The following is a 288358-nucleotide window of genomic DNA, read 5'->3' on the forward strand; positions in this document are numbered from 1 at the left end:
GGAAAGAAAGACTGTCAGTATGCCCCTGTGTGGGCTCTAATCTCTGATTTTATATTCATGGTCTTCGCAAGATTTACGTAGGAGGGAGCAATATACTGCTTGACTCTTCGCTGAAGGTATGTTCTCGAAACTTTAACAAAAGCCCGTACCGAGCTACTGAGCGTCTCTCCTGCACAGTCTTCCACTAGAGTTCATCTATCATCTCCGTAACGCTTTTGCGATTACTAAATGATCCTGTAACGAAGCGCGCTGCTCTCTGTTGTATCTTCTCTATCTCTTCTATCAACCCTATCTGGTATGGATCCCACACTGGTGAGCAGTATTCGAGCAGTGGGCGAACAACTGTGCTGTAACCTACTTCCATTGTTTTCGGATTGCATTTCCTTAGGATTCTTCCAATGAATCTCAGTCTGCCATCTGCTTTACCGACTATTAATTTTATATGGTCATTCCATTTTAAATCACTCCTAATGCCTACCCCCAGATGTTGTTGTTGTTGTGATCTTCAGTCCTGAGACTGGTTTGATGCAGCTCTCCATGCTACTCTACCCTGTGCAAGCTTCTTCATCTCCCAGTACGTACTGCAGCCTACATCCTTCTGAATATGCTTAGTGTATTCATCTCTTGGTCTCCCTCTATGATTTTTACCCTCCACGCTGCCCTCCAGTACTAAATTGGTGATCTCTTGATGCCTCAGAACATGTCCTACCAACCGGTCCCTTCTTCTAGTCAAGTTGTGCCACAAACTCCTCTTCTCCACAATCCTATTCAATACCTCCTCATTAGTTATGTGATCTACCCATCTAATCTTCAGCATTCTTCTGTAGCACCACATTTCGAAAGCTTCTATTCTCTTCTTGTCCAAACTATTTATCGTCCATGTTTCACTTCCATACATGGCTACACTCCATTCAAATACTTCCAGAAACGACTTCCTGACACTTAAATCTATACTCCATGTTAACAAATTTCTCTTCTTCAGAAACGTTTTCCTTGCCATTTCCAGTCTAAATTTTATATCCTCTCTACTTCGACAATCATCAGTTAATTTGCTCCCCAAATAGCAAAACTCCTTTACTACTTTAAGTGTCTCATTTCCCAATCTAATTCCCTCAGCATCACCCGACTTAATTCGACTACATTCCATTATCCTTGTGTTGCTTTTGTTGATGTTCATCTTATATTCTCCTTTCAAGACACTGTCCATTCCGTTCAACTGCTCTTCCAAGTCCTTTGCTGTCTCTGACAGAATTACAATGTCATCGGTGAACCTCAATGTTTTTATTTCTTCTCCATGGATTTTAATACCTACTCTGAACTTTTCTTTTCTTTCCTTTACTGCTTGCTCAATATACAGATTGAATAACATCGGGGGGGGGGGGGGGGGGGGGGGGGGGGGGAGGCTACAACCCTGTCTCACTCCCTTCCCAACCACTGCTTCCCTTTCATGTGCCCGACTCTTATAACGGCCATCTGCTTTCTGTACAAATTGTAAATAGCCTTTCGCTCCCTGTATTTTACCCTTGCCACCTTTAGAATTTGAAAGAGAGTATTCCAGTCAACATTGTCAAAAGCCTTCTCTAAGTCTACAAATGCTAGAAATGTAGGTTTGCCATTACTTAATTTTTCCTCTATGGTAAGTCATAAGGTCAGTATTGCCTCACGTGTTCCAACATTTCTACGGAATTCAAACTGATCTTCCCCGAGGTCGGCTTTTGCCAGTTTTTCCATTCGTCTGTAAAGAATTTGCGTTAGTATTTTGCAGCTGTGACTTATGAAACTGATAGTTCGGTAATTTTCACATCTGTCTACACCTGCATGCATGTACAGCAGCTTTACTGTAACAAAGAACGATTGAATAAATGGTCTCTAGCATGGAAACCACACATTTCCAGACGTAAGTTCATTAGACCTCCTTTTGTTTCATATGCTCTCATCATTCAGTCCCAAGCGTTTGTACAGGGCGGAAAAAATCACCCTGTATAAGGAAAAAATCACCCTGTGTAAGGAAAAAATCACCCTGTATAAAGCATGTTGTGGGAGGGGGGGCAGTCGTGGAAAACAGTGCGGACATTGTCATAATGTGGAAATGGAGCAATTAACTGACATCCAAATGGGCACAATCATTGGCTTTTGGGGCCACGGGTGGAAACATTTCCAAAATGGTTCAAGCATGTTGTGGGTGGCAAAATGGTGATATTCAAACCCGGTGCTCAAGAAGCTGTGCTGGCCCATGGGCCACAGAAGACAGGGCTGAACAATGGCTGCAGAGATGTCTGTAGGCAAGTAGACATACCGAGGCCCAAATCTGCATGCCAATGCCACATCTGGACTTCCACTGAGCAGTGACAGATGGGCTTTTAATATGAATCACATTTTATGCTCACTCTGCACGAAATGTCTGAAAGCAACAACCCTGCAAGAATCGTCAAAAGTGGCCACGCAGGAAGAAGCGCTACGGTCTGGGGTACGTTTTCACGGTAATCCCTGGGTAATCTCGTCATTCTGTGAGGCACAATGGGTCAGCACAAGTATGCACCTATCCTTGGAGGCTGTGTCCACCCTACATCCAGTTTGTTTTTCCTTGGCACAATGGCATCTACCAGCAGGACAGTGCAATGTGTCACACAGCTAGCACTGTCTGTGTATGGCTCAAAGAGTACCGTACTCCCCTGGCCACCAAAGTTACCAGATTTAAACCCAATTGAGAATCTGCAGGACCACCTTGATAAGGCACACAGATCCCCAACTGAGAAATCTGGCCACAGCACCAGAGTCGGCATGGCTCCACAGCTCTGCTTGGTACTTTTCAGACCCTCACTGAATCTCTTCCTGCACATCCACTCTGCGAACGGTGGTTATTCAGGCTTTTGACAGGTGTCAAGCTTACTGTGACCGGTCAGTGTACATCCTCCTTGCTCCGCCCATCACGTGTACACTACTGGCCATTAAAATTGCTACACCAAGAAGTATTCTTTGGACAGATATATTATACTAGATCTCACATGTGATTACATTTTCACACAATTTGGGTGCATAGATGCTGAGAAATCAATACCCAGAACAACCACCTCTGGCCATAATAATGGCCTTGATACGCATGGGCATTGAGTCAAACAGAGCTCGGATGGTGTGTACAGGTAGAGCTGCCCGTGCAGCCTCAACACGATACCACAGTTCATCAAGACTAGCGACTGGCATATTGCAATGAGCCAGTTGCTCGGCCACCATTGACCAGACGTTGTCAATTGGTGAGAGATCTGGAGAATGTGCAGGCCAGGGCAGCAGTTGAACTTTTTCTGTATCCAGAAAGACACGTACAGGACCTGCAATGTGCGGTCATGCATTATCCTGCTGAAATGTAGGGTGTCGCAGGGATTGAATGAATGGTAGAGCCTCGGGCCATAATACATCTGAAATGTAACGTCCACTGTTCAAAGTGCCGTCAATGCGAACGAGAAGTGACCGAAACGTGTAACCAATGGCACCCCATACCATCACGCCAGGTGATATGCCAGTATGGCAATGACAAATACACGCTTCCAATGTGCGTTCACCGCCAAGTCGCCAAACACGGATGCAACCATCGTGATTCTGCAAACAGAACCTCGATTCATCCGAAAAAATGAGGTTTTGCCATTCGTGCACCCAGGTTCGTCGTTGAGTACACCATCGCAGGCGCTCCTGTCTGTGATGCAGTGTCAAGGGTAAGTGCAGCCACGGTCTCCGAGCTGACAGCCCGTGGTGCTGCAAATGTCATCGAACTGTTCGTGCAGATGGTTGTTGTCTTGCAAATGTCCCCATCTGTTGACTCAGGGATCGAGACGTGGCTGCACAATCCATTACAGCCATGCGGATAAGATGCCTGTCATCTTGACTGCTAGTGATATGAGGCCGTTAGGATCCAGCAAGGCGTTCCGTATTACCCTCCTGAACCCACTGATTCCATATTCTGCTAACAGTCATTGGATCTCGACCAACGCGAGCAGCAATGTCGCGATACGATAAACTGCAATCGCGATAGGCTAAAATCTGACTTTATCAAAGTCGGAAACATGATGGTACGCATTTTTCCTCCTTCCATGAGGCATCACAACAACGTTTCACCAGACAGTGCCGGTCAACTGCTGTTTGTGTGTGAGAAATCGGTTGGAAACGTTCCTCATGTCATCACGTTGTAGGTGTCGCCCCCGGCGCCAACCTTGTGTGAATGCTCTGAAAAGCTAATCATTTGTATATCACAGCATCTTCTTCCTGTCGGTTAAATTTCACGTCTGTAGCACGTCATCTTCGTGGTGTAAGAATTTTAATGGCTGGTAATGCAATTTTGCTTCCAAGGTAGCACAATTGCTGCATGTTAAGTTTATCACTAATCTCATTTCCGCTTTTCTTCATTACTATTGCCTTTCTTCAGTTTGCTCTCAATCCATAGTATGTGAATATTAGGCTGATCATTCCATTCAACAGGTCCTGGAATTATTCTTCACTTTCACAGAGGATATCGATGTTAACAAATCTTGTCCAAATTTCAAACCTACTCCTGAGTTTTTTTTATTTCAGTCAGTACTTCTTTGATGTGCAGAATGAACAGCAGAGATGAAAGACCATGTCCTTGTCTTACACTGTTTCTAATCTGAGCGCTTCGCTCTTGGTCTTCTAGTCTTATTTTTACCTTTTGATTCATATTAACAGTATTTCCCCGTAGATTGCACCTATTCTTCTGACAATTTGGAACACTGTGCACCATTACTGAGTGCTTCTTACAGTTCCACAAATCACATGGAGCTGACGTGAATTGCCCTATGCCTTGCTTCCATTATCAATCGCAATATCAGAACTATCTCTCTGGTGCCCTTACTTTTCCTAAACCCCAACTGGCTGCCATCTTATTCTCAGGCTTTGTTGTTGTTGTTGTGGTCTTCAGTCATGAGACTGGTTTGATGCAGTTCTCCATGCTACTCTATCCTGTGCAAGCTTCTTCATCTCCCAGTACCTACTGCAATCTACATCCTTCTGAATCTGCTTAGTGTATTCATCTCTTGGTCTCCCTCTACGATTTTTACCCTCCACGCTGCCCTCCAATGCTAAATTTGTGATCCCTTGATGCCTCAAAACATGTCCTACCAACCGATCCCTTCTTCTAGTCAAGTTGTGCCACAAACTTCTCTTCTCCCCAATCCTATTCAATACCTCCTCATTAGTTACGTGATCTACCCACCTTATCTTCAGCATTCTTCTGTAGCACCACATTTCGAAAGCTTCTATTCTCTTCTTGTCCAAACTAGTTATCGTCCATGTTTCACTTCCATACTTGGCTACACTCCATACAAATACTTTCAGAAACGACTTCCTGACACTTAAATCTATACTCGATGGTAACAAATTTCTCTTCTTGAGAAACGCTTTCCTTGCCATTGCCAGTCTACATTTTATATCCTCTCTACTTCGACCATCATCAGTTATTTTACTCCCTAAATAGCAAAACTCCTTTACTACTTTAAGTGTCTCATTTCCTAACCTAATTCCCTCAGCATCACCCGACTTAATTTGACTACATTCCATTATCCTCGTTTTGCTTTTGTTGATGTTCATCTTATATCCTCCTTTCAAGACACTGTCCATTCCGTTCTACTGCTCTTCCAAGTCCTTTGCTGTCTCTGACAGAATTACAATGTCATCAGCGAACCTCAAAGTTTTTACTTCTTCTCCATGAATTTTAATACCTACGCCAAATTTTTCTTTTGTTTCCTTTACTGCTTGCTCAATATACAGATTGAATAACATCGGGGAGAGGCTACAACCCTGTCTCACTCCTTTCCCAACCACTGCTTCCCTTTCATGCCCCTCGACTCTTATAACTGCCATCTGGTTTCTGTACAAATTGTAAATAGCATTTCGCTCCCTGTATTTTACCCCTGCCACATTCAGAATTTGAAATAGAGTATTCCAGTTAACATTGTCAAAAGCTTTCTCTAAGTCTACAAATGCTAGAAACGTAGGTTTGCCTTTTCTTAATCTTTCTTCTAAGAGAAGTCATAAGGTTAGTATTACCTCACGTGTTCCAACATTTCTACGGAATCCAAACTGACCTTCCCCGAGGTCCGCTTCTACCAGTTTTTCCATTCGTCTGTAAAGAATTCGTGTTAGTATTTTGCAGCTGTGACTTGTTAAACTGATAGTTCGGTAATTTTCACATCTGTCAACACCTGCTTTCTTTGGGATTGGAATTATTATATTCTTCTTGAAGTCTGAGGGTATTTCGCCTGTCTCATACATCGTGCTCACCAGATGGTAGAGTTTTGTCATGACTGGCTCTCCCGAGGCCATCAGTAGTTCTAATGGAATGTTGTCTACTCCCGGGGCCTTGTTTCGACTCAGGTCTTTCAGTGCTCTGTCAAACTCTTCACGCAGTATCTTATTCCCATTTCGTCTTCATCTACACCCTCTTCCATTTCCATAATATTGTCCTCAAGTACATCGCCCTTGTATAAACCCTCTATATACTCCTTCCACCTTTCTGCTTTCCCTTCTTTGCTTAGAACTGGGTTGCCATCTGAGCTCTTGATATTCATCCCTGCTTAGCCATTTTGCACTTCCTGTCGATATCATTTTTGAGACGTTTGTATTCCTTTTTGCCTACTTCATTTACTGCATTTTTATATTTTCTCCTTTCATCAGTTAAATTCAATATTTCTTCTGTTACCGAAGGATTTCTTTTAACCCTCGTCTTTTTACCTACTTGATCGTCTGCTGCCTTCACTACTTCATCCCTCAGAGCTACCCATTCTTCTTCTACTGTATTTCTTTCCCCCATCCCTGTCAATTGTTCCCTTATGCTCTCCCTGAAACTCTCTACAACCTCTGGTTCTTTCAGTTTATCCAGGTCCCATCTCCTTAAATTCCCACCTTTTTGCAGTTTCTTCATTTTCAATCTGCAGTTCATAACCAATAGATTGTGGTCAGAATCCACATCTGCCCCAGGAAATGTCTTACAATTTAAAACCTGGTTACTAAATCTCTGTCTTACCATTATATAATCTATCTGATACCTTTTAGTATCTCCAGGATTCTTCCATGTATACAACCTTCTTTTATGATTCTTGAACCAAGTGTTAGCTATGATTAAGTTATGCTCTGTGCAAAATTCTACAAGGCAGCTTCCTCTTTCATTCCTTCCCCCCCAAACCCATATTCATCTACTATGTTTCCTTCTCTCCCTTTTCCTACTGACGAATTCCAGTCACCCATGACTATTAAATTTTCGTCTCCCTTCACTACCTGAATAATTTCTTTTATGTCGTCATACATTTCATCTATTTCTTCATCATCTACAGAGCTAGTTGGCATATAAACTTGTACTACTGTAGTAGGCATGGGCTTTGTGTCTATCTTGGCCACAATAATGCGTTCACTATGCTATTTGTTGTAGCTAACCTGCACTCCTATTTTTTTATTCATTATTAAACCTACTCCTGCATTACCCCTATTTGATTTTGTATTTATAACCCTGTAATCACCTGACCAAAAGTCTTGTTCCTCCTGCCACCGAACGTCACTAATTCCCACTATATCGAACTTTAACCTATCCATTTCCCTTTTTAAATTTTCTAACCTACCTGCCCGATTAAGGGATCTGACATTCCACGCTCCGATCCGTAGAACACCAGTTTTCTTTCTCCTGATAACGACATCCTCCTGAGTAGTCCCCGCCCGGAGATCCGAATGGGGGACTATTTTACCTCCAGAATATTTTACCGAAGAGGACGCCATCATCATTTAATCATACGGTAAAGCTGCAAAGCTGCATGTCCTCAGGAAAAATTACGGCTGTAGTTTCCCCTTGCTTTCAGCCGTTCGCAGTACCAGCACAGCAAGGCCGTTTTGGTTAATGTTACAAGGCCAGATCAATCATCCAGACTGTTGCCCCTGCAACTACTGAAAAGGCTGCTGCCCCTCTTCAGGAACCACATGTTTGTCTGGCCTCTCAACAGATACCCCTCCGTTGTGGTTGCACCTACGGTACGGCCATCTGTATCGCTGAGGCACGCAAGCCTCCCCACCAACGGCAAGGTCCATGGTTCATGGGGGGGTCTCAGGCTTTATGACTTAGTAATCTTTTTTCCTCCAATCTTTTTCTAAACTCTTTCAAGAGAAGGGTGTTCCAATTCGAAAAACTAGCAATGTTTTTCTCTCTACTGCCGCTTGATGAGCAGATTTCCTCTAGCTGAACTATAAAAATTCAAAACTGTATGATAAAACACTGTGATTGTTGATACCATGTTTTTATTTTATACTTACAGAGAAATAATGTACAGATATTACATCGCCATTACAAAACGGATACAGACATACTTTGCATATCAACTGGCAAATGGATTCAGCTGATAATTAACAAATATTCAGTTATTCAAATATTTCCTACAGAAAACTTACATGTACCAGACAAGGGTAATGAAATAGCAAATTTCTTTTTCAAAATTTTCCAGTTGTAAGTTGTCCATACCAGCTTACATAAATTCTGTTGCTAGATGATAGATTTGACCTAACTTAGAGAACACAGGAGAAATTAAAAACTTGTACTAAAAATAAATAAATAAACATGTCAGAAACTAACATGTAATAAGTAAGACAGTCATTAAGTCAACTGTCAAATTATCAGATTTCACTGCCCCCTAGGCACACAGAGCACGATTATTTTACTTTTATTTAATGGTCGTCAAATCCAGGCATTGGGTAGCACAAAGCAAATCTGCAAACCTCTTCTTTCAGTTTCTCTATCTTTGAACATATTGTTGCATCATTTGCTAAAACACCCTGGAATTCCTTAATTTTTGGACCTAGAAGAAGAAACAGCCACTTACATACCACACTTGTATGCTGTGCACAGACTTCCACACAGTTTGCACGTAACAACCTACCGGACTTTTTCGATGCCTCGGCAGCAATCTCGACGGCCCTGTTAAAGAACTCGAGAACCTTCATGAAATCCTGCTCTTTGAATTGCCGTGAGGTCAACGCGGGCACACCTGTAATACAGAGAAATGAGGACAGTTAATGTGAACAAAGATACATAATAAACCAACTTGTCATTGTGAAGGGAAGTTACTGGCAAGTTGCGTGCAATTCACTTTCAGACTACAATTTTCTAATAAATACCAAAATTACTTCATAGGCTTTCCTTTTCAGATTATTATTATACATACAGTAATTTATGTTGCTGATTACTATAGTGCAGTTAGTTTTGCTGAGGAATTTCTCTCAAAGGGCACATTAGTATTTAAAACTTCATGGTACTATGTAATCTGAAAAATTTCAACTCTGCTAATAAACATTTGCTGGAAGACTGCTATATGCTGATTTGCTGTCTGTAGCTGATTACGGAAATATGTTTGATTTTGCTTGATATCAAATAATTTGAAAGGTATTTTAATGTAAGGATTTCACTGTTTATGCACAAAACATAATGACAATACTGCTTAAATTCTGATCCAAAAGAGTAGGACATGGATATTCAAGCAGGGCATGTATAAGAAAAAGTATGTTAATCACGCTATGTTGGTAACTAAAATTGTGTTAGTTTGAACTTTGTGAAATACCTATACTTAAATAATTTTCTAAATCTTTGATTAGGAGTCCCATTCATTTTGGCCAGCCCCAAGCAATTTGTTTGTCCAGCAGCAAAACAGGAAATGTATCAAGAAAATGTTGTTAACTACCAGGAGGGTATTAACCAATATGATTGCTTTTTTTGTAACTTTGTTCATAATGGAGGTACGAACAGCAGTAATCTTTTATTCCGCAATCCAGTTTCACTCCTGAAGACATGTTCAAAAATGTTTCACAGTTTACCTTTCATGTAAACATGACATTATTACAAATGGAACACAAATTTAGCTTTGATTCATAGAATCATATTGGTGTAAATCAGACAGAACTGATTTGTATGTTTGAAACTGTAGTAGAAAATAATTTTACTTTCACTGTGTAAAGGAGACGTTACTTTTTGAGCTTCCATCACATACACTCTTTCTCTTTGACTGTGTGAAACAAGTATATGTGACACAAAAGAAAAACACCAATTTCACTGGGGATGGCAGTGTGAATGGACTAGCAAGATTTTTGAGGTGAAGAAATAGCACACCGATTGTGGTAAAAAAACAATTTTTAATGCGACTAGTGTACTATTCCTTCACATTGGTATTCTTAAAAAACAGTTGCTGAAAATAATGAACAAAAATCTAAAAGACAAGGTTCATATTTGCAGTGGGCAGAGATGTGTGTGAGGAAATGCTGATGTAATCGGTGCTCACCGCTGCCAACAGGAACTTAAATGTCTAACTTCCTGATGCAATTTTGACACTACAGCTTCTAGGTCGCTGGCATTTGCAGAAATGAAAAAACAGGGAAGCCAACATGCAGTGTTCCAGGCAACTCTTTTATTTGACGAAACCGTATGACGGACCCAGTGGACACCTTTTTTTTGTGCCACTTGCATGCAGTTATCATTGCTAGCATAGTGGTTATCCCCTAGTGCGAATGTGCATTGATTTTCTTTCAATTCTTGCTCTACGAGGTGTAATCAGACTACTAGCTCGTTGATGTATAGAACATCTAATAATAAATCATTAATTATTAATGATATGAGTATAATAAAGGGAAACATTCCATGTGGGAAAAATATATCTAAAAACAAAGATACTGTGACTTACCAAACGAGAAAGTGCTGGTAGATAGACACAATAAAAAACGCACAAACACACACACAAATTTCAAGCTTTCGCAACCAACGGTTGCTTCATCAGGAAAGAGGGGTGGAGAGGGAAAGACGAAAGGACATTTCTCCATGTGTCTTTGTATGTGCGGATGGATATGTGTGTGTGTGCGAGTGTATACCTGTCCTTTTTTCCCCCTAAGGTAAGTCTTTCCGCTCCCGGGATTGGAATGACTCCTTACCCTCTCCCTTAAAACCCACATCCTTTCGTCTTTCCCTCTCCACCCCTCTTTCCTGATGAAGCAACCGTTGGTTGCGAAAGCTTGAAATTTGTGTGTATGTTTGTGTTTGTTTGTGTGTCTATCGACGTGCCAGCACTTTCTTTTGGTAAGTCACATCATCTTTGTTTTTAGATATAAATCAGTACTTACATATACAGCTCTACAATCAGCGGTATATTTACAACTTGCAGCCAATATTTTTATAGGCAAATACGTTGACATTTTTTCCGTCAATATATCAACAATATTTTTCAATATATCAAGTGCTGATAGTGATATTTTTTTAAATATTGCTACATCGGATTCCCAAAATTTTGAAAAATATCAGCAGTCCTAGTCCTCTGCAGAATTCTGCATACGAACTGTATGGCAGCAGAGTAATATTTTGTAAGAGCTATAACTGTTTCAGGGTGTTATTTTCCGAACAATCAGCCACCAGTGTTCTCATTATTGAATAAATGCCAGTAAAACACAAAAGATCATCAATATCATTTTATTACTTATGGAGCCCTTTATCGTGAACAGTAAATTTTAGATAATACATCACAGATTTGAAAACAAACTTTTGTCACACCAAGCTCAGAAAGAATAGCAACTTGAAAACTGCAGTTTGGAGGATATACAACAAACACAGGAAACAAAGGTTACAGCAATAAACAATATCCAGTATCTTTTGGGAATAGACTATAGACAAAATGTGATATTGTGTTGTATTGGATTTAACTGGGGACCTAGGAACAATGGAGAGGCTTCGTCCCCACCGTAGCCTCAGTGGTACACAACACCACAACAGGCTACAGCAGTCCACTCACCCCTCCGCCTCCGGACACCAAACCCAGAGTTATTGTGTGGTTTGGCCCCCAGTGGACCCCCCCTGGGAATGTCTCGCACCAGACAAGTGTAACCCCAATGTTTGCATGGTAGAGTAATTACGGTGTACCCATACACGGAGAAAGTGTGTGCGCAGCCATCGTCTATATAGTGTAACTGAGGCGGAAGAAGGGGAACCAGCCCGCATTTGCCGAGGCAGGTGGAAAACTACCTTAAAAACCATCCACAGACTGGCCGGCACACCAGAGCTCGACACTAATCTGGTGGGTGGATTCGTGCCGGGGATCAGCATGCCTTCCCGCCTGGAAAGCAGTGCGTTAGACCACAAGGGTAACCGGGTGGGCAAATGTGATATTAATACAAAGCAAGAAAACTGTTGTCAATTTTGAAACTAAAGATGTCGTATCGGCCGCCGCACAGCAGCGTCAACTCGGCGCGGTGTACTACAACACGCACGGCACACAGTGAGTACCGCTGGCGCCGCACATGATGTCAACAACTGGCGCAAGTGAACGCGTCATCGCGGGGTTAGCGGCAGCGTACACACCACTATCGATACCGATTAACCTGGCGGTGCTGCTCTTGCCACCAGTGAGCAACTGTATAAGGGCGCCATCTACCAACACTCTGATTGGCCGGACCTGCGGATTTAAGCGAGCTCCCTGAGCCCGTTTAACCAGTTCAATTTTCACTGATGACTGTGTTACTACCCGGCTGCTGGATTCACGAAGACTGAACCGTACTGTGGCCTCCCTGGCTGGAAACTTGCGACGCGTCGGTATCGACTGGTTGGCAGTGGTTTGCACTTGTTTTTCTCTACTAGTGACTCTGATTTCTCCTTGGCGCTACAGCCAGCGAACTGTTGTGTAGTCGAACTTAAGTTTGTTTTGAGTGACAGAAGGTCAAATAAATTTGGTTATCATGGATAATTTGTTGTGTTATAGTGCAGACATAACAAAAGAGTGAGGTATGCAATTGGTACTGTAATAGGGGGAGGATGTGGACTCTGATCACAATTTATTGCTCATGAACTACAGATTACAGCTGAAGAAGCTGCAGAAAGCGTGGAAATTAACACTATAGCATCTGGAGAAGTTGAAAAGAATAGATGTTTTTGAACATTCAAAAGGGAACATTAACAATGAATGACTGAAATATGGTGGGAGGTGGACAGGGAGGTTGAGGGGGGGAGGGAGTAGTAGAAGGCAAATGGGTAGCTTTGAGAGCTGAATTAGTGAAGATAGTAGATGATGAAATAGGCAGAAAGATAATGCCCAGTAGAAATCCCTGGATAACACACAAGAGACTGAATATAATTTATGAAAGGAGAAAAATAATTACGCAGCAAATGAATCAGGCAAAAGTGAATACAAATGTTTAAAAAATGGGACTAAAATGTAAATGTCGTGTGACTAGGGGCTCCCATGGGGTAGAATGTTTGCTGGGTGCAAGTCTTTCGATTTGACGCCACTTCGGCAAGTTGCGTGTCGATGGGGATGAAATGATGGTGATTAGGCCAACACAACACCCAGTCCCTGAGTGGAGAAACCTCCGACCCAGCTGGGAACTGAACCCGGGCCCTCAGGATTGACATTCTGTCGCACTGACCACGCAGCTACCAGGGGTGGACAAACAATGAGACTGACAGGACGTACAAAACTGCTAAGCAGGAATGGCTAGAGGCAAATGTAAGGATTTAGAAGAATATTGCACTAGAGGAAAGATAAGATACTGCGTACAGGAAAATTGAGAGGCCTTTGGAGAAAAGGGAAGCAGCTGCATTAATATCAAGAACTCATATGGTAAACCAGTTCTAAGCAAAGAAAGGAAAGCTGAAAGGTGGATAGAACATATAGAGTATCTATACAGGGAAGATGTTTGAACTTGAAAGCAATATTATAGAAAGGGAAGTGGATGTAGATGGAGATAAGATGGGAGATATGATACTGTGGGAATTTGACAAGGGAAAGATGAAAGGTGAAAGGCAGAAGGAATATGGAAGAACCATACAAAGAGAAACTATCATGAAGACAATATTACAGAAATGAAAGAGGAAGGACATGAAGGTGTGATGCGAGGTACGGTACTGTGTGAATAATATGATGGAAGATGTAGCTCAGAATTGAGATCCTTGGAACAATATACCAACACTAAAGTATTATACTTGGAATGCAAGATATATGAAACACAGTACCCCCCCCCCCCCCCCACCCCCCCCACCCCACCCCCCTGGGGGGCCCTGACTTCAATAAGACATAACAATTACAATTCCAAAGAAGACAGGTATTGACAGGGGTCAATATTACCAAATTATAAATTTAATAAGTCATGGTAGCAATATGCTCACAGACTTGCCTTAAAGATAGATTAAAGAGAAAAGCAATCCATCGTTTATAGTGTTTGAAGGTTTAGGGAAAGCTTCTGACAGTAATGACTGGATGCACTTTCTATAATTCTGTAGGTGGCTGGGATAAAATACAAAGAGGAAAAGTTCATCTATAATTAATACAGAAGACAGATTGTAGATACAGGAGTCAAAGGATGTGTATGGAAAGCAATAGCTGAGAAGGGAATGTGACAGGATTGTAGCCTATTTCCACTCTTATTCAATCTGTACACTGAGCAAGCTGTAAAGGAAACCAAAGACAAATTTGAAAAGGGAATTAAAGTTCAGGATGAAGAAATAAAATCACTGTACTCTGTCGATGACACTGTGATATTCAGAGATGGCAAGAGACCTGGAAGAGCAGTTGAGTGAAAGTATGTCAAATAGAGACCGTAAGATGAATATTCACAAAAAATAACACAAGAGTATTGAAATGCAGTCAAATTAAATCACGTGATGCTGACAGAATTATAAAGGATGTTTGGAAATTCCCGTTACAAACTTCTAGGACTTGTAGAGGGGAGTTCACACGTAACATTCCGAATAAGAACCCATGCCTGGAAACGCTCAGTTCCTACGACGTTATCCTCGGGGGTGGCGAAGCTCACAGTAACGGAAGAGCCGCTCATTGCCTTTATCAAGATCATTCTGCATAATGTCTGACTCCATTGCATACCCTTGTTGCCACAATTATGTAATGCCTTTGAGAAAGAGTATCTTTACCATCAGCAGGTATGACCATGGTGCTCCAAAGAGATGGTGCACACCAAATTTTAAGAGGCCATACTGAATCATGTTAAAGAGAAACTGTCAATGAGTACACAAGGAGTTTCTTTGGCTATTAAGGAGCGGAACTGTAAGAGTCATGCCTTATCAATTATGGGTTAAAGTGTTCGTGTTAGCAACAAGTTTTCAAATGGTTGTAGCAAGAAAACAGTCCAATTCCAAACATGGGTTCCAATTCAAAATATTATCTACTCACTCCACTCTCCAAGTCCTACAAGTGTGTAACAGGGATTTCTAAAAACCATGTTTCAGGAAATGAGACACTTAATGTGGCAGACAAGTAAAGTTATTTGAGGAGCAAAATAACTAACAATAGTTGAAGTAGAGAGAGAACAAAATGAAGACTGGCAAGAGAAGTCAATGGTCCACGTAATCGTGCAATTCCAGTCTGCTGCGGGTTAAGAGTTTTCGTTCTGCATTGAAGAAAAAACTGGGAAGCATCACACAGATGGCTACGTGACACGAAAACATCGAAGTCTCGTGTCACGCAATTTGACAGACCCCCACTGATCTGTGAGACGACACACACAGTCTCTCGGGTTATCAAATTCGTCTGTTTGATCCGTTTCACATTGTCTAAATTTTCATCCCTACAAAACTGTGATTGTTCAGTGGTTGAAGCCTCAAGGTTATGTGAGAGAGAGATGTTTTGCTGAAGTAATGAAAGATATGTTGGAGGAAGAGCCAGCAATTGTGGTTTTAATGTCAGATGAGGCAGTCTTAATAAACAAAACTGTTGTTGCTGGTCTCCAAACAACCCTCAGCAACTGCACCAGTGCCCACTACATTGTGTCAGGGTTACAGTGTGGGCCAGATTAGGGAAATACGGTGTCAGAGGGGCTTATTTCTTCGAGGAAAATGGGAGAGCTGTCATCGTGAACTCAGTGTTGTGTGTATTTCTCATCCCAGAACTTCACCACTGTGGCATAAATCGTAAAAATGTTTGGCTCTGGCTAGATGGTGTGACAGTTCACACTTACATTGTGTGTACGTCTGAAGTAAGGAAGTTGTTTCTGGGGAAAGTGATACCCAACAGAGGAGATGTCGATTGGCCCGCCTGCTCTCCAGACCTTATTCTGTGTGACTGTCTTGTGGGCCCTCTCAAGAACAATGTTTATGTCAGTAAGCCATGTACTATGCTTCAGGTAAGGGGGGTAGGACATCAAACGAGCCGACTTGGAGCAGGAGAGGCACCACAGGACATTCTAATTTCCACTGTCTATACTTTTACAAGTAAATTCATAAAACTTTGTCAGCATGACCAGGAAGGATTCAGGATTCACACTCGTAGCAGTGGAAGTTCAAAAACATAGCAAAATAATTTTTTTTTTTTACATGTGAAATTTCATCATTTTTTCAATTACTATCGGCTGCATTTGTTGCTATAGGTACACTTTTCTTCATTAGTAAGAGAGACTGTTTGATGAATTTTGCACAGCATACAAACCATACTTACAGGTGTCTGAAACTCTAGAATCTATTTAATTTATGAAAAAATGGGACGTTTTAAACTTCATGTTTAGAAAAAAATCAAATTTTATAGTTAATTATCTCAATTTTTACCACAGTTTTTAATAGATTTGGAAAATTCTAGAGTTTCATACACCTGTTAGTACGGTTTGTATGCTGTGCAAAATTCACCTATAGCAACAAATGCAGCCAACAGTAAGCAAAAAAAGATGAAATTTCACATGTAAAAAAAAAAAAAAAAATCTTGTTATTTGTTTTTGCACTTCCACTGCTATGAGTGTGAATCCTGAATCCTTCCTGGTCATGCTGACAAAGTTTTATGAATTTATTTGTAAAAGGATAGACAGTAGAAAATAAAATATCCTGTGGTGCCTCTCCTGCTCCAAGTCGGCCCGTTTGACGTCCTACCCCCCTTAAAGGATACCACTGAGTGAGAGATTTTTTGCTGTATCCGGAAACGTGTTGGCGAGGGTGGTGACGAACTTCGTGCAGAGGGTGACAAGTGTACCGAAAAAGAGGACCAGTACTTAAAGGATGTTATCTTTCACAAATAATTAATAAGATGTAAACTGTTATACATTGTGTATCTTTTGATATAAAAGAAGCTGCTATATCTTAAAACATCAATGTGTACTATAAAGTCCAAAGCTATCAGAAAACGCTGACTCACCCGGCACTAGCACTACGTTGCAGAGAAGACAGGGCAGTCTGCCGAACGGTCCCTAACGTCACCACAGGGTTTACTCGCACGTGGTGGACAATCCTTCAATGCTTCCTCCTCGTGGCGTGTGTCGGATGTCCAGGTGGTATGTATCTGTGTGTGCCTTCCCGTATCTATCACCACTGACAGGCAACAGTGGTGTACGTATGACTGATGTGGTGCAATATGACATAAGGACCATAACATTAGCACCTGACCGTCTGTGCCCACGATGCAGGCCCTCTCTAATTTGCCAGCTCAGCAACCTGCTGTAGATTGTGTCACCTGCACGTTTGGGTGGCATTCTCATGACTCTGCCAGCTGTCGTACCGACTGGCACGGCCATTAGGGGTCCTCTTATATCGACCGACACGCACTCTGTCTTGGTCCCACCGGCACTTCCCGAGTGTGCGGCCGACTGTGCTGAAGTACTTGGCACAATCAATAGTGTGAAACATACCCACCCAGTTTGCAGTGGACCAGTTGGATCCTTCTGGATGCAGTTTTTTTTGTGACAATGACTGTATTTACTGCAGGCTGATCAGTAACGACATCAGACACAGGAATACAACTTGTCCTCCATATAGCACCCTCAGTTCGATCATATAATGTGGGCTTTCGTGCCCAATATTTGCATCCTTGGCAATGTTTGTTTAATGGGAATTAGGTCCGAGCGTGCCAGATCTCTTTAAATATTTTTCTTTGTATTTTTCTGTTACCAGTCATCTTCATTTATTCTGCATTTAATTTAACATATTACAGTAAAACTTGCTCAAATCGGCACATTTATAATTCAGAAATATGCCAAAACCATACAAGTATTTCAGTCCCGATGTATTCAGTGCTGATTTTTTTTGTATAAAGTGGAACGTGCCATCAAGAAAACAGAAAGCATTTCTTACAACATACTTAATAATTCATTGTATAATGCAGAAAAGAGCCTATACAATACTACTGTATTACAGTTCATTAGTTATTCACAACTCTACAAGGGCGTTACTTTTAACACATCTGTTAAGCGGCACAAAACCAAGAAAAGAGATCCAGTCCAGCACGGTACTGCTGGTGTAGAACTAAAACCGTGCCGCTCTGTGCAACAATGAATAAGTTACGCTTGGTGTCAGTACACTACATCAAAGGAAACTGTTCATTTGTCAGTGCTCTGTTTATCGGCTTTCTCATTTTCCTCATTACTGACGCATGCTGGCACATACAGGAACATTGTTGCGCATCTACCAAAACACTTCTGCAATGCGCACAGTGAAAGAGGTGGGTATTGTTCTGTTAAACAATGGTTTTACCCGGCAAGGTCATTGTTTTCTGCCAGTTTCAGTTGACTAATAGCACTTTTAAGACAGACAGTTACATGACATCAAAGAAATGGTATGTGTTGTTAACACTTATCGAAAAGATTAATGTAATCGAGGTGAATGAGAAAGACAGACTCTCTGTGGGTGAAATTATGTCGCGTTTCAAATGTGATAAAAACACAAATTTATGAGACTTTCAGAAACAAGGATAAGATTTGGGACGAATGCATGAAAGGGAACGGGCAGTTGAAAAGAAATGCGAAGAAGGCTGGAAATGAAAAAATTAACAAAATAGTGTGGGAATGGTTTGTAAGTGTGCGGGCAAAAAACTTACCTTTTTCTGGACCCATGTTGCAGCATGAGGCTCTGAAGGTCACTAAAGAACATGGAATTATGGAGTTTAAAACATCCACAGGATGGCTGGACAGTTTCGGAGGTAGGCACAAACTGTATGGAATGAAGTATGTGGGGAAACTAAGGATGCGCAGGAAAGTATAGCAACAGAATGGAAGACAATACTGTCCAACTTAATTGTGAATTATGACCTGAAAGACGTGTTCAGTGCCGATGAAACGGGACTGTTTTATCACGTGCTGTCTTCAAAATTGCTAGCAATTCGAGGTGAAAAGTGCACCAGTGGAAAGATGTCCCAGGAAAGACTCAGTGTACTGCTGTGAGGAAACATGTTAGGTGAAATAGAGAAGCCACTGGTGATTGGAAAAACAGCAAAGCCATGTTGTTTCAAAAATGTAGACATCAGTAAGTTTCCAGTCACATGCCGAATCAATAAAAAGTTGTGGATAGTGAGGGGTCTTATGGAAGAATGGCTGGGCTCTTTCAATGCCAAAATGAAAAAAGGAAATCACCAAGTTCTCCTTTTCCTAGACAATGCAACCTGCCACCCGAAAGTAATGTTATCAAATGTGAAATTGGCTTGGTTCCCTCCGCATTTAACCAGCCTTACACAATCCGTGGATAAGAGGTTATTTACACACTCAAGTGTCATTATAGGTGATTACTGATGGAATCTCTTATTCTCAGTGTTGAAGAAGTCGAAAGTGCGTTTGCTCTTGCACGGCCAGTTTCTGTCCTCGATGCAGTAAATTGGATTGGCTTGGCAGTAAAGGAAATAAAACCCGATACTGTCACCAAGTGCTTCTACAAAGCGGGTATTGGGGGTCAAGAGCAAGATGCTCCTGTGTCCATCAAAGTTCGAGAAAATGCAGCAGCAATTGCTGAATTAATGAAAATGTGAAACATTTCATGTAGTGCTGATGATTACATTCGAAGTGACGACTTTCTGTCAACTCACTCCACTTTCACTTCAGCCACAGATTTAATAGAAATCCGCAACACAGAGGATGATGAAGAAGAAACAAAGGAAGAAGAAGAGAAGCAAAATGTCCCCAGAAAAATTAGTACGCCTGAAGAAGCCATTGCATGCATAAACGATGTTATGCAATTTGCAGCATGCACAAATTCTCCCAACTTGTTGGAACTATTGTATGGCACAAAAAATTTCCTAGAAAAAACAATGTTGAACAGGAAATTAAAACAAGTTTCCCTGCTCAATATGTAATGAAAAAAGTGAAATGTAAAGCAAATAAATATGGGAATAATGTGTATGTAAATACAATAATAAACGAATTTAAAGTTTGAGTAAAAATATAGAAATGCCGTGTTATTTATTAGTTAGTGTAATAGTTCAGAGTTCTATTGTCCAATATACAGTAGATGGACATCTACTGTGCTGGAGTGAAGGTACATAAATACAGTATATGCATAATTAAAAACTTTTACTGTACTTTTGTGCACGATATCTGACAAATTTTATGCAGCCTAGTGAGTTTTGTGTAATCTGGAAACTTGTTCAATTTGGAAAATTATTTTAGTACCAGGCGATTCCGTTTTTTTAAGCAAGTTTTAATGTATAATGCATTTCAGCATGTTTTGCTTATCATCTGGTGCTTATGCATACAGATATACACAATACCACATACAGATATACACAATGCCAAAAAGGAGTTGTTTGACTTAAAGAAAAGTTGGTAGGTGTGTTTCTTCATCTGATACATGATGTCTATTCAGATACATGACGTCATAGTGCCACTATGAGGATGCAAATCAGGTTTGCTTTAAATACATGCTGTAATGGTAGTGAATATTAGTTACCTTTGAGATTGGATGTGCTGAGTCGATGCTAGTCAAGAATGCCTTCGAGGTGACAAATATACCATTATCAACACCTCACTGAGTTTGAATGAGGTCATGTTTTAGCACTAAGACAGGGCTTAACAACTGGCCGGTTTTGAGCGTGAGTACTCGCGTCTGCTCAGGCACGTGCTCGCGAGCAGCTGCAAGGTCGTGGAGTAGGGAGGGAGGGGAGGGGAGGGAGGGGAAATGCGCGCGCACTTTGAATAGGGCCGCAGCGTGCCTATTGAATTCGTGCCGACTGTGTAATGTTTAAAGTACTACGATCAGCTCTTAACAGTCACTTCGCTGGTTAAGAATCATGTGAAGTCGCCATTGTGTAACCCCAACCGTGCTTCCGCAGTTCAACCCCCATTGGGAGGAATTCTATCTGTTTACTGAAAAAGATGGTGTTGGAAAATGTTTAGTATGTCACAAAACGGTGAATTCTTTTACGAAATTTAATTTGCAGCGACATTATATGTCGTAGCACGCGAAAGACTACGGACGTGGAAAATGTGATTGACCAGATCGTGCACAGGAAGTTATTAAACATAAAAGGAAGCTATCCGAAGAAGATCTGGACGACGAAGAAAAATCAACTGAGGCAGCTCTCAGAGTGGGTTACAAAATTGCTTTGCTTTTAGCAAAATCCCTGCGGCCCTCAACTGATGGCGATTTAATAAAGAATGTTTGGTAGTTGCAGCGGAACATTTGTGTCCATCTCAAGTTGAACAGTTTCGGATTTTGCCATTATCTAACATGACCATTATGCGTCGCATACAGGATTTGGCAGACGACGTCCAGAGCCAGCTTGCAAATATCTGTTAAGATTTTATGTCGTATTCTCCAGCTCTGGACGAAAGTGTTGATATCACTGGAACAGCGCAGCTTGCCATATTTATTAGAGGTGTTAATAGAGATCTTCAGGTGAGGGAGGAGCTCCTCGATGTAGTAGCCATGAAGAACACTACAACCGGAGGTGATATTTTAAGTAGTGTTGAAGAAAGTGTTGAAAATATAGGATTGTCGTGGAATTCTTTAGTTTCAGTGTCTACAGATGGTAGAGGTATACACTAAGCTAATAAAATTATGTGGCACGTGTACATTCTCCTTTATTTGTTTCATTTGTCGCAGTAATAATTCGTGAGTGATATCCCTGCAGCTGGCCGCGGATTTACATCGACTGGCGGCAGCTGTTGTGTACCCCACGTGACTCTCCCCACTCTCCGCTCTGGTCTGGTAGTGGGGGTAGCGTGCTCGCGCTGCTCCGTGCTCGCGCCTTGCTGCTCACAGCTTACTCCGCGAGCACGTATGTTGTCAAGCCCTGCACTAAGAGAAGCTGGATGACCCTTCTGTGATACTTCAGAAAGACTGGACAGGAATATAGCCACTGTACACGATTGCTGGCAGCGGTGGACATGAGAATAAACACTCCCGACAAGACTGCACTCTGAATGGTCACGTGGCACTACCGATAGGGAAGACGACTGTGTTCAGCATATGGCTCTATCACATCGTACTGCATTTGTATCATCAATCTGAGCAGCAGCTGGGTACCACAGTGACACAACGAACTGGTTACAAGTTGGTTTTTTCAAGGAAAGCTCTGAACCAGACGACCTGTATCGTGTATTCCACTCACCCCAAAGCACCACCATTTGCGACTTCAGGGGTGACAGGCAAGAGCACATTGGAGGGAAGCAGGATACTGATATTTCTGATATTATCATTTGTTTCACACTGGAAAATCTTAAATCCATTGCATTAGAACTGGCTCAAGGATTCTGAAAACTAAGGTTTTTTTTTTTTTTTTTTTTTTTTTTTAAATTCAGTTATCTCATTACTTTCCATTTTTTTATATAGTGAGTGAATATTTCCCTTCCTTCCATAATATCCATTCTTTAACCTTTTTCTCATTTTATGCAAAATTTCCAGGTTGCCTTCGATATTCACCAGATGGCCTGTCTCTTTAATGTGTGTTGCTACTGCTGATTTGTGTCCAGGAAAGTGGCCATTTAGATACTGCTACCAGTTGATAGTAGGTGTTACATTTGGCAGTCAGCCAGAGAGGCATCGATAGGAGACACTTCGCACTGAGGTGCCAAAACTGTCCGCATCAGTCAAACAGTTGTGTGCATTGTGCCTCGGATGACATCAGAGCTGGGCAGACTTGAATGCGTTTTCGGTAAAAGTAGGAAGTGCACTCACGAGGACTGTACACCGTCCTGGATTGCTCAGATTTCATGGATGTAGTTGTCTGTGTTCCACCCCTTAATGCTGATAAAACCGTGTAGCAAGTGGTGAGATTATTTACTACTTTTAAGGTGAGCAATTAACATTTAGTGATTGGAAGTCAAGGCAAAAGACCCTTTTACTTGAAACTTCCTGAACAGGTCACCTCTGAATTGTTAATAGTGCTGTTTCCGATACAGATATTAGTTACAATCCTAATATTTTGTGCGTGTGACTTTTTATAGAATATGTCAATCGGTTAAAACTGAAAACTTTTATTTACTGTCACAGCTCCTGATCCCACTGAATAAATAGCAAGTAGGAACATTTTCTTTCAGTGAGCACAAGGAGTAATGTGGAGATACAGACTGGAAATTATGGTCAGTATGGCCTCCATCACTTTCTGGCTGATTGCAAAAGTATTTTTCAGGCTCCGGTAGACAGCAAAGTTAAGTGGAAAGCAAGCACATACAATTTAAAGAGTCTTTTCATAATGATGTAATGAAGTGACACAGATTTGATTATTACCCACTGCCTCACAGGTGTGGCATAATTTTTGTGAAGAGTGTGGTGCCGCATCTTCTACAGTTTAATTGATTGATTAATTGATTTTTTACTGGTCCAGTTTTATCGTATAGCACAAATTGTACAATTGATATTGGACAGGTCAAAGATAAGCTACAATAATACATAGTATTAGCAAAATAGTAGGCAAATTAAAATTAGGTACCTATTACAATTGTTACTTTTTCAGAAATTCTAGCTGACAGAATAGAAACAGTGCTTTATTAGAAATGCCTTTAGTTTAGCTTTAAATATTGGATGAGTAGTATTTTTTATTTCCTCTGATATCTTATTGTGTAGCATTACACTAATGTTAATTATGCTCCTCTGATAAGTGGTTGTTCTGTGATATTTTTGATGTATATTTGATTCCCTTCTGGCACTATAGTTGTGTACATTTTTGTTCTGTAGCAGTTTGCCTGTTTTCAGGAGCTAGTCCCTAGTTAACAAGATAAGTTTCATAAATGAATAAACTTGGAACATTTAGAACACCAAGCTCAGTAAAATTGGATTTACAGGACTCTATCTTTTTAAGGCCACAAATTATTCTTAAAGCTCTTTTTTGCATTGTAAAAACCTTTACACTGTGAGTTGAGTATCCCCAGAAAATGATACCATATCGGATTAGTGAGTGGAACTGTGCATAGTATGCCTGCAGTACTGCTGTTTTGCTTGTTGTAGCCTTTAAAATTCTTATGCCATAGCACACAGATGATAGTTTCCTACACAAGTTATTTATATGTGTGTCCCACTTTAAGTCTTGCTGAACCCAAAGACCCAAGAATTTTGTGACACTTACATTTTCTAGGGGTTCATTTTTTAATTGGGCTTGAATAGACATTTGATTAGTTGGAGGAATTAAATGAAGATCGACACACACAGTTTTTTCAGTATTTATAATGAGTTTGTTTTTTTGTGAACCACTCAGAAAATCTTTTCATAGAACTTTCTGCTGTGGACCGCAAAGTTTCTGGACTGGATCCAGTGAGCAATATGCTGGTGTCATCGGCAAACAGGATAGTTTTTGTGGGACTCGTATATTCAACTAAGTTGTCCACATAAATCGAGGAGAGTAGTGGACCTAAGATTGAGCCCTGTGGTACACCATATTTTATTGGTAATTCCCTCGAAAGAAAGGAGTGAGTTCTTGTTTTATTCATTTTGTTGAATTCATACTGAAGTGATACTTTCTGCCTGCGGTTTTTTAGGTATGTACACAACCAGCTATGTGCTACACCTCTTACTCCTCATCTTTCTAATTTTTCGAGCAGAATGTTACGGTCCAGGACGTCGAAGGCTTTCGATAGATCTAGAAAAATACCTGCAGCAAATTTATGTTGATCAAGAGATTTTAAAGTGCAGTCTAAGAATTCTAAAATCGCTGTCTGTGTAGATTTAGACTTTCTAAAACCATGTTGTTGTACTGTAAGATGTGCATATTTATTTATGAAATTAAAAGCCTGTCATAGAAGAGTTTTTCTAGAATTTTTGAGAAGGAACTTAGCTGTGACATGGGTCGGTAGTTTGATATTTTTTCAGAAGAACCTTTTTTCAGCAGTGGTGAAACTTTTGGTATTTTAAAAATATCTGGAAATACACCAGTTTTTAAAGAGGGGTTGAAAATTTTTGCCAAGGGGTTTGCTATGCAGTGAGCACAGTGTTGCAGTATTGCACTGTGCCACAGACCTCACACACAATGCATAACCTCAAATCTGGTGATCGCGTTGACCGAGGCAACGTGTCGACACTCTGTAGAGCATGTCGGGTTATGACAGTGGCACGAGGGCCAACATTATCCTGACGGGCAAAATCCCCTCGAATACCGTTCGTGAATGGCAGCACAACAGGTGAAATCACCAGACTGGTGTACAAATTTTGCGATCAGGGTGTGTGAGGTAAGCACAAGATGGCTCCTGCTGTCATACGAAATCTCACCCCAGACCATAACTCCAGGTGTAGATCCAGCTATGTCCAGCATGCGGACAGATTGGTTGCATGCTTTCCTCCTAACCAACACATGGCTATCAATGGCACTGAGGCACAACTGGCTTTCATCAGAAAACACGACAAATCTCCATGCTGCCCTCCAATCAGCCCTCAATTGACACCAATGAAGTCACAAATGGTGGTGGTTTGGATCAGTGGAATACCGTATTTACTCGAATCTAAGCCGCACTCGAATCTAAGCCACACCTGAAAAATGAGACTCGAAATAAAGGAAAAAAAAAATTTCCCGAATCTAAGCCGCACCTGAAATTTGAGACTCGAAATTCAAGGGGAGAGAAAAGTTTTAGGCCGCACCTCCAAATCGAAACAAAGTTGGTCCATTGTAATATGAGACATGATTTAGGTCGAATGAAAGACGATACAGCTACAGTAGTTTGGTTCGAGTCGTAAGCTTAGCAGTTAAGCTTTACCAGGTAGCCATTGCTATGCGTCAGGCGCTCCGTCCGTATTTATACGGGTACCCTTCCTTTTTCACGTGCTTCGTCTGGTTTGAATCGATTGCTTATTTTGCTTTGATCTGATAAGTGCCGTTTTCTTTGTTATAGGTGTTTACATCACTCTAAGCTGAAAACGCATTACTGTACTGTGTCACGCATTGTTTGTTGCATTCTGATTGTGCGTGTTTACCACCTGTCGCCGCTCGCGGCATGGCCTGCTTTTGTGCGCGCTACCGCCGCTTACAAATAAAAAATAGAGAGGAATCTTCTCATTAGTGAAACATTTGTTGTTACTTACACTACTGCTTTCTTTGATAATGATCAACAAGAACCAAATAATAGACTGCGTATGATAGATGATGTTCTGAATGAAATTTTAGCGAAAATTTTTCTCCGTTTGAAAATCTTTGCAGGCGGCTTTTTAGTTCATTACATTCTCCACAGAAATTAAGTCATCTTAGATTTAAAAATCTAGTCAATTGCCGTGCTTCATTTCTGACTGTATCACTGTTAGGCATAAGAATAATACGAATATAAACATTACATGATATGTATATTCTTCCGCGTTTGCTGTTGTCTCACTCTAGTTTCGTAGTTTATTAGGCAGACAGGATTTACATGAGATAGTAGCAAACACGAAACAATACATGGCAAAATGTTTACAGTCGTATTATTCTTATGGTGAAGAGAATACTGCATGTGATTCACAATTCATAAAAGTTCCTATTAGCAACCATCTCTTCTCACAGGTAGGAAAAAATTCAGAACGCAGAGTTGGCCATATTGACAAACATCCCAAACAGTCTTGCCAGTCGCATTTTTGTAGTACATTGAAATGCAGCTACATTCAAAGATGAACAATACGGAATTTGTATTTACTTCGTTGGATAATGTACCAAAATGCAGTGGTCGAAACTCGGGGCGGAGGAAAATTTATTTACTGACACAGAGGTTTTGGTGCCAGTATTTATCTTTGTGCCTACAAATCATGCCTTTGTAGAGCTACATATATTCGACGGCAGAAGTCAGTTGTGGCGGCACCCACCAACATTTTTCAGAACCCCCGCTTGCTTTGCACTCGATTCTAAGCCGCAGGCGGTTTTTTGGATTACAAAAACCGGAAAAAAAGTGCGGCTTAGATTCGAGTAAATACGGTACATGCCATAAGGTGTCTAGTTCAGAGTCTCCTTGAAGTAACTGATTTGTAACAGTTTATTGTGTCACTGTGGAGGCAACTGCTGCTCTAATTGCTGCAGCAGATGCTGCATGATGCACCAGAGCCATAAGCCAGAACACAACGGTTTTCCCTGTCAGTAGCCCCACATGCGCATCTGGAGCCCGATCTTCTTGCGACTGTACAGGGTGTCTGAAAAGTCTTTCCCTGATTACATAAATTGATAACTCAGGCTAGAAGTAAGATACAAATATGAAACTGGTGTCTAATCGTTTACAAATTATCAAAGTTTTTTTCACACATCAGTAAACTTCCACCTGACACCCTTCATAGCATGTAGCACATCTGTGCGATATTCAATTTCGCTCCACACATTACCCAAAATCACTGGAGGGATCGATTCAACGACTGTGGTTATCTCTGCCGCAGGGTTTCAAGATCTGGTACACGGGTTCGGTAGACCTCGTCCTTGACATAACCCCATAAAAATAAGTCTAATGGGGTTTATGTCAGGAGAGTGTGGAGGCCAAACCGTTGGCCCATCACGACCAATCCGTCGCCCAGGAAAGGTCGTATCGAGATAGGCACGGACGTCCAAACCCCAATGAGGCGGTGCACCGTCTTGCTGAAACAAGACATCGGGGTCATACTGAAGCAGCTGAGGAACAGCATACAGTTGCAACATGTCCAGATACACTGGAGATGTGATGGTAGCCTCAGCGAAGAAGACTGGCCCGATAATTCGATCGTGCAATAGCGCGCACCAAACATTCACCTGTGTTACGTGCTACCAAGGGTACTCATGTGGACGTTACTGATCTGTGAAAAAAACTTTGATAGTTTGTATACAATTAGACACCAGTTTCATATTTGTATCTTACTTCTAGCCTGAGTTATCAATTTATGTAATCAGGGAAAGACTTTTCGGACACCCTGTACATTCTTGTCACCACCACTGCTAGCAATTGTGTACAGCTGCCACGTCCATCTGCAATATCAGAGAAGGGACGTGCAGTTTCTTGTAGCCCTATTGCTCGGTCTCATTCAGACTCAGTGAGGTGTTGATAATGGTGCCTTTGTCACCTTAAAGGCATTCTAGACTAGCACCAAGTCACAACAACCAATCTCAAAGGTAACTAATGCTCACAACCGTTAAAGAGTGTATTTAAAGGAAATGTGATTTGCATGCTCATAGCAGCATTACCAGCACCACTCTTATGAGACTGGCATAAAATTATAAGAGACATCATCTTCCAGATGTAGGAACACCATTACCAACTTTCGTTTATGTCGCACAACTCTGTCTTGGTGTTGCAATTATTTTTTCTGTCACTGCAGTTCACTACCAACTCAGCTCTCCACCAGTACTTAAGGTGTTGCCCGGCTCATATCTGGAAGTTGCAGCCAGTGAGCCAATGTGGAATCACCATGTTCAGAGCGACTTGGAAGCACCCACAATCTTCATCGTGGCTAGGCAGAGTCTTGGCCACTCGATGCTCAGGCCCGTTAGACTTCAGTGTTTTGACTTGTTACTGTGATTGTGTTCAGAGACTGTCATCTCACTGTGTGGCCCTTATTAATAAACCCTTCAAGTGTGAGGTCGCATAAAGCCAATGAGTTTTATGGCATTCAATGCACCATACATTGTTTATCATGCAACCACAATACAGGGTTACATAAAGTCTGGAAACACTTTCAATTATTTATTGTACAAGAACCAAATATTGTACAGATATCACACATATGTCATTTTGAAGAGAAACCCTGAGAGCTTCTTCTTCTTCTTCTTCTTCTTCTTCTTCTTCTTCTTCTTTTTTTTTTTAAGTCAGCGCTAATCTCAAACATGGCGAGTTCAGGTGCGGAGCAAACTTTCTGTGTGTCAGAGTTTGACAAAAACGAGTGTGCTACAGCTGTTCAACAGATGTTTACAACCAATTACAGTAAGAAGCCACCAACAAGGAAGGCCATTTACCACTGGCACAACAAGTTTGTTATGACGGGTTGCTTGTGCCCGGCAAAGAGAAACGGACGTCCCAGTGTGAGTGAAGTGAATGTGGAGCACATACGAGAGATGTTACTAAGGAGTCCAAAGAAATTGGTGTGTCATGCATCCTGTGAACTCTAAATGACTCCATTGAGTGTGTGGAAAGTCCTGCGACAGAAGCTGTCTATGAAACCGTTCAAATTGGAGCTACTGCAGAAGCTCAATGACGACGACATAGACAAGTGTTTTGAGTGTCTTTGCAGTTGCAACAATTGAATGAGGATGGGGATGGCAATGTTGATTGCTTAATTTTTAGTGACGAAGTCACTTTTCACACTAATGGGAAAGTGAACAGGCATAATTGTCGAATTTGGGGTACAAAGCATCCACACGAATGCACTGAATTTGAGCGTGATTCCCCAATGGTAAATGTCTTTTTGTGCCTTGTTACGTCAAAAACTGTACGGGCCATTCTTCTTTGCCGAGAGCACTGTCACTGGACATTCCTACTTGGAGATGTTGCAACAATGGCTGATGCCTCAAATGCAATCAGACTCTCCGTTCATCTGTCAGCAGGATGGGGCTCCACCCCATTTTCATCGTGAAGTTTGTGGGTACCCGAACACGTAGCTGCCACATCGATGGATTGGTCGTGCTACAGAAGGGGACAACTGTTTCAGGAAATGGCCTCCCTGATCACCAAATCTCACTCCGTGTGACTTTTTCCTGTGGGTTCACATTAAAGGTCTGGTGTGTGTACCGCCTCTACCACATGATATCACATGTTTGTATATATATATATATATATATATATATATATATATATATATATATATATATATATACTCCTGGAAATTGAAATAAGAACACCGTGAATTCATTGTCCCAGGAAGGGGAAACTTTATTGACACATTCCTGGGGTCAGATACATCACATGATCACACTGACAGAACCACAGGCACATAGACACAGGCAACAGAGCATGCACAATGTCGGCACTAGTACAGTGTATATCCACCTTTCGCAGCAATGCAGGCTGCTATTCTCCCATGGAGACGATCGTAGAGATGCTGGATGTAGTCCTGTGGAACGGCTTGCCATGCCATTTCCACCTGGCGCCTCAGTTGGGCCAGCGTTCGTGCTGGACGTGCAGACCGCGTGAGACGACGCTTCATCCAGTCCCAAACATGCTCAATGGGGGACAGATCCGGAGATCTTGCTGGCCAGGGTAGTTGACTTACACCTTCTAGAGCACGTTGGGTGGCACGGGATACATGCGGACGTGCATTATCCTGTTGGAACAGCAAGTTCCCTTGCCGGTCTAGGAATGGTAGAACGATGGGTTCGATGACGGTTTGGATGTACCGTGCACTATTCAGTGTCCCCTCGACGATCACCAGTGGTGTACGGCCAGTGTAGGAGATCGCTCCCCACACCGTGATGCCGGGTGTTGCCCCTGTGTGCCTCGGCCGTATGCAGTCCTGATTGTGGCGCTCACCTGCACGGCGCCAAACACGCATACGACCATCATTGGCACCGAGGCAGAAGCGACTCTCATCGCTGAAGACGACACGTCTCCATTCGTCCCTCCATTCACGCCTGTCGCGACACCACTGGAGGCGGGCTGCACGATGTTGGGGCGTGAGCGGAAGACGGCCTAACGGTGTGCGGGACCGTAGCCCAGCTTCATGGAGACGGTTGCGAATGGTCCTCGCCGACACCCCAGGAGCAACAGTGTCCCTAATTTTTCTGGGAAGTGGCGGTGCGGTCCCCTACGGCACTGCGTAGGATCCTACGGTCTTGGCGTGCATCTGTGCGTCGCTGCGGTCCGGTCCCAGGTCGACGGGCACGTGCACCTTCCGCCGACCACTGGCGACAACATCGATGTACTGTGGAGACCTCACGCCCCACGTGTTGAGCAATTCGGCGGTACGTCCACCCGGCCTCCCGCATGCCCACTATACGCCCTCGCTCAAAGTCCGTCAACTGCACATACGGTTCACGTCCACGCTGTCGCGGCATGGTACCAGTGTTAAAGACTGCGATGGAGCTCCGTATGCCACGGCAAACTGGCTGACACTGACGGCGGCAGTGCACAAATGCTGCGCAGCTAGCGCCATTCGACGGCCAACACCGCGGTTCCTGGTGTGTCCGCTGTGCCGTGCGTGTGATCATTGCTTGTACAGCCCTCTCGCAGTGTCCGGAGCAAGTATGGTGGGTCTGACACACCGGTGTCAATGTGTTCTTTTTTCCATTTCCAGGAGTGTATATATATAAAAAAAACTTTCAGAGTTTCTCTTCAAAATGCAATATGTATGACATCTGTACAATGTTTGGTTCTTGTGCAATAAATAATAGAAAGTGTTCCCAGATTTTATGAACACCCTGTATTGGCTGGCAATGGCAACAGGGGTGGGACTGGTGGTATCCAATGGTGAGCACAGCATTAGGCTACAGAGTGTAGTTGAACGCTTAGTCGATGAGTAACTCGCTACATTGCTACAGTGCTAGTGGCAGTGATACGAAGCAGAGCAATGGCAATGACAAATAAAGCAAACATTGTATCATATATTTCTGCGAGACGAGTCAGTGAAATCTGTGGGGTCGAATACACTCAACTGTGTGGACAATGTACATGAGGAGTACAATGATGCCAATAGGTGCTTAACAAGTGAAAGTAATACTGAAACAGGTATCAAACCATGCAGTTCATCATCCTTGACGGACAGGGAGTCACAAATCCCACCTCCACTGAGATGTAGTACAGAACAATCCTTGTCCAAGGAGCAGGCACTAAACACAATTATGGAGGATCGTCTACATTGTATTACAAAAAGAAATTATGAACAGATTTTGAAATCATCTGCAGCCATAGGACCATGTAATGCATAGGACCATGTAATGCTATGGGTATTCAATGGAGGACAAGGTGCCCTTGTTACAAATACAGTAAACTCCCGTTTATCCAAATTGTGTTTATCAGAAATCTGGTTTATCGGAACAAATTTTTCCAATTTTCGCGGCTCACATTGGCACTGTAATGCATTGCACAGCTATGCTTTTGGCTAGCTCTTTAAAAAATCAATGTTTTGAGTGTCATTCATTGGATTGCTGAAGCTTATAATCTAAATCCTCCAATTTCTCGCGTTAGGTCTCGGAGAAAAACTCTTAGATCAGAAGACGACTCATCAGTGGTGGGGAGAAGGAGGCAACACTGAAACTCAAGCTGACATGCCAGAAACAGATGAAAATGACGTAATTTTGGTGAATTTGCTGGATAACCTACCAGGTTGTGAAGACACGAACTTCAAAGACGTCGAAGAGTGGATGCAAAACGACTATTTTGATTTCAGTGAGGAAGAAATTGTCCAAATTGCTACCAATCAGGAAGTGTCAGAAGAATATGTCTTTGACAATGAAGCAAAGAAAAAGATTCCTCACACAGTGGGTTATGATGCGATCCAAACTGCCGTGGAGGAGGAGATGACCTATCCTTAAATCATTTGTTTCCAATGTTGGCGATGTATTGCCACAACAATAGTTCCTCAAGCCAAAAAAAAAAAAAAAAAAAAAAAAAAAAAATTTACAGACTTTTTTACCAAAAAATAAATTCTAATGAAGCATCCTAGAACTTCAACATCCATAAGTTTTGTTCTCTTTACTTTAAAGTTCCTCTAGAGAAACTTTTTGTTCCTTTGAGTAATCTCTAGATTTGTTTCATAATTTTGTACACTAGTTTACTTTTTATTCAAAAGAGCAGGTAATAAAATTAAAACTTCTGTTTTTTCCTGCTGCCAAATAAGGCGGATCTTTTCTGTAAGACTGCAAAATAAATGAGCTTTGTTATTCAGGATTTAAAAACTTTGAGTTGTCAATCAACTTTGATGCCTTTTTAACACATCAACACAATTTTTTGAGTCAAAAACTTGTAGGATTCTTCAAAACCATATCAATAACATTTACCCTATGCACGTTTTATGACCATATGTTGCAGTACTGACGCAATTTGGGGTGTTTCATGTGTGAAAACAGGGGGACTTCAGTTTATCTGAAATTTTCGTTATTCAGACTGGCTGCCGTCCCAATCATTTAGGATAAACGGGAGTTTACTGTACTGACGTTTGTGCATTTCAAGGATGCTCGATGCAATTTACAGAATGTACAAGATAATGACCTCCATTATGCGTATCAAATTGGGTGTCACCATCTGTTTCACATTTGGTTGCATGCCATCACATACCATCAGTTCTCTCACCCTGTTATGCTAATATGAGTCTATATGCATTCTTTAAGAGTGGATATGTAGCTGAACATCCTGCAGTGCCTGTAACTCGCAAGGGCTTCGCCTCAGTCTTAATGGTGCAAACCTTTGTGATCTGTGTGGCATGTCATCTTTCATTTGGTGTTCATGATGCAAGTTAATGGCTTGTTTTGAACACTGCTTGAATATCAACAATGTCCGTTTTGTGAAGTGCAATCTGTAAATCCCATAGAAGGTGGATCTCTGCATCTCCCAGTCACTCATTTTCTGTCAGACCTCTGACGAACATGGTGAGTCACTAAAAGCTAATTTTTTTCTTGTCACAATGTTAACATGACACTTTCAAATGAGCCTTACGAAAGATTGAACTTGCAACCGCGTACTTGAGGGGTTCTTTGTAAGACATTAACTCAGTCATACAGTTAGTTTCCAAGCCATTACAGGCAAACAGCTGAACTTCGACTTATCCTGTTGGTAGTGCAAACCAAGGGCCCCTTCACACAAAGCCAGCGACAAGCCCTCCGCTGGAGCACAGCGAGCCCTCACAGGGCTCTGTGTGGTATTATCAGAAAAAGAAGTGGTTCCTCTGTCGTTACACTGTGCCACTGTGATCTGCCACTGCACAGTGCCGCCGTGTTTTGGTTCCGTCATGGAGAAAAATTCGGGGTAGGTATTAAAATCCATGGAGAAGAAATAAAAACTTTGAGGTTCGCCGACAACATTGAAATTCTGTCAGAGACAGCAAAGGACTTGAAAGAGCAGTTGAATGGAATGGACAGTGGCTTGAAAGAAGGATATAAGATGAACATCAACAAAAGTAAAACGAGGATAATGGAATGTAGTCAAATTAAGACAGGTGATGCTGAGGGAATTAGATTAGGAAATGAGACACTTAAAGTAGTAAATGAGTTTTGCTATTTGGGGAGCAAAATAACTGATGATGGTTGAAGTAGAGAGGACATAAAATGTAGACTGGAATGGCCAGAAAAGAGTATCTGAAGACGAGAAGTTTGTTAACACTAAATATAGATTTAAGTGTCAGGAAGTACTTTCTGAAAGTATTTGTATGGAGCGTAGCCATGTATGGAAGTGAAATGTGGACGATAACTAGTTTGGACAAGAAGAGAATAGAAGTTTTCGAAATGTGTTGCTACAGAAGAATGTTGAAGATTAGATGGGTAGATCACATAACTAATGAGGAGGTATTGAATAGAATTGGGGAGAAGAGAATTTGTGGCACAACTTGACTAGTAGAAGGGATCAGTTGGTAGGACATGTTCTGAGGCATCAAGGGATCACCAATTTAGTATTGGAGGGCAGCATGGAGGGTAAAAATTGTAGAGGGAGACCAAGAGATGAATACACTAAGCAGATTCAGAAGGATGTAGGTTGCAGTAGGTACTGGGAGATGAATAAGCTTGCACAGGATAGAGTAGCATGGAGAGCTGCATCAAACCAGTCTCAGGACTGAAGACCACAACAACAACAACAACAACAACAACAACACGGAGTCTTATGAGCAGGATACCTCCCTCTTACTTCACTTAATGAATAAAAAAATAAAAAATAGGTAATTTCAAAGTAAAATCTTGCATTGTGCTCCACAGTGCAAAGACCGTTTCAATGCAGCTTGTAGTGCCTCGAGAATTTCAGTGTAAATTCTAGAGACACTCGGCATTCCACCATCTCGAATACCCGATATTTTAAGTACAAGGGTGAGAGAGTGGAGATGTGTCTATCTCACTGCCTGTTTCTGTGTTTACAGGATGGACATGTATTGGGAGAATACGGCAATAGTGACGGTCGATTGGTGACAAGTGTTTGCAGCACACGCCTAAGAAGCTGTATGTCCAGTACAAGGAGCAAGCACACACTAATCCTGGATGGTGTAATGACTTATTGTTGTGAACAAATGAATTGTGTATTGAACTAAAGACACTTACATTTGACTTTCTGGTGTTGGACTTGTGAGAAGCAATAACTGGTTTTATAGTGGTTATTAAACCAAACACATTATAATTGTATCTATTAGTTTCTAATGATCCAAGACAGGGTTGAGTGAGCGAGGTGGCGCAGTGGTTAGACACTGGACTCGCATTCGGGAGGACGACGGTTCAATCCCGCGTCCGGCCATCCTGATTTAGGTTTTCCGTGATTTCCCTAAATCACTCCAGGCAAATGCCGGGATGGTTCCTCTGAAAGGGCACGGCCGACTTCCTTCCCCATCCTTCCCTAATCCGATGAGACCGATGACCACGCTGTCTGGTCTCCTTTCCCAAAACCAACCAACCAGGGTTGAGTCATGAGAGTTGAACGCTTGTGTGAATCTTGTGGAGTTTTTTTATTGTGGAGATGAAAATATAACAGAGTTGAATGAAAGTATCTTGGGAGCACAGAATCATTTCAAGAGTAGAAAAGAAGTCTATTTTGAAATTCCTTTAGCTAGCTAGAGTCTTCAGAGAAGAAGAATTTGTGAAGATCTATGCAGCCGTCTGACTTGAGAAGAAGACTGGCTGCACACAACACGTGAGTCAATTGCGATACACGTGTGAGTCTTGCACCCCAGTACCACAGTGTCTCTCTTGTCGTCCGAAGACCGTTAGAAGCTCTCCATGCAACTTCATGCTGTGCAAGCCTCTTCATCTCTGAATAACTCTGTAACCAACGTCCTTCTGAATCTGCTTCCTGTATTCATCTTTTGGTCTCTCTCTACGATGTTCACCCCCCAGACTTCCTTCCAATAGTAGACTGGTGATCCCTTGATGTCTCAGAATGTATCGTACCAACTAGTCCTTTCTTCTAGTCAGGCTGTGCCACAAATTTCTCATCTATGCAATCCTATTCGGTACATCCTCAGTAGTTACCTGATCCACCCACGGAATCTTCAGCAGTCTTCTGTAGCGCCATGTTTCAAAAGCTTCTATTCTCTTCTTGTCTGAACTGCTTATCATCCACGTTTCACTTCAATAAGTGGCTACACTTCGTCTTAAAGGAAGACATTCTAACATGTAAATCTATCTAACATGTAAATCTATCAGTATCAGTTTATAAGTCACAGCTGCAAAATACTAAAGCGAATTCTTTACAGACGAATGGAAAAACTGGTAGAAGCCGACCTCGGGGAAGATCAGTTTGGATTCCGTAGAAATGTTGGAACACGTGAGGCAATACTGACCTTACGACGTATCTTAGAAGAAAGATTAAGGAAAGACAAACTTATGTTTCTAGCATTTGTAGAGAAAGCTTTTGACAATGTTGACTGGAATACTCTCTTTAAAATTCTAAAGGTGGCAGGGGTAAAATACAGGGAGTGAAAGGCTATTTACAATTCGTACAGAATCCAGATGGCAGTTATAAGAGTCGAGGGGCATGAAAGGGAAGCAGTGGTTGGGAAGGGAGTGAGACAGGGTTGTAGCCTCTCCCTGATGTTATTCAATCTGTATATTGATCAAGCAATAAAGGAAAAAAAAAATTTGGAGTAGGTATTAAAATCCAGGGAGAAGAAATAAAAACTTTGAGGTTTGCTAATGACATTATAATTCTGTCAGAGACAGCAAAGGACTTGGAAGAGCAGTTGAACGGAATGGACAGTGTCTTGAAAGGAGAATATAAGATGAACATCAACAAAAGCAAAACGAGGATAATGGAATGTATTCGAATTAGGTCGGGTGATGCTGAGGGAATTAGATTGGGAAATGAGACACTTAAAGTAGTAATTGAGTTTTGCTATTTGGGGAGCAAAATAACTGATGATGGTCGAAGTAGAAAGGATATAAAAAGTAGACTGGCAATGGCAAGGAAAGCATTTCTGAAGAAGAGAAATTTGTTAACATCGAGTATAGATTTAAGTGTCAGGAAGTCGTTTCTGAAAGTACGGAGTGTAGCCATGTATGGAAGTGAAACACAGACAATAAATAGTTTGGACAAGAAGAGAATAGAAGCTTTCGAAATGTGGTGCTACAGAAGAATGCTGAAGATTAGATGGGTAGATCACATAACTAATGAGGAGGTATTGAATAGGATTGGGGAGAAGAGAAGTTTGTGGCACAACTTGACTATAAGAAGGGATCAGTTGACAGGACATGTCCTTAGGCATCAATGGATCACAAATTTAGTATTGGAGGGCAGCATGGAGGGTAAAAATCGTAGAGGGAGACCAAGAGATGAATACACTAAGCAGATTCAGAAGGATGTTGGTTGCAGTAGGTACTGGGAGATGAAGGAGCTTGCACAGGATAGAGTAGCATGTTGAGCTGCATCAAACAAGTCTCAGGACTGAAGACCGCAACAACAACAACAAATCTATATTTGATTTTAACAAATTTCTCTTCTTCAGAAATCCTTTTTTTGCCTTGATGGATTACATTTTATATCATCTTTACCTTGGCCATCATCAGTTACCTTGCTGCCCAGATGCTAAAACTCATTTACTATTTTAAGTGTTTCGTTTCCCAATCTAATTCCCTCAGCATCACCTGATTTAATATGACAGCATTCCATTATCCTTGTTTTTCTTTTTCCAATGTTCATCCTACATCCTCCTTTCAAGATACTGTCCATTCCATTCAACTGCCCTTCCAAGTTCTTTGCTGTCTTTGACAGAATTTCAATGTCACTGGCAAACCTCACGCTTTTTCTTTCTTCTCTCCCAACTTTATATCCTTCACCACATTTTTCTTTAGTATCCTTTGCTGCTTGCTCAATGTCTACTCTATTGCTCGATCCTTTATCCCGCAGTTGTGCAGGGTTGGCACTGTTACAATCAGATTTGGCATGGTTAATGCAAAGTGGTGGCCAAGTGCCCTTCCTGTCACCATACCGTACCCCCCGGGACAGAATCTGTGTACCCCAGCTGTCTGTGTCTAGTGTAAATCACGAAACAGTGCGATGTCTGTGAGTCGTGTAACTGAGGCAGACGTGGGAACCAGCCCAGTATTCATCTAGCGGTATGTGGAAAACAGCCTAAAAACTACATCCAGGCTGGCCGGCACACCGACCCTCGTCATTAATCCGCCGGGTGGATTCGATCTGGGGCTGGCGCGCCTACCCGAGTCCAGGAAGCAGTGCATTAGCACTCTCAGCTAACCTGGCAGGTCATTACTGCTTGCTCAGTGTACAGATTTAATAACATCAGCAGTAGGCTAGAACCCATATTCTAAGATAATTCTTACGGTCAGTATTTCCTCGTGTGTTCCTACATTTCTCCAGAATCCTTACTAATCTTCCCCAAGGTCAGTTTATACCAGTTTTTTCATTCTTCTATGAGGATTTCGTATTAGCAGTTTGTAGCTGTGGCTTATTAAACCGATAGTTTGGTAATATTTGCACCTATCAGCAACTAATTTCTTTGGAATTGTAATTATTACATTCTAATTGAAGTCTGAAGGTATTTCGCCTATCTCAAAAATCTTGCACACCAGATGGAAGATTTTTTTCATGGCTAGCTCTTCCAAGGCTATCAATAGTTCTGACGGAATATTATCTACACCAAGGGCATTGTCTAATTTGCCGAAGGAAGAACAGTTAAAGGTTTACTAAAAAGGCAGCCCATTCACCCAACTGGGTGCAGGATAGTTTCCAACTATTTTCTTATATCTTTTTTCTTTACCAATCTGTGCATTAAAATCTCCATGAAGAATGATGATGTTTTTATCTGGAATTTTCTGAATAATGTCATCTAGATGATTCCAAAAGGCCTTCACTTTTTCTTTGTTTTTCCTGTTATCCTTGTTTATAGGGGCATGTGCATTGATAATTGTGTAGATTTTGTTTGTGCTTGTGAATGTAAGACTTGAGATTCTTTCTGATTGGGAATCAAAGCCAACTATTGCTTTAATTCAACAACAAAAACTTTTTCTCAATATTGTTGCTGGTCACACATAAATCCCACCACAGACTTACGTTTATTGATGTTGGAGCAAATACAATATCACCACATTGATCTGTGTCCGAGAATTCATTGCTTCTTAAGAAGTTAATTGACAATGGAATTAAATTTTCTAAAAACAGGCAGTTTTATGGAGGCTGCAATTACTTTCCTGTCATAATCACTGGTAATTAAGGTGTTGGTATGTCACCTTTCTTACTGCTTATTTCTTCTGAAAGGGTTTTCACACACAGCCTCTATAGGGCTAGAAGGTTTGTTGAATGTACTTTTGGCATTTTTGCTAGAGAGTGCTGAATTTTTGACTGATCTTTGAACATGTTCCCATAATTTGTTGAAGATATTATAAAACGTGTTGCACCTTGCAGTTTTGTTTGTAATCAAGACACATACAAAGCTGAAGACTCTTTGAGTACTTGTGGGTTACGTGACATGTCAACAGACCTAACAGAAGTATGAAGAAATGTGAGTGACACTCACCAATCATTTTCTTCTCTGAAGAATGTTGGCCTCCAAGGTCCAGTGAAAACTTTAATTTCCTGCACTTTATCTGAATATTCCACACACTTCATGTCACATATCAATGGCTGTTTTTCAGCTTCACAGGTGAAATCTTCAGTAATGATTTACACCTCTAGCCACCAGTATGACCTACATGATCGTACTACCAAATAACAGTGAGCAGCAGTCTCAGTACATCTACATCTACATCTACATCTACATCTATATACATACTCCGCAATCCACCATAAGGCGCGTGGCGGAGGGTACGTCGTACCACAGCTAGCATCTACTCTCCCTGTTCCACTCCCAAACAGAACGAGGGAGGCTGACTGCAGTACAATTTTACTGCCGTCAACTTACATTTCGCGGAAAGACCACAAAGATAAGATAAGAGAGATTAGGGCTCTTACAGAGGCATATATGCCTCTGTATGAGCCCTAATCTCTCTTATCTTATCTTTGTGCTCTTTCCGCGAAATGTAAGTTGGCGGCAGTAAAATTGTACTGCAGTCAGCCTGAAATGCTGGTTCTCTAAATTTCCTCAGTATTGATTCACGACAATAACTCCTTGCCTCTAGAGACTCCCACCCGAGTTCCTGATGCATTTCTGTAACACTCGCATGATGATCAAACCTACCAGTAACAAATCTAGCAGCCCGCCTCTGAATTGCTTCTATGTCCTCCCTCAATCTGACCTGATAGGGATCCCAAATGCTCGATCAGTACTCGAGAATTGGTCGTATTAGTGTTTTTTACGCAGTCTCCTTTACAGATGAACCACATCTTCCCAAAATTCTACCAATGAACCGAAGACGACTATCCACCTTCCCCACAACTGCCATTACATGCTTGTCCCACTTCATATCACTCTGCAATGTTACGCCCAAATATTTAATTGACGTGACTGTGTCAAGCGCTACACTACTAATGGAGTATTCAAACATTGTGGGATTCTTTTTCCTATTCATCTCCATTAATTTACATTTATCTATATTTAGAGTTAGCTGCCATTCTTTACACCAATCACAAATCCTGTCCAAGTCATCTCGTATCCTCCTACAGTCACTCAATGACGACACCTTCCCGAACACCACAGCATCATCAGCAAACAGCCGCACATTGCTATCCACCCTATCCAAAAGATCATTTATGTAGATAGAAAACAACAGCAGACCTACCACACTTCCCTGGGGCACTCAAGATGATACCTTCACCTCCGATGAACACTCTCCGTCGAGGACAATGTACTGGGTTCTATTACTGAAGAAGTCTTCGAGCCACTCACATACTTGGGAACCAATCCCATATGCTCGTACCTTAGGAGTCTGCAGTGGGGCACCGAGTCAAACGCTTTCCGGAAGTCAAGGAATATGGCATCAGTCTGATACCCTTCATCTATGGTTTGCAAAATATCGTGTGAAAAAAGGGCGAGTTGCATTTCCCAGGAGCAATGCTTTCTAAAGCCGTGCCGATGCATGGACAGAAACTTCTCTGTCTCAAGGAAATTCATTATATTCGAACTGAGAATATGTTCGAGAATACTGCAACAAACCGTTGTTAAGGATATTGGTCTGTAATTTTGAGGATCCGTCCTTCTACGCTTCTTATATACAGGCATCACCTACGCTTTTTTCCAGTCGCTCGGGACTTTACATTGGGCAAGAGATTCGCGATAAATGCAAGCTAAGTAAGGAGCCAATGCAGTAGAGTACTCTCTGTAAAACAGAATTGGAACCCCATCAGGCCTGGTGATTTATTTATTTTCAACCCATTCAGCTGCTACATCACAATTCAACGGTAACATGTGGCATTTCATGCTGTTCGGCCAGTTAGTAGTGTTACGGAGAGGCACTGTGTGAGGGTAGAAGAAATGTTCTGTCAGCAATGGCCCAGTGGTGCTTCTGCACTTCCACTGAATGATGCTGCACGTCTGAAGGGTCCCACTTAAACCAATGCTTTGCCAGCGGAAGCGCCACTGAGAAGCACTTGTCAGTGGCTCTGTGTGAAGGCTGCCTAAGATACGAGGGGCATTTGAGAAGTCCGTGCAAAAATAAAAACTACTTACGTGTTCGGGGTAAACCTTTTTTATTTTTTGACATAGTCTCCTTTTAGACTTATACACGTTGTCCAGTGCTGTTCTAATTTGTTGATCCCTTCTGAATAATAGGAATTGTCCAAGTCTGCAAAATAGCTTTTAGTTGCTCCGGCCATTTCTTCAAATTTGGGAACAAATAGTAGTCCGAGGGAGCCGAGTCTGGAGAATAGGGGGGATGTGAAACGAGTTGGAATCCTGTTTCCATTAATTTTGTGACCACAACTGCTGAGATGTGTGCTGGTGCATTGTTGTGATGGAAAAGTACTTTTTTGCGGTGCAATTGCTGGCATTTTTCTTGCAGCTCCGTTTCCAAACGACCCAAAAACGATGAATAATATGCACCTGTAATAGTTTTACTCTTTTCCAGACAGTCAATGAGGATTATCACTTGTGAATTCCGAAAGACAGTCGCCATAACCTTTCCGGCCGAAGGAATGGTCTTCGCCTTTTTTGGTGCAGATTCTCCCTGGGCAACCCATTGTTTAGATTGTTGTTTAGTCTCAGGAGTATAGTAATGTATCCACGTTTCATCCACAGTGACGAAACGATGCTTAAAGTCCTGCGGATTCTTCCTAAACAGCTGCAAATGATCCTTGCAACACTTCACACGATTCCGTTTTTGATCAAGCTTAAGGAATCGTGGAACTCATCTTGCGGATAGCTTTCTCTTGTCCAAATGTTTATGCAAAATATTGTGTACCCATTCATTCGAGATGCCCACAGCACTAGCAATCTCATGCACCTCAACTCTTCTATTATCCATCCCCATATAATGGATTTTATCAATGATTTCTGGAGTTGTAACCTCCACAAGGCGTCCAGGACGTTCAGCATCACTTGTGCCCATATGGTCACTCCAAAAATTTTGAAACCACTTATAAACTGTTCTGATCAAAGGTAATGTTATTGAAGTTTCTCTTTAATCTCCTGAGGCGTTTTGCCTTTCATAAAGTAATGCTTAATCACCACAGGAAATTCTTTTTCGTCCATTTTTTGACAATCACTTGACTTCCTTGATTCACACAAATGCCAAACACAAAGAAATTGACCAATATGGCTGAAACTTGGTGTGCGTTCTTTACAAAGATGCTACTAAGTAAACATGACCTCGATACGTGTAGCTGGTGCCATCTCTCGGACTTTGCATGGACTTTTCAAACGCCCCTCATACTTCAACTGATAAACTTTTTTGTGTCCTTGCAAATTTAGAAAAATTTATTTATGTCATTAGTGATACACTCCTTGTTTATTGTCTACCTGGATGTTAGTTTTCCTGCACAGAGCAGTGAGGGGCACAGAATTAACCTGCTCTCTTCTCCATAAGCCTCTTCTGTTCTTCTCGGTACTTGCACTGGTTCCAAAACTGGTTCTACTAATGTTGTTGTTGTTGTGGTCTTCAGTCCTGAGACTGGTTTGATGCAGCTCTCCATGATACCCTATGTTGTGCAAGCCTCTTCATCTCCCAGTACCTATTGCAGCCTACATCCTTCTGAATCTGCTTAGTGTATACCTCTCTCGTTCTCCCTCTTCAATTTTTAACTTCCATGTTGCCCTCCAATGCTAAATACATTAAATTTGTGATCCCTTGATGCCTCAGAACATCTCCTACCAACCGGTCCCTTCTTCTAGTCAAGTTGTGCCACAAACTCCTCTTCTCCCCAATCCTATTCAATACCTCCTCATTAGTTATGTGATCTACCCATCTAATCTTCAGCATTCTCCTGTAGCACCACATTTCGAAAGCTTCTATTCTCTTCTTGTCAAAACTAGTTATTGTCCATGTTTCACTTCCATACATGGCTACACTCCATACAAATACTTTCAGAAACGACATCCTGACACTTAAACCTATACTTGAAGGTAACAAATGTCTCTTCTTCAGAAACGCTTTCCTTGCCGTTGCCAGTCTACATTTTATTTCCTCTCTACTTCGACCATCATCAGTTATTTTGCTCCCAAATAGCAAAACTCCTTTACTACTTTAAGTGTCTCATTTCCTAATCTAATTCCCTCAGCATCACCCAATTTAATTCGACTACATTCCATTTTCCTTGTTTCGCTTTTGTTGATGTTCATCTTATACCCTCCTTTCAAGACACTGTCTATTCTGTTCAACTGCTCTTCCAAGTCCTTTTGCTGTCTCTGACAGAATTACAATGTCATCGGCTAACCTCAAAGTTTTTATTTCTTCTCCATAGACTTTAATACCTACTCCGAATTTTTCTTTTGTTTCCTTTACTGCTTGCTCAATATACTGATTGAATAGCATTGGGGAGAGGCTACAACCCTGTCTCACTCCATTCTCAACCACTGCTTCCCTTTCATGCCCCTCACTCTACTAATAGTCTATTGCAATATTGTGACCAACACTAGTGGTAGCTTTAGGACACTTTCTGGTATAAAGTATTCACTGATGTGGCCAGTTTCAGGTCTCACATATAGTTCGAATTAAAGGAAAGCAAATTGTTACCTGTGTATCTGGGATTGTAAAAAAGTTAAGATCCTTAGACGCCAGGAAGGCATCTGGCCCAGATGGTATCCCCTTAAGATTTTATGTTGACTATGCTACAAATATAGTACCATTCTTATCCATCATCTATCAGATATCATTGGAACAGTGGAAAGTTCCACGGGACTGGAAGAAGGTCCAGGTCATAGCAATCTATAAAAAGGGTAGAAAATTGGATGCACATAATTACCGGCCAATTTCACTGACATCAATTTGTTGTAGAATCATGGACCATATTTTGTGTTCAGACATAATGACCTTTCTAGACTCTGAGAAGCTCATCTGCAGAAACCAGAACGGTTTTAGAAAACAGCAGTCATGCGAGACACAGCTGGCTCTCTTTGTGCATGACATACAACAGGCTCTAGATACCGGCTCCCAGGTTGATGCCATATTCAAAAATGGTTCAAATGGCTCTGAGCACTATGGGACTTAACTTCTGAGGTCATCAGTCCCCTAGAACTTAGAACTACTTAAACCTAACTAACCTAAGGACATCACACACATCCATGCCCGAGGCAGGATTCGAACCTGCAACCATAGCGGTCGCGCGGTTCCAGACTGTAGTGGCTAGAACCACTCGGCCACCCCAGCTGGTGATGGCATATTCCTTGACCCAGTTTTGCACTGTCACTTGCTCCAAAACGTGCATGCTTACGATCTATCTGATGACATATGCGGCTGGATAGAAAGTTTTCTAACAGACAGAGAGCAGTATGTCATCCTGAATGGGGAGACTTGATCATAAACAAGTGTAATTTGAGGTGTGCCCCAGGGCAGCGTGATAGGTCCGCTGCTTTTTACGATTTACATAAATGATCTGGTTGATGGTACTGACAGCGGCATTAGACTGTTTGCAGATGATGCTGTAGTCTACAGGAAAGTAGTATCACATGAAAGTTCTAAACAAATCAATGAGGATTTGCAGAAAATAAATGCGTGGTGTAATGACTGGCAGTTATCTCTCAATATTAGTAAGTGTAACCTACTGCATAGAACAAGGCGAAAATCCCCATTAATGTACAAGTACAAAATAAATGCCCAGTCTTTGGAAGCGGTAACATCAAGTATCTGGGTGTGACTATTCGAAATGATCTCAAATTGAACGATCAGAGCCGGCCGCGGTGGCCGAGTAGTTCTAGGTGCTTCAGTCAGAAACCGTGGGATTGCTGCGGTCGCAGGTTCGAATCCTGCCTTGTGCATGGATGTGTGTGATGTCCTTAGGTTAGTTAGGTTTAAGTAGTTCTAAGTTCTAGGGGACTGACAACCTAAGATGTTAAGTCCCATAGTGCTCAGAGCCATTTGGAATGATCAGATTAGACAAGTAACGGGTAAGGCGAACTCTAGACTGCAGTTTACTGGTAGTATCTTGAAGTGATGCAGTCCTTCAACATAGCAAATTTCTTAAAATACATTATTTTGTCCAGTCTTACAGTACTGTTTGTCTGTATGGGACCCTTACCAGTTGGGTCTGACTCAAGAGATTGAGAAGGTCCAAAGAAGAGTGGCAAGATTTGTGACTGGTACATTTAGCCATCGTGAGAGCATTACAAATCTCATAGAAAGTTTGAAGTGGGACACACTTGCAGATAGTGCTCATTAAATTCCGAAATACAATCTTCACTGAGGATGTAGAGGATATATTATTACCACCAACTTTCAAATCACACAGTGATCACTATTCAAAGATAAGGGAAATTAGAGCTCGTACTGAGGCATTCCGACAGTCGTTTTTCCCTCGCGCGATCCGCGAGTGGAACAGAGGGGTGGAAATATGACTTTGGCGCAAACAGTGCCCTCCGCCACACACCGCTTGGTGGCTAGCAGAGTATATATGTAGATGTACACTAGTTCACAGATTGTTGAACTGTCCTAGTGCCATATTCACACAACATAGTCTAGGGGCTCAAAATGATTCATGTTGTTGTTGTTGTGGTCTTCAGTCCTGAGACTGGTTTGATGCAGCTCTCCATGCTACTCTATCCTGTGCAAGCTTCGTCATCTCCCAGTACTTACTGCAGCATACATCCTCCTAAATCTGCTTAGTGTATCCATCTCTTGGTCTCCCTCTACGATTTTTACCCTCCACGCTGTCCTCCAATACTAAATTGGTGATCCCTTCATGCCTCAGAACATGTCCTACCAACCGATCCCTTCTTCTAGTCAAGTTGTGCCACAAACTTCTCTTCTCCCCAAACCCATTCAATACCTCCTCATTAGTTATATGATCAACCCATCTAATCTTCAGCATTCTTCTGTAACACCATATTTCGAAAGCTTCTATTCTCTTCTTGTCCAAACTAGTTATCGTCCATGTTTCACTTCCATACTTGGCTACACTCCATACAAATACTTTCAGAGACTTCGTAACACTTAAATCTATACTCGATGTTAACAAATTTTTCTTCTTCAGAAACGCTTGCCTTGCCATTGCCAGTCTACATTTTATATCCTCTCTACTTCGACCATCACCAGTTATTTTGCTCCCCAAAATAGCAAAACTCCTTTCTACTTTGTCTCATTTCCTAATCTAATTTCCTCAGCATCACCTGACTTAATTTGACTACATTCCATTATCCTCGTTTTGCTTTTGTTGATGTTCATATTATACCCTCCTTTCAAGACACTGTCCATTCCGTTCAACTGCTCTTCAAGGTCCTTTGCTGTCTCTGACAAAATTACAATGTCATCGGCGAACCTCCAAGTTTTTATTTCTTCTCCATGGATTTTAATAGCTACTCCAAACTTTTCTTTTGTTTCCTTTACTGCTTGCTCAATAAACAGATTGAATAACATCTGGGATAGGCTACAACCCTGTCTCACTCCCTTCCAAACCACTGCTTCTCTTTCAGCCCCTCAACTCTTACAACTGCCATCTGGTTTCTGTACAAATTGTAAATAGTCTTTCACTCCCTGTATTTTACCCCTGCCACCTTTAGAATTTGAAAGAGAGTATTCCAGTCAACATTGTCAAAAGCTTTCTCTAAGTCTACAAATGCTAGAAACGTAGGTTTGCCTTTCCTTAATCTATTTTCTAAGATAAGTCGTAGGATCAGTATTGCCTCACGTGTGCCAACATTTCTACGGAATCCAAATTGATCTTCCCCGAGGTCGGCTTATGTCAGTTTTTCCATTTGTCTGTAAATGATTCATATGTGGCAAAAATTGAACAGTTTGCCATATTACTGTCCTCATGCACATGTAAGGAACTTGAAACATTGTGTGTGTGTGTATGTGTGTGTGTGTGTATGTGTGTTTGGAACTTGTGGGCACTCAACGGAAAGGTAATCAGCACACTTAAACTCATTAAAACAAACAAATGTGGCTAAAATCTCTAAAATTGTTGCATACAGTGAGGAAGAAATCTATAAAGGAACACTCATTCACTCACCTCAGCCTCACTCGAACTGAGCCACACAATCGCTACCTCACATGCCTCAGAAGTAATTAATAATTACTGTTACAGAAGCCATGAATTAAACCTGCAAGTGAAGAAAATGAACTATATGCAATATATGCAAATATTTCAGAATGTTAGTTATTGGACTAAGGCACATTGCTCACGACAAGAGACATAGGTCCAGATTGACGTTTTCACTCTGCAGCAGAGTACACACCGATATGAAATTTCCCGGCAGAATTAAAACTGTGTGTCGGACCGAGATTTGAACTTGGGACATTTCCAGAGACACAGATGTTGCTCCCTTTGCTCTCAGCCACAGACTGCCTGACCTCGGATATGATGGATCTATATATAGTTTCCCTATGAACAACATGTTTTACATTACTCATTCTTGACAGCAGCTGTCTTAAGTAAAATATTTTATGACCCTCAAAATATTGAACTTTCTAATTGGGGAGTTATTTAACATATGCTGCATGTCAAATGGAACATAAAAAATATACCACCATACTTATAATGCCAATGTTCATCATCTAAAAAGTGATTATGACGTAATTTGTAACTAAAGTTAGCAGTGGTCTAAACCTTTAGTGTTAATTAATTTGGAAGTCAATTAGTTTTGGACAATTTTAGATACCTTATGGAGAAGTTGGAGATGTTATACTGTGACATTGTTGTGTTGTATTGTAAGGTGCCACATATACCATTTGTAAATGTATACATTTATGATGTCGTCATCTCTTCTTTCCCCCGTCGATATCAGAGCATGAGAAATGTTTATGTTTGTGTTCACCTATTTGTAGTTGACAACACGCAACTGCTCAGCCACGATACCACCTGATTCCAGAATAGCTAGCTTACTATAGTTTAAAGATAGTGGGTTTTGATGCAGCACAATTTAAGTGTGATTTTATTCTTCACTTAATCTTTGAGACTCTACCAACCAGCTACTCTTAATCAGACCCAAAACTCGACTTGTAAAAAGAGCACTTACGATCAGTCTATCACGAAATGTTTATTTCACACCCACAAATTATCCACATCTCAATGTAGAGTGTAAATGTGTGCATTAAAAATAGTACACTGTTTCTGCTGATAACCACGTATGAGGTTTTGGGTTGCTAGGCTACTACAATCAACAGGATTTATATTGGAGTTTGAAAATGATCTTTCTATCCAAACTTACATCCTTCACAATGGCCCATCAACAGTGGGATAACCATCAAATATTCTCCCCCTTCACGATAATTAAAAATTCGTGTAAATTGTATTTTCGTGAGTTTAAAGCGAATCGTTGGCGGCGCGAAAGCAGTCTTGATACCGCGACACACTCGGGACGCTTACTAGCCTGTCACGAAATTGACCTGCATACATCTACAACCAATTTCAGGGTCATAATTCAACCTGCACGAGTGTGTGCAATTGAACTTTGTCCAATCAATTATTTCTCGAATCATAATCACTGATCCCGACACTGAATGTCCATAAATGCACAATCAACACTCTTCTTTTTTTTCTTCTAAGAGTAAAAGAATGACATCACATCATCTACATAGTTATTAAAATATTATTCCAAATGACCTCAAACATTTATCATCATTATACAGGGCGTTACAAAAAGGTACGGCCAAACTTTCAGGAAACATTCCTCACACGCAAAGAAAGAAAATATGTTATGTGGACATGTGTCCGGAAATGCTTACTTTCCATGTTAGAGCTCATTTTGGTTTCGTCAGTACGTACTGCACTTCCTCGATTCACCGCCAGTTGGCCCAATTGAAGGAAAGTAATGTTGACTTCGGTGCTTGTGTTGACATGTGACTCATTGCTCTACAGTACTAGCACCGAGCACATCAGTACGTAGCATCAACAGGTTAGTGTTCATCACGAACATGGTTTTGCAGTCAGTGCAATGTTTACAAATGCGGAGTTGGCAGATGCCCATTTGATGTACGGATTAGCACGGGGCGATAGCCGTGGCGCGGTACGTTTGTACCGAGACAGATTTCGAGAATGAAAGTGTCCCGACAGGAAGACGTTCGAAGCAATTGGTTGGCGTCTTAGGGAGCGCGGAACATTCAAGCCTATGACTCGCGACTGGGGAAGACCTAGAACGACGAGGACACCTGCAATGGACGAGGCAATTCTTCGTGCAGTTGCCGATAACCCTAATGTAAGCGTCAGAGAAGTTGCTGCTGTACAAGGTAACGTTGACCACGTCACTGTATGGAGAGTGCTACGGGAGAACCAGTTGTTTCCGTACCGTGTACGGCGTGTGCAGGCACTATCAGCAGCTGATTGGCCTCCACGGGTACACTTCTGCGAATGGTCCATCCGACAATGTGTCAATCCTCATTTCAGTGCAAATGTTCTCTTTATGGATGAGGCTTCATTCCAACGTGATCAAATTGTGAATTTTCACAATCGACATGTGTGAGCTGACGAGAATCCACACGCAATTGTGCAATCACGTCATCAACACAGATTGTCTGTGAACGTTTGGGCAGGCATTGTTGGTGATGTCTCGATTGGGCCCCATGTTCTTCCACCTACGCTTAAAGGAGCACGTTATCACGATTTCATACGGGATACTCTACCTGTGCTGCTAGAACATGTGACTTTACAAGTATGACACAACATGTGGTTCATGCACGATGGAGCTCCTGCACATTTCAGTCAAAGTGTTTGTACGCTTCTCAACAACAGATTCAGTAACTGACGGATTGGTAGAGGCGGACCAATTCCGTGGCCTCCATGCTCTCCTGACCTCAACCCTCTTGTCTTTCATTTATGGGGGCATTGAAAGCTCTCGTCTACGCAACCCCAGTACCAAACGTAGAGACTCTTCGTGCTTGTATTGTGGACGGCTCTGATACAATACGCCATTCTCCAGGGCTGCATCAGCGCATCAGGAATTCCATCCGACGGAGGGTGGATGCACGTATCCTCGCTAACGGAGGACATTTTGAACATTTCCTGTAACAAAGTGTTTGAAGTCACGCTGGTACGTTCTGTTGCTGTGTGTTTCCATTCCATGATTAATGTGATTTGAAGAGAAGTAATAAAATGAGCTCTAACATGGAAAGTAAGCGTTTCCAGACACATGTCCACATAACGTATTTTCTTTCTTTGTGTGTGAGGAATGTTTCCTGAAAGTTTGGCTGTACCTTTTTGTAACACCCTGTATTTTAACGGTAATCAGAAAAAAAGATGATTTATTATTGGAAAATAAAACATAGCAGGTCGCAAACTGCACGTAACTAAATGACAGGTTTGCATAACTTTGGGACTTAATCACACAAAACTATGTAAAGAAATGTCCAAAATCTCAATTTCTCCCTACTAATTGAGACAAATAAGATATTCAAGACTTCATTGATCAATTCTGACCTGTAATGCTGTATGATAGGCACTAATATGCTGAAATATGTTTCCTACTGATCACTAAATATATAAGGTAGCACTCATCATCATCATCATCATCATCATCATCATCATCATGTAAGACTGATTATGACTTTCAGCGTTCAGTCTGGAGGATAGTCCCCCTTATAAAATTCCTCCATGATCCCCTATTCAGTGCTAACATTGGTGCCTCCTCTGATGTTAAGCCCATTACTTCAAAATCATTCTTAACCGAATCCAGGTATCTTCTCCTTGGTCTGCCCCGACTCCTCCTACCCTCTACTGCTGAACCCATAAGTCTCTTGGGTAACCTTGCTTCTCCCATGTGTGTAACATGACCCCACCATCTAAGCCTGTTCGCCCCGACTGCTACATCTATAGAGTTCATTCCCAGTTTTTCTTTGATTTCCTCATTGTGGACACCCTCCTGCCATTGTTCCCATCTACTAGTACCTGCAATCATCCTAGCTACTTTCATATCCGTAACATCAACCTTATTGATAAGGTAACCTGAATCCACCCAGCTTTCGCTCCCATACAACAAAGTTGGTCGAAAGATTGAATGGTGCACAGATAACTTAGTCTCGGTACTGACTTCCTTCTTGCAGAAGAGAGTAGATCGTAGCTGAGCGCTCACTGCATTAGCTTTGCTACACCTCGCTTCCAGTTCTTTCACTATGTTGCCATCCTGTGAGAATATGCATCCTAAGTACTTGAAACCGTCCACCTGTTCTAACTTTGTTCCTCCTATTTGACACTCAATCCGTTTATATTTCTTTCCCACTGACATTACTTTAGTTTTGGAGATGCTAATCTTCATACCATAGTCCTTACATTTCTGATCTAGCTCTGAAATATTACTTTGCAAACTTTCAATCGAATCTGCCATCACAACTAAGTCATCCGCATATGCGAGACTGCTTATTTTGTGTTCACATATCTTAATCTCACCCAGCCAGTCTATTGTTTTCAACATATGATCCATAAATAATATGAACAACAGTGGAGACAGGTTTCAGCCTTGTCTTACCCCTGAAACTACTCTGAACTATGAACTCAATTTACCGTCAACTCTAACTGCTGCCTGACTATCTATGTAAAGACCTTTAATTGCTTGCAAAAGTTTGCCTCCTATTCCATAATCACATAGAACAGACAATAACCCCCTCCTAGGAACATTACCCATCGCATGCAAAAATAGCACGATGATGTAAAGGTCACAGTTCATCACTTGTGCCAGCTCTCGAGTACAGTGACGAGGTTTTTTGTGGATTAAAATGCTTAAGCAATCTTCATCAAACCCTAAAGGTCTTTCAAACGTGCAGACATGCACAGTGACTAATATCAGAACGATCCTCCTTAAAACGAGAAAAAAATCTTTCTGCCATTCTCTGCCCAGTGGCATTATCCCCATACACGGCGCAAGTATGCGATTGCAGTCCTCGGCGTATTCCTCTGATCAATTCTTCTCGGGTTACCAGCCGAATGGTGGCGTCGTCTTGTCGCAACGTTTCAACGAGTTTCGTACGCATCTTCTCACGAAGATGATAGGTACGTAGCTCATTGAAACGTTGCGACAAGACGACGCCATCACTTGGCTGATAACTCGAGAAGAATTCATCACGGCGCAAGTGTTTGTGGCTGTCTCCTCTGCCGTCACCCTTCCGTTGAATACAAACAGCTTTGCTACACCTCGCTTCCAGTTCTTTCACTATGTTGCCATCCTGTGAGAATATGCATCCTAAGTACTTGAAACCGTCCACCTGTTCTAACTTTGTTCCTCCTATTTGGCACTCAATCCGTTTATATCTCTTTCCCACTGACATTACTTTCGTTTTGGAGATGCTAATCTTCATACCATAGTCCTTACATTTCTGATCTAGCTCTGAAATATTACTTTGCAAACTTTCAATCGAATCTGCCATCACAACTAAGTCATCCGCATATGCGAGACTGCTTATTTTGTGTTCCCATGTCTTAATCTCACCCAGCCAGTCTATTGTTTTCAACATATGATCCATAAATAATATGAACAACAGTGGAGACAGGTTTCAGCCTTGTCTTACCCCTGAAACTACTCTGAACTATGAACTCAATTTACCGTCAACTCTAACTGCTGCCTGACTATCTATGTAAAGACCTTTAATTGCTTGCAAAAGTTTGCCTCCTATTCCGTAATCTCATAGAACAGACAATAACTTCCTCCAAGGAACCCGGTCATATGCCTTTTCTAGATCTATAAAGCATAGATACAATTCCCTGTTCCACTCTTAACACTTCTCCATTATTTACTGTAAGCTAAAGATCTGGTCCTGACAACCTCTAAGAGGCCTAAACCCGCACTGATTTTCATCCAATTTGTCCTCAACGAATACTTGCACTTTCCTTTCAACAATACCTGAGAAGATTTTATTCACAACAATGATTAAAGAGATACCTCTGTAGTTGTTACAATCTTTTCTGTTTCCATGTTTAAAGATTGGTGTGATTACTGCTGTCGTCCAGTCTGATGGAACCTGTCTCGACTCCCAGGCCATTTCAATTATCCTGTGTAGCCATTTAAGACCTGACATTCCACTGCATTTGATGAGTTCCAACTTAATTTCATCCACCCCAGCTGCTTTATTGCACTGCAATCTATTGACCATTTTCTCCACTTCCTCAAACGTGATCCTATTTCCATCATCATTCCTATCCCATTCTACCTCGAAATCTGAAACGTTACTGATCGTATTTTCACTTACACTGAGCAACTCTTCAAAATATTCCCTCCATCTGCCCAAGGCATCAACAGGATTCACCGGCAGTTTTCCTCACCTGTCCAAAATACTTGCCATTTCCTTCTTACCTCCCTTTCAAAGACTGCTAATTACACTCCAGAGTGGTTTTCCAGCAGGTTGACCCAAAGTCTCCAACCTGTTTCCAAAGTCTTCCCAAGATTTCTTCTTGGATGCTGGAATTACCTGTTTGGCTTTGTAGCACTGTATGAACCTTTTCAATTAACAGCATTTCATAGTTAACAAAGTTTCTGAGTTAAGTAATTAGATCACTGCAATTGTATTAGCATGTTATATGTAAGGAGCAATGAAATTCAAAATCCTGGGAGGCTGGAAGACAGCAGATGAGACTCAATACTTAACTCGCTTCATCTTACACACCTCGAATTGTCTTCACGCTGTCACAGTTTTAATGGCTAGCAGTTTAGACATACGTGAATCATTTTGCTATGCTCTGAAAACAGACAACCACACCATTCGTTAGAGGGATAGAACAGTCACTGCACACTGACCGATTCTGATGCCACTGGGGGCCACGGCGCTCTTATCGCCCGGGCAGGTGTTCTTGTTGACGGTGATGCTGGCTCTGTTGCACACGGCCTCCACTCTGGACCCATCCAGGTCCTTGGACGTCATATCCACGAGCACCAAGTGAGTGTCTGTTCCACCCGACACGAGGGAATAGCCACAGTCGAGCAAACCTTTCGCGAAGCATTTTGCATTCTGAAGTACTTGTTTTTGGTACTCACAGAATGCGGGTTTAGCTGCCTGGAATAAAATTAAATTAAATTTAGAAACATTTCTGGGCACAACAGATATATATCTATTGAAGACAAAGTCTGAATGAGTCCACGATGACGTTTGACACTTTATTCATAAATGTACCAGGTGATCAAAGCGTCATTATAAATTTGAAAACTGAATAAATCACGGAATAATGTAGATAGAGAGGTACACATTGACATACATGCTTGGAATGACATGGGGTTTTACTAGAAGAAAAAAATACGAAAGTTCAAAAAATGTCCGACAGATGGCACTTCATCTGATCAGAATAGCAATCATTAGCATAACAAAGTAAGACAAAGCAAAGATGATGTTCTTTACAGGAAATGCTCAATATGTCCACCATCATTCCTCAAGAATAGCTGTAGTCGTGGATTAACGTTGTGAACAGCACTGTGAAGCATGTCCGGAGTTATGGTGAGGCATTGGCGTCGCATGTTGTCTTTCAGCATCCCTAGAGATGTCGGTCGATCACGATACACTTACGACTTCAGGTAACCCAAACGCCAATAATTGCATGGACTGAGGTCTGGGGACCTGGGCAGCCAAGCGTGAGGAAAGTGTCGGCTAAGCATACGATCGTCACCAAACGACGCGCGCAAGAGATCTTTCACGTGTCTAGCAATATGGGGTGGAGCGCCATCCTGCATAAACATCATACGTTCCGGCAGGTGTTTATCAGCCAGGCTGGGGATGATGCGATTCTGTAACATATTGGCGTACATCTCACCCGTCACGATTGTCATGCGCAGTCACTGACGTTTTGCTGTCCAGCACCATCTGTTGGACATTTTGTGAACTTTGTGGTTTTTTTTCTAATAAAACCCCATGTCATTCCAAGCATGTGTGTAAATTTTTACCTCTCTATCTACATTATTCCATGGTTTATTAAGTTTTCAAATTTATACTGACTTTTTGATCACCCGGTATATCTAGAGCACTTACGAAGGTAAGTAAATTATTATTTGCAAATTAGTTATAAAATTTTATTGTAATAAAATGGAAAATTTACAAGAACATCATTTTTCGACAGTCTCCTTGCGTTTCAAAGCACTTAGACCATTGTTGTACAAGCTTTCTGATGCCCTCATAAAAGAAGTTTCTCAGTTGAGCTGCTAGCAAGGAATGCACCGCTTCTTTCACTGCTTCGTCAGAGGCAAATCGACGGCCCCTTAATGCCTGTTTGAGTGAACCAAACAAGTGATAGTCAGAAGGGGCAAGATCGGGACTACTTGGAGGATGATCCAGTACTACAAATTTGAGTTTGTAGAGCGTTTCAGCAGTTTGGGCAGCAGTATGCAGACGGGCATTTTTAAAAACAACACCTTTTGACAGCAATCCTCGGCGTTTGCTTTGAATTGCAGGCTTTAGCCTGGCATTAAGCATCTCACTGTAACGAATACCATTTCCCCATAACGTTCCAGTACTGGACCTTGTGCATCCAAAAAACCGTAAGCATCAGTTTTCCTGTAGATCCCAGCTGGGTCTTGAACTTTTTTTTTGCATGGCAAATTTGGATGTTTCCATTCCATACTCTGCCATTTACTTTCCGTAATGATGGATCCATGATCCGTCACCAGTAATGATCCTGTCTAAGAAGTTGTCCCCTTCATTACCATAGCGATCCAAATGTTTTTTGCACAAGTCCAATTGTGTTTGATTATGCAACTGTGTGAGTTGTTTTGGGACTCATCTTGCACAAACTTTATGAAACCCAAGTCTGTTGTGGATGATTTCGTGGGCAGAACCGTGACTAATTTGCAGACAATATGCCGCTTCATCAATAGTTAATTGTCTGTCTAAGACAATCATTTCATGGGAATGCTCAATGCTTCTTTCATTCATGGTAGTAAACATTCGTCCGACTCCTTCATCGTGTGCAACATTTATGTAACCATTTGAGAATTTTTCAATCCATTCGTAGTCACTCCATTGTGGCAAAACACTGTACCTGTACTGTACCAAAAGTCTTTGATGAATTTCGGCTCCTGATACGCCTTCCAACCACAAAACAATGGATCACTGAATGTTGCTCTTCTTTGGTGCAAATAGACAGCGGAGCAGCCATGATTAACAGCATGGCAATGATAACAAAACTAACCTAGCAGCTTGAAAATTGCAAAGATATAACAACAAATAAACAAAGCATGCGTCATCAATGTAAAACAACAGTATTACCAAAATAAACAAAACAAAAATATAATTAAATTGTGGATAATAATTGATTTACTCTTGTATATTTATTTTATTGTTTTTTATTTATTCATTTAAACCACAGAAACTAGAATACATGTGCAGGTGGGCTGTGACGTGTGACGTCACGGTGAACCCTCCCGCCATACCGCCCTGTAATGAAACTTGTAGATACACGGCACACACATTGTTAGCTCATACACAGTTATGAATGTTATCAACATTTTCCAGGTTTTAGTGTATTACTATTAGTGTTGTTATTATTATTAAGCTTTATATTAGTTAGACTATTTTCTCCTATGGTCAGTGAAATACTAGTGTGAAGTCTCCAAACTATGGCTTATTGGCTTCGAAACACTAAGGCTGAAATTAATAAAAGCTGGTGGTCACCAAATTGCCTGGGTCATCTTTTTAATAGTGACTTCAATAAGAAGAGGATATTGCAATATATCTCTGACAAAAGATAACACTTTAAAGACATGACATGTAAAGTTGCATTCTTTATAATATCTTCAGACAATCTGTTAAAACACCATCTTTTCATGACCACTTGTTATTGACAGTAAAAAAAAAAAAGAGTCCTGAATCACTTTTTGAACATGCTTTAATTTCATGTAACTCAGCCGTAGTTTGAGAGACAATCCTATAAATCTGCATTCTTTTGCCTAAGGTCTCCTATTTCTGTTTCCATAATTTCCAGTTGTTGGCATAAGCATGAATTGCTGCATTTACAGCAGTATCTGTTTTCAAGGTTAAGGGTTTTCCAGTAGTAATTTCTTCATCAGTTAGTAATATGAGGGTCGACTGAAAAGTAATGCTTCCACCTTCGTAACTCTTCAACAGTTGGCAGCATTGGTATGCGGCAGACACTGGCTTGTTCCGTAGCCTCTTCTCTATGGCTCCAGTTGGCAGGAAGCCTTAGCACTGAACGGTTGTGTTGTTACAGTTTAAAGCAGGGACGGCCAAGAATGCGGCACGTTTGCATGAACGCGTGCCGAGCTTTCACACGCGTGTGGATCGCTCCCTTCTGACGTCACACGTCCCCCACTACCACACCAGCGCATGCCCGGAACTACAAACACGCCAGACGTGACAGTGCATTCGTGTAAGCTACACCGCCCTGCTATCGTGTGGCTTAGTTTCATATTACAACATTTGATAATATTAAGCTCTGTACAACAATACTGAATCTTTGTTGGCTGTTCGTACACCTACAGAAAAATAACAATAACGCTGGGTTTGAAACTGCATTACACCAACAATATCGTGCTTCTCACATCGTCACTCATAAAATTCTTACAACATTTAAGCTAGTTTTTTACGCAACAATGCTACAAGCCCATTTTGAGCACCTCGAATTGCTGGCGCTCCATCCGTGGTGACTGAAACTAACATTTTCCAACTCAGGCCAACAGCTTCAACTGCCTCTTCAACTGCTTTTAGCAAGTCGGTAACCCTCGTTGTGTGTTTCATTGGTACTAAATCTAACAGTTGTTCCGTCACATGCAAATTTGTGTCGACTCCACCAACATAAATCGCTAGTTGTGCTGTGTCCGAAATGTCGGTCGACTCGTCCAAAGCAATCGAGAATGCAATAAACTCGCAGGCACTATCAATTAACTGCCTGTAGACATCCACTGCCGTACCAGCTATGTGGCGAGCTATTGTCTCTCTGGAAAGACTAATTTCACTAAACTTCTTTACTTCTAGTGGCGTCAAGAGTTCCGCCACCTCAACAATACACTCCCTGATGAAATCACCATCACTGAAAGGCTTATTCTCTCTTGCAATTTTGAGCGCTATTTTGTAGCTTGCTCTTAAAGACAGGTTGCTACTTTCGGTTGCAGGCTAACTCTAAATTCGAATTCTAACGACAAATATTTACAAATACAAACATCAGAAACACAAAGATTTGTAAGTGGTACTGGCGTTCGGTATGTCTCACTGCATAACACTACGTCTTCTTAATTCCGCCAACTTGTTTGAACTATCAACCCAACTAAATCATGCGGTGCCCGGCGAGTATGCGACTGCACAATAGACATTGAGAATTTCCATCCTTCTCTTCGAAAAAATATTGCAATTCCCATTCAGCTCTGAAGGCTCGTGATGTTATGTCAGCACCCCGCCTCTTTGTGAGCGTGTGTTCCATTGCAACAACCACTGTACAGTACTTATAAACTTCCTACGAATCGCTAACAAACAGCGAGGAATAAACATGGCTGCCACTACGAATCAACTAATGCACCCTAAGCCGGATGAAAAGATGTTGCATCGCACAGCTAGTCTAATGTCGCGCCGTGCCGAGCAGTGCCACGAAAGACCGAGGAAAGCCGAGTAGTGGCGAGGTGGACCGAGCCATGGACGGCACGCGTGCAGCACATCTGTACACACGTGCAGTTTGGCACGCCGTGGCCATCCCTGGTTTAAAGAATGGAACCTTGCACGGACGGTTGGTCAATGCTATTTAAGTGAGGTGCAGTCATTCAATTCGTGACAGAAGAAGGTGTCATCTCAAAGGAAATTCATCAAAGAATGAAAGCAGTTTAAGGTGATTGTGTTGATGTGAGTACTGTGCGTCATTGGGTGAGTAAGTTTAAAGAGGTTGAGGTGGGAACATCTGACCTGCGTGGCAGCAACCACCGAGCTTCACAAGCAAAATGTTGACAGATTGTTTCAGGACGATCGGCGTATCTCTCAGAGAGAAATTGCAAGCACAATCAGCATTTCAGAAGAATGTGTGGCTCATGTTATTGCTTTGCTCGGTTATTGTAAGATCTATACATAGCAGAACTTCAGAGACTGAATCTCACCACCGTACGGCATTCTCCGTACAGTCCAGATTTAGCACCGTCTGACTTACATCTGTTCCCAATAATGAAAGACCATCTGCAGGGACATCATTATGCTTCTGATGAAGACATGGAGAGAACTGTGAGACTGTGGTTGCGAAAACAGATTGTCGACTTCTTCTGTGACGGCTTCAGAAAAGTTATTCGTCGTTGGCAGGAATGTATCTAATTGGCTGGTGATTATGTGGAAAAGTGAATATTGGTAATTAAAGATCACATTCTAAGGATTACTTCTGTGTTTGATTTATTAAAATATTCCCACCAAAACCCAATTAACGAGGGTGGAGGCATTACTTTTCATTCAACCCTCATATGTCTACCTGTAATATACCTTTTACTTTTTTATGGTAGCTCCATCTTTGTGCCCAAATATTTATCACATTTTTAGGCTCATTACTACGCCCTAAATCACACCAGATTACAGTGGATTCTGACATGGAGCAGCACCACCAGTCTTCAACTCGCATTTTGAAGGAGTACTCAACAGTTCAATTTTCAAATCCCTTTTATAATCTAAATGAGAGAAATGTACTGAGCAGACACGAGTATTTTTAACTGAAAATAAATCTGCACATTTACAAGCATTTATCAATTTCCTTTTCGTCTCATGATTTTTGGGAAATAACAGGTGTACCAGTATGAAATGAGCGCTTTTTGTGAAAATGAAACACTAATTTTGAATTGAAAAGTGAAAACAATTTATTCAAAATACTGACCATTGCTTTCTATACATTTTGAACACCTTTCTGGTAATTTGTGGACACCATGCCAATAGAAATGTTCGTCTTTTGAAGCAAACAAATCAGACACCCAATTTTCGACTTCTTTGTAGGAATCAAAGTGTTCCTCGGCCAATGCGTGTCCCATTGATGAAAACAAATGGTGGCCAAGTCTGGTGAATACGGCGGGTGGGGTAGCAGCTCCCAGCCAAGTGTTTTGATTGTATCCTGAACCAGTTTTGCTTTGTATGCAGGTACATTTTCGTGTAAAAAAATTACTTTGCCATGTCTTCTGGCCCATTCTGGTCTTTTTTCGATCAATGTTTAGTTCACATTGATCATCTGTTGTCTGTAGCGATTAGTATTCACAGTTTCACTGGGTTTTAGAAGCTCATGATACACCACACCTTTCTGATCCCACCAAACACAGAGTATTGTCTTCTTGCCGAATCGATCTGGTTTTGCAGTCGATGTTGACGGTTGTCCCGGATTAACCCACGATTTTTCCCGTTTAGGATTCTTAAAATAAATCCATCTTTCATTGCCAGTAACAATTCGATGCAAAATTGATTTTCTTTCGTGTCTTTGAAGCAAAATTTGACAAATGGTTTTTCGGTTTTCCATCTGTCTTTCATTCAATTCATGTGGCACCCATTTTCCACACTTTTGGATCTTTCCCATAGCTTTCAAATGGTCAGAAATTGTTTGATGTGCAACATTTAGCATTGCTGCCATTTGCTTCTGACTCAAAGTATCATCTTCATCCAATATTGCTTGCAATTCAACATCTTCAAACTTTTTTGGTGGTCTTCCACGTACTTCGTTTCTTAGATCAAAATCATTATTTCTGAACCGTTGAAACCATCTTTTCCATGTTGCTTCTGATAGAGGACGATCACCATATGCCTGACATGAATTCGATGCGACTCTGCAGCACTTTTTTTCAAATAAAAACAAAAAATTAATGCTTTCCGCAAATCATGACTATCTGGTACAAAATTCGACATTGTTAACACAATGAAAACACATGGTGTTTGTTCCATGACTTGATGTATACTGAATATCTTTGACAGATGTCATACCAACCAAACAAAAAAAAAATTAAGGCTCATTCACAACAAATATTCCCTATTGACACTTTTGTATCTTAACCCTCATTTCATACCGGTACACCTGGTATACGAAACTTAATTTTTAGCTTACTTAGTTCTCTGCTGTGGTAAGTACAACTGATTATTGCTCAGCAAACCATGATTTTTCACAAATCGCTCAATATACTGATAATAATGGCATAACTCTGAACTCAACAGGCAATCACTAATACCAATTCATATTGCCATAAACGACCGTGTTTAGCCGCACGGGATAGCCGAGCGGTCTGAGGCGCCTCATCACAGTTTGCGTGGCTCCCCCCCCCCCCCCACCCCCCCTCCCACCCCACTATGTTTGATAGTGGGTTCAGAGCAAGGCAGAACCAGAAAGGACTTAATGAGTCTCCTTGGTATATTCCACACTTAATCTGTGTTGGCTGTGATGTGATATTATTTGAATTTGTTTGGATATTAAGTGTGGTTTTCCAATTTTGCATTACTATGTTTAGGAACTGTATCAATTTAGGATCTACTTTGTATATTTCCAATATTTGTAGTAACCATGAGTGGGGTACACTATCAAAAGCTTTTTGGTAATCAATGTATGCGTAGTGTAGTGACCTTTGTTTAGTTTTAGCTTGATATGTCACCTCTGCATCTATTATCAGTTGCTCTTTACATCCTCGTGCACCTTTGCAACAGTCTTTTTGTTCTTCATTTATAATTTTGTTCTGTGTTGTATGTGTCAATAATTTCTGTGTAATGACTGAAGTTAATATTTTGTATATTGTTGGTCGGCATGTTATGGGGCGATATTTAGCTGGGTTTGCTGTGTCTGCTTGATCTTTAGGTTTCAGATAAGTTATTCCATGTGTAAGTGTATCAGGGAATGTATATGGGTCTGCAATGTAACTGCTAAATAATTTATATCTAAAAACAAAGATGATGTGACTTACCGAACAAAAGTGCTGGCAGGTCGATAGACACACAAACAAACACAAACATACACACAAAATTCAAGCTTTCGCAACAAACGGTTGCTTCATGTGCGGATGGATATGTGTGTGTGTGTGTGCGAGTGTATACCTGTCCTTTTTTCCCCCTAAGGTAAGTCTTTCCGCTCCCGGGACTGGAATGACTCCTTACCCTCTCCCTTAAAACCCACATCCTTTCGTCTTTCCCTCTCCTTCCCTCTTTCCTGATGAAGCAACCGTTTGTTGCGAAAGCTTGAATTTTGTGTGTATGTTTTGTTTGTTTGTGTGTCTATCGACCTGCCAGCACTTTCGTTCGGTAAGTCACATCATCTTTGTTTTTAGATATATTTTCCCATATGGAATGTTTCCCTCTAATATATTCATATCATTAATGTTAAATAATTTAGTTAGATGTGAATGTGTTGAGGTGAACTTCTTTAGCCAGAAATTTGCTATTTTATCTTTTCCAGGGGCTTTCCAATTGTGAGTAGAATTAATTGCTTGGGTGACTTCATGTTGCAAAATTATCACTTCAGGCATTTGTGGTATCAACTTGTATGTGTCTGGGATTGTCAATTTTAATGTGTGTGTTATCTATTGTCTGGTAAAATTTCTTTTGGTTTGTGTTGAATGTTTGGTTTTGTTTCCTTCTATTTTCACTTTTTTTTGTATCTTCTAAGTCGTTTGGCCAATGCTTGTAATTTCTGCTTCTTTTCATCTAATTGCTCTATCGCTTCTTGTTGTGAGATTTTACCTAACCTTTTTCGTTTTTTTTCTGACATTTCATTTCTTATAAATTGTGTTAGCTATCCGATGTCTATTGTTATTATTATTATTATTATTTTTCTTTCTTTCCTTTCTCAGACGTTATGTCTGGTTAAAAATGGAAAGTGATGCGGACCTTGATCAAGCGTGACTTCCTTTTAACTGCACTGTATATGTTAAATTGCATTTAGGAACTTTCGGGTAATTGAACATGTATCAATAATTACAGATTTCTGTAGTTGTATATATACGTTTGGATGTAGCTGTATTACGTTGATGTACTGGTGGATATTGCGTGGTATGAACTCCTGTAGTTTATAGTACAATTGGTATAATGTCAACTTTATCCTGATGCCACATGTCCTTGACTTCCTCAGCCAGTTGGATGTATTTTTCAATTTTTTCTCCTGTTTTCTTCTGTATATTTGTTGTATTGGGTATGGATATTTCGATTAGTTGTGCTAATTTCTTCTTTTCATTGGTGAGTATGATGTCAGTTTTGTTATGTGGTGTTGTTTTACCTGTTATAATAGTTCTGTCCCAGTATAATTTGTATTCATCATTCTCCAGTACATTTTGTGGTGCATACTTGTATGTGGGAATGTGTTGTTTTATTAGTTTATGTTGTATGGCAAGTTGTTGATGTATTATTTTTGCTATATTGTCATGTCTTCTGGTGTATTCTGTATTTGCTAGTATTGTACATCTGCTTGTGATGTGATCTACTGTTTGTATTTGTTGTTTGCAAAGTCTGCATTTATCTGTTGTGGTATTGGGATCTTTAATAATATGCTTGCTGTAATATCTGGTGTTTATTGTTTGATCCTGTATTGCAATCATGAATCCTTCCATCTCACTGTATATATTGCCTTTTTTTAGCCACGTGTTGGATGCGTCTTGATCGATGTGTGGCTGTGTTAGATGATACGGGTGCTTGCCATGTAGTGTTTTCTTTTTCCAATTTACTTTCTTCGTATCTGTTGATATTATGTGATCTAAAGGATTGTAGAGGTGGTTATGAAATTGCAATGGTGTAGCCAATGTATTTATATGAGTGATTGCTTTGTGTAATTTTGCTAGTTTCTGTTCGTTCCATAAAGAATTTTCTTAAATTGTATACCTGTCCATAATGTAGGTTTTTTATATCGATAAATCCCCTTCCTCCTTCCTTTCTGCTTAATGTGAATCTTTCTGTTGCTGGATGTATGTGATGTATTCTATATTTGTGGCAGTGTGATTGTGTAAGTGTATTGAGTGCTTCTACGTCTGTGTTACTCCATTTCACTACTCCAAATGAGTTGGTCAATATTGGTATAGCATAAGTATTTATAGCTTTTGTCTTGTTTCTTGCTGTCAATTCTGGTTTCAGTATTTTTGTTAACTTTGTCTATATTTTTCTTTTAGTTCTTCTTTAATATTTGTATTATCTGTTCCTATTTTTTGTCTGTATCCTTGATATTTATAGGCATCTGTTTTTTCCATTGCTTCTATGCAGTCGCTGTGGTTATCCAATATGTAATCTTCTTGTTTAGTGTGTTTTCCCTTGACTATGCTATTTTTCTTACATTTGTCTGTTCCAAAAGCCATATTTATATAATTTCTGAATACTTCTGTTATGTTTAGTAATTGGTTGAGTTGATGATTTGTTGCTGCCAGTAGTTTTAGATTATCCATGTATAGCAAATGTGTGATTTTGTGTTTGTTTGTTCCAGTAATATTATATCCATAATTTGTATTATTTAGTATGTTGGATAGTGGGTTCAGAGCAAGGCAGAACCAGAAAGGACTTAACGAGTCTCCTTGGTATATTCCACACTTAATCTGTATTGGCTGTGATGTGATACTATTTGAATTTGTTTGGATATTAAGTGCGGTTTTCCTATTTTTCATTACTATGTTTAGGAACTGTATCAATTTAGGATCTACTTTGTATATTTCCAATATTTGTATTAACCATGAGTGGTGTACACTATCAAAAGCTTTTTTGTAATCAATGTATGCGTAGTGTAGCAACCTTATTTTTATTATTATTATTACTTTAATAGTAATGACATAATAATAATAATAATGATAGTGGCAGATAGAATAATTTGTAGTTATACAAAATAGATGTTTCCTGATACACCAAGTATTGGGAAAAGGAAATTAAGGAGAATGCACCACCTAAAAATACTGGGAAATGAGGAGGATCAGGTAGGAAGCAGATATGTACAGGGTCAATGAGTGTGTACAATGACAATGGCTATAATTATTGTTGCTTTAGTAAATACGTCATTAACTGTCTTCTGAGACTGGAGATGTAATTTATTTCTCTAATACAATGCAAGAGATTGTTCCAGAAATGGGTTCCTGCTACTGAGGTGGACTTCGAGAAGGTGGTTGAATGATGGAATGGGACAGAAAGGATTTTGCTCTGATGGGAATGAGTATTTCTGCCATGTCGTTTGCACAAGAGCATTAAACTCGAGGAGAGAGATGAGACATAGTGTTTATTGATAAGACAGTAGAGAAGACAGAGGACATGGAAATCTCTGCACTTGTCTGCATGCATTCAGGATAGCAGTATACTATAGTGAACAGTGATTAGAGATGAACTTCACAAGATATAACAAAAACAGATATTCTTCACTAGCACCAGGTGCCATGAGCTTTCTTGAGAAAGGCCCTGTGGGATAACATTACTGTAATAAATAACTCGCCCCCCCCCCCAACCCCGCCCCCCTCCACCACCCCCATGAACCATGGACCTTACCATTGGTGGGGAGGCTTGCGAGCCTCAATGATGCAGATAGCCACAACGGAGGGATATCTGTTGAGAGGTCAGACAAACGTGTGGTTCCTGAAGAGGGGCAGCAGCCTTTTCAGTAGTTGCAGGGCAACAGTCTGGATGATTGACTGATCTGGCCTTGTAACACTAACCAAAACGGCCTTGCTGTGCTGGTACTGCGAACGGCTGAAAGCAAGGGGAAACTACAGCCGTAATTTTTGCCGAGGGCATGCAGCTTTACTGTATGGTTAAATGATGATGGTGTCCTCTTGGGTAAAATATTCCGGAGGTAAAATAGTCCCCCATTCGGATCTCCGGGTGGGGACTACTCAGGAGGATATTGTTATCAGCAGAAAGAAAACTGGCGTTCTATGGATCGGAGCATGGAATGTCAGTTCCTTTAATCGGGCAGGTAGGTTAGAAAATTTAAAAAGGGAAATGGATAGGTTAAAATTAGATATAGTGGGAATTAGTGAAGTTCGGTGGCAGGAGGAACAAGACTTTTTGTCAGGTGAATACAGGGTTATAAATACAAAATCAAATAGGGGTAATGCAGGAGTAGGTTTAATAAAGAATAAAAAAATAGGAGTACGGGTAAGCTACTACAAACAGCATGACAAACGCATTATTGTGGCTAAGATAGACACGAAGCCCACACCTACGACAGTAGTACAAGTTTATATGACAACTAGCTCTGCATATGACGAAGAAATTGATGAAATGTAGATGAGATAAAATAAATTATTCAGGTAGTGAAGGGAGACAAAAATTTAATAGTCATGGGTGACTGGAATTCGGTAGTAGGAAAAGGGAGAGAAGGAAACGTAGTAGCTGAATATGGATTGGGGCTAAGAAATGAAAGAGGAAGCCGCCTGGTAGAATTTTGCACAGAGCATCACTCCATCAAAGCTAACACTTGGTTCAAGAATCATGAAGGAAGGTTGTATACATCAAAGAAGCCTGGAGATAGTAGAAGATATCAGATAGATTATATAATGGTAAGACAGAGATTTAGAACCAGGTTTTAAATTGTAAGACTCTGGCCACAATCTATTGGTTACGAACCGTAGATTAAAACTGAAGAAACTGCAAGAAGGTGGGAATTTAAGGAGATGGGACCTGCATAAACTGAAAGAACTAGAGGTTGTACAGGGTTTCAGGGGGAGCATAAGGGAAACAACTGACAGGAATGGGGGAAAGAAATACAGTAGAAGAAGAATGGGTAGCTTTGAGGGATGAAGTAGTGAAGGCAGCAGAGGATCAAGTAGGTAAAAAGACGAGGGCTAGTAGAATCCTTGGGTAACAGAAGAAATATTGAATTTAATTGATGAAAGGAGAAAATATAAAAATGCAATAAATGAAGCAGGCAAAAAGGAATACAAACGTCTCAAAATTGAGATCGACAGGAAGTGCAAAATGGCTAAGCAGGGATGGCTAGAGGACAAAGGTAAGGATGTAGAGGTTTATCTCACTAGGGGTAAGATAGATACTGCCTACAGGACAATTAAAGAGGCCTTTGGAGAAAGGAGAACCACTTGCATGAATATCAAGAGCTTTGATGGAAACCAAGTTCCAAGCAAAGAAGGGAAAGCAGAAAGGTGGAAGGAGTATATAGAGGGTCTATACAAGGGTGATGTACTTGAAGACAATATTATGGAAAAGGAAGAGGATGTAGATGAAGATGAAAAGGGAGATATGATACTGCGTGAAGAGGTTGACAGAGCACTGAAGGACCTGAGTCAAAACAAGGCCCCCGGAGTAGACAACATTCCGTTAGAACTACTGACAGCCTTGGGAGAGCCAGTCCTGGCAAAACTCTACCATCTGGTGAGCAAGATGTATGAGACAGGCGAAATACCCTCAGACTTCAAGAAAAATATAATAATTCCAATCCCAAAGAAAGCAGGTGTTGACAGATGTGAAAATTACTGAACTATCAGTTTAATAAGTCACAGCTGCAAAATAGTAACGCGAATTCTTTACAGACGAATGGAAAAATTGATAGAAGCCGACCTTGGGGAAGATCAGTGTGGACTCCGTAGAAATGTTGGAACACGTGAGGCAATACTGACCCTACGACTTACCTTAGAAGAAAGATTAAGGAAAGGCAAACCTACGTTTCTAGCATTTGTAGACTTAGAGAAAGCTTTTGACAATGTTGATTGGAAAAATTTCTCTTTCAAATTCTGAAGGTGGCAGCGGTAAAATACAAGGAGCGAAATGCTATTTACAATCTGTACAGAAAGCAGATGGCAGTTATAAGAGTCGAGGGGTATGAAAGGGAAGCAGTGGTTGGGAAGGGAGTGAGACAGGGTTGCAGCCTCTCCCCGATGTTATTCAATTTGTATATTGAGCAAGCAGTAAAGGAAACAAAAAAATTCAGAGTAGGTATTAAAATCCGTGGAGAAGAAATAAAAACTTTGAGGTTCGCCGATGACATTGTAATTCTGTCAGAGACAGCAAAGGACTTGGAAGAGCAGTTGAACGGAATGGATAGTGTCTTGAAAGGAGGATATAAGATGAACATCAACAAAAGCAAAACGAGGATAATGGAATATAGTTAAATTAAGTCAGGTGATGCTGAGGGAATTAGATTAGGAACTGAGATACTTAAAGTAGTAAAGGAGTTTTGCTATTTGGGGAGTAAAATAACTGATGATGGTCAAAGTAGAGAGGATATAAAATGTAGACTGGCAATGGCAAGGAAAGCGTTTCTGAAGAAGAGAAATTTGTTAACATCGAGTATAGATTTAAGTGTCAGGAAGTCGTTTCTGAAAGTATTTGTATGGAGTGTAGCCGTGTATGGAAGTGAAACGTGGACGATAAATAGTTTGGACAAGAAGAGAATAGAAGCTTTCGAAATGTGGTGCTACAGAGGAATGCTGAAGATTAGATGGGTAGATCACATAACTAATGAGGAGGTATTGAATAGAATTGGGGAAGAGTTTGTGGCACAACTTGACAAGAAGAAGGGACCAGTTGGTAGGACATGTTCTGAGGCATCAGGGGATCACAAATTTAGCATTGGAGGGCAGTGTGGAGGGTAAAAATTGTAGACGGAGACCAAGAGATGAATACAGTAAGGAGATTCAGAAGGATGTAGGTTGCAGTAGTTACTGGTAGATGAAGAAGCTTGGACAGGATAGAGTAGGATGGAGAGCTGCATCAAACCAGTCTCAGGACTGAAGACCACAACAACAACAAGCAATATCAGCACAGTAACTACTGTGGCAGCTTGAACTAAAAGAAAAAAAAAGAAAAGAAGATGTGTATTGGTCCAGTCAGTTGTGGGCAGGCAATGTTAAGTAGTGGATGTATGACTGCTGTGTGTAAACATTGTTGTGTCAGAAAGTATAATGGAGCAATGAATTGCTTAAGACATTCTTCAGAATGTTTTGAAGAAAAGGAAAGTTGTGCAAATTTTGTTCCACACACCCTGAGTCCTGAACAAAAACAGTGTGTGCACATCTGCATTTGACTGAAATGCAAAAAAAGAAAATATATCAGGGTTACGAAACTGGATGCTGTCAATACAAACCTACCACCGAATGAAAGTGCTGAAATTCACATGAACAGTCAATACTGATATGTACCAATATATGACCATTAGGATATGTGTGATATGGAGTGTTCACCTCAAATGGCGGGTTGCCACATTTACAGGCTTATATAAATTTTGCAACAATTTTATTTCATTTTTATGGTCTTTTTAGTACTCAATTTATTATACAGATTCAAATTCAGTCATTAATTTTGTCCTGATTTTAGCAAGGATACATATACTTCTGCAGTGTTTCAACTGTTACTATCTGATGATTGAACATAAAACATTTCTCATTTTCTAACTCCAGAATACCTTTCAGAAGAAGGGAAACTAGCTTTTTGTTAGTATATATGGAATGAACACATGCAGATGTTAGAAAGATTTTCCAACTGATGACCTTCATGACATATGCAACTGTGAACATATTTTACTAATTTCAATACTAAAAGTGGTGTTAAAACTTTATGTTGCAATCTGAGAGGAATGATTTAACACACAGTTCCATAATGTCAGCCTGTATACAACAGCATTTTTGTTATTGTAATCCATAAATTTTCTGTTTCTAATAACAGATGACATAACTAGTAATTGTTAAAATTATATATAAAGAGTGGTGAATTAGATATGGGCATCTTAGTTTTCTGACAGTTTTCATGAGCCAGTTTTGTAACTGCATTATGCAATAAACATGTAGACTAATTCTGGAAGACTAACATTGTGCCAACGTGAACTTCTTGAAATTTCCCTTTGCACCACCAAATCATTAGCTACACTGTCAATAACTCAGCAAGTTGCTGCAAATTTTGGTGGAGCAGATACTAACAAATTCTTTTACAGCCACTGCAGCATCAGAGATCACTGAGAAACAAAGATGAGTACATGCTGTTAACTGTTACACCCTGTAACATTTCAGCACTTTGATTACATAACTGACATTCAAGCTAAAGTGATGCTCAAATTGAACAACATCTCAAAGAAGGACGCTCTGGACACCTCACATGGTTCTACCTGCTGTACTCCAGTGAGTGGAGACTACGTAGAACACCTGAAATGTTAAAACCACCATCTTAACTTTTCTCTATTTTTTATTAATCCAGTCTCAATACTTTTCAGACTGATCAAGTATGTCGACAAGAGAACGGCAGAAATGGCGGTGAAAGGTGATAGAGGAAGAGGAATACAAAGAAGAAAAAGATGGATGGACTGTGTACGTGAGGACTTCAGGGAGAAACATCTAAAAGTAAGTATCAAACAATGGAAAATCCGCTTAGGAATATCAAAAATGTAGGAAATTGTAAGATTGGTACTTACCATAAAGAAGACACATTAAGCTGCAGGCAGGCACATTTAAAAGACACGTACCCAAAGGCTTCAGCCACAGCCTTCATCAGCAAAAGAGAAACAGAAAAGAGAAATGCACCATTAACCCACACAAGCAAGTACATCTCACACATAAATGACCACTAACTCCATCAGCTCAGGCCAAAATGCGACTATCACATGGGATGGCAACAGTAATCTGGAGGAGTCAGGGATGGGGAAGCGATAGCAGTGTACAGGTGGGGTGAGAGAGAAGTGCTGTCTGGCAGACTGTGCAGAGACTAGACTGCCAACAGCCATAGACTGAGGAGGTTGTGGCGCAGTGAGGTGGAGAAAACTGAGTGAAAAAAGAGGAGCAGGGAAAGATGGGTGGGCGCACTGGCAGAGGGTGGCAAACAAAGAGTGTAGGAGATGACAATGGTTACCAGCTGATAGGACAGAGAGGGTTGGGTGCAGGATGTGAAGACAGAACAAGTTGTAAGGATAACTCCCATCTGCACAGTTCAGAAAAGCTGACGGTGGTGGGAATGGTACAGATGCTTGGGTAGTGAAGTAGCCACTGAACTCAAGCATGTTATGCTCAGTTGCATGTTGTACCATAGGGTGGTCTACTTTGCTCTCGGCCACAGTATGACAGTGGCTGTTTACCCTTGCAGACAGCTGGTTGGTCGTCATACCAACATAAAAAGCTGTGCAATGGTTGCAGTAGAGCTGGTAAATAACACAGCTGGTTTCACTGGTAACCTGGCCCCTCATCGGGTAGGGTAAACATGAGATACGATTGGAATAGGATGTGGTGGGTGGATGGATTGGGCAGGTCTTGCTCCTGGTTCTTCCACAGTGATATTATCCTTGTGACGAGGGGTTGAGATTGGGCGTGGCATAGGAATTGACTAGGTTGTTGTGGAGGTTGGGTGGGTGACAGAACACCACTTTAGGAGGGCTGGGAAGGATCTTGGGAAGGGAGTCCCTCATTTGAGGGCATCATGATAGGTAATTATGCTGTGACATGAGGGACATCCTATTCAAGATCCTTCCCACCCCTCCTAAACTGGTATTCTGTCACCCTCCCAGCCTTCTCAACATACTAGTCAATACCTATGCCACTCCAATCCCAACCCGTTGCCACGAGGATTTTATCCCCATGAAAGACCCAGGAGTAACAGCTGCCCAATCCATTGACCCAGCACTTCCTATTCCAGTCCTGTCACAGGTTTATCCTACCCCATCAGAGGCCGTGCCACCTGTGAAATAAGTCATGTTATTTACCATCTCTACTGCAACCATTGCATAGGGTTTTATATTTGTATGACTACCGTATTTACTCGAATCTAAGCTGCACTTTTTTTCCGGTTTTTGTAATCCAAAAAACCGTATGCGGCTTAGAATCGAGTGCAAAGCAAGCGAAGTTCTGAAAAATATTGGTAGGTGCCGCCACAACTAACTTCTGCCGTCGAACATATGTAGTGCTACACAGGCATGCTTTGCAGGCACAAAGATAAATACTGGCGCCAAAACCTCTGCGTCAGTAAATTAATTAATTAATTAAAAAAAAAAAAAAGAAAAAAAAAAAGAGAGAGAGATGGAAGACGAGCTTTTTTTCTCCGCCCCGAGTTTCGACCACTGCATTTTCATACATTATCCAAGGAAGTAAATACAAATTCCATATTGTTCATCTTCAAGTGTAGCAGCATTTCAATGTACTACGAAAATCCGACTGGCGAGACTGTTGGGATGTTTGTCAATATGGCCAACTCTACGTTCTGAATTTTTTCCTACCTGTGAGAAGAGATGGTTGCTAATAGGAAACTGATGAAATATGAATCACATGCAGTATTCTCTTCACCATTAGAATAATACGAATATAAACATTTTGCCATGTATTCTTTCGTGTTTGTTGCTGTCTCATTTAAATCCTGTCTGCCTAATAAACTACGAAACTAGAGTGAGACAACAGCAAACGCGGAAGAATATACATATCGTGTCATGTTTATATTTGTATTATTCTTATGCCTAATAGTGATACAGTCATAAATGAAGCACGGCAACTGACTAGACTATTAAATCTAAGACGACTCTAATTTCTGTGCAGAATTTGATGTACTAAAGAAGCGGCCGCAAAGATTTTCAAACGGAGAAAAATTTTCGCCTAACTCTCGTTCAGAACATGTTCTGTCATACGCAGTCTATTATTTGGTTCTTGGTGATCATTATCAAAGAAAGCAGCAGTGTAAGTAACAACAAATAGCAGTCTCTTGCCATTGTTTCGCTAATGAGAAGATTCCTCTTTTTTTTTTTTTTTAATTGTAAGCGGCAGTAGCACACACAAAAGCAAGTCATGCCGCATGCCGCGAGCAGCAACAGGCCATAAACACACAGTATCAGAATGTGACAAACAAGGCATGACACAGTACAGTAATGCATTTTCAGCTTAGAGCGACGTAAACACCTATAACAAAGAAAACGGCACTTATCAGATCAAAGCAAAATAAGCAATCGATTCAAACCAGACGAAGCACGTGAAAAAGGAAGAGTTCCCGTATAAATACGGACGGAGCGCCTGACACATAGCAATGGCTACCTGGTAAAGCTTAACTGCTAAGCTTACGACTCGAACCAAACTACTGTAGCTGTATCGTCATTCATTCGACCTAAATTGTGTGTCATATTAGAATGGACCAACTTTGTTTCGATTTGGAGGTGCGGCCTAAAACTTTTCTCTCCCCTTGAATTTCGAGTCTCAAATTTCACGTGCGGCTTAGATTCGGGAAATTTTTTTTCCTTTATTTCGAGTCTCATTTTTCAGGTGCGGCTTAGATTCGAGTGTGGCTTAGATTCGAGTAAATACGGTAGTAACCAGCTGCCCACCAGGATGAATGGCCACTGCCAAACTGTGGTTGAGAACAAAGTGGACTACACTGTGGCACAAGAAGCAGCTGAACACAACAGTCTTGATTTCAATGGCTGATTCACTACCCAAGCCAACTGGATTCTTTCCTCCTCCAACAGCTTTTCTGAACTGTGCAGGTGGGAGTTATTACCACACATTCTCCGCTCCCATAACTACCCCGACCTAAATGCACGGTAACATACTGTCCGCACACCTTCCACCCGACAGTTTCCACCCCCTCTGTCCTGTCATCTCCTCCCCGTTCTCATCTCCAGTCTCTCTGTTTGCCGACCTCTGGGAACGCACCCGCCCGTCTTTCCCCGCTACTCTCCTTTTTCTCTCCACCTCCCTGCACCACAACCTGCTGATGCTGTACCTGTTGGCATTCTAGTCCCTGTACACTCTGCCAGTGTTCCTCTGTCCCTCAACCCATACACTACCATCCCTTCCCCTTCACCATCCCCTCCAGATTGTTGCTGCCATCCCATTTGATAGTTGTACTCTGGCCCGAGCTGCCAGAGTTGACAGTCATGTATGTGTGAGGGGTGCTTGCTTGTGTGTATATATGGTCTGTAGTTCTATGTTTCTCCTTTGCTGATGAAGGCTGTGGCCAATAGGTTTGGTTAAGTGTCTTTAAATTGTGCCAGTCTGCAAACTAACAGGTTGTCTTTACAGTAAGTAGCAATCTACACTCCTGGAAATGGAAAAAAGAACACATTGACACCGGTGTGTCAGACCCACCATACTTGCTCCGGACACTGCGAGAGGGCTGTACAAGCAATGATCACACGCACGGCACAGCGGACACACCAGGAACCGCGGTGTTGGCCGTCGAATGGCGCTAGCTGCGCAGCATTTGTGCACCGCCGCCGTCAGTGTCAGCCAGTTTGCCGTGGCATACGGAGCTCCATCGCAGTCTTTAACACTGGTAGCATGCCGCGACAGCGTGGACGTGAACCGTATGTGCAGTTGAAGGACTTTGAGCGAGGGCGTATAGTGGGCATGCGGGAGGCCGGGTGGACGTACCGCCGAATTGCTCAACACGTGGGGCGTGAGGTCTCCACAGTACATCGATGTTGTCGCCAGTGGTCGGCGGAAGGTGCACGTGCCCGTCGACCTGGGACCGGACCGCAGCGACACACGGATGCACGCCAAGACCGTAGGATCCTACGCAGTGCCGTAGGGGACCGCACCGCCACTTCCCAGCAAATTAGGGACACTGTTGCTCCTGGGGTATCGGCGAGGACCATTCGCAACCGTCTCCATGAAGCTGGGCTACGGTCCCGCACACCGTTAGGCCGTCTTCCGCTCACGCCCCAACATCGTGCAGCCCGCCTCCAGTGGTGTCGCGACAGGCGTGAATGGAGGGACGAATGGAGACGTGTCGTCTTCAGCGATGAGAGTCGCTTCTGCCTTGGTGCCAATGATGGTCGTATGCGTGTTTGCCGCCGTGCAGGTGAGCGCCACAATCAGGACTGCATACGACCGAGGCACACAGGGCCAACACCCGGCATCATGGTGTGGGGAGCGATCTCCTACACTGGCCGTACACCACTGGTGATCGTCGAGGGGACACTGAATAGTGCACGGTACATCCAAACCGTCATCGAACCCATCGTTCTACCATTCCTAGACCGGCAAGGGAACTTCCAACAGGACAATGCACGTCCGCATGTATCCCGTGCCACCCAACGTGCTCTAGAAGGTGTAAGTCAACTACCCTGGCCAGCAAGATCTCCGGATCTGTCCCCCATTGAGCATGTTTGGGACTGGATGAAGCGTCGTCTCACGCGGTCTGCACGTCCAGCACGAACGCTGGTCCAGCTGAGGCGCCAGGTGGAAATGGCATGGCAAGCCGTTCCACAGGACTACATCCAGCATCTCTACGATCGTCTCCATGGGAGGATAGCAGCCTGCATAGCTGCGAAAGGTGGATATACACTGTACTAGTGCCGACATTGTGCATGCTCTGTTGCCTGTGTCTATGTGCCTGTGGTTCTGTCAGTGTGATCATGTGATGTATCTGACCCCAGGAATGTGTCAATAAAGTTTCCCCTTCCTGGGACAATGAATTCACGGTGTTCTTATTTCAATTTCCAGGAGTGTATCTTCTCCTAGAAAGGAAAATAATATGACAGAAAAATGGAGAAAACTTGCCAAGAACATAAATCTCACACTTGTTGGAATAAATAATGGAAAATAAGAAATATATACAAATGGGCATTGAAAGAAGAAGAGTTGCAAGGCAAACATCTGAAACATCAGTATACTTAACAAATGCTGTAGAAATTATACAACAAATATACTGAAAATAATTACAATTACACGAGTATGCAGTCACCTGTTGCAATGCGACGCCCACAGCAGCCATGGTGTGGTTATGCGGCCCCCCTTGAAGCGACGGGAACACTGCCGCATTGATGCGAGGTTCAAAATCGTACATTATCGGTTTCCCACATTTATCTTTTCCCTTTTCGCCACGTCGGAAGAAAATTAGGCCGTGTCTGATGGCAAAGTGAAACAAAACATTCAGTATTCAGCACTTTCTCACATACACATAAGTGGTCAGTATCTACAACATCTACATACAAACTGGCAAGACACCGTGTGGTGCACGGTGGAGAGTACCTCGTATCGCTAGTAATCACCATCTTTTCTGGTCCACTCGTGAATGGTGTGAGTAAAAATGACTGTCTTTGTGCCTCCGTATGAACCCTAATTTCTCTTATCTCGTCTTCACTGCCTTTACACAAAATGTACGAGGGCCATTCAGAAAGTAACATCCGGTTGATTTAAAAAAATACACCAAGTTGAATAAAAATATTTTAATATATACATCTTACAACTACATCTTTGCACTATTTTTCTATATAGTCTCCATAGCGATTGAGGCACTTATCGTATCTCTTCACAAGCTTTGAAATTCCTTCTGCATAAAAATCACCCGCTTGTGGCTGGAGCCAGCCTGTGACCGCATCTTTGAGCTCTTCGTCGTCATCAAACCGCTGTGACCCGAGCCATTTCTTCAAATGCATGAAGAGGTGATAATCACTTGGCGCCAGGTCTGGGCTGTAAGGTGGACGGTTGATAACGTCACACTTGAAGGACTCGAGAAGGGCCGTTGTTCTGCGAGCAGAGTGAGGACGGGCGTTATCGTGCAAAAAAACGATACCGGAAGTCAGCATACCACGGCGTTTGTTCTGTATAGCCCGTCGTAACTTTTTTATTGTTTCACAGTACACGTCTTGATTAATGGTCGTACCACGTTCCATGAATTCAACCGACAACACCCCTTTGGCATCCCAAAACACCGTTGCCATCAGTTTTCTGGCAGAAAAATCTTGCGAGGCTTTTCTCGGTTTGGTAGGCGAATTTGAATGTGCCCACATCTTTGATTGTTCTTTTGTCTCAGGGTTCACGTACTTAATCCAGGTTTCGTCACCGGTCACGATTCTGTTTAACAATGGTTCTCCTTCGTCCTCATAACGTGACAGAAAGTCTAATGCAGAGGCCATTCTTTGAGTTTTGTGGTGGTCGGTAAGAATTTTGGGCACCCATTGTGCACAGAACTTACGGTAACCCAATCTTGCTGTCACTATCTCGTACAAGAGAGTCTTAGAAATCTGTGGAAAACCAGTAGACAACTCCGACATTGAGAAACGTCGATTTTCACGAACTTTTGCATCAACTGTCTGAACGAGTTCGTCAGTCACCAACGATGGTCTACCACTCCTCTCTTCATCACGAACGTTTTCTCGTCCACTTTTAAATAAACGTACCCATTCACGGACAACTCCTTCACTCCTAACTCTCGGTCCGTACACGGCACAAAGCTCACGATGAATAGCTGCTGCAGAATATCCTTTGGCTGTAAAAAACCTTATGACAGCACGCACTTCACATTTGGCGGGGTTTTCTATTGCAGCAGACATTTCAAACTGCCACAAAAACTAAACTAGCGCAGGTACGACGTTCACTCGACCACGGCTTGATGCCGACTGACCTGTTGAGTGCGTGAACGCACAGATGGCGTCGCTACTCCCCCCACAACCTGCACTGTGACCAATCGGAGGTTACTTTCTGAACCGCCCTCGTACATTGCCGACAGTAGAATAACCCTGCAGTCAGTCGCAAATGCCAGTTTTTAAAATTTTCTCAGTAGGATTTCATGAAATGAAGGTTGTCTTCCCTCCACTTATTCCCATACAAGTTCATGAAGCATCTCCATAATGCTCACGTGTCATGGAACCTATTGGTAACAAACCTAGTAGCATGCCCCCTGAACTGCTTTGATGTCTTCTTTAATGTGACCAGGTGGGGATCCCACACTCTAGCATACTCGAGATTGAGTCACACTAGTGTTATACACTTTGTCTTACAATAAGCTGAAGTCAACTATTCACCTTCCCTACTACTGTACTTACACGGTGACATTTATTGAACTACGTGAAATAAAATCGTCATAACTTCTGAACGGTTTGCATTAGAACATTCAAACTGCACAGTCAGCTGCAGGGCATGATGGGTATTAGTATGAGCATGTACAGTTTGGTTTAGCAACGAAGCCCGCTTTCATTTGGATGGATTCATCAATAAGCAAAATTGGCGCATTTGGGGGACTCAGAATCCACATTTTGTGATTTAGAAGCCTCTTCACCTTCAGTGGGTGACAGGATGGTGTGCAGCACCCAATCACAGAATGTTGTTGTTGTTGTTGTGGTCTTCAGTCCTGAGACTGGTTTGATGCAGCTCTCCATGCTACTCTATCCTGTGCAAGCTTCTTCATCTCCCAGTACCTACTGCAACCTACATCCTTCTGAATCTGCTTAGTGTATTCATCTCTTGGTCTCCCTCTACAATTTTTACCCTCCACGCTGCCCTCCAATGCTAAATTGGTGATCCCTTGATGCCTCAGAGCATGTCCTACCAAGCGGTCCCTTCTTCTGGTCAAGTTGTGCCACAAACTCCTCTTCTCCCCAATTCTATTCAGTACTTCCTCATTAGTTATGTGATCTACCCATCTAATCTTCAGCATTCTTCTGTAGCACCACATTTCGAAAGCTTCTATTCTCTTCGTGTCCAAACTATTTATTGTCCATGTTTCACTTCCATACGTGGCTACACTCCATACAAATACTTTCAGAAATGACTTCCTGACACTTCAATCTAAACTCGATGTTAACAAATTTCTCTTCTTCAGAAACGCTTTCCTTGCCATTGCCAGTCTACATTTTATATCCTCTCTACTTCGACCATCATCAGTTATTTTGCTCCCCAAAACTCGAATTCCAGTCACCCATGACTATTAAATTTTCGTCTCCCTTCACTATCTGAATAATTTCTTTTATTTCATCATACATTTCTTCAATTTCTTCGTCATCTGCAGAGCTAGTTGGCATATAAACTTGTACTACTGTAGTAGGTGTGGGCTGCATATCTATCTTGGCCACAATAATGCGTTCACTATGCTGTTTGTAGTAGCTTACCCGCATTCCTATTTTCCTATTCATTATTAAACCTACTCCTGCATTACCCCTATTTGATTTTGTGTTTATAACCCTGTAGTCACCTGACCAGAAGACTTGTTCCTCCTGCCACCGAACTTCACTAATTCCCACTATATCTAACTTTAACCTATCCATTTCCCTTTTTAAATTTTCTAACCTACCTGCCCGATTAAGGGATCTAACATTCCACTCTCCGACCCGTAGAACGCCAGTTTTGTTTCTGCTGATAACGACATCCTCTTGAGTAGTCCCCGCCCAGAGATCCGGAATATTTTACCCAAGAGGATGCCATCATCATTTAATCATACAGTAAAGCTGCATGCCCTCGGGAAAAATTATGGCCGTAGTTTCCCCTTGCTTTCAGCCGTTCACAGTACCAGCACAGCAAGGCTGTTTTGGTTATTGTTACAAGGCCAGATCAGTCAATCATCCAGACTGTTGCCCTTGCAACTACTGAAAAGGCTGCTGCCCCTCTTCAGGAACCACATGTTTGTCTGGCCTCTCAACAGCTACCCTCCGTTGTGGTTGTACCTACGGTACGGCTATCTGTATCGCTGAGGCACGCAAGCCTCCCCACCAACAGCAAGGTCCATGGTTCATGGGGGCGGGGGGGCAATCACAGAATATTCAGTGCAAAAACATCAAGGTTTTCGAAGATGATTTCATCTCCATTATCCAAAGTGACTCTGGTTTTGATACGATGTGGTTCATGCCAGACAGCTCAACTCCATCGAAGCAGGAGAGTGTTTGATGTTCTGGAGGAGCACTTTGGGAACTGCATTCTGGCTCTGGGGTACCCAGAGGCCACTGGTACGGGCCTCAATTGGCCACCACATTCTCCAGATCTGAACACATACGATTCCTTATTGCGGGGCTACAATATAGGCAAGGTGTACGGCAATAGCCCTAAAACCACTGCCGAGCTGAAACAACCATCCAGGAGGTCACCGACTGCATCAATGTTCCAACGTTTCAGCAGGTCGTGCAGAATTTCACTATTCATCTGCGCCACATCATCGCCAATGACGGCAGGTTTATGGAACGTGTCATAACGTTAAATCTGAATATCTGTAGTGACATCTAAATGTTGAATAAAGTGTGTGCACACTGTGGTTTGTAACTGATTTATGTTTTTTTCATATAGTTCAGTAATTGTCACTTCCAGCACATCTGCAGTGAGACACATGTTTCTACATTAGGCATGGGCATGAGATGTTGGAATTAAAGTGATTTTCTGGTTTATATGTCCATGTTAGCACGTGTCATTAAACCAAATATCACACGAGACAGAACAGAGACCATTCTATCAAATGGGCACATAAAATTCTACTTTAAATAACATATGATTTGTAGTCAGATACAAAGTAACAGTTAGTGCTGACACTGGGTGTTGCACGAAACACATAATGAGCAGTATTTGTTTAGGCTAACTCTATCTACATACAGTTGTAATTGTGACCTGAAACATTGGACAGCATAAATCATCGTTGGCAACTCTTAGGAGAGACAGCTGACTTATGGAATGAGTCAGAATATGCACTCCTTTTATGTTATGAAAGATATCAAAATGAGGTTTCAGACAAATGGCACTACACAGACAGGCATATAAGTATGTTGGTGTGTTATATATCACTCCAAAAGAGTAATGTGTATCCCTCTGCATGTCGTACTGACAAATGACACAAACAGAAAAAGATGAGATGAAGTATTATCTAGAAGAGCATAACAAATATGCAGATTTATTGTTTATACTCATGTCGAGAATCAGAAGGGGGAGACTGGTGTGTAACAGCCTGCCGAAAATGAGGTCATTAGTGACAGAGCACAAGCTCTGATTAGGAAAGAACTGGGAAAGAAATCAGCCATGCCCTTTCAATGGAACCATCTTGGATTTACCTTAAGCAATTTAGGGAGTCCTTAGAAAATGTAGTCCATCAACAAAGGAGGTGGCTTATAAAACACTCGTTCGACCTATACTTGAGTATTGCTCATCAGTGTGGGATCCGTACCAGATCGGGTTGACAGAGGAGATAGAGAAGATCCAAAGAAGAGCGGCGCGTTTTGTCACAGGGTTATTTGGTAACCGTGATAGCATTACAGAGATGTTTAGCAAACTCAAGTGGCAGACTCTGCAAGAGAGACGCTCTGCATCGCGGTGTAGCTTGCTCGCCAGGTTTCGAGAGGGTGCGTTTCTGGATGAGATATCGAATATATTGCTTCCCCCTACTTATACCTCCCGAGGAGATCACGAATGTAAAATTAGAGAGATTAGAGCACGCACGGAGGCTTTCAGACAGTCGTTCTTCCCGCGAACCATACGCGACTGGAACAGGAAAGGGAGGTAATGACAGTGGCACGTAAAGTGCCCTCCGCCACACACCGTTGGGTGGCTTGCAGCGTATAAATGTAGATGTAGATGTAGAAAACCTAAATCAGGATGGTCGGACACGGTTTTGAACCGTCGTCCTCCCGAATGCGAGTCCAGTGAGCTAACCACTGCACCACCTTGCTCGGTGAGAGAATCAGGTCGAAGGACAATGTGTACCTTTAAGATGGGGCAGTGCTTAGAGAAACTTCATGGGAGGAAGTACCTCTGCGTATGCAACATATGTGCTCCATCAATTGCTGGCCCACTTTTGAAATAGTGTATCATCCCAGGATTAAAAGAAGGATACGAACATTGCATTATTTTTAAAACAAATGGGTTAATCTCTTATTCTGATATGTCCATCTGAATTGCCAATTCTCATACTCTCTCTCTCTCTCTCTCTCTCTCACTCTCACTCTCACTCTGTGTGTGTGTGTGTGTGTGTGTGTGTGTGTGTGTGTGTGTGTCAAGTTTTAATTGACCTTAGTTGTGACATGCAGCAACCTCTGATTTTTTCACATGATGATGCGATATGTGATGAAGACAATGACACTGTGACATAGAACAATTTATATTCTTAGCATAGATGCTACATGTACACATATCAAAAAAAGTTTTGCATCACCTCGGTTCCAAGAGTTCTGGAACCTGTACAGAAAATTGGAATACAGATCAACATAAACATCATTTCTGCCCTTTTTGTTGCTCATGAAAACCACGCAACTGCATGTTGTATCACCATACAGTGAGACCTTCAGAGGTGGTGGTCTAGACTGCTGTACACACCGGTACCTCTAATACCCAGTAGCACGTCCTACTGCATTGATGCATGCCTATATTTGTCATGGCATACTATCCACAAGTTCATCAAGGCACTGTCAGTCCAGATTGTCCCACTTCTCAACTGCAATTTGGCATAGATCCCTCAGAGTGGTTGGTGGGTCACATCATCCATAAACAGCCCTTTTCAATCCCTCCCAGGCATGTTAGATACAGTTCATGTCTGGAGAATATGCTGGACACTCTAGTCAAGCAATGTCCTTATCCTGAAGGAAGTCATTCACAAGATGTGCACGATGGGGGTGTGAATTGTCATCCATGAAGACGAATGCCTCATCAATGTGCTGCCGATATGGTTGCACTATCGGTCGGAGGATGGCATTCACGTATCGTACAGACGTTATGGCGCCTTCCACGACCACCAGTGGCAAACGTCGGCCCCACATAATGCCACCCCAAAACAGCAGGGAACCTCTACCTTTCTGCACTTGGACAGTGTGCCTAAGGCGTTCAGCCTGACCGAGTTGCCTTCAAACATGTCTCTGACGATTGTCTGGTTGAAGGCATATGTGACACTCTCGGTGAAGAGAACATGATGCCAATCCTGAGCAGTCCATTTGGCATGTCGTTGGGCCGATCTGTACTGCACTGCACTGTGTCGTGGTTGCAAAGATGGACCTCGCCATGGACGTCGAAAGACAAGTTGTGCATCATGCAGCCTATTGCGCACAGTTTGAATCATAACACAACATCCTGTGGCTGCACGAAAAGCATTATTCAACATAGTGGGTTCGTCCGAACCATAATCTGTAGGTTGCAGCTATCCACTCCAGTAGCAGCCCATGGGCGGCCTGAGCGAGGCATGTCATCGACAGTTCCTGTCTCTCTGTATCTCCTCCATGTCCCAACATTGCTTTGGTTCACTCTGAGAAGCTTGGACACTTCCCTTGTTGAGAGCCGTTCCTAACACAAAGTAAGAACGCAGATGCAATCGAACTGTGGTGTTGACCATCTCGGCATGGTTGAACTACAGACAACATGAGCCGTGTACCTCTTTCCTGGTGGAAGACTGGAAGTGATGGGCTGTTGAACCCCCTCCATCTAATAGCTACTGCTCATGCATGGTTGTTTACATCTTTGGGCGGGTTTGGTGACATCTCTGAACATTCAAAGGGACTGTCTATGATACAATGTCCACAATCAACATCTATCTTCAGGAGTTTTGGGAAAGTGGGTGATGCAAAACTTTTTTGATGTGTGTATATACTGGGTGTCTATCATAAGAGCTGACATATGAATTTTCTCTGGTGTTTTGGCAGATATTTGCAATTTAATTTTTACCATCTGTAGATGGAGTCACCTCAAACAAATACTGCTCATCACTTAATTCATGTAACACCCAGTGCTCATGGAAATTGTCTGTTTCTTTCCCATTACCAACGAAATGATTTTTACAACTGTACTTTACATGCAAATTTGATAGGGCGGTCCCAGCTTAGTTTAGTGCAATATTTGTTTCATTCATAGGTATTAACAGGGACAGTGAAACATGAAGAAGAAACAGCATGCTTGACAGTAGCTGTCAGTGTGGGTGAGGGCTGTGCTGTGGTTGCTGGAGTACAGTTATTCTCCTTGTTTCAGTGTCCATGTTAATACACATCGATAAAACAAGTACTGAATTAGACTAACTGCGGACCTCTGTTTTGAATCGGCATGTAAAATTCAGTTTTAAAAACAATTTTGTTTGTAATGGGAAACAAACTGACACTTTCCATAGGAACTAATGTCACCTGAAAGAGGTGCCGAACAGTACTTTTTTGGGGTGACTCCATCTATACAATTAAAAAAGAAATTGCAAATATCTGCCAAGACACCAGAGAAAATACACCTGATGAAGCTTAGGAGACATGCCTGTATACTGGACATCATAGAAAAAGAGATATAAAAAATTTCTATTTTTCAATAATTAAAGAAAAATAGAAACTGTTCTATGTCATTGTCTTCTAGCAGATTCTGTGACATTAGGTGCAGGAGTCAGACTGCTGTGTCCACAGACATCTAAGAAATTAAAGACCAACAGAACAACATTTATTACTGAAGTACAAAGGTCACTCCAAAAGAAATGCACACTATTTTTGTAAAAATACAGTTTTCATTCTGCAAGTGTGAAAGTTTTAAAATGTCTAGATATATCCTTCCTGCTTATTTTCAAACTTAGTTCACCCTGGTCCCTTGAGTGGTGCCGTCACATCATGTCTTCAACATGGTTGCTACACTTGACGTTCAGCAGAAGCAACGTGCTGTCATAGAACTCCTGTGCTGTGAAAACCAGACAGTGGGAAACATCCACAAGAGGTTGAAAAAGGTGTACGGTGATGCTGCTGTTGATCGCAGTACAGTTAGTTGGTGGGCAAGGAGGTTACGTGACGAAAGCAGGCACGGCAATATTGAGGATTGTCCTCGCAGCGGCAGGCCTCGTACTGCACGCATTCCAGACAATGTGCAAAGAGTTAACGAATTGGTCACTTTTGACAGATGCATCACAATGAATGAATTGTCACGCTAAGTTGGGATGTTGTTGTTGTTGTTGTGGTCTTCAGTCCTGAGACTGGTTTGATGCAGCTCTCCATGCTACTCTATCCTGTGCAAGCTTCTTCATCTCCCAGTAACTACTGCAACCTACATCCTTCTGAATCTGCTTAGTGTATTGATCTCTTGGTCTCCCTCTACGATTTTTACCCTCCACACTGCCCTACAATACTAAATTGGTGATCCCTTGATGTCTCAGAACTTGTCCTACCAACCATTCCCTTCTTCTAGTCAAGTTGTGCCACAAACTCCTCTTCTCCCCAATACTATCCAATGCCTCCTCATAAGTTATGTGAGCTACCCATCTAATCTTCAGCAGTCTTCTGTAGCACCACATTTCGAAGGCTTCTATTCTCTTCTTGTCCAAACTATTTATCGTCCATGTTTCATTTCCATATGTGGCTACACTCCATACAAATACGTTCAGAAATGACTTCCTGACAATTAAATCTATACTCGATGTTAACAAATTTCTCTTCTTCAGAAATGCTTTCCTTGCCATTGCCAGTCTACATTTTATATCCTCTCTACTTTGACCATCATTAGTTATTTTGCTCCCAAAATAGCAAAACTCCTTTACTACTTTAAGTGTGTCATTTCCTAATCTAATTCCCTCAGCATCACCTGACTTAATTCGACTACATTCCATTATCCTCGTTTTGCTTTTGTTGATGTTCATCTTATACCCTCCTTTGAAGACACTGTCCATTCCATTCAACTGCTCTTCCAAGTCCTTTGCTGTCTCTGACAGAATTACAATATCATCAGCGAACCTCAAAGTTTTTATTTCTTCTCCGTGGATTTTAATACCTACTCTGAACTTTTCTTTTGTTTCCTTTATTGCTTGCTCAATATACAGATTGAATAACATCGGGGAGAGACTACAACCCTGTCCCACTCCCTTTCCAACCACTGCTTCCCTTTCAAACCCCTCAACTCTTATAACTGCCATCTGCTTTCTGTACAAATTGTAAATAGCCTTTCGCTCTCTGTATTTTACCCCTGCCCCCTTCAGAATTTGTAAGAGAGTATTCCAATCAACATTGTCAAAAGCTGTCTCTAAGTCTACAAATGCTAGAAACATAGGTTTGACTTTCCTTAATCTTTCTTCTAAGAAAAGTCATAGGGTCAGTATTGCCGCACGTGTTCCAACATTTCTACAGAATCCAAACTTATCTTCCCCAAGGTCGGCTTCTATCAGTTTTTCCATTCGTCTGTAAAGAATTCACATTAGTATTTTGCAGCTGTGACTTAATAAACTGATAGTTCGGTAATTTTCACATCTGTCAACACCTGCTTTCTTTGGGATTGGGATTATTATATTCTTCTTGAAGTCTGAGGGTATTTCACCTGTCTCATACATCTTGCTCACCAGATGTTAGAGTTTTGTCAGGACTGGCTCTGCCAAGGTTGTCAGTAGTTCTAATGGAATGTTGTCTACTCCGGGGGCCTTGTTTCGACTCAGGTCTTTCAGTGCTCTGTTAAACTCTTCACGCAATATCGTATCTCCCACTTCATCTTCATCTACATCCTCTTCCATTTCCATATTATTGTCCTCAAGTACATCACCCTTGTATAGGCCCTCTATATACTCCTTCCACCTTTCTGCTTTCCCTTCTTTGCTTAGAACTGGGTTTCCATCTGAGCTCTTGATATTCATACAAGTGGTTCTCCTTTCTTCAAAGTCTCTTTAATTTTCCTGTAGGCAGTATCTATCTTACCGCTAGTGGGATAAGCCTCTACATCCTTACATTTGTCCTCTAGCCATCCCTGCTTAGCCATTTTGCACTTCCTGTCGATATCATTTTTGAGACGATTTTCTCCTTTCATCAATTAAATTCAATATTTCTTCTGTTACCCAAGGGTTTCTACTAGCCCTCGTCGTTTTACCTATTTGATCCTCTGCTACCTTCACTATTTGATCCCTCATAGCTACCCATTCTTCTTATACTGTATTTCTTTCCCCCATTCCTGTCAATTGTTCCCTAATGCTCTCCCTGAAACTCTGTACAATCTCTGGTTCTTTCAGTTTATCCAGGTCCCATCTCCTTAAATTCCCACCTTTTTGCAGTATCTTCAGTTTTAATCTACAGTTCATAACCAATAACTTGTGGTCAGAATCCACATCTGCCCCTGGAAATGTCTTACGATTTAAAACCTGGTTCCTAAATCTCTGTCTTACCATTATATAATCTATCTGATACCTTTTAGTATCTTCAGGGTTCTTCCATGTATACAACCTTCTTTCATGATTCTTAAACCTAGTATTAGCTATGATTAAGTTGTGCTCTGCGCAGAATTCTACCAGGCGGCTTCCTCTTTCATTTCTTAGTCCCAGTCCATATTCACCTACTATGTTTCCTTCTCTTTCTTTTTCACTGACGAATTCCAGTCACCCATGACTATTAAATTTTCGTCTCCCTTCACTACTTGAATAATTTCTTTTATCTCATCATACATTTCATCAATTTCTTCGTCATCTGCAGTTTGGATAGGGGAAGGAAATGTCTGCAGAATACTGAAAGTGTTGGCATTAAATACAGATTTGTGCCAGGTTGGTTCCCAGGATGTTGACAGTGGCTCACAAAGAAACAAGAAAAACGGTATGCAGCGAACTTTTGGAACAGTGCGAGAATGGTGGAGATGAATTTCTTGGAAGAATTGTGACAGGTGATGAAACATGGCTCCATCATTTTTCAGCAGAGACGAAGAGGCATCACGCAAATTCACCCAAGAAAAAAAAAATTCAAAGCGACACTTTCTGCTGGAAAAGGTATGGCTACAGTGTTTTCGATTCCGAAGGACTCTTCCTTGTGGACATCATGCCAAGTGGAACCACCATAAATTCTGATGCACTGAAGAAACTTGAAGCTCAACTGAGTCATGTTCGACCACATCGGCAAAAGCAGAGTGCTTTGCTGTTGCACGACAATGCACGGCCACATGTCAGTCAAAAAACCGTGGAAGCGATCACAAAACTCTGATGGACAACACTGAAACACCAACCTTACAGTCCTGACCTGGCTCCATGTGACTATTATCTCTTTGGGAAACTGAAAGACTCTCTTCATGGAACAAGGTGTGAAGATGATGACTCCCTTGTGCACGCTGCCAAACAGTGGCTGCAACAGGTTGGTCCAGAATTTTACCACGCAAGTATACAGGCTCTGGTTCCAAGATGGCGTGAGGCAGTTGAGAGGGATGGAAATTATGTGGAGAAATGAAAATATTGTTCCTAAAGGATGTATCTACACACTGTAAAACTTAAAAAAAAAAAATAGTGCGCATTTCTTTTGAAGTGACCCATGTAAACCTAAATTTTGAAATGCAACAGGAACACTACATTCCTCTTGATTCTTGTATCAACTGAGGTAATGAAGCATGTATTGTATTTTTAAATTATTTTACTTTTTATTGCAATGATACATTCTTTTCATTGGAGTGTTGCTGCTGCTGCATCTGGAGGTTGCTCAACATCGTGTTCCTCAGCAACTGTATACTGACTTTGCGAGGTGAATGGCGCTATAGCGCACAAATTGAGGATAGCCTAAAATACAAGGATAGCCTAAAATACAACATAAAACCGTGTACGCTCCCTTGTTCACTGTGTTACATGAACACACGCGACTCCTCTGAATGGTGCAATGGAGCAAGCGAGTCAAGGCAGATCATTACAAACAATGATATCTGATCTGGACAGCCACTTAGAGACAAGCCTAGAAAAGAAGATTGGCAGATCGTAAAAATAGTAACTGGATGAGCCAGTCATTCTCCCACATATTAAAAGCTTCAACCTAAGAGCTTAGGTAGAAGGGAAGACAAAACACAAAATCGTGAAACACGTGCCACATTCAGCTCATTATCACCCAAAACTGAGGGCAGGTCTGTCGGAAAACCAGCTCGAACCCTCTCACCATTATCTAAAAGACAGTCAGTTAAAATGTGGTGAACCTTAATCAGTACACCACATGCATCACAAACAGTTCGTTCTTCATGTAGGAGAAAGAAGGCACGGGCAGGGGGCTGTGTCTTATTCAAAGTGGCGTTAAACAGATTTCATCAATTCTAACTGGCCAGAAGGAGGGGTCTCACAGTCTCTTTTACTGACGGCAACATAATTTTCCGTCACGTCCAGTCACTCTTCCTCCCAGAGACATGTGACAGACCTTCACAGCAATGAGAGTGCAGCATGCAGAAGGATAGGGCAATGAGTTACACTGGGAAGGGTATATGCCTCTTAGCTCGTGGTATCGGCCAACTCATTCCCAAGGATAGCCACGTGTCCCGGTAGCCAGCAGAATGGAGCCTTCTTTCCTTGTCGTTGCACATGCAGGATGGATCCATCTGGTGGGTACATAGATTAGATCGTCTGCAGTGCACTAAGCGAGTCAGAGCGTACCAGGAATTTGGATCCACGTTCATGTTTCATCTGATTCACGTCTTTCAAAACTGCAAAGAATTCAGTGTCACAGATAGTAAACGCACTAGGCAGAGAGAACATACCCTGAGGTGATTTAAACCTGCAAACCGCCTACCAGAGTGTTGTTTCACCATGTATCAGCATTATACTCAATTTATGAGCATGAGTGTAGAATTCACTTAAGGTGTGCCCCAAGTAAGTGTGTTGGGACCCTTGCTGTTCATATTGTATATTAACGACCTTCCAGACAATATTGATACAATCTATAACAAAGTACTGTCCGAAAGAATTTGCATAAATTTTCAGTCAGATCTTGATAAGATTTAAAAGTGCGATGCACTTCGCAAAATGAAAAAAACATATTATTCTATGATAATAATATCAATTAGTCACTGCCAGATTCAGCCAGCTCATACAAATATCTATGTCTGTACATGAAATGGAGCAATCACATAGGCTCAGTTGTAGATAAGGCAGGTAGTAGACTTCAGTTTATTGGGAGAATACTGGGAAAACAAGATTGCTTACAAATCACTTTATGACTTATTCTAGAATACTGCTCGAATTTGTGAGAAAAGAGCACCAAACAGGACTGACAGGGAATACCGAACATGTACAGAGAACGGCAGCACAAATGGTCACAAGTTTGTTTGATCCATGGGAGAGTTTCACAGAGATGCTGAAGAAACTGAACTGGCAGACACTTGAAGATAGACGTAAACCATCCTGAAGAAATGAACCGTAGAATGGGGCAACACTGAAATAGCAGCCCAATTGCGATTATTTGGCCTGTAGTTTTAAAGTTGAGCTCCCCCACGAAACTGTGACAATAATGGAACCGGTATGCACTGTATTAACAAAAGTAACATTATTTTTTACTTGGCTCAGTGCCAAGAATTCACCCAATTGTCGCCTACAATTGTCCAGTAAATAATTGTGAGAAATAGTCTATTGCGTGTAAAAAATAAATAAATAAATAAAAAATATTAATTAATAATGAAAACTTCAGCTGAAGAGCTTCACAGGCTGTACAGATAGAGTAAGTTAATATTGCTAACTATTCCTCAGTTAGTTGAGTATCATATGAACTTTCGCATAAATTTCTAAGTGATACTATTGTGAAGTTGTATGGCTTTACATGGAAAGTTGTCTTGTTATAGGGTAATAGTGATTACAGTGAGAATATATGACAGGAATCTTGGCAGAAGATGCAAATACATCTCAATTTCCCAGAAAATGAGGTAGAGACCATGTGTCGGGAAACTGAGCATCAGGAGAGTATCAGAAGAATTTACTGTACCATACACAGCCCCAGGGTACAATTTGTGCTTTTACCAGTGGGGGGGGGGGGGGGGGGGGATGTCTTAGTTAGGGGTTGGTAGAATTATATATGTTACTAGCTTGGACTGTGGTGTTACACATGGTTAAACAGCTATTTATAAATAGATGTTAATGCCAAAACTCCCTATTCACGCGTATGCACTATCAGAAAAACCATCCCTTGTTATATCTTTAAAAGTACATTATAGGTAAAGCTTTTTTTTTTTTCTTTATTGATTTTCAATTCCCCCTGAAGGGGCCGGCAGCAGCTTACTACGCTGCTCTACAGCCTACAGCCTTTTTTTAAATAAAGGAAGAAGAAAGAAACAAGGAAAAACAGGCGATAAAATGGCGATTTAAAGTGTAAAATGGCGTAAAATTGCGGAAAGTTAAAACAGAAAGCAAAAGGGGTTGGCAATGTAGATAAAATACACAGGAATCAGACAAGAAACATAGTAGACACACAATTAAAAAACATGGCGACAGGCTGGTTTCTGTTCGCAAGTGATAAAAAGCACACCCAGCGACAGGATGATGGCTGTTCGCTACATTTCCCAAAAGACACAACACGGAGCACGCACTGGAAAAACACACTGTAAAACACTGCACGAAAAAGGCGGCACAGAGATGGCACTCAAGATCCAAGGCAGATAGGGGGGGGGGGGGGGGGAGACCTGGAGTAGGGGGAAAAACAAGGAGGAAGGAGAGGAAAAAACGAAAAGGGGGGGGGGAACCAAGGAGGGAGAGGACTAATAAAGGGGGAGAAGGGCAGATGCAAGAGGGAATGAGAGGAGGCAGAGGAGGGAAATGTAAAAGGACGCGGGGAGAGAAGGGGGCAAAGAGAGGGGAGGTGGGGAAGAAAGAGGATGGAAGGGGTGGAGAGGGAGCCCGGGAAACGGACAGAGGAAAGGAGGGGGAGCGAGGATCAGAGTTGATAGGAGGGATAAATGGAGGTAGAGAGGGCATCATCCGGGAGGGGGAGTTGATGGAAGCCACCTTGGGAAAGGAGATGTAGGGTGTAGAGATGGAGGGTAGGGAGGACACAACGATGAAGACGTGGCAGGGGGCAGGGATGGGAGAGGAGAGGAGCAACCAGGGGGTGAGGGGGTTCAAGACGGCGGGAGGTGTAGAGGATGCGGAGATGTTCGAGGAATAGGAGCAGATGGGGGAAAGGAATGAGATCATAGAGGATCCGCGTGGGGGACGGGAGGCGTATACGGAAGGCTAGGTAAAGCTTATTTACAAAAACATCTACATACAGGTATGCGAGGGGAATTCAAAAAGTAGAGGCACATTTGTGAAAAGCTGTACTTATTCTGATGCTAGAAAACTGAAACATATTAATAGTATTAATAGTAAGACTTATAAAACTAAAACCAGAGGAGGCGATGGTCTGATGCAGAGGGGGGGAAATCCCCCCCCGCAAATTGCACACTGCACAGCCCTTCATGATAAATTACAGAATAAGTATAAACACAAGGTGGGGGCACTAACAGCTTTAAACAGGGAAGAGGAGAAAACACTTGTTGATATGAGCAAAGTGGGAATTCCACTGAGAAACAAGGATGTACGTAACATTGTACAGGATTACCTTAACCACACAGAGAAAATGGAAAAGAGATTCAAAGACAATTGGCCAGGATTAGAATGGGTTCATGCATTTCTGAGAAGACATTCCAGACACAGTGACAAATAGAGAGAACACAAAATGAAATAGAGTAGCTCCTTCAAGGGAGATCGTAATGGAATATTATGATAAGCTTAGGGAAATGTTGGATGGAGTTAGTGACTAACATAATTAACTACAGTGAAACAAAGTTTTCTGACGAACCAAGACAGGTGAAGATGCTTGTCAAAAGAGGTGTCAAGCATCCCGAGAGAATTTTAGGCACATCTAGAACTAGTATCAGTGTTATGATGGTGGCAGCTGCAGATGGAACATTGTCACCCCCTTACTGTTTACAATAGTAAGCACCTGTATGATACCTGGGCTGAGGGAGATGACGAGGGTGTTGGTTATTACAGGAATACGAGTGGATGGTTTGATCTTAACATGTTTGAAACATGGTTCAAGAAAATTTTGTCGTCCTATGCCAAGAAACTGTAAGGATCCAAGGTAATGATAGCGGATAAGTCATCCAGTTCGCTCTCAATAGGTGTCCTCGAGCTTTGTGAGGAATGTGACATTAGATTTGTCCACCTGCCTCCAAATGTGACCCACCTTTGCCAGCCTCTTGACATGGCATTCCCATGCTCCTTAAAGATGGCTTGGCGATGCACGTTAGAAGACTGGAAGAAATCTAACAGAGGAGTGATACAGTAGTCAGTATTACCTAAACTATTGAAAGAAACTGTGATGAGAAGAGGTATGAATTCTGTGACCAACATAATATCAAGGTTTAAAAAATCTGGTATTATGCCTTTCTGTCTTGAAGAAGTGTTGTGTCAGATTCCAAACAATGAGAGTGATATTAGCAGTGATAAAACCTCTTGTACTACATCCTTTGAAGAACATCTACAGCAAGCTTGAGTTGGTGACACAAATAAATCCGTCCGTTGTGCAAAGCGATGACTGTACCTCCTGGGAAAGGCTTTGTGTTAAGGATTTGGTTATTTATGATACAAAGGATAGTGAGGAAATATTGCTAGAATCATATCACTTCTCCCTCAAAGCTACCACTTCGACTTCAGTTAAATGAGCAAAGGAACAGCAGCTATTGAGTGGTGCTACTGTTCCCGTCACATTACCAGGAAAGAAAAAACTATGACATTTCATTGGCGAGATAATAAGAAAGACAAGTTCAGGACTCTATAAAGTTAAGTTCATGCAAAAAAGAAACACTGGAGCCACAAAATCTTTTGCATTCCCAAATGTTGCAGATGCAACGGGCACAGGAACTGAATAAATTGACGCAGAGATGTAGCCAATATCTTGCAAACGAGGGAGGTTTATTTTCTCCACCAATGATGTTAGTGCTGTGGAGAAGGAGTAATTATAATGAAATAAGTGTTTAAGTCTGAGTTGAGTTCTGTGTTAAAATTTTTGATTTTTCTTGTTCATATATTCAAATGTGGAGGCCTATTTTTTGATTTTGTAACAACAGTAGTTTTTGTACTTTTTTAAGAATGTAAAATTTTGGTCATTGTGACCTATGGAAAAGTGTAACAGTGATAACCAAGCAAAATAAACCCCTGATTGGATTACCCTGGAGAATGGCGTATTATATCACAGCCGTCTACAATACGAGCACGAAGAGTCTCTACATTTGGTACCGGGGTTGCGTAGACAAGAGCTTTCAAATGCCCCCAAAAATGAAAGTCAAGAGGGTTGAGGTCAGGAGAGCGTGGAAGCCACGGAATTGGTCCGCCTCTACCAATCCATCAGTCACCGAATCTGTTGTTGAGAAGCGTACGAACACGTCGACTGAAATGTGCAGGAGCTCCATCGAGCATGAACTACATGTTGTGTTGTACTTGTAAAGGCACATGTTCTAGCAGCACAGGTAGAGTATCCCGTATGAAATCATGATAACGTGCTCCATTGAGCGTTGGTGGAAGAACATAGGACCCAACCCAGACATCACCAACAATGCCTGCCCAAATGTTCACAGAAAATCTGTGTTTATGACGTGATTGCACAATTGCGTGCGGATTCTCGTCAGCCCACACATGTTGATTGTGAATCGAGGAAGTACAGTACATACTGATGAAACTAAAATGAGCTCTAACATGGAAATTAAGCATTTCCAGACACATGTCCACATAACATCTTTTCTTTGTTTGTGTGTGAGGAATGTTTCCTTTGAGTTTGGCCATACCTTTTTGCAACACCCTGTGTATAATTATATAAATAATGTTTTAATGGAATGGGAAATATCACTAAAAACAACCAAAAATGATCAGTATTATCCCATTTTACTGTACTTACAAAATTTCAAGAATGAGATTTAAATGATGATTTTAGGAATATACTACAACCCCCAACTTATCGCTAACGTAGGGATCGTGAGAATAAGATTAGAATAATTACTGCACACACAGAGGCATTTAGACAATCAGTCTTCCTGCACTCAATATGTGAATATAATGGGAAGAAACCCTAATAGCTGTTACAATGGGACATAACCTCCACCAAGTGCTTCATCGACTATGCGGAGTACAGATGCAGATGTAGATGTAGACCCATTTCACATCCTTGTAGGTTCTCGTTCATTATGGTATTGACCAAGTTTATTGTGTAAATGAAAGAATTCATTACTTATTGATCATTATGTTAACATAATACATAAAGTGACAAAAGTATGGGATAGTGACATGCACACACAGATATGGAAATGGTATTGCATACACAAGCTAATAGAGACAAAAGTCATAGGATAGTGACATGCACACATAGATATGGACATGGTACTGCATACACAAGCTATCAGTGACAAAAGTCATAGGATAGTGATATGCACACACAGATATGGAGATGGTACTGCATACACAAGCAATCAGTGACAAAAGTCATAGGATAGTGATATGCACACACATAAATGGAAATGGTACTGCATACACAAGCTATCAGTGACAAAAGTCATAGGATATTGATATGCACACACATAAATGGAAATGGTACTGCATACACAAGCTATCAGTGACAAAAGTCAAAGAATAGTGATATACACACAGAGATATGGAGATGGTATTGCATACACAAGCTATCAGTGACAAAAGTCATAGGATAGTGATATGCACACACAGATATGGAGATGGTACTGCATACACAAGCTATCAGTGACAAAAGTCGTAGGATATTGATATGCACACACATAAATGGAGATGGTATTGCATACACAAGCTATCAGTGACAAAAGCCATAGGATAGTGATATGCACACACATAAATGGAGATGGTATTGCATACACAAGCTATCAGTGACAAAAGTCATAGGATAGTGATATGCACACACATAAATGGAAATGGTATTGCATACACGAGCTGTCAGTGATATACACACACTAGGACAGTGATATGCACACACATAAATGGAGATGGTATTGCATAAACAAGCTATCAGTGACAAAAGTCATAGGATAGTGATATGCACACACATAAATGGAGATGGTATTGCATACACAAGCTATCAGTGACAAATGTCGTAGGATATTGATATGCACACATATAAATGGAAATGGTATTGCATACACAAGCTATCAGTGACAAAAGTCAAAGGACAGTGATATGCACACACATAAATGGAGATGGTATTGCATACACAAGCTATCAGTAACAAATGTCATAGGATATTGATATGCACACACATAAATGGAAATGGTATTGCATACACAAGCTATCAGTGACAAAAGTCAAAGGACAGTGATATGCACACACATAAATGGAGATGGTATTGCATACACAAGCTATCAGTGACAAATGTCGTAGGATATTGATATGCACACACATAAATGGAAATGGTATTGCATACACAAGCTATCAGTGACAAAAGTCAAAGGATAGTGATATACACACAGAGATATGGAGAGGGTATTGCATACACAAGCTATCAATGACAAAAGTCATAGGATAGTGATATGCACACACATAAATGGAGATGGTATTGCATACACAAGCTATTAGTGACAAAAGTCATAGGATAGTGATATGCACACACATAAATGGAAATGGTATTGCATACACGAGCTATCAGTGATATCCACACAGTAGGACAGTGATATGCACACACATAAATGGAGATGGTATTGCATAAACAAGCTATCAGTGACAAATATCGTAGGATATTGATATGCACACACATAAATGGAAATGGTATTGCATACACAAGCTATCAGTGACAAATGTCGTAGGATATTGATATGCACACACATAAATGGAGATGGTATTGCATACACAAGCTATCAGTGACAAAAGTCAAAGGATAGTGATATGCACACAGAGATATGGAGATGGTATTGCATACACAAGCTATCAGTGGCAAAAGTCATAGGATAGTGATATGCACACACATAAATGGAGATGGTGTTGCATACACAAGCTATCAGTGACAAAAGTCATAGGATACTGATATGCACACACGTAAATGGAGATGGAGATGGTATTGCACACACAATCTATCAGCGACAAAAGTCATAGTATAGTGATACTGACACACAGATATGGAGATGGTATTGCATACACAAGTTATCAAAAGGCAGTGCACTGGGGGAGCTGCCATTTGTACTCAGACAGTTCACATGAAAAGATTTCTGGCGTGATTTTGGCCATACGACAGGAATTAATGGCTTTGAACACAGAATGAAAGTTGCAGCAAGATGCATGGGACATTCCACTTTGGAAATCATTTGGGAATCCAATATTTTGAGATTCACAGGGTCAAGAGTGATCTGAGAATACAAAATTTCAGGTGTTACCTCTTACCACTGACAATGCAGTTCCAATTGCCTTCCGTTAATGACAGAGCAGCAGCTTGTATGTTGAGTTGTCAGAGCTAATATACAAGCAACACTGTGTGAAATATCTGCAGAAATGTGGGACATACAAAAAAACGTGCAGCAAAATTTGGCATTAATGGGCTATGGCAGCAGACAACTGACAAGTGGTTTTGCTAACAGCACAACATTGGCATATCAGTTGGACCCTAGATGAATGGAAAACTATTGCCTGGCCAGATGTGTCCCAGTTTCAGTTGGTAAGAGTTGATGGTAGGGTTCAAGTGCGCAGACCCCACGGTGGTGGCTCCATTATTGTGTGCGCTGTGAATAAATAGAACGCACTGGGTCCTCTAGTCTAACTGAACCAATCACTGCCTGGAAATGGTTATGTTCAGCTACTTGGAGACCATTTGCAGCCGTTCATGGACTTCATGTTCCCAAACAATGATGGAATTTTTACTAACAACAATGTGATATGTCACCGGGCCACAATTGTTCGTGACTGGTTTGAAATACATTCTGGAAAATTTGAGCGAATGATATGGCTACCCAGATCACCCGACCTGAATCCCATCGAACACGTACAGGACGTAATCGAGGGGTCAGTTTGTGCAAAATATCGTGCACCGGCAACTCTTTTGCAATTATGGATAGCTATAGGTGGCAGCACGGCTCAATATTTCTGCTGGGGTATTCCAACAATTTGTCGAGTCCACGTCAACTTACTGCACTATCCTGGGCAAAAGGAGGTCTGACACAATATTAGGAGGTATCCCGTGACTTTTGTCCCTTCAGTGTAAACTGGTGTAGGCTTGCAGTATTTATAGAAAAGAGAAATATGATGCTCACAATGTACCTGGCTCCACGGAGGGTCTTGTGTGTCGTCGTGGTGACAATGTCACAGTGATCGAATGGACTCGGGATGAGCCCGGCAGCCACTATTCCAGCAATGTGTGCCATGTCTGCCATCAGAATCGCTTTCACCGAGTCGCAGATCTGCAGGCAAATTTGAAATCATTTATTTACTTATTCACACCTTCTTTGCATGGCACCATCAGAATGAAACTTTTTCAAATTTCAGAAATTATAATACCACAATAATTACACTAGCAAAAGACACTGCTGAGAGAAAACATTACGATCACTGCCCACCAAGAGACTGAATTCTACCTGGAGCAGTGCAGGAGTGTGATGTGGTAGAGACAGTGCTGCATGTATCAAAATGAATAACAGGGTTTCAAGGTTTTGTAGCATTTATTACATTCAACTTACAATTATCAGGTTGGTGCTAAGTTTGTAGCATTTTTTCACATGTTTACTAGACACAACATACATACATAACAAAGACTTTAATCATTCATAATATATTCTCTTCACTATTTATAACTTGACTGGAATACTCTCTTTCAAATTCTGAAGGTGGCAGGGGTAAAATACAGGGAGCAAAAGGCTATTTACAATTTGTACAGAAACCAGATGGCAGTTATAAGAGTTGAGGGGCATGAAAGGGAAGCAGTGGTTGGGAAGGGAGTGAGACAGGGTTGTAGCCTCTCCCCGATGCTATTCAATCTGTATATTGAGCAAGCAGTAAAGGAAACAAAAGAAAAGTTCGGAGTAGGTATTAAAATCCACGGAGAAGAAATAAAAACTTTGAGGTTCGCCGATGACACTGTAATTCTGTCAGAGACAGCAAAGGACTTGGAAGAGCAGTTGAACGGAATGGATGGTGTCTTGAAAGGAGGATATAAGATGAACATCAACAAAAGCAAAACGAGGATAATGGAATGTAGTCGAATTAAGTCGGGTGATGCTGAGGGAATTAAATGAGACACATAAAGTAGTAAAGGAGTTTTGCTATTTGGGGAGCAAAATAACTAATGATGGTCGAAGTAGAGAGGATATAAAATGTAGACTGGCAATAGCAAGGAAATCATTTGTGAAGAACAGAAATTTATTGACATCGAGTATTGATTTAAGTGTCAGGAAGTTGTTTCTGAAACTATTTGTATGGAGTGTGGCCATGCATGGAAGTGAAACATGGACGATAAATAGTTTAGACAAGAAGAGAATAGAAGCTTTCGAAATGTGGTGGTACTGAAGAATGCTGAAGATTAGATGGGTAGATCACATAACTAATGAGGAGGTATTGAATAGAATTGGGGAGAAGAGGAGTTTGTGGCACAACTTGACCAGAAGAAGGGACCGGTTGGTAGGACATGTTCTGAGGCATCAAGGGATCACAAATTTAGTACTGGAGGGCAGCGTGAAGGGTAAAAATTGTAGAGGGAGACCAAGAGATGAATACACTAAGCAGATTCAGAAGGATGTAGGCTGCAGTAGGTACTGGGAGATGAAGAAGCTTGCACAAGATAGAGTAGCATGGAGAGCTGCATCAAACCAGTATCAGGACTGAAGACCACAACAACAACAGTCTGCCAATGCTGGGGTAACTTTTCGATTATGTGACTGTAGAAATCGTATAGTTTCGAGGTGAGGAACTTGTCCAGCAATTTTCGAAGCACATTTCCATCCGGAAAGGAAGTTCCCTGAATTTTGTTCAATAGACAACAAAAAAGATGGAAATCTGGGGCACGAGGTCTAGTGAATAAGGTGTATGTAGAATGAGTTCCCAACCCAATTCCTGAATAGCGTGTTTATCAGTTTCAAACAATGGAAAATCCAGGATGGAATGTAACAATATTATGAAAAGGAAAGTTGCTACTCACCATATAGTGGAGATACTGAGTGACTGATCGGCACGACAAAAAGACTGTTACAAATAAACAAAGCTTTTGGCCATTAAGGCCTTCGTCAACAATAGACGTAGGCACACTTAGATACACACACACACACACACACACACACAACTGCAGTCACAGGCAACTAAAACCACCGAACAGCAGCACCAGTGCATGATGGGAGTGGCGACTGGGTGGGGGTAAGGAGGAGACTGGAGCGGGGAGGGGGAGGGATAGTATGGTGGGGGTGGAGGACAGTGAAATGCTGCAGGTCAGACAGAGGGCAGGGGAGAGGTGGGGAGGGGGGAGTAGCGGAAAAGGAGAGAAGTAAAAAGGCTGACTGTGATGGTGGAATGATGGCTGTGTAGTGCTGGAATGGGAACAGGGAAGGGGCTGGACAGGTGAGGACAGTGACTAAAGAAGTGCCTGACTCAGGTCGGATTACACACAGTGACCAGCGTTCCTACATCAAAACTGCATCGCTACTAGGAAAGAACTCAATGGAAATTCACAATGCTTTGAGAGAGGTGTGAGAGAATAGTGTAGTAGGTCACGGCTCAGTATCACAGTGGTCTTCTCATTTCTGTGAAGGTTGGGTAAGCGCTGAGGACAACCCGAGAAGTGGAAGGCAATTAACTGCAGTGAACTACAATGCTTTGGTTATTGGTAATGATATTTTGAGAGAAGATCAACGAAAAAGATTTGAGAAATTTGAATATGAGGCCAGAATGTCTGTCACTTCAGTTTAAAGATTCATAAATGAAAAGTTAAAGATGAAAAAAGTTGCTGATATATGGGTTGCACATGTTCTGAGTGAAGAGCAGAAAGCAAATTTCAAAAGACTCACAGAAGAATTGCTTCAATGTTATCCAAAGGAGGAGAACAGTTTCTGATAAGGACTGTTGCACTTGATGAAATCTGAGTTGGAGCTGTAGCCTCAGTCGTTGCAGTGGAAAAGTTCCGACTCTCCACACCTGAAAATATTCCACCACCAACAATTGAAGGTGAAACTGATGATGATCTTTGTGTATGTCATAGCTGGAGTCATAGCTACAAACAAGAGTGTCTGAGGGCATGCCTGTAACAGGTGCATACTTCAACCGGTTTCTGCAAAATGTTTTGCACCTGACAATTCATCAAAGAAGGTCCAACATGCTTGTAACTAGTATCCTCATATTGCACGATAATGCAAGACCGCATATTGCCCTGCCAGTAAGAGAACCAATAGACAAATATGTATGGCAAATACTTCCCAACCCACCCCATACAGCCCTGATATGAGCCCACCAGACTTTTAGTTCTTTCCCAGATTGAAGGAACAATTCCACTGAAAACGTTTTGATATAAATGGTGAACCTCCCCATGAGGTGACCTGAGTAATCAGACAGCTCAACAATGAAGGTTCCCTATGCAGAACACAAAAGTTGTCAAAATGTTGGGAAGCTGTCGTAAGCAAGAATAGAGATTATATTTAAGGCTTGTAAAGGTATTTTGTAAAGTACATTATTTTCTTCAATTCTATCGACTAGTGTGCAGAACTTTTGAAATGATCCTCATATATGCTGTTGGCCCTCAGAGCCAAAAGCAATGGCAATGATTTTAGCTGGAGTGCAACACACTTTCCAAACAAATGAAACACTGTTCCTTCAGAAAAAAAGTTTACAGTCTCAGTCATGTTCTACACAAAGATCAACAAACTTAACCACTGTATGATCACTCCAACAAGGCACATTGCTGCTCCACAACAGGTGACTGTAAAGGGAGAGCGGAATGAAGACAGACAACAATGCATGCTGCTTAACAGATGGCGTACAAATGTGCCCAGTGGTATGCCAATGCTAAGTAAGCTGCAGCATGGGAAGCTGTTTGTCCGTCTAGTATTCAACTTACTGGATTGGGCCGACTAAACCATTTTACTTACCGAGGGGAGATGGAAGGAAAATGGGCTTCAAAAATTCAATTTTTATATTTTAGCAAATTTGAAATGCCTGGTCTTTCCTGCATGAAACAGTTTTTGTTTTGTATGAATACGAAAATTTTTTGGTGAGATGTGACGGTTTTCCTGGCACACGGTCTTTGCCCGAATGATCCTGACACTTGGTGCAAGTACAGGAGAAGTGTCACATATGACCACAAACATTCCTTACCTGCATCAGTGATGAATGAAATTAAAAGAAATGTCTTCATGGGAAAACCAAAAATTTAAATGAATGTGTGAATTCTGTCATTTGGAACCAGTTACTGAAAACTGTATTTGTTCAGTTTCCAACACTCAAATTTGGTGTTTATGATGCTATTTTATGCTTCAATGATGGTGTAATTAGAAAACTGGATGATTTGGAATTATTGGGCATAAAATCTAGTGGAAATACTGCAAAATCCTTGGTGCAAATAGATCAAGAGAGAATCTGCAAAGCAGATATTGCTTATTTAAAATGCACAAAAGAAGCCAGACAGAAAAGAATAGTGACCAAGAGAAGAAAAGACCAGCATGTTCAGATGATGCTCAGTATTGTGCAGGAAAATATTCGTGGTAAGTAATTCTCATCAATAACTATACTAGAATTGCAATATTAAACTTTGAATGGATTTCTCTCAAAACTACATTTTTTTTTTACTTTCAGGTACCATTATGTGATAAACTAATGGGGTTAGAAACATGAAATTTGGTCACTTTGATGGTAGTAAGTTATGACAAGTAAATTGAGGGATGCTCTCTTTAAGTGGAAGAAGCTGCCTCATCCAGCCTGTGACTGTGGGGCTCCGTACCAGACTGTTCACCACATTGACAGTGAATGCAGGATTCGAGCCTATCACGGCGCCAAAGAGGACTTCCTGCTAACAACTCCATATGCAGTGCGCTGGATTGAAGGACTGGATATTCAGTTGTAAAGACAAACTTAAGTTTCTTGTGTGTCAATTTGTACATATGTATAGGTAATTTAATTTCATGATATGTCTGTATTAGCCATACGCTAAATAATAAACATGCTACATTGCAGCTACTGGAATTGATTTCTTGAAAATGTCCTATCTAGGCGCAGCTCATTTTGCAGTCCCTACTGACAAAAAACACTTCTAAATGTTAATTTTATATTGTGCTCTAACTATCCACAATGATTTGTTACATTATTAATAATAAATTTTGTTAAAAAATTTGAAGCAGTTCACTGTTAAATGCTATTACATGCAGCTGCCAATGCATGTGCTCTGTGCTCTGCCTGTTACCACAATTGTTGAAAAAGCTAGATATGCAATATATCCATGTGCTTCATTACTGTAAGTGTCTTTTCCCTAAAAAAGAACAGGCCATAAGTCTGTTCTTGAGACACAGCACAAAACACATGAAGCTTTGGAGAATCTCTTTCACGGTGGACTATAGTATGCGACTTCCGTATTCCCCATATCCTGACATCACAGAGTTTTACTTTTCCATTTAAATGGAACATAACGTCATCACTGAATATTAATTGTGAAAGGTTTTTATCATTTTCCATTTTCATGACCAGAATAAATTTACATAACTCCGCATGATGCTGTTTATCGTCATTGTGAAGAGCGTGTAGGAATTCATATATGTGGTATCTGTTCTTCTGGGCATATCAGCTTATGACATTGATATAAGTCAATACCCACTGGTAGCTAATGTCTTTCATTCCTTTGCATCTTGTAGCAATTCAATCCTGTGCAGTTTGAAACACAAACATCACCACAAAACTTGATTTGTAAAAGCACTGTAGGCTACTTTAGACTATTGTAAGTAAGAAGTTGTTTTTAGATATATTTTTCCCACGTGGAATGTTTCCCTCTATTATATTCCTATTGTAAGTAAGCATAGACTAAGGTACCTTCTCTAGTAGCCTCAGTCAATTAAGATTGTAGCCGCATTACTTGTAGGTTAGGTGCACTGAATTTCTATCGGGCATTACCTCATTTCAACTGTTTTGTTTGTATAAGCAATGAGTGTTTTACTACATTCCCCTAGAAATTGGAAGCAGTGAACCATCTAGAAACTTAGTGAGTACATACAAAGGGCTGCATAACCCACACAAAATTTTTGTTGCCATAGTTACTACCTGACCATGACATTATTGCACTTGAATGAGATTTTCGCTCTGCAGCGGAGTGTGCGCTGATATGAAACTTCCTGGCAGATTAAAACTGTGTGCCCGACCGAGACTCGAACTCGGGACCTTTGCCTTTCGCGGGCAAGTGCTCTACCATCTGAGCTACCGAAGCACAACTCAAGACCGGTCCTCACAGCTTTACTTCTGCCAGTACCTCATCTCCTACCTTCCAAACTTTACAGAAGCTCTCCTGCTAACCATGCAGAACTAGCACTCCTGAAAGAAATGATACTGCGGAGACATGGCTTAGCCACAGCCTGGGGGACGTTTCCAGAATGAGATTTTCACTCTGCAGTGGAGTGTGCGCTGATATGAAACATCCTGGCAGATTAAAACTGTGTGCCCGACCGAGACTCGAACTCGGGACCTTTGCCTTTCGCGGGCAAGTGCTCTACCATCTGAGCTACCGAAGCACGACTCAAGACCGGTCCTCACAGCTTTACTTCTGCCAGTACCTCATCTCCTACCTTCCAAACTTTACAGAAGCTCTCCTGCGAACCATACAGAACTAGCACCCCTGAAAGAAAGGATACTGCGGAGACACGGCTTAGCCACAGCCTGGGGGATGTTTCCAGAATGAGATTTTCACTCTGCAGCGGAGTGTGCGCTGATATGAAACTTCCTGGCAGATTAAAACTGTGTGCCCGACCGAGACTCGAACTCGGGACCTGTGAGGACCGGTCTTGAGTCGTGCTTCGGTAGCTCAGTTGGTAGAGCACTTGCCCGCGAAAGGCAAAGGTCCCGAGTTCGAGTCTCGGTCGGGCACACAGTTTTAATCTGCCAAGATGTTTCATATCAGCGCACACTATGCTGCAGAGTGAAAATCTCATTCTGGAAACACCCCCCAGGCTGTGGCTAAGCCGTGTCTCCGCAGTATCCTTTCTTTCAGGAATGCTAGTTCTGCATGTTTCGCAGGAGAGCTTCTGTAAAGTTTGGAAGGTAGGAGACGAGGTACTGGCAGAAGTAAAGCTGTGAGGACCGGTCTTGAGTCGTGCTTCAGTAGCTCAGTTGGTAGAACACTTCCCCGCGAAAGGCAAAGGTCCCGAGTTCGAGTCTCAGTCGGGCACATAGTTTTAATCTGTCAGGAAGTTTCATTATTGCACTTGGTCTCCCATGGCCATTAACAGAAACATGCAGCAGCTACACAGTAAACAAGAACAGTGGTGACTAAGGAAAATGCATCAGAATGTGAATGATTTCAAAGACAGCAGTGCATATACTATCTTCACGAAATATCACAGTAAAAAGTTACAATAAGCTGAGCGAAGCATCATCACTCTCAGGTGCAATAATATTGTGGTCAACCAATATCCTCCTGTCTGATATTTAAAGATGAACAATATTTGTTGCACAAGAGAAACTGACAATGTTTGATCCAGGTTTTATTTAAAATTGTTGATTTGTAAAGTGAAACAGGAATGTTGTAGTATAAAAAAAAAGAAAAAAAAAACAGATTACAGATTTAGAATGAAATTTTCACTCTACAGTGGAGTGTGAGCTGATATGAAACTTCCTGGTAGATTAAAACTGTGTGCCGAACCAAGACTCGAACAGGCAAAGGTCCTGAGTTCGAGTCTTGGTTCAACACACAGTTTTAATCTGCCAGGAAGTTTCAGATTACAGATTTATCATACAGTACCAGAGAACACAATTTCACCAAAAAAATGTAAAATTATGTAAAAATACTAAATAAAAACACACCATGACTCACTTCAATACTATTGAGCTTATATAAAACCTGTTTTTAAAAATTCATAAATAAGTTTCAGGCCTATCAATAAAAACAGAAAACTCTTGCCTTTGATGATGATGAAAAACATTGTACTGACTACAGAAACAACAAGAATAATTATATGAGTTTTTATATTTGTTGATGTAAACTGTACTTGTATCAAAAGTTATTCCTTTGGTTTCATAAAAGCACAGAAGTTATGCAATCAGCTAATCTTCATTACTTGCAAAAGAATTTATATTTTGCAAGGCTAAAAAATACACAATGGGCTAACACTGATCAATGTGTGGTTCTAATTATGTGTAAAATAAACAAATATAAAAGAAAAGGAAGTTGTCAGCCCCTAATTTCTCTCTCAAACAATCATTTATATTTCTTTACAATACTACCAGTAGTCCTATCGTTTACTACATCATTTATGCACTGTAACAAAACTACTGGACTGTAAATTTGGCAGCGCACAATATGACACAAAAAACACCAGACAGACACACAATGCACGGCTGACCCTCGGTTGGCACAACAAATATGGTTGTGTGGACGGCAAGCAAAAACTCTGCTGGACACACTCAACCTCTTAACGAGCACAAGGGGTGATACGTAGGTTACCTATCATGTCCATTATAATTATCCGGGCTGTTATGCCGTGGTCGGTTGATGAATTCTGTGTCGATTCCCAACGTTTCGTCTCCGACTGCGGGAGACATCTTCAAGGGGGTTCGTAGCTCAATGGAAGGTCTCCTCGAAATGAAGACACAAGTACTAGTGGCCACAAGTGGATATTACAAAAGGCTCTACAGGAAGGCAATCGAAATCACTAAACACCCAAATAATTTCAACCGAAAGGAGGAGGGTGTGAAATTAAACGGTATATAGATGCCGGTGTTAAAGAAGATATGTACCACCCGTCCACTACTGGCTGATGGCAACGGCTATCGACGGCAACGGACAGCGGCCAATTGCACTGACGTTTCCAAAACACGTGACGTCAGGAATTTAGCGGCAGTCAGTAGCGAACCAGCGGGTGTGTTGGACCTTCCATTGAGCTACAGACCCCCTTGAAGATGTCTCCCGCAGTCGGAGACAAAACGTTGGGAATCGACACAGAATTCATCAACCGACCACGGCATAACAGCCCGGATAATTATAATGGACATGATATCTCCGGCCGTGAAAGTCTACATTTTAGTATTACCTATTATGTAAATAACTTGTGTCATGTAGCTGCTGGTAACAACGTCAAATGCCTAGACCTGCAGGAGATGCAGTGCTGTATTCCCAACGATAACATCAGACAGTTTTAATTGAATTCCACCTGTTGAAATGGAGAACACAAAATTGCCTTTTTTCAACGGTTTATTGCCGTCCCAAACTCGCCATACTGAGTGAGCAAGATACCCAGTGGTTATAGCTGAACTGACTGTGTTACAAGTGCTGCAGTGTGGGACCTTTGCAGGACACCAAAACATTGTAAGTATGTTCATTAATCATATCGCTCTTGGAGTTTTCTGACAAAATTAATAGTTCCACTTTCTGCCACCAGGCGAAAATATGGCGCTATAAGCAGCCAGAATGTGGTGTGGGTGAAGGAGAAGGAGAGGAATGATCAAACACATAATAACAGTGATCCTGGCACATTTATTAGGACACAGTCACAAGTTTCAACACATGTTCAGTATGATCTCCTGAGTCAGCAAGATGCTGCATCCATAATGCTGCACAGTTGACAGCTGCTCACACTGTATCTGGTGTAATCGGAGTGATATGTCATCATATACCATCCTTCAGGTCAAGAAGACTCCAGACATGTCCATCATAGACACAATGTTTCAGACATCCTCTCAATCGGAAGTCACACGAATTTAGGTTGGGGGATCAGTGGGCCTTCTGCCTAGAGATGATGCGATCATTATTTAAGGTTTCTCGAAGCAAATCTTTCACCTGGTGAGCGAGGTATGGTGCTCCCCGTCTTCCACAAAAATAGTGGTGAGGACACAGTCGCGTTCTTACAAAGCTGGAATCACAAGTTGCACGAGGAGATCCTTATTATGTGCAGATACCACTGTACACCTAACAGGCCCGTGTGGTGCCATTTGCTCAGAGAAAAATGGACTGAGAATGAAGGAGCTTGTGAGACCACACCACACAGTCACATAAGCCGAGTGCAGTGGATGTTCCTATATCCGACAGTTCTGTGCATTCCACAGCACCATGAAGAGTAAAACATGCTTTGTCCTTCCAAAGAATATGCCTAGGACACACGTCATCCACTTCCATGTGTGCCACAAAACGAGGGGCGAAGTCACACCATTGTAGCCTATCTTGGGCCTTCATTTGGTGAACATTCTGAATCTTGTTGGGATACCAGAGTAAAATGTGCCACAAAATCTTTTGAACTATTGTCGAGGGGAAAGACAATTCACGTGACAGCTTGAGCACTGGCTGCAAAAGATGAGGTGTGTGCTGCACAGTTGGCTATAGCTATGACAACTTCACCAACAATTGTTACATGAATGGCTGCCTCCCTCTCTCTGCTGCACCACCTAATTCACCTGTTACTTTAAATTTCTTCACAGTATTCTTTGGCCCAACTGAAACAGGACCTCTTCGCTGCTATTCCTGTCGGCAATATTCCCAAAATGCAGCACTGCTACTGTTGGTGTTCTGATAAAACAACTTTACCAGCAGCACATGGTCTTTCTTCTCAATAGCCATTGTATTTTATGTGGAAAACTAATATTATTAACCCTCTACAACAGTCACTTCACAAAAGAAATCAACACACACCACCAACTGACAAAAAGCATACTGACACCAATACAGATCTTTAAATCACGTCTCCAAAACGTAGACTGGAGTCCAGTATATAATGTAGAAAATGCCAATTCCAAATACAACCTTTTCAGTAATGAAGTGGCTCTAATATTTGAAAGTACCTTCCCAAAAATAATATATAAAACCCATACTAAAAAAATCTACCAACAAGCCTTGGATTACCAGTGGAATTAGCATTTCTTGCAAAAGAAAGAGAGAGTTGTACATTGCCCCAAAAAAATCAGATGACCATAACCTTCTAAATAACTATAAAAATACTGTAAAATATTGAACAAAGTCATTCTGAAATCAAAAAGTATGTATCAGTGCTGAAAAATTAATAACTCCACTAATAAAACCAAAACTATATGCGAAGTGATATGAAATGAGACTGGTGCAAATTACCCCAACAAGACCCAAAATATTGCTCTTAACAATGAAGGTAAGATAGCTCAAAATCAAGATATTGTAGCTAAAATCTTTAATGAGCACTTTTTAACTGCTGCTGAGAAAACAGCATGCAAAGGCTCTTCAGAAAAGGCAATAAAAACTCTGAAAGAACTTTCCCCTAACTCTATAGACATGATAGGTATGGCCCCCATAACCGTGCAAGAAGTAAAAAAAAAAAACCATAGTGTCTCTAAAAAGTAAAAATTTGTTGGGTGTAGACAATATTTCCAGCAAACTGGTAAAAGGCAGCTGTAATCAACTCTCTAAAGTTCTAGCTCATATATTCAATTCCTCTCTACATAAATCTTCCCTGACAGAATGAAGTATGTTACTGTGAAACCCCTCTACAAAAAATGTGATCCCACAGATATTTCTAACTATCGTCCTATCTCTCTTGTAACAGCATTTTATAAAGTCTTTGAAAAATTAATATACATCAGGATTGTCAATCACCTTGAAAAATTTGCACTAATTAGTAAACAACAATTTGGTTTCAGATCAGGCATATCTACATCCAAAGCAATTTACTCACTTACAAATAATGTTTTAGAATGCCTTGACATGAAAAAATTACCGGTTGGCATATTCTGTGACCTTACTAAGGCTTTCGACTGCGTCGATCACACAATACTTTTAGGAAAAGCAGCCCAATATGGAATCTGTGGACAAATGGGTAGCTGGCTCAGATCATATCTAGAAGACACAACAAAAAATAGTATTAGGTGTTAACAATCTACAAGTAGGAGAGGTAGAGTCTGACTGGGGAACAGTACATCATAGAGTTCCACAAGGGTCAGTCCTTGGTCCCCTCCTATTTATTATATATATTAATGACCTACCCCTGTTCTCAAATAGTGCTAGCAATATCACAATGTTTGCCGATGACACAAGTATAGTGACAGCCAGCAAAACCTCCACTGACGCAGAGTTAAATGCCAACCAAGCACTTGCAAATGCGCTGAACTGGTTCCCGGCAAATTCTCTACCAATATACCTCAGTAAAACAAATTACATGCAGTTCCAATCCAGTTACATAAGCCCAGAAGAGATTAACATTGCACATGAGAGCCAACAGTTACAGAGCGTTCAGTGCACAAAGTTCCTAGGCGTTCACATAGATAACCGGCTCAACTGCGAATTCCACATACAGCAAACACTAAAAGAGCTTAGTTCAGCATTTGCCATCCGAATAATCTCCAAAATTGGAGACATCAACATATCAAAGTCTGCGTATTTTGGCTACTTTCATACAGTGATGTGCTATGGAATAATCTTTTGGGGCAACTCACCACTTTAAAAAAATTTTTTTGTAAGCTAGAAAAAAGTAGTCCGAATTATATGTAGTGTCCCTCCAAGAACCTCATGTCGAAATCTCTTTAAACAGTTAGGTACATTAACCACTACCTCACAATATCTCCTCTCACTCATGGCTTTCACTCTTCTCAATTCCTCTGAATATGAAACAAATGAGGCATACCATCATTATAACACAAGACGGAAAGGTGATATGCACTGTGAACGGAAAAATCTCTCTCTGGTACAAAAAGGGGTAAAGTACACAAGTACAAAAATCTTTAATGCACTCCCGAGTAATATAAAGTGTCTTAAAGAAAATAAAATGCTATTCAAAAAGAAGCTAAAGGAATTTCTATTGGAAAAATGTTTCTACTCTTTAGATGAATTCTTCAACAGAGATAAGTAATTTGAGTAGTAATTCAGATTATTTCCTTTGCCATTGTTATCTATATTGTTTTTTATCACTATTGTATTTTGTATTGTATTGTTTATTATCTTGATTATATTATTGTATTGTACCAGTTTTGAATCATTGATCTACCATGTGTAATATACCAGTATGGATTGTATTTTATGATATCTATATTTTATCTGCTTTGACTCATTCCACATCCATGTGTAATCACACCATACTGTATCTATGGAATATGTATCATAAATAAATAAAACAAGACACATTTCACATTCTGATTGCTTACAGTGCCATATTTTCACCTGGTGGCGGAAAGTGGAACTATTAATTTTTCAGAATACTCCACAAGTAAACCAATTAATGAATAGAATTAAGACATTTCAGCATCCCACGGTGTATACAGCCCACACTGCAGCACTGCGAACACTGTCAGTTTAATTACAACCCACAAGGGAGACATATAGCGGCAAATACATTAACGGGCAACTTACACAACTGGCGCATTGGTAAACTTTTAGTCTAAATGTGCACAACGCTGGTTCAAGAACACATTTTTCTACATGAGCAAACTATTATTTGCCCCCCCCCCCACCCTTCCCTGTTTCCCTTGTTCACTTTCCCCTGTGTAAGTTTGTGCAACTAATTGCGATATGCACTACATACAAATCTTGTCCTCGTGCACTCCTCTTTGCTTGACAGTGAAAGCTGCCGCTATTAATTCTGATATGTCCTGCACAGACATCTTATAGTTGCGGCACCTCTGGTACACCTCGCAGCTCAGTGCCTCGTGCAGTGGCTTGTGTTGCTTGGACCTCACACCGGCCCTGAATGTGAAACTGAAATTCGACACAAGTTTTTGTCTTCATTCATGTAGAAGAAACAGTCTCGTGAAATAGGAACTGTACACAGTGGAGCCATTGCCAGGTAGTTAGATGGAGACAGTGTAAGAACGAGTCTTCTGACAGTTTTTTAAATTTACGAGCTATGCTCTGAACAACTTTTTCTACTATCACATTACACTTACAAGGGAACCTCCCCATCGCACCCCCCTCAGATTTAGTTATAAGTTGGCACGGTGGATAGGCGCTGAAAAACTGAACACAGATCAATCAAGAAAACAGGAAGAAGTTGTGTAGAATTATGAAAAAAATAAGCAAAATATACAAACCGTGTAGTCCATGCGCAAGATGGGCAACATCAAGGATACTGTGAGCTCAGGAGCGCCGTGGTTCCATGGTTAGCGTGAGCAGCTGCGAAACGAGAGGTCCTTGGTTCAAGTTTACCTCGAATGAAAAATTTTATTTTTTTATTTTCGCAAAGTTACAATCTGTCTGTTCGTTCATTGACGCCTTTTTTCACTGTAATAAGTTTAGTGTGTATGTTTTGTGGCCACACCACAAAACCGTGCGATTAGTAGACGAAAGGACATGCCTCTTTAATGGGAACCGAAAACATTTGATCGCAAGGTCATAGGTCAACCGATTCCTCCACAGGAAAACACGTCTGATATATTCTATACGACACTGGTGACGGCATGTGCGTCACGTTACAGGAATATGTTGTTGACCCACCTAACTTGTACACTTGGCGAATGGGTAAAAAGATTCTTCTACCTTGCCCGATTTAGGTTTTCTTGTGGATGTGATAATCACTCCCAAAAAAGTGATGAAAACATAAGAGTTTATCACATAAACTGCAACAAATGAATGCAACAGTTTCACAGTTGCACAGTTTTCCCTGTGCTCTGTCAAAACATATGTTTTTAACGTTTTCAGATTTTTCCATGTGTAGATGGTCAAATCCTGCATATGTCCAAGCAAATCTGAACATGTCCTGGAATTTTGGAGAGCGAAGCTGATTATGTGTGAGTGCCTTAACTTTGATAATTGTCTGAAAATAAAAAATTAAACTTTTCACTCGAGGGAAGACCTGAACCGAGGACCTCTTGTTCTGCAGCTGCTCACGCTAACCACGGGACCACAGCAATCCGGAGCTCACATTATCCTTGACGTTGCATACATTTCGCATGGACTACTCAGTTTGTGTATTTTGCTTATTTTTTCATAGTTCCACACAGCTTCTTCCTGTTTTCTCAATTGATCTGTGTTCAGTTTTTCAAGGCCTATCCACTGTGCCAACTTGTAACTAAATCAGAGGGGGGTGCGATGGGCAGGTTCCCTTGTTAGTAACAATTACATGGCCGACATTGCACTTAGCCACAGATTCCTTACTAAACTCGATTCTAAGTTACACTTAGCAATTATGATATTAAGGCAACAATGTATTTGGTACTTATTCTGTAGCAAGCATGATCTCAAGATTGTTCTTAATCGACTGAAACTGCTAACCACTAAGCTGTAATTTTATTTTCATCACAATCAAGACTGAGAAAAAAACAACACTAACACCATTATCGCTGTTTCAGAATGGTACATAGATGCAGAGTAATGACATTATTCACCCTGAAGCTTACCTTTCTGAAACATTCGTAGTTCAGCAACCTGGCATATGCTGATGTTCCAGCAATTATAATCTTGGGACGGAAGAGAAGTGCAGTTTTTTGCAGCATGTCATAATCTATCAGGCCGGTCTTAATATCGAGGCGGTATGGCATCGACTCGAAAAAAACTGAAGTAGCAGACACTCTCTTAGTATCTGTCATGAATCCGTGAGTCAAGCTAGAAAAAAAAAACAGAACAAGAACAGACCATGTATATAATGATCATTCATTAAATGTCAGATAGGCACTCCACTAATCCATGAACCCAGTAAATTTACACTTATATACACTCATGCTCATAAATTAAGGATAATTGCAGAATGTGGTGCCACACAACGTGGCATTACACAAATCTGGCCCTAACAGCATAAGCACATAGGGAACACACACGACACATATCTGTAAGTCCACAGTATCGGTGATAAGTTGAGAAAACTGTTCCGAAACACATGTGCTACAAAACGCCACTGTTTCCTGCACAATGTACCCCGACATCAATATGGGATATGATCACCGAGCACACGTACACAGGCCGCACAATGGGTTGGCATACTCTGGATCAGGTGGTCGAGCTGCTGCTGGGGTATAGCCTCCCATTCTTGCACCAGTTCCTGTCGGAGCTCCTGAAGTGTCCTAGACGTTAGAAGATGTGTAGCGATACGTTGACCGTTGACCGTGAGCATCCCAGATGTGCTCGATGGGGTTTAGGTCTAGAGAATAGACGGGCCACTCCATTCCCCTGATATCCTCTTTTTCAAGGTACTCCTCCACCATGGCAGCTCGGTGGGGCTGCACATTATCATCCATGAAGAAGAAGGTGGGACCCACTGCACCCCTGAAAAGGCGGACATACTGATGCAAAATGACGTCCAGATACACCTGACCTGTTACAGTTCTTCTGTCAAAGACATGCAGGGGTGTACGTGCACCAATCATAATCCCACCTCACACCATCAAACCACTGCCTTCATTCAGGTCCCTTTCAAGGACATTAAGGGGTTGGTATCTGGTTCCTGGATCACACCAGATGTAAACCTGGTGAGAATCACTGTTGAGAATATGCCTGGACTCGTCCGTGAACATAATCTGGAACCACTGTTCCAACGATCACGTACTGTGTTCTTCACACCAGACTTTATTCTGTTCAGTCTGTAGACTGCGTGTCTGGAAACAACAGTTCCAGTGGCTGCAGTAAGGTCCCGCGCGAGGCTACCTGCAGTACTCCGTGGCCGTCTGCGGGCACTGATGGTGAGATATCGGTCTTCTTGTGGTGTTGTACACTGTGGAAGTCTCGTACTGTAGCGCCTGGACACGTTTCCTGTCTGCTGGAATCGCTGCCGTAATCTCGAGATCACACTTTGTGGCACACGGAGGGCCCGTGCTGCGACCTGCTGTGTTTCACCAGCCTCCAGTCACCCTAGTATTCTACACCTCATAATGTCATCAATATGTGTTCTTTGAACCATTTTCAACAGTCACCATTAGCACGTCTGAAAACGTCTGCACACTTACTCGCTACACCGTACTCTGACATGCACCAACACACCTCTGCGTATGTGGATTGCTGCCATCAGCACTGTGCGACGACCAAAGGTCAAATGCACCACACGATCATACCTCCAGGTGATTTAAACTCGCAAACTGCCCACCACAGCGTGTTTCACCAGGTATCGGCACTATCCTTAATTTATGAGCACGAGTGTACTATGCCTGAAAAGTGATATTATTTCAGTGACTACAACACTGAGCCAAATTTACAAGGAACTTCAGAGTATGAGGTAGGGATGGGAAAAACTGACTTGTTAAAACCTATTCCAGTATTTTAGTTTTGAATAACTGGTATTTTTTGGTTTTTGTTTGGTCTGTTATAACAGATGATTTTCATTTTTTACTAATAACCAAGTAAAAAACTGAAAATCAATTAGCCATAGCAGCAGTGCTAAAATTACTCATTTTGAAATAAACTTTTTTTTAAAAAAAAAGGAAGTAATTTTTATTCATGAAATTTGCATTGGCTTGAAATATTGTGTCTTGTAGAAAATGGAAAAATCATTCAGTGCTATTTTAACAACACTGCTGATAGAAATGGGCAACAAATCCATAGCATAAGAATTGGTACAGCATGACTGAGACAGTAATGCCCCTGTTGGTGTGTGTTGTGGCTTATAGAATGTGGGTGCAAGACATATCCCCAGGTGTTACCAGAAATCTGTTGTACTGCAGAATGGCACTGATGCTAGGCTGGAAATATTTTTATGAAGCAGCTTAGCAGTGAAGTACAATGCTCTATTTGCTTTAAAAGATCAAATATTTGTCTGTCATTTCTATGAAATAATGAAAGAGAAAGGAAACTATGGTAACAGTAATAAATTAGAAACTTAACAACATTTCATTCATAGCATACAATAAAATAGAAATTAGCTGATCTGCTGCCTGTGTCTATATAATACACCTTTATCTGCTTACAGTCCTTGAAAACAGACAAATTAACATGAAAATGATTAATGGAAAATCTCATACGAAGATGTGAAACAAATACTAAGAAAGGGATAGAGGTGCTGGCCAGTACTTACCTCAGCTCAGTACAGCCGATAGATACACAAAAAACAGAACCGAAAATTTACGTTCCTAGCTTTCGGAACAAATGTTCCTTCATCAGGGAGGAGAGAGGGGAAAGAAAGGGAAGAAGGGAAAGTGGATTCAGTTTCTCACAACCCAGGTTATGAAGCAACAGGGAAAGGAAAACAGGGAGAGTTGCCTTTCGTCGCCCCCCCTAACCTCCGTAACATCCTTGTTAAACCCTACAATATTCCCAGACTACCTTCTCTACCCAGCGGTTCCTACCCCTGTAACCGACCCCGCTGCAAAACCCCCCCACAACCACCTACTCCAGCCCCATTACTGGTAAAACATACACAATTCAAGGCAGGGCCACGTGTGAAACTACACATGTCATTTATCAGCTGAGATGCCTGCACTGCACAGCCTTTTACATCGGTATGACAACAACTAAACTGGCTGAGCGCATGAACGGACACAGACGAACTGTCCGCCTAGGAGATGTCCAATACCCAGTAGCGGAGCAGCATAATTCTAGGGACCTAGGAACCTGCTACACCGTATGTGCCATTTGGCTTCTCCCACCCAACACCAGTCCCTCTGAACTGCGGAGATGGGAACTTGCACTCCAACACATCCTTTCATCCCGCCATCCCCCTGGACTGAACCTACGTTAAACAACCTCACTCCCATTTACTCTTCAGTCTTCTCCTCTTTCCCTTTCCTCTTTAGCCATTCATGCATCTTTTCATCCTACATAGTTGTGTTTATCTTTATACTGTATACCTCCTTACTTCTGTATGCATCCTCTTTGGTTTGAAGCTGGCACAGTACTTACAGTAGAATATCTTTGACTTCCCTCTGACAACCATGACCCCATCCTTGCTACCCTCCCTGTTTTCCTTTCCCTGTTGCTTCATAACCTGGGTTGTGAGTAACTGAATCCACTTTCCCTTCTTCCCTTTCTTTCCCCTCTCTCCTCCCTGATGAAGGAACATTTGTTCCGAAAGCTAGGAACATGAATTTTCGGTTCTGTTTTTTGTGTATCTATCAGCTGTACTGAGCTGAAGTAAGTACTGGCCAGCCCCTTTATCTCTTTGTTAGTAAATTAACATGAAAAGCAGAGTTCCTGAGTCCCAGCTTTCACCCTTTAGCACTGATTATTCTTAATGTCCAAACAGAGGTATGACCCTCAATCACACGATTTTCGAACAGTTTCAAATCAATAGGAGAATATTGGTAATCTTTTTGTAAAATTCAACTACTTATCACTTTTTGAGGAAAGCAGCGAATGGTGAGCATACTAAGTTTTCTTTTATTTGTCTATTTAATTTAATATTTTCATTTCCTGTGTATCTGGAAACTGATAGTAAAATTTTTTCAATCTTTGATAGATTTCTACATTTATTACAGGAAATAATAAGAATAAAAAACTGAAAACTGTTTATTTCAGAAACCAGTATTTTGAGCAGTTTTTAACAGTTAGTTTAAACTGGGGTGGAAAAAAACTGGTCTAACCAAAAACTGGTTGTTTCAGTGATAACTGCCATCCCTAGTATGAGTCCAGTTATCAGTATGTTGTTGCATCTATGCTGGACTCGATCATCCACTAATTTGACTGAGACGAGTGTCACACAGTCACCGTATCACAACTGTCTTAACTAACCTCGAGATCCCGGATACTGGCACTGCAACGGAGTTGGCATCCGAGAGGTTCCACCTACATTCTATTGGGGACAAATTTGGGCATTTTACTGGCCACAAGAGTGTCTCAGAATCGCACAGACAGTTCACTGACACATGCCACATGTGAATGAGTACTGTCCTACTGAAAAATGTCACCACAACAAGTCCAGAACCACGCTGCTGCTCCGGTCGCAAGTTCGAACCCTTCCTCAGGCACGGATGTGAGTGATTTCCTTAGGTTGGTTAGGTTTAAGAAGTTCAAAGCCTAGGGCACTGATGACCTCAGATGTAAAGTCCCATAGTGCTTAGAGCCATTTGAACCATCACCACAACACTATCATACAAGGAATAACACGAGGACCCAGGATGTCCAATATTTACTGTTATACGAGGTGCATTCAAGTTCTAAGGCCTCCGATTTTTTTTCTCCAGACTGGAAAGAGATAGAAACATGCGCATTGTTTTAAAATGAGGCCGCATTCATTGTCAATACGTCCCAGAGATGGCAGCACTGTACGGCAGATGGAATTTTACCGCCAGCGGCGAGAATGGAACTGTTTTAAATACTTAAAATGGCGACGTTTTCCTTACTTGAACAGCGTGCAATCATTCATTTTCTGAATTTGTGTGGTGTGAAACCAATTGAAATTCATCGACAGTTGAAGGAGACATGTGGTGATGGAGTTATGGATGTGTCGAAAGTGCGTTCGTGGGTGCGACAGTTTAATGGAGGCAGAACATCATGTGACGACAAACCGAAACAACCTCGGGCTCGCACGAGCCGGTCTGACGACACGATCGAGAAAGTGGAGAGAATTGTTTTGGGGGATCGCCGAATGACTGTTGAACAGATCACCTCCAGAGTTAGCATTTCTGTGGGTTCTGTGCACACAATCCTGCACGACGAGCTGAAAATGCGAAAAGTGTCATCCAGGTGGGTGCCACGAATGCTGACGGACGACCTCACGGCTGCCTGTGTGGCACGTTGCCGAGCAATGTTGACGCCCAACGACAGCAGGAATGGGACTTTCTTTTCGTCGGTTGTGACAATGGATGAGACGTGGATGCCATTTTTCAATCCAGAAACAAAGCGCCAGTCAGCTCAATGGAAGCACACAGATTCACTGCCACCAAAAAGTGTTGAGAAAATGATGGTGTCCATGTTCTGGGACAGCGAGGGCGTAATCCTTACCCATTGCGTTCCAAAGGGCACTACGGTAACAGGTGCATCCTATGAAAATGTTTTGAAGAACAAATTCCTTCCTGCACTGCAACAAAAACGTCCAGGAAGGGCTGCGCGTGTGCTGTTTCACCGAGACAACGCACCCGCACATCGAGCTAATGTTACGCAACAGTTTCTTCGTGATAACAACTTTGAAGTAATTCCTCATGCTCCCTACTCACCTGACCTGGCTCCTAGTGACTTTTGGCTTTTTCCAACAACGAAAGACACTCTCCGTGGCCGCACATTCATCAGCCGTGCTGCTACTGCCTCAGCGATTTTCCAGTGGTCAAAACAGACTCCTAAAGAAGCCTTCGCCGCTGCCATGGAATCATGGCGTCAGCGTTGTGAAAAATGTGTAAGTCTGCAGGGCGATTACGTCGAGAACTAACGCCAGTTTCATCGATTTCGGGTGAGTAGTTAATTAGAAAAAAAAAAAAATCGGAGGCCTTAGAACTTGAATGCACCTCGTACTGTAGCAGTGCTGTCAATCGCTACCTGCAGTGACGTGAAATCTTACCCGAGGGCTCCCCATACCGTGACGCTAAGAGTAGCACCTCTGTGACTCTCCTAAACATTGAGATTTCTCCCCAGATGGTCACAATACTTGCTGACGACGGTCATCCGGGATATCACCGAATGCAATGTGACACCCTTCATCAGCAGTCTATGCTTTCCAGTCACAGCACCATTCCAAATCCCTCCATTTGTGCCACTTTGTTAATGGCAGCCTACACGAGGGAAGGTGATTCCCTAGTCCGGCTGCTGGTAGTCTCGAACCAGTGGTGTGTGGTGGCTCTTAATGTTGCAGGGAGACTGTTACTTATAAGACGACAGGTGCAAGAGTGAAAGAGTGACGACATGCTCGGTGCACAATATGGCGATCCTCCCTCGTGTCGGTCAGAAGTGATCGACTGGAACCCTTGACGAGGAGTGTACCTGCCCTCACAATCTGACATCTACATCTATAAGGTCTGTTCAAAAAATTCTGGAGCATTATAATTTTGCGCCAATGGTGGGTTGGAGCGAAATGTGGTTGGCATCCCTGCACTCGACTGTGTTCAATGTATAACTACCGGAAGTTTCATTGCTGTATATCTGTTGGTAATTGTTCAGTGCCGTATTGAGTACCGTATTTACTTGAATCTAAGCCGCAATTGAATCTAAGCCGCACCTGAAAAATGAGACTCGAAATGAAGGAAAAAAAAATTTTCCCAATTCTAAGACGCACCTGGAATTTGAGACTCGAAATTCGAGCGCAGAGAAAAATTTTAGACCACATCTCCAAATCGATACAAAGTTGGTCCATTGTAACATGAGACACAATTTAGGTTGAATGGATAAAGATACAGCTACAGTAGTTTGGTTCGAGTCATAAGCTCAACAGTTAAGATTTACCAAGTAGCCATTGCTATGTGTCAGGCGCTCCATCCGTATTTATACGGGTTCCCTTCCTTTTTCACATGCTTCGTCCGGTTTGAATCGATTGCTTATTGTGCTTTGATCTGATCAGTGCCGTTCTCTTTGTTATAGGTGTTTACGTCACTCTAAGCTGAAAATGCATTATTGTACTGTGTCGTGCATTGTTTGTTGCATTCTGATAATGTGTGTTTACGACCTGTCGCCGCTCGCGGCATGGCTCGCTTTTGTGCGCGCTACCGCCGCTTACAATAAAAACAAGAGAGGAATTGTCTCACTAGCGAAACAATGGCAAGAGACTGCAATTTGTTGTTACTTACACTGCTGCTTTCTTTGATAATGTTCAACAAGAACCAAATAATATACTGTGTATGATAGAAGATGTTCTGAACGAGATTTTAGTGGAAATTTTTCTCCGTTTGAAAATCTTTGCAGATGCCTCTTTAGTACATTACATTCTGCACAGAAATTAGAGTCATCTTAGATTTAAAAATCCGGTCAGTTGCCGTGCTTCATTTCTGACTGTATCACTAATCAGCATAAGAATAATACGAATATAAACATGACATGATATGTATATTCTTCCGTGTTTGCTGTTGTCTCACCCTAGTTTTGTAGTTTATTAGGCAGACAGAATTTAAAACAGATGGCAGCAAACACAAGAATACACAGCATAATGTTCACATTCTTCTACCTTTTCTTTTAATTTATTTGCTGGCGCAGAGGTTTTGGTGCCAGTATTTATCTTCATGCCTGCAAACCATGCCTGTGTAGCGCTACATATATTCGACGGCAAAAGTTAGTTGTGGCGGCAACCTACCAACATTTTTCAGAACTTCCGATTACTTTGCACTCGATTCTAAGGCGCAGGCAGTTTTTTAGATTACAAAAACCGGAAAAAAAGTGCGGCTTAGATTCGAGTAAATACGGTACAGGGTTGCGTTGCACAGTTTGCGAATGTTGAGATGGCAGAGTTAGAGAGCAACACATCTGCATTAAATTTTGCACGAATATGATGATGAGTGCTTAAGCCATCCTGGTATTACAAATGGATGACACGGTTTAAAAATGGCTGGCCGGAAGTTAAAGATGACCCCCATTCAGAATAACCTTCAACATCTACCGATGATGCTCGTGTCAAGAACATCAATGAAATTGTGTGTGTGATTCAAAGACTGAGTGACTGAGAGACTGCATAAGAATGTAATGTTTCAGTAGGAACATGTCACAAAATACTGACACAGCTTCCTGGAATGCACTGTGTTGCTGCGAAGATCACCCCACGGCTCGTGAGTCGAGACGAGAAAGAGCTTTGCTTCGCAACCTCTGAAGAGCTTTTGTATCGCACAAATGAGAATGAGATGTCCTTAAGAGAATCGTAACTGGTGACGAGACGTGGTTTCTGTGGTTATGATGTCTTGAACCAGTGGTGTGTTCAATCTTCGCAATGGGTCACGGTGGGTCGGGAAACGTTCCCCGAGACCAAAGAAAGCTCATCAGGACAGGACAAATGCCAAACTCATGTTGACAGTTTTCTTTGACTCTGAAGGATTAGTTCATCATGAATTTGTGGACAAACTATTAACTGATGGTGCTATCAGGATGTGTTGTGATGCCTGCGAGAAAATGAGAGAAGGTAATGGCCCTGAAATGTGGCGAGACAATTCTTGACACTTGCATCATACCCACACACATTCATCCCTGTTTGTGGGTGACTATTCCACAAAAAATGAAATCAACATGCTGCTTCATTCTCTGTATTCTCCATACCTGGCCCCTGTGGCCCTCTCTTTTATTTCCTGAGTTGAAAATCCCACTGATAGGACAAAGATTTGCAATGACAGATCGAAGGTGACCATGCACAATAAGTGAAAGGTAAGTGCACAAAAATTCCGTGGCCAAAGTTCCTGAATACCGTATTTACTCGAATCTAAGACGCACTTTTTTCCCGGTTTTTGTAATCCAAAAAACCGCCTGCAACTTAGAATCGAGTGCAAAGCAAGCGGAAGTTCTGAAAAATGTTGGTAGGTGCCGCCACAACTAACTTCTGCCGTCGAATATATGCAGCGCTACACAGGCATGCTTTGTAGGCACAGAGATAAATACTGGTGACAAAACCTCTGCGTCAGTAAATAAATTAAAAAAAAAAAAAAAGGTGGAAGACGAGCTTTTTTTCTCCGCCACGAGTTTCAACCACTGCATTTTCATACATTATCCAACGAAGTAAATACAAATTCCGTATTGTTCATCTTCGAATTTAGCAGAATTTCAATGTACTACGAAAATCTGACTGGCAAGACTGTTGCTAATAGGAACCTGATGAAATGTGAATCACATGCAGTATTCTCTTCACCATAAGAATAATACGAATATAAACATTTTGCCATGTATTCTTTCATGTTTGCTGCTATCTCATTTAAATCCTGTCTGCCTAATAAACTACAAAACTAGAGTGAGACAACAGCAAACGCGGAAGAATATACGTATCATGTCATGTTTATATTCGTATTATTCTTATGCCTAATAGTGATACAGTCAGAAACGAAGCATGGCAACAGACTAGATTTTTAAATCTAAGATGACTAATTTATGTGCAGAATTTGATGTACTAAAGAAGCGGCCGCAAAGATTTTCAAACGGAGAAAATTTTTCGCCTAACTCTCATTCAGAACATGTTCTATCATACGCAGTCTATTATTTGGTTCTTGTTGATCATTATCAAAGAAAGCACCAGTGTAAGCTACAACAAATAGCAGTCTTTTTTTTTTTTTTTTTTAAGCGGCGGTAGCGCGCACAAAAGGCAAGCCATGCCGTGGGCGGCGACAGGCCATAAACACGTACTATCAGAATGCGACAAACAATGCATGATGCAGTACAGTAATGCATTTTCAGCTTAGAGTGACGTAAACACCTAAACAAAGAAAATGGCACTTATCAGATCAAAGCAAAATAAGCAATCGATTCAAACCAGACGAAGCACATGAAAAAGGAAGGGTACCCATATAAATATGGACGGAGTGCTTGACGCATAGCAATGGCTACCTGGTAAAGCTTAACTGCTAATCTTACGACTCGAACCAAACTACTGTAGCTGTATCGTCTTTGATTCGACCTAAATTGTGTCGCATATTACAATGGACTAACTTTGTTTCGATTTGGAGGTGCGGCCTAAAAATTTTCTCTCCCCTTGAATTTCTAGTTTCAAATTTCAGGTGCTGCTTACATCCTGGAATTTTTTTCTCCTTTATTTCGAGTCTCATTTTTCAGGTGCGGCTTAGATTCGAGTGCGGCTTAGATTCGAGTAAATACAGTAGACCTCATAGATCTACATCTGCATCTACATCTATACTCTGCAAAACACTGTGAAGTGCATGGCAGAGGATATGTTCCATTGTACTAGTTATGAGGGTTTCTTCCCATTCCATTCACATATGGAGCACAGGAAGAATGATTGTCTGAATGCCTATGTGTGTGCTGTAATTATTCTAATCTTATTCTCACATTCGCTATGTGAGTGATATGTAGGGGGTTGCGGTATTTTCCTATTGTCATCAATTAAAGCAGGCTCTAGAAACTTTGTTAACCCTCTAGTGGCCGTGCATAACGTGCACCAACCACAAAAAAACTGTTTTGGAGCATTCCTTTGTCGTTTCATAATTGCGAGCCCGTATCTATTCCTTCATTACTGCTTCATTTAACACAGTGGTAAATTGTCTTGTCATACAGCTGAGTGAGCGACAGTAATATAAAATAAACAGCAAGGTAGGTGAGAAAGAAACTTACATTCCTTACAAGAAAATGACCCAGATTACAAGCTAGCATCACAATTCCACACTTAGGCAGTTGTCTCCACATTATAAGTGATTGAATAAGCACCTGTCTGGGACCTGATGAAAATGTGCTGTTCAATGCTTTGAGTGGGTTATTAGTACAAGATAACACTCGTATGCAGCAACAGTGCGACATAATGAACAGGTTATTTTATTATTGTTTAATTAAACAGTGATTTAGTGTATATTATGGTAGTTCATTTTATTGTTGTTTATTTGAACTAAGATGAAACTGTGATTTTGCTCATACTTGTTTACCTTGATAACAGAAAGACAGTTATTCTTTGTAGGTGTAAAAGGTATGCCACACGCCCACTCTTGTTATGAAAAGCGGAGTGCCCACTCAAAGGTTAATAAACTTTCTGGAGATAGTTTACGTCTGTCTACAAGAGTCTTCCAGTTCAGTTCCTTCAGTACCTCTGTGATACTCTCCCATAGATCAAACAAAACTGTGGCCATTCATGCTGTTCTTCTCTGTGTATGTTTGATATCCCCTATTAGTCCTATTTGATATGCGTCCCATATACTTGAGTAACATTCTAGAACTGGTTGCATGAGTGGTTTGTAAGCAGTCTTCTTTGTAGAGTGATTGCACTTCCCCACTATTCTACCAATAAACTTAAGTCTACCACCTGCTTTGCCCATGACTTAGCCTCTGTGATCATTTCCTTCCATATACACCCAAGTGTCTGTATGAGTTGGCCAATTCCAGTTGTGACTCCCTGATATTATAGTCATAGGAAACTACGAGGGTGAGTCAAATGAAAAACTTAAATTTGTAATAACAAATCAAAATTTCGCGCCGTTATCCTGTAAGTTGGTAAGCGTGCTACAGACAGCGTGCAGAATGGCCTGTATGTGGAAGCATAGTGCAGATGCGCACATACCGTCGCAGTATCAGTATAAAGATGGCCGCCCCACTTGCGACTTAACCCAGGGAAGAACGGCATTCTGTTATTCGGTTTTTGCGTAGTGAAGGTGTGAAACCTATTGAAATTCATCGACAAATGAATGCATGTTTGTCACAGCAGCAAGTCTATGAATAGGGGTAGTAAGTTCGCAAATGGTGTGGCTTCAGTGGAAGATGCTCCTTGTCCAGGTCAGGCACGAGTTGTGACTCCACAGAACATTGCAGTAGTTGAAGCCATAGTAAAGGGAAACTGCCGACTGACACTGAACGACATTGCAGCATGTTTACAGATTAGTCGTGGGTCAGCACACCACACTGTGCATGATGTGCTCCAGTTTCACAAAGTGTCTGCAAGATGGGTGCCACGGCAGCTGACTCCTGAAATGAGAGAACGACATGTTGATGCTTGTGAAGAGCTTCTTCGGCGCTTCGAATGAGAAGGTGATGGCTTCCTTGCAAGAATCGTTACTGGAGACGAAACCTGGGTTCACTTCCAACAACCAGAAACGAAGAGAGCGAGCAAGGAACGGCGCCATTCCTCATCACCAAAACTAAAGAAGTTTCGAACAGAACCATCAGCAGGGAAGGTTATGATGACTCTCTTTTGGGACGAAAAAGGCATCATTTTGGAGCATTACGTGCCTGGAGGAACCACTGTCACCAGTGCATCATACACAGATCTCCTAAACAATCATCTGCGGACTGCAGTCAAATCAAAGCGACGTGGATTGCTGTCAGCAGGTGTCCTTTTGCATCTACATCTACATTTATACTCCGCAAGCCACCCAACGGTGTGTGGCGGAGGGCACTTTACGTGCCACTGTCATTACCTCCCTTTCCTGTTCCACTCGCGTATGGTTCATGGGAATAACGACTGTCTGAAAGCCTCCGTGAGCACTCTAATCTCTCTAATTTTACATTCGTGATCTCCTCAGGAAGTATAAGTAGGTGGAAGCAATATATTCGATACCTCATCCAGAAACGCACCCTCTCGAAACCTGGCGAGCAAGCTACATCGCGATGCAGAGCGCCTCTCTTGCAGAGTCTGCCACTCGAGTTTGCTAAACATCTCTGTAACACTATCACGGTTACCAAATAACCCTGTGACGAAACGCGCCGCTCTTCTTTGGATCTTCTCTATCTCCTCCGTCAACCCGATCTGGTACGGATCCCACACTGATGAGCAATACTCAAGTATAGGTCGAACGAGTGTTTTGTAAGCCACCTCCTTTGTTGATGGACTACATTTTCTAAGGACTCTCCCAATGAATCTCAACCTGCCACCCGCCTTACCGACATTTAATTTTATATGATCATTCCACTTCAAATCGTTCCGCACGCATACTCCCAGATATTTTACAGAAGTAACTGCTATCAGTGTTTGTTCCGCTATCATATAATCATACAATAAAGGATCCTTCTTTCTATGTATTCGCAATACATTACATTTGTCTATGTTAAGGGTCAGTTGCCACTCCCTGCACCAAGTGCCTATCCGCTGCAGATCTTCCTGCATTTCGCTACAATTTTCTAATGCTGCAACTTCTCTGTATACTACAGCATCATCCGCGAAAAGCTGCATGGAACTTCCGACACTATCTACTAGGTCATTTATATATATTGTGAAAAGCAATGGTCCCATAACACTCCCCTGTGGCACGCCAGGGGTTACTTTAATGTCTGTAGACGTCTCTCCATCGAGAACAACATACTGTGTTCTGTTTGACCATGCGGTGCATTTGACCTGCGGTTGTCGCATGGTGGCACTGGCAGCTGGCTGGTCAAGTACAGCAGGTCGTAGCACGGGTCCTCCGTGTGCCACAAAGTGTGATCCCAAGACTATGGCAACGATTCCAGCAGACAGCAAACGTGTCCAGGCACTACAGTACGGGGCGTCCACAGTGAACAACACCACAAGAAGACCGGTATCTCACCATCAGTGCCCGCAGATGGCCACGGAGTACTGCACGTAGCCTCGCTCTGGACCCTACTGCAGCCACTGGAACAGTTGTCTCCTGACACACAGTCTACAGACGACTGAACGGACACGGTTTATTCACCCTGAGACCTGCAAGGTGCATCCCACTGAGCCCTGGTCACACGAGAGCCTGTAAAGCCTGGTGTCAAGCACACAGTACATGCTCATTGGAACAGTGGTCCAAGGTTATATTCATGGTCAAGTCCAGGTATAGTCTGAACAGTGATTCTCACCGTGTTTTCATCTGGCGTGAACCAGGAACCAGATACCGACCCCTTAGTGTCCTTGAAATGGACCTGTATGGAGGTCATGGTTTGATGGTGTGGGGTGGGATTATGATTGGTGCACGTACACCCCTGCATGTCTTTGACAGAGGAACTGTAACAGGTCAGGTGTATCGGGACGTCATTTTGCACCAGTATGTCCGCCTTTCCAGGGGTGCAGTGGGTCCCACCTTCCTCCTGACGGATTTTTCTTTCACCTGAGTTTTCAAATGGTCCAATAACGATTAATAATATACACCTGTAATAGTTTTACCCTTTTCCAGATAGTCGATGAGGATTATCCCTTGCAAATCCCAAAAGACAGTTGCCATAACCTTCCCAACCCCACCGAGCTGCCATCGTGGAGAAGTACCTTGAAACAGAAGATATCAGGCAAATGGAGTGGCCTGCCTGTTCTCTCGACCTAAACCCCATCGAGCACGTCTGGGATGCTCTCGGTCGACGTATCGCTGCACGTCTTTAAACCCCTACGACACTTCAGGAGCTCCGACAGTCACTGTTGCAAGAATGGGAGGCTATACCCCAGCAGCTGCTCGACCACCAAATCCAGATCATGCCAACCCATTATGTGGCCTGTGTACGTGTGCATGGTGATCATATCCCATATTGATGTCGGGGTACATGCACAGGAAACAGAGGCATTTTGTAGCACATGTGTTTCGGGACGGTTTTCTCAACCTATCACCGATACCGTGGACTTGCAGGTCTGTGTCGTGTGTGTTCCCTATGTGCCTATGCTATTAGCATCAGTTTTGTGTAGTGCCATGTTGTGTGGCACCACATGCTGCAGTTATCCTTAATTTATGAGCATGAGTGTATATCGCTGCTTATGGTGTGAAGCAATACATCTTTTTAAAGAAGACATGCTTTTGTTTAATATTTTAAAGCCTTGACATCAACATCCCAGATGACTTCCTCTGCTCAGAGAGTGTGACCAATTTGTAAATTTTGCTTCTTGTCCACTTCATTTTGTGAAGAAACACACAAAGACAATGCGCAACACTACAAATGGAACAAAGACAAACACTAGCAGTGTGTAATGGCATCTAAATGCAGTCCAGGAACAACGTTACCTCAATCTGTACTGACACAGCTTCGGAACACTGGTTCAGAGTTGCCAAGACATTGGCAACATGTCGTCAACATCGGTAGTTCAGTACTAGCCATGAACAATGTTAGAGAACATGTTTCAAACTCAGTGCACATGTGCCTTTAGTAGGCCATGGTGACAAAATCATTCTTAGACGGGTTTACAGTCTGCTCAGGAAGGAAATTTTACAATCTATAAAACATTTTAGTAGCATATGATTAGTGAAAAGTAAACAATACACAATACCTTTCTTGGCAGGGTGGAGGGAGTGGGTTGTGTGGGAGGGGGGGGGGGGAGCAGAAGAAGATGATGAAGAAGAAGAAGATGAAGAAGAAGCAGAAGAAAAGAGAGTGGGGCAATTATAAAATGTGTATTTCTGTATTTTTTAAGTACATCCCGTATCTCTGTAATTAGGACAATCGATCCATAACAATTACAGACAATTGGTAATACCTGCCAGAAAAAAGATGTTGATTGTGATTTGCTGTCAGCATATGCCACCTGGGAGATAGTCGATGTACTGGTAATGGTTTCAACGTCGTCTGCCAACAGATAGCATGGTGGCATGGCTACCAGAGCATCATCTGTGTGTATCCTTTAATAAGAATTTCTCACAGCCAGAAGGGCCAGTGTGGTGCAAACATGTTAAGCAAGCAGGTAACCGTGCACAGAGATGCGCTTGTGCTTCCTACAGGCAAATGAGAGCTTGAAAGGGGTCAAATTGTGGCCTTCTGAGCAGCGGAATTGTCCTTTCGGAGAACTGCTACTCAAGTTGGATGTGCTGTTTCAGATGTCCAATGATGCTGGTATCAGTGGTCACATGAATTTCTCACACCCATATACAAGGTTCTGGATGTCCACGTAGCACAGACATTTGACAGGATTGTTGTATTGTAAGGGCAGCAGTGGCAGATAGCATAGCTACCACAGCGCAGATAGAGGGCTTGTGAGCCGAGACGTGTCCACACAAACTGTTGCGAATCAGTTATTAGCAGTGGGACTAGGAGCAGACACAATGCAAGGCCTTCTTCCACTGAAAAACACAGTACTGACATGCACAGCTCGGCTGATGCCACCACAGGATCACTCGGAATATCACATGTGATGGTCATTTGCACGGACGATGTACCGTATTTACTCGAATATAAGCCGCACTCGAATCTAAGCCGCACCTGAAAAATGAGACTCGAAATCAAGGGAAAAAAAATTTCACGAATCTAAGCCGCACCTGAAATTTGAGACTCGAAATTCAAGGGGAGAGAAAAGTTTTAGACCGCACCTCGAAGTTGAAACAAAGTTGGTTCATTGTAACATTAGACACAATTTAGGTCGAATGGATGAAGATACAGCTACAGTAGTTTGGTTCGAGTCATAATCTTAACAGTTAAGCTTTGCCAAATAGCTATTGCTATGTGTCAGGTGCTCCGTCCGTATTGACATGGATACCCTTCCTTTTTCAGGTGCTTCGTCTGGTTTGAATCGATTGCTTATTTTGCTTTTACCTGATAAGTGCCGTTCTCTTTGTTATAGGTGTTTACGTCACTCTACGCTGAAACTGCATTATTGTATTGTGTCATGCATTTTTGCCACATTCTGTCCGCAGCTCGTGGTCTCGCGGTAGCGTTCTCGCTTCCCGAGCACGGGGTCCTGGGTTCGATTCCCGGCGAGGTCAGGGATTTTTCCTGCCTCGAGATGACTGGGTGTTGTGTCATATTCATCATCATCATTCATCCCCATTATGGTCGGAGGAAGTCAATGGCAAACAACCTCCACTAGGACCTTGCCTAGTAAGGCGCCGCGGGTCTCCCGCGTCGCTCCCCTACGCTCTGTAAAGGAGTATGGGACTCACCATCACCATTCTGATAATGAGTGTTTATGACCTGTCACCGCTCGCGGCATGGCTCGCTTTTGTGTGCACTACTGCTGCTTAAAATTAAAAAGGAGAGGAATTGTCTCATTAGCGAAACAATGGCAAGAGACTGCTATTTGTTGTTACTCACACTGCTGCTTTCTTTGATAATGATCAACAGGAACCAAATAATAGACTGTGTATGATAGATGATGTTCTGAACGAGAGTTTAGCGAAAATTTTTCTCCATTTGAAAATCTTCGCAGACGCCTCTTTAGTACATTACATTCTGCACAGAAATTAGAGAAACCTTAGATTTAAAAATCTAGTCAGTTGCTGTGCTTCATTTCTGACAGTATGACTATTGAGCATGTCCACCCCCGGTAGCTGAGTGGTCAGCGTGACAGACTGCCAATCCAATGGGCCCGGGTTAGATTCCTCGCTGGGTCCAGATTTTCTCCGCTCAGGGACAGGGTGTTGTGTTGTCCTAATCCTCACCATTTCATCCCCATCGACGTGCAAGTCGTCGAAGTGGCATCAAATTGAAAGACTTGCACCAGGCGAGTGGTCTACCTGACGGGAGGCCCTCGCCACACGACATTATTATTATTACTATCGAGCACAAGAATAAAACGAATATAAACATGACATGATATGTATGTTGTTCCATGTTTGCTGTTGTCTCACTCTAGTTTCGTAGTTTATTAGGCGACAGGATTTAAATGAGATAGCAGCAAACACGAAAGAACACATGGCATAATATTTACATTCTTCTACCTTTTCTTTTAATTTATTTACTGATGCAGACGGTTTTGGCGCCAGTATTTATTTTTGTGCCTGCAAAGCATGCCTGTGTAGCGGTGCATATATTTGACGGCAGAAGTTAGTTGTGGCAGCACCTACCAACATTTTTCAGAATTTCCGCTTACTTTGCACTCGATTCTAAGCCGCAGGCGGTTTTTTGGATTACAAAAACCAGAAAAAAAGTGTAGCTTAGATTCGAGTAAATACGGTAGACCTGGTCGCTGCCGTCTTGTAGAATGCATTTGTCCAAGACACATTCGCCCCATCCTAGGCATTATGGAGTGCGATAAGCTACCACTCTCGTTAACCTCAGGTGTTTCTGGGAGGGTAACCAGTGCTCGGTACATGCAGAATGCTGTCAGACCCATTCTTTTGACGTTCTTGCGACAGGAAGGTGATGTGTTGTTCCAAGAGATAATACTCACCTGCGATTGCCCGTCAAACTTGACGTGCTCTGCAAGACGTGCACCAACTCACCTGGCCAACACGATCTTTAGAATTGTCTCCAGTCGAGCACGTGCAGGATGTGAAGGAACAAAAAGTGACATGTGCTACTCATCAGTAGACAACTCTTACAGAACTACATGAGCAGGTCGAGCAGGTGAGTTATAATGTATCCCAGGGCAGTATTCACCATCTGTAGGAGCGAGGGGATGCCGGAGTCAGCGCCTGCATTGCCGACCTCCGAGATTACACTACATACCAACGTGTGTGTTTCAGCATGGGTCGACACCCGATATGTCAAAACCGCCAGGTCGGCTGTAATGTAATCATTTCATTTACTCCATATGCACTGTTATAACAATAAATGTCGAGTGAATTGGAAATCTCCAAAATGGTGTGCTAAAGTTTTTCTTTATTCCGCCAGTACAATTGGCACCCATGACATAGCCCACAGCTGTCATAGTGGGTTCGATATTAATATAACAGGTCGCAGGGAAGCCCAGCTGAATAACTCCCCCCCCCCCCCCCATCCCCCCCCCCCCCCGCTCCCAAAGCATAATGCTGACCCCACCTGTCTGCATCTGCGGCACAGTATGTGTTCCGAGCAGCCATTCGCCTGCACATGAGGTATCTGGACACGACCGTCGACCTACTGTAACGAGAAATCAGTCAAATGTGCGACATGTTTCCCTTAAACTTTGATCCAATTCAGTGATCCCATTCCAATGAAATAATAACTGAGTTGCACCAGTATAGGAAAACATAGGGTCATACGAGGTGCGGCTAGAAAAAAACCGGACTGATGCTGGAAAAAACATTTATTTACAATTATTCACAATTTCATGTTATCTCCTTCAATGTACTCTCCTCCTCGGTCTCTACACCGCTCCATACGAATTTTCCACTGTTCATAGCAATGCTGCAGATCATTTTCGGTAAGTCCATACATTACTTCCGTCGCTTTTTCTTTTACTGCTTCAACAGTCTCAAATCTAGTTCCTTTCAAAGCTGACTTGACTTTAGGGAAAAGAAAAAAGTCACAGGGGGCCAAATCAGGTGAGTAGGGTGGATGATCTAAGATGGGAATGTTGTGTTTTGCCAAAAACGTCTTCACTGACAACGCACTGTGAGCTGGGGCATTGTCTTGGTGAAGGATCCATGACTTTTTTCTCCACAAATCGTTCCGTTTTCTCCGTACTCGCTCACGTAGGGTAGCCAGGACGCTAATGTAGTAATGCTGATTCACTGTTTGTCCCTCTGGTACCCAATCAATGTGCACAATCCCTTTGATATAAAAAAAAAACAATCATCATTGCCTTGAATTTCTATTTTGACATTCGTGCTTTTTTTTGTCGTGGAGAACCAGGAGTTTTCCAATGCATCGATTGGCGTTTAGTTTTGGGATCGTAAGTAAAAAACCACGATTCATCGCAAGTAATAACATTTTGTAAGAAGGTGGGATCACTTTCAATGTTTTCCAGGATGTCAGAACAAATCATTCTTCGGCGTTCCTTCTGTTCAATTGTGAGACACTTTGGAACCATTTTTGAACACACTTTGTTCATGTTGAAACTTTCCTGAAGAATCTGCCTAACACTTTCCTTGTCAACTCCTGTTAACTCAGACACTGCTCTGATTGTTAAACGGCGATCTTGTCAAACAAGTTTACCGATGTTTTCAATGTTTGCATCAGTTTTTGCTGACAATGGTCTGCCAGTGCGAGTGTCATCACTGGTGTCTTCGCGGCCATCTTTAAATCATTTAAACCACTCAAACACTTGTGTTCGCGATAAACAATCATTGCCGTACACTTGTTGTAACATTACAAACGTTTCACTTGCAGATTTTCCTAGTTTGAAACAAAATTTGATGCTAACACGCTGTTCTTTCTGTACACTCAACATTTTCCGACGCACAGACAAAACGTCAACTACTTAAAACAGACGCCACGGGCAGACCGAGTGCAGGAGGCAGATGAAACTCAAGCAGTAGGCGGAGCGAGAGTCACGTGACAGGCCACGCAACTTTCAGCCTTATTGCATTCGTTTTATTGTTTCACCAGTACTAGTCCAGTTTTTTTCTAGCCACACCTCGTATGCTGTGTCGGATGTTCCTTGTTGTGTCAGATGAATGTTCAGACGGGGGACTTTATGCAGTAATTACAATGCTGTGATGTACAGATTTGCAATTACTAACATGTCTATTTGCAGTACAATTCTCCTCTCTGGGTCTTCTTTCTCCTTTCCTTGCACTTCATCTCTGGTGCAGTATGGCCCATGCTGGAGATAAAATTCTTGCTTATCTACGTTCAACAAGATACAAAAAAAAACTGAAAACTCCCCCATATAAAATTGTCTACAATTTCACTTCAACAGCTACATCACATGTTAACGAAATTGTGGACAACTCAATGCCTACTCCTTAACAAGCTTTAACAAAGACTCTCCAAAGGAACTCATTCTTTTTTTATAATGTAGCCCATGATAACGCTCTTCCACCTGGTGTGTAAGATGTACGAGACACGCAAAATACCCTCAGACTTCAATGGAGAATATAATAATTCCATTTTCAAAGAAAGCAGGTGCTGAGAGCACTATTAAATTATTGGTTTAATAAGTCATGGTTGCAAAATACTAACACGAATTCTGTACACAAGAATGGAAGAACTGGCATAAGCCAGCCTTGGGGAAGATCAGTTTAGATTCTAGCGAAATGCGGGAACTCGCACAACAACACTGACCCTACAATTTCTTTCACAAGACAGGTTAAGGAAAGGCAAACCTATGTTTAAAGCATTTGTAGACATAGCAGAAGCTTCTTACAATGTTCACAGGAACATTCTCTTCAAAATTGTGAAGATAGCAGGGAGCAAAAGGCTACTTACAACTTGTACAGAAACAAGATGACAGTTATGAGAGTCAAGGGGCATGAAAGGAAGACAGTGGTTGACAAGGTAGTGAGACAGGGTTGTAGCCTATCCCCAATGTTATTCAATCTGTATATTGAGCAAGCATCAAAGGAAACCGAAGAAAAATCTGGAGTAGGAATTAAAGTCCAGCAAGAAGCAGTGAAAACATTTGAGGTTCGCCGATGACATTGTAATTCTGTCAGAGACAGCGAAGGATTACGAACAGCAGCTAATTAGAATGGACAGTATCTTGAAAGGAGGATATAAGATGAACATCAACAAAACAATACAAGGATAATGGAATGTAGTTGAATTAAATCAGGTACTGCTGAGGGAATGAGATTAGGAAATGAGACACTTAATGTATTACTAGGTCTACAACTTTGCTTCCACCATATTTTCTCAGGGCTTTATTGTGAAAAACTTACAAAAAAATTATCATTACAGTATTGCCCATTGCTGGTCACTTCATTCTCCCATCTTTTGGTTAGCATACGCATCCTGAGGTGGAAGAACTGGGTGTCTTTTGTGGGGATCCATGAAGCGATTCAATTTTGCACTTGTTCATATGATCGGAAGTGCTGATCAGCCAGACCATATGCCACTGATTGAAGAAGGTGGTAGTCAAAGAGAGCAACATATGGAGAATACAGGGGAAGCGATAGGGCTTGTCATTTCAATGTTTCCATGTATATTTTGACGGGTTTCGCGACATGAGGTCGAGCACTGACCGGCTGCAAAATTACCTTTACGTGTCTATTCCTGTATTGTGACTGTTTGTGTTTCAGTGCTGGGCTCAAATGCATCAATAGCTTTCGATAATGATGACCTGGGACTGTCTTCATCTGTTTCAGTAGCTATGAAAACATTCTGTCTCCCACCGCCATGGTGGTCTTCGACATCAAAATCACCATTCTTAAGGCATTGAAAACATTCTCTGTACGTTCTTCCACTAATAGTTTCCTCACCACTGGTCTTACCCAGCATTTTAAGAGCCACAGCAACAGATTTCTTCATGTTAAAGCAGAAAATTAAAATTTCCTGCAACTGATGAGAAATGGGTACGTAAGTTGACGTACTTAATCGAGAATGGCCTTATGATGAAATCACAAATCGACTAATATTTTTATGGCATTATGTTTACAGATGCCTAAGCTTATTATATTACACCTACGACCAACCACCCGAACCCCACTTGCCGCTACTGCCGTCTATTGCAAAACGGTGGAAGCAAAGTTGTAGACATAATAGATGAGATTTGCTATTTGGACAGCAAAATAACTGATGATGGATGAAGTAGAACACATTCTGAGGCATCAAAGGATCACCAATTTAGTACTGGAGGGCAACGTGGAGGGTAAAAATCATAGAGGGAGACCAAGAGATGAATACACTAAGCAGATTCAGAAGGATGTAGGCTGCAGTAAGTATGGGGAGATGAAGAAGCTTGCACAGAATAGAGTAGCATGGAGAGCTGCATCAAACCAGTCTCAGGACTGAAGACCACAACAGTCAGAACAACAACAACAACAACAACATGCACGCTTCTCTATGGGGTGTGGTATGTCTCAGAGGCAAAGATGCAGCTGCATGAAATAATCACCAAATCAGCCGGAATTCTTGACAAAACTGCATGGCTGCCCCCTTCTTGCAGGAGCACTACTTCCAACATACGGTTTAACATGGACTTCACAGATGTGATATGTTACACATGAACGGTGTGCCGTGAAACAGTTGTGCCCACACCAGCATCATACTCCATCATCAAATCCACATATCCTGCCTTACATAGCAGACATTGTCTCATGTGGTGTGAACGTCCGACATCCTGTCACTTCTACATCTACATCTACATCTACATCCATACTCCGCAAGCCACCTGACGGTGTGTAGTGGAGGGTACCTTGAGTACCTCTACTGTTGGATCTTCTCTATCCCTTCTATCAACCCTATCTGGTACGGATCCCACACTGCTGAGCAGTATTCAAGCAGTGGGCGAACAAGCGTACTGTAACCTACTTCCTTTGTTTTCGGGTTGCATTTCCTTAGGATTCTTCCAATGAATATCAGTCTGGCATCTGCTTTACCGACGATCAACTTTATATGATCATTCAATTTTAAATCACTCCTAATGTGTACTTCCAGATAATTTATGGAATTAACTGCTTCCAGTTGCTGATCTGCTATTTTGTAGCTAAATGATAAGGGATCTATCTTTCTATGTATTCTCAGCACATTACACTTGTCTACATTGAGATTCAATTGCCATTCCCTGCACCATGCGTCAATTCGCTGCAGATCCTCCTGCATTCCAGTAAAATTTTCCATTGTTACAACCTCTCGATACACCACTGCATCATCTGCAACAAGCCTCAGTGAACTTCGGATGTCATCCACAAGGTCATTTATGTATATTGTGAATAGCAACAGTCCTACGACACTCCCCTGCGGCACACCTGAAATCACTCTTACTTCGGAAGGCTTCTCTCCATTGAGAATGACATGCTGCATTCTGTTATCTAGGAACTCTTCAATCCAATCACACAATTGGTCTGATAGTCCATATGCTCTTACTTTGTTCATTAAACAACTGTGGGGAACTGTATCGAACGCCTTCCGGAAGTCAAGAAACACGGCATCTACCTGTGTCTATGGCCCTCTGAGTCTCGTGGACGAATAGCGCGAGCTGGGTTTCACAAGAGCATCTTTTTCGAAACCCATGCTGATTCTGACAGAGTAGATGTCTAGTCTCCAGAAAAGTCATTACACTCGAACATAATACGTGTTCCAAAATTCTACAACTGATCGACATTAGAGATATAGGTCTATAGTTCTGCACATCTGTTCGACGTCCCTTCTTGAAAACGGGGATGACCTGTGCCCTTTTCCAATCCTTTGGAACACTACGCTCTTCTAGAGACCTACGGTACACCGCTGCAAGAAGGGGGGCAAGTTTCTTCGCGTACTCTGTGTAAAATCAAACTGGTATCCCATCAGGTCCAGCGGCCTTTCCTCTTTTGAGCGATTTTAATTGTTTCTCTATCCCTCTGTTGTCTATTTCGATATTTACCATTTTTTCATCTGTGCGACAATCTAGAAAAGGAACTACAGTGCAGTCTTCCTCTGTGAAACAGCTTTGGAAAAAGACATTTCGTATTTCGGCATTTAGTCTGTCATCCTCTGTTTCAGCACCATTTTGGTCACAGAGTGTCTGGACATTTTGTTTTGATCCACCTACCGCTTTGACATAAAACCAAAATTTCTTAGGATTTTCTGCCAAGTCAGTACACAGAACTTTACTTTCGCATTCATTGAACACCTCTCGTGTAGCCCTCCTCACACTACATTTCGCTTTGCGTAATTTTCTTTTGTCTGCAAGGCTTTGGCTATGTTTATGTTTGCTGTGAAGTTCCCTTTGCTTCCGCAGCAGTTTTCTAACTCGGTTGTTGTACCACGGTGGCTCTTTTCCATCTCTTACGATCTCGCTTGGCACATACTCATCTAACGCATATTGTACAATGGTTTTGAACTTTGCCCACTGATCCTCAACACTATCTGTACTTGAGAAAAATTTTTGTGTTGAGCCATCAGGTACACTTTTTTTTGGTTTCACTGTCCTTCAACAACTTTCCCCAGGTGCTCGCAGCAGCAGCATTCTTCAGTAATGTGCCAGCTTTGCCATTTTCAAGATGCCAATTCCCACCCATAACAATCTGTCCTTTGTCACCACAGTCACTACACTGGATTTCCCTATTTGTGGCCTGTATCATTGCTAGAACGATTCCCCAGTCATCTGATCCACTGAGATGTTTTCCTTACCACACCACATGCCTGCAACACTGCCAAACGGTATTCAATCTCACTGTGGGTAGTGATTGTAATGTTTCAGTTTACCAGTGTATTTGCTGCAAAAGAATCAAGTTGCTTACCTGGAAATTAAGGGCACATACATGGACTTAGCAAACGTCATGGGATATGCACTTAATATTGCTTGGGGCCTCCTCTGGGCCTGTGAACTGCAGTGAGATCCCATGGAAGTGAGTCTACAAGTTCCTGGTATTCCTCTGGAAGCAGATGACACCAAATTGTTTGTAGGGCACCAGCCAATTCTGTCTGTTCATGTGTGCAGGATTCACAAAAATGAGCCTGCTTTCCATGACATTCCAGTTATGCTTGATGAGGTTCAATCCGGGCTGGCCATCTAAGTCTTACAACTTCCCCCTGCACATTCCTGGAACCATTCCTGGGCAGCATGGGAGTGATGTGGTAATGCATTCTCATCTTGAAACACTGCAGAACCATCAGGATGTTGGAGGGCCAAAATGGGTGGAGATGGTCCTCAAACTCGACATGCCGCAGACCATTCAAAGTCCCTTGCAGAACAACTAGGGGGAAGGGGGGGCATTCTGTACCAGGAAAATCCATCCCAGAGCGTAACAATCAATACTCTCAGAATTATCAAGGAAATGTATGAAGACTATGAATGCCAAGCACTACATAATGGAGAACTAACAGAGCCTTTCAAAGTTAATTTGGGAGTACGACAACACTATTTCTTTTGGTGTTGGACCATGTGATGAAGAGAGTGATGGGGGAACGGAAGAGAGGTGTACAATGGGGGATGCCGGATAGACTCAATGATCTAGATTTTGCAGACGACATTTGCTCAAGGGGAGCCGGAGGTGGTCAAATCCAAAAAATTACGATTTTTTTTTCTTGCTACCGAAAATTAATTGGAACATTCCTCATTAATGTAAACTTTGAATTATTGTTCGACTCGCCCTGGAAGTGGAGTTATTACCATTTTCCCCCACGCCTGCAGAGGAAATGGGCAGCCGCTGAATGCATCTAACACCCTCTCGTGATTTCCTGGCAAACTGCTTGGGATTTTCTCAGCCTGTTACGCATACAGCACCTTATGTTACGCATACAGCGAGTGTACAAGGGATGGCTACATGTTTTCTGTGACAAATGAAGCACTAAGAGTGCGGAACATCGTCTCTTTGCAGTTTACCGTTTCGAATTAGTTCAGCGTTGCGCCTGTTGTTGGTAGTATTATACTTCTTGTGTAAAGCATTGTTCTGGTTACGATGCCATGTTTTAGTAACTGTGTATGTAAGAAGAGGAAGAATGTAGGAAAAAGAAAATTAACACTAATACCAAGTTGCGATACTACAATTACTGAAACAGTGCGTTCTTCTGCTAAGCAACACATGGTCGGCCATAGCCCTGTGACATCTTCTAGCAAGAAGCTGACTGGTGGAAGTGACAGATTTCGTGAATATGTTAGTGACAGTGATGATATTTTTCACGACTTAGCACAACCAGAATTGTTACACAAATGTCTACACGGAAAGACGCAGAATCCTAATGAGAGCGTAAACAATTTGATTTGGAAAGTGATTCCTAAAAGGGTGTTTGTAAGCATAAAAACACTGCACTTTGGCATTTATGATGCAATAGCAACCTACAACCAAGGGAACAGTGTGAAGTGTGAAGTTCTGAAGGCATTAGGAATTACAGCTGGGGTGAACACTATACGAGTACTAAGAAATATTGACAGAGAAAGGATAAGAGGAGCAGAAAGAAGAGAAAGGCATATGAAGTATGATGGAACAACAGGCCAGAAAAGAAGACAGAAGAGGAAGCTTTTGGAGGATGAAGAAGAAGACCCTGATAATCCATCCTATAGTGCAGGAATGTATTGAGAAACTTTGATAGCCATTTCCCGTAAATTAGAATTTTTCGAATATAAGCAACATTTTCTCAAAATCCACTCAAGCTAGAGAGATGAAATTTTTATACAGCACTCCTAGTGGTCAAACTTACATTGTAACACAGCCATTTGGCAATATGTTCAGTAGTTTCATTTCAGTTTAATTATATAGCAATTATTTGTAAAAAAATTTGGGTCATTAATAAAAAAAAATAATTGGAAGGAAACTAGAAAATATACTCGAAAATCCCTCTGTCATAACTGCAATACTAAACCACTCTATACGTGAAAAAAAATTCAAATGTTTCTATTTGGTAGTTTATTCATAAATGTTCCTCAAACTTAGTGATTTTAACATGGGCAGCATAGGCACCTCCGGCTCCCCTTAATGGCACAATGATATCGAGACATCGAAGAGAAATTGGCCAGGTTACAGAGAGAGGCGGAAGTTGCAGGCCTCAAGATAAATGTTCACAAAACCCAAAATTCGACCATCACAAATAGGCTGGCCATTAATGGAGAGGACGTAGAACAGGTCCTATCTTTCCTCTACCTCGGAAGTACAGTCACAACTACAGGAGGCGCTGAGGACAATGTCCGTAGTCACATCTGCAAAGCAAATGGTGCATTTGTACAACTGTACCCTGTCTGGAGAAATAGAAACAGCTCAAAGAAGACCAAACTCCGGCTTTTCAATAGCAATGTGAAGGCTGTTCTGTTGTATGGTTGTGAAACTCAGAAGGTGACTAACCACATCAAAAACCAGTTCCAAGTTTTTATCAACCACTGTCTCCAGTGTATTTTAAATGTGAGATGGCCAGATATAATGACAAATGAAGATCTTTGGAGGGAGACAAATCAGTAACCAATCAAATTACAAATCAAAGAAAGAAAATGGAACTGAATTGGGCGTACATTGAGGAAACGAGATGGAGCTATTGAAAGGATGGCACCGGGTTGGAACCCTCGAGGAGTTAGAAAACGTGGTCATCCAAAAGAGATGTGGCAAAGGACAATTGAGAGAGATGCTGCAGAGGACGGGAAAATGAGTGAAGTGAAGAGACTTGCTAGAAATCGTACCAGGTTGAGGAATTTCATCAAAGCACTAAGCAAAGATCATAACAAAGACACCACTACCTCGGACCACACCTTCTCGACAGGTGGGATCCATCGATTTGTGCGCTCTGTGCCACATACAGTGTGTCCCATCAGCACGGTGCAGCTGAAATTGTGATTCATCCAATCGTATCAAGTTATGCCATCGCTCCAGTGCCCATCCCTGACAACTGGTGACAAATGCAAGCTGTCGTGATCAATGACGCCGGGTTGACAGTGGCAACTGTGTGCAACATCGGCTCCCATACCCTGTGGAATCCATGTTCCTATGGACTGGCCACTGAAAGATGTGTCTAGCGCATACTGCGTTGAATTGAACTGAGATTTGTTGCACTGTTGGCCTATCACCAATACTGACAATACGTCTCAGATGTCACCGGTCACGGTCATCAAGGGTTGCTGGACAGCTGGTAGTTTATCTGTAGTGGACTGCGACACCCTCATTTGACCATTCACAATACATGCTGGACACGGTCAAACATGTCAAACTAAATTCCTGCACTACTAATTCTCACCCGTCAGCCATCGACCACCGTACTCCGTTCGAATGGCGTCAACTCACGATGATGTCACATGTTACACAAATCACTTGCACGACTACTCAGTCACTTCCCAGAAGCTCTCCTATACAACTGCAGCTGGCACATAGCATGTGTGGTGCGCATCCAACACCACAACCCTCTGTGCCTTACTATTGCATAATATTTGCTAAGTCAGCGTACTTTTCATCAAATTTTCCTTCTTTCAAAAACAAGGTTATCAGTGTCTCAATTAAGGAATGTAAATACTACACTCATGCTCATAAATTAAGGATAATGATGATACATGGTGAAACAATGCTCTGGTGGGCGGTTTGTGGGTTCAAATCACTTCGGGGTATGCAGTCATCGCATGATGGTGCTGGCAGCAGTCCACATACACAGAGGTGTGTTGGTGCATGTCAGAGTACGGTGCAGCAAGTAAATGTACAGAGGTTTTCAGACGTGATAACGGTGACTGTGGGTTGAAAATGACTCAAAGAACACATATTGATGGTGTTATGAGGTCTAGGACGCTAGAGTGACTGGAGGCTGATCAAACAGAGCAGGTTTTAGCACGGGCCCTCCATGTGCCACAAAGTGCAATCTCAAGATTACGGCAACGATTCCAGCAGACAGGAAACGTGTCCAGACGCTACAGTACGGGGCGTCCACAGTGTACAACACCACAAGAAGACCGATATCTCACCATCAGTGCCCGCAGACGGCCACGGAGTACTGCAGGTAGCCTCGCTCGGGACCTCACCGCAGCCACTGGAACAGTTGTCTCCAGACACACAGTGTACAGACGACTGAAGAGACACAGTTTATTCGCCTGCAGACCTTCAAGATGCATTCCACTGACCCCTGGTCACAGGAGAACCCATAAAGCCTGGTGTCAAGGACACAGTACACGGTCACTGGAACAGTGGTCCCAGGTTATGTTCACGGACGAGTCCAGGTATAGTCTGAACAGTGATTCTCACTGGGTTTTCATCTGGCGTGAACCAGGAACCAAATACCAATCCCTTAATGTCCTCGAAAGGGACCTGTATGGAGGTCATGGTTTGATGGTGTGGGGTGGTATTATGATTGGTGCACGTACACCCCTGCATGCCTTTAACAGAGGAACTGTAACAGGTCAGGTGTATCGGGATATCATTTTGCACCAGTATGTCCACCTTTTCAGGGGTGCAGTGGGTCCCACCTTCCTCCTGATGGATGATAACGCACGGCCCCACCGAGCTACCATCGTGGAGGAGTACCTTGAAACAGAAGATATCAGGCGAATGGAGTGGCCTGCCTGTTCTCCAGACCTAAACCCCATCGAGCACCTCTGGGATGCTCTCGGTCGACGTATTGCTGCACATCTCCAATCCCCTACGACACTTCAGGAGCTACGGCAGGCATTGGTGCAAGATTGGGAGGCTATACCCTACCTGATCCAATGCCAACCCGTTGTGTGACATGTGTACATGTGTACGGTGATCATATCCTTTATTGATGTCAGGGTACATGCGCAGGAAATAGTGGGGTTTTGTAGCACATGTGTTTCGGGACGGTTTCCTCAACTTATCAGCAATACCGTCGATTTACAGATGTGTGTCGTATGTGTTCCCTATGTGCCTATGCTATTAGCGCCAGTTTTGTGTAGTGCCACATTGTGTGGCACGACATTATGCAATTATCCTTAATTTATGAGCATGAGTGCAATACAAGAACAAAGTATTACATACAACTCTAAACTAAAAAGAGTACATTTTCAATAATGTTGTCACTAATGTGAGGGTCATTCAGAAAGTAAAGAACAGTTGAGCACCGCACCTGGCACTAATCCCGCACAACCGCAGTCACGAGTGTGCCAGTTAGTTCCTCACCCATCACAGTGTGAGCCAAGTTTTGCTGCCTAGCAGTTACACTTCTTCATTCTGTACCCTTTCGAAATGGCGACGTGTCTCAAAAATTCTGCCAAACGGGAAGTGTCATTCATCTGATCAGCGTGGAGTTATTGCTAAGTAGAGAAACAATCAATTCAGTGGCTACTGTGAAACTCTTCAATGAATTTGGTGCACTGCTCAAAATACGAAATATTGTCAGCAAAGCGTATGTGATTTACAACATTGTGTGGCCCTGTGCACAAGCACGAACACAGCAAGAACTTCAACGTCATAAGTGGGAAATTTTTGGACATCCTCCTTATAGCTCTGACTCTCCTTACAGCTTTGACTTGACACCAAGACATTTTCACTTATTTCCAAAACCAAACGAATTTTTGGGTGTAAGGCTGGTATTACACTATCAAATTTCATTGTCAAATATCTTTGTCCAGTATCTTTGTCAAAGATATTTGATGGTGTAATAGGGAACTTTGTCAAATGTCATCCAATATTTGATCAAATCTAGGGCCTCGCTGTAGACTTGATCAAAGAAGTCGCTTGTCTTCTGTTGACTGCAATGTGACATGTTACCACATGGAGCGCTAGCATCGCTGCAGCATTCTGTCGTCTGTAGTGTTTTTGTAACCATTGCCAGTAAATACAATTGGTGTGTGCTGACAACTACAAAATTAATAGAGATGTATGAAGCTGATGAGGCACTTTACAATGTGAGGCACGCTAAATACAAAAATATATTAAGAAGATTGGAAACCTGATCTGATCTGATCTGATCTGACCTAACCTAACCTAACCTAACCCTCTCCTGTAGCAAGGAATCGGAGTGCTACAGTGAGCCTGTCTTCTGCAGATGTAGCAGTTCTTAAGTGAATATTGTGCTTTGTGATATGAGGATACACTTCATTGAGCACATACAGAAATGTATACTCATCCATTATTAAGTAATTGATGTACGACTTGACGTCCTCCACTATAAGCTCACGTAACAAGTTTTGTTGAATGCTTTTATCATGTTGTCGTAAAACCCACGGCTTCACCCAGGTATGTTTCCATTTTTTCCCCCACTTCTCTTCCACATGTGCACACAGTGCAATTGTGGTACATGCAACTGCTGCGGTTAATAAGTTGTCAGCCATCTTGAACTTTGACAAAAAATATGATGACAGTGTAATACCTCTTCGAGCACTATGTCAAAGATCTTTGTCAAATATATTTGACGGAATATTTGATCACATCTTTGACAAAGAAATTTGATAGAGTAATACCAGCCTTAAGCACATCTCAAACAAGCACTGAGATTGTGGCTCTAGTCTTGTACTCTACCACCAAAGACCTGTCGTACTCCTCTACCACCAGACACGGGAACTGAAAAATTAGCCCCACGTTGCAATAAGTGCTTTGGCAGCAATACATTGAGACACAGAGTAAGGTAATGTGACTTTGTGAATAAAGTTCTGTCTTGATATCTTTTGTTTTTATTCAGTCGTCTCAATACATTCTTTACTCTCTAAATAAGATACTGTAATATGGCATTGGAACTGGTTGAACAAATAAAATAAAATTTAAACAGCTCAAGCTGTTTTGATTTGACATTTTATATCAAAACAGTTGAGCTCCTGCAACTATCTTGTATGAAGATGGGCTTACAGTTCTTTACTTTCTGTACTACATTTTAATATTTTTTAGAAAAAGTGTTTTAAAAAAAAAATAAATAAATAAAAAATAAAAAAAATTAAGGGGTGTTAAAACTTCCTGGCAGATTAGAACTGTGTGCCCGACCAAGACTCGAACTCGGGACCTTTGCCTTTTGCGGGCAAGCGCTCTACCATCTGAGCTACCGAAGCACGACTCACGCCTAGTACTCACTTCTGCCGGTATCTCGTCTCCTACCTTCCAAACTTTACAGAAGCTCTCCTGCGAAGGTAGGAGACGAGATACTGGCAGAAGTAAAGCTGTGAGTACCGGGTGTGAGTAGTGCTTCGGTAGCTCAGATGGTAGAGTGCTTGCCCGCGAAAGGCAAAGGTCCCGAGTTCGAGTCTCGGTCGGGCACACAGTTTTAATCTGCCAGGAAGTTTCATATCAGCGCACACTCCGCTGCAGAGTGAAAATCTCATTAAGGGGTGTTGTTGGCACACTTGTCGACTGTTTTTTTTCTCTATATAATCATCATCCTACTCAATGCCTGTTGTGAGCCGTGGTAAGAGCTTTTTAATGCCCTCCTCAAAGAACTCTCTCACCTGCTCCTCCAGGCTTCAGAACCTTTTCCTGCACCTGTTTGTCAGTTGAAAATTTAATTCCCCTCGTGTGTGCCTTCAGCGAGGTGCAAAGATGATAACCTAAAGTTCCCAAGTCAGGGGAATACAGCAGGTGGTTCAAAACATGCCACCCAATGAGTTCAAGAGAGCCTCAGTGGCTAAGTCTGTGTGAAGATTGCATTGTCATGCAATGAGCACACTCCTCTTATCATTCTCCTCCTTTCATTTTGAATGCTCCTTTTGAATCTCTTTAGAGTCTCACTAAATCACTGTGTATTGGCAGTCTCCCACTGATGCACAAATTTGACCAAAACGAACAAAATTGTGCCTTTTCAGTCCCAAAACACAGATGCCATTATTTTTTGCCCTAAATTGTTGTTTTGAAAATTTTTAGTAAATGGGAAATTTGTGTGACACCAGTATGATGGCTGGTTGTTTGTTTCAGGTGTGTAATGAGCCACCACATTTCATCTCCAGTCGTGGCAGAGCCTAGAACATCCTCAGCTTCTAATTCGAGTGGCTCAAGAAACTCGCAGGTGCTAATGACCCAACTGTTCTTGTCCTGCTCTGTCAGCTGTTTTGGGATACATCTTGTGACAGTTGATGGTATCCCAGCATTTCTATGAGTGTCTCATACAACAGAGAACTGGAGAGTCGTGGGAATATTGTAGAAATTTCATCCACTGTCAATCGGCTGTTTTCATGAACAGTTTCCTCAATTTTTTGCACCAACTCGTCAGTCAAAATGAAAAGTGTTTCACTCTTCTGCTCAACATGAACATTTGTTCTGCCACCACTAAACTCCCTACACCACTTAAACACACATTTTCTGTTCATGACATCTGTGCTGTGATCTGCTTTAACTCACAAAAAGTTATGGGTGGTGTTATTTTTTCTGTAAGTAGCAAACAAATCATAGCACACGGCTTGGATTTGGCAGGATTTCTTGGCGATATCTTTCGCGCAACTGGACAAATGTGAGTTTACTGAGATGCTCACTCCAGAATTCGAAACCTGAACAGCTGTTAGCATGAGTGACATAAAAGTAGATATCTTAGATGTTGCAAAACAACTCAAATCACTTAAGAAAGGGAAGTCTTCCGGTCCAGATTATATACCAATCCAGTTCCTCTCAGAGTATGCAGACACAATAGCGCCTTTCTTAGCAATCATATACAACTGCTCACTTGAGGAAATGTCTGTTCCTAAAGACTGGAAAGTAGCACAGGTTACACCAATATTCAAGAAAGGAAATAGGAGTAACCCATTGAATTGCAGACCCATATCACTGACCTCAATTTGCAGTAGGATTTTGGAGCATATACTGTATTTGTACATTATGAATCACCTTGAAGAAAATGACTTATTGATACATAACCAACAGAAAATATCATTTTTGTGCAACACAGCTAGCTCTTTATTCCCGTGAAGTAATGAGTGTTGTCAACAAGGGATCTCAGATCGATTGCATATTCCTAGATTTCCAGAAGGCTTTTGACACCATTCCTCACAAGCGACTATTAATCAAATTCCGTGAATATGGAGTATCATTTCAGTTGTGTGACTGGATTCATGATTTCCTCTCAGAGAAGTCACAGTTTGTAGTGACAGACGGTAAATCATCCAGTAGAACAGAAGTGATATCTGGCATTCCGCAAGGTAGTGTCATAGGCCCTCTGCTGTTCCTGATTTACATAAATGATCTAGGTGATAATCTGAACAGACCCCTTAGATTGTTTGCAGATGACGCTGTAATTTATCGTCTAGTAAAATCATCAGACGATCAATTCCAATTACAAAATGATCTAGAGAGAATTTCTGTACGATGTGAAAAGTGGCAATTAGCACTAAACAAAGAAAAGTGCGAGGTAATCCACACGGGTACTAACAGAAATCCCATAAATTTCGGGTATACAATAAACTGCACAAATCTAAGGGCTGTCAATTAAACTAAATAGCTAGGAATTACAATTACTAGCAACTTAAATTGGAAAGACCACATAGATAATATTGTGGGGAAGGCGAAACAAAGACTGCACTTTATTGGCAGAACACTTAGAAGACGCGACAAACCCACTAGATAGCCTACATTACACTTGTCCGTCCTCTGCTGGAATATTGCTGTGCGGTCAGGATCCTTACCAGGTACGATTGACGGAGGACATCGAAAAGTGGAAAGAAGGGCAGCTTATTTCGTGTTATTGTGCAATAGGGGTGAGAGTGTCGCTGATATGATACGCAAGTTGGGGTGGCAATCACTGAAACAAAGGCGGTTTTCTTTGCGGAAAGATCTATTTACGAAATTTCAATCAGCAACTTTCTCTTCTGAACGCATAAATACTTTGTTGACACCCACCTATGTAGGGAGAAATCATCATCATAATAAAATAAGAGAAATCAGAGCTCAAACAGAAAGATTTAGGTGTTCCTTTTTCTCACGCGCCATTCGAGAGTGGAACAGTAGAGAAGCTGTACGAAAATGGTTCGATGAACCCTCTGCCAGGCACTTAAGCGTGAATTGTAAAGTTTTTTTTTTTTTTTTTGCTGGTTCATCATTATGGTTCAGTGCTGAAAGTGTTAACAGCAGTGAGACAAGGAGCAGGAAGAGATGCACTCACTGTCCACCGTGGGGTAAGTCCTGCCCCATGATGCGGTCGTGGGGGCGCAGCAGCCCCGTGTAGACGGCGAAGTTTGCGGGCGAACCCGAGAGAGGTTGAACGTTCACTCCCCACTTCGTGGGGTCCAGTCTGAAGGCCTCCAGTGCGCGCTTCTGGACCAGCGACTCTATCATGTCGATGACTTCTGCTCCTCCGTAATACCTGCAGGTAATTCACACGGTAATATTATTGGCTATATCACACCGGAGCTGTGCGACGAAGCAACAGGTTTCACATGCTGCATGCTGGATATGATGTTCCACACTCAACACGAGGACTGTGTCCGAGTGTTGTGCAAGGAGGTTCCACACAAAAGTAACTTACGTTTAATGAACAGCAATTCTGAATCAGTTCAACCGATATTACAGTGTGGTGAGTTCGTTTCATCAAAACATTTTCCTGAGAATTCCAGGTTTTCCCATGTTAAAATTGCAAATTTCACTTAACTTATTTTTATTGTATGTGAGAACAGGTTTTGTTTTCATTGTTTTCGTGGTCAAAAATGAAATATTTTTAGTTTCCAAGCTCAGGTAGGATTTACAGTTTTATCAATAATTGTGTAGACAGAATGAGATTTTCACTCTGCAGTGGAGTGTGCGCTGATATGAAACTTCCTGGCAGATTAAAACTGTGTGCCCGACCGAGACTCGAACTCGGGACCTTTGCCTTTCGCGGGCAAGTGCTCTACCAACTGAGCTACCGAAGCACGACTCACGCCCAGTACTCACAGCTTTACTTCTGCCAGTATCTCGTCTCCTACCTTCCAAACTTTACAGAAGCTCTCCTACGAAACTTGCAGAACTAGCACTCCTGAAAGAAAGGATATAGCGGAGACATGGCTTTGCCACAGCCTGGGGATGTTTAATCTGCCAGGAAGTTTCAATAATTGTGTAAATTATAAGCTCTTGCTGCCCCTGGGAACTGGGAATGGGACACTGCGAGTAAGTCGACAAAGAATTACTTTGAACTGAAATTAGTAAATAAGAACTAAAGTGTGTATTACTGAATGCTGACCCTTGAAACATGCAAGTTTCAATACGGATCCAATTTATATTTTGCATACAATAAAAAAATTCTAATGTTATTTTGATCAAATGACACATTCACAGCTACGTGCAAATTATCGTCAGCACGTTATACATCACACTTGCAATTGTGCAGTGGAAAAGCAGACAGGGAGCCTGACAAAACACGAACAATGTAGATTCCCGAGGTGGGCTAGGGTGCGGGAGATATTGTAAGGTATTACAAAAGTTCTAAGTGCTTCTTCACCTTTCCTTTCGTAACTCCGTAACATTGACTTAGAACATTTGTTTTCAGTGACAATTAGTTAGACTATCCCTTTACTCTATCTCAATTCCCTGACTTTTGCAGTAAGTTCTATTTCCCCCAGAATTTCCATTTTTTCAGGTTTTCCAGGAAAATTGCTGTCCTGTATTAACTCTAATACTGATGTTTTCCAATCAGAAAGGTCACCTGACACTTCTCCTTTCTTTGCTTCATGTGAAACTTCACCTCCACAGATTCGTCTGTCGGTGCAGGTCCTCATACTGCCACTGAATAGTTCAATTTTGTTTGGATGTTGTCTACTCACAGTGTTTCAACAAATACAATGCTGCCTTCATACACAGCCACTCTGAAGAAAGCAACAGAGTTGAATTCCATAACTACACAACTGATAAAATATACAGAAAGTCCTACAAGTCTACACATACATGGGGATTATAATTAAAGTTCCAGTTTCAGGAGACCGTAAAAAAAGAACCACTGCTGAGAATGGTGTCTAATTTGAGTGGAATATGGTTGAAGAAAGGGCAAATGTCTGGGAAACAAAAAAAATTTACGAAAATTTTTCCAACTAAATGGTCATTTAAGTAACATAACTTAAACAAGTTATCACAACTTATAAGAAAAGGAGAATTTTCTGCAAGCAGTCTGGACAGATAACTGAGGGAAAGACTCATAAAATGTTTTGTACTGAGTGTTCTTCTGTATGGCACTGAAACAAGGACTTTGAGGAAGAAAGACAGAAAGGCTGGAGGCTTTTGAGATGTGGACATAGTGGAGGATGGACAGAGTAAAAAATGAGGAGGTACTGAGAAGAGTGGGAGAGAAAAGACAGTTACTAGATGTAATAAAAAGAAGAAAAAGAAATCGGATTGGGCATATATTAAGAATGACGGACTGATAAAAACAGCTTTAGAAGGTTATGTAGAAGGGAAAAGGAAGTGAGGAAGGAAGATATTTCAGATTCTGGATGACATGATGGATGGTATAACATACAGGAGCCATAAGAAGGAAGCAATGGATCGCAGAATATAGAGAGCGGCAAAGGACCTGCTAATATAGCAGAAAACTGATGATGAAACAAATTTGGCTACAAATGACAGATGAATTGCAATACGACAGCTACAGTGTGGGTTGCACATTAAACCAATCATAATGTGCAATATGCATGACCACCAAGTTTGTCATTCAACCATGTGGCACAGTCAGTTAAGTATGTTCATCACCCATGGCAAAGTCATATCGTATTGATTGAAAAAATCAGTTTTTAATTACCCTGATGCCAAAAACTGCATAAAAAGCAACAATTAAATTACGAGGGCTGTTCAATGAAGAATGATCATAATTTTTTTTTGGCAACGTACCTTTACTCATCCTCATAATTTTGATGGTCCTTCTCAGAGTAGTCTCCCATAAACGCGATGCACTTGTCCCAGCGTTTCTGCCAGTCTAAGAATAAATGCTGGAAACCATTTTTTGAGAGGTCCTTTAAAATCACCTCCGCAGCTTTCACCACTGCTACTGACGATTGATGCCTCCCACGAAGGCCTTTCTTCATGTTAGGGAATAGAAAAAAGTCAGATGGAGCTAAATCCGGACTACAGGGAGGGTGAGGGATGCACTTCACAACGATTTTTGCAAGATATCCAGGAACGACATTGGCAGTATGTGGCCGTGCATTATCGTGGTTGAAGCATCCACCCTGCTTCACGGAAATGTGGTCTTTTGCGCCTGACATGGACTTGCAATGTTTTCAGGACATCTCTGTAGTACTGTCCAGTTACTGATGCATGTGCAGGTACAACATGCTGATAAACCATTCCACGAATATCGAAGAATGAGATGACCATAACTTTCCCAGCAGAAGCAACCACTTTTGCTTTTTTAGGGGTTGGTGATGAAGGAGATTTCCGTACTGAGCTTTGCTATTTGCTTTTTAAAAAAAAATCTCACGGAATAGATAAGGATGGTTCTCTTTATTAGGAATGGTAATACAAAGTAATATCTCCTTGTACAACAATGTATTTAGTTAACACTCCAGAAAGTTTGCACCAAACATTTAACTTCTCACTAGCATTAATCCTCCTGTGATTCCTTGTGTAGAGTGAAAATGGCTTGTCTGTTGTAACCACACATGTTCCATAATTCCTGTTGGGTATAACTCCAACTGCAAACGTGCGATAACTAATAGTGTCTCTTTCATTGTAAGACTCCAATCCTTCTTGAGCTTTATCTGTACCTCTTAAAATAGCAATTGTTAACCATGAATTGCCACTAACTACTTCTGTTGTAGTACAAGAAAATTGAATCTTGCAAGCAACAAAAGTTATGGGTCCTTGTAGTAATTCTTGCTGTTCAGTTTCATTTGGAGTAATTGAAAACGTATCAACACTCTTGTATACTGGCATTCTACTCCTCCTCCTATACATTCTCCTCCTGTATGGCATGGCTGTGTGTATCGTGCGGCTGCCTCGAGTCGAATGAGCCTGCAGCTGCCTCAGTAGCGGATGCTGTTATTGATAAGAACTGGGCGCGGCAGGAAGTAGCGCCACGATAAACCGCAATGGCGGCCAGAAGCAGCCTTTTTCCAGCGGACCGTGCTTAGTTAAAACTCAGCACAGTCCTCCCACCAACTTCCCCTCCAGCGCCTCGTGTACCTCCCCGACGTCGTTACGTAACTGCAGCTGCTAAGTCAACACAGCCATGCTCAAAATGATGTAGTCAAATTTCATCAGCAGTGATTACATTTGACAGAAACTCCAGAGCTTCCTCTAACATCAACTTTAACTGCATGCAGACCTGCATGCGAATGTCCTTTTGTTTGGGAATCAACAATCTTGGAACTCATTGCGCACAAACACGTGTAATGTGTAATTTTTCTGTCACCGACATGTGGGTGGCACCCAATGAAATGTTCAGTATTTCAGAAAGTGATCTTAAGGCAATTCATTGATCTTCACTCACAATGACAGCAGCAGAGTTGATGTTTTCTTCTGTAAGAGCAGTAAGTGCAGCACTGGGTCCACCTTCCTCTGAAATTGATTGTCTCCCCTCTTTAAACATTTTAAACCACCTCTGAGTTGTGCTGTAGGGAGGAACAGACTCTCCATAGACCTCCTGTAACATTGTATAAGCCTCAGCTGAAGATCTGTTGAGACAAAAGCAGAATTTCAAAGCCACATATTGTTCCTCGCGTGTTACCTCCATTGCAGTGGTAGGCGATACTGAACATCTCTGACCTTGTCTGCCTCTCACAGGCAGGAACCAGGAGTCCCAACAATGAAACTGCTATGGCGTGCTTGTTGCATTGTTGCACATTAAGCTAACAGAATATCATAAGATTAAATTATGATCATAAAAAATTATGATATTTCTTTTTTGAACAGCCCTCATAGTTTATAACCATCTTGAGACTCCTGCAAGACATGTCCAATATGCTGTCCACCATTTTCTGCCACAAGTTTTCTGAAAACTGAGAAATGACATGTTCCCGAGCAGATCAAAGCATCCCAGAGGTCACAATCAGAAATGTGTAGCACAATCTGTGCCTTCAATTCGGCTATGTTCAAAAACATAGCACTGAACACAGCATCTTTCAGGTAACACCACACAGACTAATATCAAGTGATCTGAACGAGCAAGCTCAAGTGAAATGATGGTTGATAATTCTAGCATTTCTGAAATGCTTCTGCAGTAGCCACTTCGCTGGCTGTGCAATGTGTGAAGGATCACCATCTCACATAAAAATGACCACACCTATTCTTCCCCAATATCAGAAGGTTGGAATGATATTTGTGCCAAATTACTCTCATACTGTTTCCCAGTTATGGTACAGGAAAGAGGACCTTCAGGACTATCTCTAAAAAGTACAACCCTACAATTAACGAGCCATCACTCTCACAATACAGTCAGCTTCAAAGAATGAAGTGGTATATGTTGATGTGCATGCAGATATTCTATTGCCCATATTCTGAAATTCTGCATATTAACATGTCCTTCGAGGCAGAAATGGGCACTGTCTGTCCATGGAGCATTCCATGGCCATTCACTGTCCACTTCCATGTGACCATGAAATTCTAGAGCAAATCTCTGTCTGATTGGCGAGTCAGCATTCAGCAATTCCTGAACATAGGTAATATCCTCAGACTTCAAGAAGAATATAATAATTCCAATCCCACAGAAAGCAGGTGTTGACAGAAGTGAAAATTACCGTACTATCAGTTTAATACACCACGGCTGCAAAACACTAACATGAATTCTTTACACACGAATGGAAAAACTGGTAGAAGCTAACCTTGAGGAAGATCAGTTTGGATTCCATAGAAATGTTGGAACATGTGAGGCAACAACTTATCTTAGAAAATAGATTAAGAAAAGGCAAACCTACATTTCTAGCATTTGTAGACTTAGAGAAAGCTTTTCACAATGTTGACTGGAATACTCTCTTTCAAATTCTGAAGGTGGCCAGGGTAAAATACAGGGAGCGAAAGGCTATTTACAATTTCTACAGATAGCAGATGGCAGTTATAAGAGTCGAGGGGCATGAAAGGGAAGCAGAGGTTGGGAAGGGAGTGAGACAGGGTTGTAGCCTCTCCCTGATGTTATTCAATCTGTATATTGAGCAACCAGTAAAGGAAACAAAAGAAAAGTTCGGAGTAGGAACTAAAATCCATCGAGAAGAAATAAAAACTTTGAGATTTGTCAACAACATAGTAATTCTGTCAGAGACAGCAAAGGACCTGGAAGAGCAGCTGAATGGAATGGACAGTGTCTTGAAAGATGAACATCAACAAAAGCAAAACGAGGATAATGGAATGTAGTCAAATTAAGTCGGGTGATGCTGAGGGAATTAGATTAGGAAATGAGATGCTTAAAGTAGTAAAGGAGTTTTGCTATTTGGGGAGCAAAATAACTGATGATGGTCGAAGTAGAGAGGATATAAAATGTAGACTGGCAATGGCAAGGAAAGCGTTTCTGAAGAAGAGAAATTTGTTAACATCGAGTATAGATTTAAGTGTCAGGAAGTCGTTTCTGAAAGTATTTGTATGGAGTGTAGCCTTGGATGGAAGTTAAACATGGATGATAAACAGTTTATACAAGAATATAATAGAAGCCTTTGAAATATAGTGCTACAGGAGAATGCTAAGGGTTACATGGGTAGATCTTGTAAGTTCTGCAGAGATACTAACTAGAATTGAGGAGGCAAGAAATTCATGGCACAGCCTTACTAGAAGAAGGGATTGGTTGACAAAACACATTCTGAAACATCAAGGGATCACCAATTTAGTACTGGAGGGAAGAGTGTGTGTGTGTGTGTGTGTGTGTGTGTGTGTGTGTGTGTGTGTGCAGGGGGGGGGGGGGGGGGTAAAAATCATAGAGGAAAACCAAGAGATGAATGCAGTAGGCAGATTCAAAAGGATGTAGGTTGCAGCAGTTACTCAGAGATGAACAGGCTCGCACAAGATATAGTAGCAAGGAGAGCTGCATCAAACCAGTCTTCGGACTGGGCCACAACAACAACAACAACAACAATTGTAATTGAGAATGTCACAGTGTACCTCGAATTCAGTCGCATTATAAAAGACAAATACCACTAAGCACCAAATGCAGTGACATGAAAGTGTTAGAATCCCAAATCTAGGTTTCTGCTACATATTTGGTTATGACAATGACAACGCATGTTGTATGAACTTTATATGTGACTGTGGTTTTGTCAGTATAAATATTTAATACACTAGAAAATGTTCAGAACTGAATGGAAACCAGATGTGTAACTAAAACTACAATATAATTGACAAACAGTGTGCAAATAAATGTGCAATCGACTGTGGAAGAACTCCAACATTTCAGCTGGTGACAGCTCGACTGTTCCCTTGTAAGTAAAGCGAGGAGTTATAGTACAAGGAGTAGCAAAAGACTGGAGGCAATGGAAAAAATGATGGCTTATAAACAAAACTAAGCTGGTAGGTATTTTTCACAGTATACCTTTTTCCTGGGTATCCTTCCGAATATTTATTGTTGAGGCACGAACCGAGTGCTTCGAGTGCTGCCCGGCTGCAGAAGTTCTGCAATCAGAAACAAAGTGTACGACTTTTCAGCTGAATGCTTACTGTGGATCTGACTGTGAAGAAATACATAAACATCACACTGACGATAGATTTATTCAAACTAAGGATATTTCTGTGAAGATACATTTCCAGACAGAATTTAGTTTGAGAATAAAAAACTGAGAGATGTCGTGCAGTGGTAAGACATGGCAGGATGGTAATTTGAGTCCTCATTTGCCAAAGCTGACTTAGGTTATCCGTGGTTTCCTAAATCGCTTAAGGTAATGCTGGGACACTTTCTTTGCATATCAATGCAGCTAAGTTTCTACTCCGTCGTTACTCGATCACAGCTTATGCTCCGTCACTAATGACTATTGTCAACATTTTAAATTTGATACTCAGTCACTAAGTTTGTAATAGAGCAACTGAGAACTATACAGTTGTTCTCATGGCACTCTTGACAGTAATCATATATTTTTTCTTTATGTGATCTCATTTGATGAATGACACATCTATGACTATTCCACAAATTAGCTACTTTATTATTCAAGCAGAGTGAAAGGAAGCATACTTAATCCAACAATTTAACATGCTATAAATAACATCCATACCACATTATTGTTGTTGTTGTTGTGGTCTTCAGTCCCGAGACTGGTTTGATGCAGCTCTCCATGCTACTCTATCCTGTGCAAGCTTCTTCATCTCCCAGTACCTACTGCAACCTACATCCTTCTGAATCTGCTTAGTGTATTCATCTCTTGGTCTCCCTCTACGATTTTTACCCTCCACGCTGCCCTCCAATGCTAAATTGGTGATCCTTTAATGCCCCACCAACCAATCCCTTCTTATAGTCAAGTTGTGCCACAAATTTCTCTTCTCTCCAATTCTATTCAATACCTCCTCATTAGTTATGTGATCTACCCATCTAATCTTCAGCATTCTTCTGTAGAACCACATTTCGAAAGCTTCTATTCTCTTCTTGTCTAAACCATTTATCGTCCACGTTTCACTTCCATACATGGCTGCACTCCATACAAATACTTTCAGAAACGACTTCCTGACACTTAAATCAATACTCGATGTTAACAAATTTCTCTTCTTCAGAAACACTTTCCTTGCCATTGCCAGTCTACTTTTTATATCCTCTCTACTTTGGCCATCATCAGTTATTTTGCTCCCCAAATAGCAAAACTCCTTTACTACTTTAAGTGTCTCATATCCTAATCTAATTTCCTCAGCATCACCCGACTTAATTCGACTACATTCCATTATCTTCGTTTTTCTTTCGTTGATATTCATTTTATATCCTCCTTCCAAGACACTGTCCATTCCCTCCAAATGCTCTTCCAGGTCCTTTGCTGTCTCCGACAGAATTACAATGTCACCGGCAAACCTCAAAGTTTTTATTTCTTCTCCGAGGATTTTAATACCTACTCTGAACTTTTCTTTTGTTTCCTTTACTGCTTGCTCAATATACAGATTGAGTAACATCCGGGATAGGATACAACCCTGTCTCACTCTCTTCCCAACCACTGCTTCTCTTTCATACCCCTCAACTCTTATAACTGCCATCTGGATTCTGTAAAAATTGTAAATAGCCTTTCGCGCCCTGTATTTTACCCCTGCCACCTTCAGAATTTGAAAGAGAGTATTCCAATCAACATTGTCAAAAGCTTTCTCTAAGCCTACAATTGCTAGAAACATAGGTTTGCCTTTCCTTAATCATACAGTAAAGCTGCATGACCTCGGAAAAATTACGGCAGTAGTTTCCCCGTTGCTTTCAGCCGTTCGCAGTATCAGAACAGCAAGGCCATTATGGTTAGTGTTACAAGGCCAGATCAGTCAATCATCCAGACTGTTGACCCTGCAACTACTGAAAAGGCTGCTGCCCCTCTTCAGGAACCACACGTTAGTCTGGCCTCTCAACAGATACCCCTCCGTTGTGGTTGCACCTACGTCACTGCTATATGTATCGTTGAGGCATGCAAGCCTCCCCACCAACGGCAAGGTCCATGTTTCATGGGTGGGGGTGGGGGGGGGGGGGGGGAATTTATTAACGTTCCAAGAAAGAAAAAAAAATGGAGTAGGCATTAAAATCAATGGAGAAAAAATAAAAACAATGAGGTTCACCGATGACATTGTAATTCTGTCAGACACAGCAAAGGACCTGGAAGAGCAGTTGAACAGAATGGACAGTGTCTTGAAAGGAGGATATAAGATAAACATCAACAAAAGCAAAACAAGGATAATGGAATGTAGTCGAATTAAATAAGGTGATGCTGATGGTATTAGATTAGGAAATAAGACACTTAAAGTAGCAAAGGTGTTTTGGTATTTGGGGAGCAAAATAACTGGTGATGGTCGAAGTAGAGAGGATATAAAATGTACACTGGCAATGGTAAGGAAAGCATTTCTGAAGAAGAGAAATTTGTTAATGTCGAGTATAGATTTAAGTGTCAGGAAGTTGTTTATGAAAGTATTTGTATGGAGTGTAGCCATGTATGGAAGTGAAACATGGACGACAAATAGTTTAGACAAAAAGAGAATAGAAGCTTTTGAAATGTGGCGCTATTGAAGAATGCTGAAGATTAGATGGGTAGATCACATAACTAATGAGGAGGTACTGAATAGAATTGGAGAGAAGAGAAATTTGTGGCACAACTTGACTAGAAGAAGGGATTGGTTGGTCGGACATATTCTGAGGCATCAAGGGATCATCAATTTAGTATTGGAGGGCAGTGCGGAGGGTAAAAACTGTAGAGGGAGACCAAGAGATGAATACACTAAGCAGATTCAGAAGGATGTAGGCTGCAGTAGGTACTGGGAGATGAAGGAGCTTGCACAGGATAGAGGAGCATGGAGAGCTGCATCAAACCAGTCTCAGGACTGAAGACCACAACAACAACATTGTTACAGATATACTGTATCCAACCAGGGACACTGGAGCGATTGTTTTCACTTAAAGTTAATTACTCAGTGGTTTAAAATACACTTTTCTCAGACGAAAATACACTTTTTACCATGTGAAAGTACATTTTTTCCATGTTAAGTCACAGTATACATACACTGGAAAACTTATCTATGCTTTGAATGGCAAACATTTTATGCACCGGTGTAGAACTTCCTGACTCTCTTGGAAATGAAAACCAGAAAAAAAAACATATGTTCGAAAGATCCTTGATGCACAACAACATGTACATTTTCGTGTTATGAAAGTGTAAACACCAATTCCATCAAATACAACACTTCACTTCCAAAGAACTGAAAATGACACTGCACTCCCTGGTGTGTTCGTGTCAGCCAATCATAGCTCATGTCATGTGATCGTGCAAGCCAAAGACAACAGATATTCTGAGCATAGGACATGATGTAGTCAGCCAACAACACCTACATCACAGTTAAGTAGTGCAACCAAACAAACAGAAATAGTTAATGATTTAAATTACTATATATACAGTACAGCTACAAGAAAAGCTAAGCTTTCTCATATAATATTGGTTGTAATTTTTTTCCCATAGAGAAGCTATTTACCTGTGAAACTGCTCAAGAACTGACTTCACACTTTTTTTATGGATAATTATACATTCTGACATTGTTATTGCATAATCTGTAATCTATAGAAGAACTACAATAAATATGAAAAACTAATCCTGAAGCTTGGTCTTTGTTTGTGTGTGTTACCACTTAAGATATATCAAACAGAAATGTCCCACTAAAATTTTAAATAATGGCACAAATAGCTGATCTTCTGGGCCAGAAATTTTTTAAGTGGCTGGTCCTCAAAGTATTAAGTTTTGAATGAGAGTCAAATGCTCCATGATTTAGAAACGTAACAAAATTCGCCCTGTGTAAAATGAAATTTACTTTGAAGTAACGCTTCTCAAGCCACCATTCACATTCTTCCTGTGAACTGTTAGAAATGTAAGAGATTGTGGCATTACACTCAATGAAGGCAGTTTCTTCCTACGAAGTATTGCACAGTCCTCATCCAAAAGCCTTTGCCATATTTTGCCTCCAGCACATGCTTGTGCACGCAAAGTGGTTTTTATTATTTATTTTTTATTGTAAGTTGCCTACTTTATTTGAAACTAAAGTTTTATTTCAGTGTTACTCTCTTGTTTCTGTTTTATTGCTGCATTATTAGTCTCCGGTAGTGGACTTCAGTTAAATATTTCGTTAGAGTATCAGTTCTTACCAGTCAAAATTACATAAATTTAACTGAAATCTAAAGAAAGAGAAATTTATGTGTTTTTTACCAGATTAATGAATTTCCATGTTTTTTTTTCCCATATTTCCTGATTGTTGTGGGACGTATACACCCCATTAGTTCAGGAGATATCAGGATTTGCCAATTTCATTGTAATTCTGTCGGAGATACCAAAGGACTTGAAAGATAAAATGAACAGAATGCACACTGTCTTGGAGAGAGGTTATAAGATGAACATCAACAAAAGTAGAAACAATGGAAATGGAATCTTCCCATATAGCAGAGATGTTGAGCAGTTTGTATGGTGAAAAGGAGCTATCCTTTTCTAATACTTGTGTTGAAAAAAATTCAGGGGACATAAAATGCAGACTGGGAAAAAAAAAAAAGAAAAAAATTCCTGCAAAGAGCAATTTGGTAACACTGAATACAATTTTAACCGTTAATAAGTCTTTCGTTAAGGTACTTGTTGGGGTCTGTAGCCGTTTTCAGAAGTGAAATGTGAATGGTAAACAATTCAGTCACAAAGACAATAGATTGAGCATTGTGAAGAGGGATTTTACAAACTCCCTTCACAATGCTCAACTGTCCCTGTCTGTCAGATCCACCAGGTACTGGCTTAGCTGTCATGTTCCTTCACTTTCCACTTCACAATCACATCACTAACAGTAGCCTTGGGCAGCTTTAAAAAGACTAAAATCTCCCTGACACATCTGTTACTCAGCTGACATCCGACAACTAGTCCACGTTTGAAGCAACTAAGCTCCCTTAGCCGACTCATTCTGCTGTTTTGTTACTGATAACACAATACTTTCCACCTTATTTTATAGTGGTGGGTCCATCTCTCATGACATCTAGTGGTCAGTTCCACATTAAATACAAGTGTGTGGACACGTTCAATCAGACAGCATGTATGATTTACTGATGGCCTTATAGTTGTGATTAGTGTCATTTCCCTTTAAGCGCTCAGATTCTGAGATTTGACAAACGTGAATTACAATGGCTTACAGCTAAGGAGAGATTGTTTTTAGTATGTATGAAGTGTGATAGAAAACTAATGGAAATTTTTGTTTTTCTTAAAGAATCTTTATTTATTCATTTACATCAACTTTGCCCCCTTCAAAACAATCCCCTCCATACACAATACAATTGTGCAAGTGCTTTTTCCAATATTGGAGGCCCTTCTGGAACTTACTTTTCATTATGGTGTTGAGCTTCTTGAGCAAGTCTGTTTTTATTTCATCAGTTGTGGCAAAAGACATCCTTTCACAGTTCTCTTTAGTTTCGGGAATAGAAAGAAGTTGCAGAGAGCCATGTCCAGTGAATGTGGTGGCTGAGGCAGCATAACGCCTTTTTTTTTCACAAAAAATTACTAACAAGGATTGAAGTGTGAGTGGAAGCATTATTGTCATCAATTTCCACAAACGATTTTGCCACCATTCTGGTTGTTTTCTTCAGATAGCTTCACGCAAATGGCACATAGCATCCAGTTACTTTTCATTATTGACCATATGTTCATAAGGCAGGAGCTCATGAAGCACTATCCCATTGTAATTGATGCAGACAGTGAGAAGAACCTCCAAATGTAATTGAACTTGTCGAATATTTTTCCATCTTGGCTTTTCAGGCTATTTCCACTGGGAGAACTGGGCCTCAGTTTCAATATCATATGCTTATACCCACATTTCTTCACCTCTTATAACCTTCTTTATAAGTTCTGGTTCATTGTCGACTTTGTTCAGTGATTCTAGAGTGATGTCTATACGGTGTCAATCTCAAACTTCAGAACAAACTTTGCGGCTACACATTTCACAACTAAAGCACTACAGTGCCTGAAAATGAGCCAAAGGATACACCGATATCATCAGCAACTCCTCTGACAGTGTTTAGGCAATTTTCCAGAAACATGTTCTTTGCTTCTACATCTACAACTACATCTACACTCTGCAAACCAACATGAGGGGCACAGCAGATAGTACGCCCCATTGTACCAATTATTAGAGTTTCTTCCTGTCCCATTCACGTATGGAGCATGGGAAGAATGATTGACTGGATGCCTCTATGCATGCAGTAATTATTCTAATCTTTCTTCACAACCCCTTTGTGACTGATATGTGGGGGAGGGAGTTTTGGTATATCCCTAAAGCAATCATTTAAAGTCTGCAGCTTGTGGTCTTTCGGTAGCGTTCTCGCTTCCTGAGCATGGGGTCCTGGGTACGATTCCCGGCGGGGTCAGGGATTTTCACCTGCCTCGAGATGACTGGGTGTTGTTGTGTCATCTTCATCATCATCATTCATCCCAATTACGGTCGGAGGAAGGCAACAACAAACCACCTCCGCTAGGACCTCGACTAGTATGGTGGTACGGGTCTCCCGCATCGTCCCCTATGCTCTGTCAAGGAGTATGGGACTTCATCATCATCATCACTACCATCATCATCAACCATTTAAAGCCATTTCTTGAAACTTTGTTAATAGGCTCATGAGATAATTTACGTCTGTCTTCAAGAGTGCCAGTTCAGTTCCTTCATTATCTCTGTGACACTCTTCCACAGATTAAAGAAACCTTTGACCATTTCTGCTGCCTTTCACTGTATACGTTCAATACCCCTTGTTAGTCCTATCTGGTTTGGTTGCCACACACTTGAGCAATATTATAGAACCAGTCACACGAGTAATTTGTAAACAATTTCTTTTGTAGACTGATCACACTTCCCCAGTATTATACCAATAAACCAAAGTCTTACCCACGACTGAACCTATGTGATCATTCCTGTACATATGCCTACAGAATGCTACACCAAAGTATTTGTATGAGTTGACCGACTCCAACAGTGAGTCACTGATATTATTGTAATAAGATACTATTTTTTTCATTTTGTAAAGTGCACAGTTTTACATTTCTCAACATTTAGAGCAAGTTATCAATGTTTGCACCACTGTGAAATCTTACAAAGATCTGACTGAATATTTATGCAGCTTCTCTCAGACAGTACTTCATTATAAATAACTGCATGATATGCAAAATACCTGAGTTTACTACTGATATTGCCTGCAACACCATTAATATACAACACGAACAGCAAGGGTCCCAAGACACTTCCCTGGGGCGCACCCAAAGTTACTTCTACATCTGATGATGACTCTCCATCTGTGATAACATACTGTTACCTTCCTGCCAAAAAATCCAAAATCCAGCCACAAATTTCACTTGATACCCCATATGGTAGGTGCAGCACTGAGTAAAATGTTTTATGAAAATCAAGAAATACTGGATTACCTGGTTGCCTTGATCCAAACCTTTTAGTATGTCAAGTGAGAAAAATGCGAGTTGGGTTTTGTATGATCAATGTTTTCGAAAACCATACTGGTTGCCATTGAGAAGGTCATTATGTTCAAGATATCTCATTATATCTGAGCTCAGAATAAGTTCTAAGATTCTACAACAAATTGATGTCAAGAATATTGGACTGTAGTCTTGTAGATCACTTCTACTATCCTTCTTGTAGACGTGTGTGACCTGTGCTCTTTTCCAAGAACTGGGCATGGTTTTTTGTTCAAGGGATCTATGGAAATGGAAATGAGTGTTTGGCGTCATTGGCTGGAAGGCCCCTTACGGGACAGGTCTGGCTGCCTTGGTGCAGGTCTTATTACATTTGACACCACATTAGGCGACCTGCATGCTAGATGGGGATGAAATGATGATGAAGACAGCAGAACACCCAGTCCCTGAGCAGAGAAAATATCCAGACCCAGCCGGAAATCGAACCCAGGCCTGTAGGATGGTAATCCGTCACGCTGACCACTCAGCTATTGGGGTGGACATGGGATCTATGATAGATTATAGTTAGAACAGGGGCTAACTCAACCTCAAAGTCAGTATAGAATCTGACCGGGATTCCATTGGGGCCTGGAGCTTTGTTCAATTTTAACAATTTCAGCTGACACTAAATACTTATTTCATTCATCTTTTCAGTGGTATAAGGATTAAATTGGGACAATTCTCCTGGTTTTCCTTTTTAAAGCAACATTTGAAAATGGGAGTTTAGTGTTTCAGCTTTTGCTTTGCTACGCTCAATTTCAGTTCTTGAATCACTCGCTAGGGATTGGTCACTAAATTTGGTGCTACTAACAGCCTTTACATATGACCAGAATTTCTTTGGGTTCTGCGAAAGATCATTTGCCAGTATTCTGCTGTGGTAGTCATTGAAGGCTTCACACATTGCTCTCTTGACAGCCAAACATGTTTCATTCAGCTTCTCTCTATCTATAGCCCTACACTTTGTCTTACACCCATTATGCAGTAATCTCTGCCTCTTTAGAAGTTTCTTTACATGGAGGTTTCCTCCCATTATGAACTCTTCCACTGCGTACATATCTACCCAGTGCGTGGTCAACTACTCTGTACCTGGAGTCCTTCTACATGCTCCTGACGTGCGCTGAAAGTTTCAAGTTCCTCATTGAGATATGACACTGCTGATTTTTTTATCTAGTTTACTGAATACACACTGGTGTCCAAAATTAAAGCAACAAACCACTTTTCCCCATCCTGTAACTAATTTGCGATATAATCATACAAACTGTCGACCAGATGTCCGTACGATTGTGCTCTGCACATAAGATGGCATTTCCAGTCAGTGGGCAACCATGCCAACAATGATGTCAGGGCACCTATGAAATGTGGTAGTGTTTTCCAGGTAGCCCCATGTCGACAATCACGTGTACACAGTCACAGATGGAACAGTATGGCACAGAGACTCTTTGCGGTGGAGGGTCATGGAAAGAAAGGAAGCAGGGCAGTCACAAACTGATGAGGCCCAATGGCTTAATGTGAATCATTCTGTTGTTTCTCAGGTATGGCAATAGTTTATAGAGACTGAAATTGTATCCCAAAGACCGGGGTAGAGGCGACCACGTGTGACTTCGGAAGAGAGGGTCATTATTTGGTTTTAACGATGTGACCTCCCCTCTCCTTCTCTCTCTCTCTTGCTCCGTCATCGTCATTTTCTTCTTTTCTCCTCGGCTGTCCAAACGCTATTCCTTCTTCCTTCGTCATACTGTGGCTATATCTCAGGGTTTTCAACAAAAGGGACGGAGAAGGGGGCCACATATGTGGTTGATCATGATGATGTAGTGCTATGTGTGAGTGTCACCATTTTCTCTGTTTTGGGAAGATTGATGACTAAAGCTGAAACATTTCTCTAAAAAGGTAAGTGCTCTCTTTTTCAAAAGGTGAAAATTTTAGTGTAGACTATAATGTTTATCGATCTAACACACAGTTTATAAAGTTCCAATTTCGGCTGAAGTTTATTGATCCCAAGGAGCTGAAACAAAACTCATCTGTTCCAAATGTCATTCATAACAAGAGTAGTTAGTTTTCTGGTATGTGTGTAGTGGTCACCAATGATTGAAATGATCGTTCCGGCAATTCCATTGAAATCTGTTTATTGGTTGCTAACCAACATATCAAGCAATTGACTATTCCATGATTAATATATGTCGTATCCAAACAGTAAATCAAGCCCCATTTACTGTAAGCACCAAGAACGATTACCATAACCTCGAATAATTCTTTAAGAATTATTACCAAGTTAAGATGTATGAGACAGGCGAAATACCCTCAGACTTCAAGAAGAATATAATAATTCCAATCCCAAACAAATCAGGTGCTGACAGACGTGAAAATTACCAAACTATCAGTTTAATAAGTCACAGCTGCAAAACACTAACATGATTTCTTTACAGATGAATGGGAAAACTAGGAATTAAAATCCATGGAGAAGAAATAAAAACTTTGAGGTTCGCCGATGACATTGTAATTCTGTCAGAGACACCAAAGGACTTGGAAGAGCAATTGAACGGAATGGATGGTGTCTTGAAGGGAGGATATAAGATGAACATCAACAAAAGCAAAACAAGGATAATGGAATGCAGTCGAATTAAGTCGGGTGATGCTGAGGGAATTAGATTAGGAAATGAGACACTTAAAGTAGTAAAGGAGTTTTGCTATTTGGGGAGCAAAGTAACTTATGATGGTCAAAGTAGAGAGGATATAAAATGTAGACTGGCAATGGCAAGGAAAGCATTTCTGAAGAAGAGAAATTTGTTAACATCGAGTATAGATCTAAGTGTCAGGAAGTCTTTCCTCAAAGTATTTGTATGGAGTGTAGCCATGTATGGAAGTGAAACATGGACAATAAACAGTTTGGACAAGAAGAGAATAGAATTATTCGAAATGTGGTGCTACAGAAGAATGCTGAAGATTAGATGGGTAAATCACATAACTAACGAGGAGGTATTGAATAGAATTGGGGAGAAGAGGAGTTTGTGGCACAACTTGACAAGAAGGGACCGGTTGGTAGGACATGTTCTGAGGCATCAAGGGATCACAAATTTAGCATTGGAGGTCAGCGTGGATGGTAAAAATCGTAGAGGGAGACCAAGCGATGAATACACTAAGCAGATTCAGAAGGATGCAGTAAGTACTGGGAGATGAAGAAGCTTGCACAGGATAGGGTAGCATGGAGAGCTGCATCAAACCAGTCTCAGGACTGAAGACCACAACAACAACAACCAAATTAATATCAAGAAATTACGGGAAGTATCAATTAATCCTTCACATGACTATAACGTGTGATAGCCTACCACGTATCTCTGTGCGCGATCTGTTTATAAGCCCGCATCTCATGGTCGTGTGGTAGCGTTCTCGCTTCCCACGCCCGGGTTCCCGGGTTCGATTCCCGGCGGGGTCAGGGATTTTCTCTGCCTCGTGATGGCTGGGTGTTGTGTGCTGTCCTTTGGTTAGTTAGGTTTAAGTAGTTCTAAGTTCTAGGGGACTTATGACCACAGCAGTTGAGTCCCATAGTGCTCAGAGCCATTTGAACCATCTGTTTATAACAAAGTTTGGCCGTGGCTCTTTAGAATGTTTTCCAAACCAACTCCGGATTATGGAATATCAGTTTTAGGTCAAGTCTTTAAAATTAAAGAGGACCCGCACTCGATTACAACTTGTTGGCGCACTTGAGCAATTGAGAAGTTATTAACTTTTCCAAAGGAAAAAAAAAAATCATGCGTAATGCTGCATTGTGATCTGCTATGTCAAAAAAACTCATTACCTATAGATTCTTATACAGTGTCAATTGCTCAGCAAAGGTTGCTCTACCAAAAAATATCGACTTGAGATGACATCACGCGTTACTACCTGTTTTAACTCTCCTACTCTCACGTGAGACAAACTATATCTGGCTTTAATGGACATCACGACAAGATTATTGCTTAAAGATTTTGTGGCCTACTCGGACGATTGCACATGTAATGCTATGACGGCATGAGAGTACTGCCTTAGTACTGCACGGCAACTGGTGTGTGAGTTCGCAGCATCCACTGGACTTGTTGTATTGAAGCAAACAGCGTAGAGAAGGCTTCAGCAGAGTGGCCTTCATTGTCAGAGACCTATGTATGCCTACTCTGATGCTTCTTCACAGAAGGGAACGTCTAAAGTGAAATCATCAACATGCCACATGGACAGTCGAACAGTGGGCCAATGTTGTATTCACAGATGAACCCGATTTAGTCTGGAGAGTGATTCTCCATGGATTCACATCTGGAGGGCACATTGAACATGATTTCGGGACTCAAACATTGTGGGAAGAGACCAATATTGAGGAGGATCCCAACGGTGTGGGCAGGGACTATGTTTACCACTCGAATCCCTCTTCATGAAATTGTAGGGGTGAATTGACAAGGTTTAAATGCTGTCACGTATCGTGATGAGATCTTGGCACCTCATGTGCAGTTGTTGCGAGGTACTGTGGGCCCAGACTGCATACTGATGGATGATAATGCGTGACCTCATAGAGCACGGGTGGTTGATGTTTTCTTGGAAATGGAAGATATTGCACACACGGCACGGCCTGCTCGCTCTCTCAATTTGGCTCCCCTAGAGAATGTCTGGGATGCTCTAGGGAGATGACGTTCATCGTGTCAGCATCCACCAACCACTCTCCCAAACCGCGAGCAGCTCTGCAGGAAGAATGGGCGATATTATCTCAATATGACACTGATGACATCATTCACAGAAAGCCCCATTGTCAAGCCTGTACTGCTGTCAGAGGTGGCCACACCCCATACTGAGCACATTAACCAGTTGTCAGAATGCGTGCAAATCGAAGAACATTTTTGTCTATCGTTATGCATGTTGCGGTTGTTTATGTTCTGCATTCTTTACAGTGTTTCTACTTTACTATCACCTGTTTACACTGTCTTGTGGCAAAATAAATGCAACCTTGCATAATTTCCATTTGTTGCTTTAATTTTGGATGACAGTGTATACAGGGTGTCCCATTTATCTTGAACACCCTAAATAACTGTTTGTCTAGATGCAAATTACAAAATGTTTCAAGCAAATTTTCTTTAGCCGTCAGGGGGACATCAATCAGCATGACAGCCTTCATTGTAGCTGTCCAATCGCTATGAGCTTCGTCGTTCACTGACCCAGGATGTCAAAGTTGAGTAGTGGTTTCAACTACCCAAGCCAAGTCCATTCATGTTGTGGTGGTTCATTTCAGTGGTTTGCTGCTGGGGAGGTTTTCCTGTGAGCAACACCGAGTGTTTCTACTGCTGAAATTTAGCCACCATGTCGTGCAATTAACTATTTTGGTTGAGTACAATTTGAGTCCCCCCATGAACCATGGACCTTGCCGCTGGTGGGGAGGCTTGCGTGCCTCAGCGATACAGATAGCCATACCGTAGGTGCAACCTCAACAGAGGGGTATCTGTTGAGAGGCCAGACAAATGTATGGTTCCTGAAGAGGGGCAGCAGCCTTTTCAGTAGTTGCAGGGGCAACAGTCTGGATGATTGACTGATCTGGCCTTGTAACATCTGGTATGATTTTTTTTTTTTTTTTTCGTAATTTAATTGAAAGCTTTGTTGCTTTAGTAAAAATAAAATTGGTTCTTTTTGTCGTGACAGAATAAATTACTATTAATCACACCAGATTTGTCGGAGAACAGCAGCAACATGTGTAATTGATCCAGCTTTAAGAAATTCTATTACCTTTTAGCGGAAAATTCGTGCGGTACTCTCCGACGTTAGAAAAGTCGTGGTGTTCCGTTCGGAGCAGGAGGCGGCTGTCTTTTCTCATTCGCGATATCGAAAATTACTAAAAAATGAACAGAAATTTTTTTTTTCGGAGGAAGATCACGCGGAGAAAACAGACAGAAGTTACATGAAAGAAACCTAAGGGACCAACTAAATGGATTTGTACGAACATATAAACGGAACTGAAAGAACTTGGAATAAATACTATAGCGATGTCGTCACGACAGCCTCCTGTTCCGATAGAACACACGCTGGATCATAAGCTGCATAAATCTTTTAAACAGAAAAGATTATCACAAGTATAATTAATGAAAATAAGGTTGAGAGATTTTCTTTGAAATTAAATAAACTTCAAGGCTTCAAGTATTATATTATAAAACGGAAACTTACATTAACATGGCCACCCATTGTGGCGGTGGAGCGAATTTTCATGATACACATTCTCACTTGTTTGTGGCTACATATATTTTTAATCACTTAAACTCTTAAATTTAAAATAAAATGATGATATCAGTATGGAGCACAATACTTTTGCGTCCGACTCGCAACACATTCACAGAAGAACAGCTAGAGAGCGGCGCGGCTCCCTGCAGAAGTAAGAATTGGCAATTGTTATTTTGAAACATAGGTGCATCGTTTTCTTACTGATCGATAGCAGCGTATAACAGTTTATAGCTATCGTGATATTCTGCGCTTTTCAGGAGCGCGGCAAAGATATCTGGCTACAACATTCATTGGTATATGTTAAAAGTTCGCACATACTGACGCGAATATGGAAAAAAAAACTTTTACATGTTAAAAATCGCAGTGATAAAGGCTGTAATGTCACAAACACTAACCAAAACAGCCTTGCTGTGCTGGTACTGCGAATTGCTGAAAGCAAGGGCAAACTACGGCCGTAATTTTTCCCAAGGGCATGCAGCTTTACTGTATGGTTAAATGATGATGGCGTCTTCTTGGGTAAAATATTCTGGAGATAAAATAGTCCCCCATTCGGATCTCCGGGCAGGGACTACTCAAGAGGACGTCGTTATCAGGAGAAAGAAAACTGGCGTTCTACAGGTCGGAGCGTGGAATGTCAGTTCCTTTAATCGGGCAGGTAGGTTAGAAAATTTAAAAAGGGAAATGGATAGGTTAAAATTAGATATAGTGGGAATTAGTGAAGTTCGGTGGCAGGAGGAACAAGACTTTTTGTCAGGTGAATACAGGTTTATAAATACAAAATCGAATAGGGGTAATCCAGGAGTAGGTTTAATAATGAATAAAAAAATAGGAGTGCGGGTAAGCTACTACAAACAGCATAGTGAACACATTATTGTGGCCAAGATAGACACGAAGCCCACGCCTACTGCAGTAGTACATGTTTATATGCCAACAAGCTATGCAGATGATGAAGAAATTGAAGAAATGTGTGATGAGATAAATAAAATTATTCAGATTGTGAAGGGAGATGAAAATTTAATAGTCATGGGTGACTGGAACTCAGTAGTAGGAAAAGGGAGAGAAGGAAACGCTGTAGGTAAATATGGATTGGGGGGAAGAAATGAAAGAGGAAGCCGCCTCGTAGAATTTTGCACAGAGCACAACTTAATCATAGCTAACACTTGGTTCAAGAATAATAAAAGAAGGTTTTATACATGGAAGAAGCCTGGAGATACTGACAGGTATCAGATAGATTATATAATGGTAAGACAGAGATTTAGGAACCAGGTTTTAAATTGTAAGACATTTCCAGGGGCAGATGTGGACTCTGACCACAATCTACTGGTTATGAACTGTAGATTAAAACTGAAGAAAATGCAAAAAGGTGGGAATTTAAGGAGATGGGACCTGAATAACTGACTAAACCAGAGGTTGTACAGAGTTTTAGGGAGAGCGTAAGGGAACAAATGGTAGCAATGGGGGAAAGAAATACAGTAGAAGAAGAATGGGTAGCTTTGAGGGATGAAGTAGTGAAGGCAGCAGAGGATCAAGTAGGTAAAAAGACAAGGGCTAGTAGAAATCCTTGGGTAACAGAAGAAATATTGAACTTAATTGATGAAAGGAGAAAATATAAAAATGCAGTAAATGAAGCAAACAAAAAGGAATACAAACGTCTCAAAAATGAGATCAACAGGAAGTGCAAAAGGGTAAGCAGGGATGGCTAGAGGACAATGTAAGGATGTAGAGGCTTATCTCATGAGGGTAAGATAGATACTGCCTACAGGAAAATTAAAGAGACCTATGGAGAAAAGAGAACCACTTGTATGAATATAAAGAGCTCAGATGGAAACCCAGTTCCAAGCAAAGAAGGGAAGGCAGAAAGGTGGAAGGAGTACATAGAGGGTCTATACAAGGGCGATGTACTTGAGGACAATATTATGGAAATGGAAGAGGATGTAGATGAAGATGAAATGGGAGATATGATACTGTGTGAAGAGTTTGACAGAGCACTGAAAGACTTGAGTTGAAACAAGGCCCCAGGAGTACACAACATTCCATTAGAACTACTGACAGCCTTGGAAGAGCCAGTCCCGACAAAACTCTACCATCTGGTGAGCAAAATGTATGAGACAGGCGAAATACCCTCAGACTTCAAGAAGAATATAATAATTCCAATCCCAAAGAAAGCAGGTGTTGACAGATGTGAAAATTACCGAACTATCAGTTTAATAAGTCACAGCCGCAAAATACTAATGCGAATTCTTTACAGATGAATGGAAAAACTGGTAGAAGCCAACCTCTGGGAAGATCAGTTTGGATTCCATAGAAATATTGGAACACGTGAGGCAATACTGACCCTACGACTTATCTTAGAAGCTAGATTAAGGAAAGGCAAACCTACATTTCTAGCATTTGTAGCCTTAGAGAAAGCTTTTGACAACGTTGATTGGAATACTCTCTTTCAAATTTTGAAGGTGGCAGGGGTAAAATACAGGGAGCGAAAGGCTATTTACAATTTGTACAGAAACCAGATGGCAGTTATAAGAGTCGAGGGACATGAAAGGGAAGCAGTGGTTGGGAAGGGTGTGAGACAGGACTGTAGCCTCTCCCCGATGTTATTCAGTCTGTATATTGAGCAAGCAGTGAAGGAAACAAAAGAAAAATTTGGAGTAGGTATTAAAATCCATGGAGAAGAAATAAAAACTGTGAGGTTCACCGATGACATTGTAATTCTGTCAGAGACAGCAAAGGACTTGGAAGAGCAGTTGAACGGAATGGACAGTGTCTTGAATGGAGGGTATAAGATGAACATCAACAAAAGCAAAACTAGGATAATGGAATGTAATCGAATTAAATCGGCTGATGCTGAGGGAATTAGATTAGGAAATGAGACACTTGAAATAGTAAAGGAGTTTTGCTATTTGGGGAGCAAAATAACTGATGATGGTCGAAGTAGAAAGGATATAAAATGTAGAGTGGCAATGGCAAGGAAAGCGTTTCTGAAGAATAGAAATTTGCTAACCTCGAGCATAGATTTAAGTGTCAGGAAGTCGTTTCTGAAAGTATTTGTATGGAGTGTAGCCATGTATGGAAGTGAAACGTGGATGATAAATAGTTTAGACAAGAAGAGATTAGAAGCTTTCGAAATGTGGTGCTACAGAAGAATGCTCAAGATTAGATGGGTAGATCACATAACTAATGAGGAGGTATTGAATAGAATTGGAGAGAAGAGAAAGTTGTGGCACAACTTGACTAGAAGAAGGTATCGGTTGGTAGGACATGTTCTAAGGCATCAAGGGATCACCAATTTAGTATTGGAGGGCGGCGTGGAAGGTAAACATCATAGAGGGAGACCAAGAGATGAATACACTAAGCAGATTCAGAAGGATGTAGGTTGCAGTAGTTACTGGGAGATGAAGAAGCTTGCACAGGATAGAGTAGCATGGAGAGCTGCACCAAACCAGTCTTAGGACTGAACACCACAGCAATTTGAGTGCACCAGTGGAATTTTCTGTCTTGTGGCCGTTGGTGTTCCAGTTACCTGCACTGGCCACTAGCGTAATTTCAGGTGGTGTCCTTTCCTCCCCTCTAGTCACTGTCCAACATGGTGTGTAATTTTGACAGCTAATACATACTCCATTGAGGATTATCACTTTTGTAACCTTTCCAGTTTCAGTCCTCATGTAGTGATTGATGGGAAGCAAGTCATTGTGTCGGTTGGTCCTTGGCTGTCCCCTGGTTGGGTTCCGACGGATTGTTCGGCTCACCACCTGTCTCACCTAAGTGAACGAGGGCAGACCGACCTCCCTGGAGGCTTCTGAGTGCCACCGGTGTTTAATTATATGTTGTCAGCTACTTTAAATTCAAGGCTTATGGTATTTTTTATTTTCTTAAAAATTTTGCAAAATTAATTTTTAAATTTATCTTTCAAGCTTAAACATTGCGGCCTTCTGCCTTTAAAAGGTTATGGTAATATACTTTAAAATTTTGAAACTTACTTGTGGCCTTCAGCCATTGGTATTGCACCTTGCATATGTAGGATCTATCTGCTTAGCCTTAAGGCTTTTCACGTAGCCATGGTACGTTTCTTTATTTATTTGATTTGCCTCTTTAATTGCATTTTAATCTTGTTGATTTTTAAGATTTCTTGTTGTTAAACATTCTGGTCTTGCCATTAAAAGTCTGTGGTAATATATTCTAAAATTTTCAAATTTAATTGTGGCCATCAGTCATTTGTATTATACTTGCATATGTTTGCTGTTTTTTTTAATTATTTTATTGGTATCTTAATTAGATTTTTATCTTGTTGATTTGTTAAGAGTTCTTATTTGGAGGCCTTCAGCTGTGAAAGAGTTGCATTCGGTAAAGGTCCGGCTATGTGCCGCTTTGGTTGTAATGTTGTTGTTGTGGTCTACAGTCCGGAGACTGATTTGATGCAGCTCTCCATGCTACTCTACCCTGTGCAAGCTTCTTCATCTCCCAGTACCTACTGCAACCTACATCCTTCTGAATCTGCTTAGTATATTCATCTCTTGGTCTCCCTCTACGATTTTTACCCTCCATGCTGCCCTCCAATACTAAATTGGTGATCCCTCGATGTCTCAGAACATGTCCTACCAACCGATCCCTTCTTCTAGTCAAGTTGTGCCACAAGTTCCTCTTCTCCCTAATTCCATTCAATCCCTCCTCATTAGTTATGTGATCTACCCATCTAATCTTGAGCATACTTCTGTAGCACCACATTTCGAATGCTTCTATTCTCTTCTTGTCCAAACTATTTGTCATCCACGTTTCACTTCCATACATGGCTACACTCCCTACAAATACTATCAGAAACGACTTCCTGACACTCAAATCTATACTTGATGTTAACAAATTTCTCTTCTTCAGAAACACTTTCCTTGCCATTGCCAGTCTACATTTTATATCCTCTCTCCTTTGACCATCATCAGTTATTTTGCTCCACAAATAGCAAAACTCCTTTACTACTTTAGGTGTCTCATTTCCTAATCTAATACCCTTAGCATCTCCCGACTTAATTCAACTACATTCCATTAACCTCGTTTTGCTTTTGTTGACGTTCATCTTATATCCTCCTTTCAAGACGCTATCTATTCCGTTCAACTGCTCTTCCAAGTCCTTTGCTGTCTCTGACAGAATTACAATGTCATCGGAGAACCACAAAGTTTTTATTTCTTCTCCATGGATTTTAATACCTACTACGAACTTTTCTTTTGTTTCCTTTATTGCTTGCTCAATATACAGATTGAATAACATCGGGGAGAGGCTACAACCCTGTCTCACTCCCTTCCCAACAGCTGCTTCCCTTTCATGTCCTTCGATTCTTATAACTGCCATCTGCTTTCTGTACAAATTGTAAATAGCCTTTCGCTCCCTGTATTTTACCCCTGCCACCCTCAGAATCTGAAAGAGAGTATTCCAATCAACATTGTCAAAAGCTTTCCGTAAGTCTACAAATGCTACAAACATAGGTTTGCCTTTCCTTAATCTTTCTTCTAAGATACGTTGTAGGGTCAGTATTGCCTCATGTGTTCCAACATTTCTACGGAATCCAAACTGATCTTCGCAGAGGTCAGCTTCTATCAGTTTTTCCATATGTCTGTAAAGAATTCGCATTAGTATTTTGCAGCTGTGACTTTTTAAACTGATAGTTCGGTAATTTTCACATCTGTTAACACCTGCTTTCTTTGGGATTGGAATTATTATATTCTTCTTGAAGTGGTTCTCCTTTCTCCAAAGTCTCTTTAATTTTCCTGTAGGCAGTATCTATCTTACCCTAGTGAGATAAGCCTCTACATCCTTACATTTGTCCTCTAGCCATCCCTGCTTAGCCGTTTTGCACTTCCCGTCGATCTCATTTTTGAGACGTTTGTATTCCTTTTTGCCTGCTTCATTTACTGCATTTTTATATTTTCTCCTTTTATCAATTAAATTCAATACTTCTTCTGTTAGCAAAGGGTTTCTACTAGGCCTCGTCTGTTTACCTATTTGACCCTCTGCTGCCTTCACTATTTCATCCCTCAAAGCTACCCATTCTTCTTCTACTGTATTTCTTTCCCCCATTTCTGTCAATTGTTCCGTTATGCTTAGTTGTAAAGGTTATTAAATTACAATAAATGGCAATTAGAAGGAGAAACTGACCTCAACCTTTGGCACTTTCCACAATCCTATTACCTGTTCTGCTCAGCGGGTTTAGCGGGCGTATCACTCCCTTGCTGGTGGTGGACAGGAGTCGAGGCTAGAGCCACAGATTATGCGTACCTGCTGTACCATTATCTAAGGACTTTTCTGTGGTCATTACCACTGTGGTCCTCCCCTTTTTACCTGCAAAACTCATTCATGGTAGTGTGGTAGTTCAGGATCCATTAACCTTGAGGGTTTCCTGTTTCTTGCTGAAGCTATGGTCATTTTTGTGGTTTTCTGCAGCTTCCCTGAACAAGCAAGTGTCATAGCACTTTCCACAGCAAGATCTTCTGTGCTGGCTAATTTTATTGTGTGGTCGATCTCCACCATGGCCTGTTTCTCCATCTGAGCCCACCTGCAATGCCACTTATGTTCCGTCATCCTGGTGCTGACTGATCATCCAGCCATTCCAACATACGAGAGGCATTTGAAAAGTCTGCACAAAGTCCGAGCGATGGCACCACTGGCGCGTATTGAGGTCATGTTTCATTACTAGCATCTTTGGAAAGAACGCACACCAAGCTTCAGCCATATTGGTCTATTTCTTTGTGTATGGCATTCGTGTCAATCGAGGAAGTCGAGTGATTGTCAAAAAATGTACGAAAAAGAATTTCGTGTGGTGATTAAACGTTACTTTATGAAAGGCAAAACACCTCAGGAGACCAAACAGAAGCTTGATAAAGATTACGGTGAATCTGCACCTTCGATTAGAACAGTTTATATGTGGTTTCAAAATTTTCGGGGTGGCCATATGGGCACAAGTGATGCTGAACATTCTGGACGCCCTGTGGAGGTTACGACTCCAGAAATCATTGATAAAATCCATGATATGGTGATGGATGACAGAAGAGTTATGGTGCGTGAGATTGCTAGTGCTGTGGGCATCTTGAATGAATGGGTACATAATATTTTGCATAAACATTTGGACATGAGAAAGCTATATCTGCAAGATGGGTTCTGCAATTGCTCACGCTTGACCAAAAACAGAATCGTATGAAGTGTTGTAAGGATGGTTTGTAGCTGTTCAGGAAGAATCCGCAGGACTTTAAGCGTCGTTTCATCACTGTGGATGAAACATAGATACATTACTATACTCCTGAGACCAAACAACAATCTAAACAATGGGTTACCAAGGGAGATCCTGGACCAAAAAAGAGAAGAAGACCATTCCTTTCGCCGGAAAGGTTATGACGACTGTCTTTTGGGATTCGCAAGGGATAATCCTCTTCGACTAACTGGAAAAGGGTGAAACTATTACAGGTGCATATTATTCATCGTTATTGGACTGTCTGAAAACCGAGCTGCAAGAAAAACGCCAGCTATTGGACTGCAAAAAAAGTCCTTTTCCATCACGACAACACACCAGCACACACCTCAGCAGTTGTGGTCGCAAAAATGAATGGAAATAGGATTCCAACTCGTTTCACATCCCCCCTATTCTCCAGACTTGTCTCCCTCAGACTACTATTTGTTCCCCAATTTGAAGAAATGGCTGGCGGGACAAAGATTTTATTCAAACGAGGAGTGATTGCAGCAACTAATAGCTATTTTGCAGACTTGGACAATTCCTATTATTCAGAAGGGATCAACAAATTAGTACAGTGTTGGATGAAGTGTATATGTCTAAATGGAGACTACGTCGAAAAATAAAAATGGTTTACCCTAAACACTTAAGTAGTTTTTATTTTTGCAAGGACTTTTCAAATGCCTCTCGTAAACTTTTCCACATGTACACAGTATGCAGTACATTCCCAATCTTGCAAATGAGGCCATTTTCTCCTTTGCCGATCTGAGATACTCTTCGATGTTCTTTGGTGGTTTATAAATAGTCCTTATGCTGTGTTTGTGCAATGTGTGGCTGATTCTGACCATCACTCTGCGAATGTATGGCAGAATAGCTGTACATGACATTTCTTCTTCCAATGTGTCACTTTGCCAAAACGTCTTATACAACCGGTGGCATACCCACTGCTCCTCAGAACGTGAAGTACAACAAATGGAAAGTGTCCTGTATCGCAATGGGTATTCTACCAGGTGCGTAAGAGGGGTCACAGAATCAAACACTCGGCAAAGTGACACATCGGAAAAAGAAATGTCAGGTACAGTCTTTCTGCCATACATTTCCAGAATGATGGACAGAATCATCTGTATATTGCACAAACACAGCATAAAAACTATTTATAAACTGACAGACAAGACCAGAGAATGTCTCACATGGCAAAGGACAAAAAGAGACTAACTTTCAATGTTTGGAATGTATACGAGGTGTGGCTAGAAAAAAACCGGACTGATGCTGGAAAAAACATTTATTTACAATTATTTACAATTTCATGTTATCTCCTTCAATGTACTCTCCTCCTCGGTCTCTACACCGCTCCATACGAATTTTCCACTGTTCATAGCAATGCTGCAGATAATTTTTGGTAAGTCCATACATTACTTCCGTCGCTTTTTCTTTTACTGCTTCAACAGTCTCAAATCTAGTTCCTTTCAAAGCTGACTTGACTTTAGGGAAAAGAAAAAAGTCACAGGGGACCAAATCAGGTGAGTAGGGTGGATGATCTAAGATGGGAATGTTGTGTTTTGCCAAAAACGTCTTCACTGACAACGCACTGTGAGCTGGGGCATTGTCTTGGTGAAGGATCCGTGACTTTTTTCTCCACAAATCGTTCCGTTTTCTCCGTACTCGCTCACGTAGGGTAGTCAGGACGCTAATGTAGTAATGCTGATTCACTGTTTGTCCCTCTGGTACCCAATCAATGTGCACAATCCCTTTGATGTCAAAAAAAAAAAAAAAAAAAAAAAAAAAAAAACAATCATCATTGCCTTGAATTTCGATTTTGACATTCGTGCTTTTTTTTGTCGTGGAGAACCAGGAGTTTTCCAATGCATCGATTGGCGTTTAGTTTCGGGATCGTAATTAAAAAACCACGATTCATCGCAAGTAATAACATTTTGTAAGAAGGTGGGATCACTTTCAATGTTTTCCAGGATGTCAGAACAAATCATTCTTCGGCGTTCCTTCTGTTCAATTGTGAGACACTTTGGAACCATTTTTGAACACACTTTGTTCATGTTGAAACTTTCATGAAGAATCTGCCTAACACTTTCCTTGTCAACTCCTGTTAACTCAGGCACTGCTCTGATTGTTAAACGGCGATCTTGTCGAACAAGTTTACCGATTTTTTCAATGTTTGCATCAGTTTTTGCTGACAATGGTCTGCCAGTGCGAGTGTCATCACTGGTGTCTTCGCGGCCATCTTTAAATCGTTTAAACCACTCAAACACTTGTGTTCGCGATAAACAATCATCGCCGTACACTTGTTGTAACATTACAAATGTTTCACTTGCAGATTTTCCTAGTTGGAAACAAAATTTGATGTTAACACGCTATTCTTTCTGTACACTCAACATTTTCCGACGCACAGACAAAACGTCAACTACTTAAAACAGATGCCACGGGCAGACTGAGTGCAGGAGGCAGATGAAACTCGAGCAGTAGGCGGAGCGAGAGTCACGTGACTGGCCACACGACTTTCAGCCTTATTGCATTCGTTTTATTGTTTCACCAGTACTAGTCCGGTTTTTCTATAGCCACACCTCGTATACCATTTACATGTCGAAAAATTTGTGTATGAATGACTGGACATATCAATCGACACCAGGGTCACCAAACATTAATGGCACTGCAGGTTGCGACAGGTGGAGAAATAGGCCATGGCTGAGTGTGCGGTGTGTGAGACCAATCACAAAATAAAATTTTGCCAACACGGAAGTTTTTGTTATGGAAGAGACCTACCACACCTGCTTGTTTCGGGGGGATACAAAACTCTGCAAAAATGGCAACAGCTTCAACAAGAAATAGGAAAGCCTCAAGGTGGACTGATCCTGGTTTCCCGTGTTGCAGGGAATGGTTGTTGCAGGTAGGAAAGAGAGGACCACAGCAGTAATGACCACAGACACTGGCACATCAGGTACTTTCAATCTGTCGGCACGAGCTTGACTCCAGTCCACCACAAGCAATGGAGGGTGAAGCTTTAACAATGCCATCCTCTCATGCTGGTAAAAGTCAGAAAAAATCATCAAATGAACGTAGGCTGAAGAACCTGAGACAGATGCAAAGTGGCAATTTGTCATTGCCAGCAACATCATTAACATACAATCTATGAGGGTAATCCCAAAAGTAAGGTCTTCTATTATTTTATAAGTACATAGACCTGTTTATTTCTACAACGGTTTACATCAGTTTACAGCTTGAACATATAGCTATTTTTTGACATAATCACCGTTTCTGGCGATGCATTTTTGTAGACGCCGTGGCAGTTTTTGTATGCCCAAGTCACACCAGCTCGCCGCCATGCTCTTCAGAAAGTTATGAAATTCTCCTTTCACCTCGTCGTCGGAGCTGAATCGCTGGGACCACAATTAATGCTGACAGGTACTGTGAGACTCTGAAAAAACTCAAACGGACAATTCAGAACCGGAGAAGAGGAATGTTGAGCAAGGGCGTACACATTCTCCGTGACAACGTTCGCCCACACATCATTCGGCAAACCGTTGCTCTCCTGTAACAGTTTCAGTGGAATGTAATCACCCACCCATCCTATAGTCCTGACTTGGTGCCCAGTGACTATCACCTGTTCCCTAGGTTAAAAGCACGTTTGGCCTGAAAGTGATTCAGCTCCGATGACGAGGTGAAAGAAGAGGTTCATAACTTTCTGAACAGCATGGCGGTGAGCTGGTATGACATGGGCATACAAAACCTGCCACAGTGTCTACAAAAACGCATTGACAGAAATGGTGATTATGTCGAGAAAAAAAATGCCGGCCCAAGTGGCCATGCAGTTCTAGGCGCTGCAGTCTGGAACCCTGAGACCGCTACAGTCGCAGGTTCGAATCCCGCCTTGGGCATGGATGTTTGTGATGTCCTTAGGTTAGTTCGGCTTAACTAGTTCTAAGTTCTAAGGGACTAATGACCTCAGAAGTTGAGTCCCATAGTGCTCAGAGCCATTTGAACCATTTTTTGTGAAAAAATAGCTAAATGGTCAAGCTGTAAACTGATGTAAGCCATTGTAGAAATAAACAGACCTATGTACTTATAAAAAAATAGGAGACCTTACTTTTGGGATTACCCTCATACATCTACATCTATACTCTGCAAACCACCGTGAGGTGCATAGTAGAGGATACATACAACTGTACCAGTTATTAGGGTTCCATTCACATATGGAGCATGGGAAGATTGATTGTTTGAATGCCTCTGTGTCTGCAGTAACTATTCTAATCTTATTCTCACAACCTCAATGTTAGCAATACATAGGGGTTGTAGTATATTCCTAGAGTCACTATTTAAAGCCGGTTCTTGAAACTTTGTTAATAGATTTTCTTGGGATAGTTTGCATCTGAGTCTTCCAATTCAGTTCCTTCAATTTCTCTGTGAGACTCTCCCATGGATTAAACAAACCTGTTACCATTCATGCTACCCCTTCTCTGTATATGTTCAATATCCACAATTAGTCCTATTTGGTATTGATCCCACACACTTTTAGCAATATTCTAGAACTGGTCACGTGGGTGATTTATAATCATTCTCCTTTGTAGATTGCCAATAAACCAAAGTCTACCACCTGATTTATCCATGACTGAGCCTATGTGATCATTCTATTTCATATCCCTGTAGAGTGTTACATCCAGGTATTTGTATGAGTTGGCTGATTCCAATTGTGACTCACTAATATTATAGTCATAGGATACTATGGTTTTTCATTTTGTGAAATGGACAACTTTACATTTCTGAACATTTAAAGCAAGCTGCCAATCACTACATCACATTGAAATCTAATCAAGATCTGACTGAATACTTATACAGCTTCTTTCAGATAGTACTTCATTATAGGTAAGTCTGCCCCGATAGCTGAGTGGTCTGCGCGGCGGTCTGTCACGCCAAGGGGCCCGGGTTCGATTCCTGGCTGGGTTGCAGATTTTCTCCACTCAGGGACTGGGTGTTGTGTTGTCCTCATTATCATTTTATCATCATCAGTGGAAGGCAATGGGAAACCACCACTGGAATCACTTCCCTAGACGCTCATGCGGTGGATCTCTCTGATGAGGCTTCCCCCATGACAAGACCATAAGGCAGAACACAGAAGTACTATAGATAACTGCATCATCTGCAAAAAACCTGATGTTACTATTAATATTGTCTGCGAGCTCATTAACATACAACATGAACAGCAAGGGCCCCAACACACTTCCTTGGGGCACACCTGAAGCTACTCTTACTTCTGTTGATGACTCTGCATCTTAGATAGCATGCTGTGTCCTTACTACCAAGAAACTGTCAATTTAGTACCAAAGAAACACTGGACAGACCCATTTGGCTTGATCCATGGTTTTCAGCATCTCATGTGAAAAAGTGTGATTGATGTTTTTGAAACCCTTGCTGATTGGCATGGAGCAGATCATCCTGTTCTTGATACCTCATTATGCTCACAGCGTGTTCTAGGGTCCCACGACATATAGACATGAATTAAATACAATGGTAATTTTCTTCCTGCAAAGAGATATGCACAGTACTGAGGTAAGTGTTTTCAGGTGGAGTTTTCAACAGGCCACTATCTGGGAGGGCAGGTAGTTGGATATCTTCCTCCCTCGGCCCAAAACAATACTCTCTGTGGCTATCAGCAAACCGTAGCACACACTCAATATCCACAGCTGAAAATTTCTTCTGACCAACTCCGTGAGCAACAAGTAAGTATATGCACAAATACATGTGAGGGTGAGTCAAATGAAAAACTTAAATATTTTTTAAATATTATTTGTAGTGCAGAAGTGGTACAAACCTGTATCACTTTTCAACATAATCTCCCCCACACTCAATGCAACTCCTCCAGTGCTTACAAAGTACATAAATTCCTTTAGAAAAAAATTCTTTTGGTAGTCCGCGCAACCACTCAGGCACCGTGTGGCGTACCTCTTCATCAGAACGGAACTTCTTTTCTCCCATTGCGTCTTTGAGTGGTCCAAACATATGGAAGTCACTTGGTGCAAGGTCTGGTAAGTATGGTGGATGGGGAAGACACTCAAAATGCAGGTCTGTGATTGTTGCAACGGTCGTACGGGAAGTGTGGGGCCTTGCATTGTCATGTTGGAAAAGGACACCTGCTGACAGCAATCCACGTCGCTTTGATTTGATTGCAGGCCGCAGACGATTTTTTAGGAGATCTGTGTACGATGCACTGGTGACAGTGGTCCCTCTAGGCATGTAATGCTCCAAAATGACGCCTTTTTCGTCCCAAAAGAGAGCATAACCTTCCCTGCTGATGGTTCTGTTCGAAACTTCTTTGGTTTCGGTGATGAGGAATGGCGCTATTCCTTGCTCGCTCTCTTCGTTTCCGGTTGGTGGAAGTGAACCCAGGTTTCGTCCCCAGTAACGAATCTTGCAAGGAAGCCCTCACCTTCTCGCTCAAAGCGCCGAAGAAGGTCTTCACAAGCGTCAACACGTCGTTCTTCATTTCAGGAGTCAGCTGCCGTGGCACCCATCTTGCAGACACTTTGTGAAACTGGAGCACATCGTGCACAATGTGTTGTGCTGACCCGTGACTAATCCGTAAACACGCTGCAATGTCATTCAGTGTCACTCGGTGGTTTTCCTTCACTATGGCTTCAACTGCTGCAATGTTCTGTGGAGTCACAACTCGTTGTGCCTGACCTGGACGAGGAGCATCTTCCACTGAAGTCACACCATTTGCGAACTTTCAACCCCATTCGTAGACTTGCTGCTGTGACAAACAGACATCACTGTACTGAAACTTCATTCGTCGATGAATTTCGATAGGTTTCACACCTTCACTATGCAAAAACCGAATAACAGAATGCTGTTCTTCCCTGGTGCAAGTCGCAAGTTGGGCGGCCATCTTTATACTGATACTGCAACGGTGCATGTGCATTTGCACTATGCTGCCACCTACAGGCCATTCTGCATGCTGTGTGTAGCACACTTACCAACTTACAGGATAACGGCATGAAATTTCAATTTGTTATTACAAATTTAAGGTTTTCATTGGACTCACCCCCGTATATAATTGTATGTAAATGTTTATGCTCCATATCTCCTCTTAAACCACTGTAACGGTTTCAAACAGGCTTGTTACACTTCCACTTACCATCTGGAAAGAATCACTGTTGGAGGAAGTACCATCTACAACCCACAGATGTGGGAGTGGTGGTTGTCATGGAACTGGTCAATGGTTCACTTTCACCATTTAATGAAAAACTCAATACGTTTCATAAATCCACGATATGATCCAATAAAGCTCGAATGACAATTTCATATTTCTTACAGTCTGAATGAAATAGATAAAATGGTTTTGTGCCCTCATATAGAGAATATACATTTAAAGAGGAATGTAATGTGTACAATACATTTTTAATTTTTCAAAAACCTTTAATTATTTTTCATATATTGAATTTATTGAAAAAATAAATTCTGTTCTTTGACACAATTACAGTAAAAGTTACTGACATTAAAACTGGTAACTAAAAAACTCTCAAACTAACTTCAGAAAAGATTATCGGTAAGTAATTAATTTGGTCATGTAAATATTATCTTTGTCCTTCTCAGTTAGTCAGAAGTTTGTCAGAAGTGGTTATGGAAGCCAGTTTGAGGTTGTATTGAGTACTGAATGTAAAATATTTCTCACTTTTCATTTGAAATAACACATTGAATATTATGACCATAACATATTTTTGTCCACATAGGAATAATTTTCTTGCAGACATTGTGCTAAGCCTATGAAGAAGTCATAACGGACATTGTCAAGTGAGGTAAGTTATAATTATTTACAACATTCATGTTCAAACTAAAGTTAAACTTCTAACCATCACCTCTTTGTTTTAACAATATAAGAGATGGATATATTGCTGCTGCCGGCCGGTGTGGCCGAGCGGTTCTAGGCGCTTCAGTCTGGAACCGCGCGACCGCTACGGTCGCAGGTTCGAATCCTGCCTCGGGTATGGATGTGTGTGATGTCCTTAGGTTAGTTAGGTTTAAGTAGTTCTAAGTTCTAGGGGACTGATGACCTCAGATGTTAAGTCCCATAGTGCTCAGAGCCATTTGAACCATTTTTTTTATATTGCTGCTCACCACAAAGATGACACACTGAGTTGCAGACAGGCACAATGAAAAGATTGTTACACATTTAGCTTTCGGCCAATGCCTTCTTCAGAAAGACAAGCACACACACGTCCACTCACATCCATTCCCACAAGCAAGCACACCCCATGCGCACACGACTGCCATCTTCGGCAGCTTGGACTGACCTGGAGTTTCCACTGTTTGATTTTACCTCTTTCTTTCAGTTCTTTAAGCAGCTGAAGAACATCACACCAACCAATTCACTGTCAAGGAAGTGAGGTTTGTGAGAAACATAATTTTCAATACTAGTATTTGAACAAAGAGAGATGAAAGTGTTAGATATTGGAAGGGAGGTGGCTTAGAAGCATAACCCACAAACATTTGGAGTAATTTCAACTAATTTTTGTGCAGACATGACTTATTTGCCTAAAAATACTGTGGGAGTAAGAAACCACTGCTACTCCTAGAGTTGGGGTGGGTGATGACAATGGGTGAAGTAGTAAAAATGTTCAAAAACAATCTGTTGGTGTTCCTTTCCTGTATTTAGCTGACTTGGAATACTTTAAAAGTATGAAGTGCAACACAGCTCTTATATGTGTGGTCTAATGCATCAACCTGGTCACAAAAATGAGCACCACAAAGAGCCAATAATTCTATCAGTGTTTCATAGCAAAGATCACACTACAAGGTGGAGTAACCCAGATACATTTAATGTCCCCCCTTGACTCCAACGATGCAAAATGGTGGAAATTCAGACAGTTGACAGTGACAGTCTATCTTCTTCAAATGACTGTCAGCTATTGTTGTCAATGTGCATCAAACAAAATGAAGATTGTAAGTCAGGTTCAACAGAATGGAAAAAAGGAAAACTACTTCAAAGAAATGAAACAGATTATCAATTTCACACTACGCAGAAACGTATCACCTCATTTAGAGCTTGCGAATCTGAAAATCAACGTGAATGTTGTTTTGAAGGGAATATATGGTATGTGACACACACTATGTGATCAACACTATCCGGACATCTGGCTGAAAATGACTTACAAGTTTGTGGTGCCCTCCATTGGTAATGCTGGAATTCAATTGGCCCACCCTTAGCCTAGATGACAGCTTCCACTCTCGCAGGCATATGTTCAATTAGGTACTGGAATGTTTCTTGGGGAATGGCAACCCATTCTTCACAGAGTGCTACAGTAAGGAGAGGTATTGATGTCGGTAGTTGGGGCCTGGCACAAAGTCGGCATTCCAAAACATCCCACAGGTGTTCTCTAGGATACAGGTCAGGACTCTGTGCAGGCTAGTCCATTAAAGGGATGTTATTGTCGTGTATCCATTCCACCACAGGCAGTGCATTATGAACAGGTGCTCGATCGTGTTGAAAGATGCAATCGCCATTCCCAAACTGCTCTTCAACAGTGGGAAGCAAGAATGTGCTTAAACATCAATGTAGGCCTATGCTGTGATAGTGTCATGCAAAACAATGAGGGGTGCAAGCCAGCCCCCTCCATGAAAAACACAACCACACCATAACACCACCGCCTCCGAATTTTACTACGGGGACTACACATGCTGGCAGATGATGTTCACCAGCCATTTGTCTACCCACACCCTGCCATCGGATTGCCACATTGTGTACGTGATTCGTCACTCCACACAATGTTTTACCACTATTCAATTGTCCAATGTTGACGCTCCTTACACCAAGCAAAGCAACATTTGTCATTTACTGGCCTGATGTGTGGCTTGTGAGCAACCGCTCGACCATGAGATCCGAGTTTTCTCACCTCCCACCAAGCTTCATAGTACTTGCAGTGGATCCTGATGCAGTTTGGAATTCCTGTGTGGTGGTCTGGATAGATGTCTGCCTATCAGACATTACGACCCTCTTCAACTGTCAGCAGTCTGTCAGTCAACAGACGAGGTAAGCCTGTACACTTTTTTGCTGTACGTGGCCCTTCACATTTCCACTTCACTATCACATTGGAAACGGTGGACCTAAGGATGTTTAGGAGTGTGGAAATCTTGCCTACAGATATATGATCCGAGTGACACCCAATAACCTGACCATGTTTGAAGTCCGCGAGTTCCACGGAGCACCCCATTTGGTTCTCTCAGGATATCTAATGACTACTGAGGTCGCTGATATGGAGTACTTGGCAGTAGGTGGTAGCACAATGCCCCTAAAATGAAAAACTTATAGTTTTGGTGGTGTCTGGATACTTTTGATTACATAGTGTACGTGTACACGGGCAAAACCACAGCAAGAAAGTTATAAATTAAATAAAATGTCTCTGCAAGGCGAAAGAAAGGCCTTGTGCAATTAACCTGAGAGTCAATCAGCAAGTCAAAAATGGCATGAGAAATACATCTGATAAGGAAAATCATTTTGATTGTTAACATAAAATTTTAAAACTTTCAATTTTAATGGGAAAAGGCAAATAACAAAAACAAAAAGCAACGGAAACTCAAGAGCAAACTGAAAATAAAACTAACCTCTGATGCAATTAATTCCAAACAGCATTTCTGCCTCATCTTTTCTTTTTTGATCAGCTCCCACATTTCAGGATCATCTTCACATATCTGTTCATTTCCTGTCCAGTTGCAAGCTAACTGGTTTTGCAGGAACCAATTTTTCTGAAACAACGCAATGGCAACAGGTAACAATCAACCAATTACACAGGGTTAAATGTATTACACAAAAAATTATGAATCCTTAAGTCAGATAGAGAGAGAGAGAGAGAGAAAGAGAGAAAATAACAGCTGGCCAGCTACCATCTAATAAAGCAAGCAACTGGGACTTCCAATCAGTTTAACACTTTGAGTCTCATGCCTGTGATATAATGTTGTCTTCAGTGTTACAAACAATGCCATGCCTGTTATATTACGGGCAAAACATCTTCATGAGGACTGCCACAACCATAATACTAGTCACTCTTTCTACAAATTATCTGAATACCTACATTCAAGGACTGAAACTTACTGTCAGCTACTTAGCAAGCAGCAATGTTTGTTGTAAAAATTCATAACAGGTCATAATGTTACAAACAAGACTCAGTATTTACAGATGAAGGAACATATTTCCCTTGGAAAAAAAATATCACTGTACTCAATTAAATATAATACTACTAATGCCCGATAAACAGCGCCTATATAGGCAGGGTATAAACAATAATTGTCTACAGTGTAGAGCAAATCAAGACGAGCGACGTCACTTGCAGTCTATCAAGTTGGAAAGGTGCCACAAATTGGCCTACAACAATCCCCTACGCTACACCACATGCATCGTATGCCACAGAAAACACCTTCACAACATCGTTGACTTTGAAACCATTGTGGTAGTACCACCTTAGCCCATAGAGGACACACTGAGTATACATCGTCTACAGTTATTTTAAAGCTTTTAATTGATATTTTGCACATTCCAGAATGAGATTTTCACTCTGCAGCGGAGTGTGCGCTGATATGAAACTTCCTGGCAGATTAAAACTGTGTGCCCGACCGTGACTCGAACTCGGGACCTTTGCCTTTCGCGGGCAAGTGCTCCACCAACTGAGCTACCGAAGCACGAATCACGCCCAGTCCTCACAGCTTTACTTCTGCCAGTATCTCGTCTCGGTCGGGCACACAGTTTTAATCTGCCAGGAAGTTTCATTTTATACATTATTTAAGTAGTTCCATGGTTGTAAAGAGATATTTTATACATAACTATTTTTGTTATTATTGTACTTTTTTTTATGTTCTGACGATTATGTGAATCCGTTTTACACTGATTGGTTGATGTGAGGTAGAGGGAGAAGAGGCAGGTGGAGCATCTTCGTATTTAAGTGTATTCCCATCACTTGCTGACACCAGTTGACATCACAGCACCTGAGAAGAGTGCTCCACCTACCATCTTTGAAGGATTCCATGGATATAACAAGTCTTATTGTATTTTATCCTTATAAGCATTTTGTCATATTTTATTGTCAATCTCCCCCCCCCCCCCCTATGAACCATGGACCTTGCTGTTGGTGGGGAGGCTTGCGTGCCTCAACGATACAGATAGCCCTACCGTAGGTGCAACCACAACAGAGGGGTATCTGTTGAGAGGCCAGACAAACGTGTGGTTCCTGAAGAGGGGCAGCAGCCTTTTCAGTAGTTGCAGGGGCAACAGTCTGGATGATTGACTGATCTGGCATTTTAACACTAACCAAAACGGCCTTGCTGTGCTGGTACTGCGAACGGCTGAAAGCAAGGGGAAACTAAAGCCATAATTTTTCCCGAGAGCATGCAGCTTTACTGTATGATTAAATTATGATGGCATCCTCTTGGGTAAAATATTCCGGAGGTAAAATAGTCCCCCATTCGGATCTCCGGGCGGGTACTACTCAAGAGGATGTCATTATCAGGAGAAAGAAAACTGGTGTTCTACGGATCAGAGCGTGGAATTTCAGATCCCTTAATCAGGCAGGTAGATTAGAAAATTTAAAAAGGGAAATGGATAGGTTAAAGTTAGATATAGTCGGAATTAGTGAAGTTCGGTGGCGGGAGGAACAAGACTTTTGGTCAGGTGAATACAGGGCTATAAATACAAAATCAAATAGGGGTAATGCAGGAGTAGGTTTAATAATGAATAAAAAAAAATAGGAATGCGGGTAAGCTACTACAAACAGCATAGTGAACGCATTATGTGGCCAAGATAGACACGAAGCCCACGCGTACTACAGTAGTACAAGTTTATATGCCAACTAGCTCTGCAGATGATGAAGAAATTGATGAAATGTATGATGAGATAAAAGAAATTATTCAGGTAGTGAAGGGAGACGAAAATTTAATAGTCATGGGTGACTGGAATTCCAGAGTAGGAAAAGGGAGAGAAGGAAACATAGTAGGTGAATATGGATTGGGGCTAAGAAATGAAAGAGGAAGCCACCTGGTAGAATTTTGCGCAGAGCATAACTTAATCATAGCTAACACCTGGTTTAAGAATCATGAAAGAAGGTTGTATACATGGAAGAACCCTGGAGATACTAAAAGGTATCAGATAGATTATATAATGGTAAGACAGAGATTTAGGAACCAGGTTTTAAATTGTAAGACATTTCCATGGGCAGATGTGGACTCTGACCACAATCTATTGGTTATGAACTGTAGATTAAAACTGAAGATACTGCAAAAAGGTGGGAATTTAAGGAGATGGGACCTGGATAAACTGAAAAAAACCAGAGATTGTACACAGTTTCAGGGAGAGCATAAGGGAACAACTGACAGGAGTGGGGGAAAGAAATACAGTAGAAGAAGAATGGGTAGCTTTGAGGGATGAAATAGTGATGGCAGCAGAGGATAAAATAGGTAAAAAGACGAGGGCTAGTAGAAACCCTTGGGTAACAGAAGAAATATTGAATTTAATTGATGAAAGAAGAAAATCGTCTCAAAAATGATATCGACAGGAAGTGCAAAATGGCTAAGCAGGGATGGCTAGAGAACAAATGTAAGGATGCAGAGGCTTATCTCACTAGGGGTAAGATAGATACTGCCTACAGGAAAATTAAAGAGGCCTTTGGAGAAAGGAGAACCACTTTCATGAATATCAAGAGCTTTGATGGAAACTCAGTTCTAAGCAAAGAAGGGAAAGCAGAAAGGTGGAAGGAATATATAGAGGGTCTATACAAGAGCGATGTACTTGAGGACAATATTATGAAAATGAAAGAGGATGTTGATGAAGATGAAATGGGAGATATGATATTGTGTGAAGAGTTTGACAGAGCATTGAAAGACCTGAGTCGAAACAAGGCCCCCGGAGTAGACAACATTCCATTAGAACTACTGACAGCCTTGGAAGAGAGCCAGTCCTGACAATACTCTACCATCTGGTGAGCAAGATGTATGAGACAGGTGAAATACCCTCAGACTTCAAGAAGAATATAGTAATCCCAATCCCAAAGAAAGCAGGTGCTGACAGATGTGAAAATTAAAGTCACAGTGCACAATACTAATGCGAATTCCTTACAGATGAATGGAAAAACTGGTAGAAGCCGACCTCGGGGAAGATCTGTTTGGATTCCGTAGAAATTATGGAACACGTAAGGCAATACTGACCCTACGACTTATCTTAGAAGAAAGATTAAGGAAAGGCAAACCTACATTTCTAGCATTTGTAGACTTAGAGAAAGCTTTTGACAATGTTGATTGGAATACTCTCTTTCAAATTCTGAAGGAGGCAGGGGTAAAATACAGGGAGCGAAAGGATATTTACAATTTGTACAGAAAGCAGATAGCAGTTATAAGAGTCGAGGGGTATGAAAGGGAAGCAGTGGTTGGGAAGGGAGTGAGACAGAGTTGCAGCCTCTCCCCGATGTTATTCAATCTGTATATTGAGCGAGCAATAAAGGAAACAAAGAAAAGTTCGGAGTAGGTATCAAAATCGATGGAGAAGAAATAAAAATTTTGAGGTTCACCGATGACATTGTAATTCTGTCAGAGACAGCAAAGGACTTGGAAGAGCAGTTGAACGGAATGGACAGTGTCTTGAAAGGAGGGTATAAGATGAACATCAACAAAAGCAAAATGAGGATAATGGAATGTAGTCGAATTAAGTCAAGTGATGTTGAGAGAATTAGATTAGGAAATGAGACACTTAAAGTAGTAAAGGAGTTTTGCTATTTGGGGAGCAAAATAACTGATGATGGTCGAAGTAGAGAGGATATAAAATGTAGACTGACACTGGCAAGGAAAGCGTTTCTGAAGAAGAAAAATTTGTTAACATCGTGTACAGATTTAAATGTCAGGAATTCGTTTCTGAAAGTATTTGTATGGAGTGTAGCCATGTATGGAAGTGAAACGTGGACGATAAATAGTTTGGATAAGAAGAAAATAGAAGCTTTCAAAATGTGGTGCTACAGAAGAATGCTGAAGAGTAGATGGGTAGATCACATAACTAATGAGGAGGTATTGAATAGAATTGGGGAGAAGAGGAGTTTGTGGCACAACTTGACTAGAAGAAGGGATCGATTGGTAGGACATGTTCTGAGGCATCAAGGGATCACAAATTTAGCATTGGAGGGCAGCGTGGAGGGTAAAAATCGTAGAGGGAGACCAAGAGATGAATACACTGAGCAGATTCAGAGGGATGTAGGCTGCAGTAGGTACTGAGAGATGACGAACCTTGCACGGGATAGAGTACCATGGAGAGCTGCATCAAACCAGTCTCAGGACTGAAGACCACAACAACAACAACATTGTCAATCTAGTATGGTTTCTATTACTTTCTAAATTAAAAATACAGGTCTGAGGATGGTCATGTGATATGACCGAAACCGGTCTCCTATGTTCTTGTAGCATACGTGGTGCGATCAAGACTGAATTTTAAAATGAAACATTTTTTAATTTATTATTGTTGTGGTGTAACCACAAGTGCTTGAACGAAGATGTGGAATGGAAGAACAGAGAAGGTGATGAGGAAACGTCGGCCAATGGTGTGCGGAATTGGACCGTGCCGTGCCGAGAGTGACACCTGGAAGAAGTGAATAAAGAAGTGAATATAAGTGCCGCTCCTGCTAGCCTCAACTGCTCAAATCGGTCCAGTCTGCAACACGATTAATGCTATGCAATCAGATTGTTGTGCTCTGTATCAAGTGCTTACTTTGACTTTGTGTATAGCAAGAACTTTACTGTTTTCATGTCACCTCTCGCTAGTGACGCTTGCTGTAATCAAAGTTAAGTACTGTCAATTTGCTTTCTAGAAACAAGACTACTAATGTTATTTGTTTGAATTGTTGTACAGTATTCCAAAAATGCATCATCCTTTAGGCACCCTTTAAGCAACGAGTGGGCAAGGCCCCACAACTGACAACGAGTCTACAAATACACTTACGTGCCGACTGCCACAAACTTTCATTTTTTTTTTTGTTGCTGGCACCTTAATTTTCTCTTGTCTTTGCTTTGCAAGGGTGCACATGCTTTACCAGTTTATTGTCGTTTTTGCTAATCAGTGTTTTCAGGTGAGCATGCACAACATTTCTTTGCCTTTGTCATTATTTTTGTCTATTTGTCACATTTGTGTCTTCCAACATGCCCACTCCATCAGTTCCGCACTCTGCTCAGGCACCGCAGCCACAAGCGTTAGATGCACACAGCTAATGCAGATGTTTCAGTTTCAGACACGGCAGATACCTACTTAATACAGTGCAGCAGCTATTGGCCAACTTTGTGCACCCACCGGAACAAGCTTCGCCTACTACGGCTGCTATACCACCTTTTCAACAGTTTAGTGAACAAGACGAGGAATGGCTTGAGTGGTTGTCTCAATTTGACACCCATGTTATCGCTCACAATGTGCCAGGTATCGTGAAACTTCCTTATCTATTATCAGTGGTAGGAAGTGCAGTGTTCAGATTAACTCAAAAACTCTTAACGCCACTCCGAGTGAACTGTTGTATGACCAAGGAGTAACATCACCATCAAACTATTATGATGAACAAGTGAATGTGGTAGCAACTAGGTATCAAGTCTTTAATTGCAAAAAACGGTCAGAACAAACTTATCGTGAGTGGGTTACAGATTTGCAAGGTATGACAAGAAACTGCAAATTCAAGTGTGCTTGCAGTGCTTTATATTCAGATATTAAGTTGCATGATGCGATTGTGTACAATGTACGTGACGTCAAAATCAGAGAACAAATTTTAAAACAGTCTGATCCATCATTTCAGCAGGTAGTGCAAATACTAGATGAGTATGATTCTGGTGCCTTGAAGGCTCATACAATTGAGCAGCCAGTTATTTCTCAGGTTGAACCCCTTAGTTGTGATCGTCCCATTCTGTACTGGCAGTGTGCGCTAGCCACGCCGAGTAAACAAACTTCCATGCTGCGTACACAGTTCGCTAAACAGGAGGCTATACAGGTGAACAAAAGTAAATCTTGCCCTCGCTGTTATACGTGGCACAAACACCGAGATTGCCCCTCCCGACATTTTCAGTGTTACGCTTGTGGTAGGAAAGGACATGTGCGATCCATTTGTTTGCAACAGAACAAGTGCAAGAATTCACTACACTCACACAACTCTTGTCATATGGTCCACGTCATTAATGCGGTACATTCCATGGCTGCAACTAGCAAGCGTGCAGTTTCTACAGTAATACGTCAGGCAAACAAACATTTTGCTCATTGACTTATTTGTATGAAATGTGTGAAATTTCAATTGGACATGGGTGCCTCTATCACATTGCTAAATCGTCACACGTATGACCTGTTAGGCTCCCCACACCTGTCTAAAACTAGCACACAACTGATGGCTTATAATGGGCAAACCATTCCTGTTCTCGGAACATGTACACTACTGGCCATTAAAATTGCTACACCACGAAGATGACGTGCTACAGATGCTAAATTTAACCTACAGGAAGAAGATGCTGTGACATGCAAAGGATTAGCTTTTCAGAGCATTCACATAAGGTTGGTGCTGGTGGCGACACCTACAACGTACTGACATAAGGAAAGTTTCCAACCGATTTCTCATACACAAACAGCAGTTGACCGGCATTGCCTGGTGAAACGTTGTTGCGATGTCTCGTGTAAGGAGGAGAAATGCATACCATCACGTTTCCGATTTCGATAAAGGTCGGATTGTAGCCTATCAAGATTGCGGTTTATCGTATCCCGACATTGCTGCTCGCATTGGTCGAGATCCGATGATTGTTAGCAGAATATGGAGTCAGTGGGTTCGGGAGGGCAATATGGAACGCCGTGCTGGATCCCAACGGCCTCGTATCACTAGCAGTCGAGATGACAGGCATCTTATCCGCACGGCTGTAACGGATCGTGCAGCCACGTCTCGATCCCTGAGTCAACAGATGGGAACGTTTGCAAGACAACCACCATCTGCAAGAACAGTTCAGTGGCATTTGCAGCAGCACGGACTATCAGCTCGGAGCCCGTGGCTGCGGTTACCCTTCATGCTGCATCACAGACAGGAGCACCTGCGATGGTGCACTCGAAGACGGACCTTGGTGCACGAATGGCAAAACGTCATTTTTTCAGATGAATCCAGGTTCTGTTTACAGCATCATGATGGTCGCACCCATGTTTGTCGACATCGCAGTGAATGCACATTGGAAACGTGTATCCGTCATCACCTTACTGGTGTATCACCCCGCGTAATGTTATGGGGTGCCAATGGTTACACGTCTCGGTCACCTCCTGTTCGCATTGACGGCACTCTGAACAGTGGCCATTACATTTCAGATGTATTACGACCCGTGGCTCTACCCTCATTCAATCCCCGCGAAACCCTACATTTCAGCAGGATAATGCATGACCGCATGTTGCAGGTCGGCCTTTCTGGATACAGAAAATGTTCGACTGCTGCCCTGGCCAGCACATTCTCCAGATCTCTCACCAATTGAAAACGTCTGGTCAATGGTGACCAAGCAAGTCACTACTCTCGATGAACTGTGGTATAGTGTTGAAACTGCATAGGCAGCTGTACCTGTACACGCCATCTGAGCTCTGTTTGACTCAATGCCCAGGAGTATCAAGGCTGTTATTATTGCCAGAGGTGGTTGTTCTGGGTACTGATTTCTCAGGATCTATGCACCCAAATTGCGTGAAAATGTAATCACATGTCAGTTCTAGTATAATATATTTTTCCAATGAATACTCGTTTATCATCTGCATTTCTTCTTGGTGTAGCAATTTTAATGGCCAGTAGTGTACTTTGCCTGCCATGAATCACTCGCATACTCGAAAAGTGACCTACAATCAAGCAAGTGTGAGAACATATTTGATCTTGATTCTTTTGAGTTGTTTGGCTTTAAGATTCAGGACAATGTGTTGTCAGTGTCTGCATTCAATACAAAAGACTGTGTAGCTAGCTTGCTAAAAGAATGCCCAGAACTCTTTTCTGAAGGTTTAGGTAAAGCTAACAATTTTGTTGCACATATTCCGCTGATTTACAATGCTCATCCAAAATTTTGCTGGGCCACAAATGTTCCCAAAGCATTACGGGACAAAATCACAGCTGAACTTGAAGAATTGCAAGATAGCAGAGTTATTGTGCCCATATCAGCTAGTCAATGGGCAAGACCACTGGTTTTGCTCTCCAAACCTTCAGGTCGCATTCGCCTCTGTGTAGACTTTAACCCACAAACTGTAATTGATACTTGTCCATTGCGGTGCCCAGAGCATCTAATGCACAAATTAGGCGCTGGACACCTCTTTTCAAAAATCTATTTGCACGACGTTTATCTTCAAATACCACTCGGAGAAGAATCTCAAAACATGTATGTAGTGAATACTCATTTGGGCTTATTTAAATATTTGCGTATGCCTTTTGGCAGTGCTACTGCATCTGCCATTTTCAACGGTATTTGGAACAGTTGACTGCACAAGTGCCAAACTGTCCAAACTATATGGAAGATATTGTATTAACAGGTCATACACCTGAAAAACATATTGTAAATTTACGTGCTTTGTTTTGTGTGCTATCTGATGCAGGGCTAAAGTGTAGACTGGACAAGAGCGATTTTTTTAAACCTGAGTTGCAGAATATTGGTCATGTATTCAACAGTCAAGGTGTACATCCTCTGCAGTTGTATTTGTTAGCCATACGGGATTTGCCAATTCCTTGCAACATCACAGTCAGTTTTAGGGAAAATGACCTATTAAATTCGGTTCATACCGAATGCTGCACAAATTGCATCTCCAATGCATTGCTTGCATCACAAGAATGTCCCCTTTGTTTGGATGGATGAGTGCCAAGTAGCTTTTCAAAAACTTAAAGATGCATTGCTCACTGATCGATGCTTAGTTCGCTCTGATCATGAGAAACCAGTCGTATTGCAAGTTGACACTTCCCCTTATGGAATCAATACAGTGCTTTTGCACAGAATTGGTGATAAAGACAGACCTACTGCTTTTGCTTCAAAAGTGTTACCCAAAGCTCAGTGCCACTATTCACAAACTGAAAAAGAGGCTTTGGCTATTGTGTATGGTGTCACCAAATTTCACCACTATTTGTGTGGCAGAAAATTCTCCTTAGCAACTGATCACAAGCCTTTGCAGTCCTTGTTTCATCTGACTAAACCGGTTCCTGTATGAAATGCCCAAAAATTACAACGATGGGCTTTGTTGTTGTCTCAATAACAGTACGAGATTGTGTATCGTCCGACGGCTAAACGCAGTACTGCGGACACACTCCCACACCTTCTGATTGGCCCTGACACATACTTTGATGCTCCTGCTGCATCTTGTTGGCACATCGATGCTCAGGATTCTGAATTTCATCAGTCTTTTCCATTGAACTACGAGGGTTGTCAGTAAAATAAGGTTCCCATGGCGCTACAGTCCTGAAAAGCGCTGTTACGGTGGATCCCTCAATTCTGTAGTGTACCTCGCTTCCCCCACTCCAAATCCCCTCCCTAGCGAGCTGTCTGCGGAACTCAGTGTTGCTTGGCAGCCGTACGTGATAGATCTCCTCCTAGCTTCACCTGCCAGGTGTGAGCTGCACTAGGTGATCCGTTTCCTGTCTGCAAAAAACATTGCGCCGGCAGAAATCCATTCCCAGCTATGCAAAACACATGCACAAATTGTGGAGAAAGCTCAAGAACAGACGCACTGATGTCCATGATGAGGAGCGTTCTGGACGGCCATCTGTTTCTGATGAAATAATCGCAAAAGTGGAGGCAGCGGTGCTCTCAGGCCGAAGAGTGACAGTTCGTGAGCTCTACGATAGGACCCCTGATGTCAGAAAAACCTCTACTGACAAGATTTTGATGGAGCATTTAGGGTATGCTAAGGTTTGCGCAAGGTGGGTGCCAAGAATGTTGACTGAAGACCACAAACATCAACGCGTTGAAGTGGCCCAAGGACTTCTTCGAGATCACGGAACTCGTGGCGAGGAATACCTCAACTCCATCGTCACTGAAGACGAGACTTGGGTGCACTACCACGCACCCGAAACCAAAGAACAGTCCAAACAATGGAAGCATTCAGAGTCGCCGAGATCGCAAGAATTTAAACAAATGCAAAGTGTTGGCAAAGTGATGGCAACGGTGGTTTGGGACAGGAATGGGGTATTGTCATGCGAGTTCTTGCCCACCTGTACAACAATCAACGTTGCCAGGTACTGCGAGACACAGCAAAAATTGCGCCATGCAATTCAAAACAAGAGGAGGGGTATGCTGTCCGAGGGGGTGCATTTCCATCAGGATAACGCTCGACCAGACACCACTAAAGCCACCAATGAGCTCATTGCAAAATCTGGATGGGGTATTGCCAAACACCCACCCTACAGCCCGGACTTAGCCCCAAGTGACTACCATCTCTTACCTGACAGGAAGAAACACCTAGGTGCAATGCATTTCGGCGACAGAGAAGAACTAGAAGAAGCGGTTCTGAGGCACCTGCGCTGCTTGGCGGTAGATTTTTTTGACTCGGGCATTCAAAAACTCGTACTCAAATTCAGGCCCTTTGCAGGAGAGCTTCTGTAAAGTTTGGAAGGTAGGAGACGAGATACTGGCAGAAGTAAAACTGTGAGGACGGGGCGTGAGTCGTGCTTGGGTAGCTCAGTTGGTACAGCACTTGCCCGCGAAAGGCAAAGATCCCGAGTTCGAGTCCCGGTCCGGCACACAGTTTTAATCTGCCAGGAAGTTTCATATCAGCGCACACTCCGCTGCAGAGTGAAAATCTCATTCTAGAAGTGTTGCAGTTGCTTCACCTTGGACACTGGGGGATTCTTTGTACGAAATATTTAGCGCATCGACACTGTACTTGGCACGGTACGGACACCCAAATAGAACAGATGACATCACAGTGTCACACATGTGTGGAAAATCAATCTGCTCCACCACAAATATTCTCCGCTTGGCCTAAGTTGCAATTGCCACGGGAACGTGTGCACATAGACTTTGTGGTACCTTTTTGGAACACTCGTCGGTCGATTTTGGTTGACTCAAAGAGCTAGTTTCCTTTTGCTGTGCCAATGAAGTTGACAACAACACATAGCACAATTCAGATCTTGTCTTCGATTTTTTGCCTAGAAGGTTTACCTGAAGTAATAGTGTCAAACATTCTGTGAGCGCAATGGCATACAGCATCTCACTACTGCACCACTCCATCCACAGTCAAACGGCGAAGCGAAACATTTTGTCAGGGCATTTAAGCAGCAGATGGCCAAACTTTGCTCCACACACACCAGGAATCGAGCCTCGCAACTGTTTCTCGCCTCGTATCACTCATACCCACGAAATGGACCGTCGCCGGCGGAACTGCTTCACAGCTGATGCCATCGCACACTGCTCCACACTCCTCAGCATCTGGCACCAGAGAAAAGCCGCAAGTATCACTTCACGCCACATGATGAATACTTTTACAGGGTTTTAAAGTGCGCGTCATTTATGACGGTGGCCGAGTTAAGGTTCGTTCTGCGCATCTGATGTCACAAAACACAGTCAGCCCAAACTCTTTTAAGTCCAAACTGAAGAGTTTCCTCATGGCTCACTCCTTCTATTCTGTCGAGGAGCTCCTGGAAGAGCTAAAAAATTAAGCAAATTCCAGTGTTACATTGTTGATTGTCTTCATTTAAACTTAAGACTTGTCACCTGAATATGTTTTTTTTTTTTCTATATTTCATTTTATCTGTTTCTAATATCGTGTTATAATTTCATGTATTGACTCGTTCCATGACCATGGAGATTTCTCCTTAATTTGGTCCCACGGAACAATAAATAAATAAATAATAAATAAATAAAATAAATAAAAAAACAGAGAACGACGTCGCCAGAGCTTGACTGCAGTGCAGAGCACGGACGAGTGTCTTCAGTTTTAGAAACGTTCAGTCATAAATAAAGTAACTGAATGAAACAGTGTCTTGATAGCAGACTTTCTTTTACAGAAAGTTTGGAAAAAGCATTCTTTATACCAATTGCTTCATATTCTATTAATTAATTAAACCAAACAAGCAATAAGCCTCCTAATTCAGGTGATAGTAAGGAAAAGTGTTTGTACCATTCTCACTAACCGCTTTTTCGCAATAAAGAACAGCGGTAATTGTTTATTTCCTATTGTACTTCGACGAAACGTGAGTAATTCATAATCATACCAACAGTGTTTGTCGGTATTTTGCGTGATATTTTAAAGTCCTCCAGGAGATATATTGAACAACGAGCTGCGTTAGCGTAATGGTTAAAGCGTATGGCTGCTAAGGCCGGTATTACACTAACAAATTTCTTTGTCAAAGATTTGATCAAAGATGTGATCAAAATATATTTGACAAAGATCTTTGACGTAGCTCTACAAGGGGTATTACACTGTCATCAAATTTTTCGTCAAAGTTCAAGATGGCTGACAACAGCTTGTTATTAACCACAGCAGTTGCACGTACCGCATTTGCATTGTGTGCACAAGTGGAAAAGAAGGGGGGAAAAAAGGAACCATACATACGAGGTTGACAGTCTTAAATTCTTGGGATTACAACTTGATGTTGGGAGGAGCACACCACAGAACTGCAGAAACGCCCTAACAAATCTGTATTTGTAATTCGAGTGTTAGCAGACATAGGCAACATAAAAATGAAAAAGCTTGCATACTTTGCCTCCTTTCATTCCATAATGTCATATGGTATAATATTTTGGGGTAACTCTTCAAGTTAAACAAAAGTTTTCAGAGTCCAAAAGCGTGTAATACGAGGGCGGTTCAGAAAGTAACCTCCGATTGGTCACAGTGCGGGTTGTGGGGGGAGTAGCGACGCCATCTGTGCGTTCACGCACTCAACAGGTCAGTCGGCATCAAGCCGTGGTCGAGTGAACGTCGTACCTGCGCTAGTTTAGTTTTTGTGGCAGTTTGAAATGTGTGCTGCAATAGAAAACCCCGCCAAATGTGAAGTGCGTGCTGTCATAAGGTTTTTTACAGCCAAAGGATATTCTGCAGCAGCTATTCATCGTGAGCTTTGTGCCGTGTACGGACCGAGAGTTATGAGTGAAGGAGTTGTCCGTGAATGGGTACGTTTATTTAAAAGTGGACGAGAAAACGTTCGTGATGAAGAGAGGAGTGGTAGACCATCATTGGTGACTGACGAACTCGTTCAGACAGTTGATGCAAAAGTTCGTGAAAATCGACGTTTCTCAATGTCGGAGTTGTCTACTGGTTTTCCACAGATTTCTAAGACTCTCTTGTACGAGATAGTGACAGCAAGATTGGGTTACCGTAAGTTCTGTGCACGATGGGTGCCCAAAATTCTTACCGACCACCACAAAACTCAAAGAATGGCCTCTGCAGTAGACTTTCTGTCATGTTATGAGGACGAAGGAGAACCATTGTTAAACAGAATCGTGACCGGTGACGAAACCTGGATTAAGTACGTGAACCCTGAGACAAAAGAACAATCAAAGATGTGGGCACATTCAAATTCGCCTACCAAACCAAGAAAAGCCTCGCAAGATTTTTCTGCCAGAAAACTGATGGCAACGGTGTTTTGGGATGCCAAAGGGGTGTTGTTGGTTGAATTCATGGAACGTGGTACGACCATTAATCGAGACTTGTACTGTGAAACAATAAAAAAGTTACGACGGGCTATACAGAACAAACGCCGTGGTATGCTGACTTCCAGTATCGTTTTTTTGCACGATAACGCCCGTCCTCACTCTGCTCGCAGAACAACGGCCCTTCTCGAGTCCTTCAAGTGGGACGTTATCAACCATCCACCTTAGAGCCCAGACCTGGCGCCAAGTGATTATCACCTCTTCATGCATTTGAAGAAATGGCTCGGGTCACAGCGGTTTGATGACAACGAAGAGCTCAAAGATGCGGTCACAGGCTGGCTCCAGGCACAAGCGGGTGATTTTTATGGAGAAGGAATTTCAAAGCTTGTGAAGAGATACGATAAGTGCCTCAATCGCTATGGAGACTATGTAGAAAAATAGTGCAAAGATGTAGTTGTAAGATGTATATATTAAAATATTTTTATTTAACTTGGTGTATTTTTTTAAATCAACCGGAGGTTACTTTCTGAACGTCCCTCGTATGTATTATTTGTGAAGTAAATTCACGGACATCCTGCAGAAACCTCTTCAAAGAACTGGGTATACTAACTACTGCCTCTCAGTATATTTAGTCCTTAATGAAATTTGTCCTAAATAATATATCTCTTTTTCCAACAAACAGCTCAGTTCATACATACAATACCAGGAACAAAAACGATCTGCACAAGGACTTAAAAGCACTTACTTTAGTTCAAAAAGGGATCCACTACTCAGGAACACTCATCTTCAATAATTTGCCAGCAAACATAAAAAATTTAGTTACAAATAAAGATCAGTTTAAAATGAGCGTGAAAGACTTACTAGTGGCCAACTCCTTCTACTCAATTGACGAAATTTTTAATAGAAACAAATGGTGTATTGTATTTATTCATTCCCAACTTAATGTCCACACACTACGTTCGTAGTAGCCCTGCCCATTAAAACTCATTACTCGCAGTGGACAATCTTACTGAATCCCGTTAGAGTTTGGGCAATACATGTACATCTACACAGAAGAAGGAGGTTAATGGCCAGTTTGCCTTAACTATATGCAGATGGTATCTGTTCTTTTGGACATGTGTGAAAGAACAGATACCATCTTCATATCACAGTCAATAGGTTCCTTGTCAGTCTTACAAACACTCACATTCTTTCTTTCTTGGAGCCTTTGCCCATGTTACGTGGGGTCAGCCACGTTACTGTTAGTTGCAGAGGGTGGCCAGATGCCTTTCCTGCTGCCACCCCGAACCCTCCAGGACAAAATTAGTGTACCCCAGCTGTATGCTACCAGTGTAAGCCATGGAATAATGCGAATGTTTTCAAATGCCTTCAAGTAGTGGAACCGAGGAGGAATGTGGGGACCAGCCCGGTATTCACCTAGTGGGATGTGGAAAACCACCTAAAAACCGCATCCAGGCTGGCGGGCATACCAGCCCTTCACAGGTAATCTGACAGGTGGCTTCTATCCGGGGCTGGCGCACCTACCCGAATCCGGGAAGCAGAGCACTCTCGGCTACCCTGGCAGGTTAATGCTCACATTATGCAACACCAAAGAAATTAAAGGGGCTTACGGGTACCATACTTAAAGATCAATGGGCACAAACTGGATGAGGCTCCATGTGTGAAGTACCTGGTTATCCAGACGGATAACTCGGGTGGCACCAGCATGTGCATAAGCTAACCAAGGAGTTCAGCTCTGCTTGCTTTGCCCTCAAAAATCTCTCTCACGGCGTCGAGGTGCAAACAGATTTGTTAGTTTGGTGTTTATTTTTTCATTTCTTCCCCTCGAACATCAGCTTTCTGGATGGTTTGACAAAGCCCTCAAAGAATTCAATATATGTGTCAATCTTTCCATCTCGGAGTAGCACTTGCACGCTACGTCCTCAGTTATTTGTTGGATATATTCCAATCTGTGTTTTCCCCTACAGTTTCTCTTCTAACTTCAAACACAATAAAAGACACAGTTATGAGAAACAGACAACTGTTTATTAGGTCACGGCTTGTCAGCATAAATATAAATAGATTGTACAGTTTAGTGAAATGTACAAGATTGCTGCCTGGAGCCCGTGCACAGTAATATAAAGAGCTTTTGCCCACCAGGGGCCGCTGGGTTTTGGTTCATCTACATCTACATCTACATTCATACTCCGCAAGCCACCCAACGGTGTGTGGCGGAGGGCACTTTACGTGCCACTGTCATTACCTCCCTTTCCTGTTCCAGTCACGTATGGTTCGCGGGAAGAACGACTGCCGGAAAGCCTCCGTGTGCACTCGAATCTCTCTAATTTTGCATTCATGATCTCCTCGGGAACTATAACTAGGGGGAAGCAATATATTCAATATCTCATCCAGAAACGCACCCTCTTGAAACCTGGAGAGCAAGCTACACCGCGATGCAGACCACCTCTCTGCCACTTGAGTTTGCTAAACATCTCCGTAACGCTATCACGCTTACCAAATAACCCTGTGACGAAACGCGCTGCTCTTCTTTGGATCTTCTCTATCTCCTCCGTCAACCCGATCTGGTACGGATCCCACACTGATGAGCGATACTCAAGTATAGGTCGAACGAGCGTTTTGTAAGCCACCTCCTTTGTTGATGGACTACATTTTCTAAGCACTCTCCCAATGAATCTCAACCCGGTACCCGCCTTACCAACAATTAATTTTATATGATCATTCCACTTCAAATCGTTCCGCACGCATGCTCCCAGATATTTTACAGAAGTAACTGCTACCAGTGTTTGTTCTTCTATCATATAATCATACAATAAGGGATCCTTCTTTCTATGTATTCGCGATACATTAAATTTGTCTATGTTAAGGGTCAGTTGCCACTCCCTGAACCAAGTGGCTATCCGCTGCAGATCTTCCTGCATTTTGCTGAAATTTTCTAATGCTGCAACTTCTCTGTATACTACAGCATCATCCGAGAAAAGCCGCACGGAACTTCCGACACTCTCTACTAGTTCATTTATACATATTGTGAAAAGTAATGGTCCCATAACACTCCCCTGTGGCACGCCAGAGGTTACATCAACGTCTGTAGACATCTCTCCATTGAGAAAAACACGCTGTGTTCTGTTTGCTAAAAACTCTTCAATCCAGCCACACAGCTGGTCTGATATTCCGTAGGCTCTTACTTTGTTTATCAGACGACAGTGCGGAACTGTATCAAACACCTTCCAGAAGTCAAGGAAAATGGCATCTACCTGGGAGCCTGTATCCAATATTTTCTGGGTCTCATGAACAAATAAAGCGAGTTAGGTCTCACAAGATTGCTGTTTCCGGAATCCGTGTTGATTCCTACAGAGTAGATTCTGGGTTTCCAGAAACGACACGATACGCGAGCAAAAAACATGTTCTAAAGTTCTACAACAGATTGACGTCAGAGATATAGGTCTATAGTTTTGCACATCTGCTCGACGACCCTTCTTGAAGACTGGGACTACCTGTGCTCTTTTCCAATCATTTGGAACCTTCCGTTCCTCTAGAAACTTGCGGTACATGGCTGCTAGAAGGGGGGCAAGCTCTTTCGCGTAGTCTGTGTAAAATCGAATTGGTATCCCGTCAGGTTCCAGGGTATTGAGGCGCTGTCCACATTCAGTGGTCTCCAGCGGGGTGCCAGAGCAGACAAATGGCATGCTACTGGAAGGTGTGACACATGTCATGGCAGTGGTGGTCGAGTTCTAGTAATGTGCATGTTCCTGAGGTTTTTACCCTCTACAGCTCCCTGTAGTAGCAGGCAAGTTATTCAACACATGTCCTATAATTCTATTGCTTCTTCTTCTCCTCAATATTTTCTGTGCTTTCTTCTGCTAGCTGGGCCTGCAGGGAACCTCCTGACTTATCATCTTACCAGTCCACTTAATTTTCAACATTCTTCAAGAGCACCACATATCAAACGCATCCCATTTTCTCACAGTCTGTGATTCACTACCGTACAACTCTGGGCTCCGAAAGTACATTCTCAGAAATTTCTTCCACACATTAAGTCCTGTGTTTGATACAAATAAACTTATTGTGAGGGATGCCCTCTTTGACTGTGCCAGTCCACTTGTTACGTCCGCCTCACTTCATCGGGGATGCATAATTTTGCTTCCAAAGTAGCACAAGTCCTTCACTTCATCTACTCAGTGTCTCCAATTTTCATTTCTGCTACTCCTCACTACTTTTGTCTTTCTTTGGTTTACTCTCAAAGCATAATGTGTGCTCATTACCCTGTTCATTCTATTGTACATCTACAGTAGAGCGTCGACTATCCGAACGTCAGTCAACCGAACGACCGCTTAACCGAACTGTGTACTCGCTCGCACCTGTTACTCTCCATCATCCCCCTCACTCCCAAACCAAGTTTCCCACAGTAGTCGCCGCACTGGGCCACAGCTGCTTCTAATGGGGCCTTCACAAGGCGCTGCCGACCGACCGAGCCGCCAGTCGCCGTGTTTCAACTAGAGATGGGCCGAACTCGTTCATTCCAGTGAAGTACTTCATTCATTTCACTCTTTGCCGTGAAGCGTTCAAATGAAGTAGTTCATTCGTGAAGTACAGAGGCCTGGCGAAGTTGTCCAGTTAGCCGCTCAGCCGCGGCTGCGCTCGCTTCGCCTCTCTCGTACAATGAAGCTTCGTAATACTTCACAATTTTACCAACAGATGGCCGAACTATGCAGTAACGTGCACGCAACGTTTTAAGCTCTTACAGCGTCTGAGTTAACTTAAATAGAGCATGGTCGAAGGGGACAAAGGAAAGATAAACAGAGAAGCCTGTCACATATAAAGAAGGTATTACATTTAATCTTGCTCGAAATTTTCTCATGAAGCGTCCAAAAAAGTCTTTATCTGCCAAATGAAACATTATTTGTTGTATTCATGGACTGAAAAATAGGGCTACCAACGAAATGCAGTCCAATTTTATGTTCCTTGTAAAATTTAATCCAAAATAGAATGAGTATGTTTACCACTGTCACAGTCTATATACCTACGTTAAGTAATTATTCAGAAGTTTTCCTGCAGATTTTATTTTTGTTGAGAATAATAACCCTCCAGATTCAAAACGTAAACTGTCGCCTGTAGTCATTGGTACAATTTCAGGTGAAATCCCTCTTTCGGTGTTATTAACAAACCTTTTATTTTCATGTTGGCTGTGCGTGCTCACACAGTCTGCCCCTTCGTTTATATCTTTAATATTCATTTGTCTGCAAGCGCTGCCAACGGTAGGCTACCCGTAGACGCGAAGTATAACTGCACAAATAGTCACGGGTAATGATGTCAGCACTGCAGGAAGCAGTTGACGCTGCCTTCCCCTCACCACCCCAACCATTCGTAAACCTATCGTTCCCCACAAACCCCTCGCGATTCGTCGACAGGCAGCAGAGGGAGGACTGAAGTGAAGGGAGAATGAGTGACGTAGCGCAGATGTAGTGGGAGAGGGAGAGGGGAAGAGAGTGAGCGAACTAGAAAAAAGTGTGGAGTGTGCTATCTGTGAAGAGTTTGAAGTACCAGTTCATTGAAATTGAGTGGTTAGTTCACACTTCACTGAAATGAAGCTTTCATTTGAACGACTCATTCACGAGCTCCCCATCACTAGTTTCAACAATCGGCACACTTCTGTCGGCTCGGCACTGGCAGTAGAAGTAGCGGCAGTATCAAAGCTGTTCCCAGCAACAGCTGCGCCAGCTTAAGAGTTGAGGCGTGCCGCTCCGCGCAGTTTGAAGGATTGCGCACCCCCGAGAAGAGCTTCTTACGGTACAAACGGTCACCTTCCGTTCTCTGTTACGACCACTTGTGTGCTGCTGCGTGAAGAACTGAACTTGACGATACAAAATGCTTAGACGTAAACGTGTTGTCCTTTCTGTGAGGGACAAGTACGAGATTATTAAAAGGTTAGAAGAAGGTGAATCTGCAACCACTTTATCCAATGAGTACGAGGTGGGGAAGTCGACAATTACGGATATAAAAAAACAAAAGACGAGCTTAGCAAATTTTATAGCTATGCTCGATTCTACTGACGGATCAACAAGCCATAAAACTATGAAGCTCGCCACTAACACAGATCTAGATGATGCTGTTTACAAGTGGTTCTCAGGTCCCATTCTGTGTGAGAAGGTAATGCAGTTCAATGAAAAACGTTAATTTTGTATATTGTGTGTATTGTTCATGCAAAAGGAGGAGGAGGGAGGAGGAGATTAGTGTTTAACGTCCCGTCGACAACGAGGTCATTAGAGACGGAGCACAAGCTCGGGTGAGGGAAGGATGGGGAAGGAAATCGGCCGTGCCCTTTCAAAGGAACCATCCCGGCATTTGCCTGAAGTGATTTAGGGAAATCACGGAAAACATAAATCAGGATGGCCGGAGACGGGATTGAACCGTCGTCCTCCCGAATGCTGTTCATGCAAAATACGTATGTAATATGTATATATTTTTGTTTAATAAACTGTGCCACATACTATATATTCCTACTGAAGTTGCCTTTGTATGTTACTTTGTAATACTAAAAGAGATGCCTGTTTTTATGAATAAATTTACTGTACAGTACAGTACTTCTTTTCGGCAAATAAACATGTACAGTTCAATTATCCGAACAAACCAATTTCCCAAACACCCGTGTCCCCCAATTACTTCGGATAATCAACGCTCTACAGTACATTGGTACTCCACAAGCGACTGTATGGCGCACGCTACCCTGTACTGGTAATAGCCATTTCCTTTCCCGTTCCACTCCCAAACAGACTGAGAGAAAAACGAGTGTCTGTATGCCTCTGTATGAGCCCTAATTTCTTTGTGATCCTTATGCGCAATGTATGCTGGCAGTAGAATCATTTGGCAGTCAGCTCCAAATGCTGGTTCTCTAAATTTTCCCAACAGTGTTCCTGGAAAAGAACATCGGTTTTCCTCCCTGGATGCCCATTTGAGTTCCCAAAGCAATTCCGTAACATTGCCCCATGTTGTTCAAACCTACTGGTAACAAATCTAGCAGTCCTCCTCTGAATTGCTTCAATGTCTTCCTTTAATCCGACCTGGAACAGATCCCAAACACTTGAGCAGTACTTAAGACTAGATCGCACCTGTGTGCTACATGCAGTCATCTTTACAGATGAACAACACTTTCCTAAAATTGTCTTAATAAACTGGAGTCAACCATACACTTTCCCTACCACAGTCCTCACACGCTCATTCCATTTCATATTGCTTTGCAATGTTACGCCCAGATATTTAAATGACATGACTGTGTCAAGCACCACACTACTGACATATATCTGAACATTGTTGTTGTTGTTGTTGTTGCGGTCTTCAGTCCTGAGACTGGTTTGATGCAGCTCTCCATGCTACTCTATCCTGTGCATGCTTTTTCATCTCCCAGTAGCTACTGCAACCTTTCTCTTCTCCCCAGTACTATTCAATACCTCCTCATTAGTTATGTGATCTACCCACCTAATCTTCAGCATTCTTCAGTAGCACCACATTTCGAAAGCTTCTATTCTCTTCTTGTCTAAACTATTTATCGCCCATGCTTCACTTCCATACATGGCTACACTCCATACAAATACTTTCAGAAACGACTTCCTGACACTTAAATCAATACTCGATGTTAACAAATTTCTCTTCTTCAGAAACGCTTTCCTTGCCATTGACAGTCTACATTTTATATCCTCTCTACTTCGACCATCATCAGTTATTTTGCTCCCCAAATAGCAAAATTCCTTTACTACTTTAAGTGTCTCATTTCCTAATCTAATTCCCTCAGCATCACCCGACTTAATTCGACCACATTCCATTATCCTCGTTTTGCTTTTGTTGATGTTGATCTTATATCCAACTTTCAAGACACTGTCCATTCCTTTCAACTACTCTTCCAAGTCGTTTGCTGTCTCTGACAGAATTACAATGTCATCAACGAACCTCAAAGTTTTTATTTCTTCTCCATGGATTTTAATTCCTACTCCGAATTTTTCTTTTGTTTCCTTTATTGCTTGCTCAATATACAGATTGAATAACATTGGGGTAGAGGCTAAAACCCTGTCTCACTCCCTTCCCAACCACTGCTTCCCTTTCATGCTGCTCGACTTTTATAACTGCCATCTGGTTTCTGTACAAATTGTAAATAGCATTTTGCTCCCTGTATTTTACCCCTGCCACCTTCAGAATTTGAAAGAGAGTATTCCAATCAGCATTGTCAAAAGCTTTCTCTAAGTCTACAATTGCTAGAAACATAGGTTTGCCTTTCCTTAACCTAGCTTCTAAGATAAGTCGTACGGTCAGTATTGCCCCACATTTTCCAATATTTCTACGGACTCCAAACTGATCTTCCACAAGGTCGGCTTCTACCAGTTTTTCCATTCGTCTGTAAAGAATTCGCGTTAGTATTTTGCAGCTGTGACTTAGTAAACTGATAGTTCGGTAATTTTCACACCTGTTAGCACCTTTCTTTGGGATTGGAATTATTATATGCTTCTTGAAGTCTGGGGGGGGGGGTATTTCGCCTGTCTCATACATCTTGCTCACCAGATGGTAGAGTTTTGTCAGGACTGGCTCTCCCAAGGCTATCAGTAGTTCTAATGGAATGTTGTCTACTCCCGGGGCCTTGTTTCGACTCAGGTCTTTCAGTGCTCTGTCAAACTCTTCATGCAGTATCGTATCTCCCAGTTCATCTTCATCTACATCCCCTTCCATTCCCATAATATTGTCCTCAAATGCATCGCCCTTGTATAGATCCTCTATATACCCCTTCCACCTTTCTGCTTTCTCTTCTTTGCTTAGAACTGGGTTTCTATCTGAGATCTGAAAATTATGGGTTTGCTTTTCCTACCCATCTGCATTAATTTACATTTTTCTACATTTAGAGTTTTGTCTAACTCATCTAGTATTCTCCTACAGTCACTCAACGACGACACCTTTCCGTACACCACAACACCATCAGCAAACAACCGCAGATCGGTACCTTGTATAGACCCTCTATATACTCCTTCCACCTTTCTGCTTTCTCTTCTTTGCTTAGAATTGGGTTTCTATCTGAGATCTGAAAATTATGGGTTTGTTTTTCCTACCCATCTGCATTAATTTACATTTTTCTACATTTAGAGTTTTGTCTAACTCATCTTGTATTCTCCTACAGTCACTCAACGACGACACCTTTGCATACACCACAACACCATCAGCAAACAACCGCAGATCGGTACCTTGTATAGACCCTCTATATACTCCTTCCACCTTTCTGCTTTCTCTTCTTTGCTTAGAACTGGGTTTCTATCTGAGATCTGAACATTATGGGTTTGTTTTTCCTACCCATCTGCATTAATTTACATTTTTCTACATTTAGAGTTTTGTCTAACTCATCTAGTATTCTCCTACAGTCACTCAACGACGACACCTTTGCGTACACCACAACACCATCAGCAAACAACCGCAGATCGGTACCTTGTATAGACCCTCTATATACTCCTTCCACCTTTCTGCTTTCTCTTCTTTGCTTAGAACTGGGTTTCTATCTGAGATCTGAACATTATGGGTTTGTTTTTCCTACCTATCTGCATTAATTTACATTTTCCTACATTTAGAGTTTTGTCTAACTCATCTAGTATTCTCCTACAGTCACTCAACGACGACACCTTTGCGTACACCACAACACCATCAGCAAACAACCGCAGATCGGTACCTTGTATAGACCCTCTATATACTCCTTCCACCTTTCTGCTTTCTCTTCTTTGCTTAGAACTGGGTTTCTATCTGAGATCTGAAAATTATGGGTTTGTTTTTCCTACCCATCTGCATTAATTTACATTTTTCTACATTTAGAGTTTTGTCTAACTCATCTAGTATTCTCCTACAGTCACTCAACGACGACACCTTTCCGTACACCACAACACCATCAGCAAACAACCGCAGATCGGTACCTTGTATAGACCCTCTATATACTCCTTCCACCTTTCTGCTTTCTCTTCTTTGCTTAGAACTGGGTTTCTATCTGAGATCTGAAAATTATGGGTTTGTTTTTCCTACCCATCTGCATTAATTTACATTTTTCTACATTTAGAGTTTTGTCTAACTCATCTTGTATTCTCCTACAGTCACTCAACGACGACACCTTTGCGTACACCACAACACCATCAGCAAACAACCGCAGATCGGTACCTTGTATAGACCCTCTATATACTCCTTCCACCTTTCTGCTTTCTCTTCTTTGCTTAGAACTGGGTTTCTATCTGAGATCTGAAAATTATGGGTTTGTTTTTCCTACCCATCTGCATTAATTTACATTTTTCTACATTTAGAGTTTTGTCTAACTCATCTTGTATTCTCCTACAGTCACTCAACGACGACACCTTTCCGTACACCACAACACCATCAGCAAACAACCGCAGATCGGTACCTTGTATAGACCCTCTATATACTCCTTCCACCTTTCTGCTTTCTCTTCTTTGCTTAGAACTGGGTTTCTATCTGAGATCTGAAAATTATGGGTTTGTTTTTCCTACCCATCTGCATTAATTTACATTTTTCTACATTTAGAGTTTTGTCTAACTCATCTTGTATTCTCCTACAGTCACTCAACGACGACACCTTTGCGTACACCACAACACCATCAGCAAACAACCGCAGATCGGTACCTTGTATAGACCCTCTATATACTCCTTCCACCTTTCTGCTTTCTCTTCTTTGCTTAGAACTGGGTTTCTATCTGAGATCTGAAAATTATGGGTTTGTTTTTCCTACCCATCTGCATTAATTTACATTTTTCTACATTTAGAGTTTTGTCTAACTCATCTTGTATTCTCCTACAGTCACTCAACGACGACACCTTTCCGTACACCACAACACCATCAGCAAACAACCGCAGATCGGTACCTTGTATAGACCCTCTATATACTCCTTCCACCTTTCTGCTTTCTCTTCTTTGCTTAGAACTGGGTTTCTATCTGAGATCTGAAAATTATGGGTTTGTTTTTCCTACCCATCTGCATTAATTTACATTTTTCTACATTTAGAGTTTTGTCTAACTCATCTTGTATTCTCCTACAGTCACTCAACGACGACACCTTTGCGTACACAACAACACCATCAGCAAACAACCGCAGATCGGTACCTTGTATAGACCCTCTATATACTCCTTCCACCTTTCTGCTTTCTCTTCTTTGCTTAGAACTGGGTTTCTATCTGAGATCTGAAAATTATGGGTTTGTTTTTCCTACCCATCTGCATTAATTTACATTTTTCTACATTTAGAGTTTTGTCTAACTCATCTTGTATTCTCCTACAGTCACTCAACGACGACACCTTTGCGTACACCACAACACCATCAGCAAACAACCGCAGATCAGTACCTTGTATAGACCCTCTATATACTCCTTCCACCTTTCTGCTTTCTCTTCTTTGCTTAGAACTGGGTTTCTATCTGAGATCTGAACATTATGGGTTTGTTTTTCCTACCTATCTGCATTAATTTACATTTTCCTACATTTAGAGTTTTGTCTAACTCATCTAGTATTCTCCTACAGTCACTCAACGACGACACCTTTGCGTACACCACAACACCATCAGCAAACAACCGCAGATCGGTACCTTGTATAGACCCTCTATATACTCCTTCCACCTTTCTGCTTTCTCTTCTTTGCTTAGAACTGGGTTTCTATCTGAGATCTGAACATTATGGGTTTGTTTTTCCTACCCATCTGCATTAATTTACATTTTTCTACATTTAGAGTTTTGTCTAACTCATCTAGTATTCTCCTACAGTCACTCAACGACGACACCTTTCCGTACACCACAACACCATCAGCAAACAACCGCAGATCGGTACCTTGTATAGACCCTCTATATACTCCTTCCACCTTTCTGCTTTCTCTTCTTTGCTTAGAACTGGGTTTCTATCTGAGATCTGAACATTATGGGTTTGTTTTTCCTACCTATCTGCATTAATTTACATTTTCCTACATTTAGAGTTTTGTCTAACTCATCTAGTATTCTCCTACAGTCACTCAACGACGACACCTTTCCGTACACCACAACACCATCAGCAAACAACCGCAGATCGGTACCTTGTATAGACCCTCTATATACTCCTTCCACCTTTCTGCTTTCTCTTCTTTGCTTAGAACTGGGTTTCTATCTGAGATCTGAAAATTATGGGTTTGTTTTTCCTACCCATCTGCATTAATTTACATTTTTCTACATTTAGAGTTTTGTCTAACTCATCTTGTATTCTCCTACAGTCACTCAACGACGACACCTTTGCGTACACCACAACACCATCAGCAAACAACCGCAGATCGGTACCTTGTATAGACCCTCTATATACTCCTTCCACCTTTCTGCTTTCTCTTCTTTGCTTAGAACTGGGTTTCTATCTGAGATCTGAACATTATGGGTTTGTTTTTCCTACCCATCTGCATTAATTTACATTTTTCTACATTTAGAGTTTTGTCTAACTCATCTTGTATTCTCCTACAGTCACTCAATGACGACACCTTTGCGTACACCACAACACCATCAGCAAACAACCGCAGATCGGTACCTTGTATAGACCCTCTATATACTCCTTCCACCTTTCTGCTTTCTCTTCTTTGCTTAGAACTGGGTTTCTATCTGAGATCTGAACATTATGGGTTTGTTTTTCCTACCCATCTGCATTAATTTACATTTTTCTACATTTAGAGTTTTGTCTAACTCATCTAGTATTCTCCTACAGTCACTCAACGACGACACCTTTCCGTACACCACAACACCATCAGCAAACAACCGCAGATCGGTACCTTGTATAGACCCTCTATATACTCCTTCCACCTTTCTGCTTTCTCTTCTTTGCTTAGAACTGGGTTTCTATCTGAGATCTGAACATTATGGGTTTGTTTTTCCTACCTATCTGCATTAATTTACATTTTCCTACATTTAGAGTTTTGTCTAACTCATCTAGTATTCTCCTACAGTCACTCAACGACGACACCTTTGCGTACACCACAACACCATCAGCAAACAACCGCAGATCGGTACCTTGTATAGACCCTCTATATACTCCTTCCACCTTTCTGCTTTCTCTTCTTTGCTTAGAACTGGGTTTCTATCTGAGATCTGAACATTATGGGTTTGTTTTTCCTACCTATCTGCATTAATTTACATTTTCCTACATTTAGAGTTTTGTCTAACTCATCTAGTATTCTCCTACAGTCACTCAACGACGACACCTTTGCGTACACCACAACACCATCAGCAAACAACCGCAGATCGGTACCTTGTATAGACCCTCTATATACTCCTTCCACCTTTCTGCTTTCTCTTCTTTGCTTAGAACTGGGTTTCTATCTGAGATCTGAAAATTATGGGTTTGTTTTTCCTACCCATCTGCATTAATTTACATTTTTCTACATTTAGAGTTTTGTCTAACTCATCTTGTATTCTCCTACAGTCACTCAACGACGACACCTTTGCGTACACCACAACACCATCAGCAAACAACCGCAGATCGGTACCTTGTATAGACCCTCTATATACTCCTTCCACCTTTCTGCTTTCTCTTCTTTGCTTAGAACTGGGTTTCTATCTGAGATCTGAACATTATGGGTTTGTTTTTCCTACCTATCTGCATTAATTTACATTTTCCTACATTTAGAGTTTTGTCTAACTCATCTAGTATTCTCCTACAGTCACTCAACGACGACACCTTTGCGTACACCACAACACCATCAGCAAACAACCGCAGATCGGTACCTTGTATAGACCCTCTATATACTCCTTCCACCTTTCTGCTTTCTCTTCTTTGCTTAGAACTGGGTTTCTATCTGAGATCTGAACATTATGGGTTTGTTTTTCCTACCTATCTGCATTAATTTACATTTTCCTACATTTAGAGTTTTGTCTAACTCATCTAGTATTCTCCTACAGTCACTCAACGACGACACCTTTGCGTACACCACAACACCATCAGCAAACAACCGCAGATCGGTACCTTGTATAGACCCTCTATATACTCCTTCCACCTTTCTGCTTTCTCTTCTTTGCTTAGAACTGGGTTTCTATCTGAGATCTGAACATTATGGGTTTGTTTTTCCTACCTATCTGCATTAATTTACATTTTCCTACATTTAGAGTTTTGTCTAACTCATCTAGTATTCTCCTACAGTCACTCAACGACGACACCTTTGCGTACACCACAACACCATCAGCAAACAACCGCAGATCGGTACCTTGTATAGACCCTCTATATACTCCTTCCACCTTTCTGCTTTCTCTTCTTTGCTTAGAACTGGGTTTCTATCTGAGATCTGAACATTATGGGTTTGTTTTTCCTACCCATCTGCATTAATTTACATTTTTCTACATTTAGAGTTTTGTCTAACTCATCTAGTATTCTCCTACAGTCACTCAACGACGACACCTTTGCGTACACCACAACACCATCAGCAAACAACCGCAGATCGGTACCTTGTATAGACCCTCTATATACTCCTTCCACCTTTCTGCTTTCTCTTCTTTGCTTAGAACTGGGTTTCTATCTGAGATCTGAAAATTATGGGTTTGTTTTTCCTACCCATCTGCATTAATTTACATTTTTCTACATTTAGAGTTTTGTCTAACTCATCTTGTATTCTCCTACAGTCACTCAACGACGACACCTTTGCGTACACCACAACACCATCAGCAAACAACCGCAGATCGGTACCTTGTATAGACCCTCTATATACTCCTTCCACCTTTCTGCTTTCTCTTCTTTGCTTAGAACTGGGTTTCTATCTGAGATCTGAAAATTATGGGTTTGTTTTTCCTACCCATCTGCATTAATTTACATGTTTCTACATTTAGAGTTTTGTCTAACTCATCTTGTATTTTCCTACAGTCACTCAACGACGACACCTTTGCGTACACCACAACACCATCAGCAAACAACCGCAGATCGGTACCTTGTATAGACCCTCTATATACTCCTTCCACCTTTCTGCTTTCTCTTCTTTGCTTAGAACTGGGTTTCTATCTGAGATCTGAAAATTATGGGTTTGTTTTTCCTACCCATCTGCATTAATTTACATGTTTCTACATTTAGAGTTTTGTCTAACTCATCTTGTATTTTCCTACAGTCACTCAACGACGACACCTTTGCGTACACCACAACACCATCAGCAAACAACCGCAGATCGGTACCTAGCCTGTCTGTCAAATCTTTTATGCTGTAGAGAACAACAGTGGTCCTATCATACTTCCCTCGTGCACTCCTGACAATAGCCCCGTCTCTGATACACATTAGCCATTGACACAACATACTGGGTACTATTACTTAAAAAATATTTGAGCCGCTCACATACCTGTGAATCTAAACCATATGCTTGTACCTTCATTAACGGCCTGCACCGTGTCGAATGCTTTCCAAAAATCTAGAAATATGGAATCTGCCTATAGCCCTTCATCCATAATTCACAGTATATCTTGTGAGAGAAGGACAAGCTGAATTTTGCATGAGTGATGCTTTCTAAAACTGTGCTGATCTGTGAACATAAGCCTCAAACAACAAACTCGGAATATGCTCAAAAATTCTGAAGCAAACTGAAATTAGAGATGAAACTTCCTGGCAGATTAAAACTGTGTGCCGAACCGAGACTCGAACTTGGGACCTTTGCCTTTCGCGGGCAAGTGCTCTACCAACTGAGCTACCCAAGCACGACTCATGCCCCGTCCTCACAGCTTTACTTCTGCCAGTATCTCGTCTCCTACCTTCCAAACTTTACAGAAGCTCTCCTGCGAACCTTACAGAACTAGCACTCCTGAAAGAAAGGATATTGCGGAGACATGGCTTAGCCACAGCCTGGGGGATGTTTCCAGAATGAGATTTTCACTCTGCAGCGGAGTGTGCGCTGATATAAAACTTCCCGGCAGATTAAAACTGTGTGCCCGACCGAGACTCGAACTCGGGACTCGTGCTCGCAGGAGAGCGTCTGTAAAGTTTGGAAGGTAGAAGACGAGGTACTGGCAGAAGTAAAGCTGTGGGGACGGGGCCTGAGTTGTGCTTGGGTAGCTCAGTTGGTAGAGCACTTGCCCGCGAAAGGCAAAGGTCCCAAGTTCGAGTCTCGGTCCGGCACACAGTTTTAATCTGCCAGGAGGTTTCATATCAGCGCACACTCCGCTGCAGAGTGAAAATCTCATTCTGAAATTAGAGATATTGGTCGATAATTTTGTGTGTCTATTCTTTTACCCTTCTTATACACAGGAGCCTTGCTATTCTTCTTCAATTTCACTGAGAATAACAATTTCAACAGCAAATCTTATCATCAAAATCCTTTCACCCTGAATTCTTATTGTATTCCTGAACTTTTTCTAGAATTCTGGCATAGCTTCATCAGTGCAAGGACTGAACAATAGGAGTGACAGTCTGCACCCTCGGCAGCATCTTGTCATTCAGAACTGTCCCATAGATTACCTGGGGAAATGTAGCTATGGCAAAAAATATATTTATTCTACAGAAACGTGCAGCAAGAATATTGTGTTAACGTTCATACCCTAACAAAACACACTGCAGAAGCCTCATCAAGGATCTATGAATACTTAAACTGACTACAGTATAATCTTTAATAGTTTTGTTGTTTTTATTATTGAATTTTTAGTTTTTCACCACTCAAACATACTGTTTTTTCGCAGTTGGCCCGCTAATTTCATTGGGTATAGCCAGTGTACTGATTCGCATGGTATTAGTCTTTTTGCGGGTGTTATGAAAGATATTTTGGTTGCCACGTTGGATATACTCGAAATAGGGGTTTTTGGCAAGGTGATGTCATTGGTCAAAGCAAACGGGTGGTACCCGCCAAATTTAACCTAGTGTAATAATAAAATTATCTGGTTGTCGTCTGTGCAAGACAACCTGTATTTCAAAAAGAGATAACATATATGTTTTTAATTGAGATAGTGCTTTATGTAGGTTAAAAGTCATCTTATGGGCCAATGAATAAACGGCATTCGGCTGAAATCATATAATGAAATATGACAGTCTGTTGGCACAACCTCCATTGCATTCACATTCATTGACTCCATCAATTCATAACCAGACATCACCTTTCAACTTAAACTCGACCTCGGGTTGTGTTACAGATAATTTTGTCACCACAAGCACACGGGCCAATTTCAGCGAAGTGCCAGTTACACCCTACCTACTTCATCCATACATGAGTAGTATAGTTATTTTTCAAAATAGCTGTTTTGCTTCTAATACACAAATATAAATTACTATAAAAGTATCGGTGTGCATAATTTAGCAGCTTAGCCGCAATTTGTTGCTAGTATGTTTAACAGAAGTGGATGCTTCTGCCTGTTAATGCATAAATTCTCTCTTTCCACATCTCAAAAGGCTTCACTTTATGATGGGAGTTATGGACCCTGATGTGGGAATGAACATGATACACGATACATGATAAATGAACAAAACCCTGTCTTGTATGGCAGAATTTTTATATATGAGTTTCGGACTTCATAGCACTGTAACACAACAAACCAAGAAGGAAAAGACATCTCTTCGGTAGTGTGCTGTAGAACTGAAACTACATGTTTGCACAATAAGCAAATGTAAATAAGAAATCCACCAAATATGGCATGATATCTTCAGAAACTGTGAAATCGAGATTTCGCTGTGCTTCACGTTTTTGTTACACAATCTTAGTGCAGGACATGTGATGTGCTTAGCCAATCAGAAACACATTATACATTATGTAATCAGTGAACCACATCATCACATCTTCAAGCAACGAAGAAGCAGACAACAACAAGATGTTAAGCATGAAAGTTGAAAAAGTAGATACTGCAAAATAATGTACAAAATTTATAGTACCAGGAAATACGAAAGCGTCCGATCCTGTCCGTCTGTTTTGACCCATGACGTCACAAATATGGCGGAAACGACCATAAACCACAATTACAATATGGCACATATAAAGTCGGTACGTACACATTATGAAGACGAAAATACATCGAAAAACACACACACACTCTTTCCACAAAAAGCCTAATGACACTAACGGGAGAAGCGCGGGAAATGGGGTGTTTTTGGGTGGGGGCAAACTAAATATAAACAAATTTAGACACCCATCCCCATACAAAACCACACAAAATGACGAAAAAAACCGACATCACAAAACTCCCCAAATACCACCAAACACAATATCATCTGGAATCGGACACTTCCCTTGACCTATATAGCTCAACAGCAGCTCCCGATCCCATAAATTAGGATCAAACACTTCCCTTGGCCTACATAGCCCAAAAATATCTCCCGATACCAATATCAACATACACAGCCACAAATTGGGATCGAACACTTCCCTTGACCTGCGCACTGTTAATTTTACCCGTCATATCCATTCCTGAACACAAACAACAACCGATTAATTTTACTAAAATTACCACACGATGTACAGCGAACAACACTAAATTAACCTTCACACAAAATCGTGAATTCACTGAAACGAATTCCACTACAAACACAGCCAACACTCGAACAATTCTGGATAATGGGCAAAAGCAAACAGAGCCCATTACACCACACAAACGAAAACCCTGAACATACCACCAGAGAGCACAACAAACCACAACACGACGACATCTACAAACACGCCACACTCACAAACCAAACTCCGCGCCGTCATGACGTCACACACGACAACACCCTTACGTCACAGGTCAGAGCCGATGCATGGGATCGGACACTTTTGTCGACCCGGTAAGGTTTACCCACTTCAAAAAAAAATTACTTAATATTTCTTTCTGGTGATGTGCTCAATCAGAAATGTTTGGTCTTTCTGCTATATCGTGAGTTGGTACTTCTGACGTCCCGCCACATTCTCTACATGTTCTGTGTATGAACAGAGTGATTTTTCATATCTACAAAGTTCAGACTATGGTTCACTCTAAGATGCTGAAAACCTTCGGTACCTAGAATGTTATATGATGTGAAGCAGTCACTAATGATCATTGTCACAAGGAGGATCTTTTCTTTTATTACTCTGCACAACACTTCCTCACTCCGAAATTCAGGGGGCTCAAGAAAGCATCTTTTTGACCCTTGCTGCATTCCACTGAACACCCAATTTCCTTGGAACACGTGACGCAATACTGACCCTATGACTTATCTTAGAAGAAAGATTAAGGAAATTCAAACCTACATTTCTAGCATTTGTAGACTTAGAGAAAGAAAGCTTTTCAAAATGTTGACTGGAATACTATCTTTCAAATTCTGAATGTGGCAAGGGTAAAATACAGGGACCCAAAGGCTATTTACAATTTTTACAGAAATCAGGTGGCAGTTATAAGAGTCGAGGGTCATGAAAGGGAAGCAGCGGTTGGGAAGGAAGTGAGACAGGGTTGTAGCCTCTCCCCGATGTTATTCAATCTGTATATTGAGCAAGCAGTAAAGGAAACAAAAGAAAAGTTCAGAGTAGGTATTAAAATCCATGGAGAAGAAATAAAAACTTTGAGGTTCGCCGATGACATTGTAATTCTGTCAGAGACAGCAAACGACTTGGAAGAGCAGTTGAACGGAAAGGACAGTGTCTTGAAAGGGGGGTATAAGATGAACACCAACAAAAGCAAAACGAGGATAATGGAATGTAGTCGAATTAAGTCGGGTGATGCTAAGGGTATTAGATTAGGAAATGAGACACTTAAAGTTTTGCTATTTGGGGAGCAAAATAACTGATGATGGTCGAAGTAGAGAGGATATAAAATGTAGACTGGCAATGGCAAGGAAAGCATTTCTGAAGAAGAGAAATTTGTTAACATCGAGTATAGATTTAAGTGTCAGGAAGTCGTTTCTGGAAGTATTTGTAGGAGTGTAGCCATGCATGGAAGTGAAACGTGGACAATAAATAGTTCAGACAAGAAGAAAATAGAAGCTTTCGAAATGTGGTGCTACAGAAGAATGCTGAAGATTAGATGGGTGGATCACATAACTAATGAGGAGGTATTCAAGAAAATTGGGGAGGAGTTTGTGGCACAACTTGACTAGAAGAGGGGACCGGTTGGTAGGACATGTTCTAAGGCATCAAGGGATCACCAATTTAGTAGTGGAGGGCAGCGTGGAGGGTAAAAATCATAGAGGGAGACCAAGACATGAATACACTAAGTAGATTCAGAAGGATGTAGGTTGCAGTAGGTACTGGGAGATGAAGAAGTTTGCACAGGATAGGGTAGCATGGAGAGCTGCACCAAACCAGTCTCAGGACTGAAGACCAGAACAGCAACAACCCAATTTCCTACAATTTCATGGCCTTTGTTCCATTTCCTTTCCCCAAATTTTGCCTCATTCATTTCAACAACAACTCCTGGTCCCCATAACTGCTGTGAATTGTTTGTTGCCCTCTCAGTACCACTTCATGTGTATGTAACATTTCTTTCTGGTGACCTGCTTGACAGAACATGTATTCAGCTAGGTAACCTGCGAAATATTTGGTCTTTCTGCCATACTGTGGAATGGCACTTCCGATGTCCCACCACATTTTCTACTCATTCTGTGTATGTATGGAACAATCTTTCAGAACTTTCACTTCATGACAGACAGAAGCCTAGTCAGTGACCATACGTGTAGACATGCCGTAATTTGTGACAAGTCTCGGTCTTCGGATGGCACATGGTGAGCCATAGGGCACAGAACTCTGACATTTTTCGGACTGCTATTCACAAAATCACAAAATCGAGTACCATTCCGGGCACTGCACTTGAATGTACACTGCGCACTGGTCACGTGACTACTCTTCTGTCATGCCAGCAATGAAATGAATTTTCATTTAAAAAAAACATGCAAAGTACTTTGCATTTCAAGCACTCTGATGAGTGTGGAAGCACATGATGAGGGACTAACCAAGACCATAGTTCACCTTCACTTATCCTATAAAATCCTATATCATTGACAAAGCAGACGTCACATTCTATCTTATCTGAACGACGACTAGACAACTGATAATTTCCTTTGAATCAGACCAAATTTCATAACATATCACAGAACTCGATACGGTATCGACACTGCTCACATGATAGTGTAACATTTCATTTGCCCAGAGCAACCGGTTTGATTGATTGATTTCTTTATTAATCCATGTAATAATTTACATTGTATGGATTTCGTCAGCAAAATAATATACAATACAATATACCTACAATTATACACATAAAATTAATGTTTACACACATTTTTAAGGTATCTTACATTAGTTTTATATCCTTATGTAATTTTCTTATAGTACTGAACAGTTCTGGATTTTATATTATAATTTTTTCCTCGTGTATTACAATGCAGGCTACTTTAATTACACTATGTGTTTTAATTCAGATAGTCCATTACTGCGTAATAACTTTTATTTAATAAAATTTTTTTTAGTTTTATTTTGAACTGTCCAATTGTGTCAATATCTTTTATACTTTGGGGTAATTTATTATATAATTTAACAGCATTGTACAACAAGCTCTGCTGAGTTTTAACTTTATTTTTCCTCTCTTGGGGCAGATTGTACTGGTTTCTAGTTTCATAGCTGTGTACTAACGAATTTTTAACATAGCAGTCAAAATGTATTCACAGGGGACAGTTAGGATTTCCAGCTTTTGGAAATGTTCAAGGCAGTGAGCCCTACTGCCACTCTTGGTTACTATACGAATTGCTCTTTTCTGTAATTTGAAAACTATTTGAATATTTTTACAGTTGACTCCCCAAAATATTCCATAGGTAATAACAGAGTGGATAGAAGAAAAATATACAGATCTGACACATGTAGTATCGCACACTGCAGTCAGAATTCTAAGAGCATAGCATGCTGTAGCGATTCTGTTACTAAGTATTTTAATATGTTCTTCCCACTTTAACTGACTGTCAACATGCATACCAAGATATTTTGCGTAGTCTACACATTCTATAGTTTCATCGTTTAACTTAAAGTTGTTATAGTATGGTTTTTTTGCAGACATAGAAGTTAACAGCATTTGTTTTTCTTTTTTTTTTTAGTGTTAGTTTATTATTGGATGCCCACTCACGTACACTGTTTAGTGTTTGTGCGGCTTTTTCTTCCAGTGCATCTGGTGATTTCTCACTGATTAGAACATTTGAGTCATCTGCAAACAATATTATTTGTCCATGCTTGATGCTCTGTGGGAAGTCGTTTATGTAAATGAGGAATAGTACTGGGCCAAGGACACTACCCTGTGGGACACCTATATTTACATAATTTGGGTCTGAAGTATACTTTACAATATAGTTTGAGCAGCTTGAAATGTGTGAGATTTCAGTTATCTGTCTTCCATTTTTTAGACATGACTGGAACCAAGCTGATCTAACTTATTTAACAATATGTTGTGGTCTACTGTATCAAACGCTTTAGTTAGATCCAGAAATATACCTGTTGTGTTGTTCCCTTTATCTAATGCTTCTAAAATGTGTTTTGTGAGGTGTGCTGTTGCTGATTCTGAGCTTTTCCCTGATCGAAATCCAAACTGGTCAACAGACAGTAAGTTGTATTTACTCAAAAAATTCATTAGCCTATCTTTCATAATAGTTTCTAATATTTTTGCAAAGCATGAGAGTAGAAAAATTAGCCTACAATTTTCAATTTTTCCTGCATCACCTTTTTTGAAGAGAGGTAGTAATTTGGCATATATAAAATAGTCTGGAAAGGAGCCCTGCTTGAAAGATTGATTTATAATACCAACTAAAGGTGGAAGTAGGCTCTTGATACAGTCCTTAATTATAAAAATGGGGACTTCATCCAGATCAGCTGAGTTTTTGTTTTTCAGTTTGCTGACTGCTTTGTAGACTTCTCCTTGTGTTGTAGGGAATAACACCATTGAGTGTGATACACAATTATTTGGCTTTTTGACCCGAGGGGCTGTTAGAAAATTTTCCTGTAATTTTTTTCCTATGCTACTAAAATAATCATTTATATAGTTTGCCAAATAACCGGTAGAGATGTGCTGCGAAGTAATCACATCTCTGGTCAAAAAACAACATTTTTGTGAAGCAAGAATTTTATAATTTGGGTTGTAATAAATAGTTCCATACATAAACTGAAGTTATGCTTTTACTTTCCAGCCTATTCACATTAACGGAAAATTCGACATGTTCGCGAAAATAGCCGATTATTCATGACATACGTTTAGAAATACTGGAACACGTGAGGCAATACTGACCTTACGACTTATCTTAGAAGAAAGATTAAGAAAAGGCAAACCTACATTTCTAGCATTTGTAGATTTAGAGAAAGCTTTTGACTCTGTTTCAAATTCTAAAGGTGGCAGGGGTAAAATACAGGGAGCGAAAGGCTATTTACAATTTGTACAGAAACCAGATGGCAGTTATAAGAGTCGAAGGACACGAAAGGGAAGCAGTGGTTGGGAAGGGAGTAAGACAGGGTTGTAGCCTCTCCCCGATGTTATTCAATCTGTATATTGAGCAAGCAGTAAAGGAAACAAAAGAAAAATTCGGAGTAGGTATTAAAATCCATGGAGAAGAAATAAAAACTTTGAGGTTCGCCAATGACATTGTAATTCTGTCAGAGACAGCGAAGGACTTGGAAGAGCAGTTGAATGGAATGTATGGTGTCTTGAAGGGAGGATATAAGATGAACATCAACAAAAGCAAAACGAGGATAATGGAATGTAGTCGAATTAAGTCGGGTGATGCTAAGTGAATTAGATTAGGAAATGAGACACTTGAAGTTTTGCTATTTGGGGAGCAAAATAACTGATGATGGTCGAAGTAGAGAGGATATAAAATGTAGACTGGCAATGGCAAGGAAAGCGTTTCTGAAGAAGAGAAATTTGTTAACATCGAGTATAGATTTAAGTGTCAGGAAGTCATTTCTGAAAGTATTTGTATGGAGTGTAGCCATGTATGGAAGTGAAACATGGACGGTAAATAGTTTGGACAAGAAGAGAATAGAAGCTTTCGAAATGTGGTGCTACAGAAGAATGCTGAAGATTAGATGGGTAGATCACATAACTAATGAGGAAGTATTGAATAGGATTGGAGAGAAGATAAGTTTGTGGCACAACTTGACCAGAAGAAGGGATCGGTTGGTAGGACATGTTCTGAGGCGTCAAGGGATCACCGATTTAGTATTGGAGGGCAGCGTGGAGGGTAAAAATCGTAGGGGGAGACCAAGAGATGAATACACTAAGCAGATTCAGAAGGATGTAGGTTGCAGTAGGTACTGGGAGATGAAGAAGCTTGCACAGGATAGAGTAGCATGGAGAGCTGTATCAAAGCAGTCTCAGGACTGAAGACCACAACAACAACAACAAGTTACGCATTCAGTGCTATGCCACAAGCTAACCATAATGTTGTCATCACAACCTGGTTCTTTCCTTTCACATTAGGAGGTTCTGCCCATTAACAAACAAATAGTTAGCTTTGAACACAGCCTAGACCTGTAACTACATTACACATCAATCTACCACCACAACCCGATTTTATGCTTTCACATTTGTTGGCTTCACCAACTCACAACCAAAATGTTCCTTTCCAACCTAACCTAGATCTCTGGCTACACTGCAGACCAGTCTGTCACCACAACCAGATTTTCTACTTTCACATTTGAACTGTTGCATTCTGACCTAACCTAGACCTCTGGCCATACTAGAGATCAGTCTGTCACCACAACATGATGAGGGACTAACCATGACCGTAATTCACCTTCACTTATCCTATAAAATCTAACATCACTGACAAAGATTTAGTGAAATGGTTTAGCTTCAATGGACTCTCACTGAAATATAATAAGACTAATTATATTCAGTTCACTGCAAATGCTAAAGCGGAGGACGAATTAACTGTGAAATGTGCAACAGAGTCAATAGAACGAGTTGAAACAACAAAGTTTTTAAGCGATTTAATTGACTCCAGAGTAAACTGGTCTCATCACATAATAAATCTTCAGAAGAGACTCAGCTCATCGACTTTTGCCCTATGCGTTCTCTCAGAGAGTGGAAACATGCACACAATGAATGCAGCATACTATAGATATTTCCATTCTCTTATAACATATGGTATTATAATCTGGGGAAACCAAGCACTAGCAAAGAAAATACTCTTGGCCCAGAATTATGTTATAAGAATAACGAGCAGCATAGACTCCAGATGTAGTTGTAGAAACCTTTTCTGGAAACTAAAAATTCTTACTATGACGTCCCGATTCATATTTTCTCTTATGAGTTTCAGCAGCAAAAATACTGAGTTTCATAAAAGAAATAGTGAATACCATGGATATGATACTATGAGAAAGCACAATTTCCACAATGAATGTAAAAACCTGACTATGGTGCAAGAAGATTGTGGGGTCGCGGTAGCATTCTCCATTCCCAAGCACGGGATCCCGGGTTCGATTCCCGATGGCGTCAGGGATTTTCACCTGCCTCAAGACGACTGGATGTTTTTGTGTCGGCTTCATCATCATCATTCATCCCCATTATGGTCGGAGGAAGGCAATGGCAAATCACCTTTGCTAGGACATTGCCTAGTACAGCGGTGCGGGTCTCCCGCATCGTCTCCTACGCACTGTCAGGGAGTATGGGACTTCATCATCATCATCGTCATAGTGCAAAAGGGTGTACAGTTCTCTGGTGCAAAAGTTTTTAATGCTCTCCTTCCAGATATTGAAAACAAACTTGATAATCATTCCTCTTTTAGGGAGCATCTGAAGCAATTTCTACTGGAAAGGTCATTTTACAGTTTAGAAGAGTTTTTTTTAGCCACAATGAAAATATCACCCAGGTCTGTTGGGTTGGGTTGTTTGGGGCAAGAGACCAGACAGCGAGGTCATCGGTCTCATAGGATTAGGGAAGGACGGGGAAGGAACTCGGCCGTGCCCTTTCAAAGGAACCATCCCGGCATTTGCCTGGAGCAATTTAGGGAAATCACGGAAAACCTAAATCAGGATGGCCGGACGCGGGATTGAACCGTCGTCCTCCAGAATGCGAGTCCAGTGTGCTAACCACTCCGGCGGAGTCAGGGACTTTCTCTGCCTCGTGATGACTGGGTGTTGTGTGATGTCCTTGGGTTAGTTAGGTTCAAGTAGTTCTAAGTTCTAGGGGACTGATGACCATAGATGTTAAGTCCCATAGTGCTCAGAGCCATTTTTTTGCTAACCACTGCGCCACCTCACTTGGTCCTTGGTCTGTGGACAAGATATTTTGAGTGTGATGAAGTTTGTGCAATGATGTAAGTACCATACCCATGTAACATTCATAGTCATTTTCACTTGTTTTTAATTCTTTTTTTTTCACTTTCTATGTGTAATGTTTGATATAATCTGTCACTCTTACCACATACGTGTATAGCAAACATGTAGAATTACTTCGCATGGGGCCTCCCAGCCAACAATGTCATACGATCATTTCATTTTTACTTTTGTCTGATTGACTGCTTTAACTACTACCTTCGTATTGGTTGTTTACTGACACACACTATATCCTTGTGAGTTTATTGCAGTTGGATCGATGGAGTAAGAAATTAGTAAAATAAAATGAAATAAATAAAATAAACCTTATGTTCTGTTTTCACATTCGTTGGCTTTGCCAGCTCACAACTAAACTGTTGCATTCCCACCCAATCCAGACCTCTGGCTACACTGCAGATCAGTCTGTCACCACAACCAGATTTTCTGCTGTCACATTCGTTGTCTTCGCCAACTCACAACCAAACTGTTACATTCCAACCTAACCTAGACCTCTCGCTACGATACAGATCAGTCCGTCACCACAACCATATTTTTCCTGGCAATCAAGCTGTGCGCCTATGTCCTAGCGTAACCACACCATCCCAGATCACGAGATATTCCGAAAATACAGCCGAAAATAGCTTAACCCCACTTGTGAAAATTGCGACCTGTTCTTGGAGCAACAGCCAAATATTTCCAATAACGAAGAATAGAAAAGTCACTGCTTCACTCCCAGCAGTTTAATCCTAGATTACTAAACCGTACAAAAAAATGAGTGCAGTTGGTGTCAATTTGTGGTTCCCGTCGATATTTTGAGCAGCACAATGGTGTATCAGGTGCAAAACAGAGGATTTTGTACTTATTTTGTATGTGATATACTACTGGACATTTTATAACTTTAATTAAGTAGTGCAAAACTATAAACTACGACTTACTTTGAATAAAATATGAGGTGGTAAAATTTACGATCGTTTAGTAATAATGTCACAGTGTTTCCTCTTTCCCCTTTTTAATGTTCCAGGATTAAGTTCTGTTGTTATGCTCAAGCCGCACACAAAGATAACAATGTCATTGCTTCATTCCCGTGGAGGTATTTTTACTTCCATGTTCATTCCCATCCATTCAGATGCCGTCTTACGCCCCACCCTGACCACATCTATGACTACGAAGGCCAATATTTCTGACAACCAAAATTACTTATGAAGGCTTAGCTCTCTTTATTTCTATACTGTATGTATACTAATTTGTGTCTCTGCGTGACGAAGTAGTCACTTTGCAATGGTTTTGAACAGATCGGGTCTGCTGAATTTCTTCTACATCTACGCTCAGACTGTGTAACAAAAGCACATCGCACAGGGCAATCTCGATTTCACAGTTTCCGAAGATATCGTGCCCTATATGGTGGATTTCATATTTATACATGCATACTGCGCAAATATACAGTTTCGATGCTACAGCGCATTATAGATATATCCAGAATATGTCCTTTTATTCTCGGTTTGTTGTGCTACAGTGCCAGGAAGTCGGATACCGGTACACAATAATTTTACCCAATTTTCAAAGCAGAAATCCACCAAAACAGGACATGTCGGCTTCACGATTCAGCAGCTCGCCGCATTTACGAAATCGCGTAAAATGTACAACGTTGTTTAGTTAAAGTGAAACTTAAGAGGGACAGTTCACTTAGAAGTTAAGTGTGTTGGTGATGGCGGAAACTCTTGTAAACACTGAGTTATAATTCGCATATATTCCACGAATCTACGTCGCTACAGACATTAAGCAAAAATGCAAACGTTAAACAAATATCTGTCACGAATTAACAACAGTTACGACGTCGTATTACGTAAGAATCTGTGTTACGCGAAGAGACATTACCTCTGGTTTTATTAATAAATCCATTCTACAATTTGCAACAATTATGTAGTGAAAATTTCTTAGTTTTTCAGCAGAATTAAAGTGTACTTGCAATAGTACGATTATCGGTTTATCAACTATGTTACACGAAAATCGATTTTTCAAATATTCTTACTTACGTTCAAAGAGTTAACCGTCGTCCTGTTAAGTCTTCGAAGTGCGAACATTTCGTGTATCGGAGTTCTCACAGGATGAGAAATAGTACTGCCATATCATCTAAAAATATTAAACAGCGGACTAGATACTCGATCCTAAAAACAAGGGCTACAAGATCAGAGATAATACGTAAACACTCTTATTGTCAATCACTAGCAGAAACATAGCAGGAAAGACTTTTTTTCCCATGCATTGGTCGCTTTTATCTCTAAGAATGGTACTGGATATGTCAAGAAATTATACATTTTCTTTTATTTTTATTTTCTTTGGCAATTTGGTTAATAGCCATACAGCCACTCGCATTATAAATTGCAAGTATTAATAAAAAAATAACACGTTTTTTAATATTCCTTCCGAAACAACTAACAAGGGAACCTCCCCATCGCACCCCCCTCAGATTTAGTTATAAGTTGGCACAGTGGATAGGCCTTGAAAAACTGAACACAAATCAATCGAGAAAACAGGAAGAAGTTTTGTCGAACTATGAAAAAAATAAGCAAAATATACAAATTGAATAGTTGATGTGTAACATAAGTCACATCATGGACAATGTTGTCTGACGAGAGCCGTGGTCTTGTTGTTGGCGTAAGCGACTGCGTTACGAGAGGACCTCGGTTCAAGTCTTCCCTCGAGTAAAAATTTTAATTTTTTTATTTTCTAGCAATTGACGTGTGTCAATTATCAAAGTGTAAAAATTTTAATTTTTTTATTTTCTAGCAATTGACGTGTGTCAATTATCAAAGTTCAGGCACTCACACAATCAACTTCGCTCTCGAAAATTCCAGGACATGTTCAGATTTGCTTGGACATATGCAGGATTTGACGCTCTACACACGGAAAAAATTGGAAAACGTTAAAAACATATGTTTTGACAGAGCACAGGGAAAACTGTGTGACTGTGAAACTGTTGCATTCATTTGTTGCAGTTTATGTGACAAACTCCTATGTTTTCATCACTTTTTTGGGAGTTATTATCACATCCACAAGAAAACTTAAATCGGGCAAGGTAGAAGAATCTTTTTACCCATTCGCCAAGTGTACAAGTTAGATGGGTCGACAACATATTCCTGTCATGTGACGCACATGCCGTCACCAGTGTCGTATAGAATATATCAGACGTGTTTTCCTGTGGAGGAATCGGTTGACCTATGACCTTGCGATCAAATGTTTCCGGTTCCCATTGGAGAGGCACGTCCTTTCGTCTACTAATCGCACGGTTTTGCGGTGCGGTCCCACAACACAGACACTAAACTTATTACAGTGAACAGAGACGTCAATGGATGAACAGACAGATCGTAACTTTGCGAAAATAAAGAAAGTAAATTTTTCACTCAGGGAGGACTCGAACCAAGGACCTTTCATCCCGCAGTTGCTCACTCTAACCACGAGACCACGGCGCTCATCAGCTATTATTGTGCTTTATGTTGCCTATCTTGCACATGGATTACTCAGTTTGTATATTTTGCTTATTTTTTCATAGTTCCACACAACTTCTCGATTGATCTGTGTTCAGTTTTTCAAGGCCTATCCACTATGTCAATTTATAACTATATCTGAGGGGGGTGCGATGGGGATGTTCCCTTGTAAGTATGACAGATATTCTGTAATTTGAGCTGATGTCAGAAATTAAAATACACTCCTGGAAATTGAAATAAGAACACCGTGAATTCATTGTCCCAGGAAGGGGAAACTTTATTGACACATTCCTGGGGTCAGATACATCACATGATCACACTGACAGAACCACAGGCACATAGACACAGGCAACAGAGCATGCACAATGTCGGCACTAGTACAGTGTATATCCACCTTTCGCAGCAATGCAGGCTGCTATTCTCCCATGGAGACGATCGTAGAGATGCTGGATGTAGTCCTGTGGAACGGCTTGCCATGTCATTTCCACCTGGCGCCTCAGTTGGACCAGCGTTCGTGCTGGACGTGCAGACCGAGTGAGACGACGCTTCATCCAGTCCCAAACATGCTCAATGGGGGACAGATCCGGAGATCTTGCTGGCCAGGGTAGTTGACTTACACCTTCTAGAGCACGTTGGGTGGCACGGGATACATGCGGACGTGCATTGTCCTGTTGGAACAGCAAGTTCCCTTACCGGTCTAGGAATGGTAGAACGATGGGTTCGATGACGGTTTGGATGTACCGTGCACTATTCAGTGTCCCCTCGACGATCACCAGTGGTGTACGGCCAGTGTAGGAGATCGCTCCCCACACCATGATGCCGGGTGTTGGCCCTGTGTGCCTCGGTCGTATGCAGTCCTGATTGTGGCGCTCACCTGCACGGCGCCAAACACGCATACGACCATCATTGGCACCAAGGCAGAAGCGACTCTCATCGCTGAAGACGACACGTCTCCATTCGTCCCTCCATTCACGCCTGTCGCGACACCACTGGAGGCGGGCTGCACGATGTTGGGGCGTGAGCGGAAGACGGCCTAACGGTGTGCGGGACCGTAGCCCAGCTTCATGGAGACGGTTGCGAATGGTCCTCGCCGATACCCCAGGAGCAACAGTGTCCCTAATTTGCTGGGAAGTGGCGGTGCGGTCCCCTACGGCACTGCGTAGGATCCTACGGTCTTGGCGTGCATGCGTGCGTCGCTGCGGTCCGGTCCCAGGTCGACGGGCACGTGCACCTTCCGCCGACCACTGGCGACAACATCGATGTACTGTGGAGACCTCACGCCCCACGTATTGAGCAATTCGGCGGTACGTCCACCCGGCCTCCCGCATGCCCACTATACGCCCTCGCTCAAAGTCCGTCAACTGCACATACGGTTCACGTCCACGCTGTCGCGGCATGCTACCAGTGTTAAAGACTGCGATGGAGCTCCGTATGCCACGGCAAACTGGCTGACACTGACGGCGGCGGTGCACAAATGCTGCGCAGCTAGCGCCATTCGACGGCCAACACCGCGGTTCCTGGTGTGTCCGCTGTGCCGTGCATGTGATCATTGCTTGTACAGCCCTCTCGCAGTGTCCGGAGCAAGTATGGTGGGTCTGACACACCGGTGTCAATGTGTTCTTTTTTCCATTTCCAGGAGTGTATTTGGAATTGTTATGAAGGATACTTGGAAAGGCACAAGATAGCAGGAGGTCAGCTTTCGTTAAGTTTACCATAAACATTTTTCTATACATGCTGTGGTTTGGGCGCACAAGGAAAACACGGTTTAGACCTGCGTAGGAGGTATTGTCACAGTCACAATAAGAAAAATTCAAGACTCCTACTCGATGAAGCTGGACTGGAAAATATCCGTGATATTATACATACATGACTTACAAAATATTGGGTATTTGTAGAAGCATAAAGTATTACTGTGTTCTATGGACTATAAGACGCCCTTTTATCTTCGAAAAATTGTGGTATTATACATACAAGGTAACAATTATTGAACTATATGAAATAAAATCGTCATAACTCCTGAACGGTTTGCAGAGCGTTCAAACTGCACGGTTGACCACGGGGCATGAGGGGTTCAAATGGTTCAAACGGCTCTGAGCACTATGGGACTTAATTTCTGAGGTCATCAGGCTCCTAGAACTTAGAACAACTTAAACCTAACCAACCTAAGGACACACACACATCCATGCCTGAGGCAGGATTCGAACCTGCGATCGTAACGGTCGCACGGTTCCAGACTGTAATACCTAGAACCGCTCGGCCACCCGGCCGGAGCATGATGGGAATTAGTATGCACGTGCAAGATTTGGTTTAGCGACGAAGGCCGCTTTCATTTGGATGAGTTCGTCAGTGTTAAAAGAAAAGAAAAAATTCCTTGACGTCTATATTTATGTGCTGCTCCATGACTCTGCTGTCAATGTCTTTATTCTTGGCTTGTGTGTAACTTCTGCGTTTTTCTTATAGTAAATGTGTTGTTTTTTCCGTATCCAGGGTGTAATTACAAAGCTAATAAAATGTTTTCTTGCCTTTAAATAATATTTTTCATCAGGTTATGGGTCCAGTACACGTGTAAAGGCAAACAACACAGTTAAATTAAAATAATATTTTTCATCAGGTTATGGGTTGAAGCAAGTGCCACGTTGCTGGAACAAACGTTTTGTTGAGTTCATGAAGAAAGCTGGTTTTTCAAACAGTGATGCAGACCCGTGCCTATTTTATCGTAGACAAAATGGAAATAGCCTTTATGTGGCAATCTACGTTGATGTTGGCCTGATTGTCGGCAGTAACAAGAAAAAAATTACTGTTTTTATGGATGTTTTACAACATGAATTCGAAATAACAACTGGCAGTCTTGACAATTTTCTTGGCATAAAAATAAAGCAATATGAAGATGTAGCAATAATGATAAGTCAAGAGAAATACACAGAAGAAATTCTGCAAAGATTTCGAATGGCAGAATGCAATACAATCTCAACTCCTATTGGACGTGAGGACAATAATCAAAACGAAGAAGTTTCGTCATCTGTACCCTACCGTGAAGCAATTGGTTGTCTCATGTACCTTTCAACAGTAACTCGTCCAGACATCACTTTTGCAGTCAATAAAGCTGCATTTTCCGGTATTTGAAAGGGACCTTAAATTTTGGAAATGTACGAGGGCAGTTCAATAAGTAATGCAACACATTTTTTTTCCGAAACAGGGGTTGTTTTATTCAGCATTGAAATACACCAGGTTATTCCCCAATCTTTTAGCTACACAACACTATTTTTCAACGTAATCTGCATTCAATGCTACGGCCTTACGCCACCTTGAAATGAGGGCCTGTATGCCCGCACGGTACCATTCCACTGGTCGATGTCGGAGCCAACGTCTGTACTGCATCAATAACTTCTTCTTCATCCGCGTAGTGCGTCCCACGGACTGCGTCCTTCATTGCGCCAAACATATGGAAATCCGACGGTGCGAGATCGGGGCTGTAGGGTGCACGAGGAAGAACAGTCCACTGAAGTTTTGTGAGCTCCTCTCGGGTGCGAAGACTTGTGTGAGGTCTTGTGTTGTCATGAAGAAGGAGAAGTTCGTTCTGATTTTTGTGCCTACGAACACGCTGAAGTCGTTTCTTCAATTTCTGAAGAGTAGCACAATACACTTCAGAGTTGATCGTTTGACCACGGGGAAGGACATCGAACAGAATAACCCCTTCAGCATCCCAGAAGACTGTAACTGTGACTTTACCGGCTGAGGGTATGGCTTTAAACTTTTTCTCGGTAGGGGAGTGGGTGTGGCGCCACTCCATTGATTGCCGTTTTGTTTCAGGTTCGAAGTGATGAACCCATGTTTCATCACCTGTAACAATCTTTGACAAGAAATTGTCACCCTCAGCCACATGACGAGCAAGCAATTCCGCACAGATGGTTCTCCTTTACTCTTTATGGTGTTCGGTTAGACAACGAGGGACCCGGCGGGAACAAACCTTTGAATATCCCAACTGGTGAACAATTGTGACAGCACTACCAACAGAGATGTCAAGTTGAGCACTGAGTTGTTTGATGGTGATCCGTCGATCATCTCGAACGAGTGTGTTCGCACGCTCCGCCATTGCAGGAGTCACAGCTGTGCACGGCCGGCCCGCACGCGGGAGATCAGACAGTCTTGCTTGACCTTGCGGCGATGATGACACACGCTTTGCCCGACGACTCACCGTGTTTTTGTCCACTGCCAGATCACCGTAGACATTCTGCAAGCGCCTACGAATATCTGAGATACCCTGGTTTTCCGCCAAAAGAAACTCGATCACTGCCCATTGTTTGCAACGCACATCCGTTACAGACGCCATTTTAACAGCTCCGTACAGTGCTGCCACCTGTCGGAAGTCAATGAAACTATACGAGACGAAGCGGGAATGTTTGAAAATATTCCACAAGAAATTTCCGGTTTTTTCAACCAAAATTGGCCGAGAAAAAAAATGTGTTGCATTACTTATTGAACTGCCCTCGTATATAATAAAAAAGAAGAGTTAAAGATTTACGCTGATGCAAATTTCGCAGGTGATAACCGGGCAAGGCGCTCAACAACTGGAATTCTTGAAAAGTACTCAGGTGGTGCAGTGTCATGGACAAGTCAGTTGCAGAAAGTAGTGGCCACATCCACAACCGAGGCGGAAACAATTGCAGCTAGTGAAGGAGCAAAAGAGTTAGTTTGGTTATGTCGTCTGCTATCAGAATTAGTGGAAATGTAAGGGCAGCCTCCAGTTCTTTACATTGACAATGCTAGTGCATTGAAGTTGGCAAAAAATCCAGAATATCATCGACGTTCTAAACATATAGAGGTCCGACATTTCTACGTTCATGAAAGATATCTGAACGGTGAGATTTTCTTGGAACACATTGATGGACACAACCAGTTGGCAGATATTTTGACGAAACCTCTTGAACGAGTTCGATTTAATTTTCTATGTTCAGAAATTGGCATGCAAGAGACAAAGCAATAATTTCATGATTTTTTCTTTTGGAGGAAGTGTTAAAAGAAAAGAAAAAATTCCTTGACGTCTATACTTATGTGCTGCTCCATGACTCTGCTGTCAATGTCTTTATTCTTGGCTTGTGTGTAACTTCTATGTTTTTCTTATAGTAAATGTGTTGTTTTTTCCGTATCCAGGGTGTAATTACAAAGCTAATAAAATGTTTTCTTGCCTTTAAATAATATTTTTCATCAGTCAGCAAGCAAAATTGGCGCATTTGGGGCACTGAGAATCAGCATTTCGCGATCGAGAAGTCTCTTCACCATCTACGGGTGACTGTGTGGTGTGCAGTGTCCATTTACGGAATAATAAGTGCGATATTCCTTGATAGCACAGTGATTACCGAACGGTACGGGAAGATTTTTGAAGATGATTTCGCCCTCATTACCCAAAGTGATCCTGATCTCGACAAGATGTGGTTCATGCAAGACCGAGCTCGGCCCCATCGAAGCAGGAGAGTGTTTGATGTCCTGGAGCAGCACATTGGGGACCGCACTCCTGATTCTGCAGTACTCAGAGGGCACTGCCATAGGCCTCGACTTGCTGCCATATTCTCCGGATATGAACATGTTCCCTCCTTTTTGTAGGGCAATATTAAAGACAAAGTGTACAGCAATAATCCCAAAACCATTGCTGAGCTGAAAATGGCAATTCAAGAGGTCATCGACAGCATCAATGTTCCGGCACTTCAGCGGTCATACAGAATTTCGCTATCTGTCAGTGACACATCATGTCAATGATGGCAGGCATGTCGAATATGTCATAACGCAAATCCGAATATTTGTAGCGTCGTTTACATGTTGAATAAAATGTGTGCAGGCCGTTGTTTGTAACTAAGTTACGTTTTTTTCCCGTTGTTGTTGTTGTTGTTGTTGTGGTCTTCAGTCCTGAGACTGGTTTGATGCAGCTCTCCATGCTACTCTATCCTGTGCAAGCTTCTTCATCTCCCAGTACCTAGTGCAACCTACATCCTTCTGAATCTGCTTAGTGTATTCATCTCACTCATCTCTTGGTCTCCCTCTACGATTTTTACCCTCCACGCTGCCCTCCAATGCTATATTTGTGATCCCCTGATGCCTCAGTACACGTCCTACCAACCGGTCCCTTCTTCTTGTCAATTTGTGCCACAAACACCTCTTCTCCCCAATTCTATTCAGTACCTCCTCATTAGTTATGTGATCTACCCATCTAATCTTCAGCATTCTTCTGTAGCACCACATTTCGAAAGCTTCTATTCTCTTCTTGTCCAAACTATTTATCGTCCATGCTTCACTTCCATACATGGCTACACCCCATACAAACACATACAGAAACAACTTCCTGACACTCTATAGTCGATGTTAACAAATGTGTCTTCTTCAAGAACGCTTTCCTTGCCATTGCCAGCCGACATTTTATATCCTCTCTACTTCGACCGTCATCAGTTATTTTGGTCCCCAAATAGCAAAACTCCTTTACTACTTTAAGTGTCTCATTTCCTAATCTAATTCCCTCAGCAACACCCGACTTAATTCGACTACATTCCATTATCTTTGTTTTGCTTTTGTTGATGTTCATCTTATATCCGCCTTTCAGGACACTGTCCATACCATTCCACTGCTCTTCCAAGTCCTTTGCTGTCTCTGACAGAATTTCAATGTTATCGGCGAACCTCAAAGTTTTTATTTCTTCTCCATGGATTTTAATACCTACTCCGAATTTTTCTTTTGTTTCCTTTACTGCTTGCTCAATATACTGATTGAATAGCATCGGGGAGAGGCTACAACCCTGTCTCACTCCCATCCCAACCACTGCATCCCTTTCGTGGCCCTCGACTCTTATAACTGCCATCTGGTTTCTGTACAAATTGTAAATAGCCTTTCGCTCCCTGTATTTTACCCCTGCCACGTTTAGAATTTGAAAGAGAGAGTATTCCACTCAACATTGTCGCTTTTTTCCGTATAGTTCAATAATAGTCACTCTCTACATGACTTACAAAACATATGGTATTTGTAGAAGATTAAAGTATTGCTGTATTTTATGCACTATATGGCGCACTGTTTTCTTCGAGAAATTGCCTCCAAAATTCACGTCCGTCTTATACTCGAAATTAATATAAAAATGTCCAGTATTTCATTTACAATTCCCGTCAGTCTTAAGAATGGCCATAAATTATATGCCGCGGAAATCCGTCCTCTGTCTGGCAACATTGGGTTCAACTGGCAGCGGCAGTGCACCGATGCGAAGAACGTTGAGTTGTGGGGATTCACAAGCGTGCTAACACCGTCTCCCTCTCACCGCGCCATCACAAACACACAACATTGTCCAGCCCATGATGCGTCATCGCAGTCTGCCGCGCCAGTGAACTTTAAGTGAAAGTAATTTGTGATTTCAGTACACTACAATATTTTTGTTAGCAGCTATTTTCGTAATGGAAAAAAATTAACAGGTATTCATATGGTGCGGGCTATAAATTGAAAGTAACAGCATATGCAGAAGAACATGGAAACAGATCAGCTGAGCAGCATTTCGGCCCTCCACCGACAGAAAGAACCTTTCGTGATTGGTGGGCTAGTAAAGAAGAACTGAAAAAAATGGGGAAGACTAAATGTGCAAATAGGGGAGTGAATGCAATATGGCCAAAGCTAATAGATGAGATATTGTAATGGCATTGGAATTAATACAAAAATGATTCAAATACACGCCCGTAAGCTAGCGCAGCAGTGGAAATTAACAGACTTTAATGGTGGAGTTGGTTGGTTCTACAGATTTATGAAGCGTCATGGACTTAGCATGCGAAACAAAACCAAAATATCTCGGAAAATGCCACAAGGGTATGAAGAGTTTGTAGATGTACCACATTGAGTTTGTAGATGTACCACATTGCGTGCATTTCCACCGAATGGTCAAAACACGGCCCTGTTGCAATAACTAAGGTCGTTCTCAGAATGAGATTTTCACTCTGCAGCGGAGTTTCCAAGGCTGTGGCTAAGCCACGTCTCCGCAATATCCTTTCTTTCAGGAGTGCTAGTTCTGCATGGTTCGCAGGAGAGAGTCTGTAAAGTTTGGAAGGTAGGAGGCGAGGTACTGGCGGAACTAAAGCTGTGAGGACGGGGCGTATGATCACACTGACAGAACCACAGGCACATAGACACAGGCAACAGAGCATGCACAATGTCGGCACTAGTACAGTGTATATCCACCTTTCGCAGCAATGCAGGCTGCTATTCTCCCATGGAGACGATCGTAGAGATGCTGGATGTAGTCCTGTGGAACGGCTTGCCATGCCATTTCCACCTGGCGCCTCAGTTGGACCAGCGTTCGTGCTGGACGTGCAGACCGCGTGAGACGACGCTTCATCCAGTCCCAAACATGCTCAATGGGGGACAGATCCGGAGATCTTGCTGGCCAGGGTAGTTGACTTACACCTTCTAGAACACGTTGGGTGGCACGGGATACATGCGGACGTGCATTGTCCTGTTGGAACAGCAAGTTCACTTGCCGGTCTAGGAATGGTAGAACGATGGGTTCGATGACGGTTTGGATGTACCGTGCACTATTCAGTGTCCCCTCGACGATCACCAGTGGTGTACGGCCAGTGTAGGAGATCGCTCCCCACACCATGATGCCGGGTGTTGGCCCTGTGTGCCTCGGTCGTATGCAGTCCTGATTGTGGCGCTCACCTGCACGGCGCCAAACACGCATACGACCATCATTGGCACCGAGGCAGAAGCGACTCTCATCGCTGAAGACGACACGTCTCCATTCGTCCCTCCATTCACGCCTGTCGCGACACCACTGGAGGCGGGCTGCACGATGTTGGGGCGTGAGCGGAAGACGGTCTAACGGTGTGCGGGACCGTAGCGCAGCTTCATGGAGACGGTTGCGAATGGTCCTCGCCGATACCCCAGGAGCAACAGTGTCCCTAATTTGCTGGGAAGTGGCGGTGCGGTCCCCTACGGCACTGCGTAGGATCCTACGGTCTCGGCGTGCATCCGTGCGTCGCTGCGGTCCGGTCGCAGGTCGACGGGCACGTGCACCTTCCGCCGACCACTGGCGACAACATCGATTTACTGTGGAGACCTCACGCCCCACGTGTCGAGCAATTCGGCGGTACGTCCACCCGGCCTCCCGCATGCCCACTATACGCCCTCGCTCAAAGTCCGTCAACTGCACATACGGTTCACGTCCACGCTGTCGCGGCATGCTACCAGTGTTAAAGACTGCGATGGAGCTCCGTATGCCACGGCAAACTGGCTGACACTGACGGCGGCGGTGCACAAATGCTGCGCAGCTAGCGCCATTCGACGGCCAACACCGCGGTTCCTGGTGTGTCCGCTGTGCCGTGCGTGTGATCATTGCTTGTACAGCCCTCTCGCAGTGTCCGGAGCAAGTATGGTGGGTCTGACACACCGGTGTCAATGTGTTCTTTTTTCCATTTCCAGGAGTGTATTACTTATACAGGGTGAATCAGCTAACATTACCACTGGATATATTTCGTAAACCACATCAAACACTGACGAACCGATTCCACGGACCGAACGTGAGGAGAGGGGCTAGTGTAATTGTTTAATACAAACCACACAAAAATGCACGGAAGTGTGTTTTTTAACACAAACCTACGTTTTTTTAAATGGAACCACGTTAGTTTTGTTAGCACATCTGAACATATAAACAAATACGTAATCAGTGCCGTTTGTTGCACTGTAAAATGTTAATTACATGCGGAGATATTGTAACCTAAAGTTGACGCTTGAAACATTGTCCTCACTTCATTGCAGGGGCCCAAACAGCTGCAACATACATCGCGTTTCTACAGAATGATCTGACAACGTTGCTCGAAAATGTCCCACTGGAAATGCGTCGACGTATGTGGTATCAGCGTGATGGTGCACCTGCACATTCCGCAATTAACACTAGGCTGACCCCTGACAGGATGTTCGACGGGCGTTTCATAGGACGTGGAGGACGCATAAATTGGCCAGCCCGTTCTCCCGATCTTACACCTCTGGACTTCTTTCTGTGGGGTACGTTAAAGGAGAATGTGTACCGTGATGTGCCTACAACCCCAGAGGATATGAAACAACGTATTGTGGCAGCCTGCGGCGACATTACACCAGATGTACTGCGGCGTGTACGATATTCATTACGCCAGAGATTGCAATTGTGTGCAGCAAATGATGGCCACCACATTGAACATCTATTGGCCTGACATGTCGGGACACACTCTATTCCACTCTGTAATTGAAAATGAAAACCACGTGTGTACGTGTACCTCACCCCTCATGGTAACGTACATGTGCGTCAGTGAAAAAGACCAATAAAAAGGTGTTAGCATGTGGACGTAATGTGCTGTTCCAGTCTCTTCTGTACCTAAGGTCCATCACCGTTCCCTTTGGATCCCTACGTAATTCGGTGCTCTCCGATACACACGATCAAACAGCGGAGGAGTGGTACTCAAGCGTCAACTTTAGGTTACAATATCTCCGGATGTAATTAACAAAAATGGTTCAAATGGCTCTGAGCACTATGGGACTTAACATCTGAGGTCATCAGTCCCCTAGAACTTAGAACTACTTAAACCTAACTAACCTAAGGACATCACACACATCCATGCCCGAGGCAGGATTCGAACCTGTAATTAACATTTTACAATGCAATAAACGGCACTGATTACGTATTTGTTTATATGTTCAGATGTACTAACAAAACTAACGGGGTTCCATTTAAAAAAACGTAGGTTTGTGTTGAAAAACATACTTCTGTGCATTTTTTTATGGTTTGTATTAACCAATTACACTAGCCCCTCTCCTCACATTCGGTCTGTGGAATCGATTCGCCAGTATTTGATGTGGTTTACGAAATATATTCAGCGGTAATGTTAGGTGACTCACCCTGTATATCCGTGCGTGGCCATTACAACCATGAAGCGGCTACAGCCACTGCTACAGCCCACTGGTGGCACGCTAGCTCAGCGTGTTCGGTCAGAGCGTTAGATACCCTTCCTGATAAAAAAAAAATGAAAAAAAGTGAGCGAGCGAATGAACAATCAAACTGAACGGGAATCATCGGACGTCCTCCCTGAACAAATCCAGCGAACAGTATAGAACAAAATTTATTTTTTAAAAAAAGTGGTTGGCGTTCGAGCTACTGGATTGCTGGATCGAGTTCCGTTCGTTAGTTTTTTTTTAATTTTCAACACAGTCATTTTCTTTACTATTTATGTTACACTATATATGACGGTAGTATCTGTTCCAGAAAGAACAGTTACCGTCGATGACCATGCAGCTTTGCTAGAAATGAAATGATAATGAAATAGACACCCTAGCTGCAAGCAGGCGTTGATACACTTCATTGGGGACATGTTGAAAATGTGTGCCCCGACCGGGACTCGAACATGTAAGCAGGAGATCCCAGGTTCGAGTCCCGGTCGGAGCACACATTTTCAACATGTCCCCAATGAAGTGTATCAACGCCTGCTTGCAGCTAGGGTGTCTATTTCATTATCATTTTATTTATGTTACAATTGATATAATGGGTAAAATACGTGTAATCCGATGAATTTTTATTAAATTTACAATGTTATTTGGCAGTCTACTAATTTTTATTATCACAAATAATATAATATAACTATCGACTAGTAAACGACCAAACACATAAAGTGATGCTGAAAATTTATGCTAGTCCGTGTCTTCAAAACTGTTCGTATTTAATCGAAAGAGAACGAGAAATTACTTCTCGGAAGACGCTATTAAAATACGCCCGATACTGCATAACCAATTATCAGCGCCGAATTTTAAGGTAATACTTCATTATGCATGGTTTGCTTCCAAACTATCGTCTGAAAGAGAGGTTTTTGAAAATGTTAACAAGGTCCGTTTTTCCACAGAAAACGTCAAAAGACCTTGCGTTGCGGAAACATAGCATTTATTCAATGGAGCTGGTGCCGTTTAACTTATGTTTTCCATGTTTTTACGAAAAATACCATCCTGGATCTTGTACTCGTAATGTCTAAAGCGACGATTAATTGTACATCTTTCGAAAGCCGTCTGCGCAGGTCAAAACTTGGAGGTAACAAGTCGTTTCGGGCTCCTTCCAGGTATAAGGGATTTCTCAAATCACGGACAAGCATACATTTTCAGTATGACTTTATGCATTTGGTCGTTTACTAGTCGAAAGTTATGAATATTAGATTATTTGTGATAGTAAAAATTAGTAGACTGCCAAATAACATTGTAAATTTAATAAAATTTCGCCCGATTACACGTATTTTCCCCATTATATCAATTGTAATATAAATAATAAAGAATGTGACTGTGTTGGAAAAAAAAATGCGACGAACGGAACTCGATCCAGCGGCTTGAACGCCAAACACTTATTAAAAAAAAATTGTTCTATATTCTTCGTTGAATTTGTTCAGCGCGGACGTCCGATGACACCCGTTCAGTGATTCGTTCGCTCAATTTTTTTTTTATTATAAACGCTCTGAGCGAAGGCGCTGAGAACCGCTCGACTACAGCCACTTCATGGTTAAAATGGCTACGCATAGATATACACTCCTGGAAATTGAAATAAGAACACCGTGAATTCATTGTCCCAGGAAGGGGAAACTTTATTGACACATTCCTGGGGTCAGATACATCACATGATCACACTGACAGAACCACAGGCACATAGACACAGGCAACAGAGCATGCACAATGTCGGCACTAGTACAGTGTATATCCACCTTTCGCAGCAATGCAGGCTGCTATTCTCCCATGGAGACGATCGTAGAGATGCTGGATGTAGTCCTGTGGAACGGCTTGCCATGCCATTTCCACCTGGCGCCTCAGTTGGACCAGCGTTCGTGCTGGACGTGCAGACCGCGTGAGACGACGCTTCATCCAGTCCCAAACTTGCTCAATGGGGGACAGATCCGGAGATCTTGCTGGCCAGGGTAGTTGACTTACACCTTCTAGAGCACGTCGGGTGGCACGGGATACATGCGGACGTGCTTTGTCCTGTTGGAACAGCAAGTTCCCTTGCCGGTCTAGGAATGGTAGAACGATGGGTTCGATGACGGTTTGGATGTACCGTGCACTATTCAGTGTCCCCTCGACGATCACCAGTGGTGTACGGCCAGTGTAGGAGATCGCTCCCCACACCATGATGCCGGGTGTTGGCCCTGTGTGCCTCGGTCGTATGCAGTCCCGATTGTGGCGCTCACCTGCACGGCGCCAAACACGCATACGACCATCATTGGCACCGAGGCAGAAGCGACTCTCATCGCTGAAGACGACACGTCTCCATTCGTCCCTCCATTCACGCCTGTCGCGATACCACTGGAGGCGGGCTGCACAATGTTGGGGCGTGAGCGGAAGACGGCCTAACGGTGTGCGGGACCGTAGCCCAGCTTCATGGAGACGGTTGCGAATGGTCCTCGCCGATACCCCAGGAGCAACAGTGTCCCTAATTTGCTGGGAAGTGGCGGTGCGGTCCCCTACGGCACTGCGTAGGATCCTACGGTCTTGGCGTGCATCCGTGCGTCGCTGCGGTCCGGTCCCAGGTCGACGGGCACGTGCACCTTCCGCCGACCACTGGCGACAACATCGATGTACTGTGGAGACCTCACGCCCCACGTATTGAGCAATTCGGCGGTACGTCCACCCGGCCTCCCGCATGCCCACTATACGCCCTCGCTCAAAGTCCGTCAACTGCACATACGGTTCACGTCCACGCTGTCGCGGCATGCTACCAGTGTTAAAGACTGCGATGGAGCTCCGTATGCCACGGCAAACTGGCTGACACTGACGGCGGCGGTGCACAAATGTTGCGCAGCTAGCGCCATTCGACGGCCAACACCGCGGTTCCTGGTGTGTCCGCTGTGCCGTGCGTGTGATCATTGCTTGTACAGCCCTCTCGCTGTGTCCGGAGCAAGTATGGTGGGTCTGACACACCGGTGTCAATGTGTTCTTTTTTCCATTTCCAGGAGTGTATATCTGACGACCGAAATTATCTCCTGATTTTCTCAGTAACGCTTGAGAAGTACGCGCAGCTGCTTACACATTTTGTTCTCCTCATGGAGTACGAAGAGTGTACGAAGTTTGGAGTAAATCCGCGTTCCAAACGTCGTGGCCCCCCTTGTGAGAGCAGTCTTGACGCAGTCGCAAAGAGAACAAGACAGCATGTCCGAGGGAAAAGTACTGTTCACAGTGGTGGAAGATGAGAAACTGAAAGAAATGGTTTCTAAATTTCCTTGTACCTACGATGTATCGTCACCAGTATACAAGGACCAAACTGTGAAGGATAATGCTTGGAGAGAGACAGCGGAATTCGTGGAAAGAACAAGTAAGAAAAGTACTACACACTTTCTGTTTATTCATAATGTTTATTACTTGGTTGTCAGGCAAATAATGCATATTGTAATAAACAAGAATAAGTAGCATCTAAACTTCCTGGCAGATTAAAACTGTGTGCTGGACCGAGACTCGAACTCGGGACCTTTACCTTTCGCGGGAAAGTGCTCTACCATCTGAGCTACCCAAGCACGACTCACGCCCCGCCCTCACAGCTTTACTTCTGCCAGTATCTCGTCTCCTACCTTCCAAACTTTACAGAAGCTCTCCTGCGAACCTTGCAGAACTAGCACTCCTGAAAGAAAGGATATTGGGGAGACATGGCTTAGCCACAGCCTAGGGGATGTTTCCAGGATGAGATTTTCACTCTGCAGCGGATTGTGCACTTGCCCGCGAAAGGCAAAGGTCCCGAGTTCGAGTCTCGGTCCGGCACGCAGTTTTAATCTACCACGAAGTTTCATATCAGCGCACACTCCGTTTCAGAGTGAAAATCTCATTCTCGAAACATCCCCCAGGCTGTGGCTAAGCTATGTCTCTGCAATATCCTTTCTTTCAGGAGTGCTAGTTCTGCAAGGTTCGCAGGGGAGCTTTTGTAAAGTTTGGAAGGTAGGAGACCAGGTACTTGCAGAGGTAAAGCTGTGAGGACGGGTCGTGAGTCGTGCTCGGGTAGCTCAGTTGGTAGAGCACTTGCCCGCGAAAGGCAAAGGTCCCGAGTTTTGAGTCTCGGTCGGGCATACAGTTTCAATCTGCCAGGAAGTTTCATATCAGCGCACACTCCGCTGCAGAGTGAAAATCTCATTCTGGAAACATCCCCCAGGCTGTGGCTAAGCCATGTCTCCGCAATATCCTTTCTTTCAGGAGTGCTAGTTCTGCAAGGTTCGCAGGAGAGCTTCTGTAAAGTTTGGAAGGTAGGAGACGAGGTACTGGCAGAAGTAAAGCTGTGAGTACCGGGCGTGAGACGTGCTTCGGTAGCTCAGTTGGTAGAGCACTTGCCCGCGAAAGGCAAAGGTCCCGAGTTCGAGTCTCGGTCCGGCACGCAGTTTTAATCTGCCAGGAAGTTTCATATCAGCGCACACTCCGTTTCAGAGTGAAAATCTCATTCTCGAAACATCCCCCAGGCTGTGGCTAAGCTATGTCTCTGCAATATCCTTTCTTTCAGGAGTGCTAGTTCTGCAAGGTTCGCAGGAGAGCTTTTGTAAAGTTTGGAAGGTAGGAGACGAGGTAGTTGCAGAAGTAAAGCTGTGAGGACGGGTCGTGAGTCGTGCTCGGGTAGCTCAGTTGGTAGAGCACTTGCCCGCGAAAGGCAAAGGTCCCGAGTTTTGAGTCTCGGTCCGGCACACAATTCAATCTGCCAGGAAGTTTCATATCAGCGCACACTCCGCTGCAGAGTGAAAATCACATTCTGGAAATAAGTAGCATCGTCCCAAATAATATTCAGTTACTATTATAATAATGAAGTGTACACAAAGTGAATACCAAAACCTGATGTATGTTATAAAAGTTCAATTTATTATAATGTGCATACAAATTTTTAAAGATTATTCAGTAACGCTAGGGAGTTCGAAGCCTACTGAGTTCTGCAAACGTGATCACTTTGCCACGGTGTTATCCCTGCACCTGCACGGCTATTGAAGTATTCTGTAAATGAACCTCGCACAGAAAATCCATCAGCATGTGCATAACCGCCACTCTTTGCTAATAGTCCAAGATTTTCGGTAGGCAGTGGTTCACTTCTGCTTAATTTAAAACGAGGCTCGTTAAGTAAATTGTGTAAACAGCAAGCAACAATAATCAAATTATCAGTCGTTTCTGGCTTCAGACTGATCGGCGAATAAAATATGCGAAATACTTTACTTAACTGAGCGAAGGCATTTTCAGGAATTCTACGAGCTCGTGAAAGACGGTAGTGAAAAATAGCATTTTTGTGGTCAGTGAGCAAGCAGTAAAGGCAACAAAAGAAAAGTTCAGAGTAGGTATTAAAATCCATGGAGAAGAAATAAAAACTTTGAGGTCTGCCGATGACATAGTAATTCTGTCAGAGACAGCAAAGGACTTGGAAGAGCAGTTGAATGGAATGGACAGTGTCTTTAAAGGAGGGTATAAGACGAACATCAACAAAAGCAAAACAAAGATAATGGAATGTAGTCAAATTAAGTTGGGCGATGCTGAGGGAATTAGATTAGGAAATGAGACACTTAAAGTAGTAAAGGAGTTTTGCTATTTGGGGAACAAAATAATTGGTGGTGGTCGAAGTAGAGAGGATATAAAATGTAGTCTGGCAATGGCAAGGAAAGCGTTTCTGAAGAAGAGAAATTTGTTAACATCGAGTATACATTTAAGTGTCAGGAAGTCGTTTCTGAAAGTATTTGTATGGAGTGTAGCCATGTATGGAAGTGAAACATGGACGATAAATAGCTTAGACAAGAAGAGAATAGAAGCTTTTGAAATGTGGTGCTACAGAAGAATGCTGAAGATTAGATGGGTATATCACATAACTAATGAGGAGATATTGAATAGGATTGGGGAGAAGAGGAGTTTGTGGCACAACTTGACCAGAAGAAGGGATCGGTTGGTAGGACATGTTCTGAGGCATCAAGGGATCACAAATTTAGTACTGGAGGGCAGGGTTGAGGGTAAAAATCGTAGGGGACCAAGAGATGAATACACTAAGCAGATTCAGAAGGATGTAGGGTGCAGTAGGTACTGGGAGATGAAGAAGCTTGCACAGGATAGAGTAGCATGGAGAGCTGCATCAAACCAGTCTCAGGACTGAAGACCAAAACAACAACAACAATAATATACTAGCAACTCGACGAGAGACAGGTTTCATCGTATCTGGATGTAATCGAAATGCCTCGTCGCCTACAAAAACATTTGGCAATACTATGTCCGAATCCGGCATCTTAGTAGGCGGAGGAAACATATTACCACTTGAAAACAGTTTCCTGATTTTACTTTTATCAAATATTCCACTGTCACCTTCTTTCTCATAAGACCCGACGTCAACGAAAATGAATTTGTAGTTCGCGTCAAACACATATAGAAGGACGGTAGAGAAAAAATGTTTGTTATTGCAATACAATGAGACTGACAGTGCAGGGGAAAAAATTCGCACATTTTTTTCCGGCGATGGCACCAACACAGTTAGGAAATTACCATTTTTCTTCAAATTCCTTACATATTGATTTCAGCTAGTCAGATGACATCGGTGGCAAAAGGAGGGTATAACTTCTTACGCGGAACTGATAGCACAACTTACATGATTTTACCGATGTAAGTAGGAGATATTCTGAATGCAAATGCCAGTGATCTGAACATTTCCCCTGTTGCCATGAACCTAAAAACAAAATAAAAATAAGATAGGTGTAACTTTAAAAATTACTATTATTTTTACCTCTAACGAATATAAACGTACATAATTATTTGACTGTATTGTGTTTTGTAGTTAAAGACTGCAAAAAAAGACGGAGAAATATAAAAGACACACATCAAAAAAGGCAGAGAAAAGGAAAAAGTACTGGAAGTTCTGCTTCCAGTAAAGGAAATAAATCGCCACTGACTGATATGTTAACATTTTTAAACAAAATGGATCACAAGCGAGTGTAAGTTGCCATACAATTTCCTGTTTACGTTATTTTTTATTCTGTTTCATTTTATTATTGACACTGAATTACCTGTATTGTTGTAATATATTTCACAGAAGTACATCCAACTTTGAGGCAGATGAAGTGCAAAGCCCACAACCGAGTAACAGAGAGGTGTGCCAGACATCGCCAACTTTGTCAGAAAAAGCATTTTTTTCCGAAGACAAGAAGACATCGCGTCGTTCAGACACCCAGGAGAAGGTCACGACAAAATGAAAAAAAACAAAACAAAAAAACATGAAGTTGTTGAATTCTCGGCGGGCCGAGAGAGAAACCTTAATGAAAAGGCTGGCTGAAGAAAAGCGCGATGATGAGAACGATTTAGTTTTGAAAAGTATCGCCCGCAGCGTAAAAAAATTGAATTACAATTTGATCAATGATGCCAAATTGAGATCCTTGCAGATGCTTATTGATTTGGAGAATCGCAGTTCATTTGAGGACTACGCTTCCGTGCGTCTTTCATCTCTGAGTACTTTCTCATAAACAACAACTCCAACCACATCAAGTGTGGATAACACAGCCATCACACCATCTGACAACACAGAGACCAAAACGCTAGCTTACGAACCCATTTAATGTTGCGATAAGTGTTAAATTGTTCAAATGGCTCTGAGCACTATGGGACTTAACTGCTGAGGTCATCAGTCCCCTAGAACTAGAACTACTTAAACCTAACTAACCTAAGGCTGTAGCGCCTAGAACCACTCGGCCACCAAGGCCGGCAATAAGTGTTAATTTCATATTTTTGTATTGTGCTATTTTCATTTTTTACACTGTGTGCATTATTAATAAAGCAATAACACATTAACAAATTTTATTGTACATGTTGTTGTTGTTGTGGTCTTCAGTCCTGAGACTGGTTTGATCCAGCTCTCCACGCTACTCTATCCTGTGCAAGCGTCTTCATCTCCCAGTATTTACTGCAACCTACATCCTTCTGAATCTGCTTAGTGTATCCATGTCTTGGTCTCCCTCTACGATTTTTACCCTCCACACTGCCCTCCAACTCTAAATTGGTGATCCCTTCATGCCTCAGAACATGTCCTACCAACCGATCCCTTCTTCTAGTCAAGTTGTGCCACAAACTTCTCTTCTCCCCAATCCCATTCAATACCTCCTCATTAGTTATATGATCTACCCATCTAATCTTCAGTATTCTTCTGTAGCACCACATTTCGAAAGATTCTATTCTCTTCTTGTCCAAACTATTTATCGTCCATGTTTCACTTCCATACATGGCTACACCCCATACAAATACTTTCAGAAACGACTTCCTGACATTCAAATCTATACTCGATGTTAACAAATTTCTCTTCTGCAGAAACGGTTTCCTTGCCATTGCCAGTCTACATTTTATATCCTCTCTACTTCGAGCATGATCAGTTATTTTGGTCCCCAAATAGCAAAATTCCTTTACTACTTTAAGTGTCTCATTTCCTAATCTAATTCCCTCAGCATCACCCAAATTTTGGTCTTATGTCAAAGCGATAGGTGGATCAAAACAAAATGTCCAGACACTCTGTGACCAAAACGGTACTGAAACAGAGGATGACAGACTAAAGGCCGAAATACTAAATGTCTTTTTCCAAAGCTGTTTCACAGAGGAAGAGTGCACTGTAGTTCCTTTTCTAGATTGTCGCAAAGATGACAAAATGGTAGTCATCGAAATAGATGACAGAGGTATAGAAAAACAATTAAAATCGTTCAAAAGAGGAAAGGCCGCTGGACCTGATGGGATACCAGTTCGATTTTACACAGAGTACGCGAAGAAACTTGCCACCCTTCATGCAGCGGTGTACCGTAGGTCTCTAGAAGAGCGTAGCGCTCCAAAAGATTGGAAAAGGTCACAGGTCATCCCCGTTTCCCAAAAGAGACGTCGAACAGATGTGCAGAACTATAGACCTATATCTCTAACGTCGATTAGTTGTAGAATTTTGGAACAGGTATTATGTCCGAGTATAATGACTTTTCTGGAGACTAGAAATCTACTGCATGGGTTTCGAAAAAGACGATCGTGTGAAACCCAGCTCGCGCTATTCATCCACAAGACGAGGGCCATAGATACGGGTTCCCAGATAGATGCCGTGTTTTTTGACTGCCGCAAGGCGTTTGATACAGTTCCCCACAGTCGTTTAATGAACAAAGTAAGAGCATATGGTCTATCATACCAATTGTGTGATTGGATTGAAGAGTTCCTAGATAACAGAACAGAACATGTCATTCTCAATGGAGAGAAGTCTCACAAAGTAAGAATGATTTCAGGTGTGCCGCAGGCGAGTGTCTAGGACCGTTGCTATTCACAATATGCATAAATGACCTTGTGGATAACACCGGAAGTTCACTAACCCTTTTTGCAGATGATGCTGCAGTATGTCGAGAGGTTGTAACAATGGAAAATTGTACTGAAATGCAGGAGGATCTGCAACGAATTGACGCATGGTGCAGGGAATGGCAATTGAATCTCAATGTAGACAAGTGTAATGTGCTGCGAATACACAGAATGAAAGATCTTTTATCATTTAGCTACGATATAACAGGTCAGTAACTGGAAGCAGCTAATTCGATAAATTATCTGGGAGTAGACATTAGGAGTGATTTAAAAATGGAATGACCATTTAAAAAGCAGATGCCAGACTGAGATTCATTTGAAGAATCCTAAGGAAATGCAGTCCGAAAACAAACGAAGTAGGTTTCAGTACACTTGTTCGCCCACTGCTCGAATACTGCTCAGCAGTGTGGGATTCGTACCAGATAGGGTTTATAGAAGAGATAGAGAAGATCCAATGGAAAGCAGCGCGCTTCGTTCGATTTAGTAATCTCGAAAGCGTTACGGAGATGATAGATAAACTCCACTGGAAGACTCTGCATGAGAGACGCTCAGTAGCTCGGTACGGGCTTTTGTCGAAGTTTCGAGAACATACCTTGACTGAGGAGACGAGCATTATATTGCTCCCTCCTACGTATATCTCGCGAAAAGACCGTGAGGATATAATCAGAGAGATTAGAGCCCACACAGAGGCATACCGACAATCCTTCTTTCCACGAACAATATGAGACTGGAATAGAAGGGAGAACCGATAGAGGTACTCGAGGTACCCTCCGCCACACACCGTCAGGTGGTTTGCGGAGTATGGATGTAGATGTAGATGTAGATCATATTGGTCAGTGAAGTCGACGGAATAGAGCTTAAACAAAAGATCGCTAATAAAAAACTCATCCTGCCGCCCGACGCCCAACGTCCTACCCCGGAGTTGTGGTGCACCGAATGTCCCCGTGAAGCTATGTCGCGACTGTTCAGGTCCTGCAAGAATGAGACGATGGCATCTCTTTCATACTTGACACATGAGAAATTCCTATCGAAATACGTGTTCACCTAGGTATCGTTGGTGGTGCCATGACGCATAGAGGCAGTTTAGCTCCAGTGCCGAGAGATGTGTCTGTACTTCCCAAAATAGCAGAGGGTGCATTCCTTATGGGATAGACCGTCCGTCAGTGAATTTACCCATCAAACTGATGGTGCTGCCAGTGCGGGAGCACCATCCGCCTTTGTTTTTTGCAGATGAGACTTTCAATGGCCAAATTACGAGGTGCATTCAAGTTCTAAGGCCTCCGATTTTTTTTCTCCGGACTGGAAAGAGATAGAAACATGCACATTGTTCTAAAATGAGGCCGCGTTCATTGTCAATACATCCCAGAGATGTCAGCACCGTACGGCAGATGGAATTTTACCGCCAGCGGCGAGAATGAGAACTGTTTTAAATACTTAAAATGGCGACGTTTTCCTTACTTGAACAGCGTGCAGTCATTCGTTTCCTGAATTTGCGTGGTGTGAAACCAATTGAAATTCATCGACAGTTGAAGGAGACATGTGGTGACGGAGTTATGGATGTGTCGAAAGTGCGTTCGTGGGTGCGATAGTTTAATGAAGGCAGAACATTGTGTGACAACAAACCAAAACAACCTCGGGCTCGCACAAGCCGGTCTGATGACACGATCGAGAAAGTGGAGAGAATTGTTTTGGGCGATAGCCGAATGACTGTTGAACATATCACCTCCAGAGTTGGCATTTCTGTGGGTTCTGTGCACACAATCCTGCATGACGACCTGAAAATGCGAAAAGTGTCATCCAGGTGGGTGCCACGAATGCTGACGGACGACCACACGGCTGCCCGTGTGGCATGTTGCCGAGTAATGTTGATGTGCAACAACAGCACGGATGGGACTTTCTTTTCGTCGGTTGTGACAATGGATGAGACATGGATGCCATTTTTCAATCCAGAAACAAAGCGCCAGTCAGCTCAATGGAAGCACACAGATTCACCGCCACCAAAAAAATTTCGGGTAACCGCCAGTGCTGAAAAAATTATGGTGTCCATGTTCTGGGACAGCGAGGGCGTAATCCTTACCCATTGCGTTCCAAAGGGCACTGCAGTAACAGGTGCATCCTACGAAAATGTTTTGAAGAACAAATTCCTTCCTGCACTGCAACAAAAACGTCCGGGAAGGGCTGCGCGTGTGGTGTTTCACCGAGACAACACACCCGCACATCGAGCTAACGTTACGCAACAGTTTCTTCGTGATAACAACTTTGAAGTGTTTCCTCATGCTCCCTACTCACCTGACCTGGCTCCTTGTGACTTTTGGCTTTTTCCAACAATGAAAGACACTCTCCGTGGTCGCACCTTCACCAGCCGTGCTGCTATTGCCTCAGCGAGTTTCCAGTGGTCAAAACAGACTCCTAAAGAAGCCTTCGCCGCTGGCATGGAATCATGGCGTCAGCGTTGTGAAAAATATGTACGTCTGCAGGGCGATTACGTCGAGAAGTAACGCCGGTTTCATCGATTTTGGGTGAGTAGTTAATTAGAAAAAGAATCGGAGGCCTTAGGACTTGAATGCACCTCGTATTTTTCACAGATCGCTACATTGCACTGACAGCTAAACCCCGTGAAAAAGTCGTTCACAGGTCATAAAATACATACAAGGCTCACAAGAATATTGGAAGCTCACTCACACAGGCGATATGTCTCGATTCTCATCAGTCCTAGGAAATTATCTGACAAAGTCGTCGAATCAGCTCTTCTGGGAGGTGCTGCATCCTACCAACATTCTCTCAAACAAGTGTTATGAAAGACAGGCGTCCAGAACTGTGTTCTGATAGTGAATACCGAGCCTGCGGACGTTATAATTGGAAAGACAACACCGACGCGGGTTGGTGTGCTGTAATCAACATTGCTATTGATAGAACAGCAAGGAAAATGCGAGGATGTGTTTAGGTGTGCCTATGAGGGGCTGTAGTGTTACAGCCGTATTGCCCGCCCTGTTTGTACACTATAGCAGGTATAGTTGAACACTTGCATTGCTATATTGTGCAGCTGTTTACGAAATGAATTTATCACCACTTACGTTCGCAAGTATTCCTCAGCGCGTAAAACCGATCTCCAACTCAGCAATATACCACCACGTACCATGTCGATGTAGGAAACATACAATTCGTATAATGTGCCATACAAAATCAGCCCTCTTACATCATTTATACATACACTCCTGGAAATGGAAAAAAGAACACATTGACACCGGTGTGTCAGACCCACCATACTTGCTCCGGACACTGCGAGAGGGCTGTACAAGCAATGATCACATGCACGGCACAGCGGACACACCAGGAACCGCGGTGTTGGCCGTCGAATGGCGCTAGCTGCGCAGCATTTGTGCACCGCCGCCGTCAGTGTCAGCCAGTTTGCCGTGGCATACGGAGCTCCATCGCAGTCTTTAACACTGGTAGCATGCCGCGACAGCGTGGACGTGAACCGTATGTGCAGTTGACGGACTTTGAGCGAGGGCGTATAGTGGGCATGCGGGAGGCCGGGTGGACGTACCGCCGAATTGCTCAACACGTGGGGCGTGAGGTCTCCACAGTACATCGATGTTGTCACCAGTGGTCGGCGGAAGGTGCACGTGCCCATCGACCTGGGATCGGACCGCAGCGACGCACGGATGCACGCCAAGACCGTAGGATCCTACGCAGTGCCGTAGGGGACCGCACCGCCACTTCCCAGCAAATTAGGGACACTGTTGCTCCTGGGGTATCGGCGAGGACCATTCGCAACCGTCTCCACGAAGCTGGGCTACGGTCCCGCACACCGTTAGGCCGTCCTCCGCTCATGCCCCAACATCGTGCAGCCCGCCTCCAGTGGTGTCGCGACAGGCGTGAATGGAGGGACGAATGGAGACGTGTCGTCTTCAGCGATGAGAGTCGCTTCTGCCTCGGTGCCAATGATGGTCGTATGCGTGTTTGGCGCCGTGCAGGTGAGCGCCACAATCAGGACTGCATACGACCGAAGCACACAGGGCCAACACCCGGCATCACGGTGTGGAGAGCGATCTCCTACACTGGCCGTACACCACTGGTGATCGTCGAGGGGACACTGAATAGTGCACGGTACATCCAAACCGTCATCGAACCCATCGTTCTACCATTCCTAGACCGGCAAGGGAACTTGCTGTTCCAACAGGACAATGCACGTCCGCATGTATCCCGTGCCACCCAACGTGCTCTAGAAGGTGTAAGTCAACTACCCTGGCCAGCAAGATCTCCGGATCTGTCCCCCATTGAGCATGTTTGGGACTGGATGAAGCGTCGTCTCACGCGGTCTGCACGTCCAGCGCGAACGCTGCTCCAACTGAGGCGCCAGGTGGAAATGGCATGGCAAGCCGTTCCACAGGACTACATCCAGCATCTCTACGATCGTCTCCATGGGAGAATAGCAGCCTGCATTGCTGCGAAAGGTGGATATACACTGTACTAGTGCCGACATTGTGCATGCTCTGTTGCCTGTGTCTATGTGCCTGCGGTTCTGTCAGTGTGATCATGTGATGTATCTGACCCCAGGAATGTGTCAATAAAGTTTCCCCTTCCTGGGACAATGAATTCACGGTGTTCTTATTTCAATTTCCAGGAGTGTATATGTATATTACCTGTTATGAGATCCTCCTCTCCACCAATTTCCATATATTCCATACACTGCCTTAAATCCGCTAAATTGTTTAAATAAACAATATTCCACACAGTGTTTAAATTATTTAAACAATATTCCATACACTACAATCGAATTCCCTCCAAATGCTCAATCAACTTAGTCCTTTTCCTGCTAGTTCCTAGGAAGAGGTGGCGGTCAAATGACTTAGGATAGTGGAGGTAGCCGAAGTGTCCTTTATTCCAATCATTTTCTTAGGTTAGTAGAGGCTACATTGTCCTGATGGAATTTGAACTTCACACCAGGGAGGGTGTGGCACTTTCCAACCAGAGAGATTAATTAATTGATCAATTTAATTATGTAGTCAATGTGACCTATCTTCCCGCCATTTTCTTACGCTAGTGGAGGTTGCATTGTCCTGATGGAATCTGAACTTCCCACCAGGGTAACATGGCAAGGGGTGTGGCACTTTCCCACTAGAGAGGTTAATTTCTTGATCACGTTGATTAAGTAGTCAATGTAACCTATCTTCCCGCCATTTTCTTAGGTTAGTAGAGGTTGCATTGTCCTGATTGAATTTGAACTTCTCGCATGGGAGGGGGGCGGTGGCAGGGAGGGCGTGGCACTTTCCCAAAAGAGAGGTTTATTAATTGATCAATTTAATGAAGTAGTCAATTAAACTGATAGGTGTGAGAGGTGTGGGGGGGGGGGGGAACCATTTCAATAACTCAGACCTGAAAGTGTACCTGTAGCAGAAAGGGGTGGGGGGTTTCCTGAGGGGTGAGTGGGAGAGGGTGGGGGAACATTAGGTTAAGTGGGGTGACTTGGAAAACCACTTAACAGAACAATAGGTTAAGTACCTGTCAATCAAAGGAGAACAATTGGTTTGTAATGTTACTTAAAATCCGTTTTGAGTGCAAATTTTTTATTCATATGACCGGTTTTGGTTCATTCAGAACCATCTTCAGATCTGATATTTCAGTTACAGGCGTAACCCGTCCAAATCCAGCAACTTTCACATGCTGCGTCACCTATGAAAGTTGCTGGATTTGAATGGGTTACTCCTGTAACTGAAATATCAGATCTGAAGATGGTTGTGAATGAACCTAAACCGGTCATATGAATAAAAAATTTGAAATGAAGACGGATTGTAAGTAACATTATAAAATCACTGATTGCTGTTATCCAATAAGACATTATGTATGTTTTTGCAAAAAATTGGTTTGTCCCTGAGTGCATACTTGCCCCTGATGTACGCAACCCTTGGGCTCGTACATGGCTTGTCCCACTACTTGCATAATCTTCGATGTTGGCGACTCACAGTCCCACTGGGATTCCTGCTGCAGCTCGCAACGTGAAGTCTGCACTCGTCCACTGTGTGATGAGCTGCTGGAAACCTTTGCAGTCTTTTGCCACCTCAGAGGCTAAGGGAGCCGTCAGTCGCTGTCACCGAGCGGTTGTAGCATTTGAACCATGGAGGTAGAATAAGGGGAGATGGCGCTGCAGACTTGCGCTGCACGTTGTTTTGAAGCCAGTGGGCGGGGCCTGCCGCCATCTTGGACCCCCCAAAACATTAGCAGACGAGTGTTTACAATTGCTTCTTGTTCGTTATTTATGTCGTGTGCATGTGATATTTGTTTTATATAGTAAATGTTACTCGGTTTTAGTGAACAACACAGCATAAGGAACGCAACTTCAAACGTTTTTCTGGTCTTAAATGCGTATTCGATACAGTAATACGTAAAAATATTACGCTTCTTGCCTCAGTACTGTAATTCCTTTTTGTTTATACACTTAGAATAACCGAGAAGAGACGTATGTGCTATGAAAAGCGTGCTTTTGTAATCCATTTCTATTCACTTTCATTGTGTTTGTGTCGATAATTGATAAAGCCAGAGCTCCAAAAACAATGATTGATAGTTTAGAGGCACCGATTTGTATTCGTTGCATTTTCAAGTCAAATGCAAATTTTAAATGTTGTTTGCAAGAAACTTACCTTATTTCCTTTGGTGTCCCATAGATATATGCAGGGATGATATAAACAAGCCAGCTGTCATGTCAACAAAGTGAAAAATACGTTAAATTACGAAGGAACAGAACTGAATTTAAGATTGTCAGGCCCATTGCAATTTCCACATCTGCTTTTTTTTTTTAAATTGTACCTACCAAATGATATTCAGTGTGGCAAAGAACAGAAATTTACAGGGTAATACAACAACACAGTGATTAATGTAATGATCTAAGCCTGGACTTCGACAGGGGACTTTGCTTTAACAAATATGTAACCATTTAAGTACTTATAATTTAACCACTGTGACAGGTGTTCCACACATTTTACTGAAGATTTAATTAACTACATGTAGTTACATTAGTTTTATATTAAATTATTGCATTTTAAAACATTAGTCCCCATTTCCAGGATATTTCTTGCCAGGACTTTTCAGTTACTTCAGAATAACCACACAGTGAAAACCAAGTGTAATGCTCACTTCCAGGCAGCTCTTCGCCTTGGATTGATAGGAAATCTAAAGTTAAATCACAGAAATAAAACCATACTGTAAAACTTTACAGTGCATCAGAATTTCAAGTATATATAAGAAAATAGCGCTTAAATAAGTCCACTTACGAATGAAATGTGATTTGTTTAAACTTTAGACTACAATCAGAACGATTAGTACACCCGTGAGCGACGCAAGCCGGCATTTTTTTTATCAAAACACTTCACGACTACACGGAATCAAACCACCAGAAGCGAATGTTTTGGGCTAGCTAACATGGCGGACCTTCTCTTGGGTCGGCTTCAAGTTTGTGACGTCATGACAACTCCTCTTATTTTTACCTCCATGATCTGAACAGGGGACGGCTGCATCTTCTTTGTCTGAGCGGCCATCTTGGGCGGTGGTCGTGGGCTCCGTCTGCTCGGTAGATGGCCGCTCCGACATCTCCTCGTCTGCAAGTGCGCCGTAGCTGTTTGCACTCGATGCAGGCGGCGGGGAAGGGTGTCGCTCTGGGTCTAGTGGCACACCGAGACGTGACGGTAGTCCAGGTTAAGCCTGCCGCGCTGTCCAGTCGAAACCGTAGACTTACTAAATAAAAACTAGACCGCGCATTGGCGCTAGTGTTGCGTCCCCACATTGAACGTGACAGAAGCCGCCATTTCCAGGGAAACAGTGCGTAAATATGGTTCGTTCATGTGCTGCTTTTAATTGTAACAGTAAGAATGGAAGCAAAGACGAAGGCGGAAACAATGTTACATTTCACAGGTCAGTCATTTCTGGTTGTTTGTTACTTTCTATTACTTACACAGGGTGAATCAGCTAACATTACCACTCGATATATTTCGTAAACCACATCAAATACTAACGAATCGATTCCACAGACCGAACGTGAGGAGAGGGGCTAGTGTAATTGGTTAATACAAACCATAAAAAAATGCACGGAAGTATGTTTTTTTTAACACAAACCTACGTTTTTTTTTATGGAACCCCATTAGTTTTGTTAGCACATCTGAACATATAAACAAATACGTAATCAGTGCCGTTTGTTGCATTGTAAAATGTTAATTACATCCGGAGATATTGTAACCTAAAGTTGACGCTTGAGTACCACTCCTCGGCTGTTCGATCGTGTGTATCGGAGAGCACCGAATTACATAGGGATCCAAAGGGAACGGTGATGGACCTTAGGTACAGAAGAGACTGGAACAGCACATTACGTCCACATGCTAACACCTTTTCACTGACGCACATGTACATTACCATGACGGGTGAGGTGCACGTACACACATGGTTTCCATTTTCAATTACAGAGTGGAATAGAGTGTGTCCCGACATGTCAGGTCAGGCCAATGGATGTTCAATGTGGTGGCCATCATTTGCTGCACACAATTGCAATCTCTGGCGTAATGAATGTCGTACACGCCGCAGTACATCTGGTGTAATGTCGCCGCAGGCTGCCACAATATCCTCTGGGGTTGTAGGCACATCACGGTACACATTCTCCTTTAACGTACCCCACAGAAAGAAGTCCAGAGGTGTAAGTTCAGGAGAACGGGCTGGCCAATTTATGCGTCCTCCACGTCCTATGAAACGCCCGTCGAACATCCTGTCAGGGGTCAGCCTAGTGTTAATTGTGGAATGTGCAGGTGCACCATCATGCTGATACCACATACGTCGATGCGTTTCCAGTAGGACATTTTCGAGCAATGTTGGCAGATCATTCTGTAGAAACGCGATGTATGTTGCAGCTGTTTGGGGCCCTGCAATGAAGTGAGGACCAATGAGGTGGTCGCCAATGATTCCGCACCATACATTTACAGTCCACGGTCGCTATCGCTCTACCTGTCTGAGCCAGCGAGGATTGTCCACGGACCAGTAATGCATGTTCTGTAGTTTCACTGCCCCATGGTTTGTGAAACCCGCTTCATCGGTAAACTGCAACGCATTCTCTGTTAATGCCCATTGACAGAATTGTACTCGATGATTAAAAGTCATCACCATGTAATTGCTGATGTAGCGACACATGAAACGGGTGAAAGCGGTGACGATGCAGTATGCGCATGACACTACTTTGACTCAGTCCACCGGCTCTCGCAGTGTCCCGTGTACTCATGTGTGGGTTCATGGCAACAGCAGCTAACACACCAACTGCATCCGCTTCTCCTGTGACGGGCCTGTTACGGACCCGTTTGCGTGCTACGACCATACCTGTTGCATACAGTTGGCGGTAGATGTTTTGCAATGTGCGGCACGTTGGATGCTCTCTGTCTGGGTACCGTTCTGCATACACCCTGCAGGCTTTAGCTGCATTTCGTCGACGCCATAGATGAGTATCATCTCCGCCTTTTCAGAGTTCGAATACATCACGGTCAGAGTCCCTACAACACTACACTATCACAGACGTCTGGTAACACGGTGTACTACAGTTAGTCTGCGTGCGGAGACGAATGCAGAATAACAATAGCAGCAAGCAGCAAGCGGACACTGCGACAGCTAGACCAAACCACAACAGTGCACTACAGCCACACTCGTAAACAGGGTCGTCATCGTAAACATGTCCCTGCAGATGCTGCTCGCCGACCGTGGCCCGTGTTTGTTACAACACGCAACTGAACGTCGGAGGTTTCAAGCGTCAACTTTAGGTTACAGTATCTCCGGATGTAATTAACATTTTACAATGCAACAAACGGCACTGATTACGTATTTGTTTATATGTTCAGATGTGCTAACAAAACTAACGTGGTTCCATTTAAAAAACGTAGGTTTGTGTTAAAAAACATACTTCCGTGCATTTTTGTATGGTTTGTATTAAACAATTACACTAGCCCCTCTCCTCACGTTCGGTCTGTGGAATCAGTTCGTCAGTATTTGATGTGGTTTACGAAATATATCCTGCGGTAACGTTGGGTGACTCACCCTATATATAGTATTTACATGGAGAAATAATACATCATGAGCGTTTGTTTTTATTTAGGTTTGCTCTTACAAATGATGTATTACATACTCTGATATATATAAAACTTTTACCTTCACTTCTTGGGATAAAACTTGCACAATGGCCTCGCAAACACGAAGAATAATGTTGCATATGGCACTTTTTGATAATCTATGCAGATACATTAACGTCGAAATGACAGTCGGCGCCTTCAAAACTCAAACAGCCGCCAAAGAGCCTGGTACTAGGCATGCGCTAATCGTCGAAATAAGCGGCAGTCGACAAGACGACAGGAAATGATAGTACTGCGCATGCGCGAGTTCTTCAAATGTCGCTCATACATGTCGCGTATATGGCCAAAAAGCGATATACAAAATGTATACGCGACATGTATGAGCTCGAGGGTCCGCATACAAGTTCCGTGAATTTTTGTATGAGGTGATGTATCGCGACATGTCAAACTGACATGTCGCTCATACATGTCGTGATACATGTATCCCAGTGTAAACGTACCTTTAGGCGTGTAGTGGCTAATTTCAGACGTTCGTGTTGGGGATTTTTCGCATTGGGAATGATCTGCAGTTTTTCAGTAAACAGGTTTTACAAATGAAGAAAAGAAACATTTTTTTGCAGTAGACTCATACAGTAGCTGTTTGTGAAAGGATTTTTTTCTATTGATAGCTTCGTATTCTAGAAATGAAGTGGAGCAGAGAGGAATTAAGCGTCTGAAACCAGGCATACAGCGAGGAAAGGTGTATGTATGACCAACTGCATCATAATAAGTTAGTTGGAAATTGTTTCTTTCTGAGGAATATCCATATAACGTTATACGGTGATTTTCGATTTGTATCGTAATGTCTTAGTTTACGAAAGTTCAGCTTTGATTTAACTGCACCTCTTGCTTGATTTCAACATGCCAGAAAAGAGAAACTGGCAGTGAAAGGGAGAAAGTCCTTGCAGTTTGCCCAAGTGCGACAGACGAGGACTGCAAAATTTTGAGTATAGTCCAAACTTGGAAAAATAACACAAGGTCACCTAAGTATTGGTCATTTAATGTGTTGCAAACTGCAGTGCATACATCCACAACAACTTTTGAAATGGTGGGCTGTGCTATTCTGTGGCTAAAAGCCAAACTTTTAAAAGATTCCCCTTTCGCCAGGAAACGTAACGTTACAACCAGCCAGCAACATAACAGGGCGTTCACCGGTATTTTATTAGTGATCTAGGCTGGTATGGTCACAAAACATAACCATATAATTCTTAATCTCTAAAAGGTAAGATACCCTCCCTCATGACTGTGTCACACTTTGTTTCCATCTTCTATCATAGACAGGAGCTTCTCGAAACAGGCCATGTCCATCCTAACGAAGTTCCGAAATTCTTGCGGATCTTCGGGCCTCAGTTCTTTCATTAACAGTGAATATATTTCCCTGTCTTCCACCCTTCTTGTCAGTCAGGGTTGAACCCAACAGCGTCTGACTTTTCGTTTTCGTCGCCAATCTGCCCTAATCCGAAGATTTACTGTCACTGCCAGGGCAATAGCTCCAAAAACAAGTGGATCCTCCATGGTCAATATGCTGTATAAATGTAAATTTCGATATAAATATACCTGTGTAATCAAGTGTCGTAAAATAAAACTGTTGCGTCTGTAATTCAGAACAGTACTAACCTCCACAAGAGAAAAACTATTACTTAATACATAATGGTAGAAAACAATTTCTTTATAGATAGGAACCTTGAGTTCACAAATAATTTGAACGTATGATGCCTCAGTATATCATACAGTCGTCCTTTAGTTGCGCACGGTAGAACGAACGACTTTACAAGACATCAGGACATAAGAGATCTATTTCCTTTTCGTGCGTACAATTTGCTGTTGCGCATGCGCCCTAGGTATATCCTGCATGGATGGTGTAATAGGTCGGAAGTGAACCAGTCTGTAGTTACAGGTATGCACGTTAGGGGCGTTGGTACATAGGTGTACAGTTTAGGCACATCGTGTAATACGGGCTTAAATATTTCATCATTAATCAGTTAAACATCGATTACGAACGATTAATTACGATTCTAGCATTTGTAGACTTAGAGAAAGCTTTTGCCAATGTTGACTGGAATACTCTCTTTCAAATTCTGAAGGTGGCAGGGGTCAAATACAGGGAGCGAAAGGCTATTTACAATTTGCACAGAAACCAGATGGCAGTTATAAGAGTCGAGGGACATGAAAAGGAAAGCAGTGGTTGGGAAGGGAGTGAGACAGGGTTGTAGCCTCTCCCCGATGTTATTCAATCTGTATATTGGGCAAGCAGTGAAGGAACCAAAAAAAAAATTCGGAGTAAGTATTAAAATCCATGGAGAAGAAATAAAAACTTTGAGGTTCGCCGATGACATTGTAATTCTGTCAGAGACAGCAAAGGACTTGGAAGACCAGTTGAATGGAATGGATAGTGTCTTGAAAGCGGTATATAAGATGAACATTAACAAAAGCAAAACGAGGATAATGCAATGTAGTCGAATTAATTCGGGTGATGCTGAGGGAATTAGATTAGGAAATGAGACACTTAAAGTAGTAAAGGAGTTTTGCTATTTGGGGAGCAAAATAACTGATGATGGTCGAAGTACAGAGGATATAAAATGTAGACTGGCAATGTCAAGAAAGCGTATCTGAAGAAGAGAAATTTGTTAACATCGATATTGATTTAAATGTCAGGAAGTCGTTTCTGAAAGTATTTGTATGGAGTGTAGCCATGTATGGAAGTGAAACATGGACGATAACTAGTTTGGACAAGAAGAGAATAGAATCTTTCGAAATGTGGTGCTACAGAAGAATACTGAAGATTAGATGGGTAGATCATATAACTAATGAGGAGTTATTGAATAGAATTGGGGAGAAGAGGAATTTGTCGCACAACTTGACTAGAAGAAGGGATCGGTTGGTAGGACATGTTCTGAGGCATCAAGGGATCACCAATTTAGTATTGGAAGGCAGCGTGGAGGGTAAAAATCGCAGATGGAGACCAAGAGATGAATACACTAAGCAGATTCAGAAGGATGTAGGTTGCAGCAGGTACTGGGAGATGAAGAAGCTTGCACAGGATAGAGTAGCATGGAGAGCTGCATCAAACCAGTCTCAGGACTGAAGACCACAACAACAATTACGATTCTTGGTGAAGTAAATATCTCACGCAACTGACATTTCGGTTCAGCACTGTTATTTTGTGTAACGTCGTCTTCGTAACTTGATAACGATCTCAAGACTCTACCGACTGTCGCCGATTTTTAGCCGAGGCCAAGTACAAATCAAACCAAATCATCAAGAAGAAGAGGCGTTATAAGGGGCTCACTCACCCGACAGCTTCGTTCGACCCGCCGGCTGGGACGACCCGACCACCGTCTGTGGACCTCGATTTGGATGACGATTCTGGAGAAGATGATATAATAGTTTTTTTTTTACTTTATTGTTATTTTAAAACCTGTACAAATCAGGTAGGCTGTCAGCGGCACACTACACCGCTCTTCAGCCATAGTGTTCACAATAGTATAAGAACGGAGAATGATAATGAACACAATGACGGGCAAAAGAGAGAGGTCACAGAGACACAAAAAAACACGGAGTCGTTCACACGTGACGATAACAACACTGAAAACACGTTGGCACGGCGCACAGAACACTGACGAATCCGACGGCACAAGTGAACGTAGTAGTGGGACGGCGGACACCAAAAACACTAAACGACGTCACACACACGAGACACAGAAGGCGATGATCTCTGGCGCACGAATGTTCACTATGCGTGTGCGAGTCCGGGGACCTGCCAAGAGAGGAGGAGGAGGAAGGGGAGTGGGAGAGCGAGAGGGGAGAGCTGGGATGCCACGGGCAGGGGAGATAGGGGGGAGGGAGGAAGGGGGAGGGGAAGCCCGGGGGAAGAGTGGGGGAGGGAGGGGATGGGGGAAAAGGAAAGAGACGGGAAGAGAAGAGAAGGGAGGGAGGGTGCCGAAAGGAAAGGACACTGGAAGTGGGGGGTGGGGCAGGATCAAAGTTGATAGGAGGGGTAGATAGAGGGGACGAGGACATCATCAGGGAGGGGGAGCTGGCGGAAGCCACCTTGGGAGAGGGTAAGGAGAGTGGAGAGATGGAGACCGGGTGGGACGCGGGAATACAGGCGCGGCAGCGGGCGGGGGTGGGAGAGGATCGGGGATACGAGTGGGTGAGGAGGATCGAGTTTACGGGAGGTGTACAGGATCCGTATCCTTTCAAGGAAAAGGAGGAGGTGGGGGAAGGGGATGAGATCATACAGGATCCACGTGGGGGAGGGGAGACGGATGCGATAGGCAAGGCAGAGAGCGTGGCGTTCAAGGATTTGGAGGGATTTATAAAAGGGAGGGGGGGCGGAGATCCAGGCTGGATGGGCGTAACGAAGGATAGGGCGGATGAGGGATTTATAGGTGTGGAGAATTGTGGAGGGGTCCAGACCCCACGTGCGGCCGGAAAGGAGCTCGAGGAGACGGAGTCGGGAACGTGCCTTGGCTCGGATTGTCTGGAGATGGGGAGTCCAGGAGAGGCGACGGGCGAGGGTGACGCCGAGGTACTTAAGGGTGGGAGTGAGGGCGATAGGACGGCCATAGACGGTGAGATAGAAATCAAGGAGGCGGAAGGAAGGAGTGGTTTCGCCTACAATGATCGCCTGCGTTTTGGAGGGATTGACCTTGAGCAACCACTGGTTGCACCAAGCGGTGAACCGGTCAAGATGGGATTGGAGAAGGTGTTGGGAGCGCTGCAGGGTGGGGGCAAGGGCAAGGAAGGCGGTGTCATCGGCAAATTGGAGAAGGTGGACGGGGGGCGACGGCGGCGGCATGTCCGCCGTGTACAAAAGGTACAGAAGAGGGGAGAGGACGGAGCCTTGGGGCACACCGGCGGAGGGGAAAAAAGTGTAGGAATCTGTGTTATGGATGGTGACATAGGATATAATAGTGCTCGATGCATCTTTTATAACACTCCTTGCCGACGAGAGGACGCAACAGAAGACGGCCAGTGTGCTGCAGCACCTGGATGGCGAGAAGCGCAAACGGCTAATCACTGCAGCACCGACCGGCGCCAAAAAGGCGCCCAAGAAGAGGCAGCTCACCGTCTCGACCAAGCCCCTACACACCGTAGCGGAGAAGCGAGGCAGCTGTCCCCCAACTGAAGCAGCTGATCGCCGACATTTGCAGGGATGAATCCGAGTACTGGGGTTGTGATTTGAAGTACATGAGGCGCAACAAGAGCAAATTGAAGCACAAATTAAACACATGTCTGTTTAAAAAAAATACTGAGTATTCGAGTCTGTTTTAAAAGTATACTTGAATGAAGTTTCCTAATTTCCGAAATACGTCTGCATAGAGACGCGAAATTTAAGAATGTAAGGCTCTTTCCTGACGAGGTGGAGAGAGTTTACATCGAGTTATTTGCATTAGATAATTACATGAAACTTTTAAAGCAGCAGCCAGTACGATTATTATTTAATTCACATAATTTTCCTGTCAGGTCCTGTTTGCTTTTTGCCGACTACTGTGTACATTTTGCACGCTTACTTTTGTTTAGCACAGGATAGTCTAAAGTTATAGCAAAAGCTTTTAACCTATCCGAATATTGCTGTGATCTGTTTTTGCTTCTATCTACGACCTCCAATAACATGTCACTGTGAGTAGCGTTTGTAAGCGAGATTACTTTATCGTTTACTAAGTTTTTAGGTTTTAGTTCTTCTAAAATATTTGCTAATTTGCAAATCTTATGCGTCTGTATTTTGCACTTTTTGTTCATTGTATTTAACTTAGTCTTGTATTGCACAATTTTTACTTCCTTCCTTTCTTCAATTTTTTCGAACTTTTCCTTCAGCTTACTTGGACTTGATAGAAATGAATAATTGTGGTCTCCAGTGTAACCAGAAACGTGCACGTCCACACACTTTCTACTGTCTCAACATTTCTTGGCTTTGGCTTTGGAGGTTTCCTTGCCTTGGTAACTTGGAAAAGGAACATTCAAAATTATACACACTGACAGTATTTCCACACTACTTAACCTAGGTCTATACTGCATGATTTCCAGGACACTACACCTTTTTCAAATGAGTTTGAAATCCAAATACTGTCGGTATAGCATCGTCCTTCAGTTGACGTCTATTTACATAATTTTCCATGTAACAATTCTCTTCAAAATGAAGAGAGCACAGCAAATGATTTGATGTCAGTTGGAAGTTCTCTCTCCGAGTAGTAACCATTCATCTGGCACGTATATCAATGTTTTGCTGTTATTCCGGCGGCCTCGCGTGATAATGTTGACAACGGATGCCGACAATCGTGTGTGAGACGTTGGCATTAGCAATCGCGCGACAATGCAAATGTTTTGTCATGAAATCTTCGTTTTACGAGGAATCCCCAGTGGCTAAAAAACGGAGTGTTACTGCCAACTGATCCTCTGGTGGAATCGCTTCCCGAAAGTTTGTGTTGGTTTTGGACACAAGAGGAGCCACAAGTGATAACAAACCGCGGAAATCCTCCATACTCATCCTAACATAATTTCTAAAATATGCGCCATCCTCTAGCGTTAATTCGCGAGAAACACTCTGTGCCACCATCTACGCTTCCTCCGCCTTTTCTTCCTATCATCTTCCAAAAGAGCAAGTGTATCAGCACATAAAAATGTGAAATCTTCCAAATCGTCGTCGGTAGCTATCGCACAGTGATACATATCAACCAGTGTAAACGCACGCTCATACATGTATGAGGTTGATACTTGTCAACTCATACAAGTCGCGATACATGTCGCAAAGTCGCATATACGTGTATCTCATACATGTGCCGATACAAATCGCAGTGTAAACGCACCTTAACAATAACCAAATAATAAGCAGAAAGCACCGTGGTACACCCTTCTGCACATGCGCGAATTATCGCTACCTACTGCGCATACGCGGATTGACGGCAGTTTAGAACTGCTCTCTGTTCCTGCGTGCAGGTAATGTGTCTCCTAGTTTTCGTAGTTTCACCCGTTCTACCGATAGATGGCTGCCGCGATAGGCCAGTACCATTCGCGGCGGATCGTCTTGTAATATCAGCTTAATGATAAAACCAATACAGTCACATCCACAACAAATTCCCTACCTGCTGGTCGCAATTTCAAGTATCTAAGGAATCGTAACAGTGGGCTTGATATTTGAGTCAAAGATTCTACACAAGCGCCGAGCGCTACAGTCAAATATTATCGTTGCACGTAATTATTACTCGCGCGTTTCATGTCAATAATTTGATAGAATTTTAAATCACAAATGTACGACTTGGCACGAGAGGGTGTTTTATTGCACAATATCAATCACTTCCTAACCGAGCCTTGAGAAGAAAAGTATCCCAGGTATTGGGGGGATTTAAATTATATGCTTCGAACCTATCACTGAAGTTCCATAAACCACTGGCTATTATGAATGAAAATTGTCTATCAGTGTTCGTTGCCTAAATCAATGTCTAAGTAATGTTTAGTTCAATTATATAGTTAAAAGTCCACTTTATTCTCGTAGGTAAAAGTCCTCCGTTCGAATTCAAATCCGTGATATTTAAAGCCAGAAGATCGTATTACTGCGTCATAATAGATCGCAGTTATTCAATCTCAAAAACAATCTAAGCGCGCCTACATGTATTCTTCGGGATCGTTGGTTCTACTTTGCGAATGTTAATTTATGCTAATTATGCAATTTATTATGATTTTGATTTTAATTTTAGTGGAATTTAATCTTTCTTTCGTAGATTGCTAAATTGTCAAGTCTTAGATTCTTGATTTAATTACTTGTTATTGTCCTAATAATAGTGATAAATGGAATTTCGTTCGCTTATTCACTTTTCTGGGAATTTGGGACTTGGGGGGGAGGGGGAAATCTTTGGGGTATTGGGAGCTAATTTTTGATTTTTATTTCTCGTCCGAGGAAGTGGCATTACATCCTCTGAACGGCGGTCTGTTTTTTTTTTTTTTTTTTTTCTTTATTGGATTTCAATTCCCCCCGAAGGGGGCGGGCTGGCAGCAGCTTACTACGCCGCTCTTCAGCCTACAGAATTTAACGGCGGTCTGCTGCCATACCAGCATCTCCAGTTGTACTTTGTTCACGAAGACGTCCAATAGCAGCGTACACTGTCAAATGTTTGGCGAACGTAATAAAGTCTGACGTATTGTTTGATCGTATACAGGGATCTTCACGAACTGTAGGCGGTGACAAGAGACGAGGTTACAACGACCGTTACGTTTTCCCGGCGGCTGGCAGCGTATAGAGCTGACATCTGTTGGCAACGCCGAGCAACAGCGTAGCACCCAACGGCTGTGTATTGGATCTCGCCAACAGAAGTTCAACAGGAAAATACTGAAAGTAAAAAAACTTCTCCTTATCGATATCAATTACTTATTTCTAGTTACTTAAGGAAATTGGAATAAGTATCCATATCTGTTGACAACTTATGAAGAGAATACTTCATACCCAGCAATATTCTTGTTAACGTGTTCATTATATATCGCAAATATTCATCTGCATTGAGGAAAGTCCACATCACATTCAAAATCACAATCCCAATTTTTGGAGGGCGCGGGCAATATAGACTGCGCCTTAATTAGAGATGGGCAAACTGAAATACGTAAATGTTTCGAAACAAATGAAATAGTACAATACTACAATGTAATGTGTCGATACGGTGTTTCGAAACAGTTGGTTTTGTAATCTAATAAACCTACACATTTTATCATCTTGAATGTCTACTGTATAAGTATGTCCATATAAACACAAATGAAGTGCAGAGCGCTAATCATATCGCAGAAAGTATGAAACTATCACTTAGGCGTTTTGGCAGTTTCGTATTTCCTGCACCAAATGCGCTGCTGTTGTGTCATGTGACTTTCATACTTTTCAATTGGCTGAGGAAAGCCTTAGCTGAAGGCAGAAGAACCACCACGAACGGAACTGGAGGTGGGAGCAAACTGCAGAAACAACAGATAAGAGATATGCTACTGGGATTCCCACATTCCGTTAGTATGGGTAATATACCCATCCTGCTAATTTCCATGCACACAAAGGGAATCATTGTGGATAATAGACACAGTGACTGTAGACTCACAAATAACGCAAAATAATTCGAATAAATAACAAAATATAACAGAAAAAAATTGTGTTTCGAACCGTTACTATGAATTTACGATGCTTCCCGTTCACCATTACACTATCAGTGATATGTCAAACAGATTGTTTGCAATTATACCTACATCAAATTTATATACATGTCTAATAACTGTCACTCTACGCCTTTTTTTATTTGAAATTTTGTAGTCTTACTTGCGTTTCTTAATATGATTACTGTACATGAACAGAGAAGCGTATGTTATAAAAAAGTGAAATTTAACTGAATGATTTTCACATGTTTATTATTTTGAATGCGAATAGTATGCGTTGTTTTATTGTTTGGTTAGTGTTTATAAAGCAGATGTTACGCCATTTCGGAATAGGACAGTCAGCTAGAAACGAAGCTTTATTTTCGGATATCTTAAGCTTCATGCTATTGCTTGTCAAAAAGATTTCGACACTCTTGAAAGTGTTTCATGAAGTGGTATGTTGTGTTTCAGTATCTGTGCCGAACCCGAATCTTGTCCGACACAGAGTGGAATGAAACATCACTGTTTCGATACAATTAGTCCGTTCCAAGCACAGGTGGACTGAAACAGCCTTATTTTGAAACAACGATACAGTTTCTGTGTCTGGCTCGAGATCCGAGACAAGGGCGAGATGAAACACCACTGTTTCGAAACAGTGAACCATAGCCGTTCCGAAACACTGAAACAGTTCCAGGTATCGATACACTGTATCGAAACATAGAAACAGAGGCCAAGTCTAGTCTAAATCGAAATGGAACGTTAGATTTCCGTTATGCGAGTACGAGTCCGTTGATTTGACGGCGTCATGATGAATTCGAATTACTTGCAGCCTGTACTGCGGACGTATCTTTGAAATGATACTTACTTTCTCGTTCGACGTGCTGGATATTATGTAATCTATGAGCCTGGCTATACGGAGCACCTACCTCAATACGCCTCCCCTACTATCGTAATTACGTCCACCACTCCAGTCTGCTCCCTGACACACGTGTGTTTTCCTGTCTGTCCCGGTGATTCCCAGCGCATAACTCTCCTCCCTCAGCTTTCGAACAGTTCCCGCATCTAACGAACGCCGGCACATCTCGTTGTTAAAAGGCTCCCTTTCAGATAGATCGGAAGCTTAGTTATGAAAGCCCTCTCGAATTTACAGAACAGCAGCCCATATCGTTTTCATTCTCTTGTTCCTTTCTCTCTCCGCCTATCATCGTCAGTTGCCGGAAATAAATAAAAAACTCAAATTTAGCTGATTATGAATTTCATCAGTCTGTACGAAAGAACTTGCCCCCTTTCTGACAGCCGTGTACCGCAAGTCTCAAGAGGAACGGAGGGTTCCAAATGGAAAAGAGCACAGGTAGTCCCAGTCTTCAAGAAGGGTCGTCGAGCAGATGCGCAAAACTATAGACCTATAACTCTGACGTCGATCTGTTGTAGAATTTTAGAACATGTTTTTTGCTCGCGTATCATGTCGTTTCTGGAAACCCAGAATGTACTCTGTAGGAATCAACATGGATTCCGGAAACAGCTATCGTGTGGGACCCAGCTCACTTTATTTGTTCACGAGACCCAGAAAATATTACATACAGGCTCCCAGGTAGATGCTATTTTCCTCGACTTCCGGAAGGCGTTCGATACAGTTCCGCACTGTTGCCTGATAAACAAAATAAGAGCCTACAGAATATCAGACCAGCTGTGTGGCTGGATTGAAGAGTTTTTAGCAAACAGAACACAGCGTGTTGTTCTCAGTGGAGAGACGTCTACAGACGTTAAAGTAACCTCTGGCGCGACAGGGGAGTGTTATGGGACTATTGCTTTTCACAATTTATATAAATGACCTAGTACATAGTGTCGGAAGTTCCGTGCGGCTTTTCGCGGATTTTGCTATAGTATACAGAGAAGTTGCAGCATTAGAAAATTGCAGCGAAATGCAGGAAGATCTGCAGCGCATAGGCACTTGGTTCAGGGAGTGGCAACTGACCCTTAACATAGACAAATGTAATGTAATGCGAGTACATAGAAAGGAGGATCCTTTATTGTATGATTATATAATAGCAGAACAAACACTGGTAGCAATTACTTCTATAAAATATCTGGGAGTGTATGTACGGAACGATTTGAAGTGGAATGTTCATATAAAATTAATTGTTGGTAAGGTGGGTACCAGGTTGAGATTCATTGGGAGAGTCCTTAGAAAATGTAGTCCATCAACAGAGGAGGTGGCTTACAAAACACTCGTTCGACCTATACATGAATATTGCTCATCAGTGTGGGATCCGTACCAGATCGGGTTGACGGAGGAGATAGAGAGGATCCAAAGAAGAGCGGCGCGTTTCGTCACAGGGTTATTTGGTGAGCGTGATAGCGTTACGGAGATGTTTAGCAAACTCGAGTGGCAGACTCTGCAAGAGAGGCGCTCTGCGTCGCGGTGTAGCTTGCTGTCCAGGTTTCGAGAGGGTGCGTTTCTGGATGAGGTATCGAATATATTGCTTCCCGCTACTTATACCTCCCGAGGAGATCACGAATGTAAAATTAGAGAGATTCGAGCGCGCACGGAGGCTTTCCGGCAGTCGTTCTTCCCGCGAAACGTACCCGACTGGAACAGGAAAGGGGGGTAATGACGTTGGCACGTCAAGTGCCCTCCGCCACACACCGTTGGGTGGCTTGCGGAGTATAAATGTAGATGTAGATGTACGTTACTTTAGTCTTGTTCTAATTGAATTTCAAGCATACTTTGAAACTTGCTATCTTACCTTGATGGTGTAAGTTTTTTATGCACTAGATTCAAAAGAGCACAATGCCGACAGCTGAAAACGGCCTGCCCACGTTCAGTATTTATTGGCAATACTAGTTTGTCAAACATTCTATACGTTGAAACGACCTCACACGATCAATAATATTGAATACAACACGTCGTCTGATTTTATTTTATTTTATTTTTTTCTTTTTCCTTTATTGTGATTTCATGCCTCAGCTGAGGCGAGCTGGCAGCGGCAAACACGTCGGCAGACAAGGCAGTTTTACAAGGTTAAGATGTCGAACACCCGAAAGAATGCGCGTGCTACAGTTATATTAGTTACAGCTAGCAAGCAACAGAAGACAGCGATAAACAGAAAATGGGGTCCGAGAACAATTGAGTCAGTTCCACGAGATAGTGTGTGCCATAATTTTAAATGTAACGTTCGCAGCGACATCTCTGGTAGTGCTCTCGAATTTGTAATCAGTGCGGTTTTGCACAGTGTGAAGGTAAACAGTGTGAGAGTTGAATGTTTTGTTTAGTCGGTTGCAGTTTGAAATGAGTGCAAAATATCTGAAGCGTCACGAAGCATTGTTCCTTGTAAAGGGACCAAAGCTTTCATATAGAGCTGCTGTTAAAATTCTTAGAAAGTCAAAGCATTCGTTGCGAAGTGGGTCATACGATATTTAGAGGTTGGAAACACGGATGATTTACTGGAGACAGGGCGAACGTGCGCGACAACAAACAATTAGTTATCACAAATGCATTCTGAGGTCCGTGAAGAAGCTATTTGGTTCGAACGAGGCAAACCGGGTGCTTTAAGAAGATAATGAACTGAAACACCACAGCCCGCTCCGTCCAGCTTAGAAACAAGACAGTGGTCTGCAGTGTCGGTTGTAAATGTTTGTTCGTATTATTAAGATGAAGCTTAAAGGAAAGCCAATATATACTTTGAAGCAGCTGTCATATAAAGTCAGTACAATATGGAGATTGTTACGGAGAGAATATGCAGAAAATCTCGTGAAAAGCATGCTAAAAAGGTACCAAGCTACAATCGACAATGGTAGCGATTGGATGAACTATTAGGTAACTGTCCAATTACTAATAACACGTATTTCCATGCAAACATATATTTATAATAGTGTCTTTTATTTCATACAGATAATGGCGCAGACGTTCACATGGAACTGACTCTTACTGACGATCAGAATCATGCACCCGAAAGATTTCATAATTTTATTTCCCAGTGAGTCTTGCATCGTACCAGTACAACAAGTTATTAATGTTGAAACGAGATACAACGGAGAAGGAAGATCCGTTAATGAGAGAGGCTCTCGAAGTTAACGAGAGATTACGAGTCACTTACAAGGGAACCTCCCCATCGCACCCCTCTCAGATTCAGTTATAAGTTGGCACAGTTGGATAGGCCTTGAAAAACTGAACACAGATCAATCGAGAAAACAGGAAGAACTTGTGTGGAACTATGGAAAAAATAAGCAAAATATACAAACTGGGTAGTCCATGCGCAAGGTAGGCAACATCTAGGATAGTGTGACCTCAGGAGCGCCGTGGTCCCGTGGTTAGCGTCAGCAGCTGCGGAACGAGAGGTTAACATAAATAAAATGAGCACATCTTTAAAAATTCGAGCCCTCGCGGACTTCTTACGCCATAGAAGAACAGACGTTGCACTATTGCAAGAAGTGGTTACGACTAAAATAAACCAGATACCAGGATATGCGTCAATCACAAATATAGACCAAGAATCCCAGTGCGGTACGGCAATAATGGTACGGAACGGGATCGACTTTGGCGGGACTAAAATGTTGTCAAGTGGCCGAGGGATAGCGCTAAACATAGAAAAGACGCTCTTTATCAACATATACGCACCTTCTGCCACAGACAACAAGCGAGCAAGAAGCACCTTCTATAATGAAGAAGTAGCCGAACTGCTGATGCAGAACAATAACAACATCATCATTGGAGGAGATTTTAACTGTGTCGCCGCAGCTGAAGACCAAATACCTGTAACAAACATGTGCCCAGAACTGCAAGAACTGATCCGACGACTGAAAATAGAAGATTCGTGGCGCCTTCTCCATCCAACACACACTGAATTTACATACCACCACAAAAATGGTAAAAGCAGACTGGACCGTATATGCTGGGTGTTTCAAAAATGACCGGTATATTTGAAACGGCAATAAAAACTAAACGAGCAGCGATAGAAATACACCGTTTGTTGCAATATGCTTGGGACAACAGTACATTTTCAGGCGGACAAACTTTCGAAATTACAGTAGTTACAATTTTCAACAACAGATGGCGCTGCAAGTGATGTGAAAGATATAGAAGACAACGCAGTCTGTGGGTGCGCCATTCTGTAGGTCGTCTTTCTGCTGTAAGCGTGTGCTGTTCACAACGTGCAAGTGTGCTGTGGACAACATGGTTTATTCCTTAGAACAGAGGACTTTTCTGGTGTTGGAATTCCACCGCCTAGAACACAGTGTTGTTGCAACAAGACGAAGTTTTCAACAGAGGTTTAATGTAACCAAAGGACCGAAAAGCGAACAATAAAGGATCTGTTTGAAAAATTTCAACAGACTGGGAACGTGACGGATGAACGTGCTGGAAAGGTAGGGCGACCGCGTACGGCAACCACAGAGGGCAACGCGCAGCTAGTGCAGCGGGTGATCCGACAGCGGCCTCGGGTTTACGTTCGCCGTGTTGCAGTTGCGGTCCAAATGACGCCAACGTCCACGTATCGTCTCGTGCGCCAGAGTTTACACCTCTATGCATACAAAATTCAAACGCGGCAACCCCTCAGCGCCGCTACCATTGCTGCACGAGAGACATTCGCTAACGATATAGTGCACAGGATTGATGATGGCGATATGCATGTGGGCAGCATTTGGTTTACTGACGAAGCTTATTTTTACCTGGACGGCTTCGTCAATAAACAGAACTGGCGCATATGGGGAACCGAAAAGCCCCATGTTGCAGTCCCATCGTCCCTGCATCCTCAAAAAGTACTGGTCTGGGCCGCCATTTCTTCCAAAGGAATCATTAGCCCATTTTTCAGATCTGAAACGATTACTGCATCACGCTATCTGGACATTCTTCGTGAATTTGTGGCGGTACAAACTGCCTTAGACGACACTGCGAACACCTCGTGGTTTATGTAAGATGTTGCCCGGCCACATCGCACGGCCGACGTCTTTAATTTCCTGAACGAATATTTCGATGATCATGTGATTGCTTTGGGCTATCCGAAACATACAGGAGGCGGCGTGGATTGGCCTCCCTATTCGCCAGACATGAATCCTTGTGACTTCTTTCTGTGGGGACACTTGAAAGACCAGGTGTACCGCCAGAATCCAGAAACAATTGAACAGCTGAAGCAGTACATCTCATCAGCATGTGAAGCCATTCCGCCAGACACGTTGTCAAAGGTTTTGGGTAATTTCATTCAGAGACTTCGCCATATTATTGCTACGCATGGTGGATATGTGGAAAATATCGTACTATAGAGTTTCCCAGACCGCAGCGCCATCTGTTGTTGAAAATTGTAACTACTGTAATTTCGAAAGTTTGTCTGCCTGAAAATGTACTGTTGTCCCAAGCATATCGCAACAAACGGTGTATTTCTATCGCTGCTTGTTTAGTTTGTATTGCCGTTTCAAATATATCGGTCATTTTTGAAACACCCTGTATATCAGCAGAGTAGCAACTAAAAATGTTGCGCACGTCGAAGTCTATCCTGTCATCTTTTCGGACCACTGCAGCTACGAATGCAGCCTGCATCTCCAAAAAGGAAAGAACGTCAGCACAAGAAGCACGTGGAAGCTAAATACGGAACACCTGCAGGACGAGGAACTGCGCAAGCATATAGTGGAAACGTGGCAAGAATGCCTGGCACAGCGCGCACGCTACAGCTGCACGACCGAGTGGTGGCTGGCACGAGCGAAGCCGACAATGCGCAGCCTGTTGATGAGATACAGCGCGGAAAAGTCATTCTGGAGGCGAACCACGGCCAAGTTCTACCAGCAGTGCCTGAAAGACTCACTGGACGCACCAGCAGACGACCAGCAATACCTGCCGCGAGTGAGGAGAATCAAATAAAGAAACAGCAAATAAGAGGCGTCCTCACCAGAAGTAAAACATATGGCGAGGTGGATGAAGAGCCACTCACCATGCACCACCTAAATAGGGAAAGGGAGAGAGGCGCAGGAAAGTGCGTAAGTGAGCTTCAGGACAAGCAGGGAAAGACGCTCACGACGAAAACGGAGTTAAGAAAACACATCGAGGACTATTTCCGAGACATGTTCCGTCGAGAAGCCACAGACGACGCGGCAACTGCTGAAATCCTCCAGCAGACGAGAAGCGTGCTCACAGACGCAGACAGGGCGTTGCTGACAGAAAATGTCGACGTGGATGACATCAAAGAGACGATGAGGACCAGCGCCAGAGGAAGGGCACCCGGCGCCGACGGCATCCCGCTCGAGTTCTACCTCGCATATTGGGACGTGCTAGGAGGGCAATTCACGGAAATGGTGAACGAGATACTCGATGGGGCGGAAATTCCACCTGGGCTGACCGAAGGGACCATAACACTCATCCCTAAGAAGAGAGCCGCCCGCCGCACTGAAGAGTTTCGTCCGATTACGCTCCTCAACGCCGACTATAAAATAATAGCGAAATGCATCGCAAACAACCTGAAATCGGCGATGAGCAAAAGTCAATGTCCGTGGCAAACATGCGCGGTACCAGGGAAAAATATATTTGACGCCACATGCACCTACAGGGACATAATAGCACAGGCAGCCACCACCAGAAGCGCAGGTGCCATAATTTCAGTGGACTTCAACAAAGCCTTCGACAGGACCGACCACAAATATCTCGTAGAGACACTAAACAGACTCGGGTTTGGGCAAAAATTCATCGCAATCATCCAGAAGATACTAAGTACTGCGAGTTCGACAGTAATAATCAATAGTTGGAAAACAAAACAGATAAAACTGGACAGATCCGTGTGGCAAGGCTGTCCACTGTCAATGGCTCTATTCGCTACAGCACTGGACCCGCTGCTGCGGAAACTCACAAACGACATCAGAGGCTTCTCCGTAGGAGGCAAAGCAGTAGCATGTATAGCCTACGCTGACGACCTAGGCATCTTTATTAAAGACCAGGAAGATATTGGGAGAGTAGAAACCATCATGAATACATTCCAAAAAGCGTCAGGCGCCCAAACCAACCCCAGAAAAACAGTGCTACTGCCGATAGGGAATCAACGACTCAAACCAGACAGGCAGTGGTACAAAATAGCATGGTACCTGGCGCAAATCTTAAGCATCCCGACAGAAACTGCGCGAGCACTTAGGGGCGCAGTGTACTACCTGATGTGGCGTCGAAATATATTCAAAGTGGCGCAAGCAATGTGCTCGCTGCCAACGAAAGAAGGGGCACTAGGTCTAGTTGATATAAAGACCAAATGTGCAGCCCTTCTACTGAAACGAACGCTCGCCATCCAGGACAAAAACCCTGACAGCGTCACAGCCAAGATAATTGGAAGATACAAGCCCGCATCACAAGAAGCGCCGGTCGACACGAGGCACATTCCCTTCAGAATGCGACACGTCAGGCTGTACTACACCAACAAAAATTACGTTCTGGACACCGTGGTGAACCCCAGCCACAGAACAGCCAAGAGAATATACTGGGCCCTCAGGGTGAAGCCGGCAAAAAACAAAATTGAACAAAAACTCCCGCAATACAATTGGAAACAAATATGGGGGATCGTCTCGGAAAACGTGCTGCCTAAACATGCGAAGGAGACATGGTACAAAATAATTAACAGAACGGTACCAACCAACCAAAGACTGGCGGAGATAAAACTCGTCGCAAGTGACAAGTGTGACGTATGTGGCATGACCGACACCCTCGAGCACAGATTCACGTGCGGGAATGTCATCAACATCTGTGAAGCGTGCCAGCAGATGGTGGCCCACATCAACAGAACGGCGCCGGGAAGCATCGCATTGGAAGCAATCACCGCCCCAGACTGCAACCCATTTCCACGGCCCGAGCGACTGGCGACTCTCTGGATCCTCGCCGTGACGGCACACGCCATCGTAGCAAGGAGGCAGACCGACCAGCTGGTCTTCCTGATGGACCTCTGGGAGGAGAACAAGACGGCCCAGCAGCACAGGTGATACCACGAGAACTTCAAAAACTTCCTGCAGATTCCACTGCAGACAGCAATCGCCAGAGTCGTTCCCAGCCTGTGACCCTCAGCACCACCACCAGCCACCTCACCACACTCACCACAAGAATAACGTGTGCAGTGATAGTGAACAAGTGCAACACAAAAGATAAAGTGCTTTCTCTTCTCGCATCAAATAGTGAAGTATAGTAGTATAAAGTGTTTCTTCTTGGTGAAATCAGTCCCCTACCCTCCATCTCTACACCCTACATCTCCTTTCCCAAGGTGGCTTCCATCAGCTCCCCCTCCCAGATGATGCCCTCTCTCCCTCCATTTATCCTTCCTATCAACTCTGATCCTCAACCCCCCTCCTTTCCTCTGTCCTTTCCCTGGGCTCCCTCTTCCTCCCCCCTTCCATCCTGTGTTTTCTCCCCGCATATCATCTCCTTTTCTCTCCCCCTCCCCCCGAGTCCTTTTGTACTCCCCTCCTCTGCCTTCCCCAATCCCTGGCCCATCTGCTCAGCACCCCCACCCCTCTTATGGATCCTCCTCTTCCATTGGCTCATTTCCCCCCTCCCCCTTCACTTTTCCTCTCCTTCCCCCCCCCCTCTTTTTCCCGTCATCTGACCAGTTTCCCCCCACCTGCTCTCGGGTGTGGTATGTCGTATTTTTGCCAACTTTTAGCGCAGTGTTTAAGTGAGTATTTGGTGTTGTGCGTCCTTCCACAGTGTTGCGAACAGAAATCATGCTGTCGCTGGGTGTGCTTTTTATATCTCTTGCGAACAGAACCCAGACTGTCGCCGTGTTTTTTTAATTGTCTGTCTATTGTTTTTCTGCTTCCTGTGTGTTTTATTAGCTTCATCGACCCTGTGTTTTATGTTTTACGCTCCAGAATTTTCTGCCATTTTTACCTTTAAGTCACCGATTTTATCGCCAACTGTTATTATTTTTTATTATCTTCATCTTTTTAAAACAAATTCTGTAGGCTGAAGAGCGGCGTAATAAGCTGCTGCCAGCCCGCCCCCTTTAGGGGGAATCGAAACCCAATAAAGGAAAAAAAAAAAAATGAAATCAGTGACACAAAGTGCTCCTTAGTGGAAAGTGCCAACTACTCATTATTATTATTAGATATTTTTTTAAATGATTTCCTTTACTTTATGCCTATAAAATTCTATTGATTACTCACACTATCCTTTCTGCTTCTGTTATGTAATATGACAACATTTTTCTCTCTTCTTCAATTTAGGTATATTCTGTAGTATATGTAAAAAAAAAAGTTTCTTCCACTTCTGCTCCACCTATCATGGTGACGTTTCCCTCATACTGTCCCACTTAACAGTGTAACTAGAGGAAGAGATCAAACCAGAACACACAATGTGCCTGTGGCATCACAAGTGCATCACATACAGAAACATAAACTCAAAATCAATGCATCGACGCCAAATATAAACTGTTATGCCTGTCCTGCAATGTCTACCCCCCTCAAAAAAAAGACGACAAATGGCCATGTAAAAGGGTTTAAGGAACAAACAATAAGAGAAAAACGAAAAAGTAAAATATAAAAACGAAAACATATAAAATGACAGTAATATTAACCATCACTAGGAATATAATAGATTAATAGAATAAAATGTCTTTTTTTTTAAATGTATCGTTGTTAATATATTTAAATAAATATATATGGTAAAAAAAAGGTTCAAATCTTCTCTTGAGTGAAAAGTTTAATTTTTTATTTTCAGACAATTATTAAAGTTCCGGCACTCAAACATAATCAACTTCGCTCTCCAAAATTCCAGGACATGTTTAGATTTGCTTGGACATATGCAGGATTTGACGGTCTACATACGGAAACATTTGAAAACGTAAAAAACGTATGTTTTGACAGAGCACAGGGAAAACTGTGCGACTCTGAAACTGTTGCATTAATTTGATGCAGTTTATGTGACAAACTCTTATGTTTTCATCACTTTTTTGGGAGTGATTATCACATCCACAAGAAAACCTAAATCGGGCAAGGTAGAAGAATCTTTTTACCCATTCGCCAAGTGTGCAAGTTAGGTGGGTCGACAACATATTCCTGTCATGTGACGCACATGCCGTCACCAGTATCGTATAGAATATATCAGACGTGTTTTCCTGTGGAGGAATCGGTTGACCTATGACCTTGCGATCAAATGTTTTCGGTTCCCATTGGAGAGGCACGTCCTTTCGTCTACTAATCGCACGGTTTTGCGGTGCGGTCGCAAAACACAGACACGAAACTTATTACAGTGAACAGAGACGTCAATGAACGAACGGACAGATCATAACTTTGCGAAAATGCTCACTCTAACCACGGGACCACGGCGCTCCTCAACCCACATGGTCCGACATGTTGCACATGGACTATTCAGTTTATATATTTTGTTCATTTTTTCATACTTCCACACAACTTCTTCCTGTTTTCTCGATTGATCTGTGTCCAGTTTTTCAAGGCCTATCCACTGTGCCAACTTATTACTAAATCTGACGGGGGTGCGATGGGGAGGTTCCCTTGTTAGAGATTTCTGGCGTCATGTAGGTCATTCGAGTGCTAGAAGTCTAGTTCTGCAACATCAGCAAACACAGTTACTAAAATTCTTTGGAAACATGTGAAGCAGTTACGTCCTACTCGCAAGGATATGTCAACTGACATAATTTGTTCTTTTAAGGTTTGTAATAATTCCACGAAACTGACATGCATTTCGAAGATCCTTAACTAGTCATTTGAGACATATGACGTATTTTTCGAAGTGGAAGTGTTTTCTATATAATTCACCAACGTATAGTGTACTAAAGTAAGCAGTGACAGAAAGAATCCGTTGTTGTTGTTGTTGTTGTTGTTGTGGTCTTCAGTCCTGAGACTGGTTTGATGCAGCTCTCCATGCTGCTCTATCCTGTGCAAGCTTCTTCATCTCCCAGTACCTACTGCAGCCTACATCCTTCTGAATCTACTTAGTGTATTCATCTCTTGGTCTCCCTCTACAAGTTTTACCCTCCACGCTGCCCTCCAATGCTAAATTTGTGATCCCGTGATGCGTCAGAACATGTCCTACCATCCGGTCCCTTCTTGTCAAGTTGTGCCACAAACTCCTCTTCTCCCCAATTCTATTCAATACCTCCTCATTAGTTATGTGATCTACCCATCTAATCTTCAGCATTCTTCTGTAGCACCACATTTCGAAAGCTTCTATTCTCTTCTTGTCCAAACTAGTTATCGTCCACGTTTCACTTCCATACAAGGCTACACTCCATACAAATACTTTCAGAAACGACTTCCTGACACTTACATCTATACTCAATGTTAACAAATTTCTCTTCTTCAGAAACGCTTTCCTTGCCATTGCCAGTCTACATCTTATATCCTCTCTACTTCGACCATCATCAGTTATTTTGCTCCCCAAATAGCAAAACTCCTTTACTACTTTAAGTGTCTCATTTCCTACTCTAATTCCCGTGCATCACCCGAATTAATTTGACTACATTCCATTATCCTCGTTTCACTTTTGTTGATGTTCATCTTATATCCTCCTTTCAAGACACTGTCCATTCCGTTCAACTGCTCTTCCAAGTCCTTTGCTGTCTCTGACAGAATTACAATGTCATCGGCGAACCTCAAAGTTTTTATTTCTTCTCCACGGATTTTAATACCGACTCCGAATTTTTCTTTTGTTTCCGTCACTGCTTGCTCAATATACAGATTGAATAACATCAGGGATAGGCTACAACCCTGTCTCACTCCCTTCCCAACCACTGCTTCCCTTTCATACCCCTCAATTCTTATAACTTACATCTGGTTTCTGTGCAAATTGTAAATAGCCTTTCGCTCCCTGTATTTTACCCCTGCCACCTTCAGAATTTGAAAGAGAGTCAACATTGTCAAAAGCTTTCTCTAAGTCTACAAATGCTAGAAATGTAGATTTGCCTTTCCTTAATTTTTCTTCTAAGATAAGTCGTAGGATCAGTATTGCCTCACGTGTTCCAACATTTCTACGGAACCGAAACTGATCTTCCCCGAGTCCATCCTAAAGTGGGATATTCATTGGAGGCGTGATATAAACACGAATTGAAAATAAACAGTGCACACTGACGACGTCTGGCTGATGAGGCGGAGCTCTGTCAACATCTGAATGGAGAATATTGTCAAACCGTCAATACTTGACCTCTCACGTTCAGTATGTACTGGGAATATCTTGAAGACCACCAATACTGCTCGTAAATATTTCTAGTATTGACGATGCATCAATGCGCTCCCTTAGACAGTGTATTGATCGTTTGACAATATTACCGAACGTATGAGGACCCGTGTAGGGAACTGCTTCACATAAAATTATATCAGATGTTTTTTCTCCTTGCCTAATGAAACTCGCGATGGCATGGCTACAGTACTGAAATGATGATAAAGGGGAAAAAAAGACAATACATTCTCTTTCCGTTTATGGCACCAGTCCGACCGTCGCTCAGCTGCGGAATAACAGGCGCACGGCGGAGGATGCTAAGTTCACCGGACTTGGATTTGATGTGACGTCATTATGACGTATACACGCTACATCGAAAACGATAGAAACCGTATATCGACTATTCGATATTTGTGAACTTTCGAGAGGTTGTGACAGGGTACCGCTGTGCTCTGCGCCATTCGTTTGTGAACAGTAGACTCCAAGCTGAACTGAGTATGTGATGACCAAACACATTGGTTCTCCGAGTAAGAGACCTTTACTGGTGCCATCTACTGCAAGCTGCATCTAGCAGAAGTAACGAGACTTCTGCATCGTTTAAGGTATCCGTTCATGTTGTGATGCAATTCGTATTTTGCATATTCTTGTCTTAGCAAATTATAATGCTGACATAAGCCTCATTGACTTGGCCATGTACATGCTAAAACTATTGCGGTTGTATACATGACATAATATACAGTACGTCTGGTTTATCATACCACCATGGAATGCTTTGACACTGCATTCAATCATTTCATACGTCAGTCAGTACTAGACACTAACCTTTGGTTAAGATTACATTGAGAAATCCACTTCCCCTCGTATTTCATCTCCGGTCGACGATTTTTCTTCAACAATACCTCATATTTTCTTTTTAAGTTCGAAATTCAATCATTCTACACACCAGTCATTACTGGACACTAAGGTACCTGTCGCTGCGGTCCGAGTGTAAAATTACTTGGAATTATGGTTGATAAAAGACTCTCTTGGTATGGACATATAAATTACTTAGCTAACAAACTTGCACGCGTTCTTTTTCAGCTGGATAAATTAAGAAAAAGAAGTCAGCAAGAGTATGCTGCTACAATCTAATATGTACTGACAAGACCAATTGTATGAAACCATACTAAAATGTTGATAATAAATAAATATTATTTTCGGCGTAAGCATTCAATACAACAATCACACAATCTAATCTGTTCAGGACATAAGAAGACTTCACTTTTTTACGAAACGTATTGTCCGTGGTGTTTTCAAGGCCACGATCAGGAATATTTCTATTAATATCCAGCTCTTTTACTTTGGCGAAATACACATACGCTGCCACACTGACAAGGGGAGGCCGCCAATTGTGAAATTCAGATTCGATTCATACTGCGCATAATAAAAACTCATGGGCAGAGGTGTAATGTGGCAAAGCAGCAAGATGCACTTCTCAGCCGTTGTCGAGAAAATCGACAGTTAAAAGAAACCGTTGCGGTGAAATATTCTCTACGATTAATAATCTTCTACAGCATCTTGGTGTAGCGGTAAGCGCTCGGGTTCGTAATCCAAAGGTCGCCGGATCGAATCTCGCGTCATGCAACCATTTTTTTTTAGTATTTGATTTTTGTAATTCAAATATATATATATATATATATATATATATATATATATATATATATATATATATATATATATATATATATTCCCGGCAATCAGTTGCAACAATTATGCATATAGTAAGTTGTTGAAAGTCGTTTGTCGTGGAAAAACTGGCGACTTCGAACATCATTATGTTTTCCGTAAACAACGTTATTAATTGTCTTCATAATGTTAACTACGTATAGTTAACGGAAGACGTAGAAACGATATTCCGAAACGAATACGCATAGCGTAAGTCAATCGTTCGAATTAAAATAGAGACCCCACGAACACAAATTTGCTGTGGCAGGTATGAAATATAAACTCCGTTACTCGCTCGTTACACTTGAAGAACAGACGTTGAATGGGCCGAAACGAGCCGCCGCATAACTAGCGTAGTTGCCTGCTAACTTCGAAAGAAGGTAGATGCGGTCCCTAGCGCAACTTATAACATCGTCGAAAATCAGTGCGGACGGGAGAGCTTTGGTACACCCTGTTAAACAAACGGAAAAATGGAGGCGGTACAATTGGAGAGCGATCCGCCTTCACCAACATGCATAAGCAATTCATTAATAGTATATATATATATATATATATATATATATATATATATATATATATATATATATATATATATATATATTACAAAAAACTAATTATAAAAAAAAATGCATGGCGCGACATTCGATCCGGCGTCCTATGGATTACGAACCCGAGCGCTTACCGCTGCGCCACGACGCTGGAGAAAACTATTAATCGTAGAGAGTATTTCACCGCAACGGTTTCTTTTAACTGTCGATTTTCTCGACAACGGCTGAGAAGTGCATCTTGGTGCTTTGCCACATTACACCTCTGGCCATGAGCTTTTATTATGCGCAGCATGAACCCAATCTGAATTTCACAATTGGCGGCCTCCCCTTGTGAGCTGTTTTCAGAATCGCACGTGTCAAAACAAACCACTAGCCGACGACAGTTTAGAATCTCGAACGTTCGTAAAAGTCGATAGGTGTGTTAATCGACTAAAGCGTATATACGTCATAATGACGTCACATGATATCCAGGTTGGGTGAACTTAGCATCCTCCCCGCACGGCGCGCACAGAAGAGTGTGGCTGGCGCGATGGTGGGGATTCCACACACGGCCGGCCCCACGTAGTGTATAGTAGCGCCGCAAGAGAGCAGCAGATGCCGGCACGGGCTACTGGCTCTCTAGCACGGGCGAGCGGCCGGTCCCGAGTAGTACAGACTGTTGCTGACAGAGAGCAGGCGCGACCCACAGAGCACGCGTCCTAGCACGAGTCCAAATCATAGCGATCGGATATGCTTGTGTGTTCCCTGGTGTCTGCTTCAGTTACAGGCGTCTAAAGCTAGCGAAATGAGGGATGCTCAACTACCTGACCTACTGATAGATGGCTCTAGCGTCAAGCTACCGCTAGCTTTAGACGCCTGTGTCTGTATGCGCCACAGAAATAGGTGCCCATTTAAGACAACAGAAACAGTACGTATCAGTATACCTTAATTTAGCTGCTAACGACTCTTCACTGGCAGTATCCGTCGAAACCACAGTTAACCTATCTTCTCTGGTGATGTAGTTATATTTCATAGCTGTGAATGTTGATTCGTCGCAAATGACATTGCCGATCCTTTGCTTGAATCTATTCCGAGTGATTTTGTTACATTTTTAGTTCCCTTGCCCGACAAAGTATTTCTTCTCCAATAGTTATCACATACCATTTTTGTGTATGTGACGGTCTTGATCCATATTGTAATACTTCAGTTATAATTACAATGCCAAATATCCTTAATGACATTGTAGCGGAACGACTACAGTTTTTGGCTAGTAATGTCAAAGTCCTGCGTTCAGTACCCAGTTAGTACCCATTGAAGTTTTTTATCTGGTGGAAAGATCTGGAAGGCTTTTCCTTCTGCCTTGGGAAACCAACAGAAAAGCTACTTGAATATAAAAGGAGCGAAACTGACGCGCAAATCGCTAACGTAACGGTTTACGTCGAAAGGCTTGCTTCAGGATTGGTGACACATTTGTTAACAGCCGAAGCATCAGCCTTTATTTTTTCGGGTTGGTGAATGAGATGCTCTATGCATTACAACTACAGATCTTATTCTTTCCAAGATTCCAGACCAGTTCTACAGAATTTAGGTCGAAACTGTGTGGCGGAACTAGGAAGGGAACCTTTCCTTGCAAGATTTTTTCACTATAGTTAGGGTCAAGCCGGTTCTGCGCATCTACGTCACGCATTCTCCGACAACCAATATGCGTTCAGCACTGTTCTCAGATCTCTGCTGTGAAAGTGGTTGCCATCGTGAGCATTAAACGCGACCGTAGCGAGTTATTTGGTAAACTTTTATTCCATTTCTTGCGAGTTGTCACGGTCGATGGTAGAGATAAGCTACAAATTCGCACAGGCAAGTGAGAATCATAATTTGCAGCAAACACGCTTCTTTCTAGCGCAGAGCACGTGTATGCGCTTACGGCAATCGTCGCTAGAAACCGGCAAACAGTGCAATCCCCGTCCATATCTCGATCTGCGCGAACAGTTATCATTCATAGATCAGACTATAGAATAAGCAGGAGTTGGAATTTCCTTGCCCCGTCGCAAAGGATCATGGTAACGTGACCGTAGAGTCATCTATCGTTTGATCGTGTAGTTGAGCGTGACCCGGGACTCGCAAAGGATCATGGAGGCTTGACGCTAGAGCCATCTATCGGTAGGTCAGGTAGTTGAGCATCCCTCATTTCGCTAGCTTTAGACGCCTGTGCTTCAGTTAGGCTGACCATACGTCCCGATTAATCGGGATTGTCCCATTTTTTGAGGCTCAAAAATTTGTCCCAACTTGTTTTTAAAAACAAGCAATTTGTCCCGATTTTCAAGGATTATTTTCAGACATTTACAAAGTAGTTAAAATATTCTCTGAGTGTCGATTTCATAAACTATCAACTGACATTCCGTGGCAGAAATATGTACAGAGCTTACCGTGTTTCTCGAAACAGCTGCAGAGTGATAGCTTGTATCAGAGAACTACTGTCTACATTCGCACTTCGTATCATGCTT

At 42.1% G+C, this 288358-nt stretch overlaps 1 protein-coding gene across 1 annotated transcript; it reads right to left on the reverse strand.

The window, feature by feature from the left end:
* Window positions 1-8706: 8706 nt before the first annotated feature.
* On the reverse strand, window positions 8707-203467 carry LOC126212704 (serine hydroxymethyltransferase, mitochondrial-like). Its single transcript, XM_049940118.1, has 10 exons — window positions 203381-203467; window positions 187326-187466; window positions 155704-155783; window positions 148393-148593; window positions 113265-113469; window positions 98079-98218; window positions 76146-76308; window positions 54416-54671; window positions 8919-9026; window positions 8707-8837 (listed from the first exon to the last, which is right to left on the reverse strand). Exons 1-10 carry the CDS (start codon window positions 203465-203467, stop codon window positions 8707-8709), a joined length of 1512 nt encoding a protein of 503 aa, XP_049796075.1.
* Between the last annotated feature and the right edge of the window lie 84891 nt (window positions 203468-288358).

Source organism: Schistocerca nitens, chromosome 11 (genome assembly GCF_023898315.1).
Source record: "Schistocerca nitens isolate TAMUIC-IGC-003100 chromosome 11, iqSchNite1.1, whole genome shotgun sequence".
Lineage (NCBI taxonomy): Eukaryota > Metazoa > Arthropoda > Insecta > Orthoptera > Acrididae > Schistocerca > Schistocerca nitens.

What these genes read in the sequence shown, in the direction of transcription:
- LOC126212704 (XM_049940118.1), bottom strand. Translation starts at nt 203,467, where the DNA reads ATGAATGTAGATGTAGATGTAGATGAACCAAAACCCAGCGGCCCCTGG. An exon ending in GAAGGATACCCAGGAAAAAG is followed by an intron (nt 148,594 to 155,703) that starts GTATACTGTGAA and finishes AATTACCTGCAG; the next exon opens with GTATTACGGAGGAGCAGAAG. An exon ending in TGGGCGTCGCATTGCAACAG is followed by an intron (nt 54,672 to 76,145) that starts GTGACTGCATAC and finishes ATTTTATTCCAG; the next exon opens with GCAGCTAAACCCGCATTCTG.